Genomic DNA, 288,358 nt, shown 5'->3' with positions numbered 1-288,358 from the left:
CTAGAAGCCCAGAGAACATTATTTTCCTCTGAAATTCCAGGGTGAGCTCTCCAGATAACATAAATCACTCCTCTGGACGAAGAACTTTTCCCAGTCTTCCTGAGAAGATAATGGTAATACCATTTATTGCTTACAATGTGCCAAGTGCTATGATCAACATTATACATGCACCACCTCATTTAATCCTCACAGCAATAGTAAGAAGTAAGCCTATTATTGTTCCCATTTAACAGAAGAGAAACCTAAAACTCAAAGAGGTAGATAGATTTGCTCAAAGTAGCAACAGCAAATTTGTGTAGCGCTTGGATGAAATGGAGGCCAGCCCAATTCAAAGTCCACACTGTAGAGCTACCAGAGTTCTCAGGGGTCAGGGAGGCCAGGTCCCCATGAGGGCAAAAACCTGCTGAGCTGAGGATGGGGGAGCAGGAGGAGTCAGTTTCCTCATCTCCAGACGCAAGACAATAAGTGCTACAGGCCAGGCCCCTGGCACATTGTGCAGCACCAGTGAGCCGAGGCAGTGAAAACCTAGACAGATGCACAGGGCTGCTCTTGCTGCAGGGTGAGCATTTCATCGAAGAACCAGATGTCTTGGCTGGGCACAGGTAGAGCTTATGTAATGAAACATTTTCATGACATCCATCCAGTCAAGGTCAGGCAACAAAGCCAAGAACTACTACGCTTTTGATTCAGTAAAACACTGAATCAGAAGAATTTGTCTTTCCCCCCCAAATTCGAGTTCTAACTTCTCACCTACCCCCACTTTAATCTATTCTCCTCAACCCTCTCTACCCTACCCCCCGACACACACTTATCCCTGTTGCTCATAGAACCTGGAGTTTTGAACACTGAGTTTGAGACCATACATTCCAGTGTGCCTGGGACAATGCTATCATCCCAAGGTCATCTAGTTTCACTCCTTTCACTCTCAATAGTGTCCCAGTCTGGATAATAAGTTAAATTAAATCTAACACTCTGGTTCCTCTTTCCCTCATAAAATGAGAATAACACTATCCACTTCATGAGCAAGCCCTTGGTAAACCCAAGTAAAGCCAGAAGTTCTACTCCATCTTTCCCTCTGGAAGCAGCTTTCAAAGACTAGTCTATGCCTCTATTTCCTTCATGAAGCAGTTCAGCATTGATCTAGCTGTTCATGAAGCTAGCATTGATTCTGGGGAAACGAGGCCTTCGTTTGGAGGAAGAAAACTATTGCCCTGAAGAGAGAAGCTGAATACATACAAGGAACCCATTTTTGGTCTTTCTAGTCTGAGCTGTGGTCCCACCCTCCTCTGTTCTCTTAATCCCTACAACAGACTTCTTGGTTCCTTTACAACTTGTCAGACATGTGCACACAGATACACACACAGAGGCTGTCACGCTGAGGAGCCTGTCAACCCAAGGAGTTCCTTTTGTTGGGGCTTTCCGGGCTTTTCTGCCAAGTTGACGAAGGACTTTCCAGCTGCATTTGACTGGGACATTCCAACCCGACAAGTCCCTGTGGAATTATATCTTTGCCCTGGAGATTTGAGGTAGGAGCTCTATCTCTGCAACTGGCCTCCATCCAAGTGACTGACAAGCATTGGCTATCCCTAAGTGGGCAAAGCAGCCCTGGGATTTGGACCATCTCCTTCCCTCTCCCTACCCTCATTCCCAGCAAGAAACAGATACAAAGCAGCAGGGGGAGAGGGAAAGTAGGAGGCCATGATAGTATTTATACCCAAAGGCCTCCCTGGGCTAACAAATCTCTTCTTGGACATTTTTTACTGGGACTTCTACCTATCTACCTCTACATAAATCATTTCTCTAGGCCATGGCCAACCCAAATCTCAGATTTGCAATCCATTGCTACCCTTGACACTTTATCACAGTGGGGAGGATCATGCACATTTTGGCCTCAGGGAAAAAGGGGAAACTGTTAGAAATGCTCAAAACAAGATGAAACAGAAACTTGCCAGACCCTGCTACATACCTCAAAAGAGCCAAAAAGGCTTGACGAGTTTTCCGTCAAAGTTGAATCCTAGAATTCTTCATGTCTTTGCACTTATTCAGCACTTACTATGTGACAGTCAATAATCTAAGCGCATCACATGTATTAGCCCAGCCCTGCCTTGGCAAATCGAGGTTACCACTGTTCCAGGGTACCTGGCAAATGCAGGATGTGGTCCTAAAGGGCTGGAGGCAGAGCAGCCTGGTTGGGCAGAAAGATGTGAAAAGAAGAGACGAGAAGGAGGGCTCTCGTCTCATGGCCACTGAGTCTCTCAGCAGCTGTGCAGCGTTTAGATAAGGTCCTCTTGCTGCATCTGAAAGCTGTGGCCCTCATCCAGCCATCTGGATCCCTGACACAGGCTGTATACACAGGCCCTGCTTGGAGAAGGTCCTCATGGCTGGCTGCCTTCCCCAGCTAGCTACCCCATCCCTCCACCTCTATGCCAATGCTATACAGGAAGCTTCTCCTGAACTGGCTAGATGTGTCCCTAAGGTTTGCCTGAGATTAAAAAAAAAAAAAAAGGCGTTTGGATTTCGAAATGCATCTTTTCTCGTGAAATTGATAAATGACTGATGGGTTGCAGTCCCCAAAAAAGCCCATTTAAGACATATGTACCCACACTAAAAAAAAAAAAAAACCACACTAAGCACTAACAAATATAAGAATATAAGACACCATAAAAGCACTCCCTACTCCCCATCAGCCCCACAGGTATCTAGGCCTCAGAACAAAATGGAGAACTTAGGAGCCAGGAACCACCAGTTGGAGACTTTAGGTCGATACAAGCCTTGGCTCCCAGCAAACACTTCCCCTCTAAGTCCTTGACCTATAAGGCTCCAGCCTTAGCTGTTCTGCAGACTGAATTCGCCCCATACCTGGTCTTTTTCCCACTTCTTGTTGCCAAATGAGATCTCCATCTGGACCTTCTGGCAGGTCTCCTCTGGCCAGACTCACTGCGCTACACAGGCTAAAGGGACAGGAGGCCTGAGTTCTGCCACCAACAGCATGGTGACCCTGGGTAAGATTCTTTAGACTTCACCATCCTCATGGGTAAAAATGTAAGTGGCAAACAAGAAACTACTCAAGGCTCTGCTCCAATTCCAAAAGAATCAATCACCCTTATTTCCCTTCCCCCTTCTAAGACGCTCCATCATGCTCTTATGCTACTAACAATTGCCTTATTCTTCTCCCAGCCAACTAGCACAAAATGTCAGTGTCCGACTTGACTTTTTTCTTTCTCTCTCAAATCCAATCTGTCATCAAATCCTGTTGGATTTCTTGGCAAGCTCAATCTCTCTTCCCTCCTCTCCACCTCTATTCCCATTGCCTTAATTTAGGTCCTATCCTACCTCAAGGGGTCATTCCAACAGCCTATTTTAACAAGAAGTTCTTCCCTGCCCGTCCATGCTGCCCTTCCCGGCCCTGAATCCCCCTGAAAACATGACTTTCACCATGTGTTTCCCATACTCAAAAATGTCCAATGTCATCAGAATAAAATTTAAATTATTTAGTTCCAACTTTTCATGGCTTTCCATAATCTCTCCTCAGCCTGAGATTCCAACCTTATCTCTCCTAGTGTACCTACCCCCATTCCAGGACTCTAGCCATCTGGGCCCACTGCTTGTTGGGCCTGTTCTTCCTCCCAGTCTTTCCATTTCTGCTCATGTCCCTTCCCCCATCTCATGCACAAAATAACCTACCCCTCTGCCTCTTTACAGAGGAAACAAACTTTGCAAAGCCAGCCACCACAAACTATTTCTGCATACTTACTACTAAGTGTGGGGCCATACATGAGGGCTGATGTAGCCCTAAATCACCTCAGAGTCTGGAGGGGGTATGGATCCAAAACCCAAACCAAACCCATTGCTGTCTAGTCGATTCCAATTCACAGAGTAAAAAAACTGCCCCATAGAGCTTCCAAGGAACAGCTGGTGAATTCTAACTTCTGACCATTTTTTGGTTAGCTGCCAAGCTCTTAATCACTCCATTGTCTCCAGGGCTCCAGGGTATGGACAGAGACATGCAAATAAGGTGAGTAGGTGGCATATATAATACTATATGTATACAATACCAGTGGAGAACAGTAAAAAGACTGGGGGAAAGGGTGCTTCAAGAGTTCATGTTTGATCTGCATCCTGAAGGATTAATAAGAGTTCACTCATCTCACAAAGCAGAGGAAAAATGCTTTCCAGGAAGAAGCAATGGTGTATGCAAAAGCCAAGAGGCCCCAAAGAATAAAACTGTTGAGCTACTCAGTTTGGGGAACAGTGGAAATGCAGCTGGAGAGCTAAATTAGAACCACCCTTTGAAGAGACAGGAACACCACCCAAGGATGTTATACTTCATTCGATCACAGAGGCAGTGATGTAGTACAGCCATCTGTGTCTAAGACCCCCAATTACAGATGTGTTACAGAGGCCAAGACTACTACACAACATGGAATAGAGTGATGAAAAGCATTGTGCACAACGAATGCTCAGTTCTTAGGGTACATAAGTGTGTATGTATGAATGTGACAGAGACAGAGGAAATGAAAGCAAGATCCACAAGGGAGCACACCAAACCAGTGACCCAAAACTAACACAAAGCACACATTTTCTGAAGAGAAAGCTGAGAGTCAGCAGCTCCCTTTTGCACTTAGCAAGAAATCTGGGTCTAAAGATAAAGAGGTTGCTTTAGGGCAGCATTTCCCGGAAGACAATCTACTAGGTAAGTGAGAGATAAGAATGGACAAGACCTGGCCTTAAGGGTCTACAAGGAATGTTGCTGTGTGATGTGGAGTCCATTCCAACTCATAATGATCCTGTAGGACACAACAAAACTGCCCCATAGGGTCTCCTAGGCTGTAATCCTCATAACTGGACCAATTACCCACAACATGATAAATGGAAAAAATATTGAAGTTGTCAAGGATTTCATTTTACTTGGATCCACAATCAACACCCATGGAGTCAGCAGTTGAGAAATCAAAGATCATATTGCATTGGACAAATCCACTGCAAAAGACCTCTTAAAAGTGTTAAAAAGCAAAGATGTCACTTTGAGGATTAAGGTGCATGCCCGACCCAAGCCATGCTATTTCCAATCACCCCATATGCATGTGGAAGCTGGACAGTCAACAAGGAAGATCGAAGAAGAACTGATGCCTTTGAATTATGGTGTTGGTGAAGAATATTGAATACATCATGGACTGCCAGAAGAATGAACAGATCTGTCTTGGAAGAAGTTGATTTAGGAAATAATCTTGGAATCATTATTCCCTGTCCTTGAGCATACAGAATGTGACCCAGCTGGACCTGGGCCCACAAGGATCTACAAAGACTCACAAGGACACATCAATTGGGCCCTGAGGTATAAAGACAATAGATAGAATAATCTTGGAAAATATCTTCTAGGGAACCTTTCCCGTAAAACAGAACACAAAAGACTTTCCACTCTTATCTTTTTCTATTAACATATAGTGAATAGAAACTTTGTTAGAACAGTGAAGACCCTCCTGCCTGTCATTACTGAAACCTGTGCCAATGATTGTTGAGAGGGACAATTCAAAACGTAGGATCACAGTTTCTAGCCAATCTGTGAAAAGGTGAAGCTTTCAATGGTTTTGCCCATTTTGTAGTGTTAATATATACTATTGACTCTGTAATGTTCTTTGGAGTCAGGCAGACATGGTTGTGGCAGCATGCTTGTCCACTTTTCCATTCTTGTTTATTCCATAACTTTCCTTGGACTCAGGCAGACACGGCTGTGGTAGCACGCTTATCCGTTTTCCCATTCTTGCTTCTTCTGTAATATTCTCTGGACTTGGGCAGACATGGCTGTGGCAGCATACTTGTCTACTTCTCATTTTTGTCTTTTTGAATACATGCTGAATAAAACTTTCTTTTTGCTTAACTAAGCTTTGTGATGTTTTTCACCCTACAACAAAGTACAGCCAGAATACTCCTTAGAAGCGAGGATGATGAGACTTTGTCTCATGTACTTTGGACATGTTATCAAAGGGACCTGTCCCTGGAGAGGGACATTATGCTTGGTAAAGTAGAGAGTCAGTCAAAGAGATGAAGACCCTCAATGAGATGGACTGACACAGTGGCTTCAACGAAGGGCTCAGGTACAACGATTGTGAGGAGGGTGCAGGACCGGGCAGTGTTTCGTTCTGTTGTACATGGTGTCACTATGAGTTGGAAACAACTCAATGGCACCTAACAACAACAAATTTTTACGGGAGCAGATTGCCAGGTCTTTTCTGCCTCAGAGCCACTGGTGGGTTCAAATGGAACCATTTGGTTAGCAGCTGATCACTTAACCATTGCACCACAAGGGACAGAACTCACCTTTTGGAGACTGCAGATGAGATTTTGTAACACAGAGACACATAGGTGGCACCAAGTGTTGAAACCAGAGGATGATGCTAAGAAACAAAGGCCAAGGAAAGTGAACTCCCCTGAGGAAGGAGGAAGCAGGAAAAGCAGTGATTCAGGAAAAAACAAAGTTGCCAAGAGTTTTAGGCTAGTTGGGTCCACACAAAGTGGTGACTGAGTGCAAAGTCTGTGGAACTTTACAAATGTTTAAATGTCTTATCAGTCGTGTTTATATAAACCCTCCCTTCTCTTGTTTTGCAATAAGGCATCCACTGAAGGATTTTAAGCAGGGGAGCGTCATGAACAGACCTGTATTTCAGGAAAAAAAAAAAACAACTCCAATGGCCAAGTAAAAAAACCACTTCTAAATTTTATCCCAAACATATAATCTAAAGGGCACCATTCCTTATGTCCAAAGTGAATTCTTCCAGAATTATTCCTCCCTCCTCAATTCTCATCCTATCCCTTCAGTCTAAAGCATAACACCTCCACTCCACTTCTATGGATTCTCTCTCTCCAGGTTCTCTCCTACCTGTCCCATCCTCACCACATGCTCATGCCCAAAACAAGGACTCACCTGAACTGGCCTTCAATCTCCTGCCTGGTCTCCCCACCTCCACCCCTACCCCCCAGTGACTTTTCCCTCTGGTTACTTCTTCACATAGCACTGCCAGAGGCCACTACCGTGCTTCCTACCTGGCAGTCATCAAAATCACCTAGGTGAACTTTGTAAAAAAAAAAAAAATCCCAGGCCTACTTAATCTGAATGGTTGACAAAACTCCTCAGGTGATTCTGAGTCAAGGTCAGGTTTGGGAACTACAGCTCTATGGCGAGGCTACAGGAAGTTTATCAGCACCACCTGGAAACTTCTTAGAAATGTACTCTCAGATCCCACCCAGGACCTGCAGAATTGGAATCTGCAGTTTAACAAGATCCTGAGGTGATTCTTATGTTAAAGCTTGAGAAGCACTGCCCTAAAGTGTTATCTGACCATTCCACAAATATTGACCAGTTTCCCTATGTACAGTAAAACTTGTGAGAGCTGGAATCTATGTAAGGTGGAACCCTGTCAGAGAAGGCAGACTCAAATATTATCCACTAATAGAGGATGATAGAATAGTGGTAAGACTGCACCCTGTCAAAGGCAGAAAACTTGAAAGACCCAGAAAAACAAGGCAGTCCCTTCGAGTTCCAGCCCCAGGTTTCACTACAGTAGTCCGGGAGGGTCACAGAGCCAAGTTCCCTGTTTTGAGAAACTCACAGAACCATCAACCAGCTTCCTGGTTGAAACTCACCATCGCTCCCATGCCTTCAGACAAAGTTCAGACATTTATGGCCTGCTGGGACCAAGTTTCATCCTTTGTCACCAGCTTTACTGTCTATCACAGGAGCCAGGCTGGTCCACTCACCACTCCTGTCTAGTCCATGCTTTCCTGACTACACAGCTCTCACAGCCCAGGTCACACTCAATCCTTCTCTGCCTGGAGAAATCCTTGGATGTCCATCAGAAATGTCACCTCCTTCTCCTTGGAACTATCCCAGATTTCCCCTGCAGTGGTGAATGAAAGGAATTCCCATAACACTGTTTCTACCTTCTTGTTATTTATCTCATTGCACTTGGTCTTAGCGTCATAGTGCACCTGTCTTAGCTACCTCAGTAAAGAAGAGAGCAAGGTACTCAGCTTGCCTCTCCAGTGGCAATAAGCTAATAACTGGCATATCATCTAAGTTCAAAATAATAATTAAAATGTTTTCAATTAAATCATGAATGAGTACAATAAGTTAAAAACTCACCAATCTTCTTCACCCTTCCCTTTGCAAAGTTATTTAAATATGAATTTAAGGGCCTCCTCTCTTAAACCCATGACATGTAATTTCTAAATTATGTAACATTTTGTGTTTTCAGTGTACGAAAAATAATCAAAGACCGAGCATGCTGAAGATGATCTGTGTCAACTACTTTTCTGTAGCTGGGCATATAACTTCATAAAATACAACATAAAATTTGGAAACACTTCAGATTTGTGTATAATCAACTAAGAAATGGGATCAGAAGGAAAAAGATAAGTAGACAAAAACATGGAGAGGTGCCTATACCAAAAACCCAGCTGCTTTAAAAGTAACAACACAATTCTCTGGATATTTTTAAGAGGATTAAACATTGCTAGAATTCCTGTTTCAACCAAAGTTTGGAAGTTCTGGTCTTTAAATATATAATCTCCTTATTTTCATCTGAGGAAAAACTGCAGGTATGGAGGCCAGGATCTCATTAGTGGGAATGGAGGAGGGGCCTTGTTTTCAAATAGGATCATGCCCATCTTGCAGTCTACTGGGACACAACAAATCCAGTTTTAAAAAAAAAAAAACCCAAAAACCAAACCCATTGCGGTGGAATCAATTCCGACTCATAGGGACCCTACAAGACAGAGTAGAACTGCCCCATAGAGCTTCCAAGGAAGGATCGCCTGGTGGATTTCAACTGCTGACCTTTTGGTTAGCAGACGTAGCTCTAAACCACTATGCCACCAGGGTTTCCGAGCAAGTGAAAGACGGGCTTAATTGTATTTACCTGCTAATTTGTGGTGAACAATTTCACATGGGTTTCACCGCCATGATCGGGGACAGGTGAAATTGTGCACCGCAGATTGGTGGAAAGGTGAAACCCAGGTGGCATAGTGGTTAAGAGCTACGGCTACTAACCAAAAGGTCAGCAGTTCAATCCACCAGGCGCTCCTTGGAAACTCAATGGGGCAGTTCTACTCTGTCCTGTAGGGTCGCTAAGAGTCGGAATCGACTAATGGCAACGCGTTTGGTTTTGGAATGCCTTCCTTATAGGGTAACTCGACCGTGTTGGGCAAATACATCGTATAGTTCCGAACATTCTGAGCTCTCTAGATTACATCGGGGCTCCAGCTGGGTGAGCAGAGCGCTCACCCATCATCCTCCGGACCTCCAGGGCCATCCTGGCACCTGTAGGGACGCGGACTGTAAGCGGGTATACATGCGAAGCAAATCCACAGGAGTTATGCCCTCTTCCCAGTCTCCTTGTCAGAGAAGGGGGCGGGGGGCAGAGTACCCGACCTCGCGCCTAGGACACGCTCTGGGACCCAAACTGACACTGGCCCCCGGGCCCGGAGTGGTTCCTGGACCTGGGGGCACCTCGTTCCCCAGGCAATGCCTCTGCCGGGGCTCCCAGTCCAGAGAGCAGGACCGGCCCGCGGGAGTGGGGGGAGCCCACTGACCTGGGTGTGGGGCCGCGGCTCCTCTCCGGGCGACTCAGGTGTGCGGGCCTCTCCCGTGTCCCTCCCACCTCCAAACATGAGAGCCGGGAACCGAGCTTCAGGCCACTGACCCACCGACCAACTAACCGACCAACCAGCGGACCGACCGGCAGTGGCCGGGTCCGGCGCCCACGTGATGGGGGCGGGGACCCACGGGAGGCTCGTCCCGGAGCGTCCGCTCCTCCATCCCTGGGACCGTCCCCTGGGACCAACCCCTCTGCCATTCCCCACTCCCCCCGCCCCTCAGGCCGGGACACCGTCCGCTGAGACCCGGCGGCACCGGGTTCCCGCCCCCGGGACTTGCCTTGTCAACCCCGCCCCTCGGCCGCGCTCCGAGGCCCGGCCCGAAGCCCCGCCTCCCTACAGACCACGCCCCTCGGCTGGAGCCCCGCCCCGCTCATTGTACCGCCAGTTTACGCACCCTTCCGGCCGCAGGGAGGCTCCTAGGAAGTTGTTAGCAGTCCTGTTCCTAGGCCCCTGATCTTTTCATGCTCCCAGGCTGCAGGGGATGAATGTGAGGAACCAAAAAAGGAACTTTCGCCAAGAATTGCACAGAGAGAGAAGCAAGAGAAAAACTGGACTGAAGGCACACCCAGAGCACTGACCGCTCAGGTTTCCGGACTTCCCCAGCCCCCTGTGATAGCATGGAAACTGAGGTTCGCCTGGGCGCAGCCTCCTTCTTTCCTTTCTGAGCCTCCCAAGTTGGAAGGCACCGGGTCACTACAGGGCCCCGCTGCGCTGGAACCCCGCGACGTGGGGTGGAGGTTCCCTCTAGTGGTCGGTGTCAACCAGAGCCACTGGCGTTCAGAGGTGTGAACAGCTGAAAACAAGAAGTGCTTCCCAGTTCCTGGGCACCAAGGTGGATTTTCAAGTAGGCCCAGGAAAAGCTTTGATGAAATCTGACTACAGGAATGGATTCTGGAAATAAGGCAAAACTGGGACCAGGAGATCTAGTCCAAAACCTACCCATCTGTGGCCTGAATCTGCTTTGATTGTACTGTTAGGTTGTTGCCTAGCCTGGGCTCCTCAGTGCAGCTGACTCAGATCCCTGTGGGCCTCAGATGTCAGCAACACCAGGGACTCTGGCATAGTCTCCAGCACTGGCAGGAGTCACCACAGCCCTGGCCTAAGTTTTTATCTATGTCTCTATGGGCTGCAGTGTTAGTGAACTCCAAAGGACACATCTTTTCTCAAACCAACTAGACCCTTGTCTGAAATTACCAGTGTGTCCAGAAGACTTTTACATTTGAACAAAACATAAGCCACCCTGGCAAATATGGTACATTTGGTCACTGCAGGAACCTGGCCAGTGGCAGACCAAGGGCAAAGCCAGCAGAGGAAGCCTGGGGCCCACAAGAGTTGTGTTACAACTGGACACCCTTCAGTTCTCTTTCACTTCCTTAAAATAGCAGCAGGGAGGCTTTTGTGGACAAAGGCTGCTACAGTTCACAGGAGTTCATGAGTGTTTCCAAACCCCATTACTGCCAGCAGACCCACTTCCCTGACCCCAGCTCCCAGAAAATGCTAACCTGTCTGTAGAACTTTAACAATACTTCTAAAAAGTACAAAAATCAAATGGTGTAAATCACTGGTTCGCAAGCTTTTCTGCCCTTTTGGAACCATTGGGGGAGGGGAGGCTTAAAAAATACTGATGTCTGGGTCCCACTGCCAGAGGTCCTAATTCAGTGGTCTGGGGGCATGGCCTGGGCATCAGGGTTTTCAACATCTCCACAAGTGGTTCTTACCTGCAGCAAAGTTTTAAGAACCAATGGTGTAGGTCACGGGACTTCCATCATCTTAAATCCCAACAAGAGACCCCAGAACTGAAACATTCACCTGAAAGAAGCCTAAGAAGGTTTCAAAGACTTAAATGCTATCCCTTTCCTGCTCTGGCCACCAGGAAGCAAAGTGGCACATTAACCAGGGCTTCCTGGAGAAAATATCTTAATCCAAAAGAGTGATTATAGCTGCAGGGATTTAAGGCACCAGGGTGGGTTGTTGGGGGCAGTTGTGCTCTACGGATCTGTCACATCCAAGCAACGTAACAGTCTACCTGTGCCTGCAAAGAAATGATGTACACAGGCCTTGCTCCTGCTGACGATGTCACTCCACCCTCATCTGTGAGGACACAACATTCCTTATCCCTGTGAAATAGGTAATGTCCCTGAACCCATGGAGTGGGTAATACCACCATGTTTATTTATTCATATGTGCTTCATTCCACAAAGGATTTGGGCTGTCTGTGTCACTTTATTAGAACTGTGGATAATTACGCTATATCCACAGGGTGGGTAATTCTATTCTCGCAAAGATTTACTCAAATGCTATTTAAAAAACAAAAAAACATTGCCATTGAGTTGATTCCTACTTATAGCTACCCTATAGGACAGAGTAGAACTGCCCCTTAGGGTTTCCAAGGCGGAGCTGGTGGATTCAAACTGCTCACCTTTTGGTTAGAAGCCAATTTTTAACCACTGCACCACCACGGCTCAAATGCTATGGGGAAGAAACAAAAATCTCTCTTCACTGCCTGTGATTTCAGCCTGAGCTTGGCAGAGACACGAAAGCAGCTGCAAAAACACAAAGCAAACCCTCTCATGTGACCAACCTGGAAAGACAGAGGCCTCAGCACATGACACAGACTGGCACTGCAGCCTGCACTTGTGACCCAGTCTCAGCTGGACTGGATAAATGCGTGGGAAACACTTTGAAGAAGCCCCTCTGAGAGGCACAGCTGTCCTCTGCCCTCTGTGCCACATGGCATGCCTGCTGCAGCAGGGAGCTTGCCTGCTAACTGGCATTTATCCAATTGCAGAATATTTACCGAGGACCTCAGTGTGTTGGGGATTGCACACGGTAAACCCAAACACAGGTGGGACTCTCTGAAATCTTTTATGCTGAGGGTATATAGGCAAACATAACCTGATGAGGTTTATTTGCTTAGTGTCAGTTTTATCATATTTAAAGCAAGAAGGGGACTACAAGGCAAGATGAGGCTAGAAGGTGGGATCCTATCCCTTAGGTTGGTCTTCTGGAAGAAGGAGCTTTTGAACCACCTATAGGCAGGTCTTGTGCAGACATGAAAACTGGCTAAAGGGGAAGATCATTATTTTTAGGCTGAAACGATGAATGAACCTATTGCTTAAAAAAGCTTGGGAGAACAAACGTGTTTGAGGCTTCACTGGATACTGGGAAGACTATGGGATTTGCAGTATTTTCTAGCTCTTTGTTTCACTTTGTCACTGTGTTACTTTGAATGACTTCCCTAAACTCTCACCTCTCAAATGGCAAGTATAAGGCCTGTTCTGCATATCTCACAAGGATGAGATGAGAATTAAGTTATATAACATGTACGCAAACATTTGTAACTGGAGGGTGCTATTCAAATGTTAATGTTATTACTCTTTATTATTACTTCACCCTGGTTTGGTGGAGGGGCGGGGTTGGGAGAAACAGAGATTAAACATCAATAAGAAATAGTACTTTAATTGGGCAATGAAAAATGGAAAAATATCAACAGGCATTTGAGAAAGAGATAAGAACTTGAGCAAAGGAGAAAAAAGCTAGTTTTGTATCTGGGGGGTGGTGTACAATTCTGGTTGCTCTGGGCGGCAGGGGGATCAGAGTTAATGCTGGAGAGCAGTAAAAGAAAAGGCCTGAAGTAAGCAGGATCAGAATGTGGAAGAGTTTGAGAGCCAGGAGGTTTAGATGGTTAATGGAAGTTGTTGGAAAATTCTGAATGACAGACTCTTATCTAAGCTCTTGGAAGATACCTAAAGCAGTGACATCTGGGAAAGGATGACAATCCCACTTCCAGACCCTATTCCTGTATGTGGTTAGTGGGATGCTATATTGCGAAGGAGCTGTGGCCTAGTGTCCTGGAGAGCAGCTACCAAGGCCACTGTGCTCTCCCTCCTAGCCATCATGCTTTACTGCACATGCAGTTTTCTCTTTGTCTGGAGTTTGTAAATGATCTGGTTTCCATCATTCCAGGCATATAGCTGCTTATCTCTGGGGTTATAATGGATCATAGAGTGACTTCTCTGCCGCCTGGGGAAGAACAAGTTGGGCAGATGCTCCTCAGTGACAGTGCGCAGCGGATCATAGACACAGGTGATGTGATGGGGCCCATGGCCACTATAACTGTAGACCACGTAGAGAACCCCACACAAGAGGAATGAGGCTTCAGCATCCTGACTTCTGCAGGGAGTGTCCCATGAGTGCTCCACTCCCAGTGAGTCAGGCTCGATTTTTGTGAGGACCAAATGGCCTTGGATGCCTGGCCCTGAGTGGATGGCCCAGAGCCCATGTTCATCCACAGCCAGGTCAATGTAAATTGAAGGGGAATGCTGATACGCCAGCGATCTGCCTGCCCCTCCTGGAAGCCACATTCGATCTTCCACAGCCCTCTTCTGCAGATTATATTTGATTATCTCATTGGCAGTCCCTTGGTTGTGAAAAAACAGGAAACCATTGTAGATCACTTGGCCTGTCCCCTGCCAGGACAGTGTTAGGATTAGCTTTCGGGGGACTGGCTTCGTGCTACCCTCCACGAATGTGCGCATGTTTGCAAATTCCCAAACAGTGTTGTTTCTGGATCCAATTAAGAAATAAACCTTTGGAGAGTTGCCGGCACCATCTTTCATCCAAGAGCCATCTGTGTCCACAGTTTTCTTCACTATTTTCAGAGACTTTATGCCCATCAGCATGTTGTCACAACCTGGTCAAACAGGAGAAAAGGGGGAGGTTACTTTATATACATGAGATGTCTGCTTTCTGGAAAGGCTCATCAGGCTAGGTAAATCCTGTTTCCTTCTAACTCTAATACTGGTCAGAATGAAATATTCACAATTATGTTGTGAAATGATAGCCCTCAAAAGAAGAGCTTCCCTCTGAAAGTCCTAGAGCAAAAATAGAACACAGGCATGCATTTCATTCATTTTCTTGAGATAAAAGACATTAAATCTCAGCAAAAACCCAACTTCATTTTTTCATCGCCTTATTGTCACAGGTTCCCCCCCCTTTGTGTCTAGAATAGAATTATCACACATAGTTGATGATCAATCATAATTTATGGTTTGATTGAATGAATCGAAGAAAAATGAATAAATGAGTTTCTGTCTGTGAAGAGAGTTGTAGTCTAGGTATAAGGGTCCACATTTTATTTAAATCAAGATATAAACAGCTATTTGCTGTTTCAGAGACCTTGTTCACCCCAGAGTACTTGGAATTGACACAGTGAGAATGACTTAAGTGTGAAGCCACATAATTCAATCCCATTTACCAAGATTTTACTGGGTATCTACTGTGTACTTAGTTTACAATGCTCCTGGAACAGTTCTAAGTATTGGGGATAAAAAATATAATAACCCTAAACCTTGAGAAGATCACCGGAAATTATCCTCCCCCACCCCCTTCTCCTGCATCAATAGTCTCTCCTTCCCTACTGGATAATTCCCATCAGCAAACAAAGAGGCTGTAAGATCACCCATCTTGGAATAACCTTCCAGTACGGCCCCATTTCTTTTTTCCTCTTTATAAAAAAATTCCTTTTAAGAGGAATTTCCTCACCTCCAATTATCCCTTCAGCCACTCTAATCAGGCTTCAGTTCTCCACTAGTTTGAACTTACCTGCACAGTCCACAATATCAGTTCTTGTCAAAGTCACCAACAACCTCTATGTTGCTAAATCCAAGGGTCAACTCTCAGTCTTTATCCTCTTCAATCTCTCAGCAGAATTTGACTACTTGATCACTAACCTCACCTTGAAACTCTTTTTTGTATGTTTGTCTTCTCATACGTCTGGATTTTTTTCCCTTGGCATCTACTGCTGGTTCTTTATCATCTTCTACCTTTAAGTACTCTAGCCTCAGACCTCGTCTTTTCTGTATCTACAATCACTGTTTAATCCACTTCATTCCATCTGGTGGCTCTGAATACCACGTAAATTCTAAATGATGGTAACTTCTAAAGTTATAGCTACAGCCCCAATCCGGATGTCTGTTCTGCCCCAAACTCATTTATCCAACTGCCTACTCAATGTCCCTACTTTGACATATTCAAGCTTAACTTGTCCAAAACAGAACCCTTGCTTTTATCCCTAAAATTCTCTTCTTCTTACTCTTCCCATTTCAGGCAAGAAGCATAAACCAGATGTCTTACCTACAAGTCATCCTGTATGCCTTTCTCTCTATTCTCCACCTTTAGCAAGTCCTAGTGGTAAAACTTACCTTCAAATATGATATTATAATTTGATTAAAATGCCTAAATATATATCTCACTTTCTACCACCTCCTCTTCCACTGCACTCCATGAATCATCACCTCTTGCCTAGACCACTACAATAGCCTCTTAACTCTTGCTCACCTACAGTATGTTCTCCATATAGCACTAGGTGTGAGCTTTTTAAAAACATAGGTTGTGTTATAGACATGCTAAACCCTTCCTCCTATCACACTTAGAATAAAATCCTAACCCCTTAGGACCTAAGGACCTACATGATATGGCCCCTGCCTGTCTCTGTGACTTTTTCTTCTATCCTTCTCCTCCTTGCTCACTGTGTTGTGATTACATTGGCTTTCTTGGTATCCTGTGAGCATGCTACACTTGTTTCTGCCTCAGGGTTCTGGCACTTGCAATTCGTTCTGCCTGGAGTGCTCTTTTCCTTGATCTTCCCACAGTTGGTTTCTACTTATCCTTCAAGTCTTAATTTCAGTATCATCTTAAAAGGCTTCTTCTGATCACTCTAAGTATGTCCACTCTAAAATTATCTCCTATAGCACCTTTCTTATTTCTTCGAGATCACTTATCACACTGTGTAATTGTTTTATCTGTTTTATTTAGTAACTATTATCTATCTCCCCACTAGACTGTAAGCTCTATAAAAGCAGGACCGCCTTTGTCTTCACGTTTACTATCACACCCCAATGCCTAACTCAGTGTCTTGCTGGTTTAGTAGATATCTGTGGAAGGAGTGAAGAAAATAGCTTCATTTAAGCAGATGCTTTCTAGCATCTAAATAGTGCTGTGCATTCGAACTTCTCACCGCAGGCCTATCCTAGGTAAATAGTCATTTGTAACGTACTCAAAAGCTGTTAAGATACTTTAAAATCCATTATTTCATTAAAAAGCCGACACAAGGTTCTCATCAAGGGAACACACAGCAGAGTGGGGGGTAGGGAACATCCTGAGCTGGGAAGAGTCAAGTCCTAGAAAAGCCAGTCCATTCATGATCATGTCGTCATTGGCTGCTCCCAGAGGCGCAGAAGCTGTCCTGGCCCAAGCTATGGCCAGGGCCAGACTTGGGGACAACTGTAGAAGTCTCTCAGCCATCAGCTGCCACCATGTCCCCCTGCTGACATGAAGCCTCAGGATCAACACTGGCCTGGTTGACCTGGGTTGTAGGAAGCCAAACCCCTGGGGAAGTCAGAGAAACCTGAGGCCCCCTGGGAACCTCATACATTGCAGAAGCAGTTAACAGAAGGAGCCCGCCACGCACAACTACTGAGTGCTACAGGCTGTGGTGTGGGAAAGGAAGGAGCAAGCTGCCCTATTTACTATCTCTGCCTGGACCCAAGGCACCTTTTTTCAGTTTCACAAGCTGAATATGTCTCATGTGAACACTCTGCTGTTTCTAAATTGTGTGGTGACAACAGAGAATGAGTGACCATAGATAGCTTTTATGGGGAAGAGTCTATGGGCCATTAGAGAAATCTAGAAGTGGCTTTCTATTATGGTACAAGCACAATGACTGGGGAAGTTAATAAATACCTGACGAATACATATAATATGCTTGGTACTAAGCTGGGCCTTTTATTTACATTAACTCATGTAATTACTACAGTAAGAATAAACCCATAAAAAAAACCCATAGCCATCAAGTCAATTCCATCTCATATAGCGACCCTATAGGACAGAGCAGGACTACCCACGGGGTTTCCAAGGAGCACCTGGTGGATTTGAATTGCCGACCTTTTGGTTAGCAGCGGTAGCTCTCAACCACTACACCATCAGGGCTTCCACAATAAGAGTAAGAGGTAGCTATTTTAATCCCCATTTTGCAAGTGAAAAAAAAAAATTAAGTCTTAGTTAAGTTACTTGGATATGTCACGTGGCTATAAAGTGGTGGCAATGGGGTCCTCTGAGCAGGGCCAGCCAGGAAAACTTCAGCCAGCCCTGGGGGCATGGTGTTTGCATGTGTATGTGTATGTATATGTATGTGTGCTGTGAGAAGGGGTGGAAAATGGTGAGTCCAGAGATGCCTAGAGGAGGGATAGGTGAAGGCAATAGGCTCCCTGGTGATATGATATGATATCTGCCTTGACTAGGTAGCCCCTGGGCTGCCTATCCTTGCCAGGGAGGAAAGTCAGCAGGCATTCAGTCCAGCTACATATGACTACATCTAAGGACAAGGCACATACATGTCTCACCCACAGAAAATGTTCATTTAAAATGCAGCTGAAACTAACACAAATACTCTTCTTCCTCCTTCTGTTCCCTCTCTATCCCTTTCTAATGCAGAACTCTTGGAGAAATAGCAAATCAAAAGAGTGTTGATATATGGTTTTCATCAGGGAAACACAGTTTTGGGAAAAAAGAAACAGATTTTCCCCATGATCTCCCTTCTGCTTCTCCTACCCCTTACATTACAGATGGGACCTGGGATTAGCAGCCAGAGACTGGGTGGTTTGAACCCAGCCTCTGACTTTCTGTGTGTCCTCCTAAAAGTCCCTTTGTCAATCTGGTCTTTAGTTTTCCCAGCCGTAAAATAAAAGGTTTGGGTGGATGCTCTCTATGCTTTCTTCAGGGCCGATATTCTGCAATTCATATAAATTTCTCTTCTCACTAAATGGTTATGGAATTTGTCTGATTGAAACGGTAAAATCAAAACTGCCTGCTGTGCTTCTCTTGAGAAAAGATAATTAGCTGGAGAAAAAGGTTGAGGAAGGATAGAAAATAAATTTAAAACGTTTGGGTCCAGCCAAGATGCAAATTATTTAACAGAGACAGTAACATGCAAGTCCCACCTGTAAACCAGAGAGTGAAAATCTGTGGTCCCACCTCAGGCAGAGCTGCAGACAAGCAATTAGGAGAGAATGTGGCCCAAGGCCTCATAGTGAATTCACACATGAAGATCACTTATTTATATCTTTTTAATACCTTTTTTCCTTATTTGATAGCAACACTCTCCAGACCTGGTGAGACTTTTCCCTCTTTAGGGGAGTGATGTTTTAGAAACACCAGTCTGGCTGCTGGTAGAGAATGGATTGAGGGTGGGACACAAAGGGACACAGGGCAACCAGGTGCAGAGTCTGTAAGAGTGATCCAGATGAAAGATACTGGAATAATAGTGACAGGCCTATGTTATTGATTGAATTGTGCTCCCCCAAAAGAAATATGGAAGTCCTAACCCCTGTACCTGTAAATCTGACCCTATTTGGAAATAGAAATTTTCTTTTGTGTTGTTAATGACGTTATACTAGTGTAGGGTGGGTCCTTAATCTGATCACTTCTCAGTGGTGTCTTCTAAGGGCAGAGACACACACACGGGGAGAAGAGACCATAAAAAGAACCATCTACAAGCCAAGGAATGCCAAGGAACACCAGGGCTACCAACAAAGAAGGACCCTTCCCTAGAGCCTATGGCCTAATTTGGACTACTCTTGTTTAAACCCACCCACTTGTGGTATTTTTTGTTACAGCAGAACTAGCAAACTAAGACAGCAAGGAAAGGCAGGTATGGATTCAAGAGATTGTTAGAAAAAGACTTTCAGGCTTTGCCTAATCTCATCTTTGCAGCTTGGGATATACCTACTCATCCTTCAAAACAAAATTCTCTGACTCCTACAGAGTAGTTCATTGCTCCTTCTTGTGTGTTCCAAGCATTCTGTAGAGCCCTCTTCCAAGGCAGCTATTGTGTTGAACTGGAATTGCTTATTCACTTTGTTTCCTTACGAGCACTTAAGACAGGGGATGTATCGTATTTGTCATTTATCCACAGTGCCTGGGACAAAATACATGTCTCCTTCACTAATCAAACCGTAGCTTCTCACTACTCAAACTCAGGAATCAATTAAATTCAGATAATGCGTTATTCTTCAGTGTTCAAATTTGCTATTCCAATTAGTACTATGCCAACTTAGAAGTCAGATAGATTCAAATAACATGGGGTATATGTGGCCACTAGCAAGTGCAATTCCACTGGCTGGGTGACTGCCTCGGTGAATAGACGGCACTAAGGCAGACAGGCTGGGTAAGACATGGGCACTCCGTGAGCCACTGGAGGATACGGCATTGCAGAAGGGCTGTGAGTCCAGGTTTAAGGCTTTAACAAGGCCTGTTGTTGTTGTTGTAAGGTGCTGTCGAGTTGGTTCCAACTCATAGTGACCTTACATACAAAAGAACAAAACACTGCCCGGTCCTGTACCATCCTCACGACTATTGTTGTGCTTGAGCCCATTGTCACAGCCACTGTGTCAATCCTTCCAGTTGAGGGTCTTTCTCTTTTTCACTGACAAGGCCTAGCATTCACTAAGTGCTCTATATGTTGGTTTTGGTGAATCACACAGAACACTTCAGTAAATTCACATAAGAGGTTTTTCTAGGTTCCCAACCTAAATTCAAAGAATTCCATGGCACCCAGGACCAAACCCCGACAGCTTCCCTTTACTGATGATTAGCAGTAGATTGTGGGAAAGAATATAGATTCAATGCTGGCTATTGCTTGCATGGTTGTGTGTTGCTCCACAAAATGGAGACGGAAACTCCAGGGAAGTTCTTGGAAGCTGGGAAGCTATGTAAGGTATAAGTCTGGCCTGCTTCCACCATGGGACCTCTCCAGCTGGAATCCAACAAAGTTACTCTCTTTCAGATGCCTCCTTTGGGAAAAGGACACCTCTCCATAATCCCCTTACCCTAGTTAATTTTTCTCCATAGAACTGACCACCTATCTGACATAATATAAATTTATCTGTTCATGTATTTATTGTTTGGCCCCCTTCAACAGTATGTAAGCTCCATCAGAGCAGGGATTTTGTCTTATCTGTTTTATTAACTGATGCATGTCCTGCCCCTAGAATAGCATCTGGGAAACACTGAAATTTCTTAATTTTAATTTTGAGTATGGTAAATATCAATAGATATAACCCATATCAACAAAAGTTTTTGGGGGTCCTCAATCGTATTTAATAAATATAAAGGATTCCTGGGACAAAAAGTTTGAGAACCACTATCCTAGAGCATCCAGGCTGCTCAGCACTCATGTGAAGTGGAGCATGGAAATGGCCAGTTCTATGGGGAATTTCTGATCAAACAACCTCCATTTTGCATCAATTATCTGACTGTTACAACATCTCAAACACTCTAAGGTTATAATAATGAACATCTTGCTTTTGTTTACTTCTCATTTAAAAGTTTGAGCTGGATGCTTTTAAAGTGTTTCTTTCTTTCTTTTTGCCTATAATATCCTTACCAAACTAAGACAAATGGAAACGTGCTCAACTTCTAGCTGTGGTTCTGCTATTCTCCTATCTGCCTGGTTAGAAAACACAGAACCATTTTGGGATTTTCCCATGGATTCTTCTTGTGAAATCAATCTCACTTCACCCTGTGTCATCCAGCCTCTCTATGTGTGACATTCTGGGGCCTGCTGGTCTGCACCTAGACTTTGTAGCAGCCCTCTTGCTGGTTCTTCAGCCTCACCTCTTCAAAACCATCATTAACACCAATCCTGGCAGCTCAGCTTTCATATAGCAATTTGCATACACAAAATTGATCCTGATTTATTTCCATGGGAATCAAGATGCTATTAGAGGTTAGAGTGGAAGGGTGGGCTCTGGAGCCAGACTTGGGACATGTTTTAGCCCAAAGAATGTGGTGAAAGTGGCCCAAAGGGCCTGCCATTCTTCTGCACTCTCACTCACTTTCTCTCAGATGCTGGCTTCCTTTATGAGAATAAGCCCAGGTTAATTTCCTGAAGGATCAGAGACCACGTGGAAGAGAGCCAAGCATCCCTGAGGCCATCCTCAACCACCTATCTGATTGCAGATGTGCAAGCAAGTCCAGACGAGAGCAGTCAAGCTTGGCTCAGATCAGCAGAACCACCTAAGAAAACCCCATGAAAAATAATAAATGACTGTTGTCTTAAGCCACTAAGTTTTGGAGTGGCTTAATATGCAGCCACTCCTGCAACAGATAACTGTGGCAACAGATAACTGCTATGGGAAAGGGGAAGGAATTATGAGAAAAGACATGGAGGCAGAGATGAATCTAGTTTGTCTAGAGGGTAGTGAGTATTCCTGGATAGAGCAAGAATGTGGTGGAAGGGCAAAGAAGGGGCTGTTGAATCTCTCTGAGCCACAGTCTTTTCGCCTGAAATACAGGTCATACTAGTATCTCCTTTGCAGGACTGTTGTGAGCAGTGGATGAGATAACAGATAAAAGGGGTTATACAAATAGTTGCCTCCACTTTCTAATCAACAACTCCTCAATGTCAGAAAATACTGACTTTCTACTCTATTCCAAGGAACCTTGGTGGCACAGTGGTTAAGAGCTCAGCTACTAACCAAAACGTCAGCAGTTTGAATCCACCAGCCCCTCCTTAAAAACCCTACTGGGCCAGTTCTACTCTGTACTATACGGTTGCTATGAGTTGGAATTGACTCAACAGTAACAGGTTTGGGTTTTTTTTTTTTTTTTTTTTTTGGTTTTACTGTTTCAGGCACTATGATAGACTTGGCGACCATAGCGTGAACAAATGCAGGGTGGCATGAAGTATAGGTTCTCAGAATAGCAGGTCAGACAGCATAGAGAATCGGATGCATGGGGATAGGTGGTGAAGGCACAACACAAACCTGAGAAATGTTAAACATTACTGTGTTTGATGGTTGGCTTTTTATCTACTTTCATTGCATTAGTAGATTTTATTTAATTGGCAGGTATTGCTTTCATAGGAGTGGCTAGGCGGCACAGATGGTTAAGTGCTCAACTACTAGCAGAAAGGTTGGCAGTTCAAACTCACCCAGAGGTGACTGGGAAGAGAGGACTGGAGATCTGCTTCTGAAAGATCACAGCCTTGAACACCCTATGGAACAGTTCTACTCTACACACATGGGGTCGCCATGAGTTGGAACTGAAAAAACCAAACCACACCTAGTGCCGTCGAGTCGATTCTGACTCATAGCGACCCTATAGGACAGAGTAGAACCGCCCCGTAGAGTTTCCAAGGAGCGCCTCTCGGATTTGAACTGTTGACCCTTTGGTTAGCAGCTGTAACACTTAACCATTACGCCACCAGGGAGTTTAACTAACAATAACAACACTTCCATAGAGAGAAACAAAACAAATTGTGTAAAGAAAGCTAGGCTGTGATCACGTTATAAAAAGCTTTCTTTATACATTATTTTATGGGATTTGGTTTACCCTGTATGCTGTGGTTGCCACTGAAGGCAATAGAATAACAACGTGGTAACTCTAGCAAGATAAGTCCAGTGACAATGTGGTATGATGCACTGAAACAAGCAGAAACTAGTGGCAAACAAACCAGTTTGGAGGCTATCACAGTAATCAAAACTAGAGATGATGGGAGAGCAGGGCAGATGGAAGGTAACTTTGAGAGATATTCACAGGGTTAGTGGAGAGCCAAAGGGATGCTCCTGAGATTTCCAGCACAGAAAAGTATTTGTGGAACTATTCTGTTAACCAAGAGTATAGGGGGAAAGCAGATGGTTTCACTGTTGTTAAGTAAATGAGGAAAAGGCTGGAATCTAAACAACGAGTGGGTGGGAGAAGAAAATTGACCTTCCTGGCCAGGGTTTTAAAGAATGATTTAAATCAATCATGGTGAGTAGAAGTCATCATCAAATCTTGACTAAGAAAACGTACATGGCTTCATACTGTGACCCCCAAGGAGATCAGACATAGTGAGGTCTTTTGGGCCCAGACATTTAGTCTTAGAGCAGAGGACTTAGACTCCACATGCTTCTGTGACAGCCTTAGAGATGGCCTCTGTGGTGCAGTGAATTACTTAATATGGCCCTTTTAGCCAGTCTTGGTAACTCCCACCAGATGACTCAGTGGGAATACACAAATGAGTTGCATGTGGCCCACCAAGGGGCTTGGATAGCTTGCCAAAAGTGTAAATAAGGTGCATGGTACCTGTGTGGGGGTAGGGCCATGCAACTAAGGTATATGGAACCCTAATGAGGGGATGGAAACCGTGGTGGTGTAGTGGTTAAGTGCTACAGCTGCTAACCAAAGGGTTGGCAGTTCGAATCCACCAGGCACTCCTTGGAAACTCTATGGGGCAGTTCTACTCTGTCCTATACGGTCGCTATGAGTCGGAATCGACTTGACGGCACTGGGTTTGGTTTTGGAATGAGGGAATTGGTCAGTTTTGCCATCCCATTAGTCTTAAAAAGAGCCATCCCAGAGGCAGAAAGGAGGGGCCTACTACCACCAAGAAGAGCCAGGTATGAAGCGTGTCCATTGGACCCGGGATCCCTGCACTGAGACCTCCTAGACCCAGAAGACAGAGAGAGTATAACCCCAGAGTAGGGAAGAAGCACTGGCAGAGAAATGGCGGCAGCAGAGGCAGCAGAACCAGGAGACCAGTGCAAGATGGCGCAGTGGGATTTATGGCCCACAAAGTGGGAAAGCTGATCGTCTTTGGGTAGGAGGCTTGCTGGTGGAGTGGGGTGCCCTGGGCACTTCTTGGAAGAGGTAAAAGAGCTTTGTAACATTTGCCTGAGCAGAGCAGAGCTGGGCCACCAGGCTGAGGGGTCAAAGGTCCAAGGGCCAGAGAGAGGTCTGCCTGTGGGCACGACTGAGAAGAGACTGTTCTGATCTAAGAACTGTATCATGAGTCATTCATTTCTGATCCTAATCCTGAATCGTAACCTCTTACTTCCCTAATAGACCACATAACTATGAGTATGGTCTACGAGTTCTGTGTGGCCGTTGCAGTGAATTTCTGAACACAGCAAAGAAGCAGAGAGTACTGTGGGAGGGATGGTTGGTGTCAGAATTGGTTAAAAAAAAAAAAGGTTGGAGAGAGGAGGTATGTCTGACTTCCACCATATAGGAATCAGCCTTGGGCTATTGATAATGATTCTCCTCCCCTCCTTGTGAAGTTAGACAAGGAGGTCAGACACCTCTGCCATGCCATTTTTACAGCCTCCCTGGCTCCAGTATCTCCTTCCTATGTACACTCAACCTCCCCTACTGCCAGTCTATTCTGGCCCAGAAAGACCTTTCTAAAATCTCCATCTGAGCCTGATACTTCCATACTTGTAACTACTAAGTAGAACAGCACAATGAAAGAGTATGTATAGTGGTTAAGAGCACAGGCTCTGGAGCCAGTGTACCTAGGCTGGAACCCAACTCTGCCATCTAATAGCCTTGGAAAAAGGACTTCATCTATCAGCGCTTTGGTTTCTACATCTATAAAATGATGGGTAATGATAGTACTTATCTCATAGGGTTGCTGTAAGAATTACATGATATAATCCACAAGTGACGTAAAATGCTTAAAGAGTATCTGATATATTACACAAAACCAAAAAACCAAACCCATTGCTACTGAGTCAATTCCAACTCATAGCAACCCTACAGAATACAGTAGAACTACCCCATAGGATTTCTAAGGAGTAGCTGGTAGATTCGAACTGCCAACCTCTTGTTTAGCAACCAAACTCTTCACCACTGCACCATCAGGGCGCTGATGTATTACAAGCACTCAATAAATATTAAAACAAAGAAACCAGTTGCCATCAAGTCAATTCTGACTCATGGCAACCCCATGTGTGTCAAAGGAGAACTATACTCCACAGGATTTTCAATGGCTGATTTATTTTGGAAGTAGATCACTAAGTCTTTCTTCTGAGGTGTCTCTGGGTGGATTCAAACCTCTAACCTTTTTGTTAGCAGCTGAACACATTAACCATTTGTACCCCACACAGAATAAATATTAGTTAATATTATTTTCATTATTATCATCCCTGATAGCTTGGAAGTGTGAATTAGCTTAGCACAAAGGAGTTTAGCTCTGTCTAGTTCTTTCTTCTCCTCTCCATGAATTCCTTTTTCACCTGAGCTGTACTGAACAACTTGCTCCATAAACACATTGAGCTTGGTTATATTTCTGTGCCTTTACATGCTATTCCACTTGCTTGAAATGTCCTTGGCTCTAAACTGCCCCCCCCCCCGTAGAGTCAATTCCAACTCATAGTGACCCTGTATTATAGAGTAGAACTGGCCCCATAGGGTTTCCAAGGAGTGGCTGGTGGATTCAAACTGCCAAGCTTTTGGTTAGGAACTGTAGCTCTTAACTACTGCACCACCAGGGCTCCTCCTTGGCTCTATTATTCACTTAATTCTTTTCTGTAATTAAAACTGAGCTGGAGATGTCTGCCTTGAGAAGTGTTTCCAGCTTCCTGTTACCCCCCTTTTGCTGCTGTCCTGACCCTGTCTACTTAAATGTCTGCCATCTGTGTATCCTTCCAGCAGAGCAGTAATCATTCCGGGCTGTTATCCTGGGTTTACTTAGATGTCCTCTCCACTGCATGCTCTGAGAGGATAAGGATGTTATCCTATTCAATGCTTCAAGACAAATGTCTGGATATGAGGAACAGATTTAGCATGTTAAGGTAGTATGTTAACTGTTATTCATACATTAAACATTGTTGCAATTGTAAGTTGTGTAATGTAATATGCGTGGTAAGCACTAAATCACTGAGAAAAAATACTCAGAAGAAAGGAAGCAAAAATATTCATCACAAGAAAGCAGCCAAATACAAACAAAAACAGAAAAGTCATAATAAAAAACAAAGAAGATATGAAACACTCCAAAAACAAATAGTAAAATGAGTGAGGTACACACTTCAATTTTAGTAATACCTTAAATGTAAATGGTCTAAATGCCCCCATGCAAAAGGCAGAGAGTGGCATAATGGATAAAAATGCATGATCCATCCTCTTGCTATCTACAAGAAACACACCTTAGACATAAGGACACAGACAGACTGAAAATAAAAGGATAGAGAAAAATATTCCATGCAACCAGTATACAAGAAAAAGCAGGGGTAGCCATACTAATATCAGATAAAATAGACTGTAAATCAAAATATATTACAAGAGATAAAGAAGGACATTACATAATAATAAAATGATCAATCCAGCAAGAAGACATAACAATTATATATATACACCTAATAGCAATGCTCCAAAATAAACATGAAAGGAATACTGACTAATATGAAAGGAGAAATAGACAACTCCACAATAATACTAAGGGACTTCAACACACCACTATCAATTATAGACAGAACATCTAAAAATAAGATCACTGAGGACATTGGGAACTCAAACAAAACCACGAGCCAGTTGGACTAACAGACATATATAGAACACTCCACCCTGCATCAGTACAATATACATTATTCTCCAGTGTACATGGATCATTTTCTATGAGACCATATGCTAGGACACAAAACAAGTCTAAACAAATTTTAAAAGACTGAAATCATACAAAGCATCTTCTCAGACCACAATGGTATGAAGATGTCTGCCTTGAGAAGTGTTTCCAGCTTCCTGTTACCCCCCTTTTGCTGCTGTCCTGACCCTGTCTACTTAAATGCCTGCCCTCTGTGTATCCTTCCAGCAGAGTAGTAATCATTCTGGGCTGTTATCCTGGGTTTACTTAGACGTCCTCTCCACTGCATGCTTTGGGAGGATGAAGATGTTATCCTATTCAACAGCAGGAAAAATAGATACATGGAAACTAAATAATAAACTATTAAAAAACTATTGGGTCATAGAAAAAATCGCAAGTGAAATGTTAAAAAGTCCCAGAATCGAACAAAAATGAAAACACAGCTTATCAAAATCTTTGAGACACAGCAAAAGCAGTACTCAGTGGGGAATTCATAGCAATAAATGCCTACATTAAAAAAGAAGACCCAAAATCATTAACTTAAATTGACAAGTTGAACGAACAGAAAAGGCAGAGCAAAAGAAGCTAAAAGCTACCAGGAAAAAGGAAATAAGCAAAGATCAGGGTAGAAACAGGTGAAATAAAAAATGGAAAAACAATAGAATTAACAAAACCAGAAGTTGGTTCTTTGAAAGAATTAATAAAATAGACAAATCCCTGGCTACACTTCCAAAAGAAAAAAACCAGAAGAGGCAAATAACCAGAATAAGAAATGAAATTCGTGACACTACAACCAAACGAACAGAGATAAAGAAAATTGTAACAGATTACTATGAAACATTGTACTCCAACCTAGATGAAATGGACAAATTACTAGAAACACACTACCTACCCAAACTAACACAACAGAAGTAGAATATTTAAACAGACCCATTACAAAAGAAGAGATTGAAGATGTCATCAAAAATCTGCCAACAACTACAAAAAAAGCCCAGGAACAGATGGCTACACTGGAGAATTCTACCAAACATTCAGAGAAGAGTTGACACCAAACCTACTCAATTTCTTCAAAAATATAGAAGAGGGAGGAACACTAGCAAACTCTTCCTATGAAGTTAGCCAACCCTGATACCTAAACCAGGCAAAGACATTGCACACAAAAAAAGAAAGAAAGAAAATTACAGACCAATATCCCTTATGAGCATAGATGCAAAATTTTTCAATTCTAGCCAACAGACTTCAGCAACATATCAAAAATATCATACACCATGATCAAGTGGTATTCATACCAGGACTACATGGGTGGTTCAACATTAGAAAATCAATTTATGTAATCTACCATATAAATAAAACAGAGGAAAAGAACCACATGAGCATATCAATTGATGCAGAAAAGGTATTCAATAAAATTCAACATCCTTTCCTGATAAAAACTCTCAGCAAAATAGGAATAGAAGAGAAATTTCTTAACATAATTAAGGGCATATATACAAAAGCAATAGCCAACATTATACTCAACAGAGAAAGGCTGATAACCTTCCCTCTGAGAAAAGGAATATAACAAGGATGCCCTCAAAATTATACTCAAAGTACTTGCCTGACCAGTAAGACAAGAAGAGAAATAAAAGTTATCCAAATCACAAGGGAAGAAGTGAAACTATATTGCAGTCATATGACACCATCCCATACATAGAAGACCCTAAAGATTCCTTAAGAAAATTGCTGGAACTTATTTTAAAAATTCAGTAATGTTGTAGGGTATAAGATAAACACACAAAAATCAGTTGGGTTCCTCTACACTAACAGGGTACTCCAAAAAAGAAATCAAGAAAAAGATAACATTTACAATAGTCCCAAATCAATAAAATACCTAGGAATTAACCTAACCAGGGACATAAAAGACTTATACAATGAAAATTATAAAACACTACTACAAGAGACTAAAAGAGGCCTACAAAAATGGAAAGACATCCCGTGCTCAGGGATTGGAAAACTTAATATAGTGAAAATGTCAATTCTACCTAAAGCAATCTACAGATACAATGCAACCCATCTGATACAAATTCCCACCAACATTCTTTACTGAAATGGAGAAACTAATGACCAACTTCATATGGAAAGCAAAGAAACCCGGATTAATCAAAGCGATATTGAAGAAAAAGAACAAAGCAGGAAGCCTCACACTCCCCAAATATCAAAACATATTACACGGCCACTGAAATCAAAACAGCCTGGTGGTGGCTCAGTGACAGACACATAGACCACAGAAATAGAACTGAGAACTCGGAATTAAACCCAGCCATTTATGGACAACTGATTTTTGACAAGGGGTCAAAATCCATTCAACAGGGCAGAAAAAATCACTTTAATAAATGGTGCTGGCAAAACTGGATATCCGCCTGTAGAAGAAACACTCTAAGAAGGAAGGTGGTGCCCAAATCAGTTCCATAATAAAATGGAAATGGTTCATACAAGAACAAGCTACTGGAGGAATGCAGGGAGGCACCCACTATATGCATGAGCAGGTAGTCTCTTTTCCCATAGGTTCTATCCTGGAATCACATGAGAAGCTGCCACAGCCTATTGCTACACAGACAGTGCCCTATAAACAACTTTCTACGGACGAGCAGAAGGCTGCTTGGTTCACAGTTGGCGGTTTCAGGGTACATGACAACATCTGATGTGGAAAGCTACTGTATTAAGAACAGCAGATGGAAAGACCCTAACTGAAGAAGGTAAGAACAGGTCAGCTCAATGGGCTGAACTATATGCTGTTTTCCTAGCCATATGGAATAACTGGGCAATGGTGAGAGCCCCTATGTTTGGATTTTTACTAATTCATGGGCAGTGGCCAATGGTCTGGCTATATGGTCAGGCAAATGAGCGATGGAAAATTGGGCTAATAAGGGGATGCTTGTGTGCCATGGAGCTATGGAAAGCACTCTAGGAATTTAGAGGGTGCATTAGAGTACGCAGAAATTATCAAGCAATATCATTAATGTCACACACAAGTAAAATTTTGCTAAAAATCATTCAAAAGTGGCTGCAGCAGTATATCAACAGGGAACTGCCAGAAATTCAAGCTGAATTCAGAAGAGGACATGGAATGAGGGATATCATTGCTGATATCAGATGTATCCTGGCTGAAAGCAGAGAATACCAGAAGGATGTTTACCTGTGTTTTGTTGACTATGCAAAGGCATTCGACTGTGTGGATCATAACAAATTATGGATAAAATTACAAAGAATGGGAATTCCAGAACACTTAATTGTGCTCATGAGGAACTATACATAGATCAAGAGGCAGTTGTCCTGTTTCAACACAACATGGGGATACTGTGTGGTTTAAAGTCAGGAAAGGTGTACGTCAGTGTTGTATCCTTCCACCATACCTGTTCAATCTGTATGCTGAGCAAATAATCTGAGAAGCTGGACTATATGAAGAACGGGGCATCAGGATTGGAGGAAGACTCATTAACAACCTGTGTTATGCAGATGACACAACCTGCTTGCTGAAAGTGAAGAGAACTTGAAGCATTTACTGATGAAGATCAAAGACCACAGCCTTCAGTATGGATTGCACCTCAACATAAAGAAAATGAAAATCCTCACAACTAAACCAATAAGCAACATCATGATAGAGAAAAGATTGAAGTTGTCAAGGATTTTATTTTACTTGGATCCACAGCCAACGCCCATGAAGCAGCTGTCAAAAAATCATAATACCCATTGTCTTAGGGTAAATCTGCTGCAAAAGACCTCTTTAAAGTGTTGAAAAGGAAAGGTGTCACCTGAAGACTATGGTCACCCAAGCCATGCTGTTTTCAGTCGTCTCATATGCATGTGAAAGCCGGATAATGAATAAGGAAGACCAAAGAAGAATTGATGACTTTGAATTGTGGTGTTGGTGAAGAATACCGAATATACCATGGACTGCCAAAAAAGTGAATAAATCTGTCTTGGAAGAAATACAACCCATGCTGCTTGGAAGCAAGAATGGTGAGACTACATCTCACTTACTTCAGACATATTATCAGGAGGGATCAGTCCCTGGAGAAGTACATCATGTTCGGTAAAGAAGAGGGTTAAAAAAAAAAAGGAGGAACCTCAAGGAGATGGATTGACACAGTGGCTGCAACAATGGGCGCAATCATAAAAAAAAAAAAAAAATACATACCAACAATTGTGAGGATGATGCAGGACAGGGCAGTGTTTCATCCTGTTGTACACAGGGTCGCTGTAAGTTGGAACCAACTCAATGGCACCTAACAACAACAACATTAGAGTAGGAGATGTTGATGCCCATCAAAAGAATTCCCTTCCTGGATCTGGAGGCTGTTGGAATCAGCAAGTGGACCTGTTGGTATACTTACTTGAGGTGGCCAATTGGGTTCATGAACTGAGTGGACATGGGGGTGCTGCAGCAGTGCAGAGACGGGATGAATCTAGACACATCCCTCTAGCACTCTCTGAGGCACAAAATGCCAATAAGGACTGCTCTGTTTGCCAGCAAGAAATACAGAGGCTGCAGATGGCTATGGGGCAGATTTCCCAGAGGGAAGGCCCTACACACAGCTGACAAATTGACTGTATTGGACCAATGACACTGGTGGCACCAGGTGGCTACAAATGCATCCTCACAGGAATAGATACTTACTCTGGACTGGGCTTTGCATATCCTGTGAAAGATGCAAATGCCAAAACATCATTAAGGGATTGCAACAAAAGAGACTGTACCAATTTGGGAGATCAAGTTATATTTCATCAGACCAAGGGACACACATTACAGCTTACAGGGTGCAGTAATGGGCCAAGAAACATCATATAAAATGGACATACTATGTTGCATACCACCCTTAGAATAACGGTTTGATAGAGAATTGGAATGGGCAGTTGAAACATTTGTTATCTAAAATGGGAGGATATAAAGGCATGACAGGCTGGGTCACATGCCTTCATGAGTGTGTGCTCACCCACAACATGAGGGGAACAAAGGGAGGATCACTACTGGACAGGTTCCTATGCTTCCCTGGAGGATCTGAGGAAGAGAGGGTGGGGGAGGGCGTTGGTGCCTCACATCACATAAAATTGCTTTTTTCCTGCCAGATGCTGTGGTCCCAGGACCAGGGATGCAGCCGCAGGTGCCAGAAGTAGGGGTGATTCCTAAACAAGAGACTGTAAATACACCCCGGAACCTGCACACCAGAATTCTCAAGGACCTGATGAGATGGTCTGTATCTTCCCCCAACTGGAAAAATTGGGGTTGACAGTGAATACTGCCATATTGCCTCATGGGTGAGACAGCCCACAGTGTTGTACCTATGTAACCCTACCCAACATGAATGGGAGTGGACTGAATGGGAAGCACTTGTTAGACTGTTCTTGCTACCAGCAATCTGGACTGGCACAGCAGCTGAGCCTCATGTCTCTTCCCAAGGTGGAAAATTTTGGGTTTAAAAATAAATGACAAATGGAAGGAGGGAGAAATAATAGCTGAAGTAAAGGAATGTAAAGTGGGTTATGTAGTCGGAGGAAATCTAACATTATGCTGATACCTTGAGAGAGACTCAGAATAAGGGAATAATCTTCTCTTAGTTATACTTTATCAGAGGCCAGAAAGGGTGAAGACAAGATAACTTTTGGAGAACCTGACCAGATCAGATGTACACCTGCAGCAGACCTGAATACTGGTACTGAGTAACCTCACCTGGATGACTCTGTGCCCTACTGAAGGACCAATTGATAATGACTTTTTGACTGGTAAAATGATTGGGAGGAGGAAGTTAATCCTTCAAGTATGAAAGGGCCAATGGCTAAAAGAGCCAGAAGGTGGCCTTCGGTGCAGTGAATTACTTAATATAGCCCTTCTAGCCTTTTTTTTTAGCCATGGTCTTGTTGGTTTTTTTAGCCATGGTCTTTGTGACTCCCACACACACTGATTGAGTGGGACCATTTAAATAAGGTGTCTGAAACCCTAATAAGGTGTGGTGGTTGGTGTTAGGCCATGATTCCTAGTATTGTGTGGCTGTCCTCCATTTTGTGATCTGATGTAATTATCCTAATTATCCTCCATTTTATGTGTTGTGCAAACTGTGGTGGCATGGTGGTTAAGAGCTACAGCTGTTAACCAAAAGGTCAGCAGTTCGAGTCCACCAGGGGCTCCTTGGAAACCTTATGGGGCAGTTCTACTCCATTCCATAGGGTCACTATGAGTCAGAATCAACTCCACGGCAACAGGTTTATTTTTTTGTTTTGTTTTGTTTTATGTGTTGTAAATCCTAACCTCTACATGTTAATGAGGCAGGATTAGTGTGGGGTACATCTTGAGTCACAGCCTTGCAGGAGGGCATGACCCAAATCCCACCCTTACTCAAGTCACACCCTTCCCTGGGGTGTGGTGTGCAACCCATGTATATATGTGGGTGCTCTCTGGGGCTCTCTCTCTCTTTCTCTCTCTGGATCCTGCATACAGCTCAACATCATATGACCCCCAGTTCTTAAAGCTTGAGCCAGCAGCCTGCTGTCTGACCTGCAGATTCTGAGATTTGCCAGCTTCCATAGCCCCATGAGCCAGCAGCCTACCATCTGACCTGATATGCCAGCTTCCACAGCCTTGTGAGTCAGCAGCCTGTCCTCTGGCCTACTGATTTGGGTTCATCAGCCCCTGCACCTGATCCATGGATTTGGGACTTGCCAGCCTCCAAAACTACATGAGCCATTTACTTGACATAGTTCTTGAGTTCTGTGAAATGCTGCAGCAAATTATGGACCTCAAAGACAGAAGGGAGAGTACTGAGGGGAGGAAAAATAGTTGATATTAGAGATGATAGAGTGGCAGAGCAATTTGGAAAAGCTGGACATTTTTAACCTCCGCCTCATAGGAACCAGCTTTGTGCTGATCCTTGCAAAAGAAATTATTCATTTAGTTGGCCTCATGTAAGCATTATTTGGGGATCATATTTAAATAAAGACTGAAGACTTGGGAACATCTCTATAGGAAATGGCTTTATTATAGAGCAACTCTATCTTAATTGTTATCCCCAGAACCTGTACTTTAGTAGCAGTTGCCTGGGAAATAGCCCCAGAATAAATGAGAATCATTTAGACTAATGCTAGAATTTCCTGGAAGTATCCGGAGATACAAGGTTGAATTTTCCCAGGAAGTTGCATCATTCTTTCCCTAGAGTCTTTCCAGTGAAACTATCTTCCTCAGACAATGTGTATGTGTGAATAAAATCCTGTGATTTTACTTCTGACAACTCCTCTTTAGCTCATAATCCCAGGGTATCTGCCCATACAAGGGTGCTGACTTGGATCTTTAGGATTTTAGTTGAAGTTCTATTGCTAGAAAAGTTCCTGCAGGCCAAGGTTAGAAGAATGGGAAGATGGGAGGCTTCTGGGAAGAGGGTGGGTACAGGTAATTAACACCAGCTTGTCCTAACAGACTAGGGTGTTGTCATGGATCGAATTGTGCCCCCCAAAAGCATCTGTATCAATTTGGCTAGGCAAAGATTCCCAGTATTGTGTGATTGTCCGCCATTTTGTCATCTGATGTGATTTTCCTATGTGTTGTAAATCCTATCACTATGATGTTAATGAGATGGATTAATGGCAGTTATGTTGATGAGATCTACAAGATTAGATTGTATATTAAGCCAATCTCTTGAGATATAAAAGAGAGAAGTGAGCAGAGAGACAGGGGGACTTCGTACCACCAGGAAAGTAGTGCCAGGAGAAGAGCATGTCCTTTGGACCCAGGGTCCCTGCGCTGAGAAGCTCCTAGTCCAGGGGAAGATTGATGAGAAGGACCTTCCTCCAGAGCCGACAGAGAGAGAAAGCCTTCCCCTGGAGCTGAAGCCCTAAATCTGGACTCTTAGCCTACTAGACTGTGAGAAAATAAATTTCTTTGTTAAAGCCATCCACTTGTGGTATTTCATTACAGCAACTCTAGATGACTAACACAGCTATTGTGGTAGGCAGAATTCTGAGCTGCCCTGCAAGATGCATCTTCACTGGGTACATGCCCCATATAATGCTTTCCCCTTGAGTGTGAATGGGACCTGTGAATATGATGCGATATCACTTTAGGTTACTTCATTATGGCAAAAAAAAAAAAAATGTTGCTATTGAGTTGATTCCGACTCATACCAACCCTATAGAACAGACTAGAACTGCTCCATAGGATTTCCAAGGAGCGCCTGGTAGATTCTAACTGACGACCTTTTGGTTAATGGCCGTATTACTTAACAACTGTGCCATCAGGGTTTCCTTATATGGAAAAGGTGAGGGATTTTGCAGATGTAATTAAGGTCCCCAATCAGTTGACTTTGAGTTAATCAGAAGAGAGATTCTTGAGGGTGGGCCTAACTTAATTAGATGAAAACTGTTAAAAGAGGGACTGTGCCCTTTTTGAAGAGGGGCACTCTCCTCCTGGCCTCAAAACAGCCATGTTGTGAACGGCCTGTGACAGGGGCAGCTGGTAGAAGCTGAGGGCTTTGATCCAACAACCGTGAAGAACTGAGTTCTGCCAACAGACTCAAAGAGCTTGGAAGAGAACTCTGAGTTCTATGTGAGATCATAGCCTGGCCGATATTTGGATTGCAGCCTTGTGAGGCCCTTAGCAGAAGGTTCAGCTAAGCTGTGCCTGGGCTCTTGACCCATAGGAACTCGAAGATAATAAACGTGTATTGTTTTAAGCTGCTACATTTGTGGTAATTTATTACGCAGCACTAGAAAACCAATATACTATAGCATTACTAACAGAAATGACAAGAAAAAGTAGGGGAGGACACGATACATAAAATACGAAACAGCATCTCGAGAAGGGGGTAAACTGGCATTCCAAAGTTTACTCTTGGACAGAGAACCTCTAAAAACAACAGGTCAGGAGAGCACTAATCACACAGTTGTGATTGTTTACAGGCTTGTCTCTCCCTAGACAGCTCTGAGGGGCCTCTGCCATCGGTAACCCTTCTATAAACAATTTTTATGGCCTCCTTCATGGCAGGCCTGACCTAGACTCTATGAAACAGAAATGAAGACCTCAACATGTTCACGCTCTGGTTGAAGAGTGTGTTAGATGCTTCCTTGGAGACTGAATGAGCCACTCGTGGAGCACTGAGGGCTAATCTGCTTGGTGGGGAGCTGGAGTGTTAACGGAGGAAGCATTTTGGAGTCGTAAGGGGTCAGGAGGAATTTTTTCTTTAAGTTGGAACTGTACGGGGTAATTTGTGGAGATTAGCGTGGGCCACTTTATGAAGAGCTTTCCCTATATACTTTTCCTGGGTGGCCCAAGCAGTTAATGTTCTCCACTACTAATGGAAAGGTTGGAGATTTGAGTCCACTCACAGGTGCCATGAAAGAAAGGCCTGGCCATCTACTTCTGAAAAATCAGCCACTGAAAACACTACAGAGCACAGTTCTACTCTGACACACTTAGGATCGCCATGAGTCAGAATCAACTTGATAGCAACTGGTTTGTTTTTGTTTTTTCCCTACATAAAAGGCTAAGAGATTTAAATGGATTTTTAAATTGTTGATAATTGATGGCAAACAATGATAAAAATTCTGCACTGAGAAGTAATATGATTCGTTTTGTGTTGTGGGAAGGTCTACATAAGAGTAGATGGATTGTAGGGGACAAGACCAGAGGCAGGATGATCAGTAAGAAAACTAGTGTAGGGGGCAGTCACATCTTACTCCATCATCTATCCCTATCGGGTAGCAGTGTGCCCGTCCGATAGTGACGAGCAATGAGTGTCTGTTGACTCATGAATAGGCAACCCATCAAATGAGCACTCCAGAGGCAACAGACGCAGAAGCAGCAGTCTCTAAGATGTTGAAAGAGAAATTTTCACTCGCCATGGAGCTGGGAAAGGGAATATTTCAGGCCTCCATGGTTTGAAGGATTGAGCAGAAGATAAAAACCAAAACACCCACTGCCATCGAGTCAATTCTGACTCATAGCGACCCTATAGAACAAAGTAGAACTGTCTGATAGAGTTTCCAAGGAGCACCTGGTGGATTCGAACTGCGGACCTCTTGGTCAGCAGCTGTAGTACTTAACCACTACGCCACCAGGGTTTCCAAATTCTTATGGATGCCGACTGTCACATCTTTCTCCTGTGGAGCAACAGGTGGGTTTGAACTGCTGACCTGTTGGTTAGCAGCCAAACTGTTTAACCACTGTGCCATCATGGAGGTTGAAAACACAGGAAGCCCAAACTCAGGACCTCCCTGGGTTCTAGGTAGAGTGGGAAGGGGCAACCCTGAGGCTGTCCCAACTGAGGGATTTAGGGGTCAAGATGATGGAGAAAGGATGCCAAGGAAATAGGGAGCAGAGTACAGGCCTGATAGGCTGAGTGTGTTCAGTGAGCAGCCTAAGGATCCAGTCCCCTGAGGTGAATTTTCAGACACATTACAGCTCAGCCCTCATTAACACCCAACCCTCTCCACTGGCCCATTTTTGTTCCTTTCCTTCCCTCGCCATACTCTTACCCTGGCTGCTCGCTCTCAGAGAATGACTCATCTCTAGACTTAGACATGGTCAGGCCGAAAAGAATCACTAAGATTACCTTAACTAACTGCTTCATATTATAGATGTCTTCTCTCTCTTCTGACTCAGAGGATAAGATGTTCTCTTTCCTGCCAAAGACTAATTGTCTGTACTGACAATCCATCCATTCATTTATTCACTTAGTTATCCACTGACAGATATTTACTGAACACAGAACAAGAAAAGCAGGGTTCAAGCTCTCATAGTGCCAGCATTCTAAAAGGGGAGGCAGAAAATAAGTAATAAGCAAATTGACAAGAAAATTTCAGAGTAATAAGTACTCTGAAAAAATAAAATAATCTGCCCCTCTTCCTGGGTTTCCTATCTCAGCATATTACACATCAACCACACAATCGCCTAAGCCAAAAACCTGGGAAGCATCCTGGGCTCGTCCCTCTCAGTCATCTTTCACATCAGTCATCAAGCCATTTGGATTCCAGCTCTCAATGGCTCTAAATCCTCTGCTCGTCTCTGTCCCACTGACATTAAATGCAGACACCATGACTTGTTGCCCAAATTACTGTTATATTCCCCTAGTCTTGCCCTCTTCCATCATGTCATGCCTCAGCTTAAAATCTTTCAGTGCTTCTCTATAGTTTTCTTAGTAAAGTTTAACCTTTTTAGCCTAGCTCTCAAGGCCCTTCATTATCGGGTCCTGCTGTCAACCTTCCCTGCCCCATACAGATTTCACTCAGCCCTGTTTGCAGATCTATAGAGACGTTGAGGTGCTACACACTCTCATTCACCTGATGTGTTTGTTGTGCCTTCACTTGAAGTACCCTTTGCCCATTCTTCACCAATCTAACTTCTTTGTTCAAAACTTGGATTAAGTGCCACCTCCTTTTGGGAGACCCTTCTTCTTATAAGGGCCCCTGGAGTATCATGAGATCACGTAAGACCATATGTGATACCTTGAGTACAATGACGGCACTCAGTTTGTCTTGTTTCCCTGATGGAGTTTCCCGCACTAGCATACAAATAAAGCCTTCCTATTTTCAATGAAACCTCAACATACAGACTCTGAGGTGTGGGGCTTGACTCCTCATCATTGTTTTAATGAAATGGACTCATGCACAGGAAATTTTCCTTCTCATTTATACTTTTGTTGCTTGATACTTATTATTATAATTTGAGCTCTTAGGCATTCTTTTTAATGGCCCGGAAGTGATTCTAATGGACCACAAATTTGGAGACAAATCCCCTGGATAACACCGTCCCAGAGAGCACACACGATAATAATTTGCTGCAGTTCCCAGCCCTGAGGGTTGGCTGTCATCATTTCTGATTGCAGACTGTTGCTTGGCATGTTTGCCACAGCTCCCTACTCCCAGGGTGCTAGATGTAGAATCTACCAACCTGCTGCTCTTCCTGGAATGATCTGGAACCACATCCCTCCACAAAGCAAGGTCTATCAGGATATGGCCTCCCTGGGTTGAACTCTGACACTCTGTAGCCCTGACTTTCCACAGGGTCTTTGGGAACTCCCCATGAACGGAAAAGTGGTTTTCTGAGAACGGATTTTCCTTCTGACACCTGTTCTCAGATAAGGCTCCTCTCTTGGCACAGGCACATGAGAGCACACATCCAGTTCTAACTCCCATACTAGTCAGACTCCCTAACTGTACTGACTCTGCGTCTCTCTGAGGGTGAGAGTCCCTAGAAAAAAAAGAAGGGGTAGTAAAAGACACATTTCTCTTACTTGCATTCAGGAGAGTCCGGATCTGCTTCTCTTCTTCAGCTTCTTGGATTAGTTTTTCTGCCAGGATCTTGTCCTCTGATTCCACGCACACGTCAGATCCCCGGAGGTACTCTAGGTAGTCAACCTCCCGTTGGGCACGTTCGACTCTCTTTTGCAAGTTATCTACCGCATTCTTATACTCCCTTGTGTGGGTCAAACATCTTCCCAGCATAACAGATATGTTTTCTGAGAACTCTCGAAATTCTTGAATGTATGCCCTTGTTGCTTGGGTACACTTTTCCAGCCCTTGCTTCAGTCAGAAAATAAATTCCCAAGTCAATTATTTCTAGTTATTTAAATTATTCAAATAGTATAAATAGCTATCATTCATAGAAAAAGATTTCAGTTTTTTATTAATCAAAAAGGAAGAAAAATTAAAATCGCTCATAATTCTTCCATTCAAAGATACTACTGATACATTGGTATATAACCTTGAAAAAAGATTTTCCATACAAATAGGCATACAAATACATATTTTATAAAATATGATGTAATTATATGTATGTTTTAAAATATATTTTTAATTTGCTGATATAGCATGAACATATTTCAATACCAATTAATATATACCTATGACATTTTGATGACTATGGAATTGATATTTCATTATTTATTCTATTAGACTTTTTAATGGACATTTACATAGTTTTTAATTTTTCTGCCCCTCAAACGATACTAAAAAAATCTTTGTATTTATAGCCTCACATACTTATCTGGTTATTTTCTTAGGATAGATTTCCAAAAGTAAGCTCTCCTTAGCTCCTAGAACAGGGCCTAACACATAGTAGGTACTATGTAAATATTTGTTGAATGAAAGGATAAATGAATGAAGAATGGAAATGAAATGGGTGGGTTAAAGGCTATTTTTACACTTAAAGCTCATCTGACAGTTTACAAAAATGTTCTCCATAAAAATTGTAAACATTTATACTCCGAACAGCAGTTCGTAAGCCTGTTCCTTTTGGAGTCAAATAGAGAAGAGAGAATAATTCCCTAAGTCCCTATCTCCTCTTTGTTATTCCTAAAACACACACCTTCACAATGTGGATTGCATCACTGAGTTTTTATTAATCTACATTAACCAATAGCAACTTGTCTGCAGACATACATGCAGGACATAAACTCTCACGGTCTTGAGGAAAACTTGGAGGGATTTGGTTAGCCCTGATTCCAGGGCAAGTCGGTGCTAAACACAGAGGGACCAGGGTTAGGCATTGTTATGGAGTAAATTATGTTTCCCTAAAATTTATGTCAAATTGGCTAAGCCATGATTCCCAGCATTGTGTGGTTGTCCACCATTTTGTGATCTGATGTGACTACCCTTTGTGTTGTAAATCCTACCTCTATGATGTAAATGAGCCAGGATTAGCAGCAGTTATGTTAGTAAAGCAGGACTCAATCTACAGGATCAGGTTGTATGCTGAGTCAATCTCTTTTGAGATATAAAAGAGAGAATTGAGCAGAGAAGCAAAGGGACCTCACACCACCAAGACAGAAGTGTCAGGAGCGGAGCATACACTTTGGACCCAGGATTCCTGTGCTGAGAAGCTGCTAGACCTAGACTGATGTCAGGACTTTCCCCCAGAGCTGCAGAGAGAGAAAGTCTTCCCCTGGAGCTGGCACCCTGAATTTGGACTTATAAATTTCTGTTTGTTAAAGCCATCCACTTGCGGTATTTCTGTTACAGCAGCACTGAGACAGACATGACTCTGACACTTGTATGGAAGTGAGGCTGGGGGAGGAGGGAGCTGTGAGAGGGCAAGTAAAGAAGCAGCAAGAGGGCAAGAGGCCACCTGTCCAGGAGCATTTCATCTACTGGCTCCAGCCCTCAGTCTGTGGGCTGGACAACATTAGGAAATGCTCTCAGTCGGCACTGTGGAATTATTTTACTGTGACTATAACTAGATTTTACAGTGACCAAATAATTTGGATGTGAAGATTTTTTTTGGAAAACATACAAAACAAATATTGGAAATAAGGGTGTCTTTGAAAGAAGATATGTAATTAGTCAGAATTTAACATGTAGGAAAGCAAGGTGTTGAGTATGAGATAGTTAATGTCAACATCAGGGGTGTGGCAAAGGCTAGTGCTTCTTGTCCCCGGGAGCATGGTCTGTGCCTTAAAAATGCTTGATTTTGCAAATTTTAATGAGGTGGTAGCTGCAGCATTTGGGTGAGAGAGCCCGAGCACTTTCTCTCTGTTTAACATCACTGATATCTTTTCACTTCTAAATTCAAATCCAGTTTGGCAAAAGGAGCCAAGACTTGGTTTCTCAGTACAGTGATATCGAAATTTTTGACACTGACCTAGCAGTTGATTATAAAAAAAGAACTAAAACTAAAACCCATTATTATCCTGATATAGTGAAATAAGAAGAAAGAGTGACACCAACTTTTAATTTTGGTATTTTAAGAAATGAATTATTCAATAGTAACAATATTTTGGAAATTTCCTCCATGCCAGACAATGTTCTACATATGGATTAGTTTATTAAATCTTCAGATAGGCCTAATAGGTTAATTATGTTATTATCCTCATTTTCTAGAGAAGGAACCCATCTATTCAAGGTCTGGGAATGGTGGAACCTGGACTCTGGTGTTGGTGCTCTAAACCACTAGCCTATGAATAATTTTTAAAGCGGAACTTTAGCAATGTATTATTTGTTGTTGTTAGTTGCTGCAGAACCAATTCCGACTCATGGCCCCCCCCATGTGTGCAGAGTAGAAGTGCTCCATAGGGTTTGCAAGTCTGTGACCTTTTGGAAGATGACTGCCAGGCCTCTCTTCCGAGAAGTTTCTGGGTGGGTTCAAACCACCAATCTTTTGGCTAGAAGTGCAGCGCTTAACCATTCGCGCCACTCAGGGACTCCTCATTTATCCTTTACTATCTGGAAAAAATACATTCCTGTCGATAGGGAAGTGTGGGTAATAAGGTGACTTCTGGAAGCCATGTTCCCCGCCTAAGGTGCACAGATGCCACCTACCTCCAGGACTTGAAAGCGCTGGTAGATGTAGTGCACCATAGCTGGGTCTTGGGCACGCTGTGGTGGAAGGAGAAAAGCTGTGAGCCACAAAACCAGGAAAGCAGAGGCTCCCCTTAGGTCCATCATTGTCCTAAAAACCATCCGGGGGTGCAATCTGTTATACAGTAGTTAGTTCTCAGGGAAGAACCAAGGGCTCAAGTGGTGGTAGCTCCTGCTTTTTCTCCTGCTGTCTGCTGCTGTGACAAATCCTCTCAAAACATCGTCTTGTACAGCCGGAGAGCAAACTCCGCTTGTTATTCCACCAGATGCATGATCTCAGTTTGCAAGCTGGTGATCAAGTCCAGCTGTTGGTAAGTTAGTCCCTGGAGGCCTTGCAGGGAGATTTGGTGCAGAGAGATTCCTGGGTCCAGCATCTGTTGCCACCACCCTTGCCCTCCCCAGAGTAGAGTTGCATGCCTCTTCCAGGCCTGGGTTTGTGTGTGTATTGGGGGTGGGGGTGGGGAAGGGTGCCCTCCGTTATCTCTCCCCCAGCCGTTTCTTTTACTTTTGCTTTCCACCTCCCTGGTAGATTCTACAGGCCAATCACAGGCCTAACACAACACAAACCACCCCAACTTTTCAGAGTTGAAATCTCAGTTTAGTTTCTGGCAAAAATTCCCAGGATCCTTTTCCCAGAAGTCCTGTTGGGAGACCCCACCCCTCCTCCAGACTCCCTTTGCATTCCTGCAGCTCTTAAAGGCACAGCATGGAAAAAGGAAAACTACTATCTTCCTATCTCTGAACCGCCAGTGCACAGAGCTGGATTGCTGCTTGGGGAGAGACCTACAATGGCTTACAGGCCTGGGAGCCCAGACTGACAGCTGAGAAATCTCAGGATGGAGCTCACAATAGCCAACAGTTATTGGTAGGGTCATGCTTCCAGGACCAAGCCATCAGGCAATGAAACTTCTTTTAAGGAGGTCCTTTGGTTGACTCAATAGCAATGGGTTTTTTTTTTTTTTTTTTTGGTTATAGCTACCCTGGTGCCGTAGTGATTAAGAGCTACAGCTGTTAACTGAAAGTTCAGCAGTTTGAATCCACCAGGCGCTTCTTGGAAACCCTCTGGAGCAGTTCTACTCTGTCCTATAGGGTTGCTGTGAGTCAGAATCCACTCGATGACAATGGGTTATAGCTACAGGTCAGAGTCCCTGGGTGATACAAATTGTTAATGTACTTAGCTGCTAAAAGAAAAATTGGCAGTTCAAGTCAACCCAGAAGTGCCTCAAAAAAAAGGTCTGGTGATCTACTTCTGAAACCTCAGCTACTGAAAACCCTGTGGAATACAATTCTACTCTGACACACATGGGGTCACCATGAGTTGGAACTGACCTGATGGCAACTGGTTTTATAGCTGCAGATCAGAAATAACTAGGACCCAACTCCTCCCCCTCCCCCCTAGTTGAAGGTAATCATGTTCCTAGGGCAAAGTGGTAAAATCTTCCAATTTTGCTTTTTCTGTCCAGGTCACTGCTTATCTTAATCTCTTCTTCTATGGATGGGCTCACCCATAGTTCTTTTCTAATCACCTACCAAAGTGGGGAAGGTTTGAGGCAACTATGGGATGTGGATTTGCATTGGGTCCCTGGAAGAGACACAAAAGACAGATTTTTTCTTATGTTCTTGTCCCCAATATCTGTTCCTCCCTGCCCTTCTTCCATGTGACTTTAGCCCTTAACTGTTTCGCCCTACTCCCTTGGAAAAATTCCAGTTTGCCCCAACAATAGCTGCTCATCCTTAAGAACAATTCTTCCTATTTCTAAGAATCATCTTTGAACTATTCCAGAAACTGGCTGGACTTCAGCTGACTCCTCCTCCTCCTAAAGTCTTATAAAAAGTCTTGCCTGACTCATCCTCCTTCCCCAAGTTAGAGTGTTCTTTCGGAAACTTCTCATGCCAGGCATTTTCAAATCAAGTCTTATGCTAAAGGTGCTCTGGGTGGTTTTCTTCTATAAGTACCTTGACTCCTAACTTTGAGACTTGAACCAAGATGGATAAAGTCCAGTGGAAGAAAACTCTGATTATATCACAATTATTTTGGTTGGTGGCATTATTAATTGTTTATAGTATGCTTACCTTAATTTTATAATGCAGCTTGCACTAAAGAAGTAGTGGAGAGTCAGTAAGAGGGAATGCAGCAGGAGGCTTCAGTTGCAGGACAAGTCCTCGGGCCGCTTCCAGAGCTGCCGCTGCCTCATGGGTCTGGGGTGGCTTCAAAATGCTTATCTGCAGAGCCCTCCAGGCTGACCTTGCAGGCACTCCCTCGCCACCCACCAGTGATTCAGGCCCCCCACCTCTCCCTCTGTAGTCACCAGCTTCAAAGGGACAAACTTGGCCTCTCTGCTCTCACTGGCCACACCTAGTTTTAGTTTTGCTTTACTCTTTACTCTTTGTGATTCCAAACACAGCTAGCAAACCCCACAGGGGCACCTCTAGCCCCTTAGGAGAGATGAGCCATGGGACAGACCTGGAGTGGAATCAGGCCGTTGAACCAGTTCATTCTGGTTTGAACCCCTGCTAAGAATCTGTATTTCTAACAGGTTCCCTGCTGAGAATTTGCATTTCTACCCTAGATGTACTGAATCAGAATCTACATTTGAACAAAATCCTCCAGTAATTATTATGTATAACTTCCTGGGAACTTGTTAGAAATGCAAATTCTCAGGGGTTTGAACTGGAATGAACTGGTTCAAAGCCCTGGTGGAAATCCTCATGTTCTTGTGACCAGAAATTTCATATGGAAAAATCAAGCTCATTTTGGAGTTAGTCACAGTTTTGACTGACTCATAGTAGCCAGCTGTAGCCATTTTATTCACAGCTGGCCTGGTTCAATGGGTGCTGTAGTGGTGAAAATGAGAAAGATGGCTTAGACACTTTAGGCTGCAGTTTAACATTTAACTTCTGGCCTTGACCGCTACTATAAGCTAGTGAGGACAGGGACCAAGCACAGTGACCCCTCCTTTCTCCTCTGCGAGTATCTGAGCCTTCTACTTTCCTGCCCAGTATCCAGAGAGGGGAAACATAAGGCCTTTGATATCCACTGTTATTTCCTCAACATGGTCGGATTCACTAGTCCTTGACCTGTAAGACCTGCATTGACAGTTTTCCCTAAATGACCAGTTGGAATATCGATGCCCAGTCCAGTTAGCCCTCCGGGGCTGATCTCACCCAGCTCTCCGTGTTCCTCTTGGAATTCTTTGCCACCTTCATCACTTGAGGCTCCTTTTGCTGCTGTGCCTCCATAATAACTGAACCCCTGATTTCTAGAGTCTTCTCTGCTCCCAGCACCCTCCTTTCTACGAAGAGGTGATGACCGACTCCAGACTGATGAGGAAACTCTGGGGACGCAGAGCCCAGCTCACCACAGAACCCCCTGTCTAGTATACTCGAATCCATTACTTAGATCTGAACAGGATTTCTTTCCTTTCTCTTTTTTCTGCTTGTCTCTTTTTTCCCAGCTTTTCCCCTTTATCTCTTATTCTCCATCCTGCCCCTGCCTAATAGCTATTAGCCTTAACGTCATCCTCAAATCTTCCACCCTTTTACAAGTAATTGCGTTGTTTCCTGCATGAGTGATTGGAGCAGACTCTAATTCCCTATCTATGTCTCTTTAGATAAAGCATTGGCTGGTTTTTTGCCAAAACAAAAGCTCTTTACGATTTGACCTAACCTTTCTTGCTTTATCTCTTACCATTTCCCACACTCAATCTCCACAAGAGCCACATCTAATTGTTCCCAAACTCTCCATGAAATTCAGCATTGTGGTGTCTTTGTTTATCTGGGTCCTTCAGGCTGGGAGTTTTCTCCTTTCTGTAACTAGTGAACCCTTACCTCATCCTTCAAACCTCATACCACCTCTTGACCCCCACCCCAGGCAGAATAACTTTCTCTCTTGTCTGTTTCCATAATAGTTTGAAGTCTAAATCTTGGAAATTGGAGGGGAAGCTGGACATTGGTACTCTGGTGGGAAGGTGTGGGCTGGCTGCCTCTGGGACAGCGGTGTGGAAGGAGGAAGAGAAGAGATGCAGCACCCATCCGAGTAGCAGTAGGAGGCACCATGAGACAAAGTGGAGAGAGATTCCAATGAGGGTTTCTGGGATGTTCTTGGTAAGAAATAAATTGGTCAGGGATCTTCCTGGGTGACACACTGATGACTTCCAAGTCCAGGCCTAAGTCTTGAGCATTTCAAACTCTATTTCTACCTGCCTACTAGACATTTCCACCTGGATATCGAACAGACATCTCAAACTTGGCCTGCTTCTATATTTCTCTTTCTATGCGAACTCATACTTCTTCTGTGTTCTTTGTCTCAGCAGACAGCACCATCTTCTACCTACTTATTAATGTAGAACTATAGGAGTCATTCTAGACTTTTTCCCCACTCTTATTCCTATATTCAGTCAATTAATCATTTACCAAGAACTTTTTAATTTTACCTCCTAAGTATACTTCAAATCCGTTCCCTTTTCTTTTATCCCACTGATATTTTCTGACTTAGGGCCTCTTCATTTCTTATTTTTTATTTACTTATTTAATAAACATTTGGGGGGTACCCATTGGCACAGTGGTTAAGAGCTCAGGCTGCTAACCAAAAGGTCGACAGTTCAAATCCACAAGCCACTCCTTGGAAACCCAATGGGATAGTTCTGCTTTGTCCTACAGAGTCTCTATGAGTCAGAATCAACTCGGTGCCAAGGGGTTATTTATTTATTTTTTTTATGTTCCAGGTATAGGACTATGCACTAGAGATACAACGATAGACAACATAGACTCAGAGGGTATTGCCTAGTAGGGGACTGTCTTAGGCTGGGTTCTCTAGAGAAGCAAAATCAGTAAAGCATATAAATATATATAGATAGATAGATTAATATCAAGGAAACAGCTCACTCGATTATAGAAGCTGGAACATCCCAAGACTGTAGATCAGGATAGAGTTTCTCCTGATTCATGTAGCCACAGGGGTTGGCAAACCCCAGACTGGCAGGTTGGAGAGCAGAGCTCTTGCTCACAGGCTGTGAAGGTCGATGAATACCAAGATCAGCAGGCAAGACCACAGGGCTTCACCTGATTCATGTAGGTGCAGGGGCTGGCAAATCCAAGATCCACAGAGGGGAGAGCAGGACTCTTGCTCACAGGCTGTGAAGATCAACGAATCCCAAGATCAGCGGATCCCAAGATCGGCAGGTAAGCTTCTAGCTCAAGTCTCAAGAACTGGAGGTCAGACGAACAAGAGGCAGCACAGGATCCAGAACCAGTCAAAAGCCTTGGCAAGGTGAGTAGGATGGAAGTAGGCAGCGGAGGGCAGAGAGATGAAGGCTGAGGGGGAGGGGTTGAGCTGCTACAGGCCCCGCCCCAACTGGTACCGCTAAGCAGATTTCATTTTGGGGAAGATCACATATCAAATTTCAACACAGAAGTGATCACAACATCGTACAACTGCCAAAACACTGAGAATCATGGCCCAGCCAAGTTGACACACAATCTTAACCATCACAGGGACACAATCACAAGGATACATCATTGTAACGAATTATAGTTATTTCAATTACGCAGTGATAGAGGTAGTACTGGATCCCATGACAACATGGAAGTGGGGCACGTGGGCTGGAGAAATCAGGGAAGACTTCCCAGAGGAGGTGACGTATAAGCTGAGATTTGAAGGATGAATAGGAATTAGCCCTATGAAGTAGATAGGGGAGAGGAGAGGTGGGATATTCTTTAGACAGAAGCAACAGTATATGCAAAGAGCAAAAAATCAGAAAGCATTTAGTGGAATTAAGGAATTTCTGTGTGAACTTTCTATGAGTGAGCGATGAGGCTGGGAAAGTGTTGTAGGTAGAGCACCCCAGGCAGTAGACTCTGAGATCACTTTGCATGTGCCTGGGAGTGAGTGAAGGCATCGTGATCGAGCAAAGATAGAAGTTAAACTGTAATGCAGTTGCAACAAAGACCTCAACCAATCCCATGGGGAGCTCTGGATCGAGGAGGAATCTTTAGGTATGTCCCAAATTGAGGACAGTGACAGTGCCTTGGCAAGTCTACATCAAGCAGTTGTTAGATAAGGCTGCTCCTGAGGAGGAGGGGCTGAAGAAGGCCTCAGCTGTGGGCTGTTAGCAGCAATGCTCACATAGCTGGGGTAACAAGTGTCCTTGTCCTAAAGGGAAGAATTGGACAGCTCACCATAATGTCCACTACAGTAGGATAAGCAGAGGCCAGACCTTGCCAGATTTGTAGGACATGTCAAACACTTTAGGTGTTATGGTAAGAACAATGAGAAAACCATTAGAGAGTTTCAAGTAAGTGAGTAACATGAATAGATTTGTGTCTTAGAGTAACCTCTCTGGATGCCAGACAAAGGACAGATTAGAGGACAAGAAGGCTAAATTCAGTGTGGGAGACTGATTCAGAGGCTGTTACAATGATGTGGGGAGAGGCAATGAGAGTCGTAACGAAGGTAGTGTCAGTGGAGAGAGAACTAAATGGATGTCTTTGAGAAAAATTTAGGACGTAGAATTGGTAGGACGTGGTTTCTGATTAAATGATTAGAGAGGGGGAAGTCAAGGTTGATGGCCAGATTCCTGTGTTGTTTACAGCAGCTTCCATTTTGACCCCTTCTAGCCTATCATGCAACTGCAGCCAGGGTGACGGAATCAACATGCAAACCTCATCATGTTATTCCGCTGCTTAGCCTTGACTGCCTGCCAGTCCTCTCCAATAAAGTCTAAATTCCTCAGGCTCAGGGAAGGCTTTGTAAGTAAGTTACATGTAAGCTATGATCTAAAATACAAGTAAGAAATAGGCAAAGAAGTAGGGTGGATGGGTGTGCGCGCGCGTGTGTGGGGCACACTCCCATTGCAGGGGGTGGCACAGATAGTCCTTTAAATGTAGCTCTGGCCAGCAAGGCTGCCTCTCCGAATTGTGACTCTTCTGGGCTCAATCTCTGCTACCCTGCTCGCCTTTGCCATATGTCTCCCACTCAGTTCTTGAGCCTTGTTTGGACACCACCCTCTTGCATAGACCAACTCCTGAATGGCACCTTTTCTCTTGGCCTGGGTTCAATGCTTCATATTTGCTTCCAGAACTGGCCCCTGACTTAAATCACACTCTCCTCCACCTTGCAGCCGGTATGCATCACCTGATGGCCTCTCAGATTACCTGATGGACTGTATGAACAGCACCTGGAATTTGGCATGGCTGCATAAAAACATCTCAGCTCCATTATAGAGACCCTATTTATGGATTTTAGCGTAGACTCCAGTGCCTTCTAGCCCTTAGCAAGCTAGACAGATTTGATGGTTCAACATATCCTACATACCCATGACGACAAAGTTCTTTAGAAGCATCAGATTTATAAGTCATGCAATGTTGTATACATAACACCTTTTTTCTCTTATTATTGACGGGCAGTGAATCATTCTGCATAAATTTTCAGAAAACACTAGTTTTCTTTTCCCCTAAAAAATGCCAAAAATGTTTTTTAACCTTAAATATGTTATTTCTGTTTTTAAAGCCAATTTACTATTTTCTTAATGACATAAGAGGACCATTATGAACATAGCTATCATATCATGTACTGGGATCTTTCAGAGATTGTTAAGGTGTGTAGAGATGTTTGCCTTGGTGCTTACTGGGTAAGGGCTACTAGGGATTTTTAATTCCTGGGTCTACTTTTTATGTATTTTTTCTATCTTCCTTCCTCTTTCTCTGTCCAATTTTTTAAATAAAAGAGACTCATTCTTGTGCTAGTACACTGCCTCATGGCATGTAAAGTAGTCCAGTTTGAGCTTATATTTAAGTTTAGGCTTCAGAAATTCTCCTGGCTGCCTCCTATTTTGCTGGCTCAGCTGCTCTGTGTCTCCCCCTCTTCTGGGTTCATGACCTGGCTCTACTTTATAACAGCATGTGTAGCTGGTATTGGGCTCATTATTCTGATGGAGCTTTCAGTCTCCATTGTCCTTCCAGACCATGACCTCTGGACTCTGTCCTCTAAGGTCATGAGCATTAGTAATGGGTAGGGGGTACCCCACCCTTGTGGCCCCGATACAACGCTGTGAGGCCTGCCCAGACAGGTGGGGGTGGATGTTCATGTACACCCTCTGTTGGAAATCTCACTCCGTTCATCTCTGAGTTCTGCCCCAGCACTGTCCACCCCCACCAGCCTCTGCCACATTGCTGCCCTCAAAGGAAGAACAGAATTTTGGCAGGCAGAAAAACTTGGGAAGGGCTTTTCAGGGCTTGAGGGTCATCTTGTTTCCTCTTGGGCTGTAAAAAATATCTCATTCTTGAATATTGTGAATATTTCAATCCACATGAAGTCCCAGAGAGCCTTCTACATTTCAAGGAGGAAACCATCTTCTTTGTTCATCTTCCCCCCGCTCCAAAGAGACAGTAAAAGATAAACCTGAATCCTCTAGTCTGGTTGTCTAGGGGGAACTTTGCAAGGACAATCAAACCTCAATACTTCAGACCACTTGGGGTAGACAAAGGGACACTGAATAAGAGTGGCTAGGCTGAAATACAGAATTAATTGGCAAAAATTTCAGGGTTAGTACCTTTCAGTAGGTAGAAAGACCAGAGCAAGACTCCTTAGGAGACTGGTTTTTGTGACAGAAAAGAATGGAAAGAACAGTTTATAATAAGCATGCATGCCAAGTTATAGGTGTATATCCTTATTGAAGTCTTGAGCCAACATGCTGTGAAAATAAGAGGATATGCCTCTGCCCTCTCGGACCTTATAGTTTACTAGAAAATACACACACACACAATTAGAGAACAACAGTTGTGAGGGTTGGAATTTTTTGTTTGTGACAGAGAGGTGCTCAGGGGACTTTAAGCAGCCTTCTTTCTTGAGTACTGTAGTGTTCCCCTAGATGTATTGATTCTCTTACTAATTTGCTTCTCTCATCGTATAACCTTTGGATTATGAGGCGGGGAAGAAGGTGGGACTGAGGGGATAGAGTGGTCCGTGGGATATGATAGGGACTAAATGCTGTTTCGGAATCGATTTGATGGCAATGGGTATAATGGGTAAATGCTGTTTCAGGCTGTAATAAAAAGGGATGGATATGTTGTAGAAAGGACTTTCATTAGATATTAAGAAGGATTTCCTGACTGAGAATTTTTGGAAAGAGGTTATTGAGGCAGATTGATATTTTTCTTTTTGATAGTGAAGTATTTGGGGAGTTGCTTAAAATCTTCAGTGATTTGTGCTAGAATATAGGAAGTCAGGAGAGAACGCCCTGTAAGACCCCATAAAACTAACCTAAAATGACAGGCATTTGTGATATCTCCAATCTTTGTCAGACGTACCTTTAGCTACCTTCTGTTCACATAGTCCCTTTGCTGTGAGTCACCGATCTTTCCATTTATTGATAGCATCATGATTTGACAGTAGTGAGAAGTTCCCAAGATGCTCCCTTCACCCCCATTTACCTCCTGTCCCTCCTCACTCTTGGCCTGAGTCTACTCAGAGCAGTCTTCTAGTTTTGGACAGTTTTCCTTAACTCCCCCTGCTTTGCTGGAAATGCTTTCTGACCAGAATCCTCTCAAGTGGCCCCTGGTTGGCAGTGGTGGTGTTCCCTGCCAGAGGCAAAGAATTTGGCCCTATCTTCTCACACCCCCAGGACTGGAACAACTGCCCTCCCAGCATTCACCTGTTGGAACAGTCACAGCCTCACTCTGTTTTTTGAAATAAAAACCATGTTCACCAGCTCCCAGAGTTCCTAGAACTCCTCAAATCTCTCATCATGATCATTATGATTTGGCTTTTGAAACCCACGTGGTTAGTTAGTTTTCCTATGAACTGAGTTTCCCTGGAGGTCAGCTTCTGGTCCTAACTGGTCCTAGTCATCACCTGGACACACCAGGTGTGGCTGGTTGGGCTCAGGTGGCCCCTTCTGAGTTTGTTTCCTCAACACCTGGTAACCCCATCTTTGCCAAGAGCTTCTGAAATACTGACTGTTCACACAGCTCAGAGCAGACTTGGGAGTAGAGATGGACATATTGGGGAAGAGGGGACTAATTAGAGGGAGCCACTGATGAGGGCAGGATGTGGATTAGTGATTTCTCGTGGAAGGTATGACTATAGCTGGAGAAGGCTTGGTGGCTGGGAGATGATGTTGTGTTACTGGGTGGTTTCCTGCACAGGGTTCCTTCCTAAGCTGGCCCCAGGGCTAGGGCGGTTGGCATGTGTGGCAAAGCTGGATCTTACACAGGCTTTATTCCTCCCCTTGGAGAGAAATTGATAGAACCCTAGAGGCCCACCCTTGGTGTCAGTTGAGCAGGCCAAGGAAGGCCTCTAGGGTTCTATCAATGTTTAGCCTCTTTGGAGTAGAGGTCCAGGACTTAAGATCAAGTGGTATCTGCTGTCCCCAGAGAGTACCCCTTGGATGGTCTCAGTTCAGTGTTCAAGGCCCAAACATTGGGCCCGTTTTGTACAAACTATTTGTTGGAGGCCTTTAGCCACCAGAGGGCAGACATTTTTCAGGCAATTTTCTTACTATGGCCAAGATAGTAGTCTTCTTTTCAGATGTGAATGAAAATGTATTCATTCTGTCTACAAAATTACCCATGAACATTGCTTCCCCCACCCTCGATAAATCTGATTAATATTCTTAACCCAATGGATAGGATCGAGTGAATGGTTTTATTTTTATAAATGTAGCCTGAGGCATAAGGATGACTGTTCCTGGAGCCAATAGGGCAGCAGGCGCTAGAAATCCACACAGCAAACAACTACATATGCGGGCCTGGTAGGTGGGCAGTGCCAGAAGGTTCATACTCTTGGTGTTCCTAGACACTTCTGTGGATGATTACAAGCAGAGAGCTGAGAGCTGTGGACAAACTCATCAGCTTCCAGGGATAAAGGTTTCTATCACAGCCCTAGGCAAGGGATTACAGGCTGCTGCTTTTAGACGGCCAGGGAAGGAGGCAGCTCTGCCTACTTCCCTCATTCCTGCCCCTGTGAGAGCCAACCACACAAGGCTGTCTTTCCTTTTTTATCTCACACCTACTTCTTTGTTAAAAAGCCTTCCTTCCAGGGAGCCTTCTTTGCCCCTTCTCTCTTCCCTCCCTTCAGCCACTTAAAAAGACTATGATGAGTTCTTTGTGGGTGTATTAAGAGAACCAGTGTTGGTGTTTAGGTAAAAATGGAATTTCCTCCAGTGCCAGTTCTGGTTTTATGATGCATATTAGACATCTTTGGTCATTAAAAGGGCTTTCAGGAAATTTTCAAAATCAAATTCATTTCAGGACACTTGTTAAAAAATGTAAATCCACCGAAGAGAGGCTAGGTAGAAAACCCTCGAGGGCCTGGAGCATAGTAGGAAGGTTTCAGGGATAGTCACTGGTAGAGCAGGTCCTTAGCCCCACCGCAGGCCAGGCCTGTCTCCAACCAACATTCTTTCAGGAGGTAACTAAGTTCCTTTTGTATCTCCTAGGGGTCAACTGGTCTCCACCACTACTTCCACTTACCAGAGTAGGACAAATATTTTATAATTAGAACCCAAAGCAGTGAGATCATGCACCAGAATAGTTTTTAAGTGATGGGTAAAAGTTTGATCTTCCTTCCCAGCCCTTACCCATATGTAATTACAGCTTCAAGCCTGAAATCTGCCTTTCCCAAACCAGTGGTTTACCTTGTCCCCCAGGAGTCAACAAAGGTCATGAGTTGAAGGAAGGTGGAGGAATCTTTCCTCATTTTTATAAACGCCTTCCTCTATTTTTTTTTTATTCCTCTATAAGGGCATGCCTTTCCCATGGAAACATCAGAACGCTTGAAGTTCCCTGTTGAGGTTTCCTGAGCCTGATATTTTCCAACCCAGAAAGGACCCTATGGGGGCATTGGTCCCGATGAGGCTTCATGCAGGGGAACAGTCTCTTAGGAAGGCAGCTGCCTTCAGCTACTTTTACGTGGCCTGGGGAAATTTACATAATGGACCAATTCAGCCAAATGTCAATATTTGGTCGAGTGGATATAATAAAAATTTGAATAATATCTTCAACTTTTCAGGCTTAAAAGTCAAAAGCAGAACCCTCAGATTTCCTTTGAGTCCACTGTTTTACATTTTTTGAATTTACATCTTTACTTCCTCTAAAAATCCAAGATCAGTCAATTTTGATACACAAAAAAAAATGGGGATGTTGCGTTTGAGCTGGCTCTAGGGGATGCCGCTCCACACTCACACACACGCAGTGGTCGTTCTTTTCCTTATTCTGTCTGGTGATATGGAAACATCCTCCTTTGCTTTTTTTTTTTTTCTTGAGAAAACAAAGGAAACATCTTTCAGAGCCAGGAGACATCAAAACCCACGTGGCAGTTGCTGCCAAAATAGCATTACTTGACCCAGAAGTTCCAGAGGGTTTGCCTCAGCTGCTAAGGGAGCTGCTATACCCGGGACAGAGTCTCCTCAGGCCAGGAGTCACCGTGAAGAGGGCTGGCAGTTGTTAACAGTACTAGAAAGGGCCAAGGGGTCCACCCAGTAGACAGACAGGCAGCTTCATCCCACATATCCTCCAGGGCCACTTGCACATCACACATAAATGCCATTGGCTCCTCAACATTGATTTTCGGTGTGGAAAACATTAGAAGGGAAAGTTTAAATGTCTTCCTGTTAATTTTATGTAGACAAATACAATTCTTTCAAAACCTATCAGTGCTGTTCAAGACTGTGTGACACTTAACTTTACAGAGAACAATATGAAACAAATATCTATTTTAGAAAAATATTTACTTTGGCTGAAATACTTTCAACCCCCAGAGATCTAATGAAGAAAATGGCATATTGCTGCTCCTTGTACTTTGTAATGTGATGGCCAAGACACCCTCTTTCCCTGAGGGAGCTTGGTCCAGGGCTGCATGGGACATTTTTATATTAATGTTTTCCGTTCAAAACACACAATTGGAAAATACAGGCCATAATGTTGGGCCATAATACAGATTTGCTGCTTGGCTAAGAAAGCCTGTGAGCTTTGCTGGAGCCAGCAGACCCAATGAGTCCTCAGTGGAGTTCCAAATCTGAGTTTGTGGACACGCAGGCAGGGATACAACATTTGTTAGCCTTAAAAAAATGTACACTTTGTGGTAATGCCTTTATTGAGTTATATTGCTCCCATTTTCTGATGCCCTTTTAAGATAAGAATTGTTTGGAAGCTTTATTTTTGACAAGAATTTTAAAATTCCTCAAGGGGCAAAAGATATTTTTTAAAAATGAATTACTTTTTTGGAATGAAGGTAGAACTTGTTTATGGAAGGCTTATATAGTTCAGAAACTCATCTCTGAAGCCCTGAACACAAGGGTCCTAGGCTATTTGAAGAAATGATTTCATTTTATTATTCTCTAAAAGCTTTGATCTTGGGAAATAGAAATTGCCTTTCTTTCATTAATTCAAACCCAGATGCTGCCATGATACAAAAAAAGATGTGTATCTAAATTGTCTTTATGAGGAAGTCACTATCTTGGACATGATGTTCACTTGATAGGAAAAATCATCAATATCCCTATGTCCAATGCTGGTTTGGAAATAACTTCAATATGATGGGTAATTATTGGAATAATAACTATGATAAATTTAGTATTGAGCCATGAAGAAATTAACTTTTTTTTTTTTACTACCTTTATGGTTTGGAATAAAAAATTGAGTTTTCAAAAAAAAAAAAAAAGGATAAAAACTATACCGTGTATTATAAACTATAAACTGCAATGTTAATTATCATTAAAAAAGCTTCATACTGATAAACATACTTTTTTCAGTTGTCGGGCCACACTCATCTGTACTTCAAGGAGAAATCCATCATTTGATCGAGTTTAGGGAAGCAATAGCAATGACTGAAGAGGACAGTATCTCTGGTCCATGTCCCTTCGGTCTGTTCCTCCCTTTCCTACCAGGAGGAGATGCCATGAGTCAGCATCTGTTGGGAAAGTTTGGCACTAGCCTTTTGATGAGCTGGGGGACCCCGATGCTGCTGAGGCTTGGCCAAGGTGACTTTAGTCAAATTGTAGGTGTGGCTCCCAATCTTCAAAGGCCTTGGGGAGTGTTTTCAAACTTGGTCTTAATCTTTCCCAGGCCCAGAGCTCCTGGACACATACAAGTGGGAAGACAGAGTGAGTGAGGGGACAGGGGTGATTATATTGCTGGTTTAGTTTCGCAACCCATATGTCCAGGGAGCCTAGGCAGCAAGTGGCAATTGAATCTTTTGGGTGGAAGAAAGAAGTGGGTTCCTGCCAAAGTTCTTGGGAGGGTCTTGATCTGATCTCTTAGAAGACTGAGTGAAGTGAACGTGACACCTGACATTAGAGAAACCATAGGCAGATCAGTGGCGCTACTCAGAGCCTCTCTTTGCCTCACATCTGCCCTGGGTTTAGAGATGAGGACCTGGACTGACCTTCTGCAGCTTCTACAATGCAAGCCAGCCCTCTCTTTTTCTGTTATCCTTTGAGTTTTCCTGCAGGTCTTCCCTGGTTCACTTTCTCAACTCGCAGGGCAGTTTTTCTCTCCAATTATTTTATTTTCTTCAACTTTACTCTCTCACTTCTTCCACAAAGATCAGCTTATCTTGGAACGCAGTTGTATAGAAGGTGGAATGATATGTGCTATCAATGAAAGGCCTCATTCTTACATGCCTTTTATCCAGGAAGTGCATATCTGGGACATACCAGAGTCCCTTCAACAAAGCAGGACCTCTGTGGCAGGTGTCACTGGGTCTCTGGCTAGGGAAGTACCTGGAGCTGACTGCTAAAGGCCATTGCAGGGCTATCACTCCTCTTTGGCCCTGTTAGAGGATTAGAGGAGGAAGAATGAGAAGGTCCTGTCAGAGAGAAAAGTTGCATCTCAAAGGCTTTCACTGGCCACTCAGCCTCTGGCTGTGCTCCATGCTAGCAACCAGCTCAGGAAACTTGTGAGAGAGGGGGAGACATTAACCAGGGATCTGGAGAGGGACAATAAGCCACAGGTGGGGCCATCCTCTTAGGCTTGAGTGCAGGTGGCAATTCCAGAGGCTGGACACTCCCAGGCTGGACACTCCCAATACTGTCCCCCCTCCAGTGGCCCTCCGTGAATGGGTGGCCATGGACAGCTAAAAGGCCTATAGAACTCTCAGGATCCATATAGAGGTTGCAGACATTGTGGCCATATGCACATCCATATTCATGTCCTTTTCTCAATTCACTTAATAACTTTCTAAAACCTTTTTTGAAGGTTCTAATTTTTTTTTTTTTTTATCAAGGTAGTTGAATTAGGAGGAAGTTAGGGTGGAAAGAAGGGTGGTAGACTGGACCCTAACTATTCTACATGGCAGGACTACTTTAAGGGAGGGAGAGACAGACTGGAGAAGGCACTGTGGCAACATGAGTGATGTGGGGACCTCATGCAAGGAAGCAACTGATGAAGGGTTACATTCATTCAAACTTGATTTGGTAAGTTCTCCCCGCTCCCCACAATCATCTGCAGTAATTCTTCCTGAAGTGAAGTTTTAAGAAAAGGGACAGATAATCTCTACTTAGTATTTTTATCTCTAAGTATATTCTTAAGCATGTATTCAATATTGAATATACCACAGACTGCCAAAAAAATGAACAAGTCAGTCTTGGAAGAAGTACAACCAGAATGCTCCTTAGCAGCAAGGATGGCGAGACTACGTCTCACAGAGTCTGGACATGTTGTCAGGAGGGATCAGTCCCTGCAGAAGGACATCGTGTTTGGTAAAGTAGAGAGTCGGCAAAAAAGAGGAAGAACCTCAATGAGATGGACTGACACAGTGGCTGCAAAAATGGGCTTAAGAGTAATGATCGTGAGGATGGCACGGGACCAGGCGGTGTTTTGTTCTCTTGTGCATGGGGCTGCTGAGGGTTGGAACTGGCTCGACGGCACCTAACAGCAACGTTCTTAAGCACGGAAATTTACTGTTTGCACCATTACTTTGGCTCAGAGATGAGATAAAAAAGGCATCCAACTTAAACTTTTGAGCTGTCAGTAGAATCGGAATCATGTTTTTCCTTCAGGGTTTCTTGTGACATTGTAAACTCTATCAATTACAACCATATACCAAAAAACCCCAAACCCACTGCTGTTGAGTCAGTTCTGACTCATAGTAACCCTACAGGACAAACTAGAACTGCCCCATAGGGTTTCCAAGGAGCGGCTGGTGGATTTGAACTGCTGACCATTTGATTAGCAACCAAGTTCTTAACCACTATGCCACCAAGGTGCCATAGCCGTATAATCAGTGCTTTTCTCTAGCTTATGTTCTGTTTAACTGTCAATGGATAGCTCTCACTTCTCTCTTCTACTCCCTATTACCCATCTTGCTATACTTCCCACCTCACATATTAAGCATTAAATGTGCTAAGAAGCCCTATGAATGACTTCCCCAACCCAGCTCCCATCCCACTGTCTCCACAGATGGCCTTGATAAGCCACCTTCTGATATTCCCTTTTTCTGTAATCTCTTCCGCTTGAATATAGGCTAGGTCTATGACTTGCTCTTAACCAACAGTATGTGGCTGAAATGACTATGTTACTTCAGAGGTTATTTAGAAGAACTTTATGGAGCCCTGGTGGTGCAGTGGTTAAGAGCTCAGCTGCTAACCAAAAGGCTGGCAGTTCAAATCCACCAGCCGCTCCTTGGAAACCCTATGGAGCAGTTCAACTCTGTCCTATAGGGTTACTATGAGTTGGAATAGACTCGATGGCAATGGGTTTTGTTTTTTTTGGTTTTGCAGCATCTACCTCGGCCTCTTTGCAATGCTTGCTCTGGTGGTAGCCAGCCTCTATGTAAGTAGTCTGAAGTTTGACTAACTTGAGAACTCCATATTGTGAAGAAGTCCAAGCTAACCATGTGGAGAGACTACGTGCAAAGAGATGGCCAAGCAGACTCCAGCTGTTCCAGTCATCCCAAATGAGGAGGCAGACATGTGAATGAAGAAGCCATCATGCACACCTAACCCAGTCAGGCATTCAGATGGTTCCAGCCACAGCTGCCATCTGACCGGGAGAACAATCACCTACCTAACCCCAACAAACCCACAGAGTGATAAGGGATAATAAATTAATACTTAAACCACTAGGTTTTGTGGGGCTTTTTATATAGCAATAGATAACCATAACACCCACCATCACAGGACAGGATAGCCATGAAGACAGCAATACATTTTTCATATCTATATTCTGTCAGACTCCTTGGCTTCAGTGTGAGAGTGTAACTTTCTTCTCTTCACATGACACATAGTTCTAACTGATGGCCATGAAGTCTAAATCATACCATTTTGAGTCATGATTGTTGGAGCATTTTGAAAACATTCACATTGTAGACACTGCTCCTTTTCCTTCCCCTCAACTCCTGGCCACACAGCAGTGTATTTTCTGGATATCACACTGCCTGCTGAATGTGTCCAGTTCACTGGCTGGGAAGGTGATTTGCCAACAACACACACCTACAGAAGACCTCCTAAAGACAGAGGCAATAAGAGGAAGAAGCTGAGAATCAGTACCAAGAGGCTGGGGGAAGACACCTAGTCTCTCCCCATCTCTTGGTACTTGTTTTCCCTGAGGTCTCTTCCTAAGATCTGAATTGGGTGTTTCTCTTTCCACTGTCTTTTCCATTTTTTCAAGGTACTTTAATTTTCCTCTCTATTTTTTTATCCTGGAAAAGATGTTGGAGAATCCCTTTCCCCCCAAATTCAATGAGACAAAGTGGAAATTTTTCAAAAGGAGCATTTACTATGAAGCTAATGGGAAACCAAACAAAATGCAAGAGAACAGAGTCAGAGTTGCAGATGGGCTCAGGGAGTTTAGAACCAGCCTGTGGCCACAGCTGGACTGGCTAGGCAAAGCTTTCCTAACCACCTGCCTGCCATGCAGACAGGCCCCTTTGCCTGTTGGCTTCTACAAAGCCACCTTCTGTTTCATACCAACAAGTCAGCAGCATACTCAATTCCTTAGTACGCCACGGCTGCTAACTCTCTGGGCAGGAAGATCCTGGAGCGGGGAAAAATAGGCACAGCTGCCCCAGGATCTCTCACCCTGCTTCCCATTGCCAAGAACATGTCAAAGTTTATTGGGGGTGGCTGCCTGATACCTATTGGGGCCAGTCTGGCTTCTCTGAGGTCATTCTTCTGGGCTCTTCTGCTGGCTCTAGAGACATTTCCACTGACTATCCTGCTGACACTAGCCCTTCATACTTTGGTTCTAAACTTTAATATGGTGAAGGATGCCTGAGTGAGGAGGGGTGGGAGGAGAGGAAACTTGGGCAAAGAAAGTTGAATTCTTTTCATGTCATCAGACATTGGCAGAACCTTTGGATCCCCGTGGTTGAAAGCCAATCAGAGATGGAAATGGGTTAGGCAGGCTAGGGGATGCATGAAGCTTGAGTATAATAACACTGACCCCAGACAACCATCCATCTTTTTAGATCTGACATCAGGGTAGAGGTTCTTGTACTAGGCAGCTGTGGCAGCAAGAACTTTATGAAGACATGTAATGATCTTGCTTCTACCTAGTTTGTCTCATGCTGAAATGTGAATTCAAATGAAAATAATGAGCTTTCCAGAAAGGGAAACTATAATCCAACTCTGGACTCTTCTGCAGAGGAACTGTATGAAGAAGGAAGTATTATCTTAGAGAAGTGGTGCAAATGTGCGGATGGGGGTGCCTTGCCCCCACAGCAGGAGAGAGGGGACCACTAACTGACAGCCCCCAGTTTCCCCAGGGTATGCTGAGGCCTTTGGTTTCATCTGTATGGAGGCAGAAGCAGAGATGAGGAGCACAGCTAGCAGTGGGTTGGTGGACACTGTCATAAAGGAGACTGAGCAATGGATGAGATACCTGGGGAGAGCCCTTGACCTTCACTCTTGTAGGTATTTCCATTCCCCAAGTGCTGTGAAAGTATCTGGATGTGACTGGAAGTGGAAAGGAAACCTCTGTGCTGCCCAAGGCTGTGCCACTGGGCCGTTGCATATGGAAAAACCCCAGAAGGCACTCAGGCCAAGGAGGCCCAAAGGCTGTGCCTTCCCTCAGGGATGGTTGTTATCACTCCTTGGTTTCCTCTCACACAATGATACACCTAATTCTGAGGCTGCTCCCTCAGTGGACAAATGTACATGGGAAATGACAATTCTGATTGCTTGTGCCATTGAGATATATCCCTCTCTAACAGGAATGAAAACTAACTTTCATTCTAATGCCAACACCAGTTAAAAGCAAGTAGCTGCTGACTACCTAGAAAACTGTGTTGGGGATTCTGACTCCTCAGAATCTGGGTTTAGCAGACAAGAGGGCCATGATCAGCTAGTACTTTCTGCCTTGTACATGGGTGGGGGCAGTGAATTTGCTGTGAACTTGCCCTAGATTTTTTCCAGGGGAATACCCTACTTGCCCTATTACTTTCCTGGGGTCATTCCTTGCAAAGCTGGAGTACTTCTTGGGGTAAGAGTATTTTCTGGAAACAGTCATTAGCTCAAAGGTAGTCCATTGTGAATTGAGATCTGCTGCCTACTTAGCACCTGGATATATTTTTAAATATTCTGTCCTTCCAGGGCATTCTGGCAAATAATGAACATCATGTCAGAGTAACTGTTGCCATGGCACTGCTGTGTCCCCACCACCAAGGGGTTTATATCAATCAATCACTAAGAGTCCTGGTACTCTGGTACTCTTGGTGCTCTCAGTAATCTCACATTATCTACTGGTTTCTTCCATAGTCCCATCTTGGTTCTTGACCATGAAAGACATGCTTTCCCTTGCAGCACACCACCTTGGGCCACCTGGAGAAGGGGGCTGGACCATTCATGTTCACCAAACCCAATCTGGAAAGAAGGTCAGTTATTGCTGTGGTTACAGCTGAGGGCTTGGTCACTGTAGTCATCCGGGTGTTGTTGGATGGGAAAAGTTATTTAAGGTGTTTGTAAGATGGTTGTCCTACTGTGTCTTCAGCACAAGCAGTCCTCTTACCCACAGTCATCGTTTCTGTAGGAAGAAGAAACAAAAAAGAATGCTTTGGTTTTCATTCATTTAACAAACATTTCATTCATGCGTGTCAAACAAGTGCCAGGCAATGTGACAGATGCTGGGGATACAGAGACCGTAAGTGAGACACAGATTCTGCTTTCAAAGGACTCACAGTGGAGAATTACACCGTAAGAAGCTGGATAATAAAAAAAAAAAAAAAAAAAAATAGAGGTGTGTATAAAATGCTGTAGGAGGAAGGGGATCGAGGAAGAGAGTCTACAGAGAGGCTTTGGAAGGATAAGCCGCAGGGGCCAGGTCACTTAGGCTAAAAAGGGGTCTATTAAGCAGAGAAGGGCAAAGGCCATTTTAGGCAGAGGAAAAAGCCTGTGCAAAGACATAAAGGCAGGATAGGGCATGGGACACTGGAGGAAACATAAGAATTTAGGGACTGGACTGTAGTGTGAAGAGTGGAGTGGTAGGAAGTAACTGAGGAAGGGGGTCTGAGTGGTGCAACATTCATTCTGTGTTCCCAAGCTGTGAAGGGTGGGCTCTCTTACGATGGAATCCTAGACTTTGACTAGCAGGATCTCTTGTGTTTCACACTTGGCCCAGCATTAAACTTACTTCAAACTTAGGACATCTTCCAGTACAGATTAAGAGTATTAATGCTGTAGTAACAGAGCAAAAGAAAACTGGAGTCATTTCCATGGATAAAATAATAATAAAAAGAATACACACCAATATCACTCTAAATGGAGAGAACCTGAAAGCATTTCCCTTGAGAACGGGAACCAGACAAGGATGCCCTTTATCACCGCTCTTATTCAACATCGTGTTGGAAGTCTTAGCCAGGGCAATCAGGCTAGACAAAGAAATAAAAGGTATCCGGATTGGCAAGGAAGAAGTAAAGTTATCACTATTTGCAGATGACATGATTATATACACAGAAAACCCTAAGGAATCCTCCAGAAAACTACTGAAACTAACAGAAGAGTTTGGCAGAGTCTCAGGTTATAAAATAAACATACAAAAATCACTTGGATTCCTCTACATCAACAAAAAGAACACCGAAGAGGAAATAACCAAATCAATACCATTCACAGTAGCCCCCAAGAAGATAAGATACTTAGGAATAAATCTTACCAAGGATGTAAAAGACCTATACAAAGAAAACTACAAAGCTCTACTACAAGAAATTCAAAAGGACATACTTAAGTGGAAAAACATACCTTGCTCATGGATAGGAAGACTTAACATAGTAAAAATGTCTATTCTACCAAAAGCCATCTATACATTTAACGCACTTCCGATCCAAATTCCAATGTCATATTTTAAGGGGATAGAGAAACAAATCACCAATTTCATATGGAAGGGAAAGAAGCCCCGGATAAGCAAAGCACTACTGAAAAAGAAGAAGAAAGTGGGAGGCCTCACCTTACCTGACTTCAGAACCTATTATACAGCCACAGTAGTCAAAACAGCCTGGTATTGGTACAACAACAGACACATAGACCAATGGAACAGAATTGAGAACCCAGACATAGATCCATCCACGTATGAGCAGCTGATATTTGACAAAGGACCAGTGTCAATTAACTGGGGAAAAGACAGCCTTTTTAACAAATGGTGCTGGCATAACTGGATATCCATTTGCAAAAAAATGAAACAGGACCCATACCTCACACCATGCACAAAAACTAACTCCAAGGGGATCAAAGACCTAAACATAAAGACTAAAACGATAAAGATCATGGAAGAAAAAATTGGGACAACCCTAGGAGCCCTAATACAAGGTATAAACAGAATACAAAACATTACCAAAAATGATGAAGAGAAACCCGATAACTGGGAGCTCCTAAAAATCAAACACCTATGCTCATCTAAAGACTTCACCAAAAGAGTAAAAAGACCACCTACAGATTGGGAAAGAATTTTCAGCTATGACATCTCCGACCAGCGCCTGATCTCTAAAATCTACATGATTCTGTCAAAACTCAACCACAAAAAGACAAACAACCCAATCAAGAAGTGGGCAAAGGATATGAACACACATTTCTCTAAAGAAGATATTCAGGCAGCCAACAGATACATGAGAAAATGCTCTCGATCATTAGCCATTAGAGAAATGCAAATTAAAACTACGATGAGATTCCATCTCACACCAGCAAGGCTGGCATTAATCCAAAAAACACAAAATAATAAATGTTGGAGAGGCTGCGGAGAGATTGGAACTCTCATACACTGCTGGTGGGAATGTAAAATGGTACAACCACTTTGGAAATCTATCTGGCGTTATCTTAAACAGTTAGAAATAGAACTACCATACAACCCAGAAATCCCACTCCTCGGAATATACCCTAGAGATACAAGAGCCTTCATACAAACAGATATATGCACACCCATGTTTATTGCAGCTCTGTTTACAATAGCAAAAAGTTGGAAGCAACCAAGGTGTCCATCAACGGATGAATGGGTAAATAAAATGTGGTATATTCACACAATGGAATACTACGCATCGATAAAGAACAGTGACGAATCTCTGAAACATTTCATAACATGGAGGAACCTGGAAGGCATTATGCTGAGCGAAATGAGTCAGAGGCAAAAGGACAAATATTGTATAAGACCACTATTATAAGATCTTGAGAAATAGTAATCCTGAGAAGAACACATACTTTTGTGGTTACGAGGGGGGGAGGGAGGGAGGGTGGGAAAGGGTTTTTTTATTGATTAATCAGTAGATAAGAACTGCTTTAGGTGAAGGGAAAGACAACACTCAATACATGGAAGGTCAGCTCAATTGGACTGGACCAAAAGCAAAGAAGTTTCCGGGATAAAATGAATGCTTCAAAGCTCAGCGGAGCAAGCGCGGGGGTCTGGGGAACATGGTTTGCGGGGACTTCTAAGTCAATTGGCAAAATAATTCTATTATGAAATCATTCTGCATCCCACTTTGAAATGTGGCGTCTGGGGTCTTAAATGCTAACAAGCAGCCATCTAAGATGCAGCAATTGGTCTCAACCCACCTGGAGCAAAGGAAAATGAAGAACACCAAGCCCACATGACAACTAAGAGCCCAAGAGACAGAAAGGGCCACATGAACCAGAGACCTACATCATCCTGAGACCAGAAGAACTAGTTGGTGCCCGGCCACAATCGATGACTGCCCTGACAGGGAGCTCAGCAGAGGACCCCTGAGGGAGCAGGAGAGCAGTGGGATGCAGACCCCAAATTCTCATAAGAAGACCAAACTTAATGGTCTGACTGAGACTGGAGGAATCCCGGCGGTCATGCTCTCCAGACCTTCTGTTGACACAGGACAGGAACCATCCCTGAAGACAACTCATCAGACATGAAAGGGACTGGTCAGCGGGTGGGAGAGAGACGCTGATGAAGAGTGAGCTAATTATATCAGGTGTACACTTGAGATTGTGTTGGCAACTCTTGTCTGGAGGGGGGATGGGAGGATAGAGAGAGAGGGAAGCCGGCAAAATTGTCAAGAAAGGAGAGACTGAAAGGGCTGACTCAAGACGGGGAGAGTAAGTGGGAGTAGGGAGTGAGATGTATGTAAACTTATATGTGACAGACTGATTGGATTTGTAAACGTTCACTTGAAGCTTAATAAAAGTTATTATAAAAAAAAAAAAAAAAAGAATACACATATAAACTTTGGGAGAGTAGTAAACATTCTCAAACTGAAATGTATGTACTGCATTTCAGAAATCAAACACTCACATATGAGACTATAACTTAGGGGAAGTAATAAAATTCAGAGATTACACTGAAGAGGGAAAAAAAGGAAAGCCATGTCCAAATTTGACCATTGGCTTTAAAGTGTGTGGATACATATCCCCTGGGAAAAGGGGTATTCATTTCTGAATCTAGGAGTAAAGAGCAAATGCTTATTTCTCTTATGGTGTGATTCAAATATGAGCTTCCCAGATCAGGTCCTGCTCTGGGGGGCTCTCCCAATGACTCTACTTTCCAACCCACCACCCACATCAGGCCCCCATTTCCATAGCTCCTCTCTCAGCTATGAGGCCCAGACCTGCAGGCCCAGCTTGCCAGGCCCTGAGACATTCCTTGTCACAAAGGCAAACTGTTGACAGGCTCAGCCCCACCAATGAATGCAGTCTGGAATCAGCTGTGTTACTATTAGCCAATGAGGTCATGTTCCCCATTCCTTCATTTTTGAGTACCTATTGTGTACTAGGCACTAGAAAATAAACTTGACAAATCTTGAAAATGATGCTATGAGGCTCTTCACTGGAAGATAAAAAGACGTAGAGGGATTAATTTGACCAAAGTCACACTGTCACTAAATGCTGGGATATGAACCCAAGACATAACTGCAAAGTCCAAGCTTTAGCAGTTACATCATTCCTAAACTCACTCTGTAGACCCAGTCTACACATCTGAGACTCTGCCTTGATAGTCTAGACACTCAAAATCTAGTCAGATGAGGTGCCTTTAAGAAAGCCTAGTCCAAACTAGTAGCATGCAGTAGATGCCGTGTTTCACTTATTGCTTCCTAGGTTTTTATTCCATTTCTTTGTATTCCCCTGGCTACCTGCATGTGCATCTCATTTCCCCTCTCAATTCTGTGCACAATCTCATTCTTCCCTGTCATGACTTCAGCTTTACCTGAGATCACTTCAGTAGTTCCTTCACAGTATGCTTTGAGGATCGCTCTCCCAAAGTGTCCAGCCTTTGAGACCAACTCTATACCTCATTAGTAATAGCCTTGTTCAAAGCCTGCTTAGGGGGCTAGGCTATGATCTCAGCCATTCTTTTATCAGCCCTCAAAGTCAGGGATACCACTAACACAGGCCATGCTGCCAATGATCAAATCATGGCACATCTCCAACCTGACCTTCATAGACAGGATTTGCTAGGTTAGGTGAATTTCCTAGTGTATGCGATTATCTGGAATAAATCTCAGCTCCTGGGAATAAAGTGGAGTGGTCTACTATTCTCTCCCTTCTTCAGGGAAAGCCCTTCAGCTGGGTGAGTTTCCTTGACATGACGCTGCTTGATCCCAGCATCCTTTGCCTTCCTCTAAGGTCCCAGAATATTCTGGTCTGATAGGCCACAAGATGGTAGGATAAAGCAGTTTCAGTACATCTGGCAGAGCAGTGGGGTCATGTCTACCAGGTTTTTAAAAACTAACTCATCCTAGCAAAAGTGAGACATACAAGCCAGGGCTAAAATATTGGTTTGTTGTCATATAAGAAGGACAATTTTAATATGGCATGGGTGAAATATTCTGCGGTCCAGCCTTATTTGTCTGTCTTTTGTGGTGGGGGAGAGACTGGGAAAAAACAACCACCAAACAAAATAAATACACTACAAAGCCTTATTGTTATGGATTAAATTGTCTCCCCAAATTATATGTTGAAATTCTAACCCCTATACCTGTGGATGTAATACTGTTTGGGAATAGGGATTTCACTGCCATGTAAATTAGATCAAGAAGCCCTGGTGGCACAGTGGTTAAGCATCTGGCTGCTAATCAAATGGTCGGCAGTCCAAATCCACCAGCTATTCCTTGGAAACCCTATGGGTCAGTTCTACTCTGTCACTATGAGTCAGAATTGACTCGACAGCAACGGGTCTTATTTTACAGAGTAGGGTGGGCTCTAAAGCTAATCATTTCTGAGTTATAAAAAGAGCAGATTAGACACACATACACGCATGCATGCGCACACACACGGGGAAGACAGATGCCATGTGAGGATCATCTAAAAGCCAAGGAACTCCAAGGAACCAAGAAAAGCTTCAGGCTACTGAGAATAAATAAATTTCTCAAGCTGAAAGAAATGAAGAAAAAAATTCAAGCCTCAAGTTGCAATACTAAAGGATTCTACGGCGAAAATACTGAATGACACAGGAAGCATTAAAAGAAGATGGAAGGAATACACAAAGTCTCTGCACCAAAACGAATTAATAGATGTTCAACTATTTCAGGAGGTAGCATGTGATCAAGACAGAAGTCCAAATAGCACTGAATGCATTGGTGAAAAATGAGGCTCCAGGAATTGATGGAGTACCAGTTGAGATGTTTCAACAAATGGATGCAGTGCTGGAGGTGCTAACTCATCTATGCCAAGAAATTTGGACAACAGCTACCTGGTGAACCAAGTGGAAGAGATCCATATTTGTGCCAATCCCAAAGAAAGGTGATCCAACAGAATGCAGAAATTATTGAACAATATCATTAATATCAGAAGAAAGTAAAATTTTGCTGAAGATCATTAAAAAGTGGTTATAGTAGTACATGAACAGAGAACTGCCAGAAATTTAAGTTGGATTCAGAAGAGCACATGCAACAAGGGATATCATTGCTGACATGAGATGGATCCTGGCTGAAAGCAGAGAATACCAGAAAGATGTTTACCTGTGTTTTACTGACTATGTAAAGGCATTCGACTCTGTGGATTATAACAAATTACAGATAACGTTACAAAGAATGGGAATTCCAGAACACTTAATTGTGCTCCTGCAGAACCTGTACACAGACCAAGAGGCAGCTGTTTGAACAGAGCAAGGGGATACCGCGTGGTTTAAAGTCAGGAAAGGTGTGTGTCAGGGTTGTATCCTTTCACCATACTTATTCCATCTTTATGCTCAGCAAATAATCTGAGAAACTGGACTATATGAAGAAGAACGTGGCACCAGGATTGGAGGAAGATTCATTAACAACCTGCGATACACAGATGACATGATCTTGCTTGATGAAAGCATAGAGGACTTGAAGCACTGACTGATGAAGGTCAAAGACTATAGCCTTCAGTATGGATTGCACCTCAACACAAAGAAAACAAAAATCCGCACAAATGGACCAACAAGCAACATCATGATAAATGGAGAAAAGACTGAAGTTGTCAAGGATTTCACTATACTTGAATCCATAATCAACGCCCATGGAAGCAGCAGTCAGGAAATCAACTGATGCATTGCATTGTGCAAATCCTCTGCAAAAGACTTCTTTAAGGTGTTAAAAAGCAAACATATCACTTTAAGTGCTAAACTGTGCCTGACCCAAGCCATGGTATTGTCAATTGCCTCATATGCATGGGAAAGCTGGATAATGAATAAGGAAGACCAAAGAATTGATGCCTTTGAATTATGGTGTTGGCGAAGAATACTGAATATACTATGGACTGCCAGAAGAATCTGTGTTGGAAGAAGTGCAGTCAGAATATTCCTTAGAAGCGAGGATGGCGAGACTTCATCTCACATACTTTGGACATGTTATCAGGAGGAACCAGTCCCTGGAGGACACCATGCTTGGTAAAAGTAAATGGTCGTTGAAAAAGATGAAGACCCTCAATGAGATGGATTGACACAGTAGCTGCAACAATGGACTCAAGCATAATAAAGACTGTGAGGATGGAGCAGGACCAGGCAGTATTTCGTTGTTGTACACTGGGCTGGCATGAGTCAGAACCAACTGGACGGCACCTAACAACAACAATAATGACAAGGAAGGAATTAACATGGCTGAGACCCTGATTTGTAATTTTAGCCTCCAGAACTGTGAAAAAATAAATTTCTGTTCTTTCAAGCCACTCTCTTGTGTTACAGCTGCACTAAGTAACTAAGACACTTGTCAAATTCCACTAACCTAAAGAGCTATTTCTCAACCAAGATTTCTATAAAATGAGGTGTAGGGAAAGATTTCTCTACAGTTGAGTAGAGCATTGACTCATAGGATTTTGGGAGGTGGGGAGCTGGGATGGAGGATTGGAGGTTGATGCCATTCAACACCAAGGGTGGTTTAAGCACTGATGGCTATAATGTTGGCCTAGCTGGTTCCAGTGCTAATGCCAGGCCCATTTCATTGGACAGAAGCAACAGTGCCTCTGTTATTAGGCTCAGTGGCCTCCTAGGCAGAGCCAGTGATTTAGCAGTGTGGTTACATCCTATCCGCACAGAGGGGATTTTAAGTGAATTCAATTGTCCTGAGACATATGGATCTGATTTGAATTAAATTGAATTGAAACCAAAGATGAGAACTGTCGCAATGAAAACTGTAATGTGAAGTGACATTTCGATCACAGAAACGACAGCTGATGTGAGACAGGCCATTGAAACTGACCCTGAATTAAGAACATGAAAAGACTGAGCGAAGCATTAGATACTATCTTCTTGTGAATTTGAAAATGGGTTTTGATTGCAGGAAGTCTCTAAGGGCTTTGAACCGAGAAGCTGGTCAAAAATTGAAGTGTCTCTTATATGTACTTAACATATGCTAAACTTGTATTTTAAAATTTTATTTAAAAAGCATAACAATCTTGGGATTTCACTGACTGTTTACTTGCACATGTATGAAGAAACATCATGCCCTCCTGCTGAGAATCTGATTAGCTCCTCCTTGTCCAAAAAGGAAACCCTGGTGGCATAGTGGTTAAGTGCTCAAATTGATACACATATTTTTGGGGGACACAATTCAATCCATGACAGGAATACAAAGCTCTTAGGACAAAGCTGGGTGCTTCAGTGCTCAATAAATAGTATTGACTCTTACATTTTCCATGCCACTCCCCACCACCTCCTGACTGGAGGTGCAGTAACATTTGCACACCTTATTTCTTTCAAATGTTAATTATTAATGGGAAGAGGGGGAGAGAGGAAAGAATGCCCTCTTTTAACAAAAACCAAACCAAACCCATTGCCATCAAGTAGATCCCAACTCATAGCAACCCTATCGACAGGGTAGAACTGCCCCACAGAGTTTCCAAGGAGCACCTGGTAGATTCAAACTGCCAGACTTTTGGTTAGGAGCCAAGCTCTTAACTCTATGGGGCAGTTCTACTCTGTCCCCCCAAAATATGTGTATCAATTTGGCTAGGTCATGATTCCTAGTATTGTGTGATTGTCCAACATTTTGTCCTCTGATGTGATTTTTCCTATATGTTGTAAATCCCACCTTTATGATGTTAATGAGCTGGGATAAGTGGCAGCTTTGTTAATGAGGCAGGACTCAATCTGCAAAATTGGATTGTGTCCTGAGCCAATCTTTTTTGAGATATAAAAGAGAGAAGTGAGCAGAGAGATAGGGAGACCTCATACCACCAAGAAAGAAGTACTGGAAGGATAGTGTATCCTTTGGACCTGAGGTCCCTGTGCTGAGAAGCTTCTTGACAGGGGAAGATTGACGACAAGGACCTTCCTCCAGAAGTGACAGAGAAGAGAAAGCCTTTCCCTGGAGCTGATGCCCTGAATTTGGACTTGTAGCCTACTAGACCGTGAGAAGATAAATTTCTCTTTGTTTAAGTCATCCACTTGTGGTATTTCTGTTATAGCAGCACTAGATGACTAAGACAATTCCTTATCTTATTTATTCCTTGCCACAACTCTCTGTGATAGACATTACAATCTTATTTTTACAGAGGAGGTAACTGAGTCTGAAAAAGGCCAAATAACAAAGGCAGTCAGTAGCAGAGCCAGAATCTGCCACCATGCCTTTATGGAGCCAAATGTACGAAGTACAGTGCTCGAGGTGGCAAATGATTGCACTTTGAATGCCAACCCCACTTAACACGTTAATAGCTGCCTAGAGTGCCTTTCTATAAAGACTTCTGAGTCCAGAAAAGAATTCTGAAGTCCAGACGTTGTAGGAAAGTGGGTTAAGAACCATTATTAAGCTAGCCTCAAGGGGAAAGGCAGTGCATGGTGGCAGGTGTGAATGTAGGCTGCTGCAACAAAAGGGGAAATTTGCTAGAAAGAAGTGAGAAGCCAAGAGCTACAGTGATGGTAAGAAGGGTACTCTCATATTTTTCCAGATATGAACACAAGCTAAGGAATTACTGCAAGGCAAAAATTACTCTACCTGACAAAGTTAAGTTGAAGATATTTGGAGTTTGTTACTCCAAGTTTACATTCATTCGTTCATTGCATTTATTCGTTAACTCATTCAACAAACATTTATTGAGCATTAGGCAAATGTGTTGGGCACTAGGAACACAAAGATGAACAATACACACCATACTCTTGAAGAACCTACACAGTCTTCGGTACATGACTACAGAATCAAGGATGATGAGGAAGAAAAGAGTAAAATGAAGTCTAATCAGGAAGCAATCAGAGTTACTGTGAGTGTAAGTGTGTGTGTGTGTAAGTGTGTGTGTGTGTGCACATATGTGTGCAGAATTCCATCTACCCAAATCAAGGGGTAAAAAAAGGAAAAAAAGTCTGTGATAAAGAAAACTTGGGTGAAGGTCAAAGTTTAAAGATTTGGATATATGTGGTACATTGGATTCTGAAACTAAATTCCATTAAAAAAGCTTGGAGCTGTCTCCCACCAACAACACAGCAAGCAGGAGCCAGTCCTAGGACGAGGCTGTCTGCTCACTCACAGCTCTGGTGAGAACCCGTGCCTCTTTCCCATGGCTATGCACCATTATCCTGCCTCTGCAGTTTGGGACTCAACTCTCTGAATGGCCATCTTCATCTCAGTTGTTGTAGATGGCCTGAGCTGACAATTCTGTTCCTGTTAATTGGAAAAGTAACTTTGCAATCCCAGAAAGGTATATTGTTTTTGTATGCTGTGAGTCGAATCCAGCTCATAGTGACCCTATAGGACAGAGCAGAGCTGTCCCATAGGGTTTCTAAAGCTGTAATCTTTATGGGAGCAGATTGGCAGGTCTCTGCTCCCCCTGGAGATGCCGGGTGGGCTGGAACCACCTACGTTTCAGTTAGCAGCTGAGTACCTAGCCACTGTGCCACCAGGACTCCTTTCACAAAGGTATAACTAATAATTACAATAAATGATACTTTTGCAGAAGTTATATTTATTCAAATGCAATAGCACATTTTGTTATATGATTTTGGTTTGTTTATATTTTTAAGATAAATGCTGAATAATCTGGTATTAGGAAATTACTAGATTTTTTATTTTAATGAATACATTTAGAAAAACTTAAGCAATTAAATTTATAGTCAATGTCAAATGCTTAGAAAATCCAATTTACTAAATTTATAAATTTTATTTTTAAGATGTTGAAATGCTTAAGGTAATTTAATCTAAATGTATAAGAACTTATTTATTAACATTATAAGAGTTATTCGGTGCCTGAGAAAACTGTTGCTTGTTAACGCCTACTGTGTTAGGTGTTTGAAGTACTTGATATAATATTTAAATTTGGGACTTTAATTTGAAATAATTATGAGAAATAGTCAATCATTTAAACAGTGTTTAACTATTTAGAAGATTATTATTTGCTAAATTTGTAAGGTTTTTTCTTTAATGTGAAATATTTAAGAGAATTTAAGTATAAAATTGGCGTTTGGAAGTTTAGGGATATTTAATCTGTCAAATTAAAGAGATAATTGAGAATTAGCAAAAGAACAAGTAAAAATGAGTGTTTTAACTTCAGAACAAAACAATTAGGTTTATAATCATTATAATAGCTAACATTACATGGTATTCCTCGCGACTCTCTGAAGTATAGGTAACTATTATTACCCCATTTTACAGATGAGGAAATTGAAGGACAGAGATGTTAACTGATTACAGTGTCACCAATATCCAGCACCCTGACAGACCCAAGGTCAATTCTCAATCCTTATCTTATCTGACTTCTGGCAGCATTTGAGGCAGCTGGCCATTCCTTCCTCCTGGAAAGTTTCTTCTGTTGCTTTCTTAGTTTTCTTCCTACTTCAATGGCTTTCTTCCTCTCAGTTTCCGTTAGTTTTTCTTCTTTCTCATAACTTTTAAATGTAGGAATGTCACAGTGCTTAGTCTTTGGATCTCGTCTTGTCTTTGTTTATAATTCAATCATCTTTACTACCACAACCTGATCTACCGTATTGATGTTTCTGTGTAGATATCCAATAAATACTTCAAACTTAGTAGGCCCAGCTAGTAATTACACCACACAGATGTTCCACCTGCTCACTTTACCACAACTCCATTTTTCTAGTCGCTCAGGCCCAAACCTGGGAATCTTCTTTACCTACCTCCTTCATACCCTACATCTTGTTGGGTCTGCCTCTAAAACATGTCCAGAATTTAATCACTTCTCACCACTTCTCCTGCTTTACCCTGGTCCAAACCTATACTGTCTCCATCTGGATTAGAGTAGAAGACGATTAACAGATCTGGCTTTCATCTTTGCCTCTACATAGTCTATTCTCAACACGGCACCAGAGGGATCATTTATAAGCTCACATCATGTTACATCTGTTTAGAATTGCAATGGCTCCCCATACATCTCGGAGTAGCAGCCAAAGTTCTTACAAAGGTCTATCAGGCTCCACATGACCCAAGTCTTTGCCTTCCCCGTTACATTTCTGATCATATCTCCTTTCGCTCACTCTGCAACCCCCACATTGCTCTCCTCACTGCTCCTTGTACAAACTTTCTTTGATTTGGCTATTCCCTGAGCCTGAATATCCACATGGTTTGCTCCTTCCTCTCCTTCAAGTCTTTGCTCAAATGTTCCCATTCTCCGTTGAGACTTACCATGACTTCTATTAAAACCGTTGTTGTTGTTAGTTGTCCTCAAGTTGATTCCAACTCATGCAGACTCCGTGTGTGCACAGTAGAACTGCTCTATAGAGTTTTCAAGGCTATGACCTTTCAGAAGCAGACGGCCAGGCCTGTCTTCTGAGGCACCTCTGGGTGAGTTTGAATCACCAATCTCTAGGCTAGTGGTCTAGCGCTTAATTGTCTGCGCCACCTAGCGACCTCTTCTATTAAAATTAACTCCCCCTAAAAACAAACAAACCAAAAAACCACTATCACACTTCTGATCCTCCTTACTTGCTCTACTGTGTTGTTCTTCATAGTACTTACTACTTTCAATATTACACAATGCGGTCATTTATAATGTTCAGTTTCTGTCTCTCTCCCTAGAATGTAAGCTCACTAGAATAAAAATTTTTGTCTATTATTTTTCCACAGATGTATCTTTAATACCCACAGTAAGTGCTCAATCAATAAGTGGTGAGTGAATGAATAAATGCTTGAAACCTCCCATTTCCCTCTGCAAAATGACTGCCTTAAAGCAAAGCTGATTGATCACTACTTGAACAGAAAGCCACGGTACAATAAATGATGCAGGAAATGCACAGAGGCATCTTGATAGGCTGCTGAGATCAGGTGACAGCATGGCAGCCAGCATGGTGATGCCAATCACACAGGAATTCTAAGCTTTTTGGAGGAAACGGTCATGGATCTCCCAACCTGCCTCTTAAATTAAGACAGCTCTCTTATAAAGATCTCTGTGAGAATTGACTGGGCTTTTTGTTGTACAAATCTCATCTGAGATGATGACTGGGCTCTTGATTACCACTGTCTTAACTCTCATGGGTTTTGCCTTGCACTTGGAGAACAGGGTGCCGGAAGGGAGACAGGACTCATTTAGACCCCAAGATAATGAGGTTTCTTTGGCTTTCGGAGCTAGCACTGGGTTCCTTTTGTGCATTAATGGAACCACTATGCCTCTAGATTTGAAAATATGACATGCAGAATCCATTTAAGATATCAGTAATTACTTTCCAAGTTGTAAGATGGAAGAAACTAGAATTCTATCCAACAAGAATTTATTCAGTGCTGACTTTGTGCCAGGCATTTTGCCAGATACCAGTTATGCAACGATGAGTAACAATCTCTGTCCTCAAGGAGCAGCTGACTGTGCTGTGGACAACCCTTACACAGAGAATATCTAATGGCACCAAATGCTATGTTAGGGGTAGCCACAGGGTTCTAGAGAAGAAAGCACAAACAAACAAGAGACACTTGGCTCATACTAGGAAGTTCTTCGGAATGCTTTCTGAAAAAGGTAACAACTGACCAGACTCTTAACAGATGAACTGGATCTAGAGTTAAAGCATAAGCAAAATGCATGGTGTGAACCATTATCAATTAGGCATGGCCCCAGCATAATAATGTGCAAGGAGGCAGGAGATACAGCTTACAGAGGACCTTGAATACCAAGATAAGGAACCCGATCTTGACCTTGATCAGGGTAAAGGGCAGTCACTGAAGGAGTTTAAGCAGGGAGGAGCATGGTAAGATTTGTATTCTAGGACTCCAACTCTGGAAGCAGTGTAGAAACTGAAATAGAGAGGACATAGGAAAGCCTTGAAATCAGAGTTGAGTGACCAGGTTGGGAGCATCTGAAGCACTCCTCTTGCCTTGATAGATCCCGGTCACCCTGGTCCTGTAGAAGTGTTGGTCAGTGAAGATGGAATGGAGGTAGTTAGCTTTGGTTCCTGAGAGTTCTGCATGGCTGGCCTCCCAACAGGACTAAAGTGTTTAAATTCAGCATTTCCTGAAAATTGGCCAATAGAGCTCTGAAAAATATCAAAGAGCCACAAAAATAAGCCCCAAGGAGATAAATGAACAGTCATATCCACCTCCTACCCCTGACCTACCCTAAACTTAATTGTACAATAAAATGGATGCTAGATCTGTTCATCTGTGACCTTAACTTCAGGATATCACCGTTACCACTTATGGATGGTGGGCACTTTCTGGCTAAAGAGCCAGACTCCAGTGTCCTCTAGGCTCTCATTTGCCTGGCATGAAGCAAACATTGGAGGGAGTGTAAAGGTCTGCATGTCTCTCCTGAATGTTTCCAGCCACTGCGAGGAGCTATGTACATGATGGGTCTGCTTTAATCCTCCCTTGGGCATACGCATGCTGACCAACCCCCTCGGACCTGCTGACCATCATATACTGACGCTTTCTCCATGAACCAGAGGGGAAAGGCACAATCACCATCTGCAGCAAAGGTCAGCAGTGAGCCGAAATCAGCCAAGTACATTAACCGAGTGAATAGTGATAGACACTACTTTTCACCAGGGCAAGAAAACACAATCTCAGACCTCATGGGGTTCATAGTCAAGAGGGAAGATGGATGCACCTAACTAGCTGTAAAACAAAAGCAGGAGGTGATTAAGTGATCGATGTGAATCACAATCCAAGTATTACTGGAGTATTTAGTTCTAAGTGGGGGTGTCATTCACTGAAGACCTTGCGGAGGAAAGGCACTCAAAATGAACCCTGAGGATTATGTAGGCTTGGCCAGTGAGAAATTAGAGGAAAAATATTCAGGCTGGGAGGCACCAAGAGAAAAGGTATAAAAGAGCAAGTTTATTTAGGGAATGGAAAGATGTCTGGGTAGCCAGTGAAAGATTTTGAAAGGGCAAGAAATGGTTGAATCTGTGTTTTCCTTCCTAAGAAGCGTGGCTGAGAGTGAGAGGAAGAGAAACCACAGTTCGCACAGACCACCTGATGAAGAGATGACAGGCACTGGGTGACCTCCTTCTTGGGCTCCTGTTGGAATCAGCCTTACCTGACTGGTGGTGGTGATACTCACTTCAGGAGACATGACCCAGGAGATGGCCATTCTCTCCCAGAGTTTTCACAGACCAAAAAGAACAGCTGTAGCCTTTGCAGCTTATCGTGATGCCCTGAGGGATGAAATATCAACCAAAAGAAGGCCTCAAACAGGAATCTTCGCCCCACCCCACCCCACCCCACCGCAGGCCCCTCATGTGCTTCCTTTTCTTTTCTACTCATGATTTATGGATGTGTTTTTCTTCCACTTGGGAAGAATTTTCAGAATTAGTTTAAACACTGGAACGTGGTTGTATGGAATAAACACATCTAATAGGTTGTTTTTTTTTTTAATAGGTTGAGCAAACCCTGGTGACGTAGTGGTTAAGTGCTACGGCTGCTAACCAAAAGGTGGGTTGAGCAGAAACTCATTAGAAAAACCAATTAAATATGTGCTAATTTTTTTAAAAGTTAACATGTCTTTAGTTCTTACATCTCTCTCAGAGAGTGAGAGTAAGAGCGAGAGCCAGAGCCAGAGCGAGAGAGAAAGAAATGAAGTAGAGGTGAAGGAGGAAGGAGGGAGCAGAGCCAGAAAATAAATACTGTCTGGCTTCTCAAAAGTTTCTAGTTGCCAGGCCCAGTGTTTCCCAGGACCTAGATGCATTCCTGCCCTTGAATTCCATGAAATTTCCCTGTATCCTTATAAAACACCGAGTGACTTTCATTTGGTTTCTATTACTTATAATTAAAATAAGATAAAACCGAAGGCATGGGCATCAATGCCATTCCATGTTTCCAAAGTGCCTGAGGCTTCCTCTGCTCTCCACAGGAATGCTGGAGTTCCCAAGTCGGAGCCCACTGAGCCAGGGACTGCAGCAGAAGCCTCAGTTCACATGTAGGTGTGGCTTAGAGTTATTCTTGCAGCCCCTGGACCTGGGCATGGCTTGTAGAGCTCCCCTTGTCACCCGCAGGTCGTAGTGCCAACTCTCCACACCATGTTGGCCTGTGCTCACTGGTCTCGGCTTTCATCTCAGCTCCGTGCTGCAGCTTCTGCAGGGCCTACTTTGGTGGTGGTCCTGCTTCCTTACCTGCTTATGCCAGCCTTGAAGCTTGTCCCTTGCAAAGACCCTGTGACCAGTGCCCTGAGTCAGTCAGCTGCCCTCCAGGATCCCATCCTGCACAGCTACCTGAGTCTTCCCAGCCCCACTGCTTGCTCTCACTTCTCCTCTCCTCTCCTCCTTGTGTTGTTTGAGTGCTGGTGGGTTCCACCCTGAGCTGTCCCAAAGTGACATCATCAACACTATTTACAATCTCTTAGTCAGCCTATCCATCTCTCTCTATTTTACTCTCTCTTTCATTTACTGTCTATCTATCTGTGTGAGTGTATCTCTCAACTTGATTTAACTTCCTGAACAAATCTTAGGTGCCAGGGACTTTGCTAGTTGAGTCACATACAATGACATGTGCAGATAGTTGCAAAGGCTAAGATTATATGGCAGATCCAGAGCAGCTCTAATTCTCTCTCTCTGCTTTTCTCTAACTCCCCAGTTCTCTCTGACTCAGTGAGGTCTCAGTCATACTGTAGTTCTGTAGGCCATTAGGTGTAGATTTGAGGTCTGGTTCAGCTGTAGTCATTTTTCATAAAAATTTAATACATAAGTTTTCAACATACACGAGTACCCATCACTCAGCTTCACCAGTTACCATCATTGGACTTGCTTCTTCCTTCTGCTGGAATATTTTAAATCAAGTCCCAGGCATTAAGTAATCTCATCTATAAATAAGTAAGTATGCATTTCTAACAGAAAAGACTTTAAAATATATAGCCATAAAACTCTAATTGTACCTAACAAAATTAAAAATAATTCCTGAATATAATCTAATACTTGTTTGTGTTCAACTTTCCCCAACTGTCTCAAAAATATTTAACTGTTGTTTGTCTGAGTCAGGATTCAAACATGGTCAGACGCTGAATGTGGTCGATAAGTCTCTTTTAATCTCTAACCGGTCTCCACCACCACCACCCTCTTTTCATGCTATCTATTCTGCAAAATTCCCCACATTCTCAACTGGACCGCCTGCATTCTCATGGAATGGCTTAATGTGTCCCTCTATCCTCAAATTTCCTGAAAACTGGTAGATGAATCCAGAGGCTTGATTTGACTCAAATTCAAAATTTTTAAAGGATATTTCATAGGTGATGAAATGTATCAAAGCAAGGGACATTTCATGCCTGATTGTTCCATTTTTAGTGATTTCAAGATGGATCAGTGGGCTCAGATGTGTCAGCTGAATCCATAAAGTTCCCCTTCAACATTTCCATAATTATTTTCACAGCTGTTACAGAGTGAATTGTGTCCCCCCAAAATACGTGTTTAAATCCTAACCCCTGCAGAGGTTATAATCCCATTTGGGAATGGGTTTTCTCTGTTACGTTAATGAGATAGTATTAGTGTAGGGTGTGTGAAATAACAAAAGAGATTAAATAAGCAAGCAAGCAAGGAGAGAAGGGGGAGCTAGATGCCACGCCACTTGAAGATCACCAAGGAGCCAAGGGCCTTCCCCCACAGCCAACAAAGACAGAAGCCTTCCCCTAGAGCTGGTGCCCTGACTTCATACTTCTAGCCTCCTAACTGTGAGAAAATACATTTTTGTTCATTAAGGCCACCCACTTGTGGTATTTCTGTTATAGCAGCACTAAAAAAACTAAGACAACAGCTATTGACAATAATTGTTTAGATGTTGTAGCCTTTTTAACACTAAAGAGGGAAGAGCCAAGATAATCCCAGGGAACTAGAGCAGAAATCCTAAGGGTATCATAAACCTCCAGGTTAAAATGCACCTCTGGTGCTGTTATTTACATGAGACAATAAACTCTTTCTATTGGTTAAATCAGTTGAGCTGGGTGTTTTGTTCTTAGAAACTCAAAGCATCCTATATGACCCAGGGAGTGATAACTGCCCATGTGAAGCGCTCTGGCGAGGGACTCCTGTTCAGAGTTGTCCCAATGGACAGACCAGGACCAATGTGTAGAAGCTCCAAAAAGGCCATTCTGACTCTTTAAAAGCAAAACTTTTGCAACAATTACAGCTGCTCCAGAATAGCCTCTCAAAACAATAACACACATGAGGGACATGCTTCATAGTTCAATGATGTATACGAGACTAATGGGCACAATAGCCCAAAAGCAAAGATGAGAAGGCAGGAAGGGACAGGACAGCTGGACAAATGGAAACAGGGAACCTGGGGTGGAGAAGGGGAGAGCGGTGACACATCACAGGTTGGCAACCAATGTCACAAAACAATGTATGTATTAACTGTTTAATGAGAAACTAATTTGCTCTGTAAACTTTCACTTAAATCACGTGTACACACAAGAGAATAGCCTCTCAAGACAATGTACAAGGGATGGGGGAAGTGTGCCCTTGAGGTTGGCCCAAACTAAGCACTCCTAACTCCATGGGAGGCAGAAGAACTGGCCAGAGCCCTGGGGGCAGCTCCTCTGTGAGAGCAGCACTGCAGGTAACAGAACAAGAAGTGAGAAGTCCCTTCAGTCGCAACGGCTGGGCAGTCCACCGGGTGCTTGACTGTTGGCCCTGCTGATGTCACATAGTGTGGTCTGTGTCTGTAAGCTAGGACAGTCTTGCCTGATACCTTCAGGCTAATGTGGTGACAAGTAGCAGTACTTATGGGTAGATTTTTCTAGGTATTAATTACTTAAAAATCATCACACACATTAGCTTATTTCAGATTTCACAGTGATTTCTTATTCTAGTTTGTTTTGTTTCCTAGAGGTTTTCTTTCTTTCTTTTTTAAGTCTGTAATGCTGTTAGAGGCCCTTTTTTAATTCCTTGACTGTCAAATGAAGAACTGAGTACTTTCTGTATTTTTTCTCTGCTGTTGTGTGTGCAGGATGATTTTCTAGCTAGATCTTTCCCCAGAACTAGAACTCTGTGGCCAGGAGCTTTGTCAGACTTGGTGGTGGTGGTAGTGGTGGGTACATAGTGGTGCCAGTTCACTGCAAGACAGCTTCAGGCACAGCTAGATCCAGCGGTTCAGACAATGTTATCAGGACTCATTTTCACTTTCTCCACCTTGTAACTCGGCTTTTCTCGACTTTGCTTCATGCTGGAGCATGCTCTACTGTTTTGATGGCAAGATGGCAGCTAGCAACCCCACATTTACATCCTCACAGCTCCTAGTCCAGTGGAAAGATGTGATTCATCTCAATCTTTCCAACAACATTCCTGGGCCTACATTGGGTCCTGTGCCCACCCTAAACCAATTCCTGAGTGTACGAATGGACTTAAACCTGGGACACACAAACACTGCTGGAGCTAAGGTGTGGTGACCTCTACCTAAACCACACAAAGAGAGGAGGAAGATGGGTCTTCAAGGAAAATGAGATTCTCTTCCTAGAAGAGGACAGAAGGAATGCTGCATAAGCAAAATCACAAATTGTCACTTCAGGCCTTTTCGAGCTAAAATCATGTTCTCATTTGAAGGAATCAAATTTTTGCAGCTACAAAGATTAATCTGAACCGAATATAACACTGAAAAATTCACTCGTGGAAAAATCCACAGAACATAAGATGACTACTAAAATAAACAAAGAGTACTCATTAGCTTTTAGGATTAAAAAAAAGGGGGCTTTCAGTTAATCCATTTTATTGCATATCGTTTATTGCACCATCATTCTGGTTTTGGAAATTAGGGTTATACTGAAGTAGATGATGTCGTAGGATAGAAACAGCAGAAGCAAAACACCTGAAAGTAAATTAGCAAAAAACTTACATCACAAATCACTTGGGGATGTGAAGTCATAAGGGATAGTGAACTGATACCAGCAGGGTGGAAACAAAAGAATCTTCTTGGAAATTCTTAGAGCTTTGCTTTAGTTTTATATTCTGAAGGGAGTCGAATAATCAACAGCACAGAAGAGCAAACTCTTTTAGAACCAGTACGGCTGAGTGATCCATAAACCAACTGAACACGTAAGCAACTGGCCGTGATCTGACAGATTTTGCTGTGTCTTCTTCAAAGCTGCCTGACCTGCAGAGAAGTGGGTCTGAGAGATGTGCTGAGATGTGCAGCCGTGTGCAAATTATTTTTCTGGGGAGAAGGGAGGGGGAGAAAAAGAAAAGTGTCACTGGGATACCTCTAGGCTGCCTGATTTATATCGATGATACACGGTTGAAGAGAGAGACTTTCCCAAGGGCATGGAGAGAGGTCCATATCTAGATCTGCTCTGAAAAATCTGGGTATCTATGCCCACGAAGCACTGTGGCTTGTGGAAGAACACTGTGACGGCAAAAGCATGGTTATGGAATCAGAAAAATCTTAGCTCAAATCTGTACTAGCAGCTCTTGCTACAATAACAAACAACCCCCAAATCTTAGTTGCTTACAACATTAAACACTTATTTCTTGCTCACGGGTTTGTGTAATGGCTCAGCTGGACTTGGTTTGAGACAGGTATTAGTTTGTTTCAGTGTCTTCTCATTCCAGGACCCAGGATGAAGAAGCAGCTATTACTCAGGGTGTGTTGTTTCCATGACAGATGCCAAAACTCAAGGGGTAAGTGGGAACATGTAATGCTTCTTAAAGCCCTCAGCTGGAATTGGCATATTGTCCCACCTACATTCTATTGATCCTAACAAGTCACAGGACCAAGTCTGAAGTCGTTGGGGTACAAGACCCTGAAAAGGATGTAGAGGGGACATAAAACTATGAATGAATGATACCATCTACCTCAATATGCTAGCTCTACCACTATTTGCCTCATGATGCTGAATAAGTTAGTTAGGCCTCATTTTTTCTCATCTGAGAAGTGGAGATACTACTGTTTACCTCACAGAGTGAGGGTTAAATTAGATGCTGTACGTACAGTACTGTATGCACAGTGCCCTGATAGAACAGGTGTTCAATGTAGGAAAGTTAAAATTATTACTGATCCGAAGTATTGTATGATAGGCAAGGCATGCTGGCTTGCCAGGAGGGCAGTGACCAACACTGGAGAGAAGGCAGGGCCCAGTGACTGACAGGTCAGATGGGCATAGTCCAGGGCAGCAGAAGAGGTGGTGGTGGTCAGGCACAGCTAAGAATTCAGAGGTGGTAAGAAAGCAAGGGATATATTAGTCCCAATGCTCATAAACATTGGCGATGAATGAACAAATAGATGGATGGGTGAGAGATGGCTCAGGCCACCACAGATGTCTCAACAACTCTGGAGAGCAGCTGGTCTTGGGATTGCTGTCTTTACCTTCCCAGCCTTAGAGGTACAGTTGGCAGGTAAGGCAGACTTTGCCCCCTGAGACCAAACCCTCCCTGCCTCACATCCTTGCTTTCCTCACCCACTGCCCAGTCACCTCTCCTCTCCCTGTTGTCATCTACCCCCTGCCCTGTACTTTCCCTTCCCTGAATTAGCCCCCTTTTTCCCACTGTCTCCAACCCTCGCAATCTGGCACCATCTAACTCCCCTATATCCTTAACCCTTTGATAAACCTTTCATCCACCTCTTCACCTTAACTGAATCCTGGTTCTCCCTCAAAGTCACGACTCTTTCTGCAGTCCTCCTAAAAGTAGGCACTTTAATCCCTCACACTCCATGTATCTTAGGGTGCCTTCATTCCCTCACCTTCTTATAAAATCCCCAATCTAACCTCTACTGTTGCTCACTGCTACCATCAGTAACATTCTTGGCCATTCCTTTTCACTTTATGAAGACTAAGACCCTGGCTGTGCCTAATTTTCCCATCCATCCAAGCCCTGCTTTTGCCCCACAGTTATAAACCAGACTTGGTAGTTGTCTTAACTTTGGTGCCAATTCATTGATTCATCCTGCCGGGAAACCACAGCTGGGCATTATGGGGAAGATTTGGGTTTCTGAGGAACCTAAAGGAGTCCCTGGGTAGTGCAAACAGTTAACCTGCTCAGCTGCTAACCAAAAGGTTGGTAGTTTGAGTCCACCCAGACGGTCCTTGGAGGAAAGACCTGGCAATCTACTTCCAAAAAATCAGCCATTGAAAACTCTGTGAAGGAAGCACAGTTCTACTCTGACACACATGGGGTCTCCATGAGTCAGAATCAATTCCATGGCAACTGCTGGGGTGTGGGGAAGCTGTGGAGATGCAGCCTCTAACTCAGTATGTCCCTTATAGGCCTTATGTTTGAAGGCCTATAAAAGGTGTGTTATTTTGAGAGAATTCTTTATGCTCTGTAGTGAGAAGATTTTGCCACTTTATCCAGTTATTCCAGTAAGTCTGGGAAACAAAACCATGCAATACACAACACTAGAGGGAGACACAGTGGTAGAGTTGCCATTTCCAGCATAGACTGAAGTAGAATAATCGCAGCACCTAATTGCAATAAATAAAGTGCAGTCATCCTGTGGAAGCCAGCACACTCACTGCAGTGCCTCTTCTTTAGAGCAGGAGGTGTGTGCTGTTACCCTGTGCTTGCCCGTGGTAAGCAGCCCCAGGGGTCTGGAGTCCTGAGTGATGAAGATAAGGTCTGCATGAGGTGTCTGTGTGCACTCTGCTCACTTAGCAAGAACCACCAAAGCTATGAAAATGCACCCGTGTCCCCCAGGCCTCAAGCCAGGCCCCTGCACCTGAGTATGGCCCCTCTAGCCACAAAGGCTGTTTTCAGAACAGATCTGAAACAGAAGCAGATGGCTCTGACTTCCTTCCTGAGGGGCCTTCTCTCCCCTCTGTCCTCGCTCCCTGCTGCTGTTCCATCTCTTGCTTCTCAGTCTCACAAGCAAAGTCACTGAATCATCCTGGGATGTAAAATATCCCGAAGTCCACTGGACCCCAAAGCCCAGCAGAATTTCTCTCTTTGTGGACCTTATAGACGTTCCTACAAGCCTCTCTAGAGAAGGAGAGTCCACGATGTTAGGCAAAGCATGAGACAGCAGTGAAAGTTTGTTCCATTCAGCTTCTAACAGATAGAATTTTAAATACACAAATTTGTTGAAACTGTACAATGGTTGTCAATGAAGAGGGTTTATAGACTGCTAAAGCCTTAGTCTATGAGTCAAGAAAGGGGTTTGTACACCTCACGTGAGCACATGGGAATCTGGGCCTATTCGCCTTCCCTCCCTCCTTCTTTTTCTCTCATTCAGTCAAAACAGAGCACCTACCCATGTGCTGGGGCCTATAAAAGAGTCTAGGGATTCAGAGATGGATGAAATACAATCCCGTTTTCTCAGGGAACTCACAGCCTACTTAGGAAAGCAAACACAATATTGCAAAATGGCATTATGGGAGTTATCACAAATTTATATATATACAGAAAGGAGGATGTGCTTGGGTGGAATCCTAAAGATTCCTCCTTTATCATTCAGGAGTCATTGCAAGAGGTCTGGGGTATTGACCAGTGGCCAAGGCTCAGAGAAGGAAAATAGGAAGAAACCTACTTGCCCCATTTTCCAGAAGAAGAGGGATAAGAAGCCAGGAGGGTAGTGAGGCAGGGCACAGAGGGTAGGGGCAGTGTTAAGTGTTGGGAGTCATGAGGCAATGGCCACCCGTAAGGAAACAGGACCCAGCCAAGGGCAATGGAAAAGAAAGGTAGCAAGGTCCCTACTACTATCTGGGGAACTAGGGAGAACGTAGAGTGGAGTTCAAGGCAGAAGTTCAAGTCTACAGACAGGATCAGCATGGGACCATAGACCTGGTGATGAAGAGCTAAAGTGCTAAAGGGCAACACAGGTACCCAGATGTCTTCCCTGGGGACCTGTGTCCAGGTGGGACTGGATCAACATGGAAGTTCTTTAGTCATATTAGAGAGCCCAGGATCCAGGGGGTGGGTGACTTTACTCTGAACTCCATGGAGCAGAGTTAAGACAGTTAGGATTGTAAAAGGGACAGGTGGTATAATGGGACAATAATAGTACCTGTTACGTGACTGCCATGAGGGTTAAAGGTATTAATCCACGTGAAGTGTTTAGAACAGCCAGGTGCATAGAAAACACCAAATAAGTGTTATCTATTATTATTATTACTATTATTTTCATTATTATTAGTCCCATGAATGAAGAAAGGGTAAAGGGAGAGACCTGGGACCGAGGAAGGTGAGAACCTCCTCATTCCTCCATCTAGCCTGAGAGTGGGTCCCTCTGCCAACATCAGTCAGGTAGCTCAACCTCCAAAGGAACAGCGCAGGGGATCCGCAAATTGTCAGCCCACAGAAGCCGATGAGGAAGACCCAAAAGGGCAGTCAGAAGTGCAGGAGGGAAGCAGGATTGTCAGGGAGGTGGCAGAGACTGAAGGTCCTGGAGAGGCATCGGGGCAGGAGCAGAGTGAGGTAGGATCAGAGAGGAAGGGGGTGTAGAACTGAGCCTGCAGCAGGGTATCCTGAGGTGGACTGGGAGGGCAGCGAAGTCTGAGGAATGGCTGCTGGCTCCCAGCAGCAACGCCAGCCCATGGCTCTGCCTGGTTTCACAGGCCCCTGCTTCTCCTGGCAGCAGATATTTAGACACTCCAATTCTCCCTTCTGCTTCTCTCCATGCTCGGTACGTTCATGTGTGCTAAATAACATCAATTATTTCAATTTACCTAGCATCTGTTACCCCTGGCGGCACAGTGGTCAGAGCTCAGGCTACTAACCAAAAGTCGGCGGTTTGAATCCAACAGCCACTCCTTGGAAACCCCAAGGGGCAGTTCCACTCTGTCCTACAGGGTGGATATGAGTCAGAATAGACTTGATGACAATGGGGGTAAAGCATCCATTAAGTGCCAGGCAGAGTGTTAAACATGTTAGTCATTTTCTCCTCTAAGTCTCACAACAGGTCTATTTAAAACAAAACAAACAAACAACTCATTGCCACCAAATCGATTCTGGCTCATGGCGATCACATGTGTGTCAGGGTAGAACTGTGCTCCAGAGGGTTTTCAATGGCTAATTTTTCTAAAGTATATCCCCAGGCTTTCCTTCCTAGCCTCCTCTGGGAGGATTCGAACCACTAACTTCAGTTAATAGCTGAGCACTTAATTGTTTGCACCACCCAAGGACTACAACAGCTCTCTTAGGTAGTATCTATTATGACACTAAAAAGTTGAATTATCTAAGGCAAAGAGAGGGTAAGAAACTTGCTCAAAGACACATAACTTCTAAATGGTAGAGCCAAGATGTGAATGCAGGCATTCTGATTCCAGAGCCTCTGCTTTTAAATACCACGCTTTCTTGGGTTCCCAAAATGAAAAGACCAAGCCCTGGCTTTGATGGTGGATGGTGGCCATGGCCTCTGCAGAATCCCATCGGGGAAGACCCTCCTGGAAGCTTGCTGGCAAATCAAGTCACCCTGTCCCCAGTCACCGACCTCAAACTCCCAGTATTAATCCTGCTTTGAAAAATCATGAACTCCATGGAAGATCAAGGGCACTCTCTGGGCTCCCACCTGCCAATTCATTCCCACTTGGCCCTTTATGGGGCAGAGGACTGACTCCAGGGAGGTAGCAACCACATGACACAAGACCTCCCTGGGCTCTGCCTCATAAGGAAAGCACACCTGTGGGCTCTATTTGCTATGGAAATTAGGCAATTTTTCACTTAAAACCATCTGAAAACAAACTTCAGTGACTTCAAAATTATATATTCACAGAACATTTCTAGACTCTGGAATAGGATTAGATGGTAATGATTTAATTGATGGTTAAGTGTGTAGATAAAATGAGTGTGCTGAATCCTTTCCGTAATTATCTCTCCAAGGAGCCCCGACAGCTGTTTACTGTTTGAGGCCAAAATTACAAACCAGCTGTAGTTTTAAGCAAAATGTGTCGCAGCTCCTGCTGGGTCTCTGTAAAAGCCGATCACTGCCAGCATGACGGCCCACTGTTGTTGATGTTGGGTGCCATCAAGTCGATTCCAACTCATGGTGACCCCATGTGACAGGGTAGAGCTGCCCCATAGGGTTTTCTAGGCTGTAATATTTATGGGAGCAGATCACCAGGCCTGTCTTCCAAGATGCCTGGGTGGGTTCAAACTGCCAACCTTTCGGTTAGCAGTCAAGCACTTAACTGTTGCACCACCAGGCTCCATAGAGGCCCACTGGGACCCATCCAAGACGGAACACAACCCTTATAGGAGTTAATTTCCCAAACCTCAGGAAATAAGTCCTCGCAGCATTGTAGCCCTGCCCCTCACCATCACTGCACACTGCTCTGCCCCCTCTCCCTCTCTGCTGGAATTCCTTTCTCCTGCCCCTCCTCTGGAAACCCTGGTGGTGTAGTGGTTAAGTACTATGGCTGCTAACCAAAGGGTCAGCAGTTCGAATCTGCCAGATGCTCCTTGGAAACTCTATGGGGCAGTTCTACTCTGTCCTATAGGGTCGCTATGAGTCGGAAGCGACTCCACAGCACTGGGGTTTTTTTTTTTTTTTTGTCCCTCTTCTACCAGGAAGGTTCCTCAGGCCAACCAGGTCACAGGGATCTCTCACCCTCAAGGCCAGAAAGCAGGCTGGATAGAGGGGCACTCTTAAATCTCAGCACAGGGGTGATGGCAAAGCCCTCCTTGGCCTGGAGGTAGACAGGTGTTGTCCTTCCAACTCAGTCTACATCTTGTTGGTAGCCAGCACACTGAATCAGTTACGAATCCACTTCTGGCTACAGTTAACTAGAATGGCTGCCTCCCCTCAACAAGTGACTCCAATCATGATCAGCTTCTCTGCAGATGCTAAGCTCCTACTTGGATAATGATGTAAAATTCATGTATTCACTCAATAACCACCACTGAATTATGGAATTCCTCTTAGGTGCCAGGAGGAATTGGGGAGCCGGATGCAGGTGAGAGAGCACATGAGCTGCTGATTTCAGCAGAGTCAGCTGGAGACACTGGCTTTGGCTCTTGGAGCCTTCTGTGCTCTGCGGCCTCTTCCACACAGGCAGCACTTCCCGAGACGCCCACCATGTGCACAGGCTGTGCTCATCTGTTGTTTGTTCCTTCCACCCCCTAAACCATGGACCCCATGCCCTATCCTTGCTGTGCAAGGCTCTTACTAGTTGTGAACAAGACGGAAGACAGCGCGAGGCACTTGTGGTTTACAACACTTATCACTGCTGCTATTAAAAATCTGTTAATTATTTATTCATTCATGTCTACCTTGTTATCCAAAGTTTCTGGGTGGTCTAAGTGATTAATATGCCAGGCTACTAATGAAAGGTTGGAAGTTCGAGTCCAGCCATAAGCGCCTCAAAAGAAAGGCCTGGTGATCTACTGCTTAAAGGTCACAGCTGTTGAAAATCCTATGAAGTGCTGTTCTACTGTAGAACACATGGGGTTGCTATGAGTTGGAACCGGCTTGAAGGTAACTGGTTTTACCTCGTTATCTAGACTCCAAGTTCCATGGTGGTGGGGGGAGTCCTAATTTCTCTTCTGTATCTCCAGTGCTTGACGGAGTGCTTGGCACCTGCTCAGAAAGATTTGGTTTATGACTGAAAACAAATCCTCAAGTGCTAGAGAGGAAGAAGGCGTAACTGGCATGCTCCACGCAGTAAAGGGTAGTCAAAAGTTCCCAGCTGCTGCCCCAAAGGGGATTGTTGTTAAGTGCTGTCAAGTCAGCTCTGACTCATAGCAACCCTACGTACAACAGAATGAAACACTGCCGCGTCCTGCACCGTCCTCACAATCACTGCTATGTTTGAGGCCACTGTTGTAGCCACTGTGTCAATCCATCTCATTGATGGTCTTCCTCTTTTTTGCTGGCTCTCTACTTTACGAAGCATAATGTCCTTCCCCAGGGACTACTCCTTTCTGATAACAAGTCCAAAGTATGTGAGATGAAGTCTCACCATCCTCGCCTCTAAGAGACATTCTAGCTGTACTTCTTCCAAGACAGGTTTGTTCGTTCTTCTGGCAGTCCATGGTATATTCAATATTCTTCGATGCCATAATTCAAATGCATCAATTCTTCTTCAGACTTTCATATTCATTGTCCAGCTTTTGCATACAAATGAGGCAAATGAGAATACCATAGCTTGGGTCAAAGTGGAAGGGGCGCTCAATTCCTAGGATTTTCTTTCCATGCACTAGAATTCATTCATTCATTCATTCTCTCTCTCATCAGTTTCCTAACTAGACTGTGTACTCCTTGAGGGCAAGCTCTATGTCTTTTTAACTGAATCCTCAGTGTCTAGACTTTGTATGGTATAAAGTAGCACGAAGTGTTTATTGAATAAGCGCATATAAATGAATCTATCAGAGTTTGGGAGGGCTACCTGCAGTAACATCAATTACCAGTGGAGGGCAGCAAGGGGCAGCAGAGCTGACGGCAGAGGGCCCAGGAAAGGGTTATTTGCTGTTTGAGGGGTCATTTGGCACTGGAACAATGGTCCTATTACCCATGCGAATATTTGGGCATATAGACAGCACCAAAAACAAACAAACAAACAAATCCATTGCCATCCAGCCGATTCTGACTGATAGTGCCCCTAAAGGACAGAGTAAAACTGCACCCCAGAGTTTCCAAAGAGTACCTGGTGGATCTGCACTGCTGACCTTTTGGTTAGCAGTTGTAGCACTTAACCACCATGCCACCAGGGTTTCCATTGAGAGCATCAGGACTGGAGAAAGTTGTTGACAGGAGTCCAGCGAAGCCCAGAGTCTTAAAAGAGGGAGATTAATTTGGGGAGCTAGAGAAGTTGGAGACCAGTGTTGGGGTTAGAGGTGTAGAGAGGAGCTAAAATCCAGGATCCCAAGCGATGCGTGTAGTCTAGAGTCACAAAGTTGGCAGCACAAGCCCTGTGCTGAGCACCTCTGGGAGCTCCAAACTTACCCTCAGGGCACTGACTCTCTGTTCTTAAAGTAACAAGTGTCCTGACACCATCTCCCATCCTGGTTCAGGCTTAGGCACAGCAGGATTTGGGCGGGGGGGGGGTGGACACAGGCAGAAGACCAGACCAGCGATGTGTGCAGAGGAATGTTCTCCTCAAGCTCCCTCCTCAGTTGCCACCACAGGTGTGGGTATCAGTAGTGTTGGATCTTTAGAAGAAAAGCTCCTTTCTCAATTGATTCTCACTGGCGAGCAAAGAGCTGAGGGCACATCCAGGGACATGACAGGAGGCGGGGGGGGGCAGGCCATCGCTGCCTGCCAGAGCCATCTTTTATCTGGAAAGGCTGGCAGTGGAGGGCTGCTGGCAAGCTTTGGGATCCAGCCTTGATTTGCTGTTGTGTGGCACATACATTGGCTTGGGCCTTTTACAATTGGCTAGAAAATGATTTGTTTCTAGGAAGACAAATGATGGAGCCCAGCATTGTTGTGGGAAGAAATCAGTGAAAAGTCACAGCTGGAAGTTTGGGCGAATGTTGCTAGGGGAGAAGCGGGTGGTGTTTTTCTTCAGTCTGAGGACAGGATTCTGCCTAAGGTTGGAAAACAATGTCCTCCAAACCAGGGAAAGCACTTTGAGTCTTGGCTGGACATGATACGGCCACTAACCAAATTGGTAGGATGCATGTCCCTTTGTGATGACATGAGTGTCAGTATCTTTAGAAGGTCCTTAGCTGTGGAAATATGCCAAGGTTTTGGTTATTGCTGATATGGACTTGAGAATAAGGAAGATCAGTTACAAAGTTAACATGAAACACCGATTGTGAATACAGCAGGGAGCCCACAAGTTTTGTTTTGTTTTTTAAAACAGCTTTATTAAGGTATAAAGGACATAGCCACAGTTTTTCAACCATGAAAACAGAAACAACCATAAAACGAAAGCAAATTTGCTGTGTGATACACCATATTGTCCCAGTTGTAAAAAACCCATGGGCCTTGGGTCAAGAGCGTGGTTCCTTAGAGAATCAGAGTTAAAATTCCTAGGTTCAGGACTGGAGTACGCCCCTCCGGGGAAATGGAAAGACAGGCAAAGTTCTATACTTCGAGATAGTGGAAGTGGTACAAAAAGACACTAAAGGATGAGGAGTAGGGCAAGGTGGTGCTGAGAGATCAGGAAGCAAGAAAACTTCCTTCCTTACCATTAAAAAAAAAAAATTTTTTTTTTTATGACCATGTAAAATGTCAGTATCCAAGTATTTCTGAGTATTTCTCTCACTATCATTTCTGACTACATAGTCAGGATAGCACTTTTAAGAGCTTTTCAAACATTTTGAGTCTTTCCATCTAGGCTCCCAGTGATAGAACATGTCTACTTTTTCTTTTAGTTTTTGAAAATCTTTTTTCTAAAGTTAACGGTAGAATCTGATCATATCCAAAAATTATTCTTTTCAGTATCATAATCTCTACGATGATAGAGTTCTTCTGAGTCTCATTGCTTCTACTTTGCCAAAGAGTTCTGTTTTTCTACATATTTTCTTTTTCTTTCTTATTTTAAAATATTTTTTTCTTACCTGTACTTACTATCTATATTTATCAGAAGATACTTTATGAAGGGACACGTTAATTATTTACCCAAAATCCCCCCCAGCCCCTGCTGCCCAGTTTTCACCTTCATAAGGGAACCCTGAATTTGTCTACATTTCTATCTCTTCCCCATGCAGCTAGGTATCTCAGGGGTAGGGGATCCATTTCCAGGGTTAGACGTGTCCGGCCCATGTAATCGTATTTCTTTTTGCCAGTGACTGATGCAGGAACTGGCATACTTCTGGCCATGACATGTGAGAGCTTCAAGAATTTTTTCCTTGCTCCTGAGGGACAGTTGTAGGAAGTATATTTTACTCTGGTGTTTTCATGTCTGGATGCAATGCTTGGACTGCATCCATCTTGCCACCAACCTGAAGATGAATTGAAAAGGAAAGATGGCCCAGCAATCTGGAAAGAACCAGGGTTCTTGATGACATCGGAATTTACAATTCCTGAGCCCCATCCTGCTTCTAGACCCTCTGGCTGATAATGTATTTTATCATTGTTTAATTCAGTTTGTGGCATGATTTCTGTTACTTACATCCAAAGTATTTTAACTGGTACATCCTGACAGCAAAGCGACTCAAAAACTTGTCAGATAATTTGGTTTTTAACCAAAGAGGACGTCCAGATGTCTCCTTGACCACTAGATTTTGTCTTTATACTATGATTTGCTTTAGGAGAGCATCACTGCTCTACCTGTGATACTCCCTTAAAAAAACAAAACAAAACAAAAACCAAACTCTTTGCCATCGAGTCAATTCTACCTTATAGCGACCCTACAGAACAGAGTAAAACTGCCCCATAGGGTTTCCAAGAAGCGGTTGGTAGATTAGAACTGCCAACTTTTTGGTTAGCAGCTGAACTCTTAACCACTGCACCACCAGGACTCCAATAGTCCCTTGTTGTTGTTAGGTGCTGTTGAGTCAGTTCCAACTCATAGCAACCCTATGCACAACAGAACGAAACACTGCCTGGTCCTGTGCCATCCTTACAATTGTTGTTATGCTTGAGCCCACTGTTGCAGCCACTGTGTCAATCCACCTCATTGAGGGTCTTTCTCTTGTCCACTGACTCTGTACTTTACCAAGCATAATGTCCTTCTCCAGGGACTGATTCCTCCTGACAACATGTCTGAAGTATGTAAGACTCAGTCTTGCCATCCGTACTTCTAAGGAGCATTCTGGCTGGACTTCTAAGACAGATTTGTTCATTCTTTTGGCAGTCCATGGTATATTCAATATTCTTTGCTGGCACCACAATTCAAAGACGTCAATTCTTCTTCAGTCTTCCTTATTCATTGTCCAGCTTTTGCATGCATACGCGGCGATTGAAAATACCATGGGCTTGGGTCTGGCCATAACTCCCTTAATAGGGTTATTTTTGCTAAGCCTCATACGTTTCTCAATGAGATTTCGAACTCAGGTGCACAGCTTTGCAGGCATGTAACCCACTGAACCCATTGCCACAGAGTTGATTCCTACTCTCGGCAACCCTATAAGACAGAATAGAACTGCCCCAAAGGGTTTCCAAGGCTGTAAATCTTTACAGAAGCAGACTGCAACATCTTTGTCCTGCGAAGTGGCTGGTGAGTTCCAACTGCCAACTTTTTGGTGAGCAGCCAAGCACTTAACCACTATGCCACCAGGGCTTCTTCTAGGCACATACAGCATATTATCTGCCTCTCTCCTAAGCGATCTGTTGATATGCTTGAGTATCAGCACTACCAGTGAGGCTGTAGACATTGCCCTGGGTTATTTTGTTTGTTCCCCATTCAGGAGATGACCTAAGGCCATGTGCATCAGTACTGCTGGGCTTTCAGAGACTTTTCTCATGTGAATAGCTGGGCACCTCCTGTCCTGAAACTCTTTAGTCCACACCACATTTAATATCATTCATAGAAACTGGTGTCATGGGTTATCTGTTCTGTTTTGCTGTTTCCCTCTTCTTCCTGGTATTCATTTTTAAATTATCTTGATAAGGTTAGCTAATACTAGGACAACATAGTCCTCTAGATCTTTGTAAGAGGTTCTGCATTCTTGGCTAAGAATTATTTCTTCTGGTACCTTAAGCCTTGGTTCAGAATCTCATCCTCAACACAACCTGATCCCCCCCCAACCTGATATTTGAAGGCAACTGCTGATCATCTTTGAGATAGTCCTCTGTCATCCTGAGTTCCAAAGGGAAAGGGAAGAAGTTAGAGAAATTCCACCTGTGTTCCCAAGTCCTTCATTTTCCCACCTAAAAAAAATCACTCTCTGAAGACACGGCCATGTTCTCTCCTAGTGGGTTGCCTCTGTCCTTGAGAAGCAGTGAGTCTGATCAGTCTGGCAGGCTCTTTATTACACCTTATTCACCATAAGGAAGATCTTGCTATTGGACCTTTTGAGTCGACACACAGCTGGTCTAGGCCTCACAATAGGAGTCTCCACCCATGGTTTATTTTAGCCAGTCTACAAGCAGCTGTCTTCATACCCCAGTGCTCAAGGCTTCTCACTCATCTACGCGTCTTTTCTAGAAAGTCTAGCTTCCCCCAGTGGGATGAATCTCATGCCTATTTGTGTTGCTGTGGTCATTATAGCTTCTTTTCTATTCAGCAGGATTTACAAAGTTTTAAGGTTTAATGTTAAGCACAGCTAGACTGTGGCAAACTATGTGAAAATGAATAGAGTGACCAAAATCCAATATCCACCAAATTTATTTCTGGGCAATCCCAAGTCCATACCTGTTCTGGTGAGTTTTCAGGTTGCAAGGGACAGAGGTTCACTCAAGGTGGCTCAATCAAAGGTTAGCTTGGGGTGGTGGCAGTGATTTATTGTAAAAATATACATGGAGCAATAATGGAAATGGAGTCTCATGGAGGTTCAAGAGCAGGAACTCTCTTGACTCTCCAAAGTGGAACTCATAGAAGTGCAAGGGCAGGAGTGGGCCTATGATGAATCAAGCAAGAGTTTTGTTCTAATTCCAAGGCAACTCCTGGGTCCTCTAGATCTTTGCTCTGGCCTGTGCTATTAACCAGACTCAGCCCTCTCCTGTTTGCTTCTTTTGCCTCATTTTGCTGATTGGATTCTTTATCCTCTACTCTGCATAAATTTTCTCTCACTACAATTTTGGCATATTTATAATGTGGCTTTCTCACAGCCCACCAAAACCTCTTGTCTTAGTTATTTAGTGCTGCTGTAACGGAAATACCACAAACGGATGGCTTTAACAAACAAATTTATTCTCTTAGGATCTAGGAGGCTAGAAGTGCGAATTCAGGGTGCCAGCTCCAGAGGAAGGCTTTCTCTCTGTGTCGGTTCTGGAGGAAGGTCTTTGTCATCAATCTTCCCTTGGTCTAGGAGCTTCTAACTGCAGGGACCCCAGGTCCAAAGGACATACTCTGCTACCAGCTCTGCTTTCTTGGTGGTAGGAGGTTCCTATCCTCTCTGCTTGATTCTTTATGTCTCAAAAGAGACTGGCTCAACATACAACCTAATCCTTTAGATTGAGTCCTTCCTCATTAACATAACTGCCTCTAATCCAGCCTCATTAACATTATAGAGGTAGAATTTACAACACATAGGATAATCACAGCAGATCACAAAATGGTGGACAACCACACAATACTGGGAATCATGGCCTAGCCAAGTTGACGCACACTTTTTTGGGGATACAACTCAATTCATGACACCTCTTTATCTCTTGACCTTTCAACTTTTGGTTCTGCTGGTGATTCATTTTCTTGACATTTCCAAGTTCAGTAGTAGAATTTAATTGACCTAACTCAATCTTGTGGTATCAGGCCATGTCATATATTCCTGGACAGCCCATGACTGGCTGCCTTTGGAGCACATGCCGGTCCTGATCCAACCATCTGTAGCCAGGGATATACATTTTACAAACTGTGGTGGTTAGGGCTACCTCTTCAACAGGTATTTGTGGTAGAGCTGCAGTGCATGCAGGGCAGGTTGGGACATAGCAGGCCCAGTGATGACATATTTCGTGCAATTCCAGTGTGGGCTCTTCTGCTCATCAGCTCTGTGTTTCACTCATGCTTCACATTCCTGACCTCCCATTTGCTAAAGTCTGATCTCCAGCCTGGAAGTCTCTCTGCACAGCTTCTCCAGCCTCAGCTTATGACTTCACCGTGTACCTCCCAGTCCATCTTCTGACTTGATGTTGCTCGAATGCAATTCCTTTGGCTTGGCCTGGGGTGCACTTCCATGACGTGCTTTCCTGGCAGCCTGGGCAGGTGTGACCCAGTGTTCTTGAGAACTGGCTACCTCCTTGGCATCAGTGTGGGCTACTTGAGGTTGGACATGTTTCTTCTTTCTGCCACCTACCCTTGGCTCTGACATTTACTCTCCTCAGACTCCTTTTCCTTGTTTCCTGAAGTGGAAAAAACTGCTGGTTTCCCGGAAGGTTTACATTCATGTTCTGAGTACAGGTTTCACACCATCAAGAAACTACAGTGGGTGAAGTTTCTATTTTGTGTGTATGCCTCCACTGCCTTGTATAACTCCAGTTTGTATAATTTTTTCCATTCGCTCCTGGAACTTTGTCCTCTCTGGTAACCTGTTTCTAGGAACATTTTCCAGGCTGCTTCATCCCTCTGAATGTCTTGGGGTCTGTCTGATTGAAGTCAAAAAGGCACAGTGAGAGCTTGCATCCTGAGTGGTGAGAAGGGGCCTCTCATATCAGCATCAGGGCCTTTAGTACTTTAGAATAAATGCTCAAAGACTGCCCACAGCTGGACTTCCTGGAAGTGAATGCAGGCGGGGCTGTGGGTCAGCACTGGGAGGAGAAGACTTAGTAGGAAGACACTTCTGCATCAAGGGCTGATGCTGAAATGAGAGATGAGGTCTAGGCAGAGGTGGGACACATCCATTCAAGTGTCAGGGGCATGGGAGGTACATAGGATGACAGGGAGTGGGGCTCTGCTCTGAGGAGAGCAGGTTCAGAGGGCAGAGCAGAGACTGGAAAGAAGCTGGGTCATTCCAGACAATCTGATCAAAACTGGTGGAAGAATAAGAACAGGGTCTGAATGCTGGCAAAAAGCCGTGGCTGAGCCAGTTGGAAGAGAAAGGACACCTGAGTATGCTGTAAGTATGCAGAGAAGACCTGGGTACCAATAGACCCTAAAAGAGAGGAGACGGGCAACTGGGCTGGCCTCAGTTCTGAACGTTGCGGGAGCTGGTGAGAGGGCATTGCATAAATGCTGTTTCTTCTGCCTTTGTACTGACAGCAGCACAAAGCTACTTCCTAACCCCACCTATGGAGTAACATCTGCTTCCAAACACCATGGAGATGCAAAGGAGCCACGATGTGCCTATTACAGAAGTATGCTCTGTGAGAAGAGCTGGGGGTGGACTCAGGTGCCTAGGTCAAAGCTGCACATCTGTTATCCTCTCTCCCACCTGTATCTTCAAACTTTCTTTCCCTACTGGCCTTTTCTTCAACAATGAAAATGCTCAATTTTCTTGCTTCTGAAAAATAAATTCTAACTGCCCATAACCTTTCATCCTTCTCTAGCTACTGGCCTTTCTCTTCCCTTCCCTCTTCAGCAAAGAAACTTGAATGAGTTGTCTGTATTCATTAAGTCTAATTCCTCAGTCCTAATTTCCTCACTCATTATCTTTTCTAATTTAGACCCCATCAGATACCACCACTCCAATGAAACTGCTGTCCTCCGGAGGAAAGAGACAGACATGCAGACTCGAAGGAGTCAGCTCAACCAACCCATGCCCACAGAAACACACTCAAGATTACTCTCTCCTTTTCTCAAGAAATGTGAAAAATGTGAAGGGAAGGAAAGGAATGGGAAGTGATTTTTAAATATTATTAAGTTAAACTTGAAGTACGTTTGAACAGATTTTGCTGAGCCTTCAGTTTGTTTGGGTCTGGCTAGTGATCCGGCACTGGTGCCTTTCTGGTACTCTGCCTCTTTGTGCCTCTCCCAATCCTTGCTCTCTCCCCTACTCCCTGTTAGGAGGACATCTCTATCTGTCTGAGTTTCCTTGGATTGCTGTTTCAGATTTTTCTTTTCAGTCAGTCACTCTTAGGCTACAGGGCAAAGAACCCGCCTGTCTGAATTACGGTTCCTTTTCCTTCTCTTCCCATTAGGGTCACAGCTGAGCAGGGAGCTCTCTAAGACTGATATACTTGCCACTTGGGAAAAACTGCCTCCCTTCACTGGGGAAAGCTTTCTCAGTAAAGCTCAGAGCTCTCTGACATGTTCCTCCCCAAGGGATGCGGGGCTTAAAATTCAGGCTAATTAGCCTTTTGTCAGCAGATTATGGGCATAGGCATTTCCATTCAAAAATGAGTGAACCAATGTGCCATCTTCCGTGTGGCCTTAGGCCCAAAACAGAATCTGACTGGCGGTCAGCTAAGACAAGACAGGAGCACTGTGTGTGTGTGTGTGTGTGTGTCTGTGTGGGCATGTGTGTGTTTATATCTGTAGATGAGAGGTGAATGGTTAAAATGTAAGTAACTTAGATGTGAGCTCAACATATCTTTTAGAAGAGCATCACTTAGAAGATAATAGGGGAATGAGCACATTTTCTCAAATACTATGTCCTATAGGGTCGCTATGAGTCGGAATCGACTTGACGGCACTGGGTTTATTGCCTTAAGAACATACTGAAACTCCTTAGTCTGCCCTCTCTCCTCATCAGCTCCCCCTCTTCCTCAGCTGCTCACCCCAAACACCCTGTTCCTTCACTACCATTTTGTAGCTCAGTAAATGGCATGGCCATCCATCTGGTCAACATAAAGGCCTGGTTATCATCCTGACCTCCCCCGTCTCCCTGGCCTCTCATCCCATTTTGGCTCATAAACCTTCGCAAGTCCATTCTTTCCAGTCCCTCTATAGCTGACTTCACGAGGTCCCTGGCATAGCTCATAGCTGTTCACTGCACCTCCCTCTGCCTCAGCCTCGCCCTCTAGTTCATGCTCCCCTAGGTAGTCAGTGCGACCCTTTTAAAACACAAATTTGACTGTGCCACAGCAATCATTAAAAGCTCCTCACAGCTTCAACAGAAAATCCAAGCTCCTTTCTGGCTCATTTCCTTTCCCATGTACCCTGTGTTTCAGGCACCCTGAACTTGGTTCCCAGGCACCAGCCCTCCTCTTTCACAACTCCATGCCTTTGAACATGTGAACCTTTCTTCTCCATATTCCTTTTCCTCTGTGCCCAACAGGAGAACTGCTACTCATTTGCAAGAGCCTGCTCCTGTGGGGTCCACCTGCCTCTAGCTCATCACCCCCTCCCCTTTGGGCAGTTGGGAACTTGCTCATCTACGGTCCCATAAAATTTTTTGAAAACATAATTATACAATTATGTTGTATTGCAACAATCTACCTGTCAGACTTCCCCACCACATTCCTTGAAGGCAGGTACTTTGTCTTCATCTATGCATGCACTTAGTATAGCATCTGGCACCCAGCAGGAGCAGTGAGGGTCCTGAAGGACTAAAGGAGTCAATGTGCAGCCAGGTACTTCGGGGAACTCTTTCATGGCAGTGACATACACATTAGACAAGAATGCACCTCTTCCTTCCTTCTGTGGCTTTTGACAACATTTTTCTTCAATTATAAACATACAGTTGGTGTGTTGGAATACTGGTGGTAAAAATAATCTATTTGAGCTCATGCAAATGTGGCAACACAAACCCAGGCATGCAGTCTCTATGCAGAGAAGCTAAAACCAAGGGATGATGTTTACTGGTGAATGTATGCAGTGAAAGGCCTAGAATTCTGGTTCTTTGAAGAAAAGGCACTCTGGATGGGCCTAAAAATGTGCACAGCTGGTTATGATCCCACATTTCCCTCTTACTACTTCCATAAAAAAAAAAAAAAAAAAAAAAAAACCCAAAGTCAAAGTAGTTGTTGTCAATTCTGACTGACATATGATGACCCCACGTGTGTCAGAGTAGAACTGTGCTCCATAGGGTTTTCAATGGCTGATTTTTCAGAAGGCGATCACCAGGCCTTTCTCCTAAGGTGCCTCTGGGTGGACTCAAAGCACCAACCTTTTTTATGACTTCTGTACTAAAATTACATTGGCCTTTCTGAAAGTGCGTCCTTTATTTCAGTGTTTTTTATAGTGTGGGTTGGGTTTATGAAATCAATTTGACAGCTGTGACCAGTATTTTTTTTTAATGAAAACAACAACAAACAAACAAAGAGTGCATCACATATGTGGGTATTATTTCATGAAACTTTTGTTTCAGTTGTATATCTGTGTATTCTGTGTGTCAACATGTAAAATTTCTTTTTTTTTATTGTGCTTTAGGTGAAAGGTCACAGCTCAAGTTAATTTCTCATACAAAAATTTATATACATATTGTTATGTGACACTAGTTGCAGTCCCCACAATGTGACAGCACACTCCCCCTTTCCACCCCAGGTTTCCTGTACCCATCCAACCAGCTTCTGTCCCTTCCTGCCTTCTCATCCTGCCTCAGGGCAGGAGCCACCCATTTGGTGTCCTGTTTCTGCTTGAACTAAGAGGCACACTCCTCATGAGTATAGTTTTACAGTCTGGTCTAATCTTTGTCTGAAGAGTGGGCTTCGTAAAATGTATTTCTAACTATAAATCACAGACAAGATCATTTCAGACACATGGCTGTATTCCTTGTACAATCAGAAACTTACTGAAATACTGTGCCACACCTTACATTCTTGACACCGAAGTCTCTGTGAAGCATTGGAAATTTCAAAAGCCAACAAAATGACAAACTTGGAATAATATCCCTGGAAAAGTTATCATTATTTGAGAGTTGCAATACAAAAACAAAAACAAAAACAAAAAAACCCCTTTGCCATTGAGTTGATTCCAACCCTATATAGGACAGGGTAGAACTGCCCCACAGAGTTTCCAAGGAGCACCTGGTGGATTTGAACTGCTAACCTGCTGACCTTTGGGTTAGCAGCCAAACTCTTAACCACTACACCACCAGGGTTTCTGGGGTTGCAACAGCACCATGGAAAATCAGCTACTGAAAATCCTGGGGAAGGTCATATTTTACTGAGGTTCTGATTGGCTACAAAAAGGAAAGAAATCTTTGCTGAGCATCTTTCATTGCCAGATACTGTGCTGTTGTTGTTAGGTGCCATCAAGTCGATTCCAACTCATGGTTGACCCCATGTGACAGTGGAGAACTGCCCCACTGGGTTTCCAAGTTTGTAATATTTACAGGAGCAGATCACCAGGTCTATTCTCCCAGGGAGCAGCTGGATAGGTTTAAACTGCTGACCTTATGGTTAGCAGTCGTGAGCTTAACCATTGTGACACCAGGGCCTCTAGATATTGTGCTAGGTGCTTTCATATATTTTACCATTTCAACAGATACTTAAAACTAAGCACTAACAGCGCCATTTTACAGAGGAGGAAGCTGATCCTCAGAGTGATTAAGTAATTTGCAAAAGCTCAGGCAGCCCATACATGGAGGGCCCCTCATACACCCACCCACCCCACTCACCAGCTATTCAGCAGGTATGTCCCAGTCAGCAACACAAAACCCTAAAAATAGAGGCCACTGAACATTTTCTGAGCATGGAGATGGTGGTGAAGAAGGTGAAGGGAGCTCAGTCCTTAACTTGTAAGCCCTCTTCTCTAGGATGGGAATGGATGAAGCCGCGTCTGGTCTGGATCTGCTTCTTTAATAGATCCGTTCCCCATTATTCCCTGGTGCATGGAGTCCCCTTCTGGTCTTTGCCAGACCTACCCAGTTCTTGCATCACTGTTGATTTACTAGTCAAAGAATTAACATCAGCCTCTGTCTGCAATGCTCAAGGACTCTTTAAAGTTCAGAGACCATCCAAATCAACTTTAACACAGGGCTCAGCACTCTATTTGTAGGGCTATTGTTCTCATTAATTCTGTTCCTAGTTCCTGCTGCTGAGGATGTCCATACCCAGCAAGACAGTCTCCCGGACTCCCATAAATTCAAACACAATCTGTAAAGACAGTGAATGAAGCTACAGCTGTGCTTGGGGCTTTAGAGACTTATTGGCTTGGAGCAGTAAGAGGAAGGAACATCTTCTGGGCTGAGTAGTCCTTGAAGACTCCCATGTGATTCAAAGTCCTTTTCTTCCCTATTATACTCTCTGGCTTTCAAGCCTTGCCTCCGGCAGCAGCTGGGGCTAAAAGCTATTTCTCTGCACCAAAACACAGCTTTCTCAAGGCATTTCCTAGTAACTCTCTCATGCCCAAGTAACACGTAAGAGAAGCAGAGGGCTGGAGGTGGAGCTGGTGGTGCGCTGCACATGATGCCTTCCCTTCTGCCCGAACTCTAACAGTGTGATTGTTGGCAAAAAAAAAAAAAAAAAAAACCCAAACCAAATCAATTCTGACTCATAGTGACCCTATAGGACACAGTATAACTGCCCCACAGGGTTTCCAAGGCTGTAAATCTTTACGAAATCAGACTGCCACATCTTTCTCCACGGAGCAGCTGGGGGTTCGAACCACCGACATTTTGGTTAGCAGCTGAGCGCTTTAACCACTATGCAACCAGGGCTCCTTTGTGATTGTTGGCAGTGCCCCTGATTTCCTCTTATTATCCTGAGAGTGCAAAGTTTCCTCGAGCAGCTATTTATTTCTCTGCAAGGAGCCCTGGATCGTCATTCCTGATATAAGATTAAACTCCAGGTAAGCCCACCTACACGCAAAAAATTGGTTCCATACTTGAAGACAATGGGGGTGGCCACATTGTTTTTTCAGCGTTAGGATAGGAGCCATTCGCTCTCATCCTGTGAGTGAACATTCTGCAGCTTTAAGGAAAATAAAATTTGCATTGGAAGGCAAGATCAGATTCTGTCACCTCCAACTCCATTAACCCACTGCTGTTGAGACAAATCTGACTTACAGCAACCCTGTGTGTTAGAGTAGGACAGCTTAATAAGGTTTTCTTGGCTGTAATCTTTATGAAAGCAGATCACTGGGACTTTCTTCTGTGGTGCCACTGCTGAATGGGTTCAAACCACCAACATTCTGCACCACTCAGGGACTCTCACCTCCAACTAACCAAAACCAAAACAAACCCAGCGCTGTCAAGTCGATTCTGACTCATACCAACCCTATAGGACAGAATAGAACTGCCCCATAGAGTTTCCAAGGAGCGCCTGGAGGATTCGAACTGCCGACCCTTTGGTTAGCAGCCATAGCACTTAACCACTACGACACCAGTGTTTCCCACCTCCAACTACTCACCTACAAATGCAATGCTGACTCCCCCTGTAGCGTCAAGGTGAAGAGGCAGAACTGTAGTGCTGTGGCTGTCCTGGAATTGCTTTGGGGTCCTGTGATAAAATCTTCCATAGCCAAGGGGCCTTGGTTGTCACCTTATCCCTGGACCTATGTGCCAAAGCCAGCACTGCCCCTGGCCCTTCATTCCACCACCAGGTTGACCCAGCCTACAAGGATGGGATCCTGCTTGGATCCTACCTCAATCCTGAAAGTTGGCTACGAACAGCTCTATCATCACCCTCTCTAAAACCAGAAGCCTACCCTGATCCCTGCCTCACTTTTGGTTCCTTCTTTAGAGGCTGGATCCGCCACCATAGCCTCTGCCCATTAGAGGATACCACTCACTATGTACTGAAGCTTCCAGAATTATAACGGGCCACCAGATGCTCAGCTTCACTATCTTCGTTGTGGATTCTGCCAGCCCTTCTGCAGCCAGGCAAATTCCTCCACATCTGTGTTCCTCTAATGAGTAGGTGTCACCTTCTTCAACTCAGTCTTGCCCCTCGATGTGACCCTGACCTCAGTCAACAAGGAGGAAGGATACAGATAAGGCCCAACAAAAAGCACTGGATTTGGATCCACGTCTCCATACTCCCTTCGAAGACTTTGTTAAGCATTAATAACAGGAAAGAAAACCCCAGAATGTCTGCATTTAAAATTTGTGTGAATCTTAATTCCACTGAATGGCATTTACTTTCTTCTTCTTCTTGTTAGCTGCCATGTAGTCGATTCCGGCTCATGGCAACCCCATGTGTACAGAGTACAACTGTCCCATAGGGTCTTCAAGGTTGTGACCTTTCAGAAGCAGACTGCCAGGCCTGTCTTCCAAGGCGCTCTGGGTGGGTTCGAAAAGCCAATCTTTTGGCTAGTAGTCGAGCACTTAACTGTTTGCGCCAACCAGAGACCATATTTACTTTCTTGATTGGTTTTATAACATTTTCTCTAGTAAACATTTTCAACATGAACACTTAGTACTGATATGTAAAGTATTTAAGCACCATTCAGATCCTCAGCTACATGGGGAAAAAAAATCGCTCCTTTGATTTCCTGCCTCTTCATTTATAACTGCCTCTGTTTCTGACAATCTGAGTGTAACTCAGTACAGTATATCATGGATCTAAAAGATAAGACTGCATTACATAATTGCTAATTACTTGTAAATTACCCCTTGCTTTATAGAACATCCCATTTCTTTATTTTAAGCATTTTAATTATCAATGTTATCACATTTCATGTTCTGAATTTTATTTACCATGGCGAAAATACATAATTCTACCACTTACTGACCAGTCCTTAACCATACAATTGAGCTTTAACTTAAATAAAATAAACATAAAAATAAAAGGCTTTGTTAGAATTGCTAAAATATTGTTACTAAATGAATATAATTTTTATTTTCACTCTAAATAAATGAATTGCAGCACATGGTAGGAGATGTCGATGGGAAAGAATATTATGTGACCGATCGTCAATCCTGAGGAACTGTGCCTCAAGGGAATGATCATAAGAGATTTTCACAGGCCCCTTTAAGTCCTTGTAGGATTTGAATTTCCCTCTGGAAGAAAAGATACAAAAGCAACCAAGAAAACAGTCATTTCCCCAACTTTATGTAATATCTCTGTGTCATTAAGAGCAATATGTCTGATGTCAAAATCTCAATAAATCAGGTGTTGTCCTTCCCCCTCCATTACTGAGGGAGCAATAAACTCAGTTTTGTCATCTCAACAAATGATTGTTCTGGTGCTGACAGACTCATTTCTGGGAGCAGTGGCCTTCCTGGTTGTCCTCTGCTGAGCTGCTCCACCTTTGCCCCAAGCAGTCCTCTTACCTCCCTAGGCTATCTACAAGGCGGTTTGGTCCTTTCAGACGAGTTTCCATTGAGTTGACTCCAACTCATGGTGACTCCACAAGTGTCAGAGTTGAACTGTGCTCCATAGGGTTTTCAATGACTCATTTTTTGGAACTAGATCACCAGGCCTTTCTTCTGAGCCTCCTCTGGGTGGATTCAAACCATCAAACTTTTGGTTAGCAGCTGAGCATGATAACCATTTGTACCACCTGGGATGCCAATCCTTTCAGAGGGTAGCATTAACCACTCTGGTTCATTTCACCTGCAAGGGAAGAACAGGCCCATCTTGTCAGCAGTTGCCTCTGAATGCCATCCTTGGAGGCAGGGAGAGCTGAAGGTTCAAGCCCATTGTCATCCAACTTCCTATTAACCACTATTCAAGTGTGCAGCATGAAAGCTCTAGACCAGCAACTGCTGGGGCAAGGTCATTTTTGAAGGAGAAGGAGAGTCAAGATGCAGTTGAATTTTTGTTCAGGCAGAAATGTTATTCTCCACCACATGGCTGTTATCTTTTATTCTTCTAGTGTTTACCCTCAATGCTTCCCTGTTTTGCAGGATTACTATCTCTACAGACCTTTGGAACGCTTGCTGGTTTTGTATCCCAGCTGAAGATAAGAAAATGCTTAGCATCCTTTTTTTTTTTTTTCCTCTTCCCCATAGATAATTCAATACAAGAAAGAAGACTTGCTTGGGAAATTCTGAATAGCCTTGGCTTTGCTTGCTGACCATTCCTTCCACCAGCTGGAAACACAATGCCCCATTAACACCAGCCATGCCTGCTTGACCAAACTCATTCTGGCTACTCACACGTCTGGCACAGATTCTAAAGCAGGTTGGTTAATGTTTTTCAGGTCCCAAATATGTAGCACACTTTTATGTTCTTTGCAATCAATTTTGCTTTAGTGGCCCTGTAGGTGTCTATGGATACTGGCATGCTAAACCCACTAATAAAAATATTTTTGTTTTCTGAAAAAAATCCTTCATTTTGTCCAAAAGATACTTTCCCATGATTTTTTTTTTTCTGTCTTCAGAGGCAGGTAAAAAAAAAAAAAAAAAACCCAGTGCCATCGAGTCGATTCTGACTCATAGTGACCCTATAGGACAGGGTAGAACTGCCCCATAGAGTTTCCAAGGAGTGCCTGGCGGATTTGAACTGCCCACCCTTTGGTTAGCAGCTGTAGCACTTAACCACTATGCCACCAGGGTTTCCCAGAGGCAGGTAGAGGTAATTATTACCTTGTGTAAAATTGGTTTTACCTGTGTAAAAATGTTTCCCTGGTAAGAAAAGCCAACCTGTGAGCTAATGCAGCAGCCCACCATCCACCATGGGGATCTCTGTGATGTTTCTCCTTCCTCTTCCTCTCATGTTGTAGACTTCGTTTTTGTTGTTGACTTGTGACTTAGGAGACCCCCTGTGTTACAGAGTAGAACTGCTCCACAGGATTTTCTTGGCTGTGATCTTTAAGGAAGTAGATCACCAAGCCTGTTTCTTGTGATGCCACTGGGTGGGTTCGAACCATCAACTTTTGGTTACCAGCTGAGTGCAAACCATTTGCGCCACCCAGGGACCTTTTCCCTCCTCTCATGAAAGAAGACACTAAGGCACTTCTAGGGCCTGGCCACCTGTATCAGCTGGAGAGGGGCCTTCACTATTGACTAAGGTGCCTCAGTTGCTCTGAATATTTTTCAACTGAACTCAAAATGCAAAGCCATTATCATTAGAAGGCAGTTCATGGGAACCAAGGGAGGAAATGCTCTCTTCTCAGGTCCTTCTCCTAAATGGAGGAAAGGTAACTAAAGCTTGGGGCTTAAGGGCCATCTCCACTTGAACAGCCTGCTGCAAATTCATTCTCAATATCTTTCACACGTTGCCCCAAACTAACTTCTACTCTAGACTCGACTAAATGTGGAATTATGGGGCTTTAGAGATAAAGGAAGGAGCGCCCTAGTGGCACAAGCAGCTAAGCATTTGTCTACTAACCAAAAGGTCAGCAGTTCGAACCCACCTAGCCACTCTTGGGAGAAAGACCTGGCGATATGCTCCGATGAAGATTATAGCTTGGGAAACACTGCGGGGCAGTTCTACTCTGTCCTATAGGGTTGCTATGAGTCGGAGTCAACTTGACGGCACACAACAACAAAGCTAAAGGACCCTAATTTCTCTCATTATATGTCTCTATATGTCTCATTCATCATATATTAACTCAGCGCGTATGTAACAGGGATAGTGTTTTCATTCTCTGTAAATCATGTTGCCTGTAGCTCCCTCATGCATTGACTCAGTGCCATGGATTCCTGCAAGCCAAGGGCACACAGCATAGAGGGCGATGATCAGTTAGTCCCTAGCAAAACAAGTCTTGAAAGCCAGGCCTTCTTTAGAGAAAAGAGACACTTCTAAATTCCAAATGTGACCTTTGCATATTAAGAGGCAACCTTGGAGAGCTGAACATAAGTCACAAGTAAAGGGAAATCACACTATGGATAAAGGAAGTTCCCACCAGATAGGAAGAGGAAGTAGAGGGCCTCTGACAGGAGAGCAGGGAGGGAGGCTCTGATGTGAAAGTCCTGGCTTCATCCCTCAGGCCTGAAACCCTGAGTTACAGATGAATTGAGGGAGAAGTTGAAGGTAGATGTGATCCCTGTGCCAACATGGGGCTAGAGAATAATGTAGAAATGGCCACATGACTCTATAGGCAGAGAGGGTACCTGTAATGGCACTGTCTCCTGCAGTAACCAAGTGTCTCCACATGCCCAGAGGAGGTGAAAAGGAGGTGAGATTATTGCCTGGCAGAGTGTTAGGGGGATTCTAGTAAGTGAGGAAGTATCCCTGTACCAAGGGCTGCAAAGAAAATCTCCCAGGCCAGGAATCTAATGAGAGGTGTAGTCAGACCACAAAGATACACAGCGTCATCAAGAGCTGAAGTGGGGCCTTGTCAGCCTGAGAGATGACCCAGTTCCCAAGAGGCAATCTTCTTGCCTGGCTCGTGCTGAGAGAATAGGCCACAGATTACACCAGCAGAGACACTGAGCAGCAGAGGCAATGACAAGTCAAATGCCCAAAGACGAGCAGGACAGCACACCCAGTCAGATGAAAGCACACAAACTACCCAATGGCCTTTCTGCTTCCCCCTACGCCCAGACTCCATGTTGGGAAGGAGGAAGGAGAGAAGAACGTCTAGAAAGGAGGGAAACAGTTCTAGCAGGAAATCTGAACCTTATGTTTGACTGAATATTTATCCCAAAGAGATTGAGATAACCTGGAAAAGATTGAGAAGCATTAATTAGCAGGATTAAGTTTATTCTTTTCCTTCCTGTTCCTAACCAAAATAGCATCATTTTCAGACAACAAATTTACATATTCTTGCACTATTTTTATGTACTTTAATGTTTCATGTTCTCTTGATTTCCATCCAGAACAAACAGAACAGGGTTCTCTGAGACATTGAGATATTATGTTGGGACAATATGAGGGGGCAGGATGTCACATGGGTGGAGGGACAGGATGTCATGACAGCATGTGGCCCTCTATGTACCCACTACTCAGCTCTATTACTATACACTCCCCTACACACACATTAGGCTTATGCTCAGTCCATTGACCCAGTTCTTGAGTCATTCCTTCAGAAGGCAAAGCATGTGATCATCAGCCTCAGTTCAACCCCTGACTGGGGACTGGAATTTACACTATTTCCAAAGACCTGCAATCTGGAGTGCCTATGGGCACCTCAAGTATCTACTTCTTGCTGAGTAACAGCACTTCCTAGGGCTTTTCCTACCCTATGCCTCAGTCCAGGCTTTGTTTCTGTCTCAGATCCCTTCCCTGGTAGTCTAGCTCTCACCAGCCCTGCAACATACCTAAACCCCTTTGGTGGGAACCTGATTTTTGCTTTGATTTTTCTGATTCCACCTCCAATGCCCACCCTTTCTTGGAGAATGGCTTCAGTTCCCTAAATCTGTTGTAAATAACAATTTCCCAGTTTTAAAGCCTCTGACTACTGCTCTTCAAAATCTTCTGGGTAGCAGTCATGTTGATTTCAGTCAGTTTCCCTGTCCTGCACTGGACCCTTCTCAGGAAGTCAGCACCCAAACACCGCCTGGAATGGACCCCAGGTCACATTTCCATGACCCTGAGCTACTGTGAGTGGGACCAGGGATGGACACCTAAACCAACCTGGCCAATCAGATGCCTTCTTCTGGGAATTTGTAGAACTTGAAGAGTCTAGGTAGGCTCTGTTGGGCACTTAAGGGATTATATCTCCAGCTGCAGCTGAGTTGATTGACTCATGGTGACCCCATGGGTATCAGAGCAGAACTATGCTCCTCAGGGCTTTCAATGGCTGATTTTTTAGAAGTCGATTGCAAAGCCTTTCTTCCAAGGCAACTCTGATTGGACTTGAACTGTCAATCTTTCGGTAAGCAGGCAAGTGTGTTAACCATTTACACCATTCAGGGACACTGGATAATATATGAAGCTGGTTTAAAGGGCATGCTAGCATAATTCCCAGACATGCCTGGGTAACTGACATTTGTTTTAGTTCTATAGCTCTAAGTTTAGACGAGAATGTAACCCACATTGCTTTAGTTCTATTTGTTGTTGTTAGTTGACTCAAGTTGGCTCCCACGCATGGAACCTTGTATATAACCAAACAAAATGTTGCCTGATCTTGTGCCATCTTTATGATCATTAGCATGTTTGAGTCCATTGCTGTGGCTACTGCACCAATCTATCTCATCGAAGGCTTTCCTTGTTTTTGATGACCCTCTACTTTATCAAACATGTCTTTTTCTAGGGATTGGTCTTTCCTGATGATGTGTCCAAAGTAAGCAAGCTCTATAGTTATACCCTTAAGGGGCCTAAGGGTGATAAATGAGAACTCTGTTCATGCCAGGGTGTACTGTACCAAAGCTGCTCCCTAGTTCTGTTGGCAATTGTATAAGCCTGAATTGAACAAGGGCAGCAGGCTCAGTGAGTGGTCTCAGCAGATACCCAGACTAGTTGGGTACGGAACATCTTTAGCCTTATGTGCTACTGTTGTTAGTTGCTGTCAAGTCAATTCCAACTTATGGTGGCCTCACGTGTGCAAGGCAGAACTGCTCCACAGGGTTTTCAAGGCTATGCCCTTTTGGAACCAGATTGCCAGGCCTGTCTTTGGAGTTCCCTCTGGCTTGGTTCGAACCGCCAACCATTCAGTTAGTAGCCCAGTGCTTAGCCATTCGCGCCACCCAGGGCCTTATGTACATACATGCATGAAAGGCCAGGGCTTGGTGAGAGGAAGGCTTATCACAATTGAACACTCCTTGAGCAGGACTTTGGGGTTTAAAGCTTTGTACCTCTGTCAATCAGGATAATGTTGATCTTTACTATATATTCTCATTGGGTTATCTTCTATCTCTTTTAAAAAACTAAACTTGGATTTAACCAAATGGTGTCTGTGTCTGTTTTTCCCATCAACCTATGCTCACTTCTTGTTAATACAGAGGTCACGTAGCACTACATAAGGAAGTGATAAAAACCTGGAACTATTTCCTATTATTCTTCTGAAGCTCATGATATAGGTCAGCTCCACATTCAGAAGGGAGGGAAAGGTGCTGGGATATGGCCAGGCCAAGAGGATATACAAGCAGGGTGCTGTGGTAGGGAGCCCATAGAGAGCTCTGCTATCCCCTGAAGCCCCACGGAGAGGATGCCCCAAGCCCAAGTCACAGGCAGCCTGCTCTGCAGGAGTTTACACAGCTTTACAAACCTTTAACCATCATGGAGAGTAAAAGGAGTGGTATTGGCTGACCTTTGAGTGTGCAGTGAGGCTGTCCAGGATCCCTCAGAGAGGAACAGATTTTTGAACTCACTGGCTTTGAAGACTCCATCTGCCACCTGCCCTGGCAAGGTCACGGTGTAGTGGATGCGGTTCCAAGCAGGCTGCCAGATCGCCGAGGGGCACAGGTGCTCAGTCCCAACCTGGTCCCTCAGTCCTCAGAGTGAAGCACTTCTGCCAGCTTCCCTTCATACTAATCTCCCCCCACCTCATTCATACATATGGGCTTACACACACACACACAATTCGTGAGAGGACTGGGATAATTGCTCTTTTATGTTTTAAAACAGAAATTTAAAGGGTTCTTAGTTTTTTTTAGAGAGTGTAGCAGCAACTTATCTTTAAAGCCAAGAAAAAGAGGGAAAGGAACAGAATTTAAATGCATGCATCTAGTCCAGGCAAGTCCTGAATGACCTCTTCCCTAAATCTGAAGTGATGGAAGAGTGGAATGGAGAGATTCCCAACCTTTCTTGTATCCTCCGTGACAGAAAAATGATGGATAATAATTCCCATTAGGACACACAGCAGTCTCTCAGAATATGGGACATACATGCCAGTGATCATAAATGAGAACTTTACTAAGTATTCATTATGTGCTAGCCACTGCGCTGTGTTGCATATAATCAGACTATTTCCCCTCCCCCGCACACACACCTTTTTTATTGTTCTTTAGATGAAGGTTTACAGAACAAACTAGTTTCTCATTAAACAGTTAGTATACATATTGTTTTATGACGTTGGTGAACAACCCCACAACATGTCAACACTCTCCCTTCTCAACCTTGCATTCCCTATTACCAGCTTTCCTGTCCCCTCCTGCCTTCTAGTCCTTGCCCCAGGGCTGGTGTGCCCCTTTTAGTCTCATTTTGTTTCACGGGCCTATTCCATCTTTGGGTGAAGGGTGAACCTCAAGAGAGACTTTATTACCGAGCTGTAAGTGTATCCGGGGGCCATACTCTCAGGGTTTCTCCAGTCTCTGTCAGGTCAGAAAGTCTGGTCTTTCTTTTTGAGTTAGAATTTTGTTCTACAATTTTTTCTAGTTCTGTCCAGGACCCTTTATTGTGATTCCTGTCAGAGCAGTCAGTAGTGGTTGCTGGGCACCATCTAGTAGTACTGGACTCAGTCTGGTAGAGACTGTGATAGGTGTGATCCCTTAGTCCTTTGGACTAATCTTTCCCTTGTTGTTTAGTTTTCTTCATTCTTCCTTGCACCTGAAGCGGTGAGACCAGTGGAGTATCCTAGATGGCCACTCACAGGCTTTTAAGACCCCAGACGCTACTCACCAAAGTAGAATGTAGAACATTTTCTTTATAAACTATGTTATGCCAGTGAGCTAGATGCTCCCTGAGGCCATGGTTCCCACAGCCCTCAGACCAGAAATTTGGTCCCTCAGGGAGTTTGGATGTATCTATGGAGCTTCCATGACCTTGTCTTATACAGGTTGTGCTGGCTTCCCCAGTATTGTGTACTGTCCTACCCTTCACCAAAGTTACCACTTACCTATTGTGTATTAAGTATATATCAGACTATTTTTAATCTTCATAACCACCATGGTAAGATAGACATTGTTATGACCACTTTTGTTGTTGTCGTCAGGTGCCATGGATTTCGACTCATACAGCAACCCCATGTGACAGAGTAAAACTGCCCTGTAGGGTCTTCTAGGCTGTAATCTTTGTGGGAGCAGATTGTCAGGTCTTTCTCCTGTAGAGCTACTGGGTACGTTCAAACAGCCAACCTCTTGGTTAGCAGCCGAACACTTAACTGCTGTGTCACCAGGGCCACTTTACAGATGAGGAAACTAAGGTTTGGAAAGCTAGTAATAAACAACTAGTAGGTGGCCACAATGGGCTCAAATGTATCAAAGATTATGAAGATGGCACAGGACTGGGCAACATTTGGTTCTGTTTTGCATAAGGTTGCCATGAGTTGAAGCCAACTCGACAGCAACTAAATACAACAACAACAAGTATGTGGCAATACAGGGATTTGAAACTAGGTCCATCCGACTCCAAAGTGAGTGCTTCTAACCAGTCTGTCTTCTGCCTCACTGCTGTTAGCAAAAGTACTGCTGACCTCACCAAAAGACTGCGCTTCAACTCCTCTGGTACCATTGCCCCAATTCTGCCAGTTAAAAGTTTATTTTTAAAAGGGAAAGAATCACTTCCTCTCTCAGGATGGAGCTGGAACCTTAGGCATAAACTTCAAAGAGATAGAAACAACAAAAAGGAGCAGCCTCCCTTGGTTGGCCCCTCATGTAAGGGGCGCAGGCATTTTACTTCCTGAGTTCCACTTTAACAGTTGAGAAACGACCACTGTATCAGCAGAAGTTAACTCTAGCTGCTTTAGCAAATGAACTCCCAAATTTTAATGGTTTAACCCTACAGAAATTTACTTTTCACTGACATAGCTATCAAACACAGATTCACAAAAAGCCAAGTACTCAGAGTTTCAGGAATATCTCCCAGGTGACCAAAACCTTACAACACTGCTTCCTCAGCAGTAAAGGAAGCCTCCAGGGCCTGCTTTCAACACGTTCCTCTGCCTGAGACATGCATGCACTGCCACTCAGGCCATATACAACCCGCCACTATGGTTATTCCCTGTCAAGGTGCTTGTCCACCGAAACAGAACTTGCCTCTCACCCCCACACCTCACCCCTAATCCTTTCTCCTTTACCATGTCCTCGTGAGTAGCACAGAGCGTTGACACCTCTACAAATAAGAATTAAAGTCAGCAATGACTTCTATGGGTGCAAAAAGTCTATTCCAACTGCTGTAACTGCCACTGTTAGAGCCCAGACAATACAAGGAGTCCTTGGATGGACTCCTTTGAGAATTCCACCAGGACTCAAAGACATGAGGTACAGCTGAGAAAGCCTCTGCCCCCCAGCTATTTCTTCAGTGGTTCATAGGTCCTATGGCTCCCCCTAAGGGATTAATTTTGAGACCAGGAAGGAAAAAAAAGAGTCTTAGCTTCTATGGCCCAAGGGGAGAGATGTCCTTATGGACCTGCAAATTAGGGGGCACTAGGCTCTCCCTGAACACACCCAGAGGCCCTGAGGCTTAGAATTAGTCCAGTAACCTTTTTCCTCTGGCATCATCTCCAACAAAGGAGGGCTGTCCCTCAGTCCCTGGGTTTGGGCTTGGGACCTCTCTCTCCCTCCACAGTTTCCCTGCATGTTAATTTCCACCAGACCCTGATGGCGCAGTGGTTAAGCATTCAGCTGCTAACCAAAAGGTCAGCAGTTCAAATCCACCAGCCACTCCTTGGAAACCCTACAGGGCAGTTCTCCTCTGTCCTATAAGGTCCCTATGAGTTGGAATCAACTCAGTGGCAATGGATAATGGGTTTTGTCTGGCTCAATGGTAGAGGAACCCTAACAGGGCTAGGCTCTGGTCTTTACTTCTCACAATGGCCTTGCAGGGAACAGAGTTGCCTGTACTGGAAAAGTAAAAGGAGGAACCTCTGCTTAGAATCCATGCTTCCTCCATATACAGCTGCCACCTGTATCCTGCGTTCCAGTTCCCGGGAGCTCAGTTCTCTTCATTTACCGAGAGTAGGAGGGAGAAATGCTGCCTGGACAATCTCTAAGCACAACCAACACCTCTCTCCTTTGATATGATAGGTATGATACTACCTATGATTGCACCCTTTAACAATTAGCTTACACACCATCTTCTCTTTCTCTTACTGTTCATAAGCTCAAGGAAAGGGACGGTTTCTTATTCACATCTGAATTTCCTAAACCAAATGTGGCATTTGAACCTTACAGAATGTTACTTGCCAATGCAATGTATTCTTGAGAGAATGAGTTCATAAATACAAGGGAGTGAGCTAATAAGACAAGATGAATGGGGGAAGGATGATTAAGAAGTAATGACAGGGGAGTAACAGTGAATGTGTGAAGATGTGAGCAGTTGAAAGATGGCCAGTTGCCTCTAGGTACCTTCACTTTTTCCTTGGTAACAGAACCCTGGTTTTTAGTTAAGTATATTTTAACTCAACAAAAAGAATACATTTCCTACCCTCTGTTGCAACTAGACATGGCCATGTGACTAAGTTCTGTGCAGTGAAATATAAGTAGCAGTGTTGCATGAGGCTTCAAGGAAGAATTCTCAAAAAAAAAAAAAAAAAAAAAAACTGCTCCTTTTGGTCCTTGCCTCTTTCTTCCTTTTTCTAGCTGGCAAGACCTGCAGCTCAGAAGCCATATTGCACTATGAAGTAACCTCAAGGAAGAAAGCTATGCTGGAGCAGTAAAGCAGGAAGAGAAGATGCCTATGTTCATCATGGAGCCACTTCCTTGAGTGACTTTCTGTGAGTTTTTTTTTTTTTTTTAATGTGAGAAAGAAATAGATTTCCATTTCATTTGTTATTGTTATGTGCTTTTTTTTAATCATGTGTACTTGAACCTAATCTTAATTAACTTGCTCAGAATCACAGGTTAGTGCCAGAGCCAGTCCTAGAATCCAGGTATCTTCTCTCCCAGTCCACCGTTCTTTCCAAGATCAAGGCGTAAGTTACTATTTGATTTTCAACACACACCCAGAATCTGCAGATGAACTCTAAAGCCATAACATGGAATCAGAGACTCTCGGCACATGTTTTTAAAAGACAATCGAAGTGAGGGATGGATCCTTGATCAATGTTCAAAACCTACCAGACTGGCAGTGAGCATAAGACTCAACCTTAGACTGAATGCAAGTTCCCAGGGCCTCAGGAAATGCAGCCAGAGAAACCCTTCTATGACTGTAAATCTGAGAGCACTCACATTCTTGGTGACTCCTGGATTTCAACAGTAAAGCATTTACTCTTTTTCAAAGTGGAGCATGCAGGAGTCAGGGTCTTACCTCTACCAAGGAATGCCAGTGTGCGATGGGCTTCCGAGGATACGATAACATTTCACTCCAATGGTCTCTGCCCAGCCTTTCAGCCTCGTTGCCTACTTGACACACGCCGATGATCTCATTGTGACCTACACTGTGAAAATGGCCCACAATAGGTTTTTCTTAAAATTTTGGTATGTAAGATCAACAACCACTCAATTGACTGATGGAGGATCTGGAGAGGGGGTGGTTCTTTTCATTCCCTAATTTAAAACTACAGGCCAAGCTTAATCAAGTCAATAGGACTTGGGGTCCAATATTGTATTTGGTGGCCCAGAGGTAAAGAGCAGAGTCTGGCTCTCACACACCCTGGCTTTGACAACACTGTTCCCAAGAACCCCCTCTTCAAAGGACTCCCTGATGCATGCTAAGGTTCAGCACGCTCTGCTGCTAAAACTAGGTTGACCTCCGGACCTCCATGTAACGAAAAGGAGGCCATCTGAAAGGAGTTTCTTGCAATAATGGATAACTCAAGTTCCCGCAAGAAGCAAGCAAGAGTGGGTAAGGAAGCAGCTCGTGTCTGGCAGCTGTAGCCTAAAGTTCACAAAGGCAGCAAAGCGGAGGGAGCACCTGGCTCTTCTTGCTCCCCCTCTTTTTAGAGAGCATGTTGTGGACTCAGTCTCTCCCTCCTTCCTACCAAGTCTAGCTTAGTTTCTTTAATCCAACAAGATTTCCCAACTTAGAGCCCTTATCCTTAGGGCTGACATTTCTGAAACTTTCCCAGAGTGGATCCCTTTTTTGAGCCAACTTTTTTCACTGTCAATTTTTGGTTAAAAGTCCTCTGCATAACTGGCATCATATGGCCCATCCTTTAACTCTGGAATTCAAACTCACAGACTTCCTTTTTTTTTTCCTTCCTGCATACATGAGTGTTTTTTTTCTCCTTCACTTTGTGTGTGGGGAGGTGGTGTGAAGGATATTTCATTCTATGCACATTAAAATCAGCTACATGCAGAAGCCCCACGAATCCTGCCATGGATTTTTCCAGGCCAGATTCATGAGTTTACTGAGAATTAAACTGAAGCAGAGCTCACATAATCGGGTTTGTCGATGCAGTGAAACTTGGCAATAGCCTGAAAAATGCTGGTGTAGCCTTCCACGGTTAGTGGGCAATATCCCCTCCTGTGGCTTGACGTTATCAGTGTAGTGTGCCTTCTGGAGGAGACAGGACAAGGTCTACTGACCAGCGTGGGTTGTCACACCCACAAGCAGCTGAGCCAACCCAAATGCTCCTTAGGTTGGAAGACGGTCATGTTTTACCCAGACATCTGCTGGAGGGTGTTTGGGGCACTGAAGCTGCCTTAATGACAACGTTTCAGAGGTATATGGGCAAACTTTTTAGCTACAAATAGTATTTGTAAGATTATATTAGAAGTTAGAATGATTTTTTATTTTTGTACCCAGCCACGTGGGAGGTTTCCAATTAAAAAGAGACTTTGCATTTCAGTCTAATGACTGGTTTAACATGTATAATTCCCTGTTGGTACTTCTGCTGCATATTAAAATGACTGTTTTTCAAATCTGTCCTTTAAATACACAATTGGCTACAATGCAGGCTATAAATATCTCTTCTGTGCTGTATTAATTAAAAAGTTGAGCATCTTATACATTTTAATGTACCCTGTCATCCACACTGATTCTAGCATTTTTAAGAGAACATTTCTGTGTTTGCTTTCAGATATAAGTGGATGGAAATGATCTTTATTAAACACTTAGGGAGAAAGAAAAAGATTGAAGTTATGTATTTAAAAATGTTGATGGTATGGCTAAGGTAATCAATTCTGTTGTTTTGAGTGGAATCTTTCCACTGAAGGGCAGGCAGGATTGCCTGAGAGAAGAAGATAAGGCCCGTGGGGCCACAGTTCCCCAAGCTGAGATTCTAGGAAGAAGTGGGGATGGGGGTGATGCAGGAAGAGAAGGGAAGAACAAAGGGGAGGAAGAGAAAGGAACAGCAGAGAGGTACTCGGATACTCTGACTCCACAGCACGGTTTGGAAAATGGTGACTTCTTGTAAATCTGCTTTCCACTTACTCATTTCCTGCAGACTGGGACACCAGCTAAGAAGCTATGGGCTGCACACCCCTCTGCCCTCCCCGCCCTGGGCACAGCCAACTTGTGCTAAGAAAGAGCTGCAGGAATCTCACCGGTCATAGTCCATGACAGCTATGGACAAGTGGATTTGGTCAATGTTCTCAGGAGGGACATCGAAGACTATGGCTTCATTGTAAACAGGATTCAGTGTGTTTCTCTTGGTGGATGTTTTCCTCTTCTTCAGCCGTCTGCCATCACACATGAGTGAGACTTTCACGTAGGGATCTGTACAGACCATGAGAAACAGGGGTACTGTGAGAATAAATGTAAATTTAGTTTGGCAGCTGTGTCATTATGAGTTTTCCTGGACTATGATATGCAGAAGAATCCTGGTGGCGCAGTGGTTAAGAGCTCAGCTGCTAACCACAAGGCTGGTATTTCAAACCTACCAGCTGCTCCTTGGGAGAAAGATGTGGCAGTCTGCTTCCCTAAAGGTCACAGCTTAGGAAACCCTATGGGGCAGTTCTACCCTGTTCTAGAGGGTTGCTATGAGACGGAATTGACTCGATGGCACACAACAATGACAAAATGATATGCAGAGCTCCTTTACCTGCCCGTGGACTGGAGTTGGAGGGTTTTAATAATAAGGTGTCTGGGCAGTGACTAGAATTAAAATAATCAAGTCATTCATTCAAGAAAAAGCACAGGACAGTGTCTCCTCAACAAGTGTGAAATTTAAAAATAGTATGAAAACATCTGTTGCTGAGTCAGAAAACATTCCAGCTGGAATTCAAGACCCGCCTGGCTGTGACAGGGGAAACAGGCTGCAGGCCCCGGCTCTGAGCCACCCCAGGGAATCTTTTCTTATAGGTCAGGACCTTAGCAAAGCGGGAGGCCAAATTCCTAGAGGACAGGGAGGATGTCTGGGGCTAAATTAGGATAGCCTGAAGTCCCTAATGCTACTGGCAGTCAGGTTGCAAAAGAGGAAGCAGTTCATGTCAAGAAGAGAAAGGACACAGGCTTGCTCACGGAGAAAGGCTGTGAGGGGGGTGGTGACAAGGCTGGCCTCTGCTCCAGGCGGGGCTCTTCCGCTCTCACTGGTGTCCTCACCATCCTCCTGCTCAGCGGACAATTCTCCTTCTCTCTTCACCTGCATAACCATGTCTTGCCCTGACTCCTACACCGTTGTCCAGGAGAGACTTAGAGGACCACAGGGGCCACATCTTTTTTCTGCTTGGAAAAACAGTGGAGGGTGGGAAGCAGAATACACTGCATCTGATGTCTTTGATTTCAATGATTGCGAGCCATTCTACTGCATGTTCTGGGACCACATTTGGGGATTCCCCTGCAGAGGTGACTTGTAGAGATGGAACTGCATATTGGGGCATTTCCTGTTGGAAGTGGGAGCAGACTTTTGTTAGGACTTGGAATTTAAATGCACATGTACCTGAAAACCAAACTGCATAATTCCTAAGGAGATAGACTGGGAGGGTGACTGCTTATATCTGAGGAAAGACCCAGTTAGATAAGCTATACCAGCATGTGCAAAACTGTATGTCTAGTTCACATTTATGATGAAGAAGACCTAACAGAGAATATTAATAATAATAGTAACAATGATAGCTAACATTACATAGCATTTAGTATTGCCAGACACTGTTATTAAGGTTTTATTAAACTTACAACAATCTAATGAACCAGATGGTATTATTCTCATTTTACAGATGGGGAATCAGAAGCTCAGAGAGGTTAAGTGATTTGCCCAATGACACACAGGTATTAGGTGGTAGGACTGGGATTAATACCCAGGAAATTTGGTTCCAGAGTCCAAGCGCTTTACTACTATACTAAAAACTTCATAAGGTTTAGAATCATACAAGGAAGGCTGAACTTGAGAATGTCTCACCTGATGCTCCGGTTATGTCCATTGCCTTTAAGTTCCTTGCTTTTATAATGGTAATGGTCAGCCTGCCAGCAGTTGGGAGATAGCAGAGGGAAAACATCAACTCTCCAAGATCCACATTGTCCTGTTGAGAAAGCACAAACTGAAACATTAGAAAGTGTCTTCAGTCTGATGTGCAGAAAGATCAGCCACAGGGCAGTACTGGAAGGACCACACTGCCCCTTTTGTTCACCTCATGAATCCCCATTGTCTCTTCTCTTCATGTCAGTTGTGCAGAAAGAATAAATCCCTGCATTTTGGGAGCTCCTAACCCTAAGGAATTTTTGCTTTTGCTTGAACCCTAAGGAAGCACGGTCCATCTTTAGATGGCAAAGCTCTGGGGGCGGTCCTGGGCCACTGCTACCATGTATCCAGCCACGTGAAGCCCTGCACAACCTCACACAGATGCACTTAGCCCAGATCACAATCCTAGTGTAGAGGTACCCCCTACAGCCTTAACAATGCCCCACCAAGTCCCCCACTTACATCCCTGCACATGACCCACAGCCAGCCCCCAGGACAAAGCTACACAAAGGTGCCCCCCCAGAACTGTACACCCATGCCCTCACACAGCCCGCCACACAGCCCTGTGTGGTCCCAGCATTTCACTTAGGCCCACACAAGAGGAATATGGGTGGTGCAAGCAATTTGTGATTGGCTGCTAACCTAAAGGTTGGTGGTTTGAACCCACCCAGTGGCTCTGTGGAAGAAAGGCCTGGCAAATTGCCTCCGTCAAGTATACACCCAAGAAAACCAAATGGAGCAGTAATATTCCTAATACATGGAGTCACCATGTTAATCATTACAACCCTAGAAGTTTGACCTAACACTAAATTCTCACACACATCCCCTCACAGAGACCCTCTCACCCACACAAAGTTTTCTACTTAGCCTCCAACACAATTTCTCACACAGTCCCCAAAGAGGCCCACAGTGTCCCTTACTGAATGTTACAAAGTCCTCCAAATAAGTTACCCTCCATATATACCCTCCCTACACAGCCCCCAAAATGCCCTTTGTTAAAGAGAAAAATTGAGGACCAGGTTGACAGAGTCCTCTGGGGGGACAGGAAAATTCATAAAATTTACCATTGTGGAATACACCCGAGAACAGATAAATAGAAATACAGGAGACACAGTGGAGACATCAAACCAAACCAAACCAAACCCATTGCTGTCAAGTTGATTTCGACCCATAGTGACCCTATAGGACAGAGTAGAACTACCCCGCATGGTTTCCAAGGAGCACCTGCTGGATTCAAACTGCCGATGTTTTGGTTAGCAGCCAAGCTCTTAATCACTACGCCACCAGGGCTTCCAATGGAGACACAGTGGCCATAAAATCGCACAAATCTCCCTTTGTAACATCTGTTAAACAGAATGTTGCTCAAAGTTTACCTTATGCAAAGAATTTCACTTTACCCAAAGTAATATGCTTCCCCCCACCCCTTGTTTCCTGAAAGGTAACTTTAAAACCTTAATATTTCCTGAGTAATTGAGGTGCCTTTATTACTTGGGAGCCTTGGTGGCTCAGTAGTTAAAGCAATCAACTGCTAACCAAAAGGTCCGTGGTTCGAAACCACCACTGACTCTGGGGGAGAAAGATGTGGGAGTCTGCTTCTGTAGAGATTTACAGCCTTGGAAACTCTATACGGTTGCTATGAGTCAGAATTGACTGGATGGCAGTGGCTTTGGTTTACTACTTGGAGTCTCTGGAGGACACCTGTGGATTTGTGCAAATGAGCGGAAGGGCTGGCCAGGCCACCTGGCTGCCTGGTATCAGCTGAACTTAGGGAGGGATGGGAGCATGATTTCAATCAATCATGCCAAAGGTTAGCCAATGGTTAATTTTCCTCTCTATATTTCCCCCCTTTTCTCCTTAAAAACTCATTGTAGCTAGCCTAAGACGAGCCTTCCTGTCTCTTTCAAACAAACAGGTCTCCCTGTAGTCATACAGAATAACTGCTCAATTTTTTAAGCCCTATATGCTTTAAAATTCATTTTGTGTTTCGATTATTTTGACACCTACGAGTTCCCCCAAGTTTCCCACAATACCTCTGAACATTGCTGTATACCTCCCCCCACCACACACACAGCACTCCACAACACCCTCTTGCCCTCAAAGCACTGCACACAACCTGATCACACACCACCTGTGCAGACCAGCATCTGGCTCCACCAGACCTAGAAATACCTAGCCCCTCACAAAGCTTTGTAGAAAGCCTCTGCACAAGCCTGAGAGCAGGAACCATGGGCTCTCACACATCCACAGACCTGACACACGTGGACACTCACCTGGTCCCACCCAGCTATGGACAGAGCCCCCACAATGTCCCCACACTGTCCCCACACAGCCAGTCTCATAGGGAAAGGAGAGGAGACCCAGACCTGGACATGCCCCTGGGGCCTGTCCCCTAGGGTTCCCAGCTTGCCACAGCTCTTGCCTTCCCCTGGTGTGTCTCTAAAATCAAAAAACCCCCAAACCCATCGCCATCAAGTTGATGCCGACTCATAGCAACCCTACAGGACAAAGTAGAACTGCCCCATAGAGTTTCAAAGGCTGTCATTTTACTGAAGCAGACTGCCACATCTTTCTCCTGAGGAGTGACTGGTGGGTTTGACCGCCGACATTCTGGTTAGCACTCAAGTGCTTAACCACTGTGCCACCAGGGCTCTAAGGAGCTCTGATTTCCCTCTGCAGGGAAGACATCTCCTCGGGCAGTTTGCAGCCATTCAAATAGGTCAGAAGACACATTTTCTTTCTCCTTTTTTTTTTTTTAAGCCCAGAAAAGTGTAACTAGAAACAGCAAAAAAAAAAAAAAAGCCAGTTCATTTAGTTTCAATTTCTGAGAGATACCTGAGGTTATCGAGCTGGATGCCTCTGTCTAATTAATACAGTTTCATACTGACAATGCTCCAAGGAGTCAGGTTTTTGCCCTCAACATCTACAGCTTCCCCTCCCCTTCTCAATTCTCTTAGGATACTTTTATTTTTAGAAGCACAGATTCAGCTCTGGAAGGTCACTTCACCCAACTGCCCTGCTTTGACTGTTTCTACAGGAGGACAAACCAAAGGGCATCTATTTGGTCTCTAAGGTAGATGGATTGCACTGTACTTTCATGAGTCCCTCACCTTGCATAAAACACCTCACGTTGCAAGCCAGGCTCTCCCTGTGTCCAGAGCCCTGACCTCAAGAGGCCCCGGGGGGCTGCGCCTTTCCCTTTGTGTGGGAGTACAGAGTGGGACTAGAGTCCTACAGGAGTGGGGTATCACATGGGCAGGCACTGGGTTGTTCTGAGGTACTGAGTCTCCTCTAGCGGGAGGGGAACCTGACTTCACTGAAGAGAGAACATTTGACCCTCAGCAGGAAGCCGGCTTCATGCTTCCAGCAGGAAGCTGGTGGCAAAGGGGGCAGAGGGGGCAGAGGGGCAGCAGCTACCCCCACAAACCATCCTATTCCTTTCTTACTCCCTGGCCTGTTCCTTTGCTCTTTGACGTATCTTGTCTGCCTTAAACAGAAAGGCACCTTGTTCTTCCCTCAGAGGGATTTTCACTGCATCTAGCTCGGTCCTCCTCTTTCCTGAGCCTGCCCAGAAAACTTGGTTTACAAAGTAAAAGGGTAATCAAAATCTTGCCTACGAAGCTTCCAAATCACTAATTCTTTCAGCATATATTTCCTGAGGGCCCTCAGTGTGCAGATGCTTTGAAGGATTTGGGATATAAAAACACATACAGTCCAGTCCCTGTCCTCGAAGTAAATGCATATAATTGAATGTGATATGTCAGATTACCTTTGTGCCAAATATTTTGTTTTTTCCCAACACGAACCCCATTCACAAATATTTATATTATGTGGCTGTTTAATCATGAGTTAAAAGAAAAAAATTAAATCTCAGACTTGGTGATATATTCAGAATATGAACTAGGGCTAAAGAAACAACAGCAAATTAAAGAAATAGTTATCCCAAGGAGGAAATGCTTGGTTTGTTTTTCAAGTGCTTTAAAAGGAAATCTCTTTTTAAGATTTCTAAATTATAAATGTAATAAGTGAGGATAAAAAAATCAAATACAGAACATTTCAAGTAAACAATAAAAGCTACCACATACATAGGAGTGCAATATATGAGTAGATGCAAGTGGTTAATGCATTCAGCTGGTAAATGAAAGGATGGAGGGTCTAGTCTACCCAGAGGTGCCTCAGAAGAAAGGCCTGGAAATATACTTTTGGAAAATCAGCCACTGAAAACCCTATGAAGCACAGCTCCATTCTGACACACATGGGTTGCCATGAGTCAGGGCCAACTTGACAGCCACTGTTTTTTTTCTGTCTTCATATATATATGTATGTATGTATGTGAATATATACACCTTCCTACGTAGAGCAGCTAAAGTGAAAGGAAGAAATGACGAAGTAAAAGAGATGAACAGGAGATTTCAAAGGGTGGCTTGAGAAGACATATTGTAATGAAATGAGCAAAGATCTACAGTTAGAAAACCAAGAGGGAAGAACATGCTCAGGATTTCTCAAACTGAAAGAACTGAAGAGAAAATTCAACCCTCGAGTTGCAACACTGAAAGATTCTATGGGGAAAATATTAAATGACGCAGGAATAGTCGAAAGAAGATGGAAGGAATACATAGAGTCACTGCACCAAAAAGATTTGGTTACATTCAACCATTTCAGGAGGTAGCACATGATCGAGAACTGATGGCACTGAAGGAAGAAGTCGAAGCTGCACTAAAGGCGTTGGTGAAAAACAAGGCTCCAGGAATTGGTGCAATACCAACTGAGATGTTTCAACAAATGGATGCAGCGCTGGAAGTGCTCACTCATCTACGGCAAGAAATGTGGAGGACAGGTACCTGACCAAACAACTGGAAGAGATCCATATTTGTACCCATTCCAAAGAAAGGTGATCCAACAGAACGCAGAAATTATCAAACCATACCATTAATATCACACAAAAGTAAAATTTTGCTAAAGATCATTCAAAAGCAGTTGCAGCAATACATTGACAGGGAACTGCCAGAAATTCAAGCCAGATTCGGAAGAGCATATAGAACAAAGGATGTCAGATGGATCTTGGCTGAAAGCAGAGGATACCAGAAGGATGTTTATCTGAGTTTTATTGACTATTCAAAGGCATTCAACTGTGTGGATCGTAACAAATTACGGATAATATTACAAAGACTGGGAATTCCAGAACACTTAATTGTGCTCATGAGAACCCATACACAGACCAAGAGGCAAGGCTGTATCCTTTCACCATACATACTCATTTTGTATGCTGAGAAAATAATATGAGAAGCTGGACTATGTGAAGAAGAATGGGGCATCAGGATTGGAGAAAGATTCATTAACAACCTGAGTTATGCAGATGACACAACCTTGCTTGCTGAAAGTGAAGAGGACTTGAAGCACTTACTGATGAAGATCAGAGACCACAGCCTTCAGTATGGCTTGTACCTCAACATAAAGAAAACAAAAATCCTCACAACTGGACCAATAAGCAACATCATGATCAATGGAGAAAATAATGAAGTCAGGGATTTCATTTTACTTGGATCCACAATCAACACCAACGGAAGCAGCAGTCAAGAAATCAAAAGACACATTGCATCGGGCAAATCTGCGGCCAAAGACCTCTTTAAAATGTTAAAAAGCAAAGATATCACTTTAGGACTAAGGTTTGCCTGATCCAAGCCATGGTGTTTTCAATTGTTTCATACTCATGTGAAAGCTGGGCACTGAAGAAAGGACACTGAAAAAGAATTGATGCCTTTGAATTACAGTGTTGACAAAGAATACTGAATATACCATGACTGCCAGAAGAATGAACAAATCTGTCTTGTGAGAAGTACAGCCGCAATGCCCCTTACAAGCACAAATGGCAAGACTTTATCTAAAATACTTTGGACATGTTATCAGGAGAGACCAATCCCTGGAGAAAGACATCATGCTTGGTAAAGTAGAGAGTCATTGAAAAAGGGGAAGACCCTCAATGAGATGGATTGACATAGTGGCTGCAACAATGGGCTCAAGCATAACAATAATTGTGAGGATAGCACAGGACTGGGCAATGTTGCACGTGGGGTCTCTATAAGTTGGAACCAACTCAACAGCACCTAACAAGAACAAAATGTCACTCCTAACCCCTGAGTAACCACAGCAAATAATCATCCAGATTTGTTTTTCATTCATTCATTAACATTTGTTGTGTTTGTGGTTGTTGAACGTTGCTCTTTTCCAGGTGCTGTGCTAGGAGTTGAATCTGCAGAGGTGAACAACAGACATGGTCCACTGAGGAGAGATGGCCTTGCTGGTATAGAGAGGAGTTGTTCATGGGCACCTGATGCTAGCTCTGCTTTCTTCTCATTAACTGATGCCAATTTTGGGTCAAGAACCCATAGATTCTGATGTTTGTAATAATTCCCTTCAGCCAGTGTGTACTAGTTTCCTAGGACCGCTCCAACAAATTACCAATTACAATTTACCATGAACTGGATGGCTTAAAACAACAGACAAAATCCTATGGAGCAGTTCTACTCTGTAACACATGGGGTCACAGTTCCGAAGGCTGTTGTTGTTAGGCGCCATCAAGTTGGTTCTGACTCATAGTGACCCTATGTACAATGGGACGAAACACTGCCCAGTCCTGCACCATCCTTACAACCTTTGTTATGCTTGAGCCCATTGTTGCAGCCGCTCTGACAATCCATCTTGTCGAAGGTCTTCGTCCTTTCAGCTAACTCCCTACCTCACCAACCATGATGTCCTTCTCCAGGGACTGGTCTGAAATCAAGGTGTTGGTAGGACCATGCTCTCTCAGAAGGCTCTAGATGAAGGAACTTTCCTCGCCTCTTCTAGCTTTTGGTGGCCCTAGGCATTCCTTGGCTTATGGCCTCTTAACTCTGATCTCTGCCTCTGTCCTCGCATGGCTGTCTTCCCTCTGCATCTGTGTGTATCTCTATGTCTCTGTTTTCTCTCATTGTAAGGACAGCAAGCATAAAGAGATTAGGGTCCATCCTACTCCCGTGTGACCTCATGTTAATTAATCACATCTGCAACAACACTGTTTCCAAATAGGGTCACATTCTCAAGTTCCAGGGGTTAGAACTTCAATTTACCTTTTTTGGGGGGGACACAACGTAAGCCATAACACAGTGATTCTCAACCAAGAGCAATTTTGCTTTCACAGGGAACAGGGTTCCTGGGTGACACAAACTATCTGCGCTTGACTACTAACCTAAAGCTGGAGGTTTGATCCCACCCAGTGTTGCTGTAGAAGAAAGGCCTGGAGACCTGCTTCTATAAAGATTACGGTCAAGAAAACCCTATGGAGCAGTTCTACTCTGTAACACATGGGCTCATCATGTGCCAGAATCAACTTGACAGCAGCAGGTTTTTACAGGCATGTTCTGACTGAAGGAAGGTGTTACTGACATCAAGTGGGTACAGGCCTGGGATGCTGTCCCAGGCCTAGGGCAGTCTCCACACAACAAAGAATTGTTGCTATTGTTGTTGTTAGGTGCCATCAAGTCGGTTCTGACTCATAGCGACCCTATGCAAAACAGAACAAAACTCTGCCTGGTCCTGAGCCACCTTTACAATTGTTGTTATGCTTGAACTCATTGTTGTAGTCACTGTGTCAATCCACCTCGTTGAGGGTCTTCCTCTTTTCTGCTGACCCTGTACTTTGCCAAGCATGATGTCCTTCTCCAGGGACTGATCCCTCCTGATAACATGTCCAAGGTATGTAAGACGCAGTCTCACCATCCTTGCTTCCCAGGAGCATTCTGGCTGTACTTCTTCTAAGACAGATTTGTTCGCTCTTTTGGCAGTCCGTGGTATGTTCAATATTCTTTGCCAACACCACAATTCAAAGGCATCAATTCTTCTTTGGTCTTCCTTATTCATTATCCAGCTTTCATATGCACATGATGTGATTGAAAATGGCTTGAGTCAGGTGCACCTTAGTCTTCAAGGTGACACCTTTGCTTTTCAATACTTTAAAGAGGTCCTTTTCAGCAGATTTACCCAATGCAATGCGTCATTTCATTTCTTGACTGCTGCTTCCATGGCTGTTGATTGTGGATCCAAGTAAAATGAAATCCTTGACAACTTCAATCTTTTCTCCGTTTATCATGATGTTGCTCATTCGTCCAGTAGTGAGGATTTTTGCTTTCTTTATGCTGAGGTGCAGTCCATACTGAAGGCTGTGGTCTTTGATCTTCATTAGTAAGTGCTTCAAGTCCTCTTCAGTTTCAGCAAGCAAGGTTGTGTCATCTGCATAACACAGGTTGTTAATGAGTCTTCCTTCAATCCTGATGCCCTGTTCTTCATTTAGTCCAGCTTCTCGGATTATTTGCTCAGCATACAGATTGAATAGGTATTGTGAAAGGATACAACACTGATGCACACCTTTCCTGACTTTAAACCAATCAGTATCCCCTTGTTCTGTCTGAACAACTGCCTCTGGGTCTAAGTACAGATTCCTCATGAGCACAATTAAGTGCTCTGGAATTCCCATTCTTTGCAACATTATCCATAATTTGTTATGATCCACACAGTGAAATGCCTTTGCATAGTCAATAAAACACAGGTAAACATCCTTCCGGTATTCTCTGCTTTCAGCCAGGATCCATCTGACATCAGCAATGATATCCCTGGTTCTATGTCCTCGTCTGAAACCGGCCTGAATTTCTGGCACTTCCCTGTCGATATACTGCTACAGCTGTTTTTGAATGATCTTCAGCAAAATTTTGCTTGTGTGCAGTATTAATGATATTGTTCTATGATTTCCACATTCAGTTGGATTGTCTTTCTTGGGAATAGACATAAATATGGATCTCTTCCAGGCAGTTGGCCAGGAAGCTGTCTTCCAAATTTCTTGGCATAGATGAGTGAGCACCTCCAGCGTGGCATCTGTTTGTTGAAACATCTCAATTGATATTCCATCAATTCCTGGAGCCTTGTTTTTCGCCAATGCCTTCAAAGCAGCTTGGACTTCTTCCTTCTGTACCATCGGTTCCTGATCATATGCCACCTCTTGAAATGGCTGAACATCAACTAATTCTTTTTGGTATAATGACTCTGTGCATTCCTTCCATCTTCTTTTGATGCTTCCTGCGTTGTTTAATATTTTCCCCATAGAATCCTTCACTATTGCAACTTAAGGCTTGAACTTTTTTCTTTAGTCTTTCAGCTTTAGAAGCCCGAGTGCGTTCTTCTCTGTTGGTTTTCTAGCTCCAGCTCTTTACATATGTCATTGTAATACTTTGTCTTCTCGAGCCACGCTTTGAAATCTTCTGTTCAGTTCTTTTACTTCATCATTTCTTCCTTTTGCTTTAGCTACCTGATGTTCATGGGCAAGTTTCAGAGTCTCCTCTGACATCCATCTTGGTCTTTTCTTTCTTCCCTGTTTTTTCAATGATCTCTCGTTTTCTTCATGTATGATGTCCTTGATGTCATTCCACAGCTCGTCTGGTCTTTGGTCACTAGTGTTCAATGCATCAAATCTATTCTTGAGATGGTCTCTAAATTCAGGCGGGATATACTCAAGGTCATATTTTGGCTCTCATGGACTTGCTCTGATTTTCTTCAGTTTCAGCTTGAACTTGCATATGAGCAATTGATGAAGAATTATTTGGTCCAAAATGTCAACAGTGCCAAGGTTGAGAATCTCAGCCTTACAGAAGTCCTTAGATTGTGAGTGAAAATTTTTCTGGAACACTGAAAAAGCTGAATATAAAAGGTTTTGCTAGAGTATTTAGCTTCTTTTTCATTTTTACAGGAATCAACTATATAGAGGTGTCACTGGCAACTGAGTGCCCTGGAGAGTACAAGGGGAGGGAAAATGTCATAAAAATTTGTTCCTGTTTTGTGTGGCCAAGTTCAGTATTGTTGACAAGATATATTGAAAATTTACAGCAAATGCGTATGAAGTCTCTACCTGCCAATCTGTAACTCGGTCAGTGATTGTTTTATCTGTAACTGATGTTAGCTGCAGTTTTTTTTTTTTTGCCTAGTGCACTTTGGCATTCCTCTTTTTTGGTTCTTCTAATGAACCTTCCCAACTCCATGAAGTTCTAGAAAGGCTGCTGCAGGAATTCAGACTGATCACGGTCCCTCGCCACTTTGATTTGTTCAGGGATGAGAGGGGCCATTTAGTCTCTCCCGGGATTGAAACGTCAGTATTGGGAAAGAGATATTCTCATTCTATTTGTTATAAGGTTCTTGTACTAGAAACCGCCCCCCCCATAATAACTAAAATAACAAAACAAAGCATTATAGTTAATAAGCAACCAAACCCACTGCCATTGAGTCAATTCCAACTCACAGTGCCCTAAAGTGCAGAGCAGAACTGCCCCATAGGGCTTCCAGGGCTGAAGTCTTTATGGAAGAAGATTGTCACATCTTTCTCCCACAGAGCACCTGGTGGGTTCAAACCACCGAACTTTTGGTTTGCAGGTAAGCACTTTACCCACTGTGCTATCACGGCTCCTAATAATCAAGTAAAAGGAGATAAAACAGATACTTAAAAATACTCAATCCAAAAGAAGGCAGAAAAGGAGAGAAAAGGGAACAAGACCAGATGAAACAAATAGAAAACAAATAGCAATATGGCAAATTATTTTTTGTCTTCTCTTTTCTTTGCCTTGAGTTCGGGGAATATGCTGTGATGATTTCAACCATTTAAAATATTATTCTATTAATTTGTACCCTAAAAAAAAAAAATGCACCAGAAAATAATGTTTATTCTTTATTTGTAGAGGACAAACTTCTACATATCTACTAAGTGAAATCTGTTAATTTTGTATTCAAATCTTTTTTATGCTATAATTAATTTTTTATGCTCTGCCTTTTAAAGTATTGTTTCTTCCATGCCAGTATGTTTCACAACCAAATTATTACCATTTAAACTATAGTTAAAATTTTCTCATTTCTTTTTCCACTGTAGTTTGCTGAATCCAACATAATCCCCCATTTTCAGATACATTTTTTATTTTGTTTGAGTATGTTCCTGGGGATTTTTTTTTTTTTTTCCAGTGAGGGCTCACAGGTCGTTGGTTTTTAAAATGTTTATTGTGCTCTAATTCTTAAAAGAAAGTTGTCTGGACATAGAACTTAGGTTAAAATAATTTTATCTTAGAATCACTTTACATTTTACAATGTCTTCCAGTACTTCATGTTCCAGCTGACACGTTTGATACCATTCCTTTGTAGGTTTTATTTTTTCTCCCCTCTCTCGAGGAGGTTTTAGAATTGTCTCCTCACACTTGAATCTTATACTTGTACTTTTAAAAATTTCCCCAGAAGGTATTTAGATATCTTGTTATTTTCACTATCTTAGTTGGTCCTTAGTGATGGATGTTAATTAGAATTCTTCCTTATTGCTTTAATCTCTTCTTCTTCAGTTGCCAGCTGATGTATTTGTTTATTTTGGACCTTCTTTTGCATGATGTTGGTCTTCCTCAGATTGTAGGACAACCTTAACTGTCTATAATTACAACAGAAAGGTCAAAGCAAAAGTTCGTCACTGTTATTTTTTCTGTGTGGGTTTATGTCTTTTCAGTTCCTTTGCTATCATTCTGGGGTGGGGGTTAGCTCAAAAGGGAGAGAAGCCAATCTCATACTTTCCATCTGACACATTTAACTGGAAGTTCTGATCAATTGTTCTTTAACACTACTTGTATATTATCACCACCGAACTTACTGAACTGGGGTGTTAATAGAAGGTTATACAAATTCAGCAAGGAGAGTCATTATCAACAGACTTTTGATAGCTCAGTCTCCTTAACATTTTTTGAGTACCATGAGTCAGAATTGACTTGATATCAACTAACAGCAACCACACAATGCCCTCACTTCAATGTGCTTTTTCACACCATCTTCCTGTGCTGATATGGGAGAGGTGGTTGTGGTCTACATGTTCTTCTACCCAACCATCACACATCCTTATCCAGAGACCAACAGCTGATATCATGGGAGACATTCTGGAAGGAGGTTAGTTAACAGCAGGACCTGATAGAATGAGGGTTGTTCACAATGCAATTCAGCTAGTAATATATAACAAAAAGATAACTAGAATATTTTCATAGGTTTAAAAACTAGAAAATGCATTTCTAAATAAATCACATCTCAAAGTAAAAATCACAGTGAAATTAGAAATACATTGAACTGATGATAATAAAATATTACATGTGAAAAGAAGTAGAATGTTGATAAACATATATTAGGGGAAATTTTTAGCTTTAAATGCATATACTAGAATGAAGTACGGCTGAAATCAATGGTTGAAGCATCTTTCTCAAGAACTTGGAAAAAGAACAACAAATTAAACCCCGGAAAAGTAGGAGGAGTGAAATAATATAGATAAGAGCAGAAATTAATGAAATATAAAACAAGCTTATTTAGAAAGACTAAAAGAATCCAAAAGTTAGCTTTTTGAAAGGCTAATAAAAATTGCCACCCTCTTGTAAAAAAGATAAACAGAGCAGTGTAGGAAAAAAGGCACAAATAATCATGTCTGGATTGAAAATGATATACCACTACAGATCCTAAAAGTCTTAAAAAGGTAGTAAGAGGGTTTTACAAAGAACTTCATATCTACAGATTAAAAAAATTAGATAAATAGATGGGTTCCTAGAAATACAAAACTTACAAAATACATATAAGAAGAAATAGAGACTCTGAATTTCTATGGCTCATTAAACAAATTGAATCTGTAATTTAAAAACATTAGCACAAAGAAATTTCAAGACTAGTTGGGTTCACTGATGAATTCTATTATGCATTTAAAAAAGAAATAAAACCAATGTTAATATAAACACTTTCAGAAAATAGGATGAGCTGATTTGAAACTAGCAGTTGAAACCTGGGGGGATTATGCCCAATCCGATAGTAGGTGAGTATAAAGTGTATGTTCAGGTCTGAAGAGGCTAGAACCATCTGTCCTCTACTCAGCTCTCCTAACTGACCTACCAAGGCTTCCTTTTTGAACAGACCTGAAGAGGAACTGCTGAGAGTAGAATAAAAATTGAGCAAGATAAAAACAAAGAGACAAATGAAAAAGCAAGTCCAGACGAAAGTGTTGGAGGTGAACAGAGCCAGGAAAGCTTAGAAAGCAAGCCACTACGTTTATGGCCAAAACGATGGACTCCAACATACCAATGATCATGAAGATGGAGCAGGACCAGGCAACATTTTATTCTGTTATACATAAGGTCACTATGAGTTGCAGTGGACTCAACAGCAACTAACAACAATGACAATTACCGCTATTGGCTTTGATTACATGCTTCTCACTGTCATCAGTCTCTGTACTCTTCAAGGAGAAGGTCCACTTATCTACTTCTGCCAGTGGCTGACATGTATGAGTAGCTTAGTCAATGTTTCTTGAATTAATGAACTGATGCACAAATGAAGGAGAGGTATTAAGAATCTCAGATATGTGTGACAGCCACAGTAGCCTAATCTCCTGGGGCCTTTGGATCATCTACTCAGTGAGCCACCAGGCTATGGTACATCTGCCTTCCTCCCTCCAATCCCCAGCACTGCTGGCTCACTGAGAAATCTGTTCTTGTAGAGCATGTTCCAAAAACAAAAACCCTTGTGAGACACAGCAGCATGAAGCCTGTTATTTAGCAAGTGCAGAGGAAATCCTAGCTGCAACTTTCCTCTCAAGTGTCCTTAATCCTCACCTATAATAATGACATTAATGGTCCAAACCGGCCCCACCTGTAACATGGAAGCTGTTAATGCTCGATTGGTCTGTTTTCTCAGAAATTCAAACTGTATTCCCAATACTTATTCCAGTCATGATAAAATTGGCAAAAACAGCCTTTTTCAGTGACAGATCCTACCAATAATTAGCATGCACTGTTAAAGTAACTGTTGGTTACACTTTATTTATAGATATTAACATGATTAATTGCATTGGAAGTGTGCCTGGAGGATGACACTTTCTGAGCTGGTGCTGGGTCACGAGTGAACCCAGCAGCCCCACAGGGTGGTGGGAAAGGGTTAGACCAGCCCACTCCTTTCCGCTCTCTGAATTTATTCCCTTGTATGATTCTAGGTCTAATTCCATAGGTCTGACCTCACTTCAGAAAGGATTTACTTTTGTGTGTGCGTGTACATAATTTCATTTATTACTTAAAACAACCCTGAAAGATGAACATTATACCCTTTCTTGCAGATGGAGAAGATGAAGTTCAGAGAACGACAAAATTGGAACTCTGGTCCATCAAGGTTCATAGACCATGTTTTTTTTGTGTGTGTGTGTGTGTGCTTTAAGTGAAAGTTTACAATTCAAGTCAGTTTCTCATACAAAAACTTATACACACATTGTTATGTGACCCTAGTTGCTCTCCCTACAATGTGACACCACACTCCTCCTCTCCACCCTATATCTCCCACGTCCATTCAACCAGCTCCTGTCCCCTTCTGCCTTCTCATCTTGCCTCCAGACAGGCGCTGAGGAAAGGATTTACTTTGACCAAGGATATTTTCAGCCTGGATTGGACAGGATAATAATCACACCTATGTGTAAAGCACTTTAGGGTCTACACAAACATTCACATTCACCATCTTATCTGATCTTATCCAGTTCACTGGTTTGAAATGCCACTTATACCGAGATAACTCCAACATTTATATCACCATCCCAGCTTCTTCCTTGAGTTATAGGCTCATTCATCCAAATGCTTACTTTAGATGTCTATCAATTATCTAATAGCATTTCAGTCCTACTATTTCAAAAATGGAGCTGATTTCCCTCCCCTCCCCCAGCTTTCCTACCAATCCATCTTCATCTCAGTTTGGCAATAACATCCTCCCAGCAGCTGAAGCTAGAATCTGGTAGCCATCCTGTATTCCTCCTCTTCTCTCACCCTCCTATATCTGCAAGTCATGTTATTTCTATCTCCAAAAATATCTAGATTCTATCCAATTTTCTCCTTCTCTAGTGCTACCCCATTCCAAGATCCCTCTCACATGAACTATGCAGTACAGCGAAGACAAAAGAAGTGAGTCTGTGGGGCTGGATGGCTGCTGTGATATGTTCATATCACATGACTCTATGTTGTCCAACAAGTCCACAGTTGTTCTAGAAAGGAACTGAGCTGCTTGCTTATAAGCCCCTGTGCCTACCCTGCAACATGGCTCTGAGTCTGGGATGCCCGGTCTGGCCCAACCCACGGGTGAGTACTCAGAGACAGCTTCAGAAAAGAGCTGGTTCTACCTGTAGAGAGGACGAGACATTATTGTAGTTCCCTGCCTCCCCACCACTGATGAAGGCTTTCCTTCAAAGGCTGCTACAGTAGGACCCAGTATTTGGACAGCTACCATTACTCCCCTATGGTACAGAAGCTGGCTTTATCCTAGAGCGGCAGTGGCAGATGAAATTGACGATAGTAGTAACAATAAGAATTTAATGACAACAAGAATGATAATGGCTCAATTTGAGCAACCTCTTCACCTTCCTATAAAAAGAGGTGACTTTGACTTGTCTTGAATGACGTAATGTCTGGGTTCCCTCTGCTGAGATTTGAATCTTCCATATTTTTAAAACACTACCCAAAATCGTCAAAGTAGATGCGGTAAATTTGGCAAACACATTCTTCCGTGACATAATTAACCAACAATATGTATCACTGGGAGCCCTGGTGGCACAGTCATTAAGAGTTCAGCTACTAACCAGAAGGTAAGCAGTTCGAATCCATCAGCAGCTCCTTGGAAGCCCTATGAGACAGTTCTATTCTGTCCTATAGAGTTGCTATGAGTGAGAATCGACTCCACGGCAATAGGTTTGTTTTCATTTGTTTATGTATCACTGACTGCTTACTAAGTCTTCAGCTTTTCTTAGCACTAGAAGGTAAAGGAAAAGCTCTTATAACTGGGCTCTACCCCATAAAAGGTGAGATCCAGGGAGACATGGCAAAGTGTACACCACAGAGCAGTGTTGACAGGCCCCTAACTGGCAGAGAGAGAAGCTATGACCCAAGTGTAAAGAGATTAGCTCTTTTCCTGGAAAAATAAGGTTTGTGTTCATCTCAGGCATGTTATTATGACCAGTTACTAAAAGGTATGGTTTCTGAGGCCCTAAAAAATCACCGAGTCCTCCTGCATTCATGAAAAACAGGTGATACTAGACTAACAACAGGGCCCTTTTTGATTTGGGCTTTTTGTCTCACATATCAGGAAAATTTGTAAGCCCTGTAAATGTGGTCCTCCACACAACATCTGGTAAGCATTTCCCTGATATCCTTGTAGATAAACTGAGGCCAGATGATAGTAAAATAAAGTGAATTCATTTCTAATTGAGCAACCATGCCTAAAGGATGCTGATTAATGATTAAACAGCCTGGGGATTATCCTGTTATACAATTTTGTTAATAGTTTAAAAGAAGAAATAGAACAGGTGGGAAAGACGAGGTGAATTCTAAGCCTTGGTGCACCCACCACAGGAATCTGGGTATTGGAATTTACCTGAACATTCTTATTTTTCTTGACATGCTTCCCTAATAGATACCTTGTTGATTCATATGTAATTTTTTAATGCTTTTTATTTTCCCAGGGAGCATGTCTAGTCAAAGAGTGACCTTGGTGGAAACAAAGATAATGCTTTGCACAAGCTAAAGGGCTACAGAAAAGGCTTTACTATTGAATTTAAATGTTAAATAATGTATTCTGAAAATATTTTCTGTAGATCCATCAATTCTCAAAACAGTAACAACAACAACAAAAAATAATAACTGGAGATGAAAATCTGTTCTTATTTAAAGGCCATGGGAGTATCAGAGCATTCTTAGAAGCTTGAGCATTGTGTGCTGGCTCCAGCAGTAATAATGTGCTTCAATGGCTTTTGAAGAAAACATTAAGATGAGTTGGAAATAATTTTGAATTCAACGTGCATCCTAAGTATCCTTTTCATCCTGAAAATTTCCATCAAAACTAAGAATTCACGCAGTTATTGGCGGACAGGAAGATGGGGTTCTCTAGTAAAAATGAGCTGTAGAATGGAAGCATGGTAACAACCAAATTTAGCCAACATGCTCAGTGGTGTGAACAATCGTAGAGAAAAACACAGTGTTTTATTCTGTTCCTTGGCTTCTTTTACTCAGGCATTCCTTATCCTGCAGGTATATCGCTCCAATCTCTGCCTCCATCTTCACATGGCCAATATGTTGTTATATCATGGACAGACATTCATAGGACATTGAGTTATTTATTATTAATCCCTTTTATTAGAGAAAAGTACTATGCTCCCACCTTCTTGTCCCCATCAACTAACTGTTCCTCCATCCTCTCTCTTAGAGCTCAGCACACAGGTCACCAAGTCATGTTCATTCTATCTCAAAAAGGTGTCTTGATTACAACTCTTTCTCTCTATTCCCTTTGCATCACTCTCTGAAAGATTAAACCAGAACCAAACCGAGCGAGTTGCTGCCAAGTTGACTCTCACTCAGGGTGACCCGGTGTCAGAGTATGTCAGAGTAGAATAGGATACTCAGGAGCAATTCCACCTCTGCAAACCCACTGTCCAGGTACACACAAATCTGATCACGCCACTCCTTGCCTAAATCCTGCAATGGCTCCCTGCTGCTCCAAGGACACTGAACCTCTTAGCGCAGGCTATAAAAGACCACCTCTCCAGCTGTTCTTCCTCTAACATACCCAATTCACCAGTCAGTCTGAACTATTCTTAACTCCCCATACATGCCTTCCCCTTTCATTCCTTTGTCTGTTGTTTCTTCTTCCTGAATGACCCTGTTCACTTCTCTGCTGGCAAAATTTTCTTTTGTATCTTTGAAGACCCAGCTTACAAGTTATACCCTCTGTGCAACCTGCAGGGTCTCTCCAAGCCTGTGCTCTCTGCCCTGGCACCCCTTTGTCCATATTTCTATTACCACATGAAATTAGAATTTTTATATTAGATAGTGAGGTGCTGAAGGCAGAAGCCATATCTTCTTCACTTTGGTATTTTTATCTTGGGTCATGGGCATTTTACATAACAAAACCCCAAGTCAGAGAGGTTAAGTAAGTAGTCCAAGGTCACTTAGCTGCTTTGTGCTGCAGCACACCCCAAACCAGGAGGCCTGACTGCAGAGCCCCTAGGGCTCCCATGTAAGCAGCCCTTGCAGGGTCCAAGAGGCTGTTGTTGTTAGCTATTATTGAGTCAGTCCCCAACTCACAGCAATCCCATGCACAACAGGATCTGATCATTGTGATTCATAGGATTTTCTTTTCAGAAATAGATCACCAGGCCTTTCCTCCTAGTCCACCTTAGTATGAAAGCTCCACTGAAACCTGTTCAGCATTATAGCAACACACAAGCCTCTGGTGACAGACAGGTGGGGGTTGCACTTGAGGTGCACTGGCTGGGTCTCCCACATGAAAGGCAAGAATTCTACCCCTGAATCATCAATGTCCTCTAAGCGGTTCTATGGGTTAGTAATGGAGAACGTGGCCAAATTCTCCTTTCTTGTGGGTGGAAACTTGATGAAGCTTGGAGGAGCTGAACTAGGAATGAAAAGGCTCCAAATTCTTTGTTTTACCACACAATGTCTCCATTCTCAGGACTGGACTCTCTCAACTTTCATCAGATTTTTGCCTTAGCAGGGGAAAGAGAAAGAAGCTACTTTGAATGAATCCTATTTGAGAACTAGGGCAAATGGGGCTTTAGCAAAAGAGGATCTGCGTTTCCAGCAAGCACAAGCATCAGACCATTTCCCTCTGTGTCCAAAACAATTTCCTAATACGCTTTAGGGAAATAAGAGATTTTGTTGCAATAAAGGTAGTGAAGGTGTAACCAGGAGCTATTTCAGATGCACTTCAAATGGGGACAATAATAATAATCTCTCCCTCTCTCATGAAAATGAAATGAATTTATATATGTAAGGTATTTAAGAGAGTGTCTGAAATATGTATTAACTCATTAGCTGTGTCACTCCCATTCTTCCTAGGGCACACAGAGTAGGTCCATAGTTATTACACCCAATGCCTCAGTAAAGGAATAGCAGTAGTTTCTACAGGAAGTGAAAAAATAGAATGATCAGGTACCAGGCACAGCAGCGGCTTGCCTCCACCAGCTCAAAATGTACTGATATTTTGAGATACGTTTACACCCTAATTTACAGGCTGGATAAAGAAGGCACACGGCTGTAAGATGAATGTCCTAGGCTATGGACAGAATTAGACTGGAAAGAAAACAAATAAGGTATCCTTTAAATGATATGGCCCTAGAAGCTGCAGAGGGTTATCTGATATCATTGGAGAGTTTGAATCACTTGCCCAGGGGCCATCACAAAGTTCACTACTGTCAAGAATGGGTCTGGAAGACACTTCCCATCCCCATGTGCTCTCTCTGATGGTAAGTCTTCATTCAAAGGTGGTAATTTTTAGAATGCATCAAACAGTCCTATTAGAATTTCAAAACAAATCTCCCACTCCAAGTCCCAGGACTCAGCAGAGGGTCTGCAATTTTCTTCACTCAATTTGCCATTTGAGATTTGCAGGCACTTCTAGGAAGAGAAAATCTACTGCTGCAGAGAGTCCGAGGCCATTCCAGATGGTATGAGTGATGAACCTGGGCACCAGGGTTGCCCAGATGACCTAGGGAATTCTCTGACTCCACAGAGTACTGACAGTCTATGGTGTATCAGATTTCTCTGTTTTCTCCACAAAGGCATAGCTCTCTTTCACCCAGGAGAAGAGATCTAAGGGAGCTTTGTGGAAGGGAGAGGAGAATATGAATATTTTGGGGGTGGGGGAAAGATTTCACTTTAAATTCATTCATTCAATTTAACAAATATTTGTTGAGTAGCTTCCATGTACTAGGCACAATACTAAGGGGAAAAAAGATAACAATCCTTGTTCTAACGGAGTTACCATTTTAGCTGATGTTCTACAACTTAGACAATAAACAAATTAAATAAGTGGTGGTTAAGGGCTTGGCTGCTAACCAAAATTCAGCAGTTCGGATCCACCAGCCGCTCCTTGGAAACCCTATGGGGCAGTTCTACTTTGTCTTATAGGGTCCCTGAGTCAGAATCAACTCGACGGCAAGGGATTAATGTAGGTTAAAAAAAGGGTGAAAAATGTTACCAAAAAATTAAAGGGAGGTAGGAAGCAGCAGAATTCAATTTCAAATAGGGTGGTCAGGGATGATGACATTTAAGAGAAGACCTAAAGGGAAGGAGGAAGCAGGCATATGAATTATCTAGCAGAAGACTGATTCAGGCAGAGAAAATGGCCCCAAGGCAGGCGTGTGTCTGAGCAACAGCAAGGAGGCTAGTTTAGCTGGAGTGGAGAAAATGTACAAGAGATAAGTGGGAGTTGAGGGCAGTGGTAATGGTTCCACTCCTAGGTATTTACCCAAGAGAAATAAAAACATATGTCTACATATAAAAATAGACTTGTAAAAAAATGTTCATAGTAGCTATATTCATATTAACCAAAAAACTGGAAAAAATCCAAATGTCCAACAGTACAGGAATGGGTAAACTGATTGGGTATAGTTGTACAATGCACTCTTGCTGAGCAAAAAAGGAACAAACTACTGATATACACCGCAACACGGATAGATATCAAAAACATTATGTTAAAGCGAAAAAAACCACATATACAAAAAATTATGACATACAAAAACAGGAAATCTATGGTGATAGAAGACAGAAAGTGGCTGCTTTGGGGGCAGGGGTCCGATGATTGACTGGAGTGGGTCACGAGGGAACTTTCTGGGGTGATGGCAATGTTCTATACATTTTGTTTTAGGTGGTAGTTACATGGATGAGCACAAATGTCAAAGCTCATCAAACCGGGCACTTAATATCTATGCATTTTATCGAATGTAAATTATACCTCAATTAAATAGTCTTTCTATATATACCAGTGAAGAAAAAAGATTTTAAAAAATGAAAAAAAAGTCCCATTCTCAATGGCAGTAAAAATATAAAGTACTCAGTAAAAATCTTTAAAAAATATACAATGAATCTAGATAAAAAAAATTTTATAAAACTTTATTAAATTGTTTTTTAAAAAGACTAAATGGAGACAGTCTATGTTCCTGGATGGAAATATTTAATATTTTAAAGATGTTAATTCATACTAAAATTGCATGTAAGTAAATTCCAAAGCAAAAGCAAAATTCATTTTTAAATACCCCTCCTAAATTGTTTAAAGGTTTATTTGCAAGATTAAATGGATAAAAAAAAAAATCTATCTTTTATTATTTATAGGGGTGCAGTGGTTAAACAGCCTGGCTGCTAACCATAAGGTTGGCAGTTCAAATCCACCAGCCGGTCCTTGGAAACTGTACGGGTCAGTTCTACTCTGTCCTATAGGGTTGCTATGAGTCAGAATCGACTCGACAGCACTAGATTTGGTTTGTTTTTTTTTGATACTTCATGATTAATACCGGTATTTTCAACTTCCCATCCCCATGCGTGTGTGTGTGTGTGTGTTTGAGGGGGGTATAGTGTTTTTAAAAAGATAGTTTCACTGAGGTATAATTTACCTCCCATAAAATTCACCTGTTATAAGTGTAAAATTCAATAAAGTTTAGTATATTTAAAGAGTTGTACAAACATCATCATAATCTAATTTTAGAACATTTCTATCATTTCAAAAGAAATCTTATACCCTTTCAGAGTAATTCTCATTCCCACTAACCTACTTTGAATCTTTATAGATTTGTCTTTTGTGGACATTTCATATAAATGGGATCATACAATATGCGTTCCATTGTCTGTGGATTTGAAATAAGGGCAAAATGCAATATAATTTTTAAATAAGTGGCAAATACTACTAATCAGCTGAAGACGAAAATACTGCTGACGCCGACCCATTTCAGCAACACCACTATGAAGTAGTTCAGAAGCTTTATCAGCTGATATACCAAATGTCAAGTCTGGGCTATAAAAAGTAAGTAATGACAATGTAACAAGGCTCAAAAGTACAAACTGCACAAAAGAAAAAATATGAGGATTTGTTATATGGTAATAAATTGGTAGTTTATTTAGGAAATGTTGGCTTATTCGGTTGGTGTTGAGATACCTATTTGGAGAAAATTAATTAAGATCACTAGCTTATAGGTATGCCAAAATAAATTACAAATGGATTCAAGTTTTAAAGTAGAGATTGCCGTTTAGATTTTGGCCTCTGGTGTCAGACAATCTGGATTTAATTCCTGGCTCTGCCACTCACTCACTATCTGACCTTGAGCAAGTCACTTAAACTTTTGGATCTCAGTTTCTTCATTCATAAAATGAATTTTAATAATACTAAGTGCCTCATAAGGCTTTGTGATGAATAAAGGAGACAATATATTAAAAAGAAAATACTTAAAAACAGGGTCTGGCAAATGGTTTAATACTCAGTAAATATTAGTTCTTGATGTTGCTTTTCTTGGTAATACAGGTGATTTTTATAACTGGGGAGTGAGGGAGTAAGCATAACTCCAAAGGCAGAACCTCCAATGGAAGAACATCATATATGTGAATACACAAACATTCAACAATGCCAAAAAGCAAACAAAGGCTGACATCTTTAATTTCAAAGAAGTCTTAAAAATTACTAAGGAAAACAATGAAAAACCCCAATAGAAAAATGAGTAAAGGAAATGATAAGGAAAGATACAAACAACAAAAACAAATGGTCAATAAACATACAAAAGATATTTTAACCTCATCAATATTACAAAAAACACAAATCATGTCAAAATTATCATGCCATATTTTGCCTCTTAGATTAGCCAAAATAAAATACACATATACATTAAAACCAATTCAAGAAATAATCATAATAAGTGTTGGTGAGAAAGTAATGAAACTGGCATTGGAACACAATTTGTGGAGCTATAAAATAGTAAAACCTTCTCAGAAGGCAATTTGACAACATGCATCAAAAAGCCATAAAATATGTATATTTCTTTACCTCAACTTTCTACTTTTAAGACATTATCCTGAAGAAATATAGTATCTGAGGAAATAACTGGAAATAATGTATGATTTACAACACAGCATAAAGTAAAAATTAGGAACAAATCAAATATTAGTCAATTGAAAAAAAAAAACATTGCTGTCAAGTTAATTTCTGACTCATAGTGATTCCATAGGACGAAGTAGAACTGCCCCCTAGGGTTTCCAAGGACTGGCTGCTGAATTTGAACTGCCAGCCTTTTAGTTAGCGGCTGAGCTCTTAACTACTGCTCCACCAGGGCTCCATTAGTCAACAGAGGATTAACAAAACACATTATGATACATCCACATAATGCAATGAAATTAAAACAGCCAGAGAAGATTATGACTTAAAATTGTTATGGAAAGAGTTCTTGTTAAGAAGAAAACATCAGCTTACAAAAGAATACGCATGAGGCAAACTTCGTTTTGTTGAAAGGATGTGTGTCATTTACTGATTGTTTCAATGTATAAAGTATGATATACACTAAAATATTAGCAGATATTTAGAATAAACCCCATTGCCATTGAGTCGACTCCAACTCATAGCGACCCTATAAGACAGAGTAGAACTGCCCCACAGGGTTTCCAAGGAGCTTCTGGTAGATTCGAACTGCTGACCTTTTGGTTAGCATCTGAACTCTTAACCACTACACCACCAGGGTTTCCATACTTAGAATAAAACTGTGTAAACTGAGCAAGCCTGGGGCAAGAATGAGGAGCATCAGCTCAGCCGGCAAGCCTAAGACCAACTGGAAATAATAAAATAGATGCCACACATGAAGATCCCAAGGAGCTAGAGAAGCTGAGACTAGGATCTTCTCTCAGAACCGACAGAGTCTTCCCCTAGAGCCAGTGCCCTGAATTTGAACTTTGAGCTCTCTGAACTGTGAGAAGATAAACGTCTGCTCTTTAAAGTCACCCACTTGTGGTATTTCTGTCACAGCAGCACTAGGTAACTAAGACACACCCCATTATCACAGCTTCCCGTTTCATAAGCATTCCAATTACTGGAGGGTTTCACTGCATAGGGGAGTGAAGGGTGGACTGCTGTGGGGTGAGTCTGAGTGGAGGAGAGTTTGAGAAGCATGCTCACTTAGACACAACAGGACACAAAACACAAGACTCCTAGCAGCATAACCTGCTCTGGGAGGTAAGTCTGGATAGAAGGTTCAGTTTATGACAAACTTTTTTCTTTCCTTCCTCCCTCTAGCATTTGCTTCCTCATCCATCTGTCACAGTTGCAGAGCTCCCCAGCCATGAAGGAATTTGACCCCAAATTCTATTTTAGTCCTAGCGATGCCTTGCATTTATCAGAAATAAATGTAGCCACTGAAGACAACTAACGCTGCTCATGCGTGTTAAGAGTTTTCAAGCGGGGCGCACGAGGATCTTAAAAATCCACAGGAACTGTAGAAAGACCAGCGAATGGACAGCAGAGAATTTCCAGCAAGCCAGTGAAAAAACTGGAGGAGATGGTTTCTGTCTTTGTCATACATCATATTCCTGTAATTTTTCAAATTGAAGACTCAGTTTTAAAGTCAAACAGATCTGGGGTTCAATCCCACCTCTGATATCTACTGGCTGTATGAACTTGGGCAAATTATTTAACATTTGTTTCCACATCTGTAGAGTGAGAGTAATAGCATTTACCTGGTTTTTATGAGCGTTAGAAACAATGTATGTCCCAGACACTAGGAATTCAATAAATTTTTTTTTTTTTTACCTACTGACTGATCAGGCCTCCTATTCCTTTCCGTACCTCTGACCTTTATCTATCACCTCACTATCAGCAAATGACTTCACTGCCTATTTCATGGAGAAAATGGAAGTCATTACACAGAAACTTTCTCAGCTTGCTGCCTAACTGCAAAGAAATCTGCATCTTTGTCCTTCTGTCCACATGGGAAGATGTGCTCCTCATCCTATCAAGTGCGATTGATGTGTCTTAGTTACCTAGAGCTGCTGTAACAAAAATACCACGAGTAAGTGACTTTAAAAAATAGAAACTTATTTTTCTCACAGTTCAGGAGCTAGAAGTCTGAATTCAGAGCACCAGCTCTAGGGTAAGGCATTCTCTCTGTCGGCTCTGGAGGAAGGTCCTTGTCCCTTTCAGCAACTGTAGCCCCTGTGTTCCTTGGTGATCTTCAAGTGTGGCATCTATCTTCCCCTGTTTGTACTTCTATGTCTAATCTGCTCTTTTTATAACTCAGAAGTGATCAGGCTTTGGACACACCCTACACTGATATTGCCTTATTGACATAACAAAGAAAACCCTATTCCCACATGGGATTACATCTGCAGGTATAAACCAAGAAAATCAAACCTGTTGCCATCTAGTCAATTCCGTCTCATAGCAGCCCTATAGAACAGAGTAGAACTGCCCCATAGGGTTTCCAAGGCTGTAATCTTTAGGAAGCAGACTGCCAGGTCTTTCTCCTGAGGAACGGCCGGTGGGTTCAAACAGCCGACCATTCAGTTAACAGCCAAGCACTTAACCACTGTACCACCAGAGCTCCTTATCCACAGGTATAGGGGCTGGGATTCTAATACATGTGTTAGGGGGACACAATTCAATCCATAACAATACCCTACATCCCACTAGGCTTTCTCAGAAACTGAACTCAATGGAGTATCTCTGCTCTCCTCCATATTGTTTATTCTTCTCCAGTAGATACTCATTATCAGTAACTATCAGAAGCACATTCTTTATATTTTTAAATAAACCTCTTCCTTGATAACATAGCCCTCTTCTACCTGTTGGCCTGTCACTTTCTTATCTTACCTAGCCAAATTTTTCTATAACAAGTTGTTCAGGCAAAATGTGCTTATCTCTGTTTCACTCCTCAACCCACTTCTATCTGGCTTATGTACCCAGTGTTCCACTCATTCTTTTCTCACTAAGGCGTCCTCCTTCCGTGATGCTAAATACAGTGGACACCTCTCAGTTGTCGTCTTGACCTCTCAGAGGCATTTGTCATAAGTGACCACTTCCTCCTTTTCAAGCACTCACTTCCTTTGGATTCCATAATATTAGATTGTCCTGCTTTTCCTCCTTTTTTTCTGACACTAATTTTTCAGTTTCCTTTGAGGGAAGTTTCTACTCCAATTATTAAAAATGACAACCTAAAGGGAATCTACAGACTAATTTAACTGATAAAAAATACAGAAGTTTGCTGGATATATGATCAATATTCAAAAATCAATAGAATTTTTATTTACTTTTTTTAGTTAAAAAAACTATAATTTTAAAAGAAGACAACTTTCATAGTAGCATCAAAATTTAATTATACTTTGAAATACATCTCCATAAGTTATAAAATATTTTAAAGAGAACATTTATTGTCATTACTAAAGGACATAAAAGAAGACCACTCTATATAAAACAATAATGACCCAACTGTCATTATCCCTTTTCCACACCATTCCCCCTACTAGGCTCAAGATTTCTGTTTTTTATTTTCTGCTGTCTAACAGTATCTAGAATAGTGCCAGCCATGTAGTGTGGTACAATAACTTTTTTAAATGGATTAACAAACATCTAAATTAATTGAGAAACAAATTATGTCCATGGATAGGAAAAGATCAATATCTTAAAGATTCTGTTCCCACTGCCGTTGAGCCGATTCCTACTCATAGCGACCCTATAGGACCAATCAGAGTTGCCCCATAGGGTTTCCAAGGAGCAGCTGGTAGATTCTAGCTATCAACCTTTTGGTTAGTAGCCATGAGTAATGGAACTCTTAATATTATATATATAAGTTTTTCTCTGGACATATGTATATATATGGAGCCCTGGTGGCACAGTGGTTAACAGCTCAGCTGCTAACCAAAAGGTGGACAGTTCGAATCCACCCACTGCTCCTTGGAAACCATATGGGGCAGTTCTAAGGAAAGATTTCTTAGGCAGAATCTAAAACACAGACCATAAAAGAATGAACGGACACAACTGACCATATTAAAATAAAATTAAAGGCATCTGTATGGTAAAACACACAAAGTTAAAAGTTAAGCTCCAGACCGAAAAAGGATAGTTACCACGTGCATAATTGAAAAAGGATTTGTTACCAGAATGTACAGAAATTCTAACAATGAAAAAAGGTAACTATAAAAGAAAAATGGCCAAACTATATAAAAAAGCAATTCATATGAACAAAAACCCAAATGGTATACACACACACACACACATGCACACACACACATAATTAGATATTCAAATCTTGCTAGTGATCAGGGAACAGTAAATTAAAATAATAATTAGATATAATTTAATTCCTGTCAGATTATCAAATATTAACCATGTTTTGAGAAGCATGTGTGGATACTGAAATCCATATATTTCTGCTGGGAATATAAATTGGTATAACTATTTGGAGAAAGTAATTTGTAAATATCTAATAAAATTGAATTATGTACATACCCCAAGCCTTGGCAATTTTATTTCTAGAAATGCCTCAAAGAGACATGTGCAAAGATGGTCATTATAGTACTGTTTATAATAGTAAAAAGTGAAATTGATCTAACTATACATCAGTCACAAGGAATGGATAAGGAAACTGTAATTTATTCATAAAATGGAATTCTAAATAACAAGTATATGTACAAGGACCAGTATGGACAAAACTCAAGAATATAATATTAAAATAAATAAAAGCAAGTTGCAAAAAGTCATGTAAATTATGATATTTATGAAAATTTTTAACACATATGTAGAAATATCTGTTTTATTTGTGGCTCTACTTATAGGTAGTAAAATAATAAAACCGTGTGGCAAAGATACATACTACCTTCAGAATGGTGTTTATCTCAGGAGTTGAGAAGGCTTTGGCCATGCATGTACTATTTTATTTCTTTATAAAAAATGTTGGAATCCATGACAAAAAGCTAATGTGTATCTGTTTTATTTTCTGCATATTGAGAATAAAAGAGAAATAAAAAAAAAATGGAAGAAATTAGTGACCCTGGCCATTCATCCTCTCTCCATACCATGTCCCCCAGTCCAGGCTCCCTGACCATACACTCAGCCCCTGCTTCCAGGGCAGGTTATCCTTAAGATGTATTTTTCCAAGATAGATGTGGCTGGTGAAAGATAAGCAGATAAGCCCTTCTTAGATTGTGTCTTGATTTTGTTTGATTCCTGCCAAGGCACTATTAGGAAAAGTTAGAAGGAGTAGGGTTGAAGTCTTTGGTATCCATTTATCCAAAAATTAGTATATCAGCAGCTTACTTCTCACTGACTTAGTATCTTTAAAATTCTCAGAGAAGCTGGGCTATACTTTACTATTGGCTCATCTGCATTACCTTGTTTGGGGAGACAAAGTTTAGTAACACTAGTAATTTAAAACATTTTAAAATTCAGCTCTTGATGACCAGTGTAAAATTAATACATATATATTTTTTCCCTGATCCTGGTATACACAAACAACCAGGCATTGGCTCTCTTTTCCTCATCTCCCAAGGTAAGGCAATATAAATAATAAACAGTCCTTGACAATTTCCCCAGACACCACCTTGCAATCTCTACACAACAGCCAGAGGGTTATTTTTAAAATGCAAATAAGATCATGTCCCTCTCCTCCTACAAATCCTTCAATAGCTTTCCATTGTTGGTTTTTTTGGGAAAAATGCCAAATACTTAACATGCTTGTTTTTTCAGCCTGGAATGCCCTTTCCACAACTCTCTTCAGTCCTTTTCTTCTGGTTTACATCTATTCACACTTCGACCTCAGCATAAACACCGCTTCTTGAGGGAAGCTTTCGCTGATTCCTCAAATCAGGTTTTGCCTTGTCGTTACAGGCTCTTCGAGCACCTTGTAGTTTTTCTTGTACCACTGCTCACAATTTTAATTAAATAATGATCTGTGCAATTATTTACTGGGATCTGTTTCCTCTCCTACTTGCAACACCCAAAAGCAGAGACCCTAGGACCTAAAACAGGGCTTGGCGCATAGGAACCATTCAACATAAACATAATATAGGAGAAGTTCTAATATTTTATTCTTACACCCCAATTTATGCCCCTATATGCACTTTGGGGAGCCCAGATGGCATAGTGTTTAAGTGTTCGGCTGCTAACCAAAGGGTTGGCAGTTTGAATCCACCAGCTGCTCCTTGGAAACCCTGTGAGGTAGTTATAGTCTGTCCTATAGGGTTGCTATGAGTTGGAATAGACTCATTGGCAATGGCCTTGGTTTTGAATACCATTATTCCACATAGATTACTCCTCAGATTCTTGGGGGACTAGTGCCAACCAGTTGTCCTATGATGCCTTTATCATTCTATCTTCCAGTAATCTCTGTGTATTCTACATATTTGTATTCATTTTGCTCTGTATTGTTCCTGCAGTGCTTCATAGGTATGTCTCATCTTCCCTAACAACTGCAGAGAGCACATGTCACGTTATCTATACCATCCCCCACAGGACTTGGCAAAAATTACAGTCATCGCAGACTTGCTAATGGTTGATTCACTAATTATTCTTAAATAACATGAACATGAATTTTAAAAAGGAGCCTGGGTGCACAGGCAGTTTATACTTTGCTGCTAACCTAAAGGCTGGCAGTTCAAAACCATCCAGCTGCTCCACAAAAGAAAGGCCTGGTGAATTGCTTCCATAAAGATTACATCCAAGGAAACTCTATGGAGCAGTTCTACTCTGTAACACACAACGACAGGTTTGGTTTTTTCGTTTATGTTAAAACATAGATAGAATTGATGCATTTGAGTTATGGTATTGGTGAAGAATATTGAATGCACTATGGACTTCCATATGAATGAATAAATCTGTCTTGGAAGAAGTACAACCAGAATGCTCCTTAGAAGCAAGGATGGCAAGACTTTGTCTCACATACTTTGGACATGTTATCAGGAAGAACCAGTTCCTGGAGAAGGACATCATGCTTGGTAAAGTAGAGGGTCAACGAAAAAGAGGAAGACCCTCAAAGAGATGGATTGACACAGTGGTTGAAACGATGGACTCAAACATAGCAACAACTGTGAGGATGGTGCAGGACAGGGCGGTGTTTTGTTTTGTTGTACGTAGGGTTGCTATAAGTTGGAAGCTACGTGATGGCATCTAACAACAACACGTTAACACTTTTTCTTTATTATTCGGACCATACACCAGCCAGAGGCATTGTATGCTTCTAAACTTTGAACTCTAGATGCCTGGATCTTACTGTCTAATTCACTTCATCGAGGGGTACAAGGCGAGAGGCTGTTTAATAAAGTGCAGTCATTGGTGTCAGTACAGAATGTCTCTTGTACAACTTTCTAACGAGTCTTTGTAAACCCTCTGTCACTCCCAGGGCAGACGTTCAGGGCAGCTATGCAAACTCAGCTGCCCTACTGGAGAAACACTGAACTCTCCCCATCTCTGATATGCCTAGACAACAACTGCATAGGAACTTCAGAGAGTCTAAGTTTATATATGTTTATGTGTCTTCCGGAAGGAAAAAGTCTACTTCTTTTAAAATCAATTACGTCAAAAGTCTGCCTGAGGCAAAGATGGCTCTACTCTGGGTCAAATCTCACAGCACTTCACAAACACACACATTTTCCAAACCCTCAGGGATGGCCACTGGCCTGTCGAGCCACTTGGGGTCTGGCCAAATAGCCACACAACTGCTCAATGTCTGGGCCCTCCCCAGGATGATGGCCAATTAATCTGCAAAGGAAAGCAAGGTCTGGTGGTTCTTCTCCTACCCCCTCCAACCTGTCCCTATTACCGCTGTGAGGTCTATATCCTGGAAAACACATTCACAAGTTAATAACCACCAGCTTATTTTTTATCTATACAGCAGGTTCCAGAATAGATTGTTTGGTTGCTCTTTTTTTTTTCCTGCCTTTCTCCTCTCTCTCAGGCCCAAGTGCCACACTCTGGGTGATGTCTGTAACATAGACAGCATCCTCCCAGCCCTGGGCATTCAAATACCAGTGTATCTTTCACTGAAGCCCACTGTTTGTCTGAGGATACTATGCTTAACAGAGTGGCTAAATGTTGACAAAATATAGCTTAGCCTTATCTCAAGTTTCTACTTCTATCTTCAGAATTGATGAGAATTCTGGAAAGTGCATCATTAATCCCATTACATCATCTTATTGAAGACACTGGTGTGGTGTTTACAAAAGGAAATGTGTTCTTTCCCCATAAAATCAATGATGACAGTGGAAGGCTCTGGGCAGGGAATGAGCAGCCTGGAACTCCCAGCTGACACACAGCTCTCACATGGGGAGCCATAACTCAGGAGCCGCTCTCAAAAGCAGGCCAGCATCACCACTGCACCTGTGTACTAGGTGACTTCGAATCAGAGCAGCTGACCAAAGCCTCCAGGCCCCCTTGCACTGACTGCCAGAGTCTGACCAGGGCTAGCCACGTCCTTGGTCAATTAGTACAGATGGTAGACTCTTAAAGATGTAATCGGTGCCTCAAATGACACACTGATAATACTTTACTTGCACTAAAAAGCTTAGGAACTGCTGAGTTTTTAGTTCCTCTCCCCACCAAATCTCATGATAGCCAACTACTAAGAAATAGGCAATACATGCCACTTGTTTTTTCTAGGTGGCAAAAAAAAAAAAAAATCACTAAAATTATTTTTTAAAATCTGGCTATTTATATGGTAGCAGGATTTTTTTTTTTTTTTTCTTCAAGAGTCCACTTTGATCTGGAAACCCTAGTGGTGCAGCAGTGACGAGTTTGGATGCTAACCAAAAGGTCGGCAGGATTCTGGTTGTACTTTTTCCAAGACAGATTTGTTAGTTCTTTTGGCAGTCCATGGTATATTCAATATTCTTGGCCGACACCACAATTCAAAGGCGTCAATTTTTCTTTTGTCTTCCTTATTTGTTGTCCAACTTTCACATCATTGTCCAACTTTCATATGCAAAGAGGCAATTAAAAACAACATGGCTTGGGTCAGGGTCCCCTTAGTCTTAGTCTTTGCTTTTCAACACTTTAAAGAGATCTCTTGAAGCTGATTTGCCCAAATGCAATGAGTCTTTTGATTTCTTGGCTGCTGCTTCCATGGGTCTTGATTATGGATTGAAGTAAAATGAAATCCTTGACAACCTCAATCTTTCCTCCATTTATCATAATGTTGTTTATTGGTCCAGTTGTGAGGATTTTTGTTTTCTTTATGTTGAGGTATAATCCATACTGAAGGCTGTGGTCTTTGATCTTCATCAATAAGTGCTACAAGTCCTTTTCACTTTCAGGAAGCAAGGTTGTGTCATCTGTATAACGTAGGTTGTTAATGAGTTTTCCTCCAATCTTGACGCCCCATTCTTCTTCAGATAGTCTAGCTTCTCGGATTACTTGCTCAGCATACAGACTAAATAGGTATGGTGAAAAGATACAACCCTGACATACGCCTTTCCTGACTTTAAACCACGCCTGTGGGTCTAAGTACAGATTCCTCATGAGCACAATTAAGTGTTCTGGAATTCCCATTCTCCACAATGTTATCCATAATTTGTTATGATCTGCACAGTCAAATGTCTTACTTAGCTTAGTCAATAAAACACAGGAAAACATCTTTCTAGTAGTCTTTGCTTTCAGCCAGGGTCCATCTGACATTTAGCAATGAGATTCCTAGTTCCACGTCCTCTTCTGAATCCAGCTTGATTTTCTGGCAGTTCCCTGTTGATACACTGCTACGACTGCTTTTGAATGATCTTTAGCAAAATTTTGTTCGCATGTGGTATTAGTGATATTGTTTAATAATTTCCACATTCAGTTGGATCACCTTTCTTGGGAATTGCATAAATACGGATCTCTTCCAGTCAGTTAGCTAGGTAGCTGTCTTCCAAATTTCTTGGCATAGACGAGTGAGCACCTCCACATCCGTTTGTTGAAGCATCTTAATTGGTATTCCATCAGTTCCTGAAGCCTTGTTTTTCACCAATGCCTTCAGTGCAGCTTGGATTTCTTCCTTCAGTACCATCAGTTCCTGATCATATGCTACCTCCTGAAATGGTTAAACCAATTCTTTTTGTATAGTAACTCTCTCTGTATTCCTTCTATCTTCTTTTGATGCTTCCTGCATCGTTTAATATTTTCCCCATAGAATCCTTCAGTATTGCAAGGTGAGGCTTGAATTTTTTCTTCAGTTCTTTCAGCTTGAGAAATGCTAAGAGTGTTCTTCCCTTTTGGTTTTCTATCTCCAGGTCTTTATACATGTAATCATAATACTTTACTTTGTCTTCTCAAGCCACCCTTTGAAATCTTCTGTTCAAGTTCTTTTACTTCATCATTTTTTCCTTTTGCTTTAGCTACTCGAAGTTCAAGAGCAAGTTTCAGAGTCTCTTCTGATATTCATTTAGGTATTTTCTTTCTGTCATGTCTTTTTAATGACCTCTTGCTTTCTTCCTGTATGACGTCCTTGATGTCATTCCACAACTCGTCTGGTCTTTGGTCCTTAGTGTTCAATGCCTGAAATCTATTCTTGAGATGGTCTCTAAATTCAGGAAGGATAGACTCAGGGCCATACTTTTGGCTCTTGTGGACTTGTTCTAATTTTCTTCAGTTTCAGTGTGAACTTGCATATGAGTAATTGATGGTCTGATCTGTAGTCGGCCCCTGGCCTTGTTCTGACTGATGATATTGATCTTTCCCATAATCTCTTTCCACAAATGTAGTCGATTTGATTTTTGTGTATGCCATCTGGTGAGGTCCATGTGTATAGTCACTGTTTATGTTGTTAAAAAAGGGTATCTGCAATGAAGCAGTCATTGGTCTTGCAAAATTCTATCACACCATCTCTGGTGTCATTTCTATCACCAAGGCCACATTTTCTAACTGCCAATCCTTCTCTGTTGCCAACTTTCACATTCCAATCACCAGTAATTATCAGTGCATCTTGATTGCATGTTTGATCAATTTCAGACTACAGAAGTGGATAAAAATCTTCAATCAATTTCTTCATCTTTGGCCTTAGTGGTTGGTGTGTAAATCTGAATAATTGTCTTATTAACTGGTCTTTCTTGCAGGTGTATGGATATTATCCTATCACTGACAGCATTGTACTTCAGGATAGATCTTGAAATGTTCTTTTTGATGATGAATGCAACGCCACTCCTCTTCAAGTTGCCACAGGACTGCATTTTGGGATTATCAGTGAGGTACAGTGGGCTGAGACATGTGAAGGGTAGTGGGGAAGGCACATGGCCTGCAGGGCAGAGCACTGGATATGAGAAACTCAGGCAGGAGACTACTCTGATCATCTTTCAAATTGTTGGTATTTAAACGCTTATTCAGTATTATCTTAGTTGCCTAGTGCTGTGCCATAAATGGGTGGCTTTACAGAACAGAAATTTATTGTCTCATAGTTTTGTAGGCTAGAAGTCTAAATCAGGGCATCAGCTCTAGGGGACCCCAACACCCAGTGCCATCGAGTTGATTTCGACTCGTAGCAACCCCATAAGACAGAGTAGAACTGCCCCATAGAGTTTCCAAGGGGCGCCTGGCAGACTCTAGGGGACAGTCCCTCTTTATCGGTAACCCTGGACGTCTGTTGGCATTCCTTGGCTTGTAGATGGCTCCACACATGGTCTCTCTGTGTCTGTACTCCCCCTTCTGAGACATCACTCAGAGGTGATTAAGTTTAGGATCCATCCTACTCTGGTCTGACCTCATTAACATAAAAGAAAACCCCTGTTTCAAGGTCCAAACCCAGGTATAGGGGTTAGGACTTCAACATAACTCTTTGGGGGAAGTAATTCAATCCATAACCAGTATTTACTTAGAAGAGAGGCTGACTGCTCTGATGGGTAGAGGAAGAGAGTTGTTGGAGAGAGTACTGGTTTCCCCTCTATCACCTGAGCAGTTTAGCTCTGGCCGTAAGCTTTCAGTTAACCAGACCAGTATCTTCAGAAGACAGGTTAGTAAACATTCATTGCAATTTGAGTTCTTTGGGAATGTTATCAGTCTCTATAAGTACCTTATGAAAGCAATATTTCCAACTATATGTAATATCCCCCTAGAGAGAAATACTGATGAATACAGTTTCCTCTACTCCAGTAATTTAGCACCCTTTATTCATCAATTCTTTGGAGATCTGTCTGACCAGCCTGTCCCTTGTTCAGGTTCTGATGTACCATCTATCCACCTAAAACAATATTGAGGTGGACAAGGCACTGTGGGTGGGTCCTACGGACATGAGCAACTCACAGGGTGGAGGGGGTCTATGGTGAAATCAGTAGAAATATTAGTGCTCTCACGGCATACTGGATTCAAATCATAATACAAATTATTTTTTATTCCAGATCTTATGAAGGCATTGTTCAAAGTGTATTTTTATACCAGGACAGACATTCTGAAGTGTAATACAGTGGAAAGAACATAAGTTTTGGAATGCAGGCTTTTAAACAGACTTATGCTCAAACTTTGTTTCTCCCCTTATTACTTGTGAAAATCAACTGGGAAACATATAAAAGCACTGAAGCCAATGTCTGGCACATAGGTCGTGTGCATTGAACTTGAGTTCCTTTCTTTTTCCTCCTGAAGAAACTCAGTAAGAATCTAGCCCCAGGAAGGCACTCAGTCTGAAGGATTAAACCAAAATGCAGCTGTTCCCTGATGACTTTGATGATTTATAGGAAATAAAATATATATTTTTTAATTAAGATATTTTGTTTTGTTTTTCCAGTGGGTGTACTCAGTACCAAGCAGGAAACTTTGCACAGGGATGGTGAAGGAGGTAAGAATTGGGAGGGGGAGGGGGCAGGTAAAGTGGAGTAAAATGGGTGGTTTTGTTAGGACAGGATGTTGGTAGGAAGATGGACCAGGTCTCAGGGGAGCTGAGGGAGTCCAATCCCTATATTCTGGATCCTTTTCTAAAATGAGGAGTCATTGCCCTCATGATGTTTCCCTTGCTCAGCCTGAGGCAGGGGAAGCTCTGTGTGTTCATGTCTGGACTCTCCTCTGCTGACTCCAGCATTCTTCTTCACCCTTAGAGAGGTTTTTGTTGTTGTTCGATGCCATCAAGTCAGTATTTGACTCTTAGCAACCCCATATGACAGAGCAGAGCTGCCCCACAGGATTTTCTAGGCTGTAATCTTTGCAAAAGCAGATCGCCAGGTCTTTCTCCTGCACAGTCACTGGGTGGGTTTGAACCACTAACTTTTAGCAAGTAGCTGAGCACTTAACAGTTGCACCACCCCCCCTCAAAAAAAACCCATTGCCATCAAGTCAATTCTGACTCATTAGTGACCTTATACGACAGAGCAGAACTGTCCTACAAGGTTTCCAAGACCGTAAATCTTTATGAAAGCACACTGTCACATCTTTCTCCAGTGGAGCAGTTCGTGGGTTTAAACTGCCAACTTTTCGGTTAGCAGCCAAGTGCTTAACCACTATGCCACCAGGGCTCCCCACTGCACCGCCAGGACTCCTTAATAGAAGTTTTTAGCCTCCAGTAAGAAAAGAAAGTTGTGTTGACAGCGTACGCCTGCCCATGCAGGCATCGCAGCATCAACTCAAGACACCTCTGCTGGAGATTTTTTGAAACCGATTCCAAATCCACTTCTGAATTTTCTGATTCCTCTGGAAGTCACTCCTCAAAAGCTGTGGGGAGCTAAAAACCACATCAAAGTGTATGGTCCCTTTGTCTAAGATCCCAGCAGCACCCAAATCCCCAATCCCCACCACTGGCTGTGGCCATGTATCTTCCTCAGCTTGTGGAGTTTACCTTCCCTTTCTTTCTCTAGGATCAGCCAAACTGACCTGAGAAACTTAAATAACCAGCAGAATTGAGAAGCACACAGGCCAGAGCCAGAATAAGGGTCTGATGCCCATGGTTGGGTATGAAACCTATGAGACAGTAAAAGAGAAAAAAGGAGCAGCTCCATTTCTAAAAACCACCCATGCACACTCTGAAAATGCAGAAGGATTCTCTTCTATAAAAAAAGGAGGTTTGATGGCTTTGATAGCTGGAAGGGATTAAATGCTAAAAATAGTTCAAGGTATTGAGAATGCTGAGGAAGCATGCAGTTCATGAAGCAGAGGGCAGTAAAATTCAGCATGAAATGCTAACGAGAGATGAGTTCTTATAAAATGGTCAGGATCTGAGTCACCCAGACCCTCCTCCATTAAATGTAAAGCAACGTTCTTTAATAGCAGCACTATTATGGACCTTCCTGTCCAACTCAGTAAGCTAAAAAAACACTTAAATGCCCAGAAAAACATCTGAAACTGATCTGAAATGAAGGACATGAACTATGGATTAGATTCTCTAATGCTTCCCTGTTTTGGGCAAAGTCATGCTGATGGCCAGGTGACATTTGCAGGGCCATCTGGTGACATTTCTTTTTGGGAACAGATTAATAGAGACTGGGGAGGGTGATGGGATTGGGACAGGGGCCAATACAAGGTTCTCAGGTGGCTTTCTAGAGGCAGTATAAGTCTTTGAAGGAGGGATCCTCTATTTTTTTTTTTTTTGTATAAGAATGTAGTTGAACTATAGTTATTAAACATTGCATGACCTGATGAGAGACTCCTGCTATGCAGGAAGTGTTACTGTTAATACTGAAAATACCTATTAATACGAAACCCAGGTATCAAGGGAAGTCCCTTGTTAGGAACCACCACTCGTCTGTCAGTTTGTCATACTGTAGTGGCTTGGGTGTTGCTATGATGCTAGAAGCTATGCCACTGGTATTTCAAATACCAGCAGGGTCACTCATGGTAGACAGGTTTCAGGGGCTTCCAGACTGAGATGGACTAGGAAGAAAGGCCTGGCAATCTGCTTCTGAAAATTAGCCAATGAAAACCTTATGGGTCACAAAAGAAGGCTGTCCAGTTTGCTTGCTTTGGACACAACATCATGAAAGACCAGTCACTGGAGGGGACATCATGCTTGGCAAAGTGGAAGGCCAATGAGGACAAGGGAGGCCCTCAGTGAGATGGACTGACACAATGGTCGCAACAATGGATGCAAACATGCCAACAATCATGAAGATGCAGGATCAAGCAATGTTTTGTTCTGCTGTATGCAAGGTCATCATGAGTCGGACTAGACTCAATAGTAACTAACAACTATAACAACTTGTTAGGAAATAGTCTCCTCCCTCCCTTCACTCTACTAAGGTGAGAGGGGAATAGATGCAGACAGAGCTGAGTTGATTCTCCTTGGAACTGTTTCTTATTCTGATGCCACAGACTTAGCTGCCTGCCTGCCTGTGACTTCCTCCTTCGGTTTCCACATATCTGTGTCTGGGCCCTGGACACTAGACCATTCCCTCCTGCTCTGCCCTCACTGAGTTCTTGATCTTTGTCTCAATATGGCAAGATTACAAAATTTCTTCTGTTCCACTTCCCATCCCCTCAACAAGCTATTGTCCACATTCATTCTGAGAGAATACTCCAGGCCCAAATGGAAGCACCGTGTATCTGTAAACTTCCTTACTCCTAAGGGCCAGCTGCACCCTATTGCAGAGACACTGGCCCCGAGATCGCTGAAGTTTCATACCAGACTTCCCAATGCCTGGCCCTGCAACCACTGCCCTGCTCTGATATATTCTGAGGAAAACCGTTTGAAAGTAGTAATGGTTAATTAGTCACCGCTAGCTTCTATTCTAGACACATTGACTGTTAGATGCCGTCAAGTCGGTTCCGACTCATAGCAACCATATAGTGTTTCCAAGGAGAGGCTGGTGGATTTGAACTGCTGACCTTTTGGTTAGCATCTGAGCTCTTAACCACTATGCCACCAGGGCTCCTACACTGACTGTGACCCCTCAAAAAAGCAAACAAACCTGTTGCCATCGAGTGGATTCAGACTCGTAGCGACCCTATAGGACAGAGCAGAACTGCCCCATAGGGTTTACAAGGAGCAGCTAGTGGATTCAAGCTGCTGACCTTTTGGTTGTAGCCTGAGCTCTTGATCAATGACTCCATAAACAGAAGAACAAGGCAAGTTACCTCTGAAGACTGCACAGCGGATTTGTGCTTGCCCAGGGCTGCCTGGCTTGCAGAGAAACTCTGATCTTAGGGAACATGGGCAAAGGGAATCAAGCCCTGTCCAGCTGTTCAGGGCCAGGGACCTCACCCACATGCAGAGGGGTCCTCTGAGATATACAACTTTGTGTTCTGCTTCTTTCCTTAAACAAATTAAGCAAAGAAGCAGGATATCAAACAGTGCCCACATTATTATTACAACCAGCTAAAAATTCAAATGAAGGACCACGGACAGAAATTATTCAGAAAAGACAAGCATTAAAACTTTAACAGCAGCTATCTTGGGCAGAGGAGTTACATGTGACTTTGTACACAAGTGTTTTCTACTCTTCTAATTTTCCCACATTTTCTGCACTGAGCATACAGCAAATAAAAGAAAAAGCCAACAAATTATTTTTTTTTTAACTACATTCCAAGGCTTCAAACACACCAAAGTTACAGTGAGACTGAGTTTAACAGGTAACATTTTCCAGTTAACACAAAAGAAACCTAAGGGCCATGTCAAGTACACACCAAGGACCTCAAGCTCCCTGAGGGCAGGGCTATGTCACATTCTCTCTCAGCACATGGCCCCATCTAGGCTTCATAGAGAAGACATAGCCATCAGCTGGGGCTACGTTTAACTTCCTGCCTGTGGATCAATATGTCCATCTGTACCTATATCTGGCCTCTCCTTCCGATTTATGTCACTGGAAGAAGCGCCCTATCAAAAGGCAATCGACCAACTCTGTTCTGGGTGGCATTCTCTCTCACCTTCTAATGGGCTCCCAGCCACTGGGCCTCCCCATACTGCTTGTCCTCTCTTTTTTGCCTCTTTAGGCTCCCCCATTTTATTGGCTCCCACCTGTTGGCATTTAAACATGTCTGGTCCTTCCTATTTTTACAAACTCCTCCCTAACTCCGATCCTTCTCCTCATCCTTGCAGCCAAATATGTCGCAGAACTGTTTAATCATGCTGCTTCCCCTGTTCCCTCTCATTCACTTTTCAGTCCTATTTCCATTAAGGAAATTGAATTCATAGTTTTAAACTTTCCAAAAATAACAATAAAAACTCCATTCTGAGATGGCTTCACCTGTGAATTCTACCAAACATTTAAGGAAGAAATAATATCATTTCTACACAAATCCATCTAGAAAATTGAAGAGGATAGACTATTTCCCAACTCACTTAATGATGTCAGCATTACCCTGACACAAAATCTAGGAAAAAGCATTAGAGGAAAAGAAAATTACAGATCAATTTCCCTCACAAACATACATGCAAAAAAAAAAACTTTAATAAAATCTTAGCAAACCAAACCCAACAACATATTAAAAGGATTATACATCATGACCGAGTGGAGTTTATCCCAGGGATGGAAAGTTGGTTTAACATTTTAACGTCAATGTAATTCATCACATTAACACATTTAAAAGGAAAATCATGCCAAGTGCTGGTGAGAATGTAGAGCAACTAGAACTTTCATACATTGCTGGCGTGAATGTAAAATGGTACAAGTATTTTGGTAAATAATTTGGCAGTTTCTTAAAAAATTAAGCATAATACGTGCCATAAGTCCCAGCCATTCCATTCCTAAGTCATCACCCAAGAGAAATGAAAGTTTATGTCCATACAAAGGCCTGTACATAAATGTTCATAGCAGCTTTATTTGTAATAATCTAAACTGAAAATAACCCAAATGCTCATCAACAGGTAATGGGTAAACAAACTGTGGTATATCCATGCAATGGAACAGTACTCAGCTATAAAAAGGATGGAACTGTTAATACACACAACAACATGGATAAATCTCAAAATAATTATGCTGAGTGAAAAAAGCAAACAAAACAGACCTGTTGCTGACAAGTTGATTCTGACTCATAGCAACCCTACAGGGCAGAGTAAAACTGCCTCATAGGGCTTCCAAGGAGCAGCTGGTGGAGTTGAACTGTCGACCTTTTGGTTAGCAGCCAAGCTCTTAACCACTGCGCCAACAGAGCTCCAAATAAAACCGAGTACATACAATTTCATTTATATAAAATGCGAAAAAATGCAAACAAACCTATAGTGACAAAAATAGATCAATGGCCTGAGGATTGAGGGAGGGGTAGCAGGAAGGGGAGGTAGTAGAGGGTTAAAAAAGGTATAAGAAAGTTTCCACGGTGACAAACATGTTCAATATCCTGATTGTGGTGATAGTTTCACAAGTGTCTACACGTATGCCAATTCTTATCAAACTGTACACTTTCAACATATACATTTATTATATACCAATTATTCCTCAATAAAACTGTTCAGAAAAAATCTCTAATGTGCCACTTTTCTCCATGTCTACTACCTTCATCCTAGTAAGAAAAAGGAGTGCCTTGGGTGGTACAAATAGTTAACATGCTCAGCTGCTAACTGTAAGGTTGGAGGTTCAAGTTCACGCAGAGGTGCCTCAGAAGAAAGACCTGGTGATCTACTTCTGAAAAATCAGTCCTTGAAAACTCTATGGAGCACAATTTCACTCTGACACACATGCGGTCGCCATGAGTCGGAATCGACTCAATGGCAACTGGTTACTAAGAAAAGATCATCTCTGTCTCAGCCTTCTACAGTAGTCGGGCCCTACATTCACCATTCCCTCTGGTCCACCATGAATTCATTCTCTTTACTGCAGAGTGACCTTTTAAGAACATAACTCTATTCACATCACCTTACTGCTCAAAGTCCTTCAAAAATTACTCATAAAATAAAGAACCAAAGACTTATTTTTGGTTACAATGCCCTAGTTATTCTTGCTGCTGCCTGAGTTCTGGTGTCTTCTCCATTGTTTCCCCCTTTCTAAACACCATGTATGGTATGCTCCTGGAACCTGCCAGAACAGTTCCCTTTCAGGGCCTCTGCACATGCCAATTCCTTTTTCTCCAGACTTTACCCTCTGCAGACCAACTCCTAATCATCCTTTAGTTTCGGTTTTGATGTTATTTCCTCCAAGCACCCTTCGTTGATATTCCAGGCTAGTTTAGGTCCTGCACGTGGTACTTGCTTATCTCTCCTTCAGAGCACAATCACACATGTATGTAACTGTCTGTGCAATTTGTTGTTTACTATCTGTTCCTTCTTCCCACAGTCCCATCTCTCAAGACCATAACCTCAAAGAGGGTAGGGACCATTACATACTCAATGCTGAGTGCACTGCCTGGCACAAAGTAGGTATTCAAAAACATTTGCTGGATAAATGATAGAGACAGGGCTAGAACTCACTCCTTGACTTCCAAATTAGATTTTTTTCAACCCACTCATACAAAATCCATCCTACTGTATCTGTACTCTTCCTGCACTTACTTATATCTCTAACTGGTAAGACTTAAGAAATGTAACAGAGAGTTATCTCTAAGTATTAAGCACTTTAAAACCAATGTATTAGACTTATAATAGAAAAATTAATAATGCTTAATATACGTAAATGGATACATCAGTTGAGGTTTTTTAAAAATGGAGATTTATTTTAATGATACATTTATTCTGCAAGTTACTCCTCAAAACAGTTAACAAAGGAGGAAACCAGATGGAGATGAGACTAGAGGCAGGGCTTTGTAGGAAATGAAGTCATAGTACCTTGCTAAGACTGACCACTGATCCAGCACTACCATGATTTTAGCAGAGCAGTGGCCCAGATTCTCTGTGTAGCTGAGCATGTGGGGCTGGAAAGATATAGATTGCAAACACGGACAATTTCCAAAACAGCTTCCTAAGAAACAGCCTACCTTCCCCTCCCTTTCACTCCCCCACTCTGTTTATTTAAAAAAATTGTTTATTTAGACTCCCCTTAATTAGAGCATTTCAGCATGGAAGCATAATCCAATCTGAAAGAAAATTTCCCTTGAGAGCCATCTGTCAGAATTAGACTACACTTAGCCACTGGACAGTAAGGCTGTATTGTAAATACCACAGACTGCTTTGATCCTCTAAAGGCTCAAAACTCATTTTCCAAGCAAGCAAGTGCCAATCCATGAAACAAGCCTTTCTGTCAGGAAACTGGCTGGCTATTTTGAACAGTAATACTTCCACAGGTAGAAGATCATTAAAAGTAGTCCCAGGGGGACATTCTACCTGGCTAGTCTCACCTTTCTTCACAGATGAAATTGCTGTCCTTGACAACTCTATTAAGTTCTCCTTCAGTTGGTCCAGGTTTGTAGTTTTTTTTTTTTCATATAGCTGCCGCCATCTCCTCAGCTGTGAAGTAGTATAACTGTGTGAGGAGGACTCAAGTGGAGTCCACTTCAGCTCCCTGCCAAGCCAGCCTCCCTCTCAGGAGCTCCAACTTGTCAAGCAGATACCTGCCTTTGGGGCACATGTCAAGGCAGCACACTCTTGCCTAAGGAAGGAATGAGCTGGGGGCAGGGAAAGAGGATCTCTTCTCTCCTTCTTCATAGTTTCCCTACATCTCGGGAGTTCACGTGAGTCACAGCCGCTCCTGTGTTCCCATAACATTTCCCTAATTGTTTCGTTCTATCACACTGTTATACCCTGCCTACATCCCTATTACCAGGCAGGTGCACCCGTCCCTTAGCTCCTGTGAGTGTTGGCTACTAGTAGCTCATAGCTGCATCTTTCTCAAGAGAATTCTCCTCAGCTGGTGGGAACCACCTCAAAAATGGCTGGCAAATTACATGCTCTCCCCAGGGCAGCCTGCTGCCAATGACAAACTAGTACAGGGTAAAAGGGCCATTCTACTTGTATCAGGGTGGGATACCTCTGAGGTGTCCTTCATGCTCCAGAGCTCTCTGTGGCATTAGGCTCAAGACAGGCATTAGCTGAATCCAAATCTGTGTTTAGTTCTTTCCCCTAACCTATCCTGCTTCACTTAGTTCTCCACAGGTTTCATGGGAAACCAGCTCCTCAATCAATCACTTGCATAAGAATCTCTCTCAGCCTCTGCTTCTAGGGCATCCAACTTATCACGATATTGGAGCTATTTTCATTTCGATTGCTCATTCATTCACTCCAAAAGCATTTCCTGTCCACCTCTTAGGTCAAATACTGAGCATACAGTCACAGACCTTGTCCTCAGTGATCAACTAGTCCAGTCCAGGGTTGCTGGTTGCTGTCTAGTAGATTCTAACTCATGGAGACCCCATATGTCCAGTGAAAATCTTCTCCACAGGGTTTTCAAGGCTGTGAACTTTCAGAAGCAGGTACCCAGGCTTGTCTTCCAAGGAGCCTCTGGTAGGTTCAAACCACCAGCCTTTCAGCTACGTGTTAAACATGTAACTGTTTGCACCACCCAGGGACTCCAGTTTAGTCCAGTAGGCAGGGATAAATACATACGATCTAATGTAATAATTGCTGTAAAGAGGCAGATACAGGATATTTAAAGAGCAAATAAGGAGCACCTAATCTCTTCTGGGTAGATATACGGAGGGTTTTCTTAAAGAGGCGATGGTTTAATGTAGGAATTGTAAGATGAATAACATTTAGTTAAACAGAGGAGTGGGGATAAAAGGACATTGCAGACAGAGAGGATAGTATGTGTACAGAACAAATACACGAGGGAGCAATTAGAGGAAATTAGCTGGAACAAGACAAGGGAATTGGGTGTCCAAAACCTATGGCAGGCCTTGCTATTGAATCCCGGAACTCTCATTTGCTGAGCTTTGGTATTGCTTCTGGAGCCCTGGTGCTGCAGTGGTTAAGGGCTGTGGCTGCTAATCAAAAGGTCAGCAGTTCGAATCTACCAGCCACTCCTTAGAAACCCTATGGGGCAGGTCTACTCTGTCCTGTAGGGTCGCTGTGAGTCAGAATTGACTCAACAGCAAGAGGTTTGCTTTGGTTTTAGTTTGATATTGCTTCTAAAGCCTACTTAACACAAGCCCACTAGTCAACTGCCACCAGTTGATTAGAGTCAGCCCTCAAAATGAAACATCTCTGCCATCTCTTCTGCACATGTTTTTACATCTTTATAAACACATGTATTATTTTTTCCACAAAAATGGAGTAACACTGTACATACTGCTAGCCTACTACTACAATACAATTAATCCATTTTAGATTGAACACTCAGCTTATGTCGGCATTTCAATTTACTAACAACTCATAGCAGAAGTAATTGCAGTGAATCAGAAACAAGAAAGTAGGAAAAAAGTGGAAAGATCCAAAAATGGGTAAAAGGTGCTAAAGTGTAAAGACTGCAAAACTGCAATGAAAATTGATTAAAGAAAAACACTTAAGATACTCAATTTCAACCAACTCTTTGTTTCTATTACATTATCCTGTTAACCAACACACTTCCCTTCAAATTTATTAAGTCGGATCATCTGCTATCCTATTTATCATTTATTATGGGCTTTGTTTATTCTCATAATTCAAGACAGATGAAGTTGTTCTACCAGTACTAAAGGGTGGTGCTGGGGCAGTGGGAACAGTCCTTTCTGGGTGCATACAATAAGGGGTTATATTACAGAATATTTAAAACAACAATAAAACTGATTGTTAGTCTGCTTTTTACTACCACCATGCATGAGCAGTTATAAATGCCCTGTCTTCCCTCTTGTGCATCTTAGTTTTCTAGGTGGGATACTGCAGATTAGACTCCGATTCAATTATAGGTTCCTGAGCATCTCCTTCTGTGCCACTGGGGCAGACACTATAGACTAGCTAACTTAACGTACATTTCTAACCTCTTCACCTGTGCCACATTCCAGCATAAAAACCAAAACCAAATCCATTGCCACCGAGCTGATTCTGGCTCACAGTGACCCTATAGGACAGATTAGAATTGCCCTATAGGGTTTCTAAGGCTGTAATCTTTATGGAAGCAGACTGCCACATCTTTCTTCTGTGGAGCAGCTAGTGGGTTTGAACAGCCGGCCTTTTGGTTAGCAGCTGGTGCTTAACCACTGCACCACCAGGGCTCCAGCACAGAGGCTAAAAAAGCTAAATACATGTTTTCACTATCTTTCTTGAACTTGAGGATGGTTATATGATACAGGTTTGGCTAATAAGAAATAAGCAGAAGAGAGCAGTATAACTTCTAGGGAAGCTTTTTCTTTCATGATGGGAAAGTATCCTAGAGGTGGATAGTATTACCTCTTTTCCTTGCCATTTTCTTTATGCCTCAAATGAAGAAGTGATGTCTAGAATTATATATATTGTAATTGTCTCACAGAAAATATTACATAAGTTTGGTATGTTTAAAGCAATAAAAGAAGAATACAGCAAAAAAGTGAAAAATGATCAAGTGATTCTACAAATGACTGAATGACTTTGAGAAAGAATCAAGTAAAACTTCTAGGAATGCAAATTACATTAATTGAAATATGAAACTCAATGGAACTGTTAAACAGATGATTAGAAACTGCTAAAGGAAGATTTACTGAACTGAAAAACAGATCTAAAGAAATTGCCCAGAAGGTATCTGCAATAGAAAAAACAATGAACAAACAAAAAACATGGAGGATAGGGTAAGCAGGTCTAAAAATATCTAAAAGGATTTCCAAAAGAAAAGAAATAAAAAGTCTTGGAGAGAGACAATATTCAAAGAGAATGCACACCATTCATATCACCATCAAACTGCAGACAAACAGAAGTCTTAAAACCAGGCATTGAGAAATGAAAAAGGTATTACAGTTAAATTTCGGCTTATTTATCAAAAGCAAGAGCTTGGAGGCAAGGAAGCCAACAGAATATCTTAAAGTGCTGAGAAAAAATACAATTACTAACACAAGAATTGTGTACCTGTATTTTTTCAGTTATAAATGTGAAATAATGACATCTTCAGACAAACAAAAACTGAGAGCGTTTAACATCAATAGGCCCTTTCCTTTATTGAGGAATTTCTCAAGGATGTACGAAACGTAGAAAATAATCTAGAAGGAAAGTCTAAAGAAACAGTGAACAAAGAAAAGTGGTAAATACATGGTAAATTTAAATAATCATTGACTATATAAAATATTTTTATATTAAAAGCAAGGGAAAGACAAAAGTAAAACACTGGAAAATATCATGGAATCTGGAATGGGGTGATAAGAACCGGAAGTTCTAAGGTCTAAGTATAGTTTTGGAAGAGGGTCAATATACCGATTAACTTTTTGCTTTCTTAAATTAACCAGCCATGTTATAATTTTTAGGGAACCTCTTAATTGAGGATATACTTCGTAAGTTAGGAGTAGGGACAAAATGAAATGGAGAGAAAGCTCAATTCAAAAGAAGGAAAAAAAATTTCAGGACTAAAACACGGTATGTTGTTTTTGTTGTGTGTCATTGAGTTGATTCTGACTCATAATGAACCTATATGACAGAGTAAAACTGTCCCATAAAGTTTCCCAGGGTGAAATCTTTACAGGAACAGATAGCCAGGTCTTTTCTCCCATGAGTTTCAACCACTGATCTGTGGGTTAGCAGCCGAGTGCGCTTAACTAATGTGCCACTAGGGCTCCTTTAGCACAATATAAAAGGGTAGAAATATATCCAAATTACAATATATAAAACTCAAAAGAATCTGTGCTTAAATTATTAGACTTAGAGTGTATAACAATATCAAGTGTTGGCAAGAATACAGAGCAACTGGGGCTCATACACTAATAGTGGGATTGTAAATTGCTTACACCACTTTGAAATATAATTTTCTTTGATCTAGCAACTTCATTTCCAGGTATACCCCCAGAGAAATCCTTGCATATGTTCAGGAGATATGTACAAGAAAGTTTATAACAGCATTTTCTGAAATAGCAAAAACTTAAATTAATTCAAATATCCATTGATAAGGAGACTAGATGAATAATGATATATCATAAAACAAAATCTTAAACACCCCTGCAAACAAAGAACTACAGCTATGCACCTGAACAAAAATGACTCTCATATGTATAACATTGAACACAAAAAGCAGTTTGCTGAAGAACATATACAATTTCATTCACATGAATTTTAAAAACAGGCAAAACCAAACAACATATTCTTATGGTGTGAAACAATTTTTAAAAAACAAGGGAATTATAGTTTAAAAATTCAGTATATTGACTGGGGTAGATTTTTGGGGACAGAGGAAGGCACACAGGGAGCTTCAAAGAGACTGATAATGTTCTCTTTCTTCAGCTATGCTCTGAATTGACTGATGTGCAATTTGTTATTATTTATAAATATAAATATATATAATAATAAAATATAAATATATATTATTTTGTATGTGTCATATAGTTCATTTAAAAATCAAATATTTTGTCCTGGAACCCACACTAGGATAAAAGCTAACAAAATCTCTTTGTCAGAAAACTGTAGCTTCATTAATCCTTTCCTTCAGGTGTTCTGTCCCACAGTTTTGCCATTTTTCACTTCCCAGACCTTAAGGGGATAACATGTCTGAGAGATCATGAGGGGGAAAATGATAAGACAATAAGAACACAGCTCATTAGACCCTAGTGATGGACAGACTCTACCCACATCCACATCATAGAAGGAAATTGGCTTCCCAATGGTCATTTGGAAACCAGTGCTTTCTATGGGGTTTTATTTGTTGATCCCTTAGGATCAGTTAAGCCATCAGCCCTTAGCATTTTCAGCACTACATGCAGTGGTGGCTGAAACTGGTTAATACAGGCTGGCACCAGCCTGTAAGAGCCTATTGTGAGCATCTTTTACTAATTCCACCTTCGGTATACATATATATACTTCAGTGACGCTACATTATTAGCTTGAATTAGCTCTGCTGAGGGTATTTACACCACAGAAATCAGCAAATGCTACAAATCAGGGCTCTCTCTCTTGCTAATAAGTTGTTAAACATCCACTAGCATATCACTGAATATGACAGAGCCACAAAATCATGATAATAATATGACTTATGGTGCAACTGAATGAAGCGGAACTCAATTTAAACTTCTTCAGTCACAGAGTCTACCTGCCCCATTTGTATTCGACTGTGAGGGGCAAGCCCCCTGGGCCTCCCTGAATATATATATATACTCTCTTGTGTGGTTCCACCTGTTCAACTACATTAAGTCTGAGAATGGCCCCAGGGTTCTAGGAGATGGGATGGGAAAATTCTCCAATTAGTCACTACAAAACAATGGATCTTGCAATGACTCACAAAATCAAATTTTTTGGAAGCCTAAGGTTTTAAAATTTTGAACATTAAAAGAAATCTATGCTGTTGTAAACTACCTTTTTCTGAACTGAGATCCATATGGGCATGAAGAGAGCCTCCTGATTTCTGTCTGTTACCGTGTGGAAACTGTGGCATCTCCTCTAAATCAGAGACTAGTTGAGATGATAACAGGTCCCAGAGAAACCACCTAAGCCTCTGAATCAGCTTCTAAGAGGGCCACAGAGAAAGACATTCCTGACGTGTTCAATGCCAATTTGTCAGGGAGCCAGTAATGAGTGTGGTATACTAAAAATACCAAGATTATAGTCCTGGAAGCCAACATTTATCCAGACCACGAAATTCATGTTCTCCCAAGCTCTGACCTCCCCCCAGAAGTTGTCTTTTCTCCCACTGACTGATAATATCCCCACAAAGATGCATTACACTATTATTGATTGATATGGTTTTGGTAGTTGAGAAGTTTAATTAAACTATCATTGTTTCACTTAATAATTGCCATTTTGTTCCTTCACAGGAAGATTTGAGGATTAATTTTTATTGCTAATATTTATAAAATCATAATCTCTTTGGAGAAACAAGGAAACAAACAAACAAAAAAAGATTAGCTCTGCCTTACACCCTGCAACTGGAACCCTAGTGGTAAAGTGGTTAAGAGCTCAGGCTGCTAACCAAAAAGTCGGCAGTTAGAATCCACAAGCTGCTCCTTGGAAACTCTATGGGGCAATTCTACTCTGCCCTACAGAATCACTATGAGTCGGAATTGACTCAATGGCACACAACAACAACACCCTCCAACCCAATCAGTCTCTAGAGCCTCACTAAAGTAGCCCCTCATAGAGAGCTTCATTTTATTCGGCAAATGTTTATTAAATAGCTCACTGTCAGACACCATGCTAGAAGCAGACCATACGGTGGTGAACAAGTGACATATCATCTGTACACTCACAGAACTCTCTAATAAGGAAGAAAGAAAATTGAATAAATACATAAAAGAAGGTATGATCAGTAATGATATAAGCAAAGAGTGTCATAGAAGTAAATAACCAAAAAAGAGTTCTTTGAGGAAGTGGCATGTAATCTTGGATCTTAGAGATTAGTAGGAGTCAGCAGTTCTACTCTATAACACATGGGGTCACTATGAGTCAGGGGCTGACTCAATGGCAGCTAACAAGAACAACAACAAGCCCGGTAAAGAGAGGAAGGAGAAGTATGCCAACAGGCACCTTTTCATGAACAGACTGAGTCGTTGTTGAAAAACTGAGTCCCAATTCCTACCTGGCCATTATTCAGCTAGGTGACCTTAGTTGAATCTCCTAATGGCTCTCCACCTCAGTTTTATCTGCTAAATGAGGATTTTAGATTATAGGACTTGCAAGGTTCTTTCTGGTTATTAAATTGTAAGCCAAACATATAATACATAGATTATTATTCAGTTAGTCCAGGGAAAACAGCTTTTCAAACAGGATTCAAGCAATAGAGCACAGAATGTTTCCAGCAATAGGGTGGACTAGATGCTCACAGAAACTCCTCCAGGTAAAAATACTGTCTTAGCTATCTAATCCTGCTACAACAGAAATACCACAATTGGATGGCTTTAACAAAGAGAAATTTATTCTCTCACAGTTTAGGAGGCTAGAAGTCCGAATTCAGGGCGCCAGCTCCAGAGGAAGGCCTTCTCTCTCTGTCGGCTCTGGGAGAAGGACCTTGTCATTGATCTTCCCCTTGGATTGGAGCTTCTCAGGGCAGGGATCCTGGGTCCAAAGAACACGCTCTGCTCCCAGCACTGCTTTCCTGGCAGCATGAGGTTCCCCTATCTCTCTGCTCACTTCTCTCTTTTATACCTCAAAAGAGATTGACTCAAGATACAACTAATCTTGTAGACTGAGTCCAGCCGAGCAGACTGGACAGAAATGGAATTATTCAGTGGCCAGAACAATAAGAAAACATCCATCTACAGAGGTAAGTAATCTCTGGTGCTGGAGCTTGACTGGAGGTACATGGTGGCTTAGCACCTAGATTTTAGAGAATGGCAGGAGAACTCCACATAATGCTGAAGTCCCAAACCTAAGGGTCACATCTTTAAAGGATAAACAAAATAAAACTTCTGCCCTGCATAAGTAGACACTGGGGCTATGCATCTGTCTGAGGCTTGCTCTAGGTAGAGCAAGTAAAAAACATCTCCCCTGCCAGTTTTTAACCATTAATATGAGCTTGACTTACACATTTGGAGCCTGTATTCCCTCTACTTATGTTGTCCAAAAACCTCTGAGCTCAAAATTCAGTTTAAAGTGGCTCCAGATTGGTGAATTTAGCTAGACACTCAGAAAAAGCAAACACAAATCATCTCTGAAGGAATGCACTTTAAGGCCTGGCCTCAAACATTTTTTTCTGACAAAGTTCCAAGCTAGATAAGCTCATCATCAAAAATCACTAAATACAAGAAGCAACAAGGCATGATGAGTTAGGGACAACAGAATGCCAAACAAAAAAATCAGAGCTGCAGAGATTATAGCTATTGGAGTTATATGAAACAAAATATAAAAATAACTATGTATGGAATGTTAAAAAAGGGAACTGAAGGTGTGCTAAAGAAGGAAAAAAGAGCCTGTCAAATATGCTAGACAAATGTGAATACACATCAGACAATGCTTGTAAAAATGGAAAGAAGTAAACAGCTGGGAATTTTCCAGAACTGATTAAAAAGGAAACAATCTCAGATTCAGTGAATATAAAGAAATGTCTGCTTAGCGATATTATAGTTAAACTGCAGAACAGTGAAGAGGAAGACAAGATCTTGACAGCAATGAGAAAGGAAAGAAAAAAAATACATACAAAGGAATAACTACGAGACTAAATGTCAGCTTCTCAAAAGAGGGGTCAGAAAATGGTGGAACGATAGCTTGAAAATGCTGAAATCAAAGTAACTGAGATTTTTATGTCTTCAAATTTTTATACCCAGAAAAACCACAACCTAAGACCAATAGCAAATTAAAGACATATTCTGGAGCTGTGGCTTTCAGTGGAAAGTAATATATCAAGTCCAGTTTGGCGATATATACTATGTTAATGAATAGGAAGACTCAGTATCACAAAAGAGGTCCAATCTAACTCCAAAAATGTTTTTTGTTTAACTTGACAATTCAATTCTAAAACTTATGAGAAAAGTTAAGCATCAGCCAAGACTTAACTGAAAAAGAGGAAGGCTGGATGATCCGCTCATCTAGATGTTAAGGCTTATCACAGAACAACAGTAATTTATAAATTGTGCTATTGGTAAAGATAGTCAAATAGAACAATGGATAGAAAAAGGAATCAAGAAATAGGCTTTTCATATATGGAAATCTATATAGGACAAAGCATGCATTGCAAACTATTGGGAAAATATACCAGAAAACTGGTTATCCATATGGAAAAATAAATATAGATTCCTATATCACACCATACAAACAATTTCATTCCGGATGGGTAAAATCATAATTGGAAAAAGTTAAAGCCTTATGAGTTCTAATAGAAAATATAGGAGAAATAACATTATGGCATAGGTTAAGGAATAATAAACAAGACACAAAAATGCTAACTTACAATGGAAAGTATTGATAAATTTTACTACCTTAAACCTCAGAACCTCTTTTTTTTTTTACCATAAGGTGAATACAAAGAGAGCCATAAACTGAGAGGTGTTTGTAACACACATACCCAAAAAAGTACCTGCACTTAGACTGTATAAAGAACACATATGAATCGATAAAGAAAACAACAAAGAAAAGTGCTGAACAAGCATTTTACAGGAAAGAAAATATGAATGATCACTAAACATGTCAAAAGCTGGTAAACCTTGGCAACCAAGGATATACAAAATCATATACCATTTCACAGGCACGCACACACACACATTAAACAGTGGGGCAACTGCAAGTGTAGGTGAGGATGTGGAGCACCAGGAACTGCCATACCTCGCTGGTGGGAGCATCAATCTTTACAGCCACTGTGGAAAAGAACTTGGCGTTACCTAGAAAAGGTGAACATGTGTATACCACACCTCTATCAGGGACATACCCTACAGAAATTATTGCATATGTTAGCCAGGAGACATGCCAAGAAATATTCCCTGCAGTCCACACACATACTCACACACAAAAAAAAAAGCCTAGTAACAACCCGAATATCTAATCAATATAAGAATGTTAACTTGTCCTATATTAATGTAATGGAATATTACACAGCAATGAAGACACATGCACCATAGCTTCATTCATCTCTATTGTTAAATGTCATAATCAATGTTGACTTAAAAAAAAAAAAGAGGGAGTCAAAGAAGAGCCATGAAAAGCACAAACAGGCAAAACAAAACAATAAACGTCACAATACAAATAAAATTCAGGACAGTGGTTTCCTCTTGGCAGGAGTGGACTGAAAAGGGAATGTGCTGAGGGAGGACACTCAAGGGTTAGCAAAAGAACTGGCAATTTTCTATTTTTAAACCGAGTGGTGGGTCCATACCTGTTTATTGTATTATTCCTTTATCAGTCTGTGAATGTACCTTAATACATTGTATAATATGCACACCGTATTATAAAAATAGAACCCTAGTGAATCTCAGACCTTCACATTCAGTCTCTGTGCAAAGTCACATGCAAAGAAGTACAGTCAAAACAGCCCCCAATAATACTTTTTTAAATGGAATTTTTAAAAAAAATACATGGCAGATTATTAAATAATTTGTAATTCCATTCACAAAATCTACTCTCCTCTCCTGCTGGCCATACAAAGGCCTAGATCAATGTTCAGAACATTTATAGTGGGCCTGAGGAAACAACCAAGCATTTTGAGGCCTTTAACCTAATTACAAGTATTGGGGTGGCACAAATGGCTAAGTGTTCAACTACTAGCCAAAAAGTTGGTAGTTTGAACCCACCCAAAGACTCCTCAGAAGACCAGCCTGATGTCTGCTTCTGAAAGGTCACAGCCTTGAAAACCCTATGGAGAAGTTCTACTTGGCCCACATGGGGTCACCGTGAGTCAGAATAGACTCCAGAGCAATTCACAACAACAGCAATCTTATTACATGGATAAAATTAAATTATTTCACACTGATAGTAATTTGATAAATACTTTCATGTTCTCCTCAACTCTACAGAAATTCAGGATTGTCAGACAACAGACTGGAAACACTTAGTCCCTGGAGAGTGCTGAAACTGCAGTGATGTAGGGCCACAAGGTATACGTCATGGTTGTATCTTTTCATTATACTTATTCAATCTGTATGCTGAGCAAATAATCCGAGAAACTGGACTTTATGAAGAAGAACAGGGCATCAGAATTGGAGGAAGACTCATTAATATGCAGATGACACAACCTTGCTTGCTGAGTGCTAAGAGGATTTGAAGCACTCACAGATGAAGATCAAAGATTAGAGCCTTCAGTATGGATTGTACCTCAACATAAAGAAAACAAAAATTCTCACAACTGGACCAATAAGCAACATGATGATAAACAGAGAAAACAGTGAAATTGTCAAGGATTTCATCTTACTTAGATCCACAAACAACACCCATGGAAGCAGCAGTCAAGAAATCAAAAGATGCATTGCACTGGGCAAATCTGCTGCAAAAGACCTCTTTAAAGTGTTCAAAAGCAAGATGTCACTTTGAGGACTAAGGTGTGCCTGACCCAAACCATGGTGTTTTCAATCACCTCATATGCAGGTGAAAGCTGGGCAATGAATAAGGAAGACCAAAGAATAATTGATGCATTTGAATTATAGTGCTGGTGAAGAATATTGATGGATTGCCAGAAGAATGAACAAATCTGTTTTGGAAGAAGTACAACCAGAACGCTTCTTAGAAACAAGGATGGCGAGACTATGTCTCACATACTTTGGACATGTTATCAGAAAGGACAGTCCCATGAGAAGGACATCAGGCTTGGTAGAGGATCAGTGAAAAAGAGGAAGACCCTCAACAAGATGGACTGACAGTGGCTACAACAATAGGCTCAAACAGCAATGATGGTAAGGATGGCACAGAATTGGGCAGGGTTTCATTCTGTTGTACATAGGGTCACTATGAGTTGAAACCAACTCTAGAGCACTGTCTTAGGCTGGGCTCTCTAGAGAAGCAAAACCAGTAAAGGATACATATTTATTTATTTATATCAAGGAAATAGCTCATGCAGTTGTAGAGACTGGAACATCCCAAGTTTGTACGTCAGGACAGCGGTTTCTCCTGATGCATGTAGTCATGGGGGCTGGTGAACCCAAGATTGGCAGGTCAGAGAGCAGGGCTTTTGTTCACAGGCTGTGAAGATCGACAAATTCCAAAGGTTGGCAGACAAGACCACAGGTAAGCTGCTAGCTCAAGTCCCAAGAACCAGAGATCTGATGAACAGTAGCCAGCTGCAGGATCCAGAATGAGCAAAAGCCCACAAGCCTTGCCAGAATATCCACTCATATTCGATGCAGGACACACGCCCAAGGAAACTCCCTTTCAACTGATTGGCTACTCACAGCAAATCCCATCATGGAGGTGATCACATAATATCAAATCTCATCATGGAAGTGATCACACCATCATAGGACTATCAAATCACTGAGAGTTCTGGCCCAGCCAAGTTGACACACAACCATAACCATTATAAGCACCTAACAACAACAGGGCTACGAAGGCTCCACAGTTGGCCACTCTATATTCTTATCTCATAGGAAACTGCTCTATGAGTCTTCACCAGGGATCAGCCTTCTCCAGATTTTATCAGCCGCTCTACTCTCAGTATTGTTCTCTTCTCAAAGCCTCTGGAAGGCAACTCACAGCAGGATCCCTGTTGTGCTTTCTAATAATCACTCCAGCCATTTTATAAAATTCCTTTATCAACAGAGATGAACTGATGTCATACTACGTGGTATGATCAACTCCTCCCTACCTTACCCTGGGATCAGACGTAAGACTAAGGCTCATCTTTGCCCACTGGCAGGGTCTCAGCTTCGAGATTCAAGGGGACTTGGTAAATACCCCAGTGAGAGGTTAAGTCTTGAGTCATTTACTTCTTAGTATTAGCAGCCTGCCTGTTTTTTTTTCTTTAAAGCATCTAATGCTGCCTCATGATTTTGGCACTGTCTTAGTCATCTAGTGCTGCTATAACAGAAATACCACAAGTGGATGGCTTTAACAAAGAGAAATTTATTTTCTCACAGTTTAGTAGGCTAGAAGTCCAAATTCAGGGCGTCAGCTCCAGAGAAAGGCTTTCTCTCTCTGTCAGCTCTGGAGAAGGGTCCTTCTCATCAATCTTCCCCTGGCCTAGGAGCTTCCCTGTGCAAGAACCACAGGTCAAAAAGACATGCTCTGCTCCTGGTGCTGCTTTGATGGTGTGAGATTGCCTTCCCTACCCATGCCCCCCACCTCTCTGCTCACTTCTCTTTTATATCTCAAAAGAGATTGGCTCAAGACACAATCCAAACTTGTAGATTGAGTCTTGCCTCATTGCCATAACTTCTGCCTATCCCACCTCATTAACATCATACAGGTAGAATTTATAACACAGGAAAATCACATCAATCACAAATTGGAGGACAAGCACACAATACTGGGAATCACGGCCTAACCAAGTTGACACATATTTTGGGGGTGCACAATTCAATCCATGACAGGCATCCTAGATCACAAATACAGCAGTGAAATGGCAGTTCAGAGATAATCCTTGCTTTCCCTAGTATTCTTTTTTGGGCGTACAGATATTACAGCCTTTCAGTATCAAAGAGGTCTGCTCCTTCCCCAATTTCCCAAATTATCTTAGTTTCATCAACTGCTGTCCTCTGCACCTTCTCAAGCTCCTTCTTTTCTTTCCTCATCATTGCGATAAAGGCCAGCAGAATCCCATCTGACACTTTGCTGATCCAAGCAACAGAACAAAGCTGGTACTGGTAGCTCGTAACATGTTGGGAGGACAAACAAGCGTGTGACTGATTCAGGACCTGTGAGCTGCCTCCAGGCCTGAAGCTGACCACAGTCCTGACAAACACCCCATTCCCACAAGCGAAAAGGAGACCAAGGAACATAACATCCTTGATGCAAGAAACACAACATCCTTGAAGGAGCCTGGATCCAAATAACAACATTTATAATCTCTGGAACTTGGGGAAGTAGCATGATCTACCTGTCCTGCTGCTGCCCAGAACCTTGCCTTGTATGTAAGTTTTCCCCATACTAAATCTTAAACTGATTATTCAATCTGAAGTGGCCTGTCCCTACCTTCTGCATACGGTGGCCATTTTTGGATTTTCCCAGAGGAACTCCCCTGCCCACCATCACCACCCAACACATGTGAAGAGAAGGTATCCCTTAGAAAAGTCTAAGCGTGTATGAGTCCCCAGTTTACAAATGTGACAGGAGATGAGAGAGGACCAGTATGGTGTTTAGTCACTGGGCAGAGATTTGTGTGTCTTCTGTCTGAGTAGAGTGAGAGCCTTTCAGGAAATGGGCTCCAAACTCAAGCTGGATCAGCATCTGAGCTGAGAAAGGACTGTGGTGCTTGGTCTCTTTGGCTGCCAGCCTTGGAAGGGCTGGTAATGAAGAAGCTGATTTAAAAACAATAGCAACAACAAAAGAAGTAGGATGAGTTAAAGTTGTGTCAGGGAATTTGGGCAGGTAAAAGAAACAAAGGCTTCAAAACATCAGACTTATCTGAGAAAGTAATCGATTTTCCTTTGTATTTCAGGAGTGCCAATGCAGCTCTGCAGGATAGTGAAAAAGATGTAAATGGAGTAAAGATATCACCTCTCCAATCTTGTGTTTAAAATGTAGGCATAGATGTATGATCCCACTACATAGCACCTCTTACCTCTCCTGAGCTCTAAATTGGATTTGACTTCCTATAGATTAATTTTTCCAACACCTGTAGCTCCTTTTCAGACTGACTTCCTTGAAACTTTGATGCTATAAGCTCTGCATTGAAAAATGTGGTGCCAACTCTTCTCAATCACTTTCACTTTTAGGGTTAAAGCTGAAAATCTGATCGTGGCAACTATCACTGAGCCGACCTGAGAGTCAAGCAACGATCCCTTAGCTGCGGTCTACACTTAGTAGGATGCCAGCATCCATTTAGCAAAAACAACCTAAGAAAGCTCTAAAGAAAATGTGGTAAGGGCTAATAACATCTACTATCTCTGAGGGAATACCTAAGAATCAGAAAGTAGAAAAGAGAGAATGTTAATCTTTAATACTGTTTTCATGAATACTTCCTGGAAATTTAAAAATGAACATTGTTAAAGATATGTTTCTGGAACAGTAAAAGGAGGTTTCGAAACAATAAGGAGTCCCTGAGTGGTGCAAATGGTTAATGTACTCGGATACTAACCAAAAGATTGCAGGTTGGAGTCTACCCAATGGTGCCTCAGAAGAAAGGGCTGGCAATCTTTCCAAGCAAATCAGCCATTGAAAACCTTACGGAGCACTGTTACACTCTGATAGACATGGGGTCATCATGCGCCCAAGTCAGCTAAATGACAACTGGTTCTTTTTTTGAACAACAGCTACACATACATGTTGACAGGGCTTTTATACTTTGCCCAAAAATAAAATAAAGTGTAAGTAATCTATCTCCATGTTGACCAAGACGCCCCCCAAAATAAAGAAATGCTGGACTCACATTAGTGACGTATTCGATATCCTTCCAAAGGATGCACTCCCTGGGGAAGTCGGCCAAGTCTAAGAAGTGATCCACCACCACTTGGCCGATTAAGTCATGGCGAGAGAACCTGTCGAAGTCATACACAGAGAAGTGAAGCTTCCGTGCTGCGAGGTCATTGTAGGGAACCGGAAATAAAAACACTTCATCAAACACTGGGTTCAGGGTCTTTCTGTGAACTTTAGTCTGATGTTTGGTTTTCCGATCGGGAAGCAAATAAATCTTGACGTAAGGATCTGAGGTCCCAGAAAAGTCCTTGGCAGGCAAATTGACAGCTTTGTGAATCTTCACGATGAGCTGCTCTAAATCACAGTCATATTTTAAAATGAAGTTCAGTTTCCCACAGGCTTTGCTGTTACTCCTTCTGCCATCATCATTATCCACTGACCTCTGTTTATATAACTCTGGTTTAATTCGACCAATTCCAGTCAACTGTTCCTGCTTTTGGAGCTGCTGGATGTTGAAGTCTGGGTTTGACAGGTTGAGTTGTCTTCGGATTGAATTATGCCTTGAGTAAACAGCAAGAGAGAACAAAGTTATAACCTCATTAGCTATGGGTCTGTCAGAAACTTGTGACTGGGATGTCGGTATGTTACGTTCTGCTAAAAGCTTAAATCTGTAGGGTTTTTTGGCCTAAATTCAAAATGATCACCAATGTGAGTAGGCTTCTCCCTAAGGCCTGAGGCTCAAAATTGAGGGTTGGTATCAGAAAATGAACTTACAAACATGTGGCCCTCCAGCTTTCAAGGTTTAACGCACTTTCTAAACTGTCTAATGTGCCATTAAAGAAGCTTATTTGGCTGGTGGAATGTAAAGATATGTACAGACTGGTTTAAAAAATACAATTATTCACCTTTACACATAATACCTTCTTGAAATTGGACTAGTTGGCTAAGTGTTGTCTGAAGAAGAATGAATCTTTCTCTAAATTACATGGACTTTCCTGTCACTACCTTATAGCTTCATAAGGATATAAATTCTTACTGGTCCAAATCCAATCATTTCTTCACGAGGACATAGTTTTTGCTTATGTGCGAACGTATGTGACTGGGGTGTGTCTGCTTGCAGTGGACTGTGCTACTGTGACAGGTACAAGTGACAGCTCTGTGACTGCATTTTTGTTGTACCACATAGTGATCAGTGATCAGAAGGTAGGGTTTAACCCTAAAGGGCATGAAAATTAAAAGTGAGCTACTATAAATGCATATAGGGATTCAGGTAGAGAAGGCTGGATACTGATATTAGCAAATAAAATATTTGTTAACAAAGTCTCCACCACTGTTCTCTCAGTTTGTCATACTGTAGTGACTTGGGTATTGCTACAATGCTGTAAGCTATGTCACTAGTATTTCAAATATCAGCAGAGTCACCCATGGTGGACAGGTTTCAGCAGAGCTTCCAGACTAAGACAGGCTAGGAAGAAAGGCCTAAAGATCTACTTCCAAAATTTGCCAATGAACATCTTTTGATATGGATCATAACAGAACATTGTCCTACTTGCTTGCTTAGGACGCATCATCAGGAGGGATCAATTGCTGGAGGAGGACATCATGTTTGGTGAAATAGAGGGCCAGTGAGGGCGAGAGAGATGTTCAATGAGATCTGTTGGCACAGGAGCCAAAACGATGGACTCAAACATACTGGGGGTTGTGAGGATAATGCAGGACTAGGCAACATTTTGTTCTGTTGTACATATGGTCACCGGGAGTTGGAGTTGACTTGACAGCAGCTATCTATCTACTTATCTACCTATCCACCCACCCACCCATTCACACATCCATCCGTCCGTCCGTCCATCTATCCATCATCCATCTACCCACCTACCTATCTAATGAAGTATACTTTTAGCCTATAACCTCATTGGTTTGGGTTAGAAGTCTCTTTAAAAACTGCCTTATCTGTGTGGGTCTTCGTAAGTTGGGAGAATAATCATTACATACAAGGTTGTTTTTAAGGTTATTTTTAGCTCAGAGTTCAGTCATTACATTGTATTATCTTCAGTTACTCAATAACCTTAATTAAAATCGCCTTTCCACCAGAAAGTGAAAAGGAACAGCCAGGCTGTCTCTGAGGGGTTGGTAAATACTTGGAGAGGCACAGTAAACATTTGAACGTGTCTTCTTTTCAATTCTTAAGACTGCTTTATGAAATAAAGGTGTAAAAATGGGACTAACAGACTCAAAAACTTGTTTGAAATTATTGTTTCTTGTCATCATAGATGCTGTCATACTAAACATTCTTCTTCTTCCTAACATAGCCTCCCCTCCTGATCAATAATCACCCATGGGGTGTACAATAAGGGCACTTGAACCTGTCACAGCCAACAAAATCCACAGCAAGCAGACACATCCCAGGTGCCCACATTCTCACATGCGCAAAAACCATGTGATCTGAAGGTGGCTGTAAGATTTTAATTTCTTAGAGACAAATTCACAATCTTAAAGTTTCTCTGTAGCTTAAGCTTTTTGATGGGGTGTAGGAGAGGAAGAGGCAGGGGATGCTGTGAATGTGCCTAAAACTGGCTCTCTGTGCTATACAGCCAAGGGCATTACTTCATTCAGAATATGAACCTTTATTGTGAGAGAACAGAGCTTTAATCCCAGCAGGGGCTCTGGGGACAGAAAGGACTGGCAGGTAGCAGCAAGTATCCAGCCCTATGCAGAGGCCACAGGAGATGGTGCAGCTGTCTCCCTTTGCAATTGCTTTTTCTCTCTAGGCTGAATTTAAAAAAGGGTTATACTCTGGTCCCCAGTCAGTTCCCACCTATTATGGGCCATTCCGGGTGCTGCCTACTTAGTGGTGCTGTTTAAATAATAAAAGTGCACCCTCAACACCCGCTGGATACCTTCTCTGGGCCAGTCTGTGATGGACCAAGGATCTCCATCTACACTCAGCCCCATCCCCTGCCATGATGCTAGACCCTCTGCTTTTCCCCCACGGTGGCCACTGAGCAGACTCCCTGCATAACAACTTACCTGTTTCCTGAATAATGGCTTTAGATTCATCACAGCAACATTTTATCCTAACTTTCATCAGTTTTACAAAACTGAACCTGCCCATATAATTTTTTTATTATTATTATTGTGGTGAAAATATACACATCAAAACATTTGCCAAGTCAACAGTTTCTATACGTAAAATTCAGTGACATTGATTACATTCTTCATGTTGTGCAAACATTATCACTATCCTTTTCCAAGGTATTTCACCACCATTAACATAAGCTCCATGTCCCCTAAGCAAACACTTTCCCTTTTCTTCTCCCTCCCACCCCTATAATAATCTTTGGCTTCTACATATTTGCTTACTTCATATATGTGAGATCATAGAGTATTTGTCCTGACTTATTTCGCTCAACATGTTTTCAAGGCTTATCCATGTTGTAGCATGCATCTGAACTTCATTTCTCTTTCTGGCTGAGTAACATTCCTTTGTAAGCATATACCACATTTTGTTAATCCATTCATCTGCTGATGGACATTTTGATTGTTTCCACCTTTTGGCTATCGTGAAAAGAGCTGCAAAGAATTGTGACGTATAGCTGCCCATGTAATTTTAAGCTTTAATTTAAAATTACATGGATTTGGCTGCTTAGCAATGGAACATATTCTGTTTCACATGTACAGTTTCTCAGGCATGAAATCAGAAGAGAAACATGGTGCTACCTGTTCCTTTCTTCCTAACTACAGTGGACTACCAGCGGGCAGAGGGGCTGCGGTGGTGAAGGCATCAAGGAGAGATTTGTACTTCAAAGCCCAAAACAAAATCCCATTCCCTCAGAGCCAAAATACACAGGAAGCATCCCTTCAAAATTCTTTTTAGAAATCAAGCATAGATATGAGTACTATTACCTACCCAAATGCTTTATCCTATTAGCTTCATTCCAAACACTTTTTCTCTCAATCAGAATGACACTTGCTATTGGGAAAACACAGTTGAATCTATCTTTAAGGTAGTGGCTTAAAGCAGATAGCGAAGACTGTAACAGGGCCTGACAGCTTCTCTTCTCACTCTCTGGGGCTCCCTTTGAATTGCTTTCAATTTCCTTTTAGTAGAAAGCTAGAGATTATTGGCGGTAAGGGTAAAATAGAGAAGCCCAGTACGGCTAAAGAACCAGGGTAACCAGTAACTTCCCTGCATAACCTCTGGAGCTCTCTGGGCTGAGAAAAGAGAAAGTAAAGCAGGGAGGCTGCCCTGGGACATGAAAGAGAAGATGTGATGGAGGAAGTAGGAAATCAATATTCCATAAGTCTCACAGGCTGCACAAATGGAGGTGGAAAGAAAAAGCAAGTCAAAAGGAAGAGGGAGAAAGATACAGAACAGAGTTTGATGACCTGATCCCACCCCCCACCCTACTGCAGATGAGGTGGTTCTAAATGGTCATGGAGGTGGCCCTTGAGTACAGTCAACTAGAGGCTCCCCAGGGCAAAGGTCTAGAATTGTAATGTCAGACTTTGAGTGTGGTGAGGTGGGATCTATGTCTGAAGCAGACAGCCCTCTGAGGGGGTCTGAGGAGTCCTGTATCTTGGTGTTTACAGGACTTGATGTGCACAAGGAATGGAAAGAGGAGGTGGGTTGTAAGGACTGGGAGTGAGAAGGAAAGCAGAAAGGTGGGTGTCCTTTGTAAAGAAGTTACACCCTAACTGAATTCGCATCTTGGCTCCCAGCTCTCCAGCAGGATGGTGTCCTTGCAAACTGTGACTTCAGAACCAACTTAACTTCCCTAGGTTCAAGTCAAGGCAGGGAGGTATGGGAACAGTGGAAAAGGACTCTGTTCTAGGAAACTCCCCTGGTGATGGAGAGAAGAGAGCTGGGCTGTCCTGAACCTCAGAGAGACACAAAAGAAGGGAAAATCCCAGACAGGACAAGACCCAATTACCTGGCTACAAGGTCAGGAGGAAACGGGAATCTGGGGCTTTCTTGGCCTGAGATTCAGATACTTCTAGGACGAGTGAGAAAACAAAGATATAGGCATAAGCCTTGGGGTCAGTGGAGATGTGTGGTGAAGTGCAGTTGTATACAGTGATACATGATCTGCTTCTTTCCACCGCTTCCCAAGTTAAACAGGTTGAGCCCTTGGTGTTACCTTCAAATACTTTTTCCCCTATAACCAAGATGGCCCAATGTCCATCAACATCTTCTCTATAATAGCTTACATCCCATGCCTCTTCCCATTCCCGTTGCGTCCAACAGTGTTCAGGCCTTCATCAGTACAGCCCTGAATTGCTTCCCTGCATGCAGTATGCACCCCTATCCTGCACATCTTTTTTTTTTTTAATACTGTGTTTTTATTTTCATTTTTTTATTGTGCTTTAAGTCAAAGTTTACAATTCAAGTCAGTTTCTCACAGAAAAACTTATACACGCATTGTTAGGTGACTTTAGTTCCTCTCCCTATAATGTGACAGCACACTCCTTTCCACCCTGTATTTCCCATGTCCATTCAACCAGCTCCTGTCCCCCTCTGCCTTCTCATCTCACCTCTGGACAGAAGCTGCCCACATAGTCGCATGTGTCTACTTGAGCTAAGAAGCACACTTCTCACCAGTATCATTTTATATCTTAGAGTCCAGTCTAATCTTTGAAGAGTTGGCTTCGGGAATGGTTTCAGTTTTGGGCTAACAGACTGTCTGGGGGCCATGTCTTCTGGCCTCTCCCACACATCTTGTAGACTCCTGCCAGGTTAATCTCCCAGAGAACAATTTGAACATCTCAATGTGTATAACTGGTGCTTTTCCTATACACTTTCCCAACTAGACTGTGGGTCTTTACAGGGCAGACCTATATCTTTTTTCTCTATTATCAGCTCCTAGAACAGAACTTGGCACACAGAAGCTGCTTAGTACATATGACTAGAGTAAATATACGAATGTCATGAACATTGTTGTTGTTAGTTGCCTTTGAGTTGATTCTAACACATGGCAACCCCATGTGTGCAGAGTAGAACTGTTTCATAGGGTTTTCAAGGTTATGACCTCTCAGAAGCAGATCACCAGGCCTGCCTTCTAAGGTACATCTGGGTGGGTTTGAACTGCCAACCTTTCAGCTAGTGGTCAAGCACTTAACAGTTTGCACCACCTTGGGTTTCCTTACGAACATAATAGCTACTAACTAAAAGGTCAGCAGTTCGAATTCACCAGCTGCTCCTTGGAAATGCTATAGGGCAGTTCTACTCTTTCCTATAGGGTCGCTGTGAATTGAAATCAACTCAACGGCAACGGGTTTGGCTTTAGTTTTGAGAAAATACAGAAACCTTGGGTGGTACAAACAGTAATGTACTCAGCTGCTAACCAAAGGTTGGAAGTTTGAGTTCACCCAGAGGTGTCTTGGAAGAAAGGTCTGGTGATCCTCTTCTGAAAAATCAGTCATCAAAAACCCTATGGAGCACAATTCTATTCTGACATATATGGGGTTGTCATAAGTCAGAATCAGTTTAACAGCAACTGGAAAAGAGAAAATACACAATTACACCTAGTTTCAGGGTCTTAGAGAAGTTGAGGCAACTTCCATTTTTTATGATGTTTACTAAAATCTGAAGAAATAACTAAGAGTGTGATTAAAAAATTATGTTTCAAATGTTTACATTTAACCAATGCTTTCAACATACACAATAATATAGCTTAATACAATTGTGTTAGTCATAGAGTAATTACAAGATTTAATCCTAGTGTACTTACTACTGGAGTTGTGGCTGGTAATGGGACCCAAATTTTAAAGTGTGATGATTGTCTTTTTCTTTCAATTCTGTCATTGTATTTCTGTGACTCTATAGATTGCTTAATTCAGGGATAAGGTCAGAAACCCAAAGGTGAGGCTCTTAATGAATCTGAGGCCTGGGACAAATGGCCTTACACTAGCCTCACATGATTATAGGCCCTACTCGGTTTAAATGTCTGGCCCTTTGCCGTTCTTGTCGGTAGAACACAAGAAAAGTGGCCTGATACTGACCAACTTATTCAGTCAGTCATTCATGAAAAAAGTCTGCTCTGTGCCCAGAGCTGCACTAGGGGCTGGATAGATAGTGAGAAATAAAACAGATGTGGTCTCACAGAACTCATAGTCAAGAGGATGGTATAGGCAATAAACAAACTGGTACTCATTTAATCAGAAACAGAAATTCAGTCCTATAAAGGAGTATGAACAAGGCAACATGAGCAAGACTTAGGAGTGATAGGGAATGGAGGAAAGAACACATACTTAGGTGGGTAGGGACACTGTCTGAGAAGGTGACACTTCAGCTGGGACATTAAGGCTGCGAAGGAACCAGGCAAGGCAAAGAGAAAGGAAAAATAGTCCAGGCTGAGAGAACGGTCTCAAGGCAGGAAAGTGCTTGATATACTGAAGGAAGTTTTAAAAAAAGATCAGACTGTAGGGTAATAAGTTTTTTCAGGGGAAGCTTCCTATGGAGTCATGTGAATGGTATCCTCTGGGATTGTGCAACATGGTGGCCCTAGCCAAGAGGTGAGGCTGACAAGATCATCACGTAGGGCCTTAAAAGACCTGAGAAGGAGTTTGTGGTGTGGCAACTGTTATTTTTTTAAAAGCCCAAAGTGTTACACAAAAAGATCGAGAAGGCTTAAGAAAAGAAGATGGACTCCCATCTTGGGATATGAGCCAGGGAATGGATTAGATGACCTTTCAAGGTTCCTTCTATTTGGGGGATCCAGAGATTTTCATGGAAACCTTGGTGGTGTAGTGGTTAAGAGCAATTGCTGCTAACCAAAAGATAGGCAGTTCGAATCCACCAGGCGCTCCTTGGAAACCCTATGGGGCAGTTCTACCCTGTCCTATAGGGTTGCTTCAAGTCGGAATTGACTCAATGGCAACAGATTTGGTTTGGTTTGGTTTGGTTAGAGATTTTCATAGATTTGGAATAGAAATCTTTAAAAAGATCTGGTGTTGAGAAATTCTGAGAAAATTAAAATATTCATATTCCCAAGTTATTAGGTCATTATACAAAAGGAATTTCATCCAAATGAAAGACAACAGGAATTTTGGATGGTTCTAATAGTAGTGGAGCTAACTAGAAACAGAATGCTGACAGGCTTGATCTTGGGAGAACAAGTAAAGTTATCTTCACAAGGAACATTCTTAGAAGATAAAACAAAGCTCATCTTTATGGTACCCCAAAAAGGCTCTGGTATGAGCCAAACATATCTAAGCTAAAAAAACCAGGTGAAGTTGATATTTCCGATGCAAATGCTGCTACAGAAACCATGGCAGTCACAGGGCCAGGTGAGGATGCCCATAAATGGTCATCTAAGTCTTGGGTGCACTGGGTCAAGGAGATGCTCTGGGACCCTTGATACAAACGACAACTACTGCAGGAGGAAAGAATAAGGCATATTGTCATTAGGTACTGTCAAGTCGATTTCAACTCATAGCTACCCCATGTGGCAGAGCAGAACTGCCTCATAGGGTTTTCTAGGCTGTAATCTTTACAGGAGCAGATCGCCAGCTCTTTCTCCTGCAGAGCCACTGGGTGGGTTTGAACCATCAACCTTTTGGTTAGCAGCCAAGTGCTTAACCATTGTACCACCAGGACACCTCCAGTAAGGCATACTAAATGTTATACTGATAGGGAAAGGGAGGGATGAAAGGAGGGGGAGAGAGAGAGAAAAGAACATAATGAGAAAGAAGGGCGAAGAAACAGATAACTAGAAAAGCAGACTGTTTAGACTCATCTCAGCAAAGAGTGCCTTTCCCCTCCCCACATATGGTATTAAATATGTTAATTAAAAAATAATTGAAAATTATTTTGGGGCATGAGGAATATCTCATTCATTTCTCCATTCTGTCAGTAAAAAAGAATTAGAAGCCTTTACACCACTCTTTATGGTGAGACCATGAGACAAAGATGTGTATTTCCAGACAGAACCCATAAAACTAGGTCATAGTAATTTAGGTATGAATGTTTTAAATGTGTGATGATGCAAATTAATTGTCAGTATTAGGTCAGATAGAGCGGGAAAGATTTTAGTCTTCTTATGGTAGTTCAGATATTACTAGACTTGATTTTGGCCATCAGATAAAATAACTGTATTTCCAAAAATAAAGTAAATTTGAATTTAAAATGTATTTTACTGAGATAATTCCCTCACTCTTCGCTTTTATTTTTGTGCCTTCTACCCAATTTCCACAAATCAGTGAAGATATCTACGGTTTATATTTCTACGTGAATTATATTTCTGGATCCACAGAGCAAAATATTTCTCCATTTTTCTAGCATAAATATTGAGTAGTGATATTATTGCTATCAAATTCATTAGAAGTATGGCAGAGACCTCAAGTCAATAACCTAATTAAACATATAGTACTATTACCCTCTATTGGAGCCCTGGGGGCACAGTGGTTAAGAAATACAGCTGCTAACCAAAAGATCAGCAGTTCAAATCCACCAATCCCTACTTGGAAACCCTATGGGGCAGCTCTACTCTGTCCTATAGGGCTGCTATGAGTCAGAATCGACTTGACAGCAGTGTTTTTTGTGTTTTTTTTTGTTTTGTTTTATTTTGGTGGCCTGTAAGGGGAACAAACCTGTGACCCTGGTGTTAGCAGCACCGCACTCTAATTCCCTTCACCTAAGAAGGGCTTTTTTTTTAAATCACCCTGAATTAGTGGAACCCAGATCAGAAAAATTATATGTAGAGTAGAACTGAACAGGAGACAAATTTCAGTGTAGACTCCATTTGAAAGGCTCTAGTTACTGAAGGATTGGAAGGATCTTATTGGGAGTCTGTACCACTGCATGAACTCCAGGGCCTCATCAAACAGAGCTCCTGCTATATTTAAGTCTTAATTCTAAAGAGAAATTCTAGTGATAAAATCTAAGGATTTCTTCTAAACCAAATGGCAAACAACCATCCATTTCCTCACAGGAATATTTTAGGTTCAGCTCTTTGATTCAGAATTGGAAATGATGCTAAAATAGATTTCTGAAAAAATTAAATTACAAACTGTCATATTCCATCCCACTTAATGTGAATGAGTTGAGCCTCTAGGATAAACTTGATTAACATAAAAAAGGGTGAAATCTTATTTCTGTTTCTAGGGAACAAATTAAAAAGATTAAAAAGAAAAATATTCTCAAACTGTGCTTGTACTTTCCAAATAACAGCACATGCTATCCTCCTGGCTATCGCTCAAGCAAATATTTTCATTTTAAAGAAAACTGCTTCCTGAGTCTCTTTTTCTGAAATCTCTTACTGAAAATGAATTTTTATATCCAGTGATTCAGAACTGGTTGTTTAGCCTCAAACCCACCTTCGTGCAGCAGCTGAGCCTACAGAGAGGCCTGTCTCAATGATAATGATGACGATAACAGCAATAGAGACAAAATGGCAGTCACATTTTGTAGCACTTACTAGATGCATGTCTGTGCAAAGCACGATTCATATGTTATCATTTCATTCTTAAAACCACTTTATAAGTCAGCACCATTACTATTCCTCTTTTACACAAAGGAACTGAAAGGATACATAGGTTAAGTAATTTGTCCAAGGTTACACAGCTAAGTAAAGCCAGTTCATATGATCTCAGAGTCCATGCTTTTAACTACTACACTGTATTATCTGTTTACTGCTTAAGAGCACAAAGCATCCAGATAGTAGGCAAAGAGTGGGCTGGGCCTGGGCCTGGTGTTATGGATTGAATTGTGTCCCTCCACCCCCAAAATACATGTTAGAATACTAACCCCTAAACCTATGGATGTAATCCCATTTGGGATTAGGGCTTCCTTTGTTACATTAATGAGGCCATACTGGTGTAGCAGGTGTCCTAAACCTAATCACTTCTGAGTTATAAACACAGTAAATTAGACACAGAATGGAGCACATGCAGGGGGGAGACAGATGCTAACTGATAAAAGAAGGCAGATGAATCTACAAGCCCAGCAACTCCAAGGCCTGCTGGCTGCTGGAATCTGAAATAGATAAGGAATGACCTCCCCGTAGAGCCACAGCCCAAATTTGATCTTCTAGCTTCCTGATCTGTGAAAACATAAATTTCTGTTCTTTAAAGCCACCTACTTGTAGCATTTCTGTTACAGCAGTACTAGGTAACTAAGATGATCTGGGTACTTTACAGGTTTCGTAGAGGCTGGAGATGGACCAGGACCTCCAGCCACACTGTGGCATCTGAAGAGGGCCTGTGTGTGACAGCTAGACTAGGTCTGGGGCACAGTGAACAAATTCTATAGAACTAGGTTAGGAGAGCAGCATGGAACAGTGGTAAAGAGCTCAGGTTCTGGTGTTGGTTGAACCAGGGTTCAAATTCTGACCTGCATACATTGTTGCTTAATTTCCTTAAGCTTCTTAAATTTCTTCTTCTGTAAATAATAATAATAGTAGCCACCTCACACAAATCTGTGAGCTATAATAACGCATATAAAGCTCTTAGTATAATACCTGACAAAGTATTATCAATGTTAACTATTATGAACTAAGCAAAGCTTAAATGGAGCTAAAGAACTTAATTTCAACATAGGAACAACCAGCTTTTCCCATATCCCTGTCTCTGATACTGGATAGATAGCTAGAAGGCTGCAGACTCCTTGGCTAGCCAACGCCATTGCTGCCAGGGGATGGGGAAGGGCATGGTCTGTTCCCTGCATTCAGAAAGGAAGGTGGCATTACTGACCGAGCTGATGAAGTTGGCTCTGTGATTTGGCGCTGTACTCGGATGCCATGAGCACAGTTCTCCTGGACCCCCGGCTGGGTCGAGAGAGGAATGTCAGGGGAGGTGTGACTGATCTTCATGGAGGAGTCAGGGCAGGGGGTGGGAGGGCCTAGGAAGTCCTCACTGTTCTCCTGCTCATTGGTCTCTGTGTCCGTGTAGTTAAGAGGCTCCTGGTTGTTGTCTTTGCTACCAGAGAGCAGACCTCGTTCTCGCCACGGAACCCAGCAGAGTTTCCAAGACACGAAGAGAGACACGCCAAAGAGAGCGAGACCACAGGCAGTGACCACAAGGGTCAGTAGGCTCACGGATATATCTGCAAAGAAGCAAAGAATGAAGGTCAGTGTGATTGCTTTTTCCATACCCTGTGTGGGCAGAAGGACCCTCCCATCCATTCACCCCTCAGGAGCAGATTGAGGAAGTCCAGCTTGGAAGATGCAGCCAGGTCACCTGATCCTGGGACAGTGACAATGAGGATTCAGACACAAACCAGCAGATGAGTGTGCAAAAAGCACAGAGGAGGTAGCCTGCAGGCCATGTTTAGAAATAATAAGCAGACTTCTATAGCAAGGGGGAAAAAAAAAAACCACTTCCATTGAGTCAATTCTGACTCATAGCAGCCCTATAGGACAGAGTAGAACTGCCCCATAGGGTTTCCAAGGCTATAAATCTTTATGGAAGCAGACTGCCACATCTTTGTTCTGTGGAGCGACTGGTAGGTTTGAAACACTGACGTTTTGGTTAGCAGCCAAGCACTTAAAACACAGCACCACCAGGGCTCCTTTCTATAACAAGAGATGGAGTATATTCAGGGGGACGAGTACCCTGTGAGTCAAATAAGACCCTATCCTACAGGCAGTGTCAATCACTGATGTTGTGTGACAGTTTCAATTGTCCTTAAAAAGTACCCTGCCATCTCACAAAGCTGTTTAGGAATTGTTTATTCAAGAACTTCTAAAAACAAGATAAACTGCTAGTAACCAGTTGCGTCAAGTCGGCTCTGACTCATGGTGACCCCATGTGTGTCAGAATAGTACTGTACTCATAGGGTTTTCAATGGCTGATTTTTTGGATGTAGATGGCCAAGCACAATCTACCTCTGAGGCACCTCTGGGCGGATTCAAACTTCCAACCTTCTAGTTAGCAGCCGGGCACATTAGCCATTTGTGCCACCCAGGGAATAAGTGCTTTATTTTCTATTTTTGTTATTATCTTTTTCAATACAGACATTTTTTTATTATAGTAAATATATAAAATATTTTCCATTGCAACAATCTTCAAGTGTATAGTTCACTGACATTAATTATATTAATTAGGTTCACCATTTTACTCAATCTTCACTCTTATCCATTCCTGAATTTTTCCATCACCCTTAACAGAAGCTCAGTGTTCCCTAAACACTGGGGATCTAAGTAAAATGAAGCTCAAGCTCTCTGTAGATTTTGCGGCCTCAACAAAACCCACCACTCACATCCCTATGTTCCATAGCAGACTGTCATACTTTGAGTATCCCCAGTAATAAGACCCTGAGACAAGTATTCAAAGGCAAACAGTTTATTTTGAAGGTGAAGGACACACTGGTAGGCGACTGGAGAATTGAGCCTGCGAAGGCAGCCAGGAAAGGGTGCACTGGCTGTCAAGCCAATCACGACAGCAGGGGACTGGAGCTTCAGCCTGCTGAGGATGCTCCATACACCTTGCAGTTACCCACACAAGGACAAGGGACTTAGGCTATTTATACTTCCACTTCCTTCAGTCGTTGATTGAGGGAGGCTCTCAGAGGATATTAAATCCTTGGCATTTCAAACCTGCATCATGGGTGGGCAAAGTAGGCTTCGATAGCCAGAAGATGCCCACATTCAAATAAATGCAGGTGCTGGTTGTTGGAGTCAGTAGGCATACATGCCCTGAAGTGGTAATGCTGAGGGGATATGGTGGGGTAATGACAGCATTCTTACATGGACCCCAGCCCCATGGCCTTAGCCTGGGTCCATAGTAGAGCAGCATTCAGCAGGTGGGCTTCTAACTTTCAGAACAGAGCCCAGATCCCTCCAGACTTCCACCCACCCTACAGTAGAGACAGGGACAATGAGGCATCAACCTGAACACATTCCTGGCATGTGGGCTTCTAACTTTCAGAACAGAGCCCAGATCCCTCCAGACTTCCACCCACCCTACAGTAGAGACAGGGAGAATGAGGCATCAACCTGAACACATTCCTGGCATGGTCATGGATGTAAACTCCTTACTTGATATGACAGTGCTACCTGTCTCTACAGGAGTCCTGGTGGCATAGTGGTTAAGAGCTCAGCTGCTAGCCAAAAGGTCAACAGTTCAAACCTACCAGCTGCTCCTTGGAAACCCTATGGGGCAGTTCTTCTCTGTCCTATAGGGTCATCATGAGTCAGAATTGACTCAAAGGCAACAGGTTTGGTTTTTTGGTTTGGTCCATTGTTAATATTTGCCTTATTCCAACGAAAGTTTTCTGAACGCCCACTCCATGCCAGGTACCGTGTTAGGCTTTGGAGATACAATGAGGAATGTGACAGAAACACTCCAAACCTTCACAGGACTCACATTTTGGTGAAGGAGAAAATTAGAAATTAGTTACTTAACAGTCACAGTTTCAACTATTAACCAGCAATGCCAACAATCTGTGATACATGGTGATTTATATTTCTGTTGAAGTATGCACATGAACCTCTCCCGCAAATCACGACCCTTACCTACCAACCACCTACTATGCATTTCAACGTGACTCTGAAGGGACTTGATCATTCTTATGAAATAACAGAGATTCTTCATGAAAAGTTGCTCTTGGAAGAAAGCCAGTTGCCCATGCTAGTGATGAGTCTAGCATACCTCCTCCATACCCCCCTTCAATCTTTGCCCTTGTAGTGAGATGACATTATATCTCTGGTTGAAAACACTGGAGTTCCAGTTCAACATGGGTAACTTGGCTCAAATGGTTGTCACTTTTCTCTCCTCGAATCCCACTGAAACAGGATAAGACAACTACACAGCAATGGAAAACAAGGACGTGCACCATCAATCCAGCGGTAACTTTGAGGAATTTCTGGAATTGTTTTAAAGGAAAAAGCTAATCAGTGCTGAACACAACACAGGCAAATGAAGGGACACTGAGGGTGAGAAAAGAAAAACTCAGGTGCAGAACAGCAAGGGCTGGGATTAGGAGTAGGGAGTGGGGCCAGAGGAGTCAAAGTAAAAAGCACAAGAAATCACACCTCTGCCCCAATATGAAGTAGGGGAGAACATATTTTAGCCCCAGGCTCCATTTGTTTCTGGCAACTCACAGCAGAGTGGAAAATTTGTTGATGCAAATTTCTTGATAGGTGCCCACCTGTTGGGGGCAGAGGGAAGGAGGAAATCCTGTCTGAATAATCAGACTGCCACAACAAACATCAATCCCCACCCCTCCAAAATCTAAAAAAAAATCAAAACTTAAAAGCTCCCCATAGTACCAGTAGTGAAATCCCTTAACGCTTTCTGTAATTCAAACCACTTCCGAGGCAGAACTGCTTCCTTGCATCCTGTTAGTCACCCAGCACTGTCCAGAAACAAACACTTCGAGGAGTGTGCTAGAAGAGGGCACACTAGGGAGAAGGAGGTCTTAGAGGGCCATATGATAACTGTATTATTTTTCACCAAATATCCCTCTTCCCTTCACAGCACTCACGCCAAGGTAGGAGTATACTTCCCAATGCCCTGATGCTGGTCTTGGCCATGCGACTTGTTCTAGCCAATGAAATATGAGTGAATATGGCCTATGCGCCCTCAGACCAGAGGCCTCTTGGGCTCCTGCTCTCTGCCACGAGAAGAAGTTTCACATCAAGGCTGATCTTTCAGCCTGGGTGGCATAATGAGAAGCCCTGTGGAGCAGACCCAAAGTCCAAAATGATAAGCAAGTTTAAACCCAACCTACAGCCTAGGGCAGAGCTACAGCTGACCCCCAGACCCGTGAGCAAAAACTAAACATTTGATGTTTCAAGCCATTAAAAGCTTGAAGGTATTTGCTGCCATGGCAAAAGTTGACTACTATAAACCAAACCCATTGCCATCAAGTCAACTACAGCTCATGGCAAACCCATGTATTACAGAGTAGAACTGCTCCAGAGGATTTTCTTGGCTGTAATCTGTACAGAAGCAGATCATCAGGCCTTCCTTCCACAGTGCCATTGTGTGGGTCCGAACTGCCAACCTTTGGGTTAGTAGTTGAGAGCATATAGTTTGTGCCACCTAGGGACGGGAGAACCTTGTAGCCACTTGCTACTTTGGGGGAGATCCCAGACCATGAGTTATCATTGTCTAGGGTGTGCCCAGTAAACTCTAGGGGGCACCAGTCACATTCACAAAAAATTCACATTCATAGTCATCATAAATTTGTGTATATAGTTATGAACGATTTCTGGCAAAGGGCAAGAGTGTTCTTTTCTTAGTCATACAAAGGTGCCATGTGGACTAGAGGTGGACCAGGGAATGTCTGTCAGGAGATACCAATAGCAAGCTACACAGCCGCACCAGCCACTAAGGGTTATCACCTGGGCTTCTGTTTACAAATAGCTCAGAGTATCATCTAGATACTAGAACTTTTATCTCTTTCTTCAGGAAGTTCTAGAAAGCTACCTTGGAGTCTCTAAGGCCACCTCAGACCCATGGCTTCAGAAAGGGGAGAGAGAGAGTCAGCCTAGATCACAAAATAGTTCTATTTAAAAGGATAGAAGCAATTTCTTAAGCTAGGTGGTGGGTACATGCTCATTAGTTTTATTATTAATCTTCAAATAATAAACATTTATTATATATCCTCTTTTGTATTTATGACATTTTCATTAAAAAAATTGAAAAACAATAGTGATATCAAAAAATAATTACACAACCATCATTAGCTGAAATTATTCTGGAAGGTCTAGCAAATTAGTTAAGATAAAAAAAATGATAATTCCAAATACTGGTAAAGACAAGCTACAATATTTATACACTATATAATTATACATAAAATGGTAAAATTATAAACTAATAGAACTATTAAATAAACATAATAATGTTGCATGTTATTTAAAACTGTACAAAAACAAATGATTACACAACATAATTTTTCTAAAGAACAAGAAAAAGGTAATTGCTCCTTTTGTCCAAGGATTAAGGGAATAATCAGGCAGTGATCCAGGGATAAAGAAGGCAAACCAGTTTGGATCCAGATCCCTGGAAGTGTTGCTCCTTTGGAGATGACAGGGTAAGAAAATGATGCCCCGAGCTGCTGTGGAGGGCATCCTTTCTGGGGAAGTTGTGGAGTAAAATGCCCTGTAATCAGGCCTGATCTTCATAATCCTCTTCACCTGGCTCTCATCCCAGTCATAGCACACGGCGCCCTGCAGCAACACCCCTAACCAAAAAAAACCAAAACCATTGCCTTGGAATTAATTCTGACTCATGGCAACCCTACAGGACAGAATAGAAATGCCCCAGAGAGTTTCCAAGGAGTGTCTGGTGGATTTGAACTGCCGACCTTTTGGTTAGAAGCTGTAGCACTTAACCACTACGCCACCAGAAAGATACTACATAAAGTACACTGTGAAACCTCTGGATCCTGGCTGGACACCTAGGATTCTAGGGGATCCCTGGAAGCCTAAAGAAAGTGGACTTGGTTTGGGATGGCAGCTATTACTGGCTACTGAGTGAAAAGCAAGAACATTCATACGTGCATATGGAATGAGGAGCAGTAGTTTTTTCCCAAATCGTAAAGGGTTAGGAAAAACCCAGACTGACAACAAAAGAATAGTCACAGGATGAATGGGGCAAATGGGCACCTCAGAAGAAACTAACCAAGCTGAGCACTCAGATTATATGGCATGAAACAAGTGATGCGAGAAGCAAACTGCTTCATATACTTAGATTTATAAAACTGTGGTTAAGAGTGAAAAGTACGACCCCTGAGGCTGTGGCACCCAGACCCCCCACTAATTCAGAACTGAAGCCACTCCCGAAGTCCACCTTTTAGCCAAAAATTAGACAGGCCTATAAAACAAACAATAATACCCGTGAGGAATATGCTTCTTGGTTCAATCAAATATACGAGACCAAATGGGCAACACCTGGTCAAAAACAAAGACAAGAAGGCAGGAAGGGACAGGAAAACTGGACGAATGGACATCGAGAACCCAGGGTGGAAAGGGAAAGGGGGATAGTGTTGACACACTGCAGGGATTGCAACCAATGACACGAAACAATCTGTGCATAAATTTTTGAATGAGAAACTAATTTACACTGTAAACTTTCACCTAAAATACAATAAAATTAAAAAAAAAAAAAGTGAGAAGTATAGCCACAACAGTACCAGTAACAAGCACCCTTCAGATCCCACCTGATCTAAGATAGGGGGGAGATTGTCGCCCCAGAATTCCACATTACCACAAGGGAAAAGGAAAGTCATTTTCAGGAGTCAATGATTCAGAAAATATACCATTTATGTACACTTTCCTGCATAAAAGCAATTAAAAAATTTTTTCCAAACAAAATCTTATGTCAGAATAGAGAACTCAAGAAGGGAAAGACATAGTATATATAATATATCCTTATGTACTACATATCACAATAGTGATGAGCAAAAAGGAACAGTGAAAACTGCGTTGTTGTTGTTACCTGCCGTCAAGTCGGTTCCGACTCATAGCGACCTTACGCACAACAGAACGAAACACTGCCTGGTCCTGTGTCATCCTCATAATTGTTGCATGCTTGAGCCCATTGTTGCAGCCACTGTGTCAATCCATCTTGTTGAGGGTCCTCCTCTTTTTCCCTGGCCTCCTACTTTACCAAGCATGATGTCCTTCTCCAGGCGCTGATTCCGCCTTATAACATGTCCAAAGTATGTGAGATGTAGTCACCTCATCCTTGCTTCTAGGAGCATTCTGGTTGTACTTCTTCCAAGACAGATTTGTTTGTTCTTTTGGCAGTCCATGGTATAGTCAATATTCTTTGCCAACACCACAATTCAAAAGCGTCAATTCTTCTTTGGTCTTCCTTATTCATCGTCCAGCTTTCGCACGCACACCAGGCAATTTAAAACATCATGGCTTTGGTCAGGCACGCTTTAGTCCTCCAGGTGACATCTTTGCTTTTCAACACTTTAAAGAGGTCTTTTGCACCCAATTTGCCCAGTGCAATGAGTCTTTGGATTTCTTGACTGTGGCTCCCATTGGTGTTGATTGTGGATCCAAGTAAAATGAAAGCCTTGACAATCTCAAACTTTTCTCTCCGTTTACCATGGTGCTATTTGGTCCAGTTGTGAGGATTTTTTTTTTTTTCTTTATGTTGAGGTGATCTTCCTCAGTAAGTGCTTCAAATCCTCTTTACTTTCAGCAAGGTTGTGTCATCTGTGTAACGCAGGTTGTTAATGAGTCTTCCTCAAATCCTGATGCCCTGTTTTTCTTCATATAGTCCAGCTTCTTGGACTGAATACAGACTGAATATATAGCACACATACTGAATAGGTAGGTTGAAAAGATACAATCCTGACGCACACCTTTCCTGACTAAAAACCAATCAGTATCCCCTTGTTCTGTTTAAACGACTGCCTCTTGATCCACGTACAGATTCCTCATAAGCACAACTAAGTGTTCTGGAATTCACATTCTCCACAATGTTATACATAATTTGTTATGACTCACACAGTCAAATGCCTTAGCATAGTCAATAAAACACAGGTAGACATCCTTCTGGTATTCTCTGCTTTCAGCCAGGATCCACCTGACATCAGCAATGATATCCCTGGTTCCACATCCTCTTCTGAAACCAGCCTGAATTTCTGGCACTTCCCTGTCGATATACTGCTGTAGCCGTTTTTGAATGATCTTCAGCAAAATTTTGCTTGCGTGTGATATTAATGATATTGTTCTATAATTTCCACCTTCGGTCAGATCACCTTTGTTGGGAATAGGTACAAACATGGATCTCTTCCAGTCAGTTGGCCAGGAAGCTGTCTTCCATATTTCTTGGCATAGATGAGTGAGCACCTCCAGCGCTGCATCTGTTTGTTGAAACATCTCAATTGATATTCCATCAATTCCTGCAGCCTTGTTTTTTGCCAATGCCTTCAGAGCAGCTTGGACTTCTTCCTTCAGTACCATCGGTTCCTGATCATATGTTACCTCCTAAAATGGCTGAACCAATTCTTTTTGGTACAGTGACTCTGTATTCCTTCCATCTTCTTTTGATGCATCCTGCGGCCTTAAATATTTTCCCTGTAGAATCTTTCAGTGTTGCAACTTGAGGCTTGAATTTTTTCTTCAGTTCTTTCAGCTTGAGAAGTGCTGAGTATGTTCTTCCCGTTTGGATTTCTGTCTCTAGCTCTTTGCACATGTCATCATAATATTTTACTTTGTCTTCTTGAGCCACCCTTTGAAATCTTCTGTTCAGCTCTTTTACTTCATCATTTTTTCCTTTTACTTTAGCTACTCGACGTTCAAGAGCAAATTTCAGAGACTCCTCTGATAACCATTTAGGTCTTTACTTTTTCTCCTGTCTTTATAATGACCTCTTTCTTTCTTCATGTACGATGTCCTTGATATCATTCTACAACTTGTGTGGTCTTCGATCATTAGTGTTCAACGAATGCCTCAAATCTATTCTTGAGATGGTCTCTAAATTCAGGTGGGATAGACTCAAGGTCATATTTTGGCTCTCGTGGACTTGCTCCGATTTTCCTCAGTTTCAGCTTGAACTTGCATATGAGTAATTGATGGTCTGTTCCACAGTCAGCCCCTGGCCTTGTTCTGACTGATGATATTCAGCTTTTCCATCATCTCTTTTCACAGATGTAGTCAATTTGATTTCTGTGTGTTCCATGTAGTGAGGTCCATGTGTATAGTCGCCGTTTATGTTGGTAAAAGAAGGCATTTGCAATGAAGAAGTCGTTGGTCTTGCAAAATTCTATCATTCAATCTCCAGCATTGTTTCTGGCACCAAGGCCATATTTTCCAACTACTGATCCTTCTTCTTTGTTTCCAACTTTTGCATTCCAATCGCCAGTAATTATCAATGCATCTTGATTGCATGTTCGATCAATTTCAGTCTGCAGCAGCTGATAAAAATCTTCTATTTCTTCTCCTTTGGCCCTAGTGGTTGGTGCGTAAATTTGAATAATAGTCGTTTTAACTGGTCTTCCTTGTAGGCATATGGATATTATCCTATCACTGACAGCGTTGTACTTCAGGGTAGATCTTGAAACGTTCTTTTGGATGATGAATGCAACACCATTCCTCTTTGAGTATTGATTCCCAGCATAGTAGACAACATGATTGTCTGATTCAAAATGGCCACTACCAGTCCATTTCAGCTCATTTAATGCCTAGGATATTGATGTTTTATGCATTCCATTTCATTTTTGACGATTTCCAATTTTCCTAGATTCCTACTTCGTACATTCCAGGTTCCGATTATTAATGGATGTTTACAGCTGTTCCTTCTCATTTTGAGTCATGCCACATCAGCAAATGAAGGTTCCAAAAGCTTGACTCCATCCACATCATTAAGGTCGACTCTACTTTGAGAGGGCAGCTCTTCCCCAGTCATCTTCTCTGTGCCTTCCAACCTGCGGAGCTCATCTTCCAGCATTATTTCAGACAATGTTTCGCTGCTATTTATAAGGTTTTCACTAGCTAAGTCTTTTCAGATGTAGACTGCCAAGTCCTTCTTCCTAGTTGTCTTAGTCTGGAAGCTCAGCTGAAACCTGTCCGCCATGGGTGACCCTGCTGGTATCTGAATACCCACGGCACGGTTTCCAGCAACACGCAAGTCCCCACAGTATGACAAACTGACAGATGCATGGGGGAAAACCTGTATTACATCTAAATAATTGCTAGTTATGAGGTAATGAGACCCCTGGGTGGTGCAAACGGTTTGTGCCCGACTACTGGCCTGAAGATTGGCAGTTCGAACCCACCCAGCAGTACCACAGAAGAAAGTCTTGGTGATGTACTTCTGCTTCCATAAAGATCACAGCCAAGAAAAAACCATATAGAGCACTTTTACCTTGAAATATATGGAGTTGCCATGAGTTGGAATCGACTTGACGGCAAAGAGTATAAAATTATGAAATTTAATGTAACTGTTAAGGAAAAGAAAATACTTTTAAAAGAGAAAAGGGATGACAGGCACATCCTTAAATTCCAATGATTTCAACAAAATATGGGAGATGGGGGAGGGGGAGAATATAACTGTTTTCACTTTGACAATTTAAAATTTGAAGAAAAGATGTCAGAAATTGAGAGGTGGAAAGAGGAAAGGAGCCGAAGGAATGGTTTCAGTTTGCCTTCAAAAATGAAGAAACAAGAGATACTGTCTAGAGTTGATAGGCAATATGTGTATATTGTAAAAACAATATACACATATTGTTTTTACTAACAGCAAGTATTATTGAGAAATGAAAACATTTTTTAAGATATTATAGTGTAAACTATCACGTAGTTTAGTACATTCTTGCGGATTTGGGTCTGTAATCCCAAAACATTTCTGAAAACAGTCCTTATTTAATCCTGATCCTTAGTTTATAAAGAACAAATTAATGAATCTCATTACAATAATGACAATCAAGTTCCCCAGCATAATTTTCCTTCAAAATCAAACCTATAAAAGCCATCCATCCTTGTCTACTCATCTTTGCTCAGTAAATTCCAGACTTCATTCAGGGACAAAATATAGGGAAACTGACATAGGCTGTCAACTTTTTACTTTGCTGATTATCAGTGTTAAAACATACAACCCATCTACCATCATATTCATTACATATGAGAAAGTATGTTTTAACACCAGAAAAATGACATTCCCTTAAAATACTATATTGACTTTTATGAAAAATATCACTACATTGTCATTATTTTTGTCAATTTGCTTCAGACTTATGATAAGCTTATAATGGACAAACAGGGAACCAGGATTGGGAACCACAATCCTAGTCTCTCTCAAGTCTGTCCTGCCTTATCTCTGCTTCTTACAGCACTAACATGGCTCAAGGCAAAACAGGGAAATGGATGACATTTTTGATACCCACTCCAGTCTTCCTATTCTGAGCTCTTCTCTCTCAGCTGCCCTCCCAATATTTTGCTGTCCCAAAGGCCTGGAGTTTTCAAAAGGATTATATTGGAGCCTCTCTTAATTTCTTAGTGCAGCTGTAACAGAAATACCACAAGTGGGTGGCTTTAAAGAACAGAAATTTATTTTCTCACAGAGAGGCTAAAAGTGAGCATTCAGGGCACCAGCTATAGGGGAAGGCTCACTCTCTGTCGGCACTGGGGGAAGACCTTTGTCTCAGCTTCTGTAGCCCCAGCGTTCCTGGGTTCCTTGGTGATTTTCACATGGCACCTATCTTCCCCCCATTTGTGCTCACTTGTCTCTGTGTCAATGCCGCTCCTTATAACTCAGACACTGATAGGACCTCGTTAACATAACAAAGAAAACCCTATTCTCAAATAGGATTGCATCCATAGGCACAGGGGTTAGGATTCCAAAACATATACTGAGGGATGCAATTCAATCCATAACAGAACCTAAAGAGTTGGTGTCCGTGTCTAGTTCTCCCATGGCCACAAAGGGGCCAGTATGAACTATCTAGAGGAATCAAATGTGGTATTTCCTCAGGAAAGGTAAAAGAAATTTGGAATCACAACTGAGGAGGGAAGCAAAAATCATCAGTGCTAGAAAGTGTTGAGCATTGAGAATGAGGTAGGGTGGGCATAAAAAAGAAAAAGAAATTCTTTACTCAGAAGCTGGAATGACAGGATCAGGTTTAAAGATTGGTGCAAAATAAACTAAGGCCAGCAGTTCAAGGTCACTGATAGGTTCATTTAGATATGACTTGCCTTTCTGCAAAAGGACTTGAGGCAGCTTCAAAATATACATGGTACAACTGTATAAAATAAGCTTTGTGAGGAAACAAAAATACAATGAAATCAGAGATGAGATAAAACCCTAAATACATGCCATGAGGTTTTGTAAAGTTGCCAAGGTGGCTATAAAACTGGCTCCAAACATCCTGTTTGTCACAGCAAAGAATGAAACATAACCAGTTACATGATTCATCATCTAAAACTACGCAGTTAAGAAACATACTTACAAGACCAAAAGAAAAATTTGGACTGGAAATGTGATGATATTAAAGGTCATTATTAATAACTTTCAGGTATTCTAATTGTATTGTGGTTATGTTTTACAGATACATATGGAAATATTCAAACATTATGCTGTCTAGAACTTGCTTCAGATTATAAATGAAACAAGACTAAGTATGAGTTGATAATTGTTTAAATTGGGATATAAGTACATGGGGTTTATTATTCTCTCTACTTCTAAATATGTTTGAAAATTTCCGTCCCGCTGAGCGGCTGGTGGGTTCAAACCACCGATCTTTTGGTTAGCAGCCAAGCGCTTTAACCACTGCATCACCAGAGCTCCTTACTGTATATATATAACGGAGATGATACAATGTTATATATATATATGTGTGTGTATACCTTCTGTGTGTGTATATATATATATATATACACACACACACATATACATATATATATATATATACACACTATTGCCCTGGTGGCGTAGGGGTTAAGAGCTTGGCTGTTAACCAAAAGGTCGGCAGTCAAATCCACCAGCAGCTCCTTTGAAACCCTATGGAGCAGTTCTGCTTGTCCTATAGAATCACTATGAGTCCGAACTGACTTGATAGCACCTAACAACAACATATATACTATTATATACGTAATATATTAGGAGCCCTGGCGCACAGTGGTTAAAGCACCTGGCTGCTAACCGAAAGGTTGGTAGCTTGAACCTACAGGCCACTCTGTGGCAGAAAGATGTGGCAGTCTGCTTCCATAAAGGTTTACAGCTTTGAAAACCCTGAGGCAGTTCTACTCTGTCCTATAGGGTCACTATGAGTTGGAATCGATTCGACAGCAATGGGTATGTAATACATTATATGCAATATATAATTATATATTATACATATATATAATTTCTATATATTATATGTATATGTATGTATATGGGGCCCTGGTAGTGTAGTGGTTAAGAGCTACAGCTGCTAACCAGCAGGCCGGCAGTTCAAATCCACCAGCTGCTGCTCGGAAACCCTGGGGGTAGTGTACTCTGTCCTATAGGGTCGCCATGTGTCGGAATCAACTCAATGCTGAAGAGTTTGGTTTTTATATATATCACGTATAATGGAGATTCTGGAACCTCATCCAAGACCTATTATTAAATAAGAATGTATAAAGCTGAAGTAAGGGGTCACCATTTTTCCCTACCAAAACATGTTTGTTGTTGTCATTGTTTTACAGCCTTGGAAACCCTAAGGGGCGATTCTACTCTGTTCTATAGGCTTGCTATGAGTTGGAATAGATTTGCTGGCAATGGGTTTGGTTTATATATATAGTGGTTCCGAACACATAATGCTTTTCCTGATCCTAAGACAACGGTGTCTTGAGGGCCTCATAAAGATAACACCAGAAAATGTAGTTAGAAAATCAGGCCATGGAGTACTTACGGATATCACATGGTATCTTGCGGGGAAAGCTATAATGTAACTAGAGAGAAGAGACAGGCAGGACCAGACAGTTGTGACAATGAGATGTTGGGTGTTTTGGGAAACCGAACCAATGAGGAAACACGGGATTAAAAGAAACATTAGGGGCCACCCAGCACAGTCCATATCAGAACTCCCTTTTCAACATTCCTTGTTCTTTAATCACACCACAGCACAGTGGTTACAAATACTAGAATCACACAGTCAAGGCCTGCATCCCAACATTTGCTGTTTAACCTTAGATAAATTTCTCTGTATCTTGTTTTCCCAAAATAAATTGAGATAATAATAGCATCTACTGGTTGGGGTTGTAGTGAGTGCTTAGAAAGGTGCTAGCACTCAATAAATGTAAGTTTTCGCTTGTTTTTTAATGAGGTATCTCAGGACTTAGCTGCTGCATGTCCAGACTTATTCTTGCCACAAAGAAAGTGATCACTTGGTTACTAAATAATGAGGTCAGGATCCTGCAGCTTTATAAAATGGGCTAGGAACAAACAAATATCAGGCGTGCGATAGGTGCTTTTTAAAAAATTTTATTTTGTTCTTGCTGTTGAGAATATTCACAGCAAAACATATACCAATTCAACAGTTTCTACATGTACAATTCAGTGACACTGATTATTCTCCAAGTTGTGCAGCTGTTCTCATCCTCCTTTTCTCAGTTCTCCCTCCCCATTAACATAAACTCACTGTCTCCTAAGGCTGCTACCTAATCTTTTGAGTTGCTGTTGTCAATTTGATCCCATATAGACAGTCCTTAAAAGAGCATAAAGCTCAAGGTAAACATTTTTTTACTAGCTTAGCTAAACTACTGTTTGGTAGTAAGAAGACTTCAGGGGATATTTTTGGTTCAAGGTTTTAGGATTATCTCAGGTCAATAGTTTCAGAGGTTTATCCAGCCTCCATGTCTTCAGGAAGTCTGGAGTCCATGAGAACTTGGAATTCTTTCCTACATTTCCCCCCTTTTGATCGATGGTTCTTTTACAGAATCCTTGATCAAAATGTTCAGTAATAGTAGGCAGGCGCCATCCAGTAATGGGTACTTAAACAAGCAAGCAAGCAAACAAACAAATCCACTATCGGATACCGAGTCATAGCAACCCTAAAGGTCAATGAAGAACTGCCCCATAGGGTTTCCAAGGAGCACCTGGGGGATTTGAACTGCCAACCTCTTGGTTAGCAGCCTTAGCTCTTAACCACTATGCCACCAGGGTTTCCAACAGGTACTTAGTGAACTGAATTACTGAGGGCAGAGAAGGAGCTCCTATTGAGCCCTTGATGTTTGCTAAGCACTACGCTAGAGGTAGAAAATAAATAAAACATAGTCCCTGTCCTCAAGGAACTACTGGTCAAGAGAATTTCAGTAGTGTTATTCACAATTCAGAGTACTGATGGAGCCCAGAAGTGGGGTACATGACCTGATCTGGGGGCTCAGACAAGGCTTCCCATAGAAAAGGAGTCAAGTTCTACTTATAACCACCTCTCATATACAAAGATGAAGTCCAGGTCAATTGGCCATGCAGTCAGAAGACTTCACCAGGAGAAAGGGAGGGCCAGGGCTGTTGTGCATGGCCACACATGCTGTATAGGGCACAACTTGCTCCACTGTGTACAGCGGCTCAGGGGAGGACCTCAGGTATCACAAGAGGTCTAGGACTAGCTTTCCTGCAGTTTGTATTTTGTGACCTTGAATAAGTCACCGTCCTCCTACAGTCTGATTTGCTTATCTCTCATAAAGGGCCTGCACTTGGCTCTCACAGTCTGTGGATCTTGTGAAACTGCCAAAGGACTTTGGGTTCACAGTGATATCTGTGTCTAGGGCTGAAGCCATTATAATAATTCCCATTAGTGACCAAAAGCCAATGAGTGCTATCCACCTGGAGACAACAATTTAGGGCCTTTTCTGCTTTTTATTCTTGCAGCAGGCATGAGGTTCTTAGCACTGGCTCATGGTATAAATTGAAAGGATTAAGGAGCATTAAGTTGGGCCTGCAGGGGCCATACCAATATTAAGGTACTGAACTAGGTAAACACAGCACTCGTTGTCTTAACTCTAAGAAGCCTGTGGACTGGTAAAACGAGTTAGAAGATGGAGACTGGCATACGGCATCAATTGCATTTTTCTGTGCAGTTGATATAATGGAAGAGGCATTTGTAATGTGACTATGTCTCTGACCCTCAGATCCTTTCCTCAGAAGGATGCCCAGATGATACTGCCTGTGTTAACTAAGCAGCTAGTCTAAAATTAACATTAACAGAATACTTTCATGGCACCTTGTATTTGCAAAGTACTGCCTCATCAGTGTGACCAGCTCCTCCTCACACTGGCATCACCACCTCTGCCTCAGCCAGATGGGGCACAGCTTGCTGGAGCTAAACAGTGGCTGGCGCCACAAACACTCAGAGCTGCATTTTAGCCCTTGTGTCCATAATCCCTAACCTCCCAAGTCTGTTGCACCTGAGCCACGTTAGGTTTGTTATTTGGCTTCCACCCATTTTTTTTACCCTGCCTCTCCAGAAATTATTTAATTGGAAAAAAAAAAATTCCACTTAAAAAATATTTTGCCACCCACTGTAGCTTCACTGTAGGTGCTTGCGAAATCTACAATGTTTTCCATATCATGGTATTCTGGCCTGTGCAGAGTAAACTGAAACCCTCGGATGTGCTAGGACTTGTGTGAAATAACAGAAAATTTGATGTACAAGGTTTTAGACAAAGAGGACTTTTTCCCTGAAAAGAACGCCATGAAATAAAACTCAAGAACATGTGGGGATGGACTGGGTAGAGGTCAAAGAGATCAACAACCCTCCTTGGTGTACCTGTGGGAAACGGGCGCCTGGTGCTCCTGTGTGAGGCTGGAAGGGAATAGGAGTCTGCATCAGGGGACCTGGTGTCCAGTCTTCACTCTCTCTGTTGCCCCTGAGAGACTTTGGGCCACCAGTTACCACTCAGGGGCCATTTTCTCACCTCCAAAATAGGGCAGGAACATTAGTGGTTCAGTGGTAGAATTTTTACATTCTGTACAGGAGACCCAGGTTCAATTCCTGGCCAATGCACTTCATGTACAATCGACAACTGTCTGTCAGCGGAGGCTTGCGTGTTGCTATGATATTGAACACGTTTCAGTGGCACTTCTAGACTAAGGTGGACTAGGAACAAAGGCCTGGTGATCTACTTCCAAAAATCAGCCAATGAAAACCCTATGAGGATCACAGCAGTTAGATCTGCAACTGATCATGGGGATGGCACAGGATGGGGCAGCATTTCATTCCATTGTGCACGGGCTCAACATGAGTCAGGGGCCACCTCTACAGCAGCTGACAACAACAACAAAACGGGGGAATGCTCCTCCTCGCCTGGCTCTCTTAAAAATTACATGCACTTATAGATGTATAAAAGCCTGTCACAGTGCTGTCACAGCAGCATGTGAAATGTTTTATAAGCCAGCACAGCATCATCAGCCCAGTACTTCACACCTCCCACAGGATGCCTTCTCAAAGTTTATCAGTCAAAGTCATTTCCTAGGCCAGATCTGGCCTTGCTTTGATTCAATTAGCTCTTAAATCTCTCATCTACCCTGCAGAACAAGATCAAAAATGTTGCCGACAACCTCCTTGATGAACCAGTATTTAGAAAAATCTCATAAAGTGATATATAGTGTTAGGGTAGAAATAAATACTTTCTTCCCACTTCTGGCTTACATCTGGAGTGATTTTTCCCTAAATGTTCCTGGCCCCTTCTCTCACCCTTTTGAACTGTGTCCTCCAGAAAGATATGCTGAACTCCTAACCCATGTACCTGTGAATGCAACTCTATTTGGAAATAGGGTTTCTGAAGATGTTATCAGTTAGGTAACATGAGTTCATACTAAGGTACAAAAAAAAAACAAATCTGTTGCCGTTGAGTTGATTCTGACTCATAGTGGCCGCACATGTTACTGAGTAGAACTGCTCCATAGAGTTTTCTGGGCTGTAATATTTACAGAAGCAGATTGCCAGGCCTTTCTTCCATGGCACTGCTACATGAATTCAAACTGCCAACCTTTAGGTTAGTAACCAAGCACAAATCATTTGCGCCACCCAGGACCTTATACTGAAGTAGGGAGGGTCCTAATCCTATATGACTGGTGTCTTCATATAAAGGAAAAGATGCGCAGAGAAAGAGAGGAAAGACAGACGTGTGAAGACAGGCAGTTTGTAGTAATCTACAAGCCAAGGAACGCCTAAGATTGCTAGAAGCTACCAGAAGCTAGGAGAGAGGCACAGAGCAATTCTCCTCTCAGAGCCCTCAGAAGGAACCAGTGCGGCCAACACTCTGACTTTGGATTTCTAGCCTCCAGAACCGTGAGACAATAAATTTCTCTTCTCAGCCACCCAGCTTGTGGTATTTTGTTACAGCAGGCCTAGGAAATGAAAATATTCTCCATTCAGAAGTGGAGTTAGTTACTCCCTAGAAAGCTCAGATCTTAGCCCTGCCCCTCCGTTCTTTTTGACAGCCGCCCTCCTGCATAAGGTGTGGTGCAGTGTTGGGGAGCCCTCTGTTACTCTGGACCTAGAATTAGGCAGACTTTCCCCCCTGGCCACAGACATAGCTGGAGAGCTGCAGGACAGAGCCTTGACCCTTAAACATATGGCCTGACTGAGAGAAGATCTGGACACGTGCTCTCTGCTAGCTGTGCATGTAACAGTATGGGCAGTGGACCCCAATATGAAGGGAGTTATAAGCGGAGGGGGGCAGACATTTTTTTCATAGGTCAGCAGTTGGACAAGAGCCAGAATATATGATGAAATGGCCCAGAGACTTCTTGCAAACATGTTTTTAAATACATGTGAGACACTCCCTTGAGCCTCCCAATAATTCTTGGAAGAAGGACCTGAGGTCCTGATGAGCCCCGGTGATCTGTTGAGGGCAATAAGCAAAGGAATTCTGTGTACAAATATCTGCAGGCTTTGAGGTTGTAGACATTTTGGTTTACAATTTTATGAGTCTAAGCACAAAATGTGCTCTTTCAAACTAGAAACTTACAAAATCCTGTACTCAAATAACTCAGAGTTTGTATACGATACTCTTTATAGTCAAAGACCCTTTTCCAACATCCGATTAATCTTAAAACTCTGTCCTAGTATTTGGATACCAGAAGCAGGGAATATCTGTGAATTCCTTCTCGCTTTAAGTCTTCTAATAGGGAACTACATAGTATGCATCTTCCATCTCCTACCCCAAATCCACTCTCCCCACTCCCCGCTCTGGATCCTAAGAGTCTGTCCCATATGGACTGTGTAGCACGAGGCACCCTCAACTTTGTCGAGTTCAGCCACTAGGAAGCCCTACCAGGAAACTGAAGGGTGGGAGGAGGGTAAAGTTATAGTATTTCCTCCTTAGGCTTTCTTCCTGCTAGGTCACTGTGGATTGTGTCCTTATACTGAAAGTCATAGCTCCTTTTCCAGGCTTTTCAGGCCTGTGAGTGGCAATGGCCTCTACTATTCCTAGTCCCAGAGTACTGTACTATCCTTTGCTGGTTTTCTTACATCTTAACCATGGCTTTATAAAGATCCCTGTCTTAAACTCTCCTCAGATTACCTAGTTTGACCATCCTGCTTGCTTCCACTGGCACCCAGATTGATAAACTGCAGGATGTTCTTTTCTATTCTGGACTCTGTCTCTAGTCAACACTGTAACCTCAGGGACCCAGCACTCATATCTGGGCTTGAGTTTCCTAATATACAAAATGGTAATATGAGATGGAAAGCCCCATCCAGATCTCATATTCTTGAATTGAGTGAGAAACTTTACCTCTAAAGTATCTTCTACAACCTAGTATAATGTCTGGCACCCAGGAGATACTCAATGTTTGATGAATGATAAAACTGTAAGATAGGTGTTATTTCCTTTTTACATTCAATTGTTACTCCACTAAAAAATGTGCTTCAGGAAAAGGAACCGCCAAAAAAAAAGCTATGTCTTTAAGTGTACAGAGAGCACTAAGACTACCTTTTCATCATTATTGAAAATAATACAAAATTTCATGCTTCTCTGAACATTTAAGACTCCATAGAGGCAGAGCAGTGTAGTAGAAGGTACATAGGCTCTGGAGATAGGCATCATTTACCAAATTAACTTCACAACACCCTGTATTGAGTTGTTGCTCCTAAAGAGATTACGTAATTTCTCTTGAGGGCAACTCACTGGAGAAGCGCGATAACACAGACATCCCGCAGAGATGATAATAGTGAGAAGCACATGTTTTCTGAAACTCTCTCCTATGACAAATGGAGGAGACTTGGGAATGAAGCGACCCACTCAGAGTATGCCAGAAACACTAAGTCTACAGTTAACATCTCTAGATAATCTTACTTCTACGGCCAACACTCTCCCTGTAGACCCTCTCCTGAGAAACAGTTCCAAGTCACAAAAGCTATTTAAAATCAGAACACAGAATGAACTCTTATTTTTTTCTATTGTTTCTGGATCATACTCTGGACCTTGGATAAAAACACAGACTCTGTTCCAACACATAACCCCTTACAATCTTGGACTTCTATATCCAAAACCCAAATGTACCCCCAGGTCATGGATCTGCCTGCACCAAAAGTACAATGAGCCTTCAACTATGGGCAATTGGTTAAAAGCATGGGTTCTTGTGTCTTTGTATTTAACTGTCAATTTTCTACAAATTAATGTTTTGAAGTCAGTTTCCTTTCAGTAAATATTCCATCCTTCTGAAATGAAGATGGTTTCTTTTCAACCACTAATTTTCATTAGTCATGCATAGAAATTGGCGTTTATTCATCATCGGAATGATTAACAACCCTGGTATGTGACCAAGAAATGTGGTAATTGTTCTAAAGGGCACTGGTCAAAAAGAAAAAAAAACATTTTACTGTTAATTCTAACTGGAAGATGCAAGGAATACCAATTCTTCTCAAGAGTGTTCTCCTCAGGTCTGCCCTCTCCATGAGTTCCAGAAATTCTGTCTAATGGGTAGTAGACAGAGCCATAGCTACGAGCGGGCACTAATATTTTTTCCTGAGACATTTCTGCAATCCTCACTTCTCTTTAAACCACGTAGTTTGTTTCATTTTAGTGAACGTTAGTCCCCAGACAGGATCTTCACCTCCCAAAAGTACAGGGAGAAAAACTGGAGATTATCACAGCCAGAGAGCAAAGCAGCTGCTGCATAAACACTAAGAGGAGAGCTGGAGACAGACCTCGAATGGTGCTTTGGAGACTGTGGTGAGAAAAGCGGCTACAGATACGTGTTTCATCATCATTTTCCAGGTTCTCTAGCCCTGAATGGAAGTGTGTTCTCCTGAGGGTACTTCTCTCACTCTTCTGGCCATTCACCAGTTCCCTGTGTCACTAGAGTCCCAAGAAAAAAAACCCATAAAACACTTCCTATCCAAGCTGGGCTCAAGGTAGAAAGTGTTTCTCTAAATATCAGAAAAGTGGGCACCAGAGACAGGAGCCATGAAGGGCTCCAAACAGCAGCGGTACAGAGGGTAGGGCTGTCACCCTTATAAAGAGGTGGAAGACACTGAGGTGGGTCACTAGCAGAAGACCAGGCAGTGTTCTGTGGACAGGGCAAAATCTGCAGGTGGCCAAGGCAAGGAAACAGGAGTACCATTGGAGAAGGGAAATGGCAAGAAGAGCAAGTGTGCATTAGAGGGACGGCAAAAGCAGTAGGCTCACTGGCTGAAAGATTACAAAGCCAAAGGAAGTGGGCAGTTTTATGTGGAATATTATTCTCCACTGTATTTTCCATGTGGTGGTCTCATAAGAAGACACAAGAAATAATAGGTCAAGGGTCCTTCCTGTCCCTTGACAGGTAAGGTCTAATGATTCAGCAGGTCTAGATGATGTTCTGAGAGATGTTTGCATTGCACAATAATAAATGAAACACAAAAAGAGGTATTGGAACTACTAGAAAGGATGAGACATTATTATCATAGAAATACCTGTGAATCCGCTAAGAAAGAGGAAGATCAATAAAGGGTCAGATGTTTTTACAAATATATATAACTACATCCAAACTAAAAACCAAAAAAAGTTGACGTTGAGTCAGTTCCAACTCATGATGATCCCACATGTTTCAGAGTAGATCTGTACTCCATACAGTTTTCACGGCTGTGAACTTACAGAAGCAGACTGCCAGGACTTCCTTCCAAGGAGCCTCTAGGTAGGATCCAACCACCAACCTTTCAGTTAGTAGTCAACCACTTAACTGTTAGTGCCACCAAGGGACTCCATATAACTCCATAGCCAGGTATATAGTCCTTTTCAAACCTTTCTGCCAAAGTACTCCTAGTAGAGTACTCCGTCAGTCTGGGGTCCCTTCGAGGATTTCCCAGGCCCCTGACAGTCATATAATTATTTCCCACTGTCGTGACTCTAGATGTCTGGGTCAAGAGACCACTGGACAATACTCCAAACTAAAGTCTAGGCAGCATCCCTGCATTTGTAATGGTGCTTTCTTCTACTGTGAACATATGGACTTGCTATATGTCTCTGGAATCCATGGTACATCAAAGCTTAAACAATGCCACTTCCAGAAGAGAACTTATAAAGTATGTAACAAAGGAGTGGATGAAAACATAAGATGTTTGATAGTCTTATAACTTACATTATGTCTTGAGAATTTCTGGATATTTGCTGCTTTATAATTTTTTAGAAGCTAGAAGGAAGCCCTTATCTCATTGTCCTAACTTGAGAAGGAAAAAGTTGCAATTAGATGTTATCACTATTAATAAAGTTAGGTATAAAACAGGGATGCAGATGATCTAAAGGGTAAGAAGCAATGATCAGGTTGTGACTAGAGAGCCTGACCATGACAGAATCTCCCTCCCTTCCAAGACAGAGGGTGTTTCAATCCCTGCTCAGACCTTAACAATTAAGGAGAGAGATCACAACTACCAGCAAGCTGAGAATCCAATGTTGATAATGATATCCAATTATTACTTAATGTAACCTTGATAAGCAATAAGTAATTTTTCTGAAAAACCCTTCGAACTGATGTTGGTTACAGAATTCTGAACCTTCCCACTCACAGACTTATAAAAAGAACTGTTAACATGGGACATTGAAAGGACAGGAAATCTCACCTCATCTTTAGCCCCCATATTTCTCTAAAAGAGGGTATAGGGCTAGCTTGGCCCCTTGGGAGGTGGAAATATAACCCTATGATCTGAGTTAACTCGTACTGAGTTTTCTCTATCTTCTTTCCTTTCTCAATGATCGAACTTCACAGTTAGGTGAAGGAGTAGGTGGAAAATGATGGTGAAGGGGTGGTAAAGGAAAGAATTATTGAGGAATGGTGGAAAGAATAAAAGATTCACCCATACAGTGTATTCTGAGGTAAACTTTCACCTTCTAAGACACTAAGAATATACAGCAAAAAGACAAAAGGCAGTAGAGAAGCTAGGAAACATAGAGGATGAATTAGGAGGCTCCCAAGAGAGAAAACTGAGAAAATGGAAAGGAAGAACTATCATAAAAATAAAATAACATTTCCCAGAGTGAAGGACTTAAGTTTTCTGATTGAATGTCTTAAGAAATTCTGAGCTAAACAAATGAAAAAAGGCACACACCCAGATACATCATTATAAGCTTTCAAAATTCTAAGACTAGAGAAAACACTGTAAAGACATCTAGAAGTAGACTACTTTCAGACTTCCCTTAAGCAAGCCTAAAATTGTAAGACCATGGAACAAAACCTTTAAAATTGTGAGAGAAAATTATTTAATTCTAGAAGGTATGTTCAGCCAAATCAATAAAAATGAGGGCAAAATAAAAGCATTTTTAGAAATGCAAGAACTCAATATTTATATCCTATGTCCCTCTTTTGAAAAATTTACTTGAGAATATACTACAGCCAAATAAGAAGAATGCAAGAAAGAGAAAGTAGGGAACTAATAAAAGTGTACCTAACTCCCAAAAGCAGTGACATGAGGTCCTAGGAGATCAGCTCTGAGTAGGTTAGAGAGTATCTTTCCGGATGGGAGCAGAAAGTACTGGGAAGAATATGGTCAAGAAGAAAGTGAGTTTCCAACAACAAATATAAGATCAAGAGGCTAGATTATATTTAGTAATATAGTGAAGAAATATGCCTCTTTTGTTTAAAAATATTTACAAAACAACCTAAATATTTTATGAAACCATTAAAAAAATAGTCTAAGAAACACAAAATGCTATAAGAGAAAGTAATAATCAAATGTGAAGCATATTAAAATATGACAAGATTTTAAGCAATTGGTGGCATATAATTGAAGAGTCTGGATTCAGGGAATTTAATCTACCAAGTGGTATAAGATTAGCAGTATAAAACTGTGTTTCCTTTTCTGTGGGTCCAATCACACTTTATAGCTCAGTAGTTACTAACCTTTTCTAAAATACTATAATAGCAATAACAAGAGTTCTACATTTGAGTGCTTAACAAGTGTCAATGCTGTGATAAGCATCACCTATGTGCTAATTCACTGGTCATCATGAAAACTCTATGATTACCACAATTAAACAAATGAGGAAATCTAGACACGGGGAAGGTGAAGCTACTTACTGAAAACAAAAACTAAACTCTTTGCCGGTGAGTTGATTCTGACTCATAATGACCCTATAGGACAGAGTAGAACTGCCCCATAGGGTTTCCAAGGCTGTAATCTTTATGGTAGCAGACTCCCAGATCTTTCTCCCAAAGAGCTGCTGGTGGGTTTGAAATCCCAACCTTTCGGTTTGTAACAAAGCGCTTAACCACTGTGCCATTGGGGCTCCTCTAACTTGCTGAAGGCCACTGTTAACCACCAAACTCTTAAATTACAATGTCTTCTTAGCTATGGTGATTGACACCAGTTAATTGAAAAAGTTGGTTAAAGCAAAAAAAAAAAAAAAAAGTCCTATTAAACAACATTTTAACTTAAAACAGTAACTCACCAATCTTTTGAAATAGTTTCTTCAACTGTTTTATCTATGTGTTCCTTGGCTTGTTCTGCATATTGCCTGATTTCCTTCCTGATGTCTTGAAGGGTTCTGTATATTAATCTTTTGTGTTTTGCATCTGGTAATTCCAGGAAGGCACTTTCATCTGGAAGATCCCTCGATTCTTTGTTTTGAGAGCTTCTTGAGGTGATCATGGTCTGTTTCTTTATGTGACTTGATATTGACTGTTGTCTCTGAGCTATCTATAAGTTATTGTATTAGTTTATTTTATGTTTGCTTACTGTATCCTAGCTTCTTGCTTTGCTTTGTTTTGATATGCCCAAATTGGTTGCTTGAGTGAGCTAGCTTGATTATTTTCACCTTTGGAGCTCCCATGTCCTGTTCCCAGATGGCTAGAGCTGTTTTCAGGTATATCAGTCTAGGAGTTCATTCACTTTTCTTGTATGAATTCAGCTCAGGTGTCCAGGTAGCTGATTATCAAGTGTGTGGTACAGGCTCTGTCCTACAGTCTTGGAGGGCCAGGGGTGATTGGCGTAGGTAACAGTATCTGGTTGCAGCAGGGGGTCACACTCTGAACAAGGCAGGAGGCTGAGAATCATCCCCCACGTGTCTCTGAGGAACGCATGTCCCTCTTCCCTACAGTGTACATGTGGGTGGGTTCTGCAGATGGACCATGGGCACCCAATGTTTTTGGTTGTAAGGACTGGGAGGAACCAGTTATCCTTGGACCCCTGTCGCGAGTGGCTGGGTGACCTGAGTGGAGCCACAAGTCCTTAGGCACCTGATGTGGGTAGGTGAGGACCCTGTTTAAAAGGCAAAGCAATATCAAACATCAAACACCCACCTCTCCACCACACAGCTGAAATGGCTGGAGTCTGCCAACAAGGGCCTATTCTCCTGAAATAGGCCCACACAGGCCCATGTGGGGGGAAGAGTACTCAAAGTCCACAGACCGTTTATGCCTGGACAAGAGCCACTTCTGTCCTGAGCTCCCATGGTTGGTGGAGTTGGCAAATTATCTTTTCCCACAGTTGCAAATTTATTCCTCCACCAAGCCCGGGAGGATGGCTCTAGGTGCTCAACAGGGCCTATCTCAGGCCCAAGGAAATCAGCCACTGAAGCCGGCTTGGGGGTAGGGGCGTGCAGTAAAATAAACGCAAGTACTTAGCTTTTGTCGAGAGTGTTGTTCTTCTCTGGTTCTGGAGGTGTGAGTAGGCTGCGTGGCTGGCTTCTTCTCCCTGAGGAAAGTGCGGCGGAACGCTAGTATCAGCCTGCCGCAGCCGCTCCAGGGAATGGTGCCTGAGGGCTCCCAGCAATTCAGGTCTGGTAGCCCCTCTCTGCTTCTGAACCGTCTCTTCCTCCCCCTGCCACTCAATCTGTTTTCTAACTTTGCCTTTGATGTTCAGGGCTCCTAGCTTGTCATAAATGTACTGGGTTCACTTGTTTTTTCGGATCTTTGTTGTAAGAGGGCTCATCAGAAGCGTCTGTCTATTCAACCATCTTGGCCCCGCTTCTCTTTTTTGAGGTAGTATAACATTTGTTTCTTTGAATTTGGGCCCTCTCATTAAAGTTTTGTATTGTTTTTCTTACATCAAACATACCCATAATGCAGTTTCTTTCTGCTCAACTTGCATTGTCTTTAAAGTAGAATAAGAAGTTAAAGATACTCGTGGAGAAATCTGAGTGGAGAACCCTTCTTGATTTTACTGTTTTCAAACTTTCACAGTTGCTCTTCTACTCTAATTCAATAACCTTTTTTTAATTATTTGCATTTGCTGAGTCTTAGGAGTCTCTGGGTGGTGCAAACTGTTAAGCACTTGACTTCTAGTTGACAATTCGAACCCACTCAGAGGTACCTCAGAAGACATGCCTGACAATCTGCTTCCAAAATGTCACAGCCTTGAAAACCCTATGGAGCAGTTCTACTCTGCACATGTGGGTTTGCCATGAGTTAGAATCTACGGAAGGGCAACTACAACAACAATAAGTGAGTATTATAAAGCATTCAGTTCAATTTGCATAGGAACACCGATTCTCTTTTAGTATTCACATTTTGTCAGTATATGTAATATTTAACTGCATAATTGCAATAAAAAGTATAACCAGGATAAACAAGTCTGGGAACAAAAATAACTGCTTCTTATTAAGCATTCAGCTTAACTTGTGAGAGCAGAAATAAACGGGCATCATAGTGAACAGCCTGCTATCTGTGGGCACACAGCACGTCATATCTATTGAAATGTTTTCTAGAATAAATGGAAAGGCCTTATAGTTCCAGCCAGTCAGATAACGAAGTTAGTTAAGAAAGTTTCAGATGTACCACAAATACAGTTTGTTGGTGTGTAATGTTTAGAATTAACATATAGACAAAACGTGGATGACTTAATTATAGCTATAATACAGAATGTAAAATTTTACCTTCACAGTATAATACCAGTCTAATAGTTGACCAATATCTACAAAGTGGGGAGTCCAGAGATAATGTCTAAGGTTGATACAATAGTAAATGGAAATTACCAAAAAAAATTTTTTTTTTAAGTTTAAAATGTAAACAATGAAAAAACCAGAATAACATGTTGCTGTCATTAGATGCCATCGAATCAGTATGTCCAACAGAACGAAACACTGCCTGGACCTGAGCTATCCTCACAATCATGTTTGAGCCCATCGTTGCAGCCACTGTGTCAATTCATCTCATTGAGGGTCCTTCTCTTTTTCGTTGACATGAGTAATAAAAATTAGGAGTGGGAAAATTCCTCATCTTGTTAATATATATTGTCTAAAAGTTGGTAAGTGAAGAAAAGGTTAGATAAAAATGGTGGCTTCTGGGAACAAACCCACAGGTGAGAATTAAAGCTTTTCTTTCTTTTTTTCAGTAATGTATGATTTTCTTAACATTGTGTACATATTACTTTGATTATTACTATTTAAAATTGTAAATAAAATGTGGAGAAATTAAATGTAATATAAATCTGAAGAAATTAAATTAGAAAGCTGAAAACATTCAAAATTCTGACTAAAGAGGATCATTAAGAGCCCAGACGGGGCTGTGTCTCAACCAAAACAGTTGCCAAAAAGCAAACCCAGGCACCTGAGAAGGTTTCTGCTCTCAGAAACTTCTCACAGTACTGCCTATAGGCTACTCCAGGGTAGAGGTTCCAGATGGCAGCTGAAGACCACCTGGGGTCAGGGCCTGCACACGGCACCCTGGGAGGTATGCAAGGGAAGAAGTATAATTAGGCACTGCCTGTCATCGGCCACTATGGAACCTGGGGTGCCTAGGCAGCCATCTGTCTACCTGCCTGCCTCTATGAACTCATACCTCAATACCCACCTGGCCAAAGGGTATTTTATGGAAGCCCTTGGTAATGGCTTCATTTTTTACCCTCAACCAGAGCCATGGAATCAGCTGTGCATATACAATAAAAGATCTTTCATATACACCTCTCTGTCAGTTTGTCATACTATGATGGCTTGTGTGTCACTATGATGCTGGAAGCTATGCCACCAGTATTTCAAATATCAGCAGAGTCACCCATGGTGGACAGGTTTCAGCAAAGCTTCCAAATTAAAACTGACTAGGAAGAAAGGTCTGGGGATGTACTTCCAAAAGTTAGCCAATGAAAACTTTATGGATCACAGAATATTGTCCAATATAATGCTGGAAGATGTGTCCAATATAATGCTGGAAGATGAGCTAACGTCCAAAAGTTAGCCAATGAAAACTTTATGGATCACAGAATACTGTCCAATATAATGCTGGAAGATGAGCCCACTAGGTTGGAAGGCACTACACAATAGCAGCAATAATGAACTCAAACATACTAACAATCATGAAGAGGGTGAGGACCGGACAATGTTTCCTTCCATTATACATAAGGTCACCACGAGTCGGAGCTGACACAACAGCAACTAGCAACAATATAAAATGGACTTTGCTTGAAAATAAAAATGGAAAGATGACATTAGTGAGGTGAAACTGGTGCTGGGTCTCCCTCCAGCCAGAAGATTTGTTTTTCATAATATGGAAAATAGTTGCTTTTTAAATTTTATAATGTAAAATATTACAATATTAGAAGAAAGGCTCTGTTACCCCAATTTAGAACCAATGGACTCTACAAGCATTAGGAATTTTAACTTGAGGAGGCATTTGAGGGCCTGTAGGTGATCTCCTAGGGCTGAAATAGCAGCCAAGTTGCTGGGTCATGGCCAAGGTCCACAGCACGGAAGAACAATCAGCAACTTAAAGCAATTTTGTGTTTATATTCATTCGGCAAGCAAAGTTCTGTTTAAGTAGGCCCCTGTGCCATAATTACAAGGGTCAGTAAAGAAAATATTGATACAGCCCAGGTCTCTAGACTGGGAAATTCAAACACATTTCAGTATATGCTCTTGGGAAACAGCATGAAATTATTTAACAGTTTTCTTGCAAGCATAACAATGAGAAAACGGGAAGAAAGAATGAGATTATGCATTTGAGGCGTATTACTTACTCCCTGACTATCTAAAAACTGTATCAAAGAAACAACACTGCATAGGCTTGACTGTTATTTAATAAGAATTTACATAATGATTGTGGCTCACATCCTAATACCTTTGCATGTGATTTTGTTGTTGTTGTTGTTGTTAGTTGCCAGGTCTGACCTAAGACAACCTACGTATAAAAGAATGAGACGCTGCAGGTCCTGTACCATCTTCTTGATCTTTGGTATATCTGAGCCCATTGCTGCAGATCCGTCTTATGGACTGCATGTGGATGGTAGCCTCAAACTTCCAGCTCCAAAAACTTATAAACTTCAAATAAATTCTATATCCAGCTTTGAGTAAACGGTCCAAAAAACCTACTCCCATAGCCACAACCAGATTGTCATCTTATCTTAATTATAAATTGACTGACCTTCTTCAGAACAGACATAGAATAAAGAAAGTGGAAAAGTAAGAAGCAATAATATAACATAGTTGTATTCAGAAGGGCTTGTTGACTGGAGAGCATCAAAAACCGCTTTGCTGCAATCAGGTGGACGCGACACAAGAGAGGTAACTTTACATGTAGAATATCTGCTGACACAAAAGCAGAGCTGGCAAAGAACATGAGTTGTAAATAGTTTCTCAGGCATGACAGGCGAAATCTGTTCTACTGGATCTGACCTCATCTGTTCATAAATTCCTCTCCATTCTGGTGCCCAGGGGCGGGGACACATTTGTCAGACATGTTACTCTGTGCTCTGGTTGAGGAGTGCCCCCTTTTTAAGCAAATCTGAAAATGTGCCAGAGTATCCTTTCTGTGCTCCTGTATAAAAGCAAGGACATGACCCTGTCACATCGGCGTGAGTTCAGAAAACCGGTTGCCACAAGTCACAGTTGACTCAATGACAACTGGTGGTGGTGGATTCAGTGGACAGCTGGTGCCAGCTTAGAGCAGTTCATAAGAGCCAACTGTTAAATGTTCAGAAAATTTGCAAACCAGTTATTAAACACAGCCGTTATTAAAAATTAAAGTATATAAATTTATAATTAAATAAACTGTACTGAAAACAAAGGTAATAAATACTCAAACTCATCATCTCCTAATCATGTGACTACATTTAACTACGGTGGAAATACTATACTGTAATAACATGCACGTTTCTCCTTAACTCCACACTCAGCGATATCACTTTCACAGCTTGCATTGGGCCGCGGTGGGAGCACTTATACCACAGAAACCACAAACACCACAGATCAGGGCTTGATTTACTATTTTGTCAATTTACTAGTCTTAGGAAAGTGATAAAGTGTTAATAATGCAGATCGAAAGTGTCAGGTATCTGTAGCCGTTACGCTGTGAACAGAACAGAGATTGAGGATATATTTTTCCAATATTCAAAAACTATTATCTGACTCAGTGAAGAAGTTGCTCATATTACTGATGAATGAGTGAAGTTCTGACATATGTCCTTGTTTTGCTTTTGTCTTACTTGTTAACGTCAATGAAACTACCAACGAACATGCATGTTGGACCCACACTCCTTTTTCAGGTGCAACCAAAGGTTGCTATGGATACAAGAGTTTGACAAAGGTCAAAGAAAGCATCCTATGAGAATCAATTGTAATGTCATCAATAAACAGTATATTTTATTCTGAACTGTAAATTGTGAGGCGCATCCTTTCTATCAGTTAAATTTATAATAAACTTATGTGGATATATTTATGCATACATTTCCCTCCTCCCAGAGAACTGGCTATTAAACTTGTACTAGCGCACCACCCAGAGACATCTCAGAAGAAAAGGCTGGCGACCTACTTCTAAAAACCCAGCCTTCAAAAACACTATGGAGCACAGTTCTACTCTGACACTGTCCCCACTCCAGGCAGTGTGGAGATGACTTTCTCAAGAAAATGTACAGAACTAAGCCCTGGAGGCTGAGTGGTTAAAAGCTCAGCTGCTAACAAAAAGGTCTGCAATTCGAATCCACCAGCTGCTCCTTGGAAACCCTATGGAGCAGTTCTACTCTGCCCTATAGGGTCACTATGAGTCAGAAGTGACTCAATGGCAACAGGTTGTATTGTTTAAAGTTTCTTCCAGTATGCCCCATTGCTCTTTACCCAATACAGATTTCCCATTTTAATGCTCAAAAGATTTGCTTTTATGGCATGTAAGTGGCCATCACCAGAATGTAACAGGGCTGGGCTTGACCCTGAGCAATTAGATGTAGAGGAAGATCAGAAATTTCCAGGTCACAATCATAGGCAAAAAATGAATCTGCTTATACAACAATTAAAGAACTGCTACACTTTCCTAACTGGGTAACTTTCCATATAGCAGATGATCATATATTTGAGGCAATGGTTCTGAGATTCATGGGTGATTGATAATTGCCTGGAAAGATTGTTAAAAGTAGAGATTCCTAGGCCATACCTCCAGAAATCCTGATTCTGGGTAAGGCCCAGGAATCTACATTTTATTTTATTTTTAGAAATATATGATTTAGTTAAAGTTAAACATTTGAATTATCATCATTCAACTGAGGAAAAGTCATAAAATAATCATATAAATGGTAATCAATATTGACTACACAGTTGATTGGTCCCTGGTCTGCCTTTTATATAAAAACAGAAAAGAAAAAAAAGTACAACAAAACCCCAGTGCATAGAAAATGCAAACAAGCCCAACAGAGTCACATGCTCTAAGGAATCTACATTTTAGATAAACACTCCCAAGTATCTCTGTGATGGTTCATTTTATGTGTCAACTTGGCTAGGGTGTGGTGCCCAGTTGTTTGGTCAAACCATAGTCTAGATACTGCTATGGAGGTATTTACATGTGATTAACATCTAAGTCAGCTGACCTTAAGAAAAGCAGATTACCCTCCATGATGTGGGTGGGCCTCATCTTATCAGTCAAAAAGGAAAAAATTGAGGCTTCCTGAGAGAAAGATCCTGCCTCAGAACTGTAAACAGAAAACCTGCTGGAGTTTCCAGCCTGTGGTCTGACCTACAGGTTCTGGACTTATTAACCCCACAATGGTGTCAGTCAATTCCTTAAAATAAATCTCTCTTGATAGCTAAAATGGGTGGATGGATGGATAGAGAGAGAGAGAGAGGTAGATAGACAGACAAACAGATAGATTAACTATTTGCCATCAAAAAAATTCCAACTCATGGCAACTCCATGCGTGTCAGAGTAGAACTGTGCTCCACAGTGGTTTCAATGGCTGGTTTTTTTAGAAGTCGATTGCCAGGTCTTTCTTCCAAGGCTCCTCTGGGTAGACTCGAACTGCCAATCTTTTGGTTAACAGTTGATCAAGTTAACCATTTGCACCACTAGTATACTGTGTGTATGTGTATACACATGTATATATATACACACACACACATAAATACATACATACACATACACACACACATATATATATATATGTAAAATAATGTTCTGTTTCTCTGGAGAGCCCAGACTACGACAGCCTCTGCAGGCAGGTGGCTTATGGTTCACAATTTGAGAGATGGAGGATCATGGGACACTCAGGACATAAACATGGTGGCTTATTCTAAGCTTCTCACTCCCTTCTTAAGCAGACTACAACTGGCTCCATCAAGCGGGTCACAAGGTGGTATCTTCCTACTTCTCTGGCTTTTCTCTTAGGCTAACATGAGCCTCACCTCACCCACCCTTTAGTCAACTCAGTTTCTTTGTTCCTAGTTAAGAAAGGAGATATGCTGGTTATCGTAAACAGTCTAATGAAAATGTTGCTGAGGTCAAGAATAATTTTTCTACCAATAAAGGAAGCACAGAAAGTTTAGCATGACTTGGTCTTAATAAGCCAACTCTGGAGCACCTTTTTTTTTCTAAGTGCTCACAAACCATTTGCTAAATTGCCTTCGGACTTTGCCAGGGATGGACATCAAGCTCATGAGCCTCGAGTTACTGGATTCCAGTTATCCTTTGCTGTGAAGACTGGGCCATCTGCCCAATTCTATCTGCTGGCATTGTTCCTGGCTCTATTGGATGTTTCCTGGCATCTCTTATCATTATTCCCTCTCCCCAGGCAGGAAGACATCTTCCTTCTTGGTATGAACATAAATTAAAATAACACATTTCTAATTCTCCTTTGGATGTTCCTGAAAATATCTTTGTGGCATATACTCCCTTAAAGTTCCTAGATATATATTTGCCCGGTCCCTTCATTCAAACATTCATAACTATTTAAATTTGTGCTCATCAGAAAGCACTCATTTCCGGGATTGCAGGGTCTTCCCCCTCCTTCCCACTTTTAACAGTTAGGACGTGAGAATCTAAAAGATCTTTTATGTTCTTCATTCCTCTTGAACTGTTTGGAATCTGAGTACGTGGAAATATGTTTAGCTGCATTCACTTGAATTTTCTCCTATATTATATAGCACACCATCCCACCTATAACTAGCCAATCCAGTCAAATACAATATCAAGTGAAATACTATAAAGAACCATGCTCTATAAACCAGAGGCCAGTATAATTGCTTTGGCTGCAGTGGGAGTGAAATGCAGCTTCAGTTTCACCCCTCATATCCACCTGTTAGTAGACCCAGGTCCACATTGCAGATCCTCAGGGCTCAGTGAAAAAGAAGGTTAAAATCACTGTGCGATTCAAACGCCTACCTCAATTTGGTACTGGCTTTCTTCTCTGCCATTTAAGTAATGTGCAGCGTTCCTAGCTTTTAACAAGTTTACTGCATCGCTGGCACTGTGCCTTTCTTAGTGAATCTTTACATGCCAGTGTGTCAGAGTTGTTCAACTCAAAATATTCTGGGCATGAATTCCAGCCAGTTGATCATACAGTTCTGCAGCAGAAACTTTTTTTTTTTTCATATTTAAAACTCAAATTCGTCATGTTCTCTGGGGAAAGGAGCATTAACTTTTGACTAAGCATATACTAAATCCTTAAGAAATTATCCACTAAGCCACATTGTCCACATACCTAACACAATACATATTATAATAACAACACAATTGCTTGTGTTGCCCAAAAAAAAAAAAAAATGCCTTTTTGTTCTTACTTGGGGAAATCCTTCAGAAATTTTCCAACAATTCTTTTTTTTTTTTTTTTTAACCTATTGTCAACTTGGCTTTTGTCCTTGCTAGAAAAATGGAGAAGATAAGACATGGGCACTTTTTGACAAGTATAAACAGAATGTCTATACTACAGAGCACAGAAGGAATTCTCCCATTTTCCAGATTATACTAGCATCTTTCAAGCTTTGGAAGGAAAATTTCATGCCAGAACTTGGTGACAATGATCAGAATTCAGCCAGAAACACCCATCTAGACAGTTCATTCATTCATTCTTTCATCTATTCTAACATTTATCAAATACTATTATGCTTCAGTCACTAAGTTAGGTGAGGGTATTAGAAACATAAATAATACACAGTCCTTTCCCTCAAAGAGTTCAGATACATGGACAAGTAATATCTTAAGTGCAGGTACAGAAACAGGAAAAATGCATAAGAACACAGATGGGGACACTGAACCCAGGTAAAGAAGAGCTCAAAGCTGAGTCTTAAAAGTATTCAGAGGTAGGGGAGGGGGCAAGAGAGCAAGGAGAGTCATTCTGGGTTGAATGGGACAGTATGGATAAAGGCATTGAGGTTAGAAACTGCATGGCTGGCTCTACAGTTTGTGTAAAGCAAGGGATGGCCCATTGTGTGACCAGATTAGTCTCTTGGTGCTGCAATGGTTAAGTGTTTGGCTGCCAACCAAAAGACTGGCAGTTGGATCCACCAGCCGCTCCTTGGAAACCCTACAGGGCAGTTCTATTCTGTCCTATAGCATCGCTATAAGTCAGAATCAACTCAACAGCAAATGGTTGGTTTTTTTTTTTTTTTTTTTTTAATATCACACTGAGGAGCTTGGACTTGATCCTGTAGCTGATTGGCACTGTTGAAGGGCTTTACAAAGGAGAGCAGCAGGGTCACACCTGCGTTTTAGAAAGACAACTCTGGCTTCTGCGTAGACTGGATTTGGGTGGTTCAGAACACAGGCAGGAAGTACATTATAAACTGCAATTATAGGTGAGAGGTTGGAGGGCCTGAATTAAGGTGGTGGTAGTAGGAATGGAGATGGAAGATAGGCTTGAGAAGTAATCATAAGGTAAAACTGCTAGGAATTTGTGACAGTGGATAGGGTGATGGTGACATGAGGGAAGCTTCTGGAATAACTCCCCAGTTTCTTATTTGAATGATTGGGATGATAGTGGTGCCACCCATCAAGATAAAAACAATACAGAAATCGCTCTGGGGCTGGGGCAGTGATTTATTCACTCACTTAATATTTTGGCACCTACTACATTCCAGAAGTTGTCCAGGTGCTAGAAATATAATAGTGAACGATACAGATAAATAGAGCTAACCTTCTAGCAAGGGAAGGCAAACAATAAACAAATTAAAAAAATAACCATATCATATAAATTCAGACAGTGATACATACTCTGAAGAAAAATAAAGCCAGGAAAGGAAAAGGCAGATAAAGGGCCTTTCTGAGAAGGTGATGACTGAGCAGAGACTAAACAAAGTGAGCAGATGAGCCACCTAGGACTTGTGGGAAGAATATTTCAGGCAGAGGGAACAGCAAGTATAAAAGCCAAAATGAGGACTCCAATTTTGGACACGTTGAATTTGAGATGACTTTTGGCTATCTAGATGGAACGTCCAAAAGGATAAATATTTAAGGCTGAAGCTCAGCAGTCAGGGCTTGAATATGAATTTGGAACTATCAGTATGTTGGAGGTTGGTGAACCTTGACAGTGAAGGGGTAAATCCATTGTCACTGAGTCAATTCCAAGTCATGGCGATCCTACAGGACAGAGTAGAACTGCCCCATAGGGTTTCCAAAGCTGTAATCTTTATGGAAGCAGACTGCTACATCTTTCACCTGCAGAGTGGTTGGTGTGTTCAAACCACTGACCTTTTGGTTAGCAGCTGAGTGTTTAACCACCAGGGCTCCTTGAGTGGAGGGGACCTCCTGCGAAATGTACACAAAATGAGAGGAGCAGTGGGACAAGTCCAGTAATATAACAAACGCCATCACTTAAGGGGCAAATGGAAGAAAAGAAACACATGAAAGAGAAAAAGAATGAGTTTCCGTGTCACAGAAGTCAAGAGAGTAGGAGGCAATGATCACCATTTCAAATGCAGTAGCATCCCAAAAACTGAAGTGTGGCCACTAGGTTTAGCAATTAGCAAGTCACTGAGGACTGTAACTAAAGCAGCCTCAGAGGAGCAGTGGATATGGGAATTGTACTTTGGTAGTATGAAGAAGATGAAGAAACCAAGCAAGTACAAGGCATCTTCTGAGAAGTACGGCTATGAAGAGGTCATTTGGAGAGGAGACGGGGAAGCAGAAAGAACGTCTACACTGGCCAAATCCGTAACTGGCAAGTCAGGGAGTATCAGGCCAAGAAGCGCTGGCAGGCAAAGAACATGCCCTGAACTAAAGCAGAGGCCACACACACTCTGCCAGATGGCTGCATGCAGTCACAGCTACCAAGAAATAATTCTAGCCAATGACCCAACTTTACATGGCCAAGATGCTGGATCACCTCATATTCCACACTCCAATGGACTGTAAGAACCTTCAGGAAGCTCTCCCAAATTTGTGTGAGGGATCAGGTGTGATAGGAGACATTGTGGGCAAAACAAAACAAATGATGGTTGTTGGTTAAAGAGCTTGGCCACCACGAAGGGGTTGGGGAGCCACTGTTAGGTTTCCTGAGAAAGTGGCTTTATGTATGGCTGTTCCTCATTCCTCCATCAATATCATAGGGTATCAACCACAGAAGTTCAAGGTCAGGTCCAGTTCTATGCATCAGGTAGGTCTGTGAGAGCTGAAGAAAGGGAAAGCCTCCATAGCTATGGAGACAAGGGCACAGCTGTACAGGGAGAAATTAACCATACAAACTAGCACTATGAAAAGAACATAACAGAGAAATGATCAAAGACTATACAGTCATGACTTACATGAATTACAGAAACACAGATTTCGTCCTGAAATATCAGAATGAGAGGGCTCCAGTGGAAGCAAAAGAGAAGTCAGCCTCCGACTAATAAAAGGCAGTTCCACATAGCCTGGCAAGTAATAAACTTACCAGAGGACTTTATCTCAAAGGGCATACAAGGCAGAAATAAAAATAGATTCTTAACATTTTTAGCTATATTAAGGGGGGAAAAAAAAGGTCGTTTCTTAAATGAAGGTAAGTGACTTAGAGACCCCTCTAATCTTGGAGACTGAGCTTGGGTAGGATAAGACCTTACTTATTACTCACCTCCAAACCCTCATTCCGAACTTCCACAGGACCACCATCAGCCTATGTTCTACCCATGGGACTCCTTTGAAGGGCACTTCTGTTTCCTGGAAAGGAGCTAACCTATAAGCTCCTGTAAGCAACTCCCATGATACCAGAAGCTGAACACTTCCTATTTTATCCTAATGATCTTCAACAGAAATGCATACTGGGTTCTCTCCCCACCCCAACTATGTTCTTCTTACACTTTGACCCCTCTTGGATACAGATGATTGGGCCATCATTTCCCAACTATGCATATCAAAAAGTAAGGACAGACAGAAGGGCCAGAATAATGTGAGAAAAAAAAAAAAGTAAGGAAAAACAAATGTAATCACTATCATAATTTCAAAAAAAGATTCAAAAAATTTTTTCTCATTTCAGATCCATATTTACAACTACAAGCCTCAAACCACACATTTCTAAAACTTAATTCAATCTCTCTCCTCTTCTCTCTCATTCTCTCAACCTGCTCCTAATTCTGCATTCTGTAATCACCCAGTTGTCTAAGTCAAAAACAGACTTCCTCCTATTCAGCCATGTCCTGCAGATTCTATCATAAAATAGATCACTGTTACCATTAGAATAAAATTCAAATTCTAAACATGGCCCACAAGGCCCCTACTTACCTTTCTGGCTTTCTCTCTCATCATATAAATACTCCCACTATCCCTCCCAAATTCAGCTCCACCAACCAAAACACATTCAGGTTCCCCAAGGTCATGCATCACTTCAAGCCTTCAAGCCTTTGTACATGCTGTTTTCTTTGCTAGAAACCCTTCCTCCTAATGCCTTGCCTGAACTCTATTTTCCATAACATGTCAGAGCTTATATATTGCTTCGTTGGGGAAGCCTTCATCGACACCACTCTGTACATGTCCCTCCTATGTGCTTCCACAGCGCGCTGCATTTTCCCTTACTGCACTGAACTCTAAGTAGCTGTTTACTTGTCTATAACCTCTACTACAAGGTAATCACTTTGAGAACAGGGACCAAGTGTTTCTTGTTCACCATACGATCTCCAGCACCAAGGACAGTGCCCAGCACTTGGTAAAAACCCACTGCTATCTTTTTTTTTTTTTTTTTTAATCAAGCTGATTCTGACTCATAGCGACCCTATAGGACAGAACAGAACTGCCCAATAGGGTTCCCAAGGAGCAACTGGTGGATTCCAACTGCCAACCTTTTCCTATTAAAGGTGATGAATGAACAAATAGATTAACTCATTCTCACTTATTCAAAAATAGTGAAATAAGAGCCAAGAATAAGTTTGGAGGTCAAAATGAAGAAAGAGGGGATAAGAAGAGAAAACAATAATGGAATAGGGCACCAGAAAAGAGGCAGGAGGTTGGGGACAAGAAGAATTAATGGAAGAAGTAGAAGAAAGGAGGGAAAGAAAAAAAAGGGGGGGGTTGGAGGGCTAGGAGTCATGTATGTAGATTTTTCTGAAATTCCGAAAAGTTTCTGCCAAGGAGAGTAATAAAGGAATCAACATTAACTGAGCTCTAAGTGTCAGGCCCTGTGCCAAACACATGATCTCATTTGTACCTTAAAACCAGATGCCATCAACTCGATTCCAACTCATGACAACCCATGTGTGTCAGAGTAGAACTATGCTTCATTGGGTTTCCAATGACTGATTTTTCAGAAGTAGATTCCCAGGCTTTTACAGCTCCCCTAAAAACATCATTGTTCTTTTGCAAATAAAATTGAGACACCAAGAAGTTAGCTATGGAGTAGTAGTCTTTCAGCCCAGTTTACAAGGACTGCCCAGGATATGTTCTCTTTCCTGGAAGTGGTCATTTAGGAAGTATTTAACTGTAGAACAAAGGCAGATTTTGCGGTAAAAATTTCTAAGCAGCTAACCTTATAAGTGAAGCTGACTTACCTCCTTTATAGTTAAGCTCCCGCTTTTTCTTACTTAAATTTACATCTTACAGCTCCCCCTGAGAGTAAGCAGAATATCCCAAAGTTGAGAGTAGCCAAAATTCTTGCGGAAATCAGGACTACCCAATTCCCCCTTCCCTCCAGGGAAATGGCCTGTGGGCCTGTGCCGGGGACCCAGGGCCCATCTCTGTATAATGGGGCTACTCTAGCCCATACTTTGCAACAGACTGTAATTAGGGACAGGAGTACTGCTATTGCATGTTCAAAGCAATCCCAGCCCATACTACACAGTTCAGCACTGACTTTTCCATGTTCTAGCAACACCCTCAAAATGTTAACTTCTGTGAGTGCAGGGTTTGTAGCAGATTCAGGCCGCAAGTAAGGTATCCATCAGGACCAGAAGAAAATGATTCCTAAATTGACATTAAAAATGGGCTTGAAGCTAAAATATATATTGTGTTATTTTATATTTAAAAATGTATTCTTCACAAAACAATATGCGTACTAATTGTTTAACGAGAAGCCAGTTTGTTCTGTAACCCTTCATCTAAAGTAGAATAAAAAAAAGATAAAAATGTATTCTGTCTTTTCCCAAACTTCCTTAACAATACAACAGCTTTGTCATAACAGTTAGCATTCACAAATGTGGGGGAAGGAAGGTTGCTCCTCCAGGTGAACAACAGCTCACACAGTGGCTATTACGCCTCAGGTTCCTTCACTTACCTAAAGCTCCTCTTTCCAAGTAGACAGCAGAGTCTTTAAAGGTAGAGCCCTTGCAGCCTTCTCTCATCTTCTCCACTTTTTGAATTTACTAAGATTTACAGATTTTTATCTGGAAATATTCTCTCTGTCTGATGATACTAATATACATCTATGTATTTATGTATCTAAACATCAAAGCCAGTACCTTCTCATGAAAGCAAATTTTCACAAGAAATTAATTTTAACAGATCCAATTCATCATCTAACAGTGGTTACCAAGGATACCAAATAGCTGAAATCACTTGGCTCCAACTTGCTTGTTAAATCAGAAGATATTAACAGAAACCTGTGGAAAAGTACCGTTGTCTAAGTAATCTGGCCAGAAACAGTGCCCTCTCCCAATGTCCTCAAGTCCTGAACTCAGTTATAAACATTCTAATCTATAATAACCACTAAAAACATGCAAAGCTTTTTCTAGGATGGGAAATTCAGTGATTAGAAAAATGACCGCTAATGGTTTCACTTTAATTCACTTCCTGATGAAGCACTGAACTGAGAATAGCTACTGATTTGATCTTCTTATCAATCTGAAAGCAGACTATTCTCACCGTGGCAGGTAAGTGAGTGTTCACATAATCTATCTGAGTCTGTGCTAAATCAAACAGCCCATCGCTGTACATTTATTAATACAGGGTAGCACTTAACAGATGAGTCTAGAATGTGCCCTTAAGGGCCAAAGAATTTTAATAAAAACACCCAAAACAAAAATCCTCCCCTTTCAGCCATCTAAGATACATCAATTGGTCTCAGCCCACATGGATCAAAGGAGAATGAAGAACACCAAGGACACAAGGCAATCAGGGGGCCAAGAGACAGAAAGAGCCACATGAACCAGAGACTACATCATCCTGAGACCAGAAGAACTAGATGGTGCCTGGCTACAACCAATGACTGCCCTGACAGGGAACACAACAGAGAACCCCTGAGGGAGCAGGAGAGCAGTGGGATGCAGACCCCAAATTCTCATAAAAAGACCAGACTTAATGGTCTGATTGAGACTAGAAGGACCCCAGTGGTCATGGCCCCCAGATCTTCTGTTGGCCCAGGACAGGAACCATTCCCAAAGCCAACTCTTCAGACAGGGATTAGACTAGACAATGGGTTGGAGAGGGATGCTGGTGAGGAGTGAGCTTCTTGGGTCAGGTGGACTCTTGAGACTATGTTGGCATCTCCTGCCTGGAGGGGAGATGAGAGGGTAGAGGGGGTTAGAAGCTGGCGAAATGGATGCAAAAAGAGAGAGTGGAGGGAGAGAGCAAGCTGTCTCATTAGGGGGAGAGTAACTGGGAGTATGTAGCAAAGTGTATATAAGTTTTTGTGTGAGAGACTGACTTGATTTGTAAACTTTCACTTAAAGCACAATAAAAATTATTTAAAAAAAAATTCTCCCCTTTGCTAAAGGGGCACACGGTTTAAAAAAAGTATACATAAGACTAACTGTTGTTTTGATATTGTTGTCAGGTGCCATCAAGTCGGTTCCAACTCATGGAGATCCTATGTACAACAGAATAAAACACTGCCCAGTCCTGTGCCATCCTCACAATCATTGCTATGCTTAAGCCCATTTTTGCAGCCACAGTGTCAATCCATCTCATTGAGCATCTTCCTCTTTTTCTCTGACCTCTACTTTACCAAACACGATGTTGTCTATAATTTATTACTGTACATTTAAAGACAAACCACAGAATTGATACTCTCCCTAAAAAGCACAGTCAAGTTTCTTATAATTTGCATAATTCTTTACACTTTAATTCTCTGTCACTCATTGCAATTATTTTGTCCCACTTTGTGGTTTGTCTTAATCTTGTCTATAATGCCTTTTGCAAAAGAAAAAAGATTTGTTGTTATGTTTTTCAAAATCTGACAACCTAGTCTTTTACAGTTGTTAGCTTTAGGGTCCTGCTAAGTAAGGCTCTGTCTACCTCAAGCATGGCAGAAATTGGTAGTTGCCACTCAATATCTATTTTTCTCTTTTTCCAAGATAATAGAACTTCAATTTACGTGGGATGACAATATGCCAAGCTAAAAAACTACATGCTTTCTGTCATCACTTGAGATGATTATATGTTTGTTTCTCCAAAAACTTATTAATGTGAATGAGATACCATTTCACATACTTTAGAATGACTATAATAAACAAATAATGACAAGTATTGGTGAAGATGTATAGAAATGAGAACCCTCATACACTACTGGTTGAATATAAAGTATTGCAGCCACCCTGGAAAACAGTTTGGCAGTTCCTCAAGACTTTAAATATAGAGTTACTATAAGCTCTCAGCTGCTAAATGAAAGGTCAACAGTTTGAACCCACCAGCTGCTCCAAGGGAAAAAAGACCTGGTGATCTGCTCCCATAAAGATTACAACCTAAGAAACCCTATGGGGTAGTTTTACTCTTTCATATAGGGTTACTATGAGTAGCAATCAACCTCACAGTAAACAACAACAGAGGCCCTGCAATTCCATTCTTATGTATATACCCAAGAGTAATGTAAACATACAATGGTACAAAAACTTTAACATGAATGTCCATAGCAGCATTATTCAAAATAGTCCAAAACTGGAAACAACCCAAATATCCATCAACTGGTGAATGGATAAATAAAATGTGGTACATCTGTAAATCAAAACTAAACCCGTTGCCCTGGAGTCGATTCTGACTCATAGCAACCTTATACAACAGAGTAGAACTGACCCCATAGGATTCCCAAGGAGCAGCTGGTGGGTTTGAACTGCCGACATCTTGGTTAGCAGCCAAACTCTTAACCACTGCACCACCAGGACTCCATTTTTACATAGTGGACTACTATTCAGTAATAAAAAGGAAAAGAACAACTGTTACATGTTATGACATGTTTGAACCTCAAAAACATTATGCTAAGTGTAAAAAGTCAATCGCAAAAGAGACCGCATATATGATTCCGTTTATATGAAATGTCTAGAAAAGGCAAATCTATAGAGTCGGAAAGTAGATTAGAAATTGCCTGGGGCAGGGTTAACAGTTAATGGACATTCCAAACAGAGAAAGACTGAAAGTATCCCCTTGAGAACAGGAACCAGACAAGGATGCCTTTTATCAACACTCTCATTCAACATTGTGCTGGAAGACCTAGGTAGAGCAATAAGGCAAAAGAAGGTTGATAAGGAAGAGGTAAAGCTATCCCTATTCGCAGATGATATGATCTTATACACAGAAAACCCCAAAAATCCACAAGAAAGTTACTGGAACTAATAAATTTCAGCAAAGTAGCAGGATACAAGATTAGCATACAAAAATCAGTTGGATTCCTGTACACCAACAAAGAGAACTTCAAAAAGGAAATCACCAAATCAATGCTATTTACAGTAGCTCCCAAGAAGGTAAAGTACTTAGGAATAAATCTAACCAGGGACATAAAAGACCTATACAAAGAAAACTACAAAACACTACTGAAGAGGCCAAAAGAAACCTACATAGGTTGAAAAACATACCAAGACTCAACACTGTAAAAACATGAATTTTATCATAAGCAATCTACAGGTACAACGCAATCCCTATCCAACATTTTTTAACGAGATAGAAAAACAAATCACCAAATCACCAACTTTATATGGAAAGGGAAAAGGCACCAGATAAGCAAAGCATTACTGAAGAAGAAAAACAAAGTAGGAGGCCTCATACTACCTTATTTTAGAACATACTATACAGCCACAGTAGTCAAAACACCTGGTACTGGTACAACCACAGACACACAAACCAATGGAACAGAATTGAGAGTCCAGACATAAATCCATCCATCTATGAGCAGCTGATATTTGACAAAGGGCTAAAGGCCATTAAATGGGGGAAAATATTCTTTTTAACAAATGGTGATGGCATAACTAGATGCTCACCTATTAAAAAAAAAAAGAAACAAGATTCATACTTCAGACCATACACAAAAACTAACTCACAATAGATCAAAGACCAAATATAAAATCTTAAATGATAAAGATCATGGAAGAAAAAAATCAGGACAACACTAGGAGCCCTAATACATGGCATAAATAGGATATAAATCGTAACTAACAATGCACAAACTACAGAAGAGAAACTAGATAACTGGGAGGTCCTAAAAATTAAACACTTATGTTCATGAAAAGATTTCATCAAAAGAGTAAAAACAGAACCTACGGGCTGGGAAAAAATTTTTGGCTACAACATATCCCACAAGGGTCTAATCTCTAAAATCCACAAGATACTGTAACACCTCAATAACAAAAAAAACAAATAATCCAATTAAAAAATGGGCAAAGGATATGAACACACATTTTACCAAAGAAGGCATTCAGACAGCTAACAGACACATGAGGAAAAGCTCATGATCACTAACCATTGAGAAATGCAAATCAAAATTATATTGAGATACCATCTCACCCTGACAATACTGGCACTAATCCATAGAACACAAAATAATAAATGTTGGAGAGGTTGTGAGGAAATTGGAACTCTTATGCACTGCTAGTGGGAATGTAAATTGGTACAACTGCTTTGGAAAACGATATGGTGCCTCCTTAAAAAGCTAGAAATAGAAATACCATACGATCCCAGCAATCTCACTCCTAGAAACATACTCTAGAGAAGTAAGAGCCATCATGCAAATAGACATATGCATACCCATGTTCATCGCAGCACTACTGACAATAGCAAAACGATGGAAACAACCTAAATGCCGGTCAGCAGATGAATGGATAAACAAATTATGGTGCATATGTACGGTGGAATACTATGTAAAAACAAAGAACAATGATGAATCCATGAAACATTTCACCAACATCCTGAGTGAAATAAGTCAGTCACAAAAGGACAAATATTGTATGACACCACTATTATAAGAACTCGAGAAAAAGTTTACACACAGAAAAAAAGCATCCTTTAATAGTTAAATCACTAACTAGAGAGTAGACAGGTGTCACCTTCGGTGAAGGTAATGGCAACACACAATATAGGGGAGGCCAGCACAAATGAACCAAAGCAAAAGTATAGAAGTTTTCTAGACACATCCAAACACTTTGAGGGACTGAGTAGCTGGGGCTGGGAACTGGGGACCATTGTCTCGGGGGACATATAGGTCAACTGGCTTAACATAGCTCATGAAGAGAATGTGCTGCAGTCCCCTTTGGTGAGTAAAATGTGGGGTCTTAAAAGCTTGAGAACAGACATCTAAGATACATCTATTGGTCCCATCTCATTCAGGGCAAAGGAGAATGAAGAAAACCAAAGACACAAGGAAAATATTAGCCCAAAGGACTCTATAGGACCACACGAACCAGAGACTCTACCAACCTGATACTGGAAGAACTAGATGGTGCCTGGCTACCACCAGTGTTTGCTCCGACAGGGATCATAACAGACAGTACCAGACAGAATGGAAGAAAGATGTAGAACATGACTCAAATTCATAAAAAAAGAACAGACTTACTGGTCTACCAAAGACTGGCAGAACCCCCGAAACTATGGCTCTGGAACACTCTGCTAACCCAGAACTAAAACCATTCCCAAAGCCCACATTTCAGACAAAGATTAGACAGGCCTATAAAATAAAAAATAATACATGTGAGGAATGTGCTTCTTAGTTCAAATAGGAGACCAATGGACAACTCCTGTCAAAAAGCAAAACAAGAAGGCAGGAAGGGACAGAAACTGGATGAATGGACACAGGGAACCAGGGTGGAAAGGGGGAGTGTGCTGTCACGGTGGGGATTGCAACCAATGTCACAAAACAATACGTGTATAAATTTTTCAATGAGAAATTAACTTGAGCTGTAAACTTTCACCTAAAGCACAATTAAAAAAAAAAAAACAGGTAACGGACATGAAGGATCTCACTGGGGTGATGAAAATGTTCTAACACTGATTTATAAGTTTACCTAAAAATCATTGAATTGTATACTTGAAGTGGGTGAATTACATGATATGTAAAATATGCCTCAATAAAGTTATTATTTTTTTAATGAGGGAATGAATGAAGATAAAATTAATGCAATATGTGTGCAGTTTTTGTTACCTATTTTTTTTATTTTGTGTTAACATGGTAAAAAAATTAGAATATTTATATATACTAACACAAAACAAAAACCTTATTAATGCAATAATAGGTTTCCTGATGCTTTAACTACTCTTGTGTTCTTAGAATAAACCCCACTAGGTTACGGTACATCTTTTTTATACAAGCCTGTATTTATTTTACCATTTTAACCAAGAATTTGTGAATTTATTGCTTAAACAAGATTAGCATAAAGATTTTTTTCCTATTGTCTTTGTCAGATTTATCAGTGTGATACTAGCCTTATAAAGTGAGTTGGAATGCTTTCTATATTTTTTCTATGCTCTGGAATAATTTTAAAAGCATATGAATTGTAAAAATCTTTCTGGGGGACAATTTCATAATATGTATCAAAATATTTAATGTGCATAAGCCTTGATCTAGTTTTTTTTTATATTTCTAGTAAAAATATTAATAGTGTTTCTGGATAGCAGAAGTGCTGGTGACCTTTACTTAATTCTTGTACTTATTTAAATAGTTTCCTGCAATGAGAATTTAAAACAAAATTCGCAATGACTATTATGGTTCCACCAAATAAGAGGGAAGATATATTACTTGATATTTTGATAGACTGTTGTTAGTTGCCGTAAAATGGATTCCAATTCATGGTGACCCTATGTGTTGCAGAGTAGAAAGAACTGCCCTATAGGCTGTGACCTTTCAGAAGCAGATTGCCAGACCTGTCTTCTGAGGCGCCTCAGGGTGAGTTCAAACCGCCAACTTTTCAGCTAGTAGTCAAACACTTAACTGTTTGCACCACTCAGGGATTTCTTTTGGTAAACCAGACCCATAAAAATCTCTGGGTCTATAGCTTTTTATGGGAGTCCTGGGTGGTGAAAACCGTTAAGCTCAACTACTAACCCAAAGGTTTTCAGGTGAACCCACCCAGAGGCATCTGCGAAGACAGGCCTGGTGATCTGCTTCCAAAAGGTCACAGCCTTGAAAACCCTATGGAGCAGTTCTAGTCTGCACACACAGGGTCGCCATGAGTCAGAATCAACTCAAATCGACAACATAGTTTTTTACGGGGAATAGTTCTTTGACCACCTTTAAACTTCAAAGTATTATATCTGCTCTAAGATTTTTTTTTTAAGATAATTTAAATGTTCATACTTTCCACTTAGTTTGTATTTCCACATTATTGTCCTATATGGCATTTTCTTGCTTTTTAATCTGTCTACAAAAAAAATAAAATCCTCTTTCTCATTCCTTTCGCTTTATATTCATAGTTCTCATAATTTTCCTTGGTCAGAATAACAAATATTATTTATTTGCACTTTAAAGAAACACACCCTGGTTTTATCAAATACCACTTCTCTGGGTTTTTTGTTTTGACTTTCTAATTTAATAATTTCTTCTTCTCGTTTTACTAATACTCCTACTTTTTTTGGTTTATTTTTCCATTTCTAGGTGCTTAAATTTAATGCTTGGTTTATTTATTTTCTGTAGTTCTTTTTAACTGTAATAATTTAAATTATGTATATAGTTTAATGATATATAATTTAAAATTATAATAAGAAGTCAGGATTATGAATTTTCATCTAAACATAGCTTTGCTTGGATTCCACAGTTTTGAAAGTGCTTTCATTTCCACTGCATATTCTCAACGTCTATAAATTCAGTTTCCAACTTTGATTTCTTTAACTCAAGAAATCTCCAAAAGCTCGATTTTCAAGTATTTGGACTTCCGTTGTTGTTACCTGTTATTCATAGTTTCATTGCATTATGCTCAATAAATGTGGTCCATACAATTCCTACTTTTTGGAATTAATGTTTCGTTTTTATGGCCTACTCATGTACTGATCATTTTTTTTTTAATGTTCCACAAACATTATTTTTCTCATGGTAGTGTAGAAAATGCCATAACTATTTCTTTCATATGAATCAAACATGTTAATCATATTATTTCTATCCTTTATGTACTTATTTATTTAGTATAATTGATCTGTAATATTCTTAGTGAAGTATGTTAATCTCCCACTATAATCCTAATTTGTCTAATTTATTTTTACAGTGTTAACAAATTTGATCACATATCTAAATACTGCTTCATTCATTAAAAGTTAAAGTTTATGGCTAAGTCTTCATTGTTTATTGTACCATTTAATCAACCTAAAACGATTCTTATTTAACGACTTCTATTATGTCGTTATCAATATGTAGATTACAGAAATGTTAGTTTAATTAGCATGAGGCTTTGGAAAACAGAGCAGATAAAGAGCATAAAATCTACACACAGGTATTTCCAGTATATATTTTAATAAATATAAATGAAACTATTTCCTGAACATCTAACGACTCAAGTACTGTGGAGCTAGCTCTGATCCTCCTTTGACATTTCTCCATGTTCTAAACTGCACGATTAATGCCACTGTTCACTACCCACTTCTCTCCAACAGTTTCCCTAGACCAAATCTGCCGTTAGTCTGTTGTACTCTGGGATATAACCGCAAGCCCTAACACTTCACCTTTTACTATAAAGGAGTGTGCTACAGAGCTCTTGTTTTGTGAACCTGTCCAATTTAACTTCCCAATTTCCATGCACTGAGGCACTGGGACTACAGTTGTCACTGAGTTACAGAAGTGTAAGACAATATAAAAATTAAAAGATCAAAAAACCAAAGTAACGGAAAGGGAAAGAAGCAGCAATTTTAATCATCATCAGTCTGCAGAGCAGATCCTCTCCATCTGAACCTGTGGGGATTAGATTTTCCCCCAGAGAAGCCTCCAGTAATCCACACATAAATGGCCTCTAAAGCATTAGAATCCATGGATGTTCCTACCAACAGCATGTGGAAGGAAAAAAATATATATTTTGGAGGGATTTTCTGGTTTTCTTTGTGCTCTCTCTGAAATAGATCCTATGACATGATGAATTTTAGCTCCCTCAAAATTTAAGTAATGCACATAAATGACTTTAAAAAACCCAGAAGACGGATGACCTATAAATTCGAGATATTACAGTGACGTTAAACCTAATGTAGCAGTCATGGTGGAACAGACTAAAGAAGAGCAAGCAGCACCATTTTCTCATTCCCTCTGAAATGATTTGGGAAGTCTTCAAAGCTAGCTCAGCTATGCTATCAGTTGACATTCATATTATCTGAAGAAATCAGAATTGAAAAGATGTTGGACTTGGAGATTTCTGAATAAAGTGTTAAAAGTTGTTCTAAGGTGGTCTCCTTGATTGTATTCAGCCTATTTCTTTGTTTCACAGGTTTTTCTGACAAGAAGTGAACATATTAGCAACATTCATAGCCTATGGGAAGAAACATGTTCTTCTCTGACCTCATAGCCTACTTAGTTTTGGCAGAGCTCATTTACAGCATGGTTATCCTAAATTAAAAGATGGAAATCATAGTACATGCCCAGCACCAAAGAACACCATGATTTTAGTTAGTGCCAGGATCCTACAGTTACAGCTAAATTTTCTACATAATTTATTATGAGTTGTGCCAACAGCAGCTGTACTTACTAATAATTTGAGACAATGCCCACAATGGTAAAAAAAGAATCAATGACAGATAGTAAATGCACTTTTGTGCTTGGATTTCCTTGCTTACCATTTTATAAGAGTTTTATAGAGATGATTTGAGCATTTATTTTGACAATGGGGCCATAAAAAGTAATTTCAATCCATAAGGCCGTAAGTACATGTCATTTGCAACCCTGGATGCACATTAGACTCATACACAGAGATATTTTGTGTGTCACCCCAGAAGACTCTGACTAAGTCAGTCTGGGGACAGGGCAATTGTGTCTTCAAAAATTCCCCAAGTGACTCTGATGCATAGCTGGAATTAAGAATTACCTTCCCAAAGCCTCTGAGTTAGAAGGGCCTTAAAATTCAACCATTTCTCACCTTCTTTGTTTTCCAGTAACTTCTTCTCAATGGTCTACCAGTCAGCTGCCCCTGGGCAGCTCCATCAGGATCTCATACGCATCCTCGAACCCAGTGCATTTAAAATTAATCTCATTTTCTTCCCAAACATGCTCATCTTCCTGTAGTAAACCTAGTAAGTCATATGACCATCCCTCCAGGCACTTACGCCATACACTTGGGAATCAGGGTCCCTCTATTTCATTTTATTGTCTTGACCATTTTACCTCTTAAATATTTTTTACACCTATCCCCTCTTTTCCATCTCCATTTTCTTAAAACATCCCTTTATCATTTCCTCCTAGATAAATACTAAGAGTCAACTACCTGCTGGTTTTTTTCTATAAAATCCTGCTGGCTGTGTATCTCATGTTGTCTGACTGCACCACTATACCACAATAACCCACCTCACTGCAGACTTCCACCATTCCTCAGGTCACTTCTTTCCATTCCTAGAAGATTCCATCTGCTGGCTCACTGTCACCCTCTACAACACTACTTTTGTCGTAATTCTTGATTGGTTAATTCAATATCCATATAGCTAACCCTTCCAAAACTCTGGCCTTTCAGTTCTTTATCTCTTTTCCTCCAGCCTACCTCAGAGCCTCCCTGCCATGACTATGCCCTAAGCCTGGCCATTACCAGTAACTACAGCCCCCTCCATAATCTTGATTTTAAACACCCTATTCTCTGGCCCTCTCCTCTTCACTGCATCCTCTACAATTGTCTCACCGTCCAGGACCTACAATCCATTAACCCTACCACCTCTTCATTAACCCTAACTACCTTACACATCCACTTTTCTCTCCTTAAACCAAAAACCAAACCTGCTGCCATCGAGTCCATTCCGACTCATTGCGACCCTATAGGACAGGGTAGAACCGCCCCATAGGATTTCCAAGGAGTGCCTGGTGGATTCGAACTGCCGACCTTTTGGTTAGCAGCCATAGCTCTTAACCACTATGCCACCAGAGTTTCCCTTTCTCTCCTTACTCAGATGAAATTTCAGTCCATCACTCTAATCACTCCATTCTATATACCCTCAACTCTTCTGTCCCTCTTTCACTGTCAGACATAACCACAACTCTCGCTAAACACAAACTTCTGTCTCTTCCATGCTTGCACAAACAAGTAGAACATGCTGGGAGAAAATGCACACCTATGCTGATGGATGTCACTTTAAATTCATGATCTCCAGCTTTAAGTGGGACCTTAATGTTGCCTGGCAATCATACTCCAAATCCTTAGTCCATTCACTCTCCTGCGTCCTAGACAATTATTTATACCTCCTAGTTTCAAACCTCCATCACCTCCTATCCCATCCTCACTCTCACTGACATCCTTGCTGCTTCCTATTTCACTGAAAGTAGAGAAACAATTCATAAAACAAAATTCTTTAAGATTCTCAAACCAGATACACTCTCCCTCCTGTGCCCATATACTACTCCTTTACAATAAATGAATTGTTGAAAAAGCACATCACTCCAGCAGTGCAATCCTCTGCATCATTTTTTCCTTCTTTCCATCACACAAACATGCAGTTATTTTCTCCTTTCTTGAAAATCCATCTTTTGAATAATTTTCTTCTCTTTCCCTTTACAACAAAATTAAAACAAAAAATTGTTATATTCTCCTTTAATTTCTCTCCTCTCATTCTCTCTTGAAGAAACTCCAGTCAGACTCTCACAAAGCCCTTTTCCCCACCATTCCTCCAAAATCACTAAGTTCGAGGTCATCAGTGAAACTCCATATTGTTAGATGCAGTTCTCAGTCTCTTCTTACTTGACCTATCAGCTGCATTTCACCCAAGTGATTGCTCCCACCTCCAAGAATATTTTCTTCACTTCCCAGGCCATCACACTTCTTATTTTTCTCCCACTTTATTCACTGATCCTTCTTAGTCTCCTTTGTTGGTTCTCTTCATCTTCCTGTCCTCTAACCAGTTGTCTGACTTCTTTTCTAACTTCATTCACCCCTTGGTTAGGGCATCTGATTTCTTTGCTTTAAACATCATCTACACGCTTGTTGTTGTTAGGCACTGTCGGGTCAGTTCAGACTCATAGTGACCCTACAGGACAGAGTAGAACTGCCCCACAGAGTTTCCAAGGAGCGGTTGGTAGATCTGAACTGCTGGCTTTTTTGGTTAGCAGCCGAGCTCTCAACCGCTATACCACCAGGGCTCCATCTATAGGCTGGTGACTCTTAAATTTATAAATTCAGTTCAGACCTCTTTCCTGAACTCCATGGAAGTATATCCAACTGCCTACTCAAGGGTATCATTCCAGTAATCTTTCCCTCTTTATTCCACATGATGATTTTTCCCCTACTAGATCATTCCCATAATCTCAGTGCTGATTTCTTCCACCTAGAAACAACAACAACAAAATACTGACTTCACTTCCTTCACCAGATGCTGTCTTGTTTTTCTGCTCTTGTCCACAGAAAAACTCTCATCACATGTACATTGCAAGTCAAGCATCTTCCTTATACTCACTGCCACCAATTCTTCTCTCCCCAGTTCCTCTTAAGATCGCTTCAGTGAGGCTCTGGTTCCCACCACTCGACCAAAACTGCTTGTCAACATCACTTCCATCAGTACATTACTAAATGCAATGGTCTATATTCAGTCCTCATTCTACTTGATCTAACTGTAGCATTTGATACAGCTGTTTATTCCTTCCTCTTTGATACACTTGTTTCTCAGCTTCCAGGGTACCACCCTCCCTCAGTTTCCTCCTCCATTTCTGGTCCCTCTTTATGAGTCTTCCTTTGTTGCTTCCTCAAATTCTCTCCAATCTCTTAGTGCTGGAGAGTTCCAGGGCTCAGTTCTGGTCCTCTTCTCTCCTCTATTCACACTGCCTTCCTAGATGACTCCAGCCAGAGTTATTTTAAAATCACACGTATGTCAACAACTCTCACATCTATATTGCCAGTCAAGCATCTTCCTCAAACTCCAGGCTCCTATAATCCAAATTCCTAGCCTATGTCCCTACTTTCAACTTAACACATTCAAAACTGAGCTCCTAATCATTCCACTAAAACTTGCTTCTTGTCAAGGATTGAATTGTGTCCCCCCCAAAAGTATGTGTCAACTTGATTAGGCCATGATTCCCAGTATTGTGTGGTTGTCCTCCATTTTCTGATTTTCCTTTGTGCTATAAATCATAATCTCTACCTGTGGTTAGAGAGGATTAGGGTGGGGTATAACACTCTTGCTCAGGTCACATCCCTGATCCAATGTAAAGGGAGTTTCCCTGGGGTGTGGCCTGCATCACCTTTTATCTTACAAGAGATAAAAGGCAAAGTAAGCAAGCAGAGAGTTGGGGACCTCATACCACCCAGAAGGCAGCACCGGGAGAAGAGCATGTCCTTTGACCTGAGGTTCCTGCGCTGAGATGCTCCCAGACCAAGGGAAGACTGAAGACAAGGACCTTTCTCCAGAGCTTACAGAGAGAGAAAGCTTTCCCCTGGAGCCATGCCCTGAATTCGGACTTCTAGCCTACTGGACTGTGAGAGAATAAATTTCTTTTTTTTAAAGTCATTCACTTGTGGTATTTCTGTTATAGCAGCACTAGATAACTAAGACACTTCTACAACCCCAATCTCCTGGTTGCTAAGGCCAAAATCTTGGAATCATTCTTGATTCCTCTCTGTCTTTCACACACTACACCTATACATCAGTAAATCTACCTTATCGTTCTCTAGACTGTAACCAATTCTCACTACCTCTATTGCTACCACTCTGGTACATGCCACCACTGTCTCTCACCTAGATTATTACAATAGCCTCATAACTGTTCTCCTGATTTCACCCTTATCCTTCTACAGTCCATTTTCTATATGCTAGTTAGAATGATCTTTTCTATACCTAAGTCAGATGATATCTCTTTTCTGCTTAAAACTGTCTAATGGCTTCTCATCTCACCTCAGAGTAAAAGTCACATTCTATTCAATGGCTTATAGGGCCCTATGATCAGCCTGCCATCACCCCTCTGGCCTCACCTCCTCCAACTACTCTCCTTGCTGACACCACACAGTCCCACTGGCCTCCTGGCTTATACTTGAACATGCCAGGCATGCTCCTGTCTCAGGGCATTTATACCTGCTGTTCCCCTGTCTTTTCCCCCTCTATGCACATGCCTTGCCTCCTATTCTCTTTCTAACCTTTATTTAAACATCACCTTCTCAGTGATGCCCATATAGTCCCCACTCCTCATTTCTTTCCCTGCCTTATTTTTCTCCTTAGCGCTTACTACCATCTAACATACTATACAATTAATTTATTTTATGTATTGGCATTGTCCCCTCACAAACATGTAAGTTCCATAAGGGCAAGTGTTTTTATTTCCTGTTTGGTTCCCTGCTGTATGTACAATACTATATCTAGGTATCTACAATAACTAGAATAGAGCCTGTCACATAGTAGATGCTCAATTAATATGTGATGAATAAATAGTGTCCTCAATCACAATCTCTCCAATGAAACTTCCAAGTCTCCAGAATGATCTAATGGAGATAAATTTGCTCACCTCAACTTAAAGCTTAAAACCCTTCATTGGGGCTCCAGTGCTGTAGCTGAGATGCAAATTGAAATGTCTTCAGTAGCCAGGTATGTCCCATAAATGTGATAAGCAAAGTGATTATGTGTGGGGGAGCATAATAAGTAGATAGTATGTGACTCGCCCAAGGGAATTCAACTCAATTATTATAAGATATCGTGCCTCCTGCTTGGCAGCCTCTGTATATAAAGAACCATCTTCACAGTATGGCTTGGTAGGCACTAGCCAGGCCTGTTTACTCCCTCCTGGACCTTCTAACATCACAGAAAATGGGCTGTGCATATCCACAGTTTGGGTAGTTATAATGCAACTGAACATGTGTCTTTTTCATTATTAAATAACCAGACAAGGAAGCAAGGTATCACTGTTGGCATAGTCAGAAACCAGATGACCAAGCTTGCTAAAGGTAGTTTTTACAACTATATGAGGTAATTATACTTGAGTTTCAGGGTGACAGGATTGGAGATATAAAAACTTGGTGATTTCCCATTCGGTGATTCCAATCTGTCAGGACCTCACACTGGACAGGGAGAATATCAATGCCACCAACTTGAGATATGTCCCATGAGGAACTGAGAGACTTAAGAAGCTGTACTCACAGAACCTCCTCAGCCCAAAATCTCCTGGTGTGCTTTGCTGAGAACGACCTTTGTGCTCATCACGGTAAACCAAACTTCTCTCAAGATTCTTGCATCAGAGTGCTACAACCCAGCCCTTAGTGTGACTTTGACAATGACATACTGGGACTTCTTTGACCTGACCAGTGTTTACTAGAAAGACTCAACACACTCCACTTACTGTTCCCAAGGATCCATTCTCTCTCCTGTTTTAAACAAACAAAAAAATAGCAACAAACAAAAACCAAACCAGTTGCCATCAAGTCAATTCCACCTTATGGCGACCCCATGTGTGCACAGTAGAACTGCTCCATAAGGTTTTCAAGGATGTGACTTTTCAAAAGATCACCAAGAATTTCTTCTGAGGTGTCTCCGGGTAGGTTCCAACCACCAACCTTTCAGTTAGTACTCAAGCACTTAACCATTTGTGCCACCCAGGAATCCCTTCTCCTGTCTTAGGGTTTTGTACCTTCTTAGAATGTCCTTTCTGCCCACACATGCCAGGCCAACTGCTCCACCTGAGCATCAAGTTCTCTAGGAAGCCTCTGCAGATCCACTGCAGTCAGCTAATTACTTCTCTTCTCCTGCACTGTATCCAGTTTATATTTCCCTTCCTGTATTTATTTTATTAATTGCAATTATTGTTTTATCTCAATTCTATAGTGGCAGTAACCATGTCTAATGTATCTCTGAGTCACTGATGCCTAACTTAGTGTCTGGCACTAAAAGGTACTCAGTGAATGCTGTTTGAAGTTAATTATAATGAGAAAGGAGTGCTCAGATCAGTGTGCCTACAATACTTCCTTGCCTTCAAATCAATTCTGACTCACAGTGACCCTATAGGACACAGTGGAACTGCTTCATAGAGTTCCCAAGCTTGTAATCTTTACTGAAGCGGACTGCCACATCTGCCACATCTTTTTCCTGCGAGTGGCTGGTGAGTTCCAACTGCTGACCTTTCGGTTAGTAGCCAGGCGCTTAACAACTGTGCCACCAGGGCTCCTTAAAGCTAGGGTAAACTAAGGTAAGGGCTACTTAAATGTTGGAGGTGAGGGGTACGAAAGGACAGGAAAAAAAAAAAAGATCCAAGTAATATAACAACATTCTTTAAATATTTTATATAAATAAAGGCAGCGTTAGAAAGAATGCTACAATGAATCCTTATCTGTTGATGCACCCCTAAAAATTTTTTTCTGCATATAAACTATTTTATTGTGTTTTAGGTGAAAGTGTACAGGCAAATTAGTTTCTCATTCAAAAATTTATACACAAATTGTTTTTATGACATTGGTTGCAATCCCACAATACGTCAGCACTTTCCCCCTTCCCCTTTACACCACAGGTTCCCCATGTCCATTCATCCAGGTTTCCTGTCCCTTCCTGCCTTCTCCTCTTTGCTTTTTGGCAGGTGTTGCCAATTTAGTCTCATCTACTTGATTGAAAGAAGCAGCACGTTCCTCACATGTATTATTATTTATTTTACATGCAGATCTAATCTTTAGCTGAAAGGTGGACTTCGGGAGTAGCTTCAGTTCCGAGTTAGCCACATCTCTGTCAGACACGTAAGTCTGGTCTTTTTTGGTGAAGTTGAATTTTGTTCTACATTTTTCTCCTGCCCTGTCCAGAACCGTATATTCTGATCCTTGTCAGAGAGGTCAATGGTGGTAGCCAGCACCATCTAGCTGTTCTGGGTTCAGGCTGGTGGAAACTATGGTTCATGTGGTCCATTAGTCCTTTGGACTGATATTTCCCTTGTGTTTTCGGTTTTCTTCATTCTCCTTTGCTCTGGACAGAATGGGTCCAATAGATGTATCTTAGATGTGCACTTGCGAGCTTTTTAAGACCCCAGATGCTACTCACCAAAGTAGGATGTAGAATATTTTCTTTATGAACTATGTTATGCCAATTGACCCAGATGTCCCCAGAGAGTGTCATCCCCAGCCCTCAGCCCTAGTAACTTAGTCCCTCAAGGTGTCTGGATGTGTCTAGGAAGCTTCTATGGTTTTGCTTTGGTCAAGTTGTGCTGACTTCCCATATATTGTGTGTTCTCTTCCCTTTCTCTAAAATTAACACTTGTCTACTATCTAGTTAGTGACTTCCCCTCCTTACACCTCTCCTCCCTCGAAATCATCAAAGATTGTTTTTTTTTCCTGTGTGTAAACCTTTTCTTGGGTTTTTATAATAATGGTCTCATACAATATTTGTCCTTTTGTGACTATTTCACTCAGCATAATGCACTCCAGATTCATCCGTGTTGTGAGATATTTCAAGGATTCATCATTGTTCTTTACCACTGCATAATATTCCATTGTATGTATGTAATATAATTTGTTTATTCATCTGTTGATGGGCACTTAGGTTGTTTCCATCTTTTTGCTATTGTGAATAATGCTACAATGAACATGAGAATGCATATGTCTATTCATGTGACGGCTTTTACTTCTCTAGGATATATTCCTAGGAGTGGGATTCCTGGACTGTACGGTATTTTGATTCCTAGTTATTTGAGGAAGCACCATATCATTTTCCATAGTGGTTGTACTATTTTACATTCCCACCAGCAGTGCATAAGAGTTCCAATCTCCCCACAACCTCTCCAACATTTGTTATTTTAGGTTTGTTTTTTTTTTTCGCGCCAGTAATGTTGGGGTGAGATGGTATGTCATTGTAATTTTGATTTGTATTCTCTAATGGCTAATGATCACATTTCCTCATGTGTCTGTTAGCTGCCTGAATGTCATCTTTGATGAAGTGTCTGTCACATACTTTGCTCATTTTTTATTTGGATTATTTGTCTTTTTGTTATTGAGGTGTTGAAATATCCTATATAGAGACTAGGCCCTTGTCAGATACGTCATAGCAAAAAATTTTTCCCAGTCTATAGATTTTCTTTTTATCCTTTGATGAAGTTTTTTGATGAGCTTGTTTAATTTTTAGGAGCTCCCAGTTATCTAGTTTATCTTCTGGTGTTTGTGAATTGTTAGTTATGGTCTGTATTGAATTTACGCTATGTATTAGGGCCCCTAGCATTGACGGCACTGGGTTGGTTTGGGTAAGCGTTGTCCCTATTTTTTCTCTTATGATCTTTATCATTTTAGGTTTTATACTTAGGTCTTTGATTCATTTTGAGTTAGTTTTTGTACATGGGTATGGGTCTTGTTTCAATTTTTTACTTATGGACATCCAGTTTTAGCCAGAACCATTTGTTAAAAAGACTTGTTTTCCCCATATAATGCACTTTGGTCCTTTGTCAAAGATCAGCTGACCGTAGGTGGATGGATTTACATCTGGATTCTTGATTCTGTTCCATTGGTCTACGTATCTGTTGTTGTACCAGTACTAGGCTGTTTTGACTACTGTGGCTGTTTAGTAGGTTCTGAGATCAGGTGGTGTAAGGCCTCCTATGCTGTTATTTTTATTCAGTAATGCTTTGCTTAGCTGGGGCCTCTTTTTTTTCCCATATAAAGTTGGGGAAAAGTTTTTCCATCTCGTTAAAGAATGCTATTGGCATTTAGATCAGATTTGCATTACATCTGTACATCACTTTTGGTATAATTGACATTTTCACAATGTTAAGTCTTCCTATCCATGAGCATGATATGTTTTTCCATTTATGTAGGTCTCTTTTGATTTCCTGCAGTGGTGTTTTGTAATTTTCTTTGTACAGGTCTTTTACATCCCTGGTTAGATTTATTCCTAAGAATTTTATCTCTTTAGAGTCTATTGTAAATGGCATTTTTTCCTAATTTCCTTTTTGAAGTTCTCTTTGTTGGTGTATAGGAAAACAACTGATTTTTGTATGTTGATCATGTATCCTGCTACTCTGCTCAATCTTTCTATTAGTTCCAATAGTTTTCTTTTGGAACCTTTGGGGTTCTCTATGTATAGGCTCATATCATCTGAGAACAGGGAGAGTTTTACTTCTTTCTTTCCAATTTGTGTGCCCATTATTTCTTTTTCTTGTCTTATTGCTCTAGCTACAACTTCTAGCACAATGTTAAATACGAGTGATGATAAAGGGCATTCTTGTCTCATTCCTATTTTCCAGGGGAATGCTTTCAGCCTCTTTCTGTTGAAAATGATGTTGGCTGCTGGTTTTGTAAAGATGCCCTTTTTTATGTTGAGGAATTTCCACTCTGTGCCCATTTTATTGAGAGTTTTTATCAGGGAGGGGTGTTGGGCTTTAGCAAATGCCTTTTCTGCATCAGCTGAGATGATCATGTGATTTTTTTTATTTACGTTGTGGATTATGATGATTGATATTCTAATGCTGAACCATCCTTGCATACCAGGTATGAATCTCATTTGGTCGTGATGGGTTTTTTTTTTTTTTTCTTTTATGATGCTGAATTGTACTGGCTAGAATTTTGTTGAGAATTTTTGCATCTATATTGGTCTGTAATTTTCTTTTTTGTGTGGTGTCTGCCTGGCTTTGGTATCAGGGGTATGCTGGCTTGATAGAATGTATTCAGGAGTATGCCTTCCTTTGCTATGCTCTGAAATAGTTTTAGTACTGGCATGGTCTCTTCTCTTGTTTGATAGAATTCCTCAGTGAAGCCATCTGGGCCAGGGCTTTTTTTTTAATTGGGAGTTTTTTTTATTACTTCTTTTATCTTTTCTCTTGTTATGGGTCTGTTTGGATTTTCTATTCCTGGTTTGTGTTAGTTTAGGTAGGTAGTGTGTTTCTAGAAATTTGTCCATTTCCTCTAGCTTCTCAAATTTGTTAAGAGTACAACTTTTCATAGTATTCTGTTATAATTCCTTTTATCTTTGTTGGTCCTGTTGTGATATCACCCATCTCATTTCTTATTTGGGTTATTTGTTTCCTCTCCTGTTTTTCTTTTGTCAGTAGCCAATGGTTTGTCAGTCTTTTCAAAGAACCAACTTTTGATCTTGTTGATTCTTCCTGTTGTTTTTCTGTTCTCTATTTCATTTATTTCTGCTCTAATCTTTATTATTCCCCCCCTTTTTTTTTTTTTTTTTTTGGTGGCTGTGGGCTTCTTTTGCTGTTCTCTTTCTATTTGTTCCAGTTATAGGGCTAATGTTTTGATTTTGGCCCCTTCTTTTTTGATGTGTGTGCTTATTGCTATAAATTGACCTTTGAACACTGCCTGTGCTGTGTCCCTAAGCTGCTGGTATGTGTTTTTGTTCTCAGTTGAATCCAGGAATTTTTTATTCCCTCTTTGATTTCTTCTATTACCCAGATGTTTTTAAGCAAGATGTTACTCAGTTTCCATGTAATTTTTTTCCTTGACCTTCCTGTTATTGATTTCTACTTTTATGGCACTGTAATCAGAGAGAACGCTTTGTATTATTTCAGTGTTTTAGATTTTACTGACGGTTGCTTTGTGGCCTAAAATGTGGTCCATTTGGGAGAATGTTTCATGTGTGTTGGAAAAGAATGTATATTTATTTTGCTGCTGCTGGGTGAAGAGTTCCAAATATGTCTATGAGGTCAAGTTGGTGATATGGCCTTTAGATCTTCTATATCTTTGTTGATTTTCTTTCTAGATGTTCTTCCCATTACCCAGAGTGGTGTGTTGAAATCTCCAACTAGTACTGTGGAACTGTTTCTCTTTTCAGTCCTGTTAAGAGTTTGTTTTATGTATTTTGGAGCCTGTCATTGGGTGTGTAGATATTTATTAAGATTATGTCTTCTTGGTGAATTGTCCCTTTAACCATTATATAATGTCTTTCCTTGTCTTTTATGATGGATTTTGCTTTAAAGTGTATTTTATCTAAGATTAGTATTGCCATTCCTGCCCTTTTTCAGTTACTGTTTGCTTGATTAAAAAAAAAAAAAAAAACTTTTCCCATCTTTTGATTTTTAATATATTTATGTCTCTGTGTCTAACGTGTGTCTCTTGTAGACAGTATACTTATGGGTTGTGGTTTTTTTATCCATTGTGCCACTCTCTGTTTCTTTATAGGTGCATTTAAGTCATTTATGTTCAGTGTGATTATTTACAGGCATGAGTTTACTGCTGTCATATTGTCATGCTTTTTTCTGTGGTGCTGGTGTTTTCTTTGTTTCCTCTCACTTTCCTGTACTGAGTTTCTTTTGTTTGTGGATTTTATCTTATATTCTTTCATTATTATAGATTTTGCATTTACTGTGTCTTTATGTTTTTCTTCTTTTTTATTCTTGTGGTTAGGTTTGTGTACTTCCTTTGTGGTTACCTTGAAATTTACCCTTACCTTCTTGGTATCAAATGGACTTCTTCTCCATCTGAAAGTTCTATAGCTATACCATTTATTCCCTCTTTTATTGTTTTGATGTTGTCATCATTTACAGACTGATGTTTCGGTTTTTCTGTTTTAAGTCTTTTAGCTTTACTACTGAGAGTTCTTTACCTAGGTTGGTATCTGGCTGATGTTGTCCTGTGTCCTAGACTCTGCTGTTGTCTGATGTTGTTGGTTCTCTAACCAAAGGCCTCCCTTTAATATTTCTTGTAAGTTTGGTTTGGTTTTTAGGAATTTCCTTAATTTGTGTTTATCTGGGAATGTTCTAATTTCACCATTGTATTTGAGAGAGTTTTGCAGGATATATTATTCTTGGTTGGCAGTTTTGTTTTTTTTTTTTTTTTGTCTTTCATGGTTTTATATATGTCATACTATTGCCTTCTTGCCTGCATAGTTTCTGCTGAGCAATCAGAGCTTAATCTTACTGTTTCCCTTTGTAAAGGACTTTTTGTTTTTCTCGAGCTACTCTCAGGATTCTTCCTTTGTCTTTTGGTAAGTGTGATTATATGTCTTGGTGACTTTACTCTTGGGGTCAATCCTACATGAGGTTCATTGAGCTTCTTGGATGGTCAGATTTTCATCTTTCATGATATTTGGGGGGGTTTCTGCCAGCAAATCTTAAACAATCTTCTCTGTATTTTCCATTTTCTCCCCCTGTTCTGGAACTCTGATCACATGCAAATTTTTGCTCTTGATTGTATGCCACATAATTCTTAGGTTCTTCATTTTTCTTCATTCTTTTCTCCTATTTTTTTCTCAAAGTGGTGTTCATGGATTTGTCTTCAATCCTGCAGATTCTGTCTTCCATTATTTCAAATTTGCTTGTTAAGAACTTCTATTAAGTTGTCCATTTCTGGAATTTTGTCTATCTTTTGGATTTCTAGTTACTGTTTTTGTATGATTCCTCATTATTTATTTTGAAGTTTTATTCTTATTTTCCCAAATTCTTCTATTGCTTTGTCTGTGTTTTCTTTGATTTTGGCTGTTGTTCATTGGTTTTGTCTATGTGTTTCTCATGATTTTTTTTGTATTTTTCCTTGGTTTTCTCTGTGCTTTCCTTGAACTCCTTCCTAATGTGTCAGACAGCTTTAAATATCAGTCTTTTGAATTTCATATCAGGTAGTTCCACTGCCTTTTCTTTTATTGGAAGTTCATCTGATTATATTAGTCACTTGCTGGAGCTATCTTGTCTTGTTTTTTAATATGTTTTGATACTGTCTGCTGTCTCAGAGACATTAAAATGTTATTTTCTTTATTTACTGATTGTATGTTCATTTGCTTCATCCTATTTTCTTATATTGTTTTGATATGTCAGGGTGGGTGGGCCAGGCATGCTTTGCTGCTAGCTTGTCTGTGGGCATAATAGCTCTCACCACCTTGTCCGGGTCGGCAGGGCAGCAGCAGACAGGGTGAGCCCACTTTGCTGACCACCGGTTTGGCAAGGGTGGTTGAAGGCAGACTGAGCAGGTGTTGTCTGCCTCCTGATGTCGGTCCAGCAGTGTGGAAGCATTTGCAGCCCCTCGCCAGAGAGGCAGGGTGTCAGATGAGGAGTGGTATCAGTTTGCTTCCCACCATTCATCAGCTGGTGAAGTGGCACAGAAGTGGGGTGATGCGGGCCCTCTGCAGCAGCAGGCCTGAGTGCTGGGGATGCACTAGTTGCAGTGGCACGGTGGAGGCTTGTGGGAAGGGGGGGTTGCATATGAGGCTAATTGTGGGGAGAAAGAAAAGAAAAGAGGGAAAAAGAAAAAGTGAAGGGAGCAAGCAGGTGGGAGCAGGGCAAACCTGGGGGCCCACAGGAAGGGGGGACATGGTATATTGGGCTAGGTGAAAGGTAGAAAGAAAAAAGGATAAAATAAAGGACAGTATGGTGGGGAACAGCAGGTGGGAATGTGGCAGACCCAGGGCAGCAGCGGGCTGGTGTGCCACTGGGAATCTATCTGCAGCAGCACAGTGGGAGCCAGCAGGAAAGGGGGGAGGTGGCCTACAAGGCTAGGTGAGAAGAAGAAAGAAAAGTAAGAAAGGGAAAAAGAGAAAGAAAAAAATATTATGGCACAGCATGTGCCAGGGAGTGGAGGTGGGGAAGACCTGGGGTCCGGTGGGTAGGGAGGGGAGTGGCTTACATGGCTAGGTTGATGGGAGAAAGAAAATAAAGTGAGAAAAAATGACAGCATGGCAGGAGTCAGCAGGTGGGTGTGAGGCGGCCCCGCAGCAGCAGTGGGCTGGTGGCTCTCTAACCATGCAGCATGGTAGGCTCCAGAAGCAGGGAGTGAGGTGGCGTACAGGGCTAGGTGGGAACGAGAAAGGAAAGGAAGAAAGAGAAAAGAAAAAATAATAGTAAAATAAAATAAAAATGAATAAATAAATAAACTGCCAGTGTGGTGGGGGTCGGTGGGTGGGGGCGGTGCAGACACAAGGGCCAGTTGGAAGGGAGGGGAGGTAATGTATGGGGCTAGGTGGGAGTGAGAAAGATGAAAAAAAATAGTGGCACAGCGGGAGGCAGTGGGTGGGGGCAGGTTGGACTCAAGTCAGTGGTGGGCCAGTGGCTCTCTAGCCAAAGTTGCACAGCATGGTGCGGCGTGGCCCAGAGGGGAGGGGTGGAGGTGCCGTACAAGGCTAGGTGGGAGGGAAAAAGAAAAGGAAGAAAGAAAAAGCAAATAAAATTAAAAAATGGTGTGGCAAGAGATGGTGGGTGGGGGCATAGAAGACCCAGGGCAGCAGCAGGACAGTGGCCATTTAGATGCAGTGGTGCAACGTGGCCCGGCAGGGAGGGAGAAAGAAAAGAAAAAAGGGGAAAAAAGAAAACAAAAAAATGGCATGGCAAGAGACAGCAGGAGGGGACAAGGCAGACCCCAGGTGGCAGTAGGCAGGTGGCTCTACAGCTGAGGAAGCGTGGTGTGGCCCAGTGGGAAGGGGTGGTGGTAGCATATGGGGCTAAGTGGGAGGGAGAAAGGAAGGGAGGAAAGGGTAAAAAATGGTATGGTGGTAGCCAGCAGGTGGGGGCACACCCCTAGAATTTTAAAAGGTAGTCTAGTATATATGACTGCCATCAGACAATCTGAGTTCATTCACTATACAGTGCTCCTTCTATGAACTAATTCAACAGAATATTTACATTCTCACTAACACAAATTGTTAAGAAAAACACTAAGATTTTCAAAATATAAATTGGCATATGGTAGAGAATAAACATAGAAAATTCACATAAGAGGAAATACAAGAAAGATTAATATATTAAAAATTCAATCTTACCAACAAATACAGCAAACACAAATTGAAACAACCAGATGACCACTTAAAACGTATTAAAGTAGCAAAACCTTCTGCTCAAACTATACCATTTAATGCTACTGGAGGAGTCACTAGGCGGCTCAAACTGTTAAGCTCTCAACTGCTAAGCAAAAGGTTATCAGTTTGAATCCACCCAGAGGTGCCTTGGAAGAAAGGCCTGGAGGAGGTCTACTTCAGAAAGGTCACAGCCATAGAAAATTTTATGGGGGGTAGTTCCATTCTCACATATGGCATCGCCATAAGTCCAAATTTTTTTTTTTTTTTAATGCAACTGGATTTACTGTTGACATGTAGTAGAGCTAACTGGTACAGATCTAGTGGCAAGCAGTTTGAGCATGCTGTTGATAATTTGTCATTAAGAAATCTTCCCAAGAGGGGGTGAAGTACTATGTAGATATAATAATTTACAGTAATTTGTAGATATAATAATTTATGGTAATGAAAAAATTGTTGTTGTTGTTAGGTGCCATCGAGTCAGTTCCAACTCATAGAGACCCTATGCACCACAGGACAAAACACCGCCCAGTCCTGCACCATCCTCACAATCGTTATTATGCTTGAGCTCATTGTTGCAGCCACTGTGTTAATCCACCTCATTGAGGGTCTTCCTCTTTTCCGCTGACCCTGCACTTTGCCAAGCATGATGTCCCTCTCCAGGGGCTGATCCCTCCTAATAACATGTCCAAAGTATGTAAGATGCAGTCTCGCCATCCTTGCTTCCCAGGAGCATTCTGGCTGTACTTCTTCCAAGACAGATTTGTTCGTTCTTTTGGCAGTCCATGGTATCTTCAACACTCTTCACCAACACCACAATTCAAAGGCATCAATTCTTCTTTGGTCTTCCTTATTCATTGTTCAGCTTTCACATGCATATGATGCAATTGAAAATACCATGGCTTGGGTTAGGCACACCTTAGTCTTCAAGGTGACATCTTTACTTTTCAACTCTTTAAACAGGTCCTTTGCAGCAGATTTGCCCAATGCAATGCGTTGTTTAATTTCTTGACTGCTGCTTCCATGGCTGTTGATTGTGGATCCAAGTAAAATGAAATCCTTGACAACTTCAATCTTTTCTCTGTTTATCATGATGTTGCTCATTGGTCCACTTGTGAGGGTTTTTGTTTTCTTTATGTTGAGGTGCAATCCATACTGAAGGCTGTGCTCTTTGATCTTCATTAGTAAATGCTTCAAGTCCTTTTCACTTTCAGCAGACAAGGTTGTGTTATCTGCATAATGCAGGCTGTTAATAAGTCTTCCTCCAATCCTAATGTCCCATTCTTCTTCATATAGTCCAGCTTCTTGTGTTATTTGCTCAGCATACAGATTGAATAGGTATGGCGAAAGGATACAACCCTTACACACACTTTTCCTGACTTTAAACCAATCAGTATCCCCTTGTTCTGTCTGAACAACTGCCTCTTGATCTCTGTAAAGGTTCCTCATGAGAACAATTAAGTGTTCTGGAATTCCCATTATTTTCAATGTTATCCATAATTTGTTATGATCCACAGAGTCGAATGCTTTTGCATAGTCAATAAAACACAGGTAAACACCCTTCTGGTATTCTCTGTTTTCAGCCAGGATCCATCTAACAACAGCGATGATATCCCTGGTTCCACATCCTCTTGTGAATCCAGCCTGGATTTCTGGCAGTTCCTTGTTGATATACTACTGCAGCAGCCGTTTTTGAATGACCTTCAGCGAAATGTTGCTTGCATGTGATATTAATGATGTTGTATAATTTCCGCATTCAGTTGGATCACCTTTCTTGGGAATAGGCATAAATATGGATATATTCAGCCAGGAAGCTGTCTTCCATATTTCTTGGCACAGGCGAGTGAGCACCTCCAGCGCTGCATCCATTTGTTAAAACATCTCAATTGATATTCTGTCGGTTCCTGGAGCCTTGTTTTCACCAATGCCTTCAGTGTAGCTTGAACCTCTTCCTTCAGTACTATCAGTTCCTGATCATATCCTACCTCTTGCTTTCAGGACCTTCATTTGCTGATGTGGCATGACTCAAAATGACAAGAAATGGCTGCAAACATCCATTAATAATTGGAATCTGGAATGTACAAAGTATGAATCTAGGAAAACTGGAAACCGTCAAGAATGAGATGGAATGCATAAACATTGATATCCTAGGCATTAGCGAGCTGAAATGCACTGGTATTGGCCATTCTGAATCAGACAATCATATAGTCTACTATGCCAGGAATGACAACTTGAAGAGTAATGGTGCTGCATGAAAAAATTAGAAATGTTAAAAAAGAATGGTTAGGTAAAAAAGGTATACCCACTCATCACAATAACTGTATAATAATGACGGTTCATCATGGAAAATTATAATAATAATAGTAAAAGTAGTAAAAATAGCTAATATTTACTGATCATTTACCCTGTGCCAAGTACTACAGAAAGTACTGCATATGCGTTATAAGTGCCAGTATGGGACTGTCAGATTTAGCAGATAAAAGTTCAGGACACTCAGTTCAATTTCAATTTCAGATCAACAAGAGATAATCATTTAGTATAAGTATATCCCATTCAATATTATCCACTGTTTATCTGAAATTCAAACTGAACTTGGCATCTTGTATTTTATCTGAATACTAGTAATCCAGATACTAGTAACCCATTTTACTGATGAAGACACTAGGACACGGGGATTAAATAACTTGACCAGGGACATACTGCTAATAAATACTTATAAAAAACTAAGTTTACAAAAAAAGTAGAATAGAAAATTTTGTCCACAAATAGTTACAAACAGGAACACATGTGCATGCCCAAATGTGGGCAGGTGATTTTACTACCAACAACATCCATTTATTGAGCACTCACTCAGGGTTCTGTGCTGCAACAACCTTAACAACCTTGTATTACTATTTTAGAGATGAATAAAATGAGGAGTTACATATCTTCTCAAGATCACAAAGCTAGTAAAAGTGTAGGCTCAGATTCTAACTCCAAAGCTCTTGCTTATTCCACTATATCATGTCGATTTCCTGGGCAAGTTGTTTGTTTTTTCCTTTCAGGTAGGGTTTCATCAATGTTGATATAAAAGTTTTCATGTGATGAAATGCACGCAGAAGTACACATAAATATTTCAAGGAGAAATGCAAAACCTAGTCCTTGGGGTTTGCTTTAGTCCAAAGCCATTTCTAGAACCAACCCAATGAAACACTTGAAAGAAAGCGTTGTGATGCACATTCATGACTGCAAGGAAGATCAATTATCATAGTGAAAACTTCTTCACAACTCAAACTGTAATTGCATTCAGAATCACAGTTGCCATCATATCGACTCTGACGCATAGCAACCCCCTGTGTGTCAGAGGAGAACAGTGCTCCATAGGGTTTGTCAGTGATTTTTCAGAAGTAGACCCCCAGGCCTTTCCTCCAAAGCACCTCTGGGTGGACTTGAACTTCCGACCTTTCTGTTAGCAGCCAAGCACCAAGCAAGTTAACCCTCTGCCCCACTCAGGAACTGGAAAGACACATCCTATATACTTACTCTTTTAAAAATGAGACTGTTCTCCCACTTATGCTTCTTACTAAACTCCTCCCATTTCTCTATGCACTTTGGCATGCGAAAGCAGTGACATAAGCAGACACATGTACACCAGCTGATTGTGGTACTTTTCACAATAGCCAAAAGGTGGGAACAACCCAAGTGTCTGTCAACAGATGAATGGATAAACAAAATGTGGTATATACATACAATGGAATATTACTCCGCCATAGACAGAAATAAAGTCCCAACGCATTCAACAACATGGATGAAAACATACTGAGTGAAATAAGTCAATCACTAAAGGACAAATACTGTATTATTTCAGTAATATGAAATACTAGTGAAATAATAGGCAAATGTACAGAGATCAAAGTTTAATAGTGGTTACTGGGGGTGAGAGGGATGGGGAAAGGGGTAATCACTGCTTAGGCAGCATTGAGTTTTTGTTTATGGGGATGGAAAATCTGGCAATGGACATTGGTGATGATCATACAACAGGACTGATGTAACCAGTTTTACTGAATTGTACACCTGAAAAATGCTGAATTGGCAAGTATCGTGTTTTGTATATTTTTAAAATAATTTTTAAAAAGAAGTCAGTTAAGAAGTGATTGAGATTTCTTTAAGCCCAACATATGGGAAAGCACACACACACAAACTCAAAAGTGCCAGTACGCTTTCTCAGCCACGGCAATGCCTGTGCTCTATACATTATAGGAATTTTTAAGGTGATTTCTCTTTGGTGTCAGCTTAATTTTTCCTTGATAATTTAGCCCACATCAAAAGGTCTGTGCTTTTGATTATGTATTCTGAAAGAGCCAGCTGGCCATAGGGCTGCCTGTGATGCCTTTCCCACAACTTGCTTTTGTTTCTCCCTCTTGATAATTACCCTCAGGACTAAATCACTCACTTGTCCATGTAGAGGAATCCCACAGAGTTGAAAACACACTTGTTTAAATAAAATATTTATGAAGAAGTCCTTAAACATCACTTAAGTAAATATAAATTAGATCTTTACATATTGAGCCTTCAATATGCCACTCATTCTTTAGAAGACTCTCTATTCCCTAATTGCAATTAACATTAATTTTTAAAAAATTAATCCCACTGTGCATAATCACGCCCAATGTCTATTCACAAAAATTCAGCTCTTTAAGACTGGTTCTCTTGTAACTGTCTGTAAAAATTTGAATTAGGGCTAATAATTTAATTTCAATGATTATTTTGGAGATTTTCCTTAGAAACTATATTTAATTATTATTTTATGTGCACATCTAACAAGTAATTTCACTATAATTCAATGCAAGGTGACAATATGAAGGCTCCACATTCTACCCTTTTCATGAAATACTGCTTGGGCAAGATTTTCTCAATCTATTCTTTTTTTTTTTCCAAATTGGATGGACGAGTATGATGACACTTTTAAAGAGTCCTCAGATAAAAAGTTGGGGTAATACTGCTAAAATAAACTCAAGAACCAGGTCACAGGGATATTAACTATCCAAGAGAGTACAAGTCAAAGTCCCTGGCTTTTGATGCTGTCTTTCCTAATTTTGCAAGAAAGGAGAGCTGAGCTGAAAAGAGGGGGATGTGTGATTCACCTGATGGTCCTGAGAGTTCTCTCCACCTGGCTGCACATTTGTATCAACTGAGGAACTTTAAAAAATACTGATAACAGGCTCCACCCCTAGAAATTCTGATTTAACTAGTCCAGGGAAGAGCCCAGGCATAGGTAGTTTTTTGTTTATTTTTTATTTGTTTATTTGTTAGCACTCCCTAAGTGTTCCTAGTGTGCAATCAAGGTTGAAAACCATTGGCCTAGAAAAAGCTTTTCTTGATAGAGTAATGTCTGTCTGGAGACAGGAGTCACTAGTGATGAATCCTAAAGCTCTGTCTGCTTCACACTCTGACGTGGCAAATGTTTTCTAGGCCCTGGGTACAAACACTGAGGGCATGCAGAAAAAGTCTTCAGAAACACAAGGCTGGAATATCAGTGGAAAACCAGGATCCTGGATAATAGAATTCATGTCTAAAATATTGAGCTAAAGCCTTATAAAAACCAAACCGACTGCCATCAAGTCAATTCTGACTTAAATAGCGACCAACTGCCCCCATAGGGTTTCCAAAGCTGTAAATCTTTAAAGAAGCAGACTGTCCATTTTTCTCCCGTGGAGCAGCTGGTGGGGACCTCTGCCCTTTCGGTGAGCAGCTGAGTGCTTTAACCACTGCACTACCAGGGCTCCCTGAATCCTTATAACAACATAGAGTTTAACCTACATTTCTGGATTAAAACCATTATGCAAGTACAGAATAGAGAAAGTAGGTCTAAGAGTGGCTCTTATGAAAAAGACCTAGGAAATTTTCATTGACAGTAACTCCTAAGTTCTTAGGGTATGCGGTAAGGCTACCCAAGTAGTAACTTTGACTTAGACCCAACTCTTTTTTTCTTTAAGAGGAACCCATGGCCTTGGCCTAGTTTACCTCTCTGCCCTTATATATACCAATCTCTGGTACCATACGGAGGAAAAGACTTATGAGGAAAACACTAAAACATGCTTAAAACCTAGAAATCACATAATTCGACCCTTCTTTCTTTTCCAGATATGGAAAAAAAGGGTCTAGAAGTTTAAGGCAGCTATTTGCTAGTAGTCAAAGCTGTGCAATAGAGAAAAGGGAAGCTGTGTAACAGAGGAAAAGGGATGAGATCAATTTGACTGCAAAAGACACAATCGAGATTAATGAGTGAACTAGTGCAGAGGGTGTTTAATCCTATACAAGGAAAAACCTAACAACAAATATTGTTCTACAAGCAAATGGGACTTGTAAGGACAGACGGTGAAGTCGCCAGTCATAAATACAAGCATAGGCCTGTTGGTGATGTTAAACAAGACATTCATGCCTCAGGTCACTGGTGAACTACAAGAAAGCTTGGCGATCTAAGAGGAATTGCACACTTAATATGGACAAAAAAATTTAAAAAATACAACAGAAACCTCCCGATTTACCTCCCCACTCCAACCCTGCTCCTCTGGAAGTCTTCACCTACTCAGTAAATGGAGTCACTTAGATCAAATGCCTGGAATCATCCTTAACTCCTCTTCTCTCACCCTTCACACCCATTCCATCAACAAACCCTAGAGGCTGAACCTTCAAACTGTGTCCATAATCCGATTACTTCTCACCACCTCCATCACAACTACCATGGTCCAAACCACTATCCCCTCTGCCTGGATTACTAACAGCCTCCTAACAGATTTCTGTCTTCATCCTAAATATTCTACAGTCTTTTCTCAATCCAGCTGCCAGTGTTGTCACTTCTCTCCTCAGTACCTTCAAATGGTTTCTCACCTCATTCAGAGTAAAAACCAAAGTCCTTATAATGGCTTACAAGGCCCTTGACCATATTTCTTGCCACTTTCCGTCTCTCTCACTCTGCTCTAGCCACCCTTGAAGTCACTGTTCTTGAATCGCATGAAGGATGACCCTACCTTAGGACTTTTGCACTTGTTCTTCCCCTTGCCTTGAAGGATAGTCTCTGAGATCTACAAGATCTACAGGTTTATGTCCTATATCACTAATACATGAAAAAACAGAATGGCACCCAACAGAAGCATTCGAATTGCTCCCAAACTCAGCTTAAGTATCAGCACTTTACTTTCCACAAGTTGGTACAGATGATAGACCAGGTGAGGCATTCTAGTTACAACTGTGACTTGGCCTCATGTTTTAAAATCACAGTTTCATCAAGTCCTCTGTTAGTATCAAGTGAGAGAAAACTCAGTGCTGTACTCCCCAACCAGGGTGTTACAACTGTCTGGGCAAGCAATTACCCTTCTGATGGCTCAGGCCACTGGTCTGTGACCCAGCTTTACTCCACCCCAGAAAAAATTAACAAATATTCTAGATGCAGTGCCATTCTGATGTCCACAGGGGATTCCATCTGTTTTTCTTCTTTTAAAACCAAAGTTCCTCATTTGAGCTAGAGTAGGTGGCTATGGATGGACAATACCCTGAGAAGGCTGAAGCATGACATTCAAGTGAATTCATTTGGAGAAAGAGAAGTCACCCATCTTATAGAGACGACTCTCTCTAGGGACCTGTGTCCTAGGGCTGTTGTGCATCGTTGCTCAGGTTCACATGACACACTAAGAGGCATACCATTCACACAGTGCTGCACAGGGCAGTTACTACAGCAACTCAGGCTTTGGGTTCAGAGATTAAAGCCACAGCTGGCATGGACAACCAAAGAGCTTCAGAGAGATGGAGATAAATGCATCAGAGGTAAGAATTAATGTGGGCAAGGAGAGGAAGTAGGGAAATGAGAGATTTCACTCTGATCTGAAGTGCCCTACAGGAGAGAGAGCACTTTGCGTGCTGCCTCATTTGCTCTCACCTTACACTCAGAGTTCCCCTCCTCCATCACACCTCATGAGCAGGCTACTTCCTGACACCTACCAAAGAGCCAGAGGGGCATAAAACCAAAAACGCCAAACCCATTTGCTATCAAGTCAATTCTGACTCATGGCAACCCCATGCGTTACAGGGCAGAACTGCTCCATAGGGTTCTCTTGGCTGTAACCTTTTCAGAAGCGGATTGCCATACCTTACTTCTGTGGCACGGCTGGGTGGGTTCAAACCATCAACCTTTAGGTTAATAGCCAGGAGCAAAGCATTTGCGCCACCAGGGAACCTAAAGGGGTTTTATACGGCTACTTCAAGACCCCTGTGCCCTACTTTGGGAAAGCAGAGCAATGCTTTCAAGAAGCAAGGCAATCTCTTATCCAAAGATATTTCTTAGCAAAGAAATGAGATTTGTCTCTTGTAAGGAATCTCCTCTGTGACTCTTCCTCAAGACCTATCCAGTGCAGAGTCTGAGGAGAACCTGAGAACAAATAATCCAGGTTCTGGACTAAAAGCAGCAGAGGCAGAAAATGTAGAGTGTTAAACATGTGATTTAGAGGTAGGCTTCATTCACCTTCTCTTGTAAAGCCAATGTTTATGTGGGATAATGGTGTGAACTCACCACGCAGTCACAGGCAAGGAAGTAGAACATTTTAAGGCTAAAACTTGATTTGGGTGGCGGGGGGGGGGGGAACCAAACCCAGTGCCCTCAGTCTATTCTGACTCATAGCGACCCGATAGGACAGAGTAGAACTGCCCCATAGAGTTTCCAAGGAGTGCCTGGCAGATTCAAACTGCCAACCCTTTGGTTAGCAGCCGTAGCACTTAACCACTATGCCACCAGGGTTTCCTGATCTGGGTGAAGCATGTCAAATAATTTCGTTTCTGCTGCTTTAGGATGTAACTTTCCCCGCTGAGGACATAATCTTGGGATGTCAGTTCATGAGATAAGGCACTCTCATTCATATTTGTGGTCTATGCAGTACATTGCAACCAGCAACGAGCCACACACAGACGGGACAGTAAACCTCCAGGGAAATTATTGAGGATCAACAGTATTTCTCAACTTATTTCTCCACTTTGAAGTAACACCTTAGTGATCATCTGATAAGCTTAATTAATAGAACCACCAGCAAAGGAGAAAAAAAACAAAGGCCCTTGAGTAGGTAAAATCTGATATAAACTTTTAATAGATGACTTCCCTTCACCCCCGCCCAAATCCATTTTGAGTACACTATCAAAAAAAAATTTTTTTTTTTTTTTTTTTTATCAAGGACATGCTATTTAAGTCAGGCCCAGTGTGAATCTCTTTACGAATCGAATAGTTCTCTAATTTATCCTTTGGGTAAATGGATTTTTCTATAGTGGATTTGCTTAAAATGAGGTAAACTCATAGAGGATCATTTTCACAGCAATAGCTCATTTTCAATACTTATACAGAGGATTATCCGGGGAAAGGTCATTTTTCTCACCCCATCCTTAACAATGCAACCACAATGCTTTTTTGTTCTAAGTATTTTCGCTGGGAGAACATTCGAGAAAATTATTTCTCCAGATGAGAAGCATCTCAAGACAACATTTAGAAGGAATGTGTCTTCCAGTAACCAGTAGTGGATGGGACGACGCGGGAGGCCCAGGGCCCCTGAGGAAAACAAATGGCTCCACTAAACTCCCTCCTCCAACCTTAATTGGTCAAATGCCAAAATAAATGAACTTTTCAAACTTAGGAGCTTCACAAGTTTCACTAGCGATAAACGCAGGTGCACAAGCCATACCCTGCGAGGCCACCCACTCTGATGTGCCTGGCGGCGACACCTTACTGAGCTAAGCGCTCAGGCCCAGGCCGCCTCCGCGCCGGGCGACCCGCGGGGAACGGTTCAGGCCCGGGTGCCCACGACCCAGCGCTCCCTGTTCCCGACCCAACGCCGGCTCCTGCCCCGCCCTTCTCACCTCAGACCGAGGAAAGGAACTGGGAGCTCCGGAGCGAGGATGATTAGCGCCCACTGGGACCCAGACGCAGCCGGCGCTGTCCCCAACACCCAACTTCCCAGAGTTTCTTCCGGCCTCGTTCCCCTTCCCACGCCTCAGGAGGCCACCGCGGCCTCCCCTCGCCCGGAGCTTACAGCCCGGGAAGTGGAGGGCGAGGCTCGGGAGCCGCCCCCAGGAGCCAGGGCGATAGGAGCGCAGGTGGCGGGCGTGGTCCCTCCAACCTTGCCCCCAGCCCACCAGGTCGGCCTCCGCGCAGCACCCTCCTCCGCCGGAGTCCCCGACCGGTTCCAGCATCAGGCCACGATGCGCTAGACCCCGATCCTCGCCCCTGGCTCGGCAGCCGCAGCCCCCCAATCCCAGCTCGCGTCGCTCTTCTGTCTGAGGCCCTGGCGCGGCCCCACTCTCAGCCCCGGGCCCGCCGGTCGCGCCCAGCGGCGGCGGCGGCGGCACTCACCTGGGTCGCGGAGCCGGGGTCTGGAGCGGTCCCGCAGGTGGTATATAAAATCCTGGCAGCTGTCGTGCTCCAGGGCCCCCCGGGCACAGAGCTCGGCCAGCAGCTGCAGCGCCTGGTGACAGAGCGCGTCCCTGGCCCCGGGCATCGCCCCCCCGCATCCTCGGACCGCGCCGGGCTGGCGGGCGCGGGAGACAGCCCTCCGCCTGCCAGCTCAGAGCCGCCGCCTCCGGGCTGTCCGCGCGCGGCGCCAGGGATCCGCCGAGAAGCGGCCCGAGCCCGAGCCTCAGCCCCAGCCGGCCCGGTCTCCCACCGGTTGCATGCAGCTCTTCGCCAGCCGGTCGGTCGGGCTTTCTCTCCCTCCCGCCCGGCCCCTCGGTGTCTCCCCCCGCCCGGAGGAGAGGCGGCGCCGCACGCCCTGTGAGCCTCTCTCCTCGCGCTCCGCCCGCCACTCGCGGCCGCTGGGGGGCGGGACCGGGTCAGGGGGTTGCGCGGCGGGGTAGGATCCCCGCGACTCCTACTTAGGCGCCAGCGGAAGGTACCCCGTTCCCGCCTCCTCCTGACGGGGCGCGGGACGCGGCTTCGGACCTCGCGCTCCTCGAGAGCAGCCACGCCTAGGCTAGGAGGCTGTGAGCGGGCGGTCGCTCCGGACGGAAGCTCCCCGCTCTCGCCCTGATGCAAACCAAGCGCCCCCTCCAATCTTCACCGCGTCGCCTGTGTCTAGAGCGCATTCTTGGGCGTGTGGCGCGAAGGGCTCAGACTGGACCGCACCCGCCAAATCCGGAGAACCGAGTCCTGGCTTCGAACTTGGAAAACGCCGCCTGGACATACTGATTGGGCCTAAGGGTGCTGGACGCCCAATGCGGGATTTGGGGCCAAAATTCATCAACAAAGGAAGAATTCCCCAAGCTCAGGACTACCTTGGTGATTTGAGAAGGTGGAGGCTCCCAGAGCAGAACTAAGGTCAAATAAATGTTTCCTGGAAAAGGCTTGCCTGGAGCTTCGTAGGTCCCGCACCCACCAAGGAGGAGTATTGCAGAACCTTCAAAAGGGACCTCAGGGCACCTCTCATCCACCCACCTCTTCAGCTTTTCAGGCAGTAAGCCCAGAAATAACCACCGAGTATTGAGCTCTTTTTTTCTGTGTGCCGGGCACTGTGCCACAAGCCTTTTAGATATATAATCTCATTTAATTCCCTCAATTGCCCAACAAGGTCTGTATAAGTATTCTCCCCATTTTACCAGTGAGCAGCAGCTTCAGAAAGGTCCTTGCCCATGTTCATGCATGAAGGAAAGGGTTAACCTTTTTTTGCTTTTACAAAATACTAATGTCCAGGCCCCACTCTTGAACAATTAGAGTAGAATATTTACAACTAGCACTCTAAATCATAAGGTTGTGCTGTTGCTAGGGACATCTTATAGCACATCAGATTGGGCAGGAAGGCAGTTCAGGATATCAGAGAAGTTCATCCATCAGGGAAGCTTTGAAATCCAGCTGTGAATGGTGCTAGGGCCTCAAGGAGCTTATTTTAGAATATCAGAGAAAATGCAGAGTTGTGGCCCAAGTGGTTAAGTGCTTGACTACTAACTGAAAGGTTGTAGTCAAACCCACCCAGAGGTGCTTTGAAAGAAAGAAGGGAAGGCCTGGGGATCTGCTTCTGAAAGGTCACAGCTTTGAAAACCCTACAGAGCACGGTTCTACTCTGGCACACATGGGGTTGCCATGAGTTGGCAACAGGTTTGGAATGGTAAAGATAACTCCAGAGAGTTGTGAGAAGACAGACTATCTGCCCTAGGAGAATCAGGAAAGAAATGAGCTGAGAGGGAGCCTAGGGAGGAGGTGCAGTAGAAGCTGGTCCTTGGAAGGAGGGATCACTTAGAGAAGTAGGGAAAGACTATGCGACAGTGGACATAACGGCATTCGAGAGTGTGATGCCAAGGCTGGCATAGTGATGGTGGGGAGGAGGGTGTGTTGGAGAAATATAACATAGATGCCACTATGGATGTCTGAGAAGGACTGAAGGCAGTGAGTTCAGTTAAGAAATTAGTTGTATAACCCAGCCAAGACATGATAAGCGGCTAGACCAAGCCAAGGGCACTGGTTGATGGACAAGAATATTCAGATTTGAAAAGCGTTGCAATAACTAATTAACAGGACTGCGACCAATATAATGAGGGAAAATGAAAGAGATGGAAATTTTAGGAACCTACCTGGGTCATTATGTGATGAGATTCAGATAGCATTTAGAAATGCAAGCCTAGGGTTTAGGAGAAAGGGGGAGGCTGGTGCTTATCAATGGAATGGCAGAAGTTGAGCTGCCTCACTGGATGGATTCCTCCAAGAAAGAATGGCTGGCTGAATGGGAAAGAACTTTGGCATTTAAAAAGTGGCTTAACAAGGAGGAAACCCTGGTGGCGTAATGGTCAAGTGACACGGTTGCTAACCAAAAAGTTCGGCAGTTCAAATCCACCAGGCATTCCTTGGTAACTCTACAGAGCAGTTCTACTCTGTCCTAAAGGGTTGCTATGGGTCGGAATCGACTTGACAGGAATGGGTTTTAAGAGGTTATAACAAGGAGGAGCTGGCAAAAGAGATTGAAAAGTAGCAGAAAAGAAGAAAAACTGGACAGAGGAGAGTCATGGGGGTCAAGGGAGGAGGAGCGTTTGACAGACAGTGATCATCACCATCAACTGCCAGCAGAGTTTAAAAAGAAAAAAAAAAAGACAAGTGCCCTTTGGATGCAGGCAGTAAAACATTCATGACTGAATACTTACTGTGCAAGCTTGCATAGCTGGACAATGAATAAAGAAGACCAAAGAAGAATTGACGCCTTCAAATTGTGGAGTTAAAAAAAAAAAAAAAAAGAATTGTGGAGTTAGCGAAAAATATTGAATGGACTGCCAAAAGAATGAACAAATCTGTCTTGGAAGAAGTACAACCAGAATGCTTCTTGGAAGCAAGGATGGTTTAAGACTGCATCTCACATACTTTGGATATGTTATCAGGAGGGATCGGTCCCCGAAGAGGGACATGATGCTTGGTAGAGTAGAGGGTCAGCGAAAAAGAAGACCCTCAATGAGACAGATTGACACAGTGGCTGCAAAAATGGGCTCAAGTATAACAATGATTGTGAGGATGGTGCAGAACTGGGTAGTGTTTCAGAACTGACTTGACAGCACCTGACAACAACAACAACCTTGTGTAAGCTACTTAACATTTCTGTGCCTAAGATTTCTCTGATAATCCTAACGTGTATCACTGGGTTGTTATAAAGATTAAATCTGTGAGCTGCATCCTTTCCTGTTTGGAGTGAATTTTTCTTGAGAGATGAAATGAAAGCAAATTGGGAATTGAGTATCTCCACTTCTCCCACCATGTTTCTGTTAGCACTGTACCATCATCACCCAAGTAGCAGGTTGTTCTGATGTATTCAAAAGACGTATTCCTTCTTTCCAGGCTGTATGGGCTCATTCCCAGTTTTATGATTGTCAATTACAAAGTCATAATTCAAACTTCTTTGACTTTAAAGAAAATAGAGAGTTATTAAGTTTAGCATTTAAAAGATACACCATAAAAGGAAATATTGAAGGGAACAGAAGGCAATGTTCCGGGTCAGAGGGCCTGGCCTCCTTCCTGGCACTCTTTGCTGTCACCTCCTAGTAGACACTCATGGTTCCACATTTGTTCATCTTTCCAGAATGAGGCCAGAAGAAAGAGCAGAGGTCAGATTTCTGCTAGCTGAGAAAAACCTTCACTTCAGCACCCTCCACCACCAGGTGACTTTTTTTAAATAGCTGGAGCTGCCCTGCAAAATGGCTGATTCCTCTCACCCTTGATAGGTCTGAGCAACTGTCCCAGTCACTGTGAATGCTCAAAAGAAGAGGATGATGAAGCCCAAAACTGGCCAGACTGTGTCACAAGCTGTTGTGAAATATCCAACTAGCTAATGAGGTGCCAGAAGAAAAGATTCCAAATAACCCACACTTTTATTTATCCACAGCAAGCCTCCCTCCATCCAGAGTGCTGAAATCGCATCTTGTTATTGTTGCTAGTTGCTGTCAGGTCAACTCCTGCTCGTGGCAACCCCATGTGTACAGAGTAGAACCGCTCCACGGGGTTTCCAAGGCCTCACTACTATAGGAATTTATGGATTCTTGCAATTTGAAACATCTTTCCTGGATGCATGTGGATGTAGCAAATAGGCTATTTTTTCTTTTGAACCATTTCATTCCCTGTGGGAGGATATTCGTTTCCAAGATTCTGACTCATAGCAACCCTATAGGACAGAGTAAAACTGCCCTATAAGGTTTCCAAGGAACACCTGATGGATTCAAACTGCCAACCTTTTGGTTAGCAACTGTAGCTCTTAACCACTACACCACCAGGGTTTTCAAGGAGAGTTAAAATCCTTCATCAGGGCACCAGGTTGAGGGCTTATTTTGCATTTCTTGAAGGGTCTTTTGAGTTTGTAGCCCTTCTGGTAGAGTGCGGTGTGTTGAGAGGAAGGGAAACTCATCAAGGTCAGATAATGAAGGTTTTATGCAAAATCTGAACTTTAATGAACTGTAGATGGCTGCCTGACTTTGAGGGCTGAATTAGAAGAAGTGCACCTTCTAAACTATAACCTTAACCGCCATTGATTAAAACAAAAAGACATACCTTAATATTCTTTTATATCTAAAAAAAATATTTTATATCATTTATCCTATTTGAAATGGTCCTATTTAAAGAAGCATATTATTTGTAAACCTTTAAGGATATTAAAAAAAAAAAAAGGATATTACTCAAATAAAATAGCAAGAAATGGCCTCATTCACTTTTTGTTTTAAAATGTTTGGAATGTTAAAAGATATATTCGAAGATTTTTTTGTGAGTTTTTGTTGTTTTGTTTTAGGCTTAGACATTTACAAGGAAAATGTCTTACATATATTGTTCAAAAAAGAAATAGTAGACAGGTGATTAAATTTTTTTCTCAGTTATGTTTCTATCTTCAGTCCCATTGGTTTTTAGGCTCAATTGGGGGGTAAAATTCTCTTAAAGTAAATCTGATATATGAAACTTCATAGTTAAAATGCAAAAAATGGGTTGTGATCTTCAAACGAAGGCATCCCAGTTGGAGATGGATGAGTATGGAGAGAAATTTGGAGTAGGGAGGCTGGAGAACAACTACCTGAAACCATCTCTCGGTCTCTGAGAACCATCCTGGTTTTCTTCTTGTCTTACAGACTATTCTCTTTCATTCCCTTTCACTAATGGAGTGCCTCAGAGCTTGGTTCTCAGACTTCTACCCTTCTTATGCTATACTTTTCCCAAAGGGATTTCATCCAGTCCCATGGTTTTAAATTCCCTTTATTTGCTGATAACTCTCAAGTTTATATCACCATCCGTGATTTCAATTTTAGCTCCAAACTCATATGTTAAACTGCCTATTTGGCAATTACTTGAAGGTTTAACCTCACTGTTACCTCAACCTGCTTCTTCTCCAACTTTCCTCATTTCAGTAAATTATTCATGCAATTGCATATGTGTAAACCAATGCACTCTTTCCTTTTGTACCTTTTTCTTTCCTCCCCTCCCAGTTCAATTCACCAACAAATCCATTTGCGTCTAGATGTTTGATATATCCCCAATCTGTTTCCTTCTCTCTATCTCCACTGCCATCACCGTAATACAAACCACCATCGTCCTCTGCCTGGACCCTGTAATAACTTCCTATAGCAAACTGTATTGGTTGCTCACCCAGCATTCATTAATCTCCCAGAAGAGTCCCAATAGTTTTCAAGTAGCCACCTTCTTCCACATGGCCATGTGCTTTAAGGGAGGCTGGCTCCATCCCCAGCTCCAGGAGTTGGAATCTAATTAGTTCAAGGCAATTGTGGTCGTATCATTTCCCCTGCCGGTGATTGGTGTAGGAACAAGAAACTGACCAAATTGTGACCAGTGAGACATGAGGGAAAGTCTATGGAAGGCTCCTAAGTAAGGTTCCTCTCTTTTAAAAGGGACCCAAAGAATACAGTCTCCTACTTTTGGACACTGTCATGTCTAATCTTATGCCTAGAAGTGCCACAAACAAACTGCGGCCATCGATAGAGGCTGGAACAAACACACCGGAAGTGCAGAGCCTTAAGAGCTCCAGCGAAGTGGAGCCAGAGCTTCAATACCATGCCTCTGGAGCCTCCTTCCTCTGGACTTCTTGCTGTGAGAAGGAACGCATGTCTATATTATTTAAGCCACTTTGAGGTAGTGTTTTCTGTTACTTGCTTTCAAAGGTTTTTGTGTCAATCTGAGTTACCAGTTACCAACAATAGAACCCACTAACCAGTGGGTTCACAATATGTATGAAAGAATCCCTGGAGTGAATCAAGCGTGGAGGCCAGGAAGCCAAGAACAATATCCATATTACATCAGCAGACAGCTCCAGTGGAGACTTTGCCACCTCCACCACTGCTGGGTGCAGGTACAGCAGTTCACACTGAGAGAGGGTGAGCATGGAATTCACCACTAGCTACTTTACATCTGCCTCCACTGAAAGCTGAATCCTCCTCCACCACCGCCACCAGAATCAGCTCTCTGAAACACCCCCTTCTTCTTCCGAATTGAAGACTAATTAAGAAGTGTTAGATTGGCAAAGCTCAGGTCACTTGCCTCTGCCCTAGCTGCAAGGGAGGCTGGTATAAAGAGTTTCTGGCTTCTACCTCATTGTATCAGGGCTCAGAAAGGGGGGTTATCAGTCATCTTTTGTTTTGTAACAAATTACCTCAAAAATTAGCAATTGAAAACAAAAAACATTTATTGTTTCATAGTTACAGAGGATCAGGAATCTGGGAGTAGCTTAGCTGCATGATTCTGGCTCAAGATCGCCGTTAAGTTGTTGACCAGGGCTGCATCATCTGAAGATTTTCTGGAGCTGGAGAACCTGCTTACGGAAATCTTACTTCTGGCTGTTGGCGGAAGTCTCAGTTCATCACCAGGTGGGCCTCTCCACAGGGCTGCCTGGGTAGTCTCAAGACACGGCAGCTGCTTTCCTCCAGAGTGACTGATCCAAGACAGATAGAGCCCAAGATGTAAGTCAGTCCTTTATAACCTAATCTTAAAATGGTATATCATCACTTCTGTTGTATTCTATCAGTCACACAAACTAAACCCTAGTACAATGTGGGAGGGGACTACACAAGGGTGCGAATACCAGGATGTGAGGATCACAAGAGGCCATCTTAGAGGCTGGCTATCACAGTGGGAAATTCTCCAAACACAGGAAGAGTGTTTAAAAGGAGGTCGATGCCCAGAAACCATGAGAAATGTTTATTAGAGCAGTGTTTTCCAATATTTTCGCATCATTGCAGTTGTGGAAAATGATGTCATTTATTCAGCACACTTAGGTTAAAGGATGAGTCTGTAGTTAGACCGATCCTGAAGCTTTGGCCAACCCAGGCTCCTCCTGGTTGCACCAAGGACTGAAGGGCCCAATCTGTACATAAATAATCTGTTTATGTGCTAAAATATCCTAACTGATGCACTTTCTAAGTGGTCCTCCTGTTTCCAGTCTTGACTCCTACAATCCTTTCTTCACAGAGCAGACATAGTGATATTTTAATTTGTTAGTTAAAGCACATCAATTCTCTGCTTAAATCTCAAACAGCTTCCAATTCCACTGAGAATTAAACCCAAACTCCTTTGTTTGATCTATAATGTCCAGCGTAACTGAGCTCCCCTCTACCTTTCTAAAACCATCTTATACTACCCTCCCCCGCTCAGTTTGTTTCAGTCACAATACTCTTTCTGTTCCCAGACATGACCAGCTGTTCTCAATTCAGTAATGTTTCACTTGCTGTTTCCTCTACCCTAGGCACACCTCTCTAGCTCTTCACATAGATGGCTCCTTCTTTTTTTTTTTTTTCCCCACATTTTATAGGCAAGCAGAGAAACCTGCCATGATGACCTTATATAAATATTCTATTTCACAACAATCTATTTCCTTCATACCACTTGTCGCTATCAGAAACTATCTTGCTCATTCATTCCAATCACAAATATTTGTCAAGCACCTCCTGTATGCGAGAAACTGTTCTGGTTGCTGAGTAACTGTTTGCGTGGTTTTTGATTGTCCGCACCACAACCCCCCACCCCCACCCCCATCAACTAGGATGTTCACTCCATGAGAATAGGAAACTTGTCTGTCTTGTTTACTGCTGAGAACCCAGCGCCCAGGACTGTGCCCAACACATAAGAGGTATTTAGTGAATACCTGTTAAATGAAAGAAGGTAGAAGATAATGAAGGGCGGCACTCAGATCCAGTTGGGCTGGCGTAGTCAGGAGGACATGGTCAGAACTTGGCAAACACAAGAACCAGTGCATATGTCAAAGAGTAATGTGACGCTGGAGAGCAGAATGCAAGTGAGCAGTCTGGAACTGGACATACGTAGGACAGCGAGCAAGACTGCAGAGAGCCAGAAACAAGATGGGAGGTACTGCTTCATGGAGACAAATTAAGTTTTCCTACCTCATCACCCCTTTTACACTCACTCTTATCAACACATACCCAAGCTAGCAAAGTACAATGACAGCTATGCTGTATCTATATTTTTTTCTGAGCATAAAGTAAATGTTCAATAATTTAACCAGGCAAGTTGTAGCCAACAACTTGCTCAGTATTTAGCACAGAGCAGATGACAAAAATTTAAAAATTCTTGTTTAAATGAATGTTTGATGATTGAGCGACCTGGTTATAATTTCATAAAACCCTTAGGAGAAATATATCAAAACTTTTCAATGATTCTCTCTGTGAATATGAAGCGAAAAGCATCTAAGGAACACGACCTTGTCCTGTTGACCGAAATTAAAATGCATTACCCTTGTCTGTAAAATTATAGGCAAGCTGAGGTCAAAAGGGATAAGAAAACAGAAAGGCTTATAAAAGGTTTGTAATTCTTAAGCCAAGTTTGAAATATCTTACCTTGAATTTGTAACTAAGATTTAGTCCTTTTACTCTTTGAGCCGCTACCTGGTGTAATGAATGGAGCCCTCGGTCAAGAGCAAAGTTATCTGGAAGGACTACAGTCTCGGCTCCTGGCAGATCACTTTAGGTTGATGAGCTGAGAACCTCGTGGATAACTATGACCATGTTAGACACTGTCGGCTTTGTAAATGTATAAAGTCAAGTTCCTACCTTGTGGGATGTTTGTCCCAAGGGAAGGACAAGTAGACAACTAGTTATAGCATATAGCTTTCGATAGAATTACAAAACAATGCAGAGAGTTGGAACCGGTAATTCTACCTAGAAGAATTGGTCTTTCACCCATTTATGTGGCCACAACATAGTTACTTAATATCTCTGGATGCCAGTGTTCTCACTGGCAAAATTAAAGTGGTTGGCAACATGAGGTCCTTTTGGGCATTGACAGTGTAACACTGGTGTTAGACTAGTCTGTGTCATGTGTATTAGCCTTGTCTCCCCTATTAGATTGTCACGGCGGCAGGAATTATGTCTCAATCATGTCTCTGTGCCAGTGCCCAGAAAACTGCCTGGCCCACAGTAGGCATCGGTTAAGTTTATGTCGATTGGCTTTCAACTGAAATTCAACTTTGTCTCCTATACTAACTTCTCAGAAACAGGTAAAGTGCTCCAAGATGACAGACTTTACACAACCCAATTCAAAGACACATACCTTCAAGAAGCTATTCCTGTCCTAGGGCTTTACTCTCCTGAATACTGTCAAAGGGCTTGAGAAGGGCTCCGTGTGTCAGTTTTACTTGGATAGATTGATAAAGCTCCATTTGCTGAACTGATATAAGTCCCTCCTTACTCCATGAATTGCTTGTGTTCTTAACATTTTGGAGCTGTGACCATGGTGAATTTGTATGTATGTGTGTATCTTGAAGATGTGTTTATATAAGCGTGCGTGCGTGTGTGTGTGTGTGTGTGTGTGTGTGCAGGTATCCACAGAATGTAAGAGAGTAAATGTGAAATTCAGGAGTGCGTGTATGCAAGATGTATGAGAGACCCTTTGAGTGCACACTTAGTCCAACAGAGAAAATTTTTTTTAATCGTTGTGAAAATATACACAACAAAATATCTCACCAATTTCTACACATATAATTCAGGGACATTGATTACATTCTTCAAGCTGTGCAACCATTCTCACCACCCTCTTCCAAATCATTCCACAGGAAAGGAGTTATTTATGCCCTTCAAAATTCCCAGGCCAACTTCTGAAACTAGAAGCTCCCCGCAAGCTACAACATGTATCCCAGAGGACAAGCATGGGGGGGCCTTATGCCACTTGCTTCCCCGTCCTCAGGCCTCCATTCTCTATTCCTGGGGGAGGACTGTACTAACTGTCAAGATTTAGATAAAGATGACCATAGAAAAGCTACTGGTCTCAGGTTTTTCTTTAGAGTATCAAAAGATAGCAAGCAAGCAACCTTGGCTTTCTCTGCCAAGTGGGTGATGTTCTGTCTGTCGGAAGGATTGTTCTTTGAAGAGTTTTTTTTTTTTTTTTCCCCTGCCTGCAGCTGTTTTCAGATTGTAACCCACTCTGCTCCCAGAGGGACAAGTGAATAAATCATTTGTTTTTCAGACAAAAAGGTAGAATCATAAAATAAAAAATCAAAGCCCAATAGCTGAGTTTTTCCCAGTTTGGGCCATACTTATCTGAGTGAATATGTATGAGTTAAGACCCAACAGGGATAACCTGTAAGCAGGTCCAAAGCTGGGCCTCCAGAGAGCATCCCATGAGTATTAATATTAATACGGGATTTTCAGGGAACACAGAGCAGTCTTATGTCACACCACTAACACTGTTTCTGGGTCAGGATGACACCTGAGGCAAAAGGAACTTCTCTGCACTAGAGAAGCTTAAGGTTTATTTTCTTGTCCACCATCACTCTCACCATCCCCAGCATTCGCTGTTTCTTTATGGAACTAGTAGCTAATATACAGTGGGCCCTTCTGTGGAGCTGTTGCTGTTCTAAGCACTTTAGAAGTGTTAACTCATTGACTATTCAAAATAATGCTATAAAATAGGTGCTATTATTACCACCACCTTACAAGTGAGGAAACTGAAACCTGAGAGAGTAAGTAACTTGCCTAAGGTCACACAAAGTGCCGTGACTGGGATTCAAGCCCAGGAAGTCTGGCACTAAACCAGTTGTTGTCAAGTCAGTTCTGACTCATGGAGACTCCATGTGTGTTAGAGTAGAACTGTGCTCCATAGAGTGTTCACTGGCTGATTTTTCAGAAGTAGATCACCATGCCTTTATTCTGAGATGCTTCTAGGTAGATTCAAACTGCCAACCTTTCTGTCAGCAGCCAAGCCCTTAACTGTTTGCCCCATCCAGGGATTCTAGTCTGGCTTGAGAGTCTGCTTTATTAACTGCAACATCATGCTATCTGACTGACCAAGCCCCCATTGCACGCAGGTTCTAAAAATGGACTTGTAATGGCAATATTAAATAAAATCACAGTTTAAAATAGAATAGCTCTTTGGCAATTATTTATTTGGAGATTAATTAATTTTAAGGATTATAGCAAGGCAAATTTAAGGATGGAAAACATTGAGGATTTGTTTTAACAGTCCATGGCTGTAATTAAAAATATACTAAAAACCTAAGTGTGGGCAGACTTTCTCTGCCTCTACTCTTTCATGCTATCAACTTCATATCTCTGTACACAATACTTCACCTCCTGGCCATATATACCCTCAGCTATGTTGAGTCCTGGGAATTGAATTCCCTAAAAGCACAAAGAAAGAGATTTACTATTGAGTGGACTGATGTGTATGGGTGGAGGAGGGAGGGGTGAAGGGGAGTGGCTTCTCTGCAGCCTTTGGTAGGAGAAAACTCTGGACTGCTTAACATCTTCCTCACCTAAGGCCCCATCCACACTCTACTGAGTGGTTTTACTTGGGATCTATCAGATTTTTAACCAATATCCCTATGCAACTTTGTTTTCATGGTATGTCATTGGGAAGTGTGGAAAGGCAAGTCAGGCCCCACATCAGCCTTTGTGCTATCTCTTCTAAAACAAATTTACACATGTATCTTAAGAATCAAGTGGAATCATAAAAATGGATAGTTTGGTATAATAACCTGTGGCATGCTGCTAAGAAGCCCTGATGGCTCAGTGGTGAAAGCACTCAGCTATTAACTGAAAGGTCAGCAGTTTGAACTGACAGCTGTTCCACAGGAGAGAGATGCAGCAGTCTGCTTCCATAAAGATTACAGCCTTAGAAACCCTAAGGAGCAGTTCTACCCTGTCCTATAGGGTCGCTATGAGTAGGAATCGACTTGATGGCATTGGGTTTGGTTTGGAGGTTTGACATGTCGCTTTATACCATGACGCATATTATTGCATTTCCTATACTCTGACTCTATATTGGGTTCTATTCAAAACCCCTGATGAGAGTCCCAGCACAAAGTTATCAGCTAACCTATCTGTGACATATGCTTGATTATTTTCCCGATGAATCAACTATCTACTGTTGCATGACAAATACCCTAAAAGGTAGCAACTTAAAGCAATAAACATTTCTTTTCTTATAGTCTGTGGGTCAGGAATCCATGTGTGGCTTGGCTGGGTGCCTCCAGCTCAAGGTTTCTCATGACGCTGTAGTCAAGCTATTATCCAGGGCTGCAGTCTTATCTGAAGGATTGACTGGGAGAGAATCCCCTTCCAAGTTCACTCGTGGTTGTTTGCAAGCTTCAGTTCCTTGCAGGTTGCTGGACCAAGGGTCTCAGGTCCTTGCTGGCTATTATTAGCTAAAGGCCTCCCTCCATTTCTTGCCACGTGGGCCTTTCCACTGGGCAGCTCACAACATGAGACCTGGCTCTCCTCAGAGTGAGCAAATGAGAGAGAATACCCAAGATGGAAGCCACAGTCTTTTTTGTAAATTAAACTTGAAAGTGACATATCATCACCTCTGCTGTATTCTATTTGCTGGAAGCAAGACATTAAGTCTGGCCTATACTCAAGGGGAGGGGTTTAACAAGGGCGTGAATATCAGGAGGTGGGATCATTGGGGCCTTCTTAGAGGCTACCAACCACACCCATTTTAGGACAGGATCATTCCAAGTGTGGGAATTACTGATTTGTAATTTGTACAAGCATTTATAATCTAGTAGTCCCCAAATTTTGCATCTCTCAAGACCTAGAAGAAAAACACAACTGTTAGGAGTAGTTACATCTGAGGAGTGGGATTATTTTTAAAGGACTCTCTGGGAGGGGGAAGAGAAGGACCAAGTAGTGAGGGGGTTCTTAATTTCCATAGTACATATACCTGTATATTTCAGAATAATCAATTGTATTATTTTTAAGTATATTTAAAATTTAAGAATAAAGCATCCCAGCACTAAAGAAAGAGAAAAGTTATTGACAAAAAAAACAGAGGCCAGCTTAATACTACTTAGCAATGCTAAATACCAGAAAATAATAAAACAATGTCTTATAGATCTGATGAAAAAAGTTTATGAGAAGAATTTTGTCTTCAGCTATTTTTGCATCCATAAGTGATGGCAACAGAAAACTATACTCAGATATTCAAAGTTTCAGCAAATATACTATCCTCATAAAAAAAAAAAAACCCAAAAAATAACCTATTGCCATCAAGTAGATTCCTACTCATAGCAGCCCTATAGGACAGAGCAGAACTGCCCCATAGGGTTTCCAAGGAGCAGCTGAGGGATTCGAAACTTTGGTTAGCACCCATAGTTCGCCATCGCTCGTAACCACTGTGCCACCAGGGCTCCACTACTATCCTCATACGGAAAAATTTTGTGTATAATGTCTGTAATTTCTATGACATATTCCAGTCAATCAAGTTAAGGCTCACAACATGAAGTCAAAAGAATGTGGAATTCATGATAAAAATGATTGAGGAACACTAAAATTAATTAAAGATGGAATTCATTAATCTCTTCAACAAATATTTATTGAATATCAACTATGTGCAGGCACACTTCTAGGCTCGTAGAATGCATCAAACATTAATCATTAATAAAGAAGTCTGCTTTTAAGCAGTTTTATATTCTAGTTACATAGCATGTGAGACAGTCTTACTAAAAAACAAAAAACAAGAGGGATGCCTTATAATGTGGATCTAGATCATTGAAAAAGGAGGTAGCCACGTTACAATTTCCACAATGACACTCCAGAGGTAAATGTAGAAATCTTAAACAAACCAATGGAAATAATACAGTCATACATTAGAAGAACAATATGCATGGAATATGCAGATTTTATTCTCAGAATATGAGAATTCTTTATTATTAATAAACTTATTAATATTGTCCACCAGTAACAGATCAAAGGAAAAAAGCCACATAATCACCTCTGTGGATACCTTAAAAGCATTTCATAAAATATAAAATTTATTCCTAAGAAAAAGTCTGGAAAAATAAGCATGGGAGGGAACTTAACATTAGAATGAATATCAAAATCTGGAGGCAACATTCTGAGGGCTAAAACAACAAACATACTTTTTGCAGGGACAAATAATTCTTTTTAATACCTTCATTATTATCTAGCATTATTTTGTAAATAAGGATAAAAATATTTTAAAAATTATTGACTTGTTGATATAGCAGATCAAAGAAATTTTAATAAAAAATATTAGAACTAATAAGTTAGGAAAATGTCCAGATGCAAAATAAATACAAAAAATCAATAGTTGTTTCTTCTCGCTAGCAATAATCTAGTCAAAAATATGATGGAGAGACTTTTTTATTCCTGCTGTAAAAAGCAATTTAAAAAACTTTAAAATTAGTTTATTAAAAAATGTATGGAAAAACAATTTAGAGAATTATGCATGATCCATATTTAGAGAATTTGAAAATATATGAAGAGTTGTAACTGGAGAATCAATGAAGTGACATACCATGTTTCTGAATTTTAAATATTATAATTATTTAATTTTTCTCAGATAATTTAAATGCTTAATCTGTTTCCAATAAAAAATTTCTAAAAGAATTCTTCTAATTTTTACCTGACAAAGTGATAACATGGTTCATTTTAAAAGGGATTAGTTTTAAATAGTGGGGAAAAAAATCCAAAATAAATACATAAATGAAGTTTGGAAGGACAACGAGGAAGGATTTGTCTTACAGGATAATAAAACCTACAACAAACTTTCAGTTATCAAGATGCTGCGTATCTAGGGCAAGAATTGACAGTTCGATTGATCGAACAATATAGGCATTTTAAAAACTGACACTCATATATGTAAAGAATTCAATATACAGTTAAATTTCCATCATAAATCAATATGTAAAGTGCAGGATATTCAATACAAGATACTGGGACAACTGGTTAAGTATTTGGGGAATAATAAAGCTAGATCAAAATGTCTCAGTGATGTGTTTAAATTAGGACAAACTAAGCTAAACTAAATTAAGGTAGAATAAACTATGAGTGAGCATTTTGTAGAGCCCAGGAAGGGGGGATTTTTTTCTAAGCATGAAAGACATGGGAGAAATCAGAAAGAAAACAAATAGGAGATTTCATTACATAAAAATTTAAAACCTGTTTCTTACAAATTACCATAATATAAATTAAAACAAATATGATAACATGGGAAATTATAGACAAAGAGTTCATCTTTTAAAATTATATATATGTATTCCTTAAATTACTGTCAAATCAAGAAGAAACTCCCTATCACCTCAATAGAAAATAAAGGACACCATCAGATAATTAACCAAAGAAGGAGCACACCAAAAAAAACAAATCAAACCCACTGCCATCAAGTCAATTCCAGCTCATAGTGACTCCACAGGGTTTCCAAGGCTGTAAATCTCTACAGAAGCAGACTGCCACATCTTTTTCCTGCGGAGTGGCTGGTGGTTTCCAGCTGCTGACCTTTTGGTTAGCAGTTGATTGCTTTAACCACTGTGCCAAAAAGTATGAAAAAAATTTTTTTTTAATCTTTTTAGGTACAAAAGAAATATGAGTGAAAATAATAACAAAACAATGTTTTCCTGATTCCAAATTAAAAAAAAAAAATTTTAAAGCTCTAATAGTGTTAGAGAAAGTTATACTAGCACTAGGTACAATGCTGTCTGAAAAATAATTTTGGAAAAACACACCAAAAGTAGAAAATAGTTATATCCTTTGACTTAAGTACTTATTGCAATTTACGTTTTTTTAATAGTGGTAATTTAACATCTAATAACAGGAAAGAATAGTTCAATTTTGATAGATTCATGATATATTTTCAGCAATTATAAATCATATTCTCCAAGAAATCATTTAATAATGTTGAAAGTGTTCTCAATGTAATATTAATTGAACTGAAAAATTAGAATGCATAATTGTTTATATAACATGATCACAAGTTTGTGTATATCTGTGTGTATAAGTACACAAATATACACATACCAACACATATGCATACAAAAAAATGACTAGAGGGAAGCACTCCAAACCTAATTTTATCTTTATGGGTGGGTTATGAGTTTCCTTTTATCTTTATTTTTTATAATTTTGAAATCTCTAAGAATCTGTTGAGAAAAAAAGATAAGGGAATACTTATAGAATCTAGGAGACATTCTCATTCATTTACTCATCCAACAGATATTTATCAAGTATCTACTAGCGCTAGGCGCTGCATTAGGTCCTCAGCGGACAAAAGGTGAACAAAACAGGAATGATTCCTTTTCCGAAGGGCCTTCCAGTCCTTGTACCTCTCAAAGCTTATATTTCTGATTTTCAGTCTCTCCTTTTCTGCTACTATCTCAGTCAGGATAAATAGGTTGCAATTTCCTTGTACTCAGCAAAAAAAAAAAAAGCTTGCTTTCCCTCAAAGAAAACTTCGCAACCAGTTCTCCTGCTCCTCTGCTCTAACAGGCAGCCCTCCCCTGGAGCTAACGTTTTTCCTGAAAGGTGACTGTGTCATCAGCAGCAGCCAAAATGCTAAAAGATACCTTCCTCTCTCTGATGTGCTACCAGCCCAGGGGCTCAGGTTAGCAGAATTCCATGCTGAGGCCCTCAAAAGAATGAGTTGTTTCTTTAAAATAAGGTCTAAGATGAGCTCTAGGAAGAGCTACAGTAAGCTGCTTTTCCTCCCAAGATTTTGCTCTTATTTCTACAATACAGTGTGTGTGTGTATGTGTGCGTGTGTGGGTGGAATACACTAGCACATAGGTGCTACATGCACACAGCATAATGTACCACATTTCCCAAATGAAATATTACAATTAAAAAAAGTATTTAATAAATGGTTCCAAAATTAACCTTCATTATTGCTAATGCCCCTTTAATTAATGATTACCTGGAGAAAAATTTTAAGGCATTTTTTTTCCTTGTAATGGGAACCAGCATCTGTCAGCCAGACATTCCACATTTAGTGAATCCCTTTTAAGTACCAATAATGATCCTAGCCACCGGGAATATTGAGATGAATGAGGCAGAGGCTGTACCCTCAGAGACCTTACAGGATTGAGCAGAGATGGGTAGAGACCACTACAGCACTACGAGCTGAGGTCTATGTTTGAGGCATGTGCAAGTAGCTTTGGGTGCATCTAAGAAATCTCTTAAATATATGTTATTTCTGCTACGTTTGTAAAGATGTACAGAAGCTTGAATGACAGACAAAACGAGGACAGGGATTCCAGGCAAATAAGGGCATCTGAAAAGTTAAGTAACCCTGTAAGAATACTGTAAGGTGTGTATCAGGATAATCTATTGACCTACAGTTATTGTTTTTTTAAATTTTCTTGCTGCTGTAGAAGAATTAGAAAGAAAGTGAGCTCTTTGTTTTTGTTTTTTTTTTCCCCCCTCCCCCCAATTCTGACAAGGTATCAGGTACTTTTCTAAATTCTTTTTGTAGCTATTAACTCAACTAATACTCATGATGGCATTATGAGGGAGGAACTAGTATCATCTCTATTTCACAGGAAGCACAGAGAAGGTAAGTAACTTTCTGGTTAGTGAGAAACCAGAATTCAAACACAGGAAGATTGGGTCAAAGCTTGTATGCTGTAACCACCACCCAAACAAAGGATTCATTAAAAAAAAAAACGTTGCTGTTGAGTCACTTCTGACTCTTGGAGACTCCATGTGTATCAGAGTAGAACTGTGCTCCACCGGGTTTCCAATGGCGATTTTTCAAAAGTAAATTGCTGTGCCTTTCTTCAGAGGTGCCTCTGGGTAGACTTGAACATCCAGCCTTTCAGTTAGCAGCCAAGTGCATTGTTTGTACCACCCAGAAACTCCCAAAGCATTCATAAGCAGAATATATAAAGACTCCCACAAATCAGTAACACAAAATACAGAAAATGGTCACAGGTTATACATTTTACAGAAGAACAAATCTGAATGGGCAAAAAGCATGCAAAAAGATGCTCAACCTCACTTGAATCTGGGAAATGCAAATTAAAGGAACAACAAAATGCCATTTTTCTCTCATCAAATTGGCATATATTAAAAAATCTGACTATCAGTTATTGGCAAGGATTTGGGGAAAATGGAATTCCCATATACTACTAGTAGAAGTATAAATTGGTATAGCAATTTTGGAGAGCAATTTGCAGCAGCTAGCAAAATTGAAACTATACAAACTTATGACCCAGGAGTCCACTTCTAGATGTATAAAGCAGAAAAAGTTCTCATACGTATGCATCAGAAAACATGAATAATGAAAGAAATTACTCTATTATTTGTGACACTATAAAGCTGACAACAACCTAAATATTTATTACAAAGGGAATAGATTAATAAAACTTGATACATTTATAATCATGCAATGGAATACTGTACAGTGAATAAACATTTTGAAATAGATTTCTATAGTTTACCATATATGTAATTCATGAACCACCATTAAGTACACGTTACGGATTGAACTATGTTCCCCCAAAATATGTGTTGAAATCCTAACCCCTATGCTTGTGAACATAGAAGCCCTGGTGGTGCAATGGTTAAGCACTCAGCTGCTAACCAAAAGGTCGGTGGTTTGAACACAAGAGTGGTCACACAAGAGAAAAGACCCAGTGATCTGCTCTCGTAAAGACACCAGCCTAGGAAACCATATGGGGCAGTTTTACTCTGTCGTATAGGTTTGCTGTGAGTCAAAATCAACTCAATGGTACATAACAACAAAATATGCCTGTGGATGCAATCGTATTTGGAAATAGGGTTTTCTTTGTTACATTAATGAAGCCATATCAGAACATTAACACTTCTGAGTGATAAAAAGAGTAGCATAGACAGAGAGAGAAGCAAGTACAAAAGGGGAAAGATAGATGCCACATAAAAAATTGCCAAGGAAGTGAGGAAGAGAAGGCAAATGAGATAAGGATCTTTCTCCAGAGCCAACACAGAGAGAGAGAGAGAGAGAGAGCCTTCCCCTACAGCTTGTGCACTGCATTCGGACTTCTAGCCTCCAAAACTGTGAGAAAATGAAAAAACTCTGTTCTATAAAGCCACTCACTTGTGATATTTCTGTTACAGCAACACTAGGAAACAAAGACATTCTGGGTTGTGGGAGGATGGGTATTTGTCATATTATTATTTGTATTTTTCCATATCTTTAAAATTTCTTGGAAAAAAGGCAAAGGAAAGGACCACTTCTCTTCCTATCTTAAGGACAGCATAAATCCTACAAGGTATCTTAAGTGTCTCAGGTCTCAAATGTGTTTTCCACTTTTTCCCACTTTCCTGCCTTCCTAGGGACAGATAACTAAGCTCTTGGATTTTCAAAAGGCTTATGATTATTACACACACATACCGTCTACCATGGTTGGCTTTGTAGCTAAAGGACATTTCAGTTATGTGTGCCGTTTTACTACTTTCAGATGGGCCTGCTTGAGCCAAAGATTATCTTTTTTTATTATAAGACTTTATGAAAGGCACGAGAAGTAGCAAAAATGCTTCACCACCTTTACATTTTTCCTTCAAGCCCCCTGACCTTCCAGCTTTAGTAGATATATAATCTGACCCAGTAGGCAGCTGCTTCATAGCTACTTAACCAAGATCACAAACACCTCAGCAAAGGGTCCTTAGTATCCCCTCTCCAGCTCTTTGCTAGTTCTACAATCACAATTGTGTCAATTGTAACATAACCTCAGTACCGCTTTTGGTATTACACAGGATTCTTTAGGTTACAAATAACAGAGCCTCAACTTGAACTATGCTAAACCACACACAAAGCACATTGGCTCATATACCTGGAAAGTCCAAGGGTTAATGGTTTCCTTCAGGCATGGCTAGGTCCAGGTGCTTAGATAATTCAGTCAACTCTTTTCTCCTTTTTGTAAATTAGTTTTTCTACTCTCTGTGTTGGCCTTATTTTCTCCAGCTGTAATGGACTTTTTCTATGTAGTTAGGGACAATGGTTGCTGGCAGCTCCAAGTTTACCCCAGTGGAATAACGGTCTTATTCTCAGTATCCACATATCAATTCCAAGGAATATTCCAGATTTCCTTTTTTGGATCATGTATCTACCCCTTGGACCAATTACTATTGCCAGGAGGAGTGAGCACTATGAGGATACCCTATCAGGACAAATAAAATGGGACTGGGGTGTTTCCCAAATGGAAGAGGAGTACTACTACCAGGCAAAGAGGAAGATATGCTGGGCAGCAAAGCTAATAGGTGCCACAAGTCCATTAAAAATTATTTCCAGTTATGGCTGAACTTTCAATTACATACAACTGCCTTCATGGTTCTCTGGAGAATTAAATGGGGCATTAAAGAAAACCAGCCATCGAGGCTAGCATGGTGGGAGTAATATCAATGCGGTGGAGAATGGTTGTTCCAGAGTTCCAGATGATGGCCCTGCAGCAAAGTGGGTAGGGAAACAAGACGTATATGACAGTAGCTATTAGAAAGTGGATGGTAAGAGGAAAGTCTTCAGCATAAACTGGCTGAGAAATGGTGTGAGAAAAACTCCTTCCCCCAAATACATAGAAAAGGAAAAGCTTTGGGTTAGGGGCAAGGAGATGTCCCTGTTTTTATATGCTGGAGATTTTCAGGTAGCATGCCTCAATAGCTTTCTACTGCCCCTCTCACTTTCTTCTGCTTCTTTGTTTGGCTCTTTTCTTTAATCCTTCTGTCATTCTCCTCTACTTCCCATGCCCGCTTCCCCTCCTTTTGACACACTTTACACCTTCTGAATTTTCCCATCAGAACCAGCCTTTTTTTGTAAAACAGCCAACTCTAGACTCTCATCACTTTGCTTCATTCACTGAACGTGAGAAGACTAATTCTCTTCAGCTGTGATGGGGTGAAAATTGTTACTTCTGTTTCTAAGGATATCGTCAAAGTGCCTCTGAGGAGGACAGAAAGATATGCATAACATTAGAGCTTGTTGGGCAAACATAAAGATGTCTTCTTGGAGGAACAAAACTCTGGGAAAGGCATATGAGGAGGCCACTTCCTTGAGCACCTTGACATTTATCCCAGAGCTGATGGATATAGATTCAGAAGATACCAAAATGAGTCTGAGGACCTGAATGAGGAATGGAGGGTGTCTTGAGTGGCTAGCCCAACTACTCTCAACAAACAAGAGAAATCTGAAGAGTATAGTCTTGGTATTTACACTCCTGCCTGGAGTCCCTGGGTAGTATAAATAGTTAAGCACTCGGCTGCTAGCTGAAAGGTTGGTGGTTCAAGTCAAGTCCACCCAGAGTCACCTCAGAAGAAAGGCCTGGTGATTTACTTCTGAAAAACCATCTATTGAAAACCCTGTGCAGCACAGTTCTACCCTGACACACATGGGGTAGTCATGAGGCACAATCAACTTGATGGTCATGCATGTGTATGGATAATAACCCAGTAGTCCTAGAAGTTTCATTTTGATCTCAGCCATGCTCACAGTCATCCCACATCTCCTGGGTGAAGTTGATTAGATTCCGACTCATAGAGTAGAACCGCTCCATAGAGTTTCCAAGGCTGTACTCTTCACGGAAGCAGACTGCCACATCTTTCTCCCGCAGAGCAGCTGGCGTGTTTGAACCACCAATCTTTCAGTTAGCAGCTGAGCACTTAACCACTACAGCACTGGGGCTTCTTATTGTTCTCTGTAGGGAAGACCAATTCACAGATTTCCTCCCACTTTCTACCATGGTTACATGCTTTAGCCTTACCATGATTTCCCTGAACTCTATTCCAGTGGAAGCATGAGGCCTTTTTATTCTCCCAGAGGAAACACCTGCCCTCCCTGAGTGTGGCCCTGCTGTGAAATGAGAGATTATGGAGTATGGCTCTATAGCCTGCTTCCTTAATAGCTGATCACCAGGCAAAATGTCAGAGCAGCTGGCGCCCATCAATTCACCCTCTGTGATTTCAAAGATCAATTAGGATTGTGAACTCTTAATTGCCTCATTTCTAGCAACATTTTAAAGTAATTAATAAGTA

At 41.9% G+C, this 288,358-nt stretch overlaps 3 protein-coding genes across 12 annotated transcripts in view; all 3 read right to left on the bottom strand.

Annotated features, from left to right (window-relative positions):
• Positions 1-9,850, bottom strand: part of PPFIBP2 (PPFIA binding protein 2) — a 173,050-nt gene extending 163,200 nt beyond the window's left edge. For 2 of the 6 annotated variants that reach the window (XM_049890264.1, XM_049890265.1), the window contains exon 1: positions 9,589-9,829. The gene's annotated coding sequence lies outside the window, so the exon portion shown is untranslated. The other 4 variants (XM_049890262.1, XM_049890267.1, XM_049890266.1 and 1 more) reach the window with 3 other exon arrangements.
• Positions 9,851-12,976: 3,126 nt separating this feature from the next.
• OLFML1 (olfactomedin like 1) lies at positions 12,977-43,077 on the bottom strand. The gene is made up of 3 exons (XM_049890277.1): positions 42,332-43,077; positions 39,310-39,598; positions 12,977-14,347 (listed from the first exon to the last, which is right to left on the bottom strand). The coding sequence occupies exons 1-3, from the start codon at positions 42,470-42,472 to the stop codon at positions 13,557-13,559; spliced, it is 1,221 nt and encodes a 406-aa protein (XP_049746234.1). The 5' UTR covers positions 42,473-43,077; the 3' UTR covers positions 12,977-13,556.
• Positions 43,078-59,228: 16,151 nt separating this feature from the next.
• On the bottom strand, positions 59,229-266,368 carry SYT9 (synaptotagmin 9). 5 transcript variants are annotated; one of them, XM_049890275.1, is made up of 7 exons: positions 266,013-266,368; positions 191,003-191,354; positions 179,328-179,874; positions 120,667-120,787; positions 118,874-119,045; positions 116,694-116,823; positions 59,229-62,326 (listed from the first exon to the last, which is right to left on the bottom strand). In XM_049890275.1, exons 1-7 carry the CDS (start codon positions 266,155-266,157, stop codon positions 62,318-62,320), a joined length of 1,476 nt encoding a protein of 491 aa, XP_049746232.1. In that variant the 5' UTR covers positions 266,158-266,368; the 3' UTR covers positions 59,229-62,317. The 5 variants fall into 5 exon arrangements, 4 of the variants coding, with proteins under 4 accessions (XP_049746232.1, XP_049746231.1, XP_049746230.1 ...); XM_049890274.1 differs by lacking the exon at positions 59,229-62,326 and adding an exon at positions 73,741-75,026; XM_049890273.1 differs by lacking the exon at positions 59,229-62,326 and adding an exon at positions 76,963-77,734.
• Between the last annotated feature and the right edge of the window lie 21,990 nt (positions 266,369-288,358).

The sequence above is a fragment of the Elephas maximus genome, chromosome 7 (genome assembly GCF_024166365.1).
Source record: "Elephas maximus indicus isolate mEleMax1 chromosome 7, mEleMax1 primary haplotype, whole genome shotgun sequence".
NCBI classification, from domain to species: domain Eukaryota; kingdom Metazoa; phylum Chordata; class Mammalia; order Proboscidea; family Elephantidae; genus Elephas; species Elephas maximus.
The sequence above is the reverse complement of the archived record's forward strand: the minus strand, read 5'-3'. Positions and strand labels throughout refer to the sequence as shown.

Bases quoted from the DNA above. Each gene is read 5' to 3' on its own strand.
- SYT9 (XM_049890273.1), bottom strand. From the start codon at position 266,157: ATGCCCGGGGCCAGGGACGCGCTCTGTCACCAGGCGCTGCAGCTGCTG. The intron at 191,355-266,012 runs GTGAGTGCCGCC...GCTTCTTTGCAG, and splicing joins ACCCCGGCTCCGCGACCCAG to ATATATCCGTGAGCCTACTG. The intron at 116,824-118,873 runs GTGAGATTCCTG...CCATTTTCACAG, and splicing joins GCTGTCATGGACTATGACCG to TGTAGGTCACAATGAGATCA.
- OLFML1 (XM_049890277.1), bottom strand. From the start codon at position 42,472: ATGGTTTTTAGGACAATGATGGACCTAAGGGGAGCCTCTGCTTTCCTG. The intron at 39,599-42,331 runs GTAGGTGGCATC...TTCTGACTGAAG, and splicing joins AGCGCTTTCAAGTCCTGGAG to CAAGGGCTGGAAAAGTGTAC. The intron at 14,348-39,309 runs GTAAGAGAAATG...CTGTTTGACCAG, and splicing joins CCGGACTCTCCTGAATGCAA to GTTGTGACAACATGCTGATG.